The 288358-nt window shown below is 40.7% G+C and overlaps 3 protein-coding genes, 3 long non-coding RNA genes and 2 pseudogenes across 19 annotated transcripts in view; 6 read left to right on the top strand and 2 right to left on the bottom strand.

The window, feature by feature from the left end:
* LOC112908670 (uncharacterized) overlaps positions 1-443 on the bottom strand; it is a 3258-nt gene extending 2815 nt beyond the window's left edge. The window contains exon 1 of the long non-coding RNA XR_012002555.1: positions 356-443. This is a non-coding gene — a long non-coding RNA (uncharacterized lncRNA). The remainder of the gene's footprint in view (positions 1-355) is intronic.
* Positions 444-38692: 38249 nt separating this feature from the next.
* On the bottom strand, positions 38693-97574 carry LOC140599656 (uncharacterized). Its single transcript, XR_012002552.1, has 5 exons — positions 97413-97574; positions 90424-90529; positions 85903-85960; positions 43021-43095; positions 38693-39890 (listed from the first exon to the last, which is right to left on the bottom strand). It is a non-coding gene; the product is annotated as an uncharacterized lncRNA (long non-coding RNA).
* LOC140599657 (uncharacterized) lies at positions 74526-96138 on the top strand. Of its 2 annotated transcripts, none has more exons than XR_012002554.1 (3): positions 74526-74590; positions 91099-91233; positions 96008-96138. It is a non-coding gene; the product is annotated as an uncharacterized lncRNA (long non-coding RNA). The 2 variants fall into 2 exon arrangements; XR_012002553.1 differs by lacking the exon at positions 96008-96138 and adding an exon at positions 92710-94002.
* Positions 97575-105883: 8309 nt separating the features above from the next.
* LOC140597811 (ATP synthase subunit s, mitochondrial-like) lies at positions 105884-106548 on the top strand (annotated as a pseudogene).
* Positions 106549-146552: 40004 nt separating this feature from the next.
* On the top strand, positions 146553-210835 carry TUT7 (terminal uridylyl transferase 7). Of its 11 annotated transcripts, none has more exons than XM_072763451.1 (30): positions 146567-146740; positions 147918-148468; positions 150555-150771; positions 153188-153369; positions 153674-153790; positions 154284-154461; positions 156018-156106; positions 157696-157747; positions 158489-158558; positions 159358-159484; positions 160673-160792; positions 170298-170450; positions 173396-173576; positions 174959-176046; positions 176447-176597; positions 178410-178496; positions 179329-179429; positions 181088-181145; positions 186429-186532; positions 187164-187253; positions 187850-187963; positions 188142-188219; positions 188833-189010; positions 192207-192254; positions 192338-192429; positions 193995-194110; positions 195215-195540; positions 197629-197705; positions 198108-198171; positions 209787-210835. In XM_072763451.1, exons 3-30 carry the CDS (start codon positions 150744-150746, stop codon positions 209852-209854), a joined length of 4137 nt encoding a protein of 1378 aa, XP_072619552.1. In that variant the 5' UTR covers positions 146567-146740; positions 147918-148468; positions 150555-150743; the 3' UTR covers positions 209855-210835. The 11 variants fall into 11 exon arrangements, with proteins under 11 accessions (XP_025839970.1, XP_072619526.1, XP_072619515.1 ...); XM_072763457.1 differs by having other exon boundaries at positions 146716-147496; XM_025984185.2 differs by lacking the exon at positions 150555-150771 and having other exon boundaries at positions 146553-146740.
* A 3845-nt stretch (positions 210836-214680) lies between these two features.
* Positions 214681-229110, top strand: ISCA1 (iron-sulfur cluster assembly 1). The gene is made up of 4 exons (XM_025984193.2): positions 214681-214899; positions 221336-221389; positions 225912-226017; positions 227394-229110. Exons 1-4 carry the CDS (start codon positions 214819-214821, stop codon positions 227540-227542), a joined length of 390 nt encoding a protein of 129 aa, XP_025839978.2. The 5' UTR covers positions 214681-214818; the 3' UTR covers positions 227543-229110.
* LOC112908666 (succinate dehydrogenase assembly factor 4, mitochondrial pseudogene) lies at positions 223502-224666 on the top strand (annotated as a pseudogene).
* C1H9orf153 (chromosome 1 C9orf153 homolog) lies at positions 228078-272176 on the top strand. 3 transcript variants are annotated; one of them, XM_072763478.1, is made up of 4 exons: positions 228078-228161; positions 266754-266845; positions 267781-268285; positions 271495-272176. In XM_072763478.1, the coding sequence occupies exons 2-4, from the start codon at positions 266780-266782 to the stop codon at positions 271707-271709; spliced, it is 786 nt and encodes a 261-aa protein (XP_072619579.1). In that variant the 5' UTR covers positions 228078-228161; positions 266754-266779; the 3' UTR covers positions 271710-272176. The 3 variants fall into 3 exon arrangements, with proteins under 3 accessions (XP_072619579.1, XP_025839963.1, XP_072619575.1); XM_025984178.2 differs by lacking the exon at positions 228078-228161 and adding an exon at positions 234692-234784; XM_072763474.1 differs by lacking the exon at positions 228078-228161 and adding an exon at positions 258868-258950.
* Positions 272177-288358: the final 16182 nt, after the last annotated feature.

Raw genomic sequence — 288358 nt, 5'->3', positions numbered from 1 at the left:
TGACCTCCCCCCCGCCCCGTGCTGCCCACCCACACAGGTAACCCTGGGGATGGCCATGGTCACCAGGCCCCAGCACCCCACCTCCCATGCCCACAGCCACCGGTGCCTCTGTTCACACCCCGACAGACACACACATACCCCTACACATACACACAGCTACACACACCCCCTACATACGCGCACATTGACATACATCCCGTATATACACACACCCCTACACATACTCTAGACATACACATACTACGACACACCCCTACACACACACCCTACACACACATATGCCCTGCACGCACACACACACACCCCTATACTGACACACAAACCCCCACGTACACACACACTCTTTCATACACACCTGTTATCCACAGAGGCCTTGGCCCCCAGGAGAGGGCTATCTCTTTTATTCAGTGTTTGATTGACAGTGAAGTAGCCAAGGACATGTGCAAAGCTTGAGAGGCCCCGGGACTGTGTGTGTGTGTGTGTGTGTGTGTGTGTGTGTGTGTGTGTGTGTGTGTATGTGAGAGGGAGGGAGGGAGGGAGCGCGCACAGCAGCAGGGCCGCACTGCTTCATAATGTCAGGACTTTAATAGGCTTCTTTTCTGTCCGCTGCCAACTGGCATGTGGTGCATTGTGCCGCGGCCGGCGCAGGGCAGGTGTTCGCCCTCGGCTTGAATCCTGGCCAGAGCGGCGCAGGGGTCGGGCCGGGGCAGGATGGGGCGCCGTGGAAGGAGCCTGCCCCTGTCGCCCCGGGCGCCTGGCCCTTCCGCCCGCCGCCAGAGGACCGGGGGCTGCACAATGCGGGCGCCCCGACAAGGAAACCCTGAGCTGGACTCAGAGGCCCCAGGTGGCCCGGCAGCTGCGTGTTCCCGGGCTCCCTGGACTTGGCAGAGCTCCTTGGACTTGGTCATTTAACAGTCCTGTCAACACAGGCGGGAAGGGACAATGACATTTCTAGTAGGCTTCCTGTTTGTTCAGAGAGGAAGCTGCTAATGCCTCACTTTAAAACGGTGTCTGGAGGTGACTGTGCCAACTGGCCCTCCGAGCACCTGACCCGCCTCCCCTCCCCGCTCTCCCGGAAGGGTAAACGGTGGAGTCTGGCTCAGGGCACGGCAGCGCCTGGACGGATCCCACTGCCAGGGCCCCTCGAGGAACCTCGCGCCCTTCTGTTTTCCAGGGCACCATTCTTCGGCTCCAGTCTGGGCATAAAGGGGAGCAGCTGCGCTGCCAGTCGGGACTGGAGCCGGCCTGGCCAACATTCCCTGCAGAATCCCAGTCCTGGCCCCCACGGCGGGCATCACAGGCAGGCCGTGGGTCCTTGCTGCTTCTCTCAAACCTAAAGCATGGAACTGCTGAGACTTGTGATCTGCTGCCTCACGGGAAGCCCTCACACCACACTACACCTTAAAGGGTTCACACATCGCCAGGGCCCTTTCTGGGGTTTGTTTTCCGGTCGGTTCTCCAGAGACTCTGGACGGAGAAAGTCACAAAGAGGTAAAAAGCACCCTTATCCTTTCAGGTTGCTCTCAAGAAAGGAGGAGACTGGTGACAGAAGCATAAACCATTACTGTTTTGCTGACATACTCTGTGGGGACACTACGCCTGGAAATAACAGTGGATGGGGCCCAGGTTGATGTTTTTCCTGCTAACGCTTCCCATGTAGGGCCTTTTCAAACAAGTTTATCTAAGAGTTGTTTTCTTTTCTGAAAAGTTAAGAGAAGGTAAAATTTGTCACCAGAGTCACATGCTTTCTTCTGTGGGAGATGTGAAGTCAGTTCGCCATCTCCACTGTTGTCCACACAGCCTCATCCTCACCTCATTCCGTCCGGGTCATTGCAATGACTTCCTCAAAATCCACTTCCTTATATACAAGTAATGTTTCCCTCTTCTAAAATCTTCATTGGCAAACTCTCGGCCTAAGTCCCAATTTTGAGAGTGGCATTAAAAGCCCTTGACAAGATGGATCTCTCCAGGGTCTTTTTCTGTACCTTCCCTGCAGAAGGTACATGTGGTAGGTGTTAATGTGGGTCCACCAAGAAGTAGACATCATTATGGGATTAAAAATGCATAGATTTTATTAGGGCTAACATCTGGAAGAGAAAATGGTGGAGTAGCTGGAGAAAGCTGAAGGACTGGAAGTTTCACATACACACACACACACACACACACACACACACACAGTGAAGGAAATGTCAAGAATCAGATAGAATCTCAGAAAGTTACACCAAAGCCACCAGGAAGCGATGTCAGCTTACATTGAGGGAAATTTAACCAACCAAGGAGTTCCAAGGCTTCTAGGAATGGCCTGGTATTTGTATCCCTGCCTCACTCAGCCACTGGCTGAAAACAGCCTGTGGGAAATGCATTTGGCCTTGATGAAACCCAGTGTGGATTGGTTTGTGGACTGCTCAGAGAGCAGTAGCTGGGGTCCTTGGTCAGTCCCTGAAATTGGAGGTCTTCAAGGGGCATTCCTGTAGCTGCCCATAATATAAGTCAGCCAAAGAAGGTCACCTATAGTTCCAGAGCCAGCCATTCAATTCCATTCATCCAGGAATTTGTTCATGCTTTCCTCCTTGCCTGCCATGCTTTCTCTCCCATTCTACCACCAGATAAAATCCCACTCTTCCTCCAAGGCTCCATTCAAGTACCAACTTCTCCAAGAAGCCTTTTAGCTGCACTGATGATACTTTGTCTGCCCCTCCATGATAGCATCCCTTTGGATTAGAACTAGTTGTCTCACATCTCATCCCTGGCCTTGAAGGTGGGAACGGTTTCACTTCTCTTCATATGAAGTAGTCTGGCACCACAGCTCACATAGATTCACTCACTTATTCATTCAACAGGATTGATTGTTTATTATTATGTGCCAGACATTACACTAGGCCCTGTTGATCTGGCATTGTGCAAGACAGGGAAAGAGCTTACTTTCCAATCTGGGTGAGGGAACTAGCAGAATGACAGTGTTGAGAGCCAAGCAATGAGGAAGAGTTAACACTAGAAGACTCACAGGAGAAAGGGGACAAGAGGGCAGAGGGCCGGGCCAAGGTATCTTGGAGTAGGTACTATGTTTTTTAAAATGTACAGCAACAGCATATAAGATCTTGGGATGCTAAAGTTGGGGAGTTGAAGCTAAGAACCCTTCAAAAGTTAGAACCCTCAAAGGACTACAACCCCAAGTTGCGAATTAGTAAACTTCAATGACCCTCATTGGTCCAGCAAAATTCCCAGAAAGCTTCTATCTATAAGGTTCTGGATGGGGGAAAAAAAAAAAAATCTCTATGCCTGTGTCTTACACTCCTTTAAAATTTTTATTTTAACTCCGCACATTGTTTCTGAAATCCCAAGGCAAAGCCAAGAAATTAACAAAGAAATATAAAGCAAAAGCTCTTCTGAAACTAATTCTCCATTAATAATTACAAAGCACTTAAGAAAACAATCTGCTGTGAGTAAAAGTCAGTGGCTACAGCAGATGATTAATTCATCAAGGGCTTGAGATAATAGAAAAACAATGTAATAGAAACTATAAAGTATGTATATTTAAAGTACAAGAGTATTTTCTTAAGTATCAGAAATATAAGGAAAGAATTAGACTCCATGAAAAATGAGCCAGCAGACTTGAAAAAGAATGAATCAAAATTTCTACAAACAGAAAACATTTTCATTACAATTAAAAAGTTAATGGGCAGGTCGAACAGCACATCACCCAAGATAGATCTGAAAAAGTGATCATTAAATCACAGAAATATAATGAGGTAGAAAATATGAAACAGATTAAGAAAGCACGGATGATATAATGAGATGGTCCAATGTATGTCTAGTTGGAATAGAAGCAATATTCAAGGAAGCAATGTCTGAGAATTTGCTCAAATAGATGAAAAACATGAAGGTTCAGATTTGATAATTATGAAGCTCATGCAGAATAAATAAAAATAAATTTACATCTAGAATAGCAGATTGAAACTGCAAAACATGAATGTTAAAGAGAAATTCCTTAAAACAACCAGAGAGAAAAGAGAAATTACCTACGAAGGAACAAAATATACTTAACATAACCCAATAGTTACAGCGGAAACCATAAGACAGTGGAATATTGTGACAATCCTGACTGACAATATGTTCAACCTAAAATTCTCAGATGAAATTCTATACTTTATTCTGTAATCAACAGCACACAAACTGAAGATGTTTCAGGCAAACAATTGCTGACATAATTAGTAATTCACAGATCCCCGCTCAAAAAGATTCGAAGAGATGTACTTCAATGAGGAGGAAAGCTGAACCAAAGGAAGAATACAAATACAAGAGGTGAAGATCAACTAATTGGTTGTTTAAAATTTAGATATCTAGGGGTGCCTAGATGGTTCAGTCAGTTAAGTGCCCAACTCCTGATTTCAGCTCAGGTCATGATTTCAGGGATCATGTGGGCTCGAGCCCCGTGCATGGCTCCAACTTAAGCATGGGACTTGCTTGAGATTTTCTCTCTCCCTCTCCCTCTGTGCACCACCTGTCTCACTGTATTCATGTGCACACACCATGCTTTCTCTTTATATATATAAAAAATTTTAGGGAAATCCAAATAAACACTGGCTGTGAAATTAATAGTAATAATAATAATAATGAATAATTTAGGATAGCTTTAACCCAAATGGATTGGAAGTACTTGACAAAAATCACATGCGAATCATGGGAGGATGTCAGGGTAAAGATCTTCATAGAATTGTTCAAAAAGAGGATGAACACAATAGATCTTGTCGAGATCTTGTATGATCTTGTTAGGTCAAAGATGCATATTAAAAATCTAAGGGTGCTAAATGCAATGTGATATTCTGGATTGGATCTTGGAGCAGAAAAAGGACGTGAGTAGAAAAATTGATAAAAACCCAAATAAAATCAAGAGTTTAATTAACAGTAATGCATCCTTCTTGCTTTGTTCTTCTAATTTTAACTACATGGCTTATAACATGCTAAAAGGGAAACTGGGTGAGGTATAAAGGTATTAAAAAAAACTCCCTATTCTATATTTGTAACTTCTATGTAAATCTAAAATTATTCCAGAATGCAAATTCTATCTAAAAAATACAAAAATTTTAAGTGCAAAGGTAACCACTAAAAACTAAAAAAGTATAACCTCCCATCAGAAGAAGGTAGAGAGAAATATAAAGAAAACTTGGCAAATAAAAATAGGAGGCAGACAAGAAGAAACAAGTATTTAAAAAGCATTATAGATAGAAAGCAAAAAAAATGAATTGGTAGAAATAAAATATCAGATTGGAGACTAAATAAGATAAAAGCAGAAATTAATAAATTACAAAACAAAAGATAAGCTAATTAATAACGTGAAGATTTAGCTCTTTAATCAAGAAAGAAAGAAGGAGGGAAGGTAGGGAGGAAGGGAAGGAATAAGGGAAGGGAAAGGAGGAAGGGAGAGAGAGAGAGAAAGAGGGAGGGAAAGAAGGAAGTCATTAGATAAACAAATATTTTTTTTAAAGAGGAGAAAACAAATAGACAAAATTCGAAAATAACCACAGATAGAGAAGAAATTTGGGAAGCTCTGAGGGCATCTACACAGCTCTACACACATCAACTTCCTTTGAACACCTCGGTGATAGAATCCTTCCTTGGCCTTGCACCTTCTCTCTCTGCCCCCTCCTCCTTGTGTGCCCAGAAGGTTGACCTGAATGGACCATATCAAGTCCCCTGGCTTCTGGTCAGTTTTAGTTTCAACCAATGAAAAGGCACGAGAGGAGACTCTTTCCTCAGTTGCTTTCCTCCACCAAAGGACACAGCACGTTGGTTTTCCTTTTAGGTTTGGCAAAGGCAAATTGAAAAACCGAGAGGCGGGATCACCAAGAGTCTTTGCAGGATAACAGGGCATCCTCAGGTATTGGACAGACCTGTGGCCCAGTTAAATCCACTTCTGTGTATTCTGGCTGTGTGGTCTTGGTCTAGTGAGTCCCTTATATCTACCAAGTCGGGTTGCTATAAGAGGAAGAGGCACGCAAAGGAAGAGTGGTAATATGTGACCCATAGAGATAATATTTATAAAGGCTCAAGAGATACTTTGAGTAATCAGCACACAGGATAATTTGGAACTTCCATAGGAATTCTTTCTTACTACCTCAGGCATGTTGCTCTTATTCCCTATCCTTTCCCTTTCCTGAGGGATTCAACAATGGATAATGAAAAAGCCATCGAAAATTGATAAGACCATAAGTAAGAAAAAAATAGGAGCCAGATTCTCTGGAAATTTCACTGTCACCAAGGCCAACATGCACATATAGAAAGGCTATAAGCCATTGCTCCATTTGAACCCAGCAAGGAGAGCCTAGAGACTTGGTCCTCAATCTACGTACCCATGGTTACACTCAAAGACTGAATGAAAGAATGTTCAAGATTTGGAGGACCAGGATTGTTGCAAATTGATACTTTCATCACTTTGACACGGAGAATGAATGAACAGGTGAATGAATGAACACATGGGTGGATGAATGAATGAATGAATGAGTCAGTAAGCGGTTGATACAGGATACTGGTAAAAGGTGCTCCAGCGTGCTTTCTAAACTAGGAACGATGGCCATCTGCAGGTAACTGATTATTGGTTCAGGACAAGGAACCAAGGAGTTCTAATCATCATTCCTCTTCATTCTCATTATTTTTTAACTTTTCCACATCATTTTTGTCATTTCTGGCAAAGTCCAGTGTTTCCAACATTCCCAGATTTGGTTGGTGAGCTACTCCCAAATGGAAATACAGAACACACAAAGACTCCTCTCTGTAGAATGAGAGTTCGAGTCTCCCATTCTCTTACACATTTTTTTTTTTTTTTGTCTGTTTAGCCTTTTAGGTGATTTCAGGCCTCACTAGACGCTTCACCAAGAAGAGGAAAAGTCAGTCATGTGGGAAAGCTGAGAGCAGCCAGTGTTGCAGCTTGTGTGCAGCTTTGGGGACAGGACGGTAGTGACCTTGTTCATCCCTTCCAGGTCCCACACCAGGAGCCGGCCTCATTCACAGCACCCAACACTGCAGGCAACACCCTGCACATTCGATCCTACCTTGTGCCCCCCGCAGGGCACCATGGAATCTTTCCTTGTCTAGCTCACAGGCCTTAAAGATCCCAGGACCCCAGAACCATCCAGCTCCAAGGGATGGAGCTCAAATCTCACTTTCTCCTCTGAAGTGAGCTTTCCTCATAAAACCAAATGAAGCCTCATAAAATAATTTCTTTCCATGACTCAAAAGAAGCATCGCCGTAACACACCCATAAATCTGGCAAGCTCCCCCTTTTAATCACGTCCCATGATATAAGAGGCAATTATTTCTTTAAACCACCTCGTGTCTCTCCAATGTGTTTACAATGTGAGTCACTTCATCCACTGTTATACGCAGTAATAAATTATTTGAGCAGAAAAAAAAAAAAAAGGAGGCTCCTCCTATCTCCTGGATGTTTCCCTCTGAAAAACTTGTTTCCACGGAGGCGCCTCCTCTGTATGATGTGAGTGTGATGGGGGGCACAGAGTCTAGATGTGGAGGGCATTTAATAATTTAAACTGTATTTGAAATACCTTCCTCTCTGCCAGACCCTGATTTTGATCCCTTTTCTCTTAATTATGCCAGTCTACAAGTTAGAGAGAGAGCAAGAAATGACCTCAGGGATCCTGTCATCTTTTAGCTATAAAACAAAGGAGTTTTGCTTATTTGTGCATTTTCACTTTTTTTTCCTCTCCCATATTCTCCCCCCAGCATTTGGATCTGCTCAGGAGGGGCTTAATTTCTCACCAAGAAAAATTCTTTCCTACTTTACTATAGTCCTATATAGGTATATATACATATATATACATTTTAAATGATAAGTTTTGGGGGGGGGGATCCCTGGGTGGCACAGTGGTTTGGCGCCTGCCTTTGGCCCAGGGCGCGATCCTGAAGACCCGGGATCGAATCCCACGTCAGGCTCCCGGTGCATGGAGCCTGCTTCTCTCTCTGCCTGTGTCTCTGCCGCTCTCTCTCTCTCTGTGTGACTATCATAAATAAATAAAAATTTAAAAAATAAAAATAAAAAAATACGTTTTGAGGGGTATCTGGGTGGCTGAGTCAGTTAAGCATCTGACTCTTGATCTCAGCTCGGGTCTTGATCTCAGGATCAAGTTCAGAGCCTGTGTTGGGCTCCATGTTGGGTGTGGAGCCTACCTGAAAAATAAAAAGTGTGCTTTGCAAAAAGTGAGCTAAAAGAACTTACGCCTTTTGAATGCTCAGTGCTGCTTTAACAATGAAATGTAAACCATCGAATACAATCTGGAAAGAGAAAGACCTGGCATGGCTGGGTCCATCCTCCTCCAGTCACACCTCCCTTTGTGCTCAGCGGACACTATTCGCGTCTGTGTTGACTTTATGAACCGTAACACCCCCAGGGGAAGACTTATCCACATTCGGGAGCCTGAATTCTGTGTCACACACCTTCCCACCACTCATGCAGTGATCTTTTCTTCCCTCTGAGCATTGCTCTCAGGCAGGCCCCCCGTTCAGCTGTCCAGCTCTGTAACTCCCAAGTGTTTCAAAAAAGATACCCACTAATCCCATTATTAATATTAACATTAGTCCCATCAGCATTGTGGCATATTCTGAAGGGTGGAAGATTCTGAAGGGTACTCTGCTGCATGGGAGCTGTGCTCGGGAGTGCTGGGTGCAGGAGAAGCAATCAGAGGTGTCCCCAGTAGGATGATTATCCTCCTAAGTTTATTTATTTTTTTCCTCCTAAATGTAGAAATGTGAGGGGAATGTTTCACATTTGGGAGAGGCATAGGTTTTGGAGTTAGCCAAACCAGGATGAGAATCCTGGCCTGGGGCTCCTGGGTGACTCAGTTGGTTAAGCATCTGCCTTTGGCTTGGGTCATGAGGCCAAGGTCCTGGGATTGAGCCCCATGTCAGGCTTCCTGCTCAGCGGGGGGCCTGCTTCTCCCTATGCCTCTGCCTGCCGCTCTCCACCCTCATGTGCGCTCTCTCTCTCTATCTCTCTCTCTCAAATAAATAAATAAATCATCTTAAAAGAATCCTGGCTCTGACACTTATTAACTATCATCCTTTGCAAGTTACAAGCTTCTCTGAATATCAGTTTCCTCCTCTGTGAAAGGGAAATAATAAAACTAATCCCCTTAGGGGGTTAAAGGAACAACTCATATCTCACTTCCAAGGGTGAGTATATACTTCTGAGGGTCACACTGTCTGGTACATACCAGGTGTTCAATAACGAATATTCATTTCCCTCCCCTTTTCTGGACTTTGCACCCTTTTCCCATCAGCTACTTGATGAGCTAACTTCCAATTTGGACACTGTATTTTCTTTCACAGTATTATCTCTGAACAAAACATGTTTCCACCCTAACGTTAGAGTGTGTTTAAGGATTGGCATCATTAGGGGATCCCTGGATGGCTCAATGGTTTAGCGCCTGCGTTTGGCTCAGGGCGTGATCCTGGAGTCCTGGGATCGAGTCCCACATCAGGCTCCCTGCATGTCTCTCTCTCTCTCTCTCTCTCTCTCTCTCTCTGTGTGTGTGTGTCTCAGAAATAAATAAAATCTTAAAAAAAAAAAAAAAAAAGGATTGGCATCACTAACCCAAGGCCCCTTCCCAGGCGTTGGTTATAACAAAAGGCCCCGTCGTTTTTCCCTGTCAAAAAAAAAAATACCATCTGAATGTCAGTTCAGCCCACTGGGCACTTATTGACCGTGGGATGGTGCCGGGCACTATGCTGGGTCCTGGGGAGGCGGAAATGCCTTGAAGACATTGTAATGAATGAAGCTCATGTTCTGAGATAACGTCAAGCACCCCCATTCCTTTCCTCACTGAATGAATCACAGCTGGTGTCCTCAGTACAACCTTTGGAGAAATGTACAGTTTTCAGAAAATCTGCTGCCATAAAAGAAAAGAAAATCCTGTACTGGGCTTTTGGCTGGCAAGTGATGGGAGCAGGTGGGGAGAAACTGCAATGGATCCAATTCGCTTTTAATTCCCACCGACGAACTAAGTCTCTCGACGTGTTTAGGAAGATAAAATATATCGTGTGCAGCTGGACAAAAGTTATTAGCATAGAAGTTTCCACCTTTTTTCCTCTCTTCCTCTTGCAGAACCAAGGAGGGGGGAGGCAGTAACGTGCATCCTATTTAAGGGAGAAGAGCCAATGAGAGAAGAGGAGGAGGGAAGAAGGTAGTTACTTGGATTGCTTGTGAAAGGCTCCCATCCTGTGTGTTAACTTCTAAGGCAAGTGTGTCCAAATTTAATATATCTTTACATAGAATCATATAGTGAGAGGCTTTAAGAAATCTGACTGAACACGTGCTGAGGTTCGCCAGTTCCCAATAAGTTGGCAAAAGGATGAGAACTCGGGAGAATGCCAACATTAAAGGTTAAAAAGGAGCACGGGACTTCCTGTGCTGGTATCACCCATGGTGTGGGGCACAGGGCAATTGCTTGATTTCTCATTTGTTGAGGTGATGACACCACCCGACTTCTGAAGCAGGCGAGAAGGAAGAAGAGCGAAAAAGTGGGTGCTGCCCATCTGGCCACGGGTGCACCCCGCAGAGCCTGCCACCATCAGACGCTGCCCTTGAAGGTGACTTTCCAGTCCCCTGGCCCGGAGCTCCTGCTCGCCTTGTGTTAGGGGGAAACACAGTAACCGTGTCTTACAACCCCCAGCTTCCTCTGCCCTATACGCCCTGGGATTTAGAGTCGAGAAGAGTCTGAGGAGCACACGTCATTTGCTAAAATTCTTCCAGGGGTTCACTAGGCCCTTTTCTTTCTTCACTAGGCCCTTTTCTTTCACTAGGTCTTCTGAGATTTTCACTGAAGCCGGAGCCCTCAAAGAGAAGTTTTGACCAAAACGAACCAGCTGATTCCGATGCATGATGGCCAAGGGAGTTGGCATCCTGAGGGAGCGCCACGATTGGGCATGGAGACCATTCTAAATGCCAAGGTGCTCCATAATGTACCTTGGGTGTTTTCAGAATTTTTACCTGCAACTCTTTCTTGTAGTTTTCTTGACTTTTTCTCAAAGACTGCATCAAGCTTTGTTCTTCCTTGCTCCTTTTGTCGGGGGGCGGGGGGGAGTCTAAAGACTATAGACTATAATAGGACCATAGACTATAGACCAAAACAAGAGGGCTTGGTTTTTTGGACTCTACAGACAGGGCAGGCAGCCTCGTGTTGTCTACATAAGGTAGGGCTGGGCTAGGGAAGCTCACGGCTCTGCACTTATACTGATGGTCAGCAAAGCACACTTTTCTTCTCCCTGTTTTTGATATATGTTGCCGTTGATATACTCCATGGGCCTGGTGTAATTACAATTCTTGCTTTCCAGGTGCTTACCCTCCCTTACACAAACCTTGTCATCTATTCCCTTTGCTTTGGATTGAATGTGTCCTTGCAAAATCCATGTTCAAATCTAACCCCCAATGTGATGATATTAGGAGGTGTGGCCTTTGGGAGGTGATTAGGTCATGAGGGTGGAGCCCTCAAAAATGAGATTAGTGCCCTTAAAAAGAGGCATCAGTGAGCTCCCTAGCTTCTTCCACTATGCAAGGACACAGTGAGAACACACCGTCAATGAATCACGAAGTGATCCTCACCAAACACAGAAACTGCTGGCTCTTTGATCATGGACTCCCAGCCTGCAGAGTTGTAAGAAATAAATTTCTGTCATTTATAAATCACCCAGTCTGTGGTATTCTGTTAGAATATCCCAAATGGACTAAGACATACATATGCATTATAGTCACACGGGTGACACTGATGTGACACAGGCAAAGGACACAGCAGGGGACAGCCCCAGGACCACAGAGCAGGGGCCATCCAGCAGCTTTGCTATTGGCAGGGGAAACTCCCAGATTTCAAGCTCCTAAGACACTGTTCTGTTGACAAAAACATCACTGGAGAGGGGTATGGACCACATGGGGTCATTGAAGAGGCTTGCCTTCCCCATTCTCAAAAGAGGGATTATATTCTCCTGGCTGAGACTGTGTTTACGTTGTTTTATTGGATGTTTCCAACATCTGACAATCAATAAAATTGACTTTACTATCAAGACAGAGGGTATTTAAAAAAAAAAAAAAAAAAAAGACAGAGGGTATTTGAGGGATGACTAAGGGTTTACATGACCAATTCATCAGCCAGTGTTTTTTATCTTCCAGTGACTCTTTATATAACTTAATATCTATAGAGACTTGAATAGAAAGGACAATAGATTGAGGATGCCCTTAATCTAGAAAATGATTGATCAATAGGTGGGCATCAATAGGCCATAAGAGGTCCAAAGGCCCTTGATCCCTAGGAGCCACTGACAACATTAAAAAGTACTCTCCTCAGTGCGAAGTGTGTCTCGTGCCTTGACTGGAATGTCCTAACAGTGCTGTTTATCATTATGGTGGCTTATAATGAACGGAAACCCATTTCAAAGCAAGTCTTCCTCTTGCACAATTTTTAAAAATTAATTTTGGGAATTCAGTGCCAGGTAAACAACTCGTCTCAAACATGTTTTCATCCTTCAAAAACTATTTCACAATTCTACGTTTTTCTAATGCTCCCTGTGAGAGGCAGGGAAGAGGAGAAAGACCTCAAAAGGAGAAAAACAACCATTTTTCACACTTATTTTTCCTGGACTTTCTCACCTCTCATACAAGGTAGAAGTCCTACTGCTGTCTCCCTCTCCTCCTCCTCATCCTGTCTCCTGTTCTCTTTAGATCAGCTTCTGGCGTCAACACGCTGGCATATTCTCACAAACAGCAGAAGACCGTCAGAGCTTTCTGCTCAGACTGTCGTGTTTCCATAGACCACTGTCATGTGGCCAAAATGGCTTTGATGACGCCTGGGAAAACAACCCTGCCTCTGTCACACTTTCCACATCGGCTCACCTTTGCATAATCTAAGTGACTTACATGCAGCTCATCTATTCTGTAAGATTTTTTTTTTTAAGATCTTATTTATTTGTTCATGAGAGACACAGAGAGGTAGAGACACAGGCAGAGGAAGCAGCAGGCTCCATGCAAGGAGCCCGATGTGGGACTCGATCCTGGGTCATACCCTGGGCCGAAGGCAGATGCTCAACCGCTGAGCCACCCAGGCGTCCCTCTTCTGTTAGGTTTATAAAGCCCCTTTTCCCTTCTTAAATAGAAAACTATGTCTGGTCAAAAAAAAAAAAAAAAAAAAAAAAGCAAATACAAAGAAGTTCAAGATCCATTTCTGTTAGACACTGCATGACATTTCAGTGGAAGCTAAACTCAGCCGAGTGGGCGCTTCTACCCTAACCTCCGCCACCACCGGCGACTGAAACCGTGAGCACTGAGCCACAGGGCGGCCGTCAGATGAGCCGGGGACCCAGCTCTCCACCTGCGGGCAGTGACACCCACTCACCCGTACACAAGTGATGAGCATGTCTGTGCACATACAGGGGGAAGGCGGAAGGTTTCCAAATGTTTTCGTTTATCCTACTTGAGCCTAAAATATCTAAAATTCGCTTTGTAGGACTACTTCATAGATGCTGAGTGCTAATAAATCAATTCTTTCTTTTCATTCCAGGATAGGAACTCTAGGTCAGTTACAGTGGACACCAGTATGATGATACACATATACACACGTACACACACATCTAGCTAATATTTGGAGCAACACCAAATATTTACATAATAAATAATTACCTGTCGGTGGCAAACCACATATTTTCCATGATGGGAAGTAATAGAGCGAATCTGACTTTCTGACTTTTGCTGACCCCCTGCGCAAAGGATTTCTTTTTCCTGAGCAAAGGCTTCATCCGTGACCTTGCTCTTGAAGATAAAGCGGTTTGCAGACAGCTAACACCAGAGAAGCAGCCCCTCATTTCCTGTGTGCCTGGGCCGCCAGGCTCTTCCTTGTGTGCCTCTTCCTTGGTGGAGTCACCTGTCAGGGGACACACGGCCTGGCCTCACCCAGATGAAGCAGGGCTGATGAATTGCGTGGTTGTCCCTGTTGTGTCTCGGGCCAGACCAGCTAAGCACATCTACGTACTGCAGAATAAATATAATTAACAGCACTTTGAGTCTGCAGCAGTGGCCTGGGCCCAGGCAAGGCTGAAGGCGCCTCACGCAGTGCTGACCTGACGTCCCAGGGCTGCCAGCTGCCAGTGACGACCCTGCCGGGTTTGACCCGCTGAGGCTGAGGCAGGGCCTCTTCTTTCTCTCCCACCGTCGCCTGATGTTTCGCTGGACTCACATGAGTGTTCCCACGTCCCCAGGAATGTGAAGAGGCCAGTGGAGGACCTGAGCCCTTCTAGTCTCCCTGCTTGTACCCTCCTCTTCTTCACTCTCTCTTGCATTTCTTCCTTTCCACAGTATTTGTGCATTTGTCCCACGGGCATGACAGTGACTACCAGCAAAATGGAAACAATTAGAGTCATGGATATCCAGTTTATATGAAAATATGTGAGCAGGGATCAGAAAGCATCTGATGTGTTATCTCGATTGTCCACCAATTGTTAGCTACGTGCTGGCCCAAGGCAGGTTACAAGGCTACTTATTTCATGAATATGTACGTACCAGAGTGAGACCGAATGATTTCTCCAGAAATCTATTCATTCATTCATATAAAGTGGCAGAGCCAAGTCACAAGCCCAAGACTGATTCCAAATCCAGTGTCTTTTTTATTAGGCAATGCTATATTTTTTTGTTACTTTTTAATTAAGGTGAAATTCATGTTAACATAAAATTTGCCATTTTAAAGTGCAAAATTCAGTGGGATTTAGTATATGCACAGTGTTAGGCAACCACTACATTTGTCAAGTTCCAAAACATTTTCATCACCCCAAACCACTAGTGGCAACAACCACTAGCCTGTTTTCTGTCTTGCCTGATTACTAATGCTGGGTATTTCATACAAATAGCATTTTCAGATCATAAGTGAATTTTCTGGATGGCTTCTGTCACTTAGCATCATTTTTTGAGTTTCACCTGTGTCATAGAATGTATCTTCTTTTCTGATTCCTCTATATGTTTGAAATATTCCACTGTGTGTCTATACCACAACTTGTTTATCCATCCTTCCACTGATAGATGTAGATGCTTGGATCGTTTCCACCTCTTGGCTACTGTGAATAATGCTGCTGTGGGCATGCACGTACATGTGTGTGTTCAAGTCCCTGTTTTCAATTCTTTGGGTGTATACCTAGAAGTGGAATGATTGCGTTGTATAATTCTATGTTTAGCTTTCTGGGGAACCACCAAACAGTTTTCCACAGTAGCTGAACCATTTTACATTCCCATCAGCAATGAATGGGGAGTTCCAATTTCTCCACATCCTCTCCAACAACTGTTATTTTCTTTTCTTTAATTTTTTGTTGTTGTTGTTATACTTATCCTAGTGGGTGTGAAGTAGTATCTACTATGGTTTTGATGTGCATTTCCCTGGTGACTACTGATGTTGAGCATCTTCTTGTGTGCTTATTGGCTATATATTCATAGCCATACATGCCTTCTTCGAAGAAGTCTATTCAAATCCTTTGCCTCTTTTAATTGGTTATTTGTCTTTTTCTCATTGAGTTGTAGGAGTTCTTCATATTCTGAATACCAGGCCCTTATCAAGTATACAGTTTGGAAATATTTTCTCCCATTCTCTAGTCTGTCTTTTCACTTTCTTGATAATTTCTTTGATGTGCAGGTTTTTATTTTGAAAAGTCCGATTATCCATTTTTTTCTTTTGGTGTCAGCATACCTCTTTTTTACCAAAAGTACCTAGAGCATTACCAGACACTGAAGTCAATAAATGTTTGTCACATGGTTTCCTGTATCTAGTGGGCTAAAGAGAATGGTAACAGACTTCCTATCAAACTCAAATATTCTAGAACTCTAAGGCTGTTTGCAATCATATTTCAGATATATTATATCATGTCAATTTCCCAAAACCAACAGATTGTATCCCACTGCACTCTTAGAAAAGTTGTAAAATATACATTAGTCTTGGTATATGTCTTTTTTACATGTTTACACGGTATATGTGTTTACATGGTACACATAATGCTCTATGTATATACATGGTGCACATTTTACATATTTAAGTGACATGTATTTTTAACAGTATATATGTTTTTTTTACATGTTTTACATGGCATACATGTTTTCCTTCCTAAGAAAAAAGTGGCAAGTTGCTGGTCTCTTGCTTAGGAATCTTCGAAGTCTTTTTTGTTGTTCTTGGCTACTTAACAACTCTGACCTTTCAGTACACTTTTCTCAGGCATAAATCATGAGGGGGAGGGAGGAACCTGAACATTTAATTGTGTTATAATTGCTCTTGGACTGCTATGCCACCTCCAGCTTGTTATTCCCAAGGAAATGATACCATTTCAATCTTTCTGTGTTGATTTATGGCTACGCTTTACAGGAAAGTAATTTATGTGGCTAATAAATCCAAGATGAATTTCCCAGGTACATAACAAAGAGGACTGTCAACATTTACTTTGTCTTTGTTATTCTCCAACCTCAAGAGGATGGCATGGACAACTATTACTGCCAAGAACAAGCTCTCCTCTTTGTGGCACTACCTCTTCCCACCTTTTCCAGCCTCTAGTTAAAGCTTCACAAGAGTTTCTAGCACAATTCTTATGCTAATCACAGTAACAGATATAGTGGCTTCTAATCTAATGCCCAGTTCAAAATGCTCACATTTATATCAGCTAGCTCTTTAATAAATGATTTCTCAGCTATTTGTGCAAACTAATTCAAATAATATGCTGATCCATCTTCAGAGCAAGGAGACATACACATTGCAAAACTGCCAGGCCCTTTGCAAATAATAAGGAAAAAAACTAGTCAGTTGGATCTAGGGAAAATATACAAAATAGTTGTAATATAAAGCATTACACTTGAGATATGCAAAGCGGATATAGAGAAAGGTTTCACAAAATCCTTATTATTAGTTCTTCATGAAGTAGAGTCTCTCATATAAATACTGAATGTATTCTTAGACCTATACTAATCACATTTTAATGACAGCAGAGAGACTCTAATCTAAAACAACATATAAAACCTTAAAATATATAAGCAAAAAGAAAAAAAAAGAAAAGAAAAAAAAAACCTTTGTACCTAAGCTTCCTCATCTAGGAAATGGGGTTAATGCTAATATCTACTGCAGAGTTGTTGAGGGGATTAAATAAGTGAATACGTGTAACACATTTTTTAAAAAATGACTAGCACATAATAAGTACTTCACAGAGTTTGGCTACTATTTTTTTTTAAGATTTATTTATTTCTTTTGGAGAGAAAGAGCATGAGCAGGGAGAGGGGGATAGGCAGAGGGAGAGAGAGGCCGAGAAGCAGACTCCCCACTGAATATGGAGCCCAATGCAGGGTTGATGTAGGTTTTGGTCTCAGGACCCTGAAATTATAAAAACCAAGAGTTGGAGGCTTAATACACTGAACCACCCAGGCACTCCAGATTTTGGCAGCTATTTTTAACCTCTTACCCAGATGAGGGATAGAGTAGAAAAAATGGAGACAAAGGGGGGCCCTTTTGAACTACAGCTGGTTTTGCTTTCTTCTGCACCCATGTTTCTTTTTTTTAAGATTTTATTTATTTATTTGAGAGAGAGCATAAGCAGGGAGAAAGGACAGAGGGAGAGGGAAAAGCAGACTCTGCCCTGAACAGGGAGCCCCATGCAGAGCTTGATCCCAGGACCCCGGGATCATGATCTGAGCTGAAAGCAGATGCTCAACCAACTGAGCTACCCAGAGGCCCCAGCACCCATGTTTCTTTTGGGTGTTTTTTGTTCCTTCTCTTAGAAAGGCTTCATTCGTGTGCACACATGTGCATACCAGCTCACACGTATGTGCACACCACAATAATGGAGTGAGCAACATGATTCTGACAACTGCGTCTGATCAGCGTGGCCAAATACTGGAGATATTAGAATTTATAGCCAATTCAACCAGGGAAACCTAAGAAAACAATTTCCTTAAAATCGATGGCATGTGTTGTATCTCATAATACTTCACCTTGTCTCCAGCCCAGCACTTACCCACATGGTGCTGACTTGCTTGTCATGTCTTTCTCCATACTCATCCTTGCTCTATTCAGGTGGAGACAGAAAATCTGTCTTATGCTTTCTGGTGTCTCAAACCCACACAACCATGCAAAATGGTTGAGCAAACCAGTGAAATAAGTAAGAAAGAACTGCTCCTGAAATAGGCCACTGTTACTGATGTGGTACAACCGCTGGCCTTGTTCACTGGGGAAATCCCTTTATGCCTGGCAGGTACTTTTCCCTAGCTTCCTGCAGAATCGAACTCAAGTTACTAAATCAGTAATGAGATAGCAGTGGAGTATTGAAAAAATTACTTATTTTTAGTAGAATAAGAGAGTCAGAATGAGCTTTAAAAGTCATCTAAACTAGCCAGCTTATCCTATAAGAGGAAAAAATAAGGCCCAGAGAAGTTAAGTGCTTTGCTTAAGCCACACAGCTAGTTAGCCTCAGAGCTGGAAACAGAACCTATACTATCGCCACACATTTGACTGAACATCTTCAGTCCATTATGAGCTCTAATATACTTCCTTTATTTTTATAACTGGCTTTCCCATGACACTATTCCAATGTTTTTTCTCGTCTGTATAAATCCTCAAAGAACCAACTTGGCAAATTACATTTAACAATTTGGCATTTACACTGTGCATTCAATTAAGAAAAATTGAATGGTAACTCACAAGTGGGAAAGCATGCTGGCCAATTATGCTTTTGAAAAAAAAAGCAGAAATAATAAAATCTGTTTCCATTTCAATGAAAGAATAGGAGCTGTGAAAATCCAGGCATCCTTGTGAATCTAATGAAGTCAAAAAGAGAATGATAGCAGCAACAAAAATCTGAGACTTCAGGAAGTGTCTGGCCGACTTATCAATCAGAGGAAAGACTTGCCCCTTGGAGATAGGGGTGTCTGATATAACAATTAAAAATACAGGACACCCAAATAACCTTGAACTCCAGATAAAAGATATATAACTTTGAGTCCTAAATATTGTGCCTAGAACACACTTGTACCCAAAAATTATCCTTTACCTGGAATTTAGACTTAACTAAGCACCATGCATCTTATCTGACAATGTCATCTGAAGGGAAATTGGCACTTCACACAGCTGGTCTACCTATGGTCCTGTCTTGATTCTGTGCCTAGAGGGATGTTACTCTCCTGAGAGAGTTCCATGGAACAAACACATGGTCTCAGAAGGGAAAACCCCAGAGCCATTGGGGAAGAATCAGATACCTGCTTGTCAACCCCATCAGATCTCCCATCCCAGGCAGCCAGTGGAGTGAGAGATGACGACTCCTTCCGTCCCTCGACCTTCCCATTGTGGAAGCTAGCTCTGTAAAACATGTGTTTGCTCTATGCCACAGATGAGGACCCAAATGGACTACAAATGAAATCGCATTTTAACTGGAGTAGAACATCTTTATTTAAATCAATCCTTGAAATAAACACACACACAAATACACAAATACGAAGGCGCACAAACAGAATCCCACCCTCCCTTACTGCAAAAGGCCACTCTTACATTAAAACTGTGTTGCTTTTTCATCACAGTTTTTGAAACTGGGATTTATACATGTGATTAAGGTACATACATGTATATATCTTAATCACAGCCTGGCACAAAGGACCACAAGTATTTTTAACCGTTTTGAATGACAGAAATCTGCATTCCCTCCTCACAGCTCACTTCCACTGAGCATTCCAGCACCACCTGCTTCTGTTTAAGCAGAGCTGCCCAAATTCCCTCCCCACTCTCCCCCGGACTGAGTTCAATTTAATTATAGCCTTTGTTTTAACCCTCACTACTTGGTGATTAAGGCAACAACAAAAACCAAAAGAACCCCAAAAAGCTGGCATAAAGTTTTATTTCAAATATTTTGAGAAGTATCTCCATATAGTCTTTGTCCCTGTTACATTTCCAACTGGAACATTAAGACTCTCCAGGGAAAATAAGCCTGTTACGACCACTTAGAAATAAGTTAATATTGTGCCTTCCCTTTGGAAACTTGAAAGGACCCTCAAAGGTCTCTAGATACTTTGTCAGAGTCTGGCTCTTCTAGATTATGTATGAATTACATAAGAACCATCTAAGATCCCATGGCAAAGACAGTGGACATGGCCTTATGCATGCAGCTGGTTAATACTCATGGGTTATTCATGAAGCACCACCATTCCAAATTGGGCTAAAGGAAACAACAGGACAAAGGACTCAGCAACCAGCTTGACTTGCTGGAAATCTGATCAAATGAAGTTAGTGTAGTCATCAGAACTAAAGCCCTCACCAGATCTGATTTCTGATGCATTTCAGCTGAATCTGAGCAGCAAATTAAAAGCAGCTGTTCTTGCTGACACGTGATGGTAGCAACCAAGGGAGATTCATTTCTTCCAGAGCTACAGGTCTTGGGTAGTAAAGAGCACCCAGTGACATGCCCTCAAAAATTCATGGATATGAGCTTGACCACAGGGCCCTTAATGGGTAGCAAGCTCATTTTTTAGAAGAGACAATGACTGGGAACAATGCCGTCAGTATATGCACATCTGAGGATGGATCCCAACAGGACCTCGAGGGTCTTCATCAAGGGAAATGGCAAAGCTCATTATCAAAGACAATATACAGCTTCTGGGTCATTGCCTTATTTCAGACCCAAGCTGGGTTTTAGTGTTCTTTTTCCATAAAACGGAGCTGGGATACACAGAAAGGGTGATGGCCTTTGTCAGAAGAAGGCGTGGATGTGGCACATACCCCTAAAAGCCATAAAGAATGCAGAGGTTTGGATCTATAATCAAAAAACAACCCTCAAACAGGGGTCCAGCATGGGTGGAAGCCCTGAATAGCTAACATAGACACTAATGGTTCTGCCTTCCTCTTACTAGGAGCTGGGTACAGGGTTATCCTGAAAGGCAGGAGAGAGAATAAGACAAGAACAAGAGAGAAAGAGGGGGATCCTCACTGCAAAGTGGGAAGGGGTGCAAAAATCACAACATGTTTGTCAAAGGGGTGTTCCTGGCACATGGATGGAGCACCATCTATGAATGACATAAAGATGTTCTCAGGGCAGTGGGGGAGCAGTCCAAGATGATGGCAAAGCTGCCTTGTCCAACATCATACCCCTTCCTGGGGCCCAGATCCAATCTCTGATCCGTTCTAGCCCAAGTTGGGGCAATTCTGAAGGGTCACTCTAGCTCCAGAACTCCCATGGAGTCACCTGAGGCTGCCATGTGCCTGCGCTCTCCCCACTCCTGATTGCTCCCTTTGGCATTCCCCCTTCCCAAGGGCACTCTTTAATAAGCAGCCCCCTAAACCAAATTCCCTCACAGAATCTGCCTCCTGACCTGCGATGTCATCTGCATCTGAGACATCCTTGACAACTTTCTATGGAAAACTTGCTAAATCTCCAGCTAAACCATTGGATTATGCTTAGATAATTAATTTCTCGTGTCTGAAAACTAATCCATAGGAAACTTGGATCACCAATTTGTTGAGGCATTTGACTCAAGAATGTGTGTTTCTTGGATACAAGAATTATTAGCATTAGGACAAATTGTTATCAAATAAAAAGCAGCAGCACAGAAAGCCCAAGTGGGTACATTTGGTAGAGGGGGGGTGGAGGAGCTCTGCTTGTTGTTTTCCATTCTTTGTGTTTTCAGTTGTATGACTCACTGTGGCCATGGAGACCTGACTGATGGTGATCTTTCTCAGATTTTTAAAATTAAAAGCCAGGATGATGAATACTGTTCAAACACTGTCTGCCATAAATCACCCTTTATCTCCCCTAAGAAAGGGCAGAGAGAGAGAGAGAGGAACCTGTATTCTAAGAAAAGAGCAGAACATCTCCCTCCCATACTCTTGGAAGTATAAACCTGAGTACCAACCTCAGGGCCTCCCTGAGTGCTGAGAAGCTCAGCCCCTCATTTGCTTGGTTCCCTCATAGCAAGTTCCAGAGAGGCCTTCCTCCGCGGCTGACCACCAGCATAGTCACAGAAGGGGCAGAGCTCTATCTCTGAACTTGAACCTGCTCTCATCTGTTAGCTACTGGCCAACACATGGGCTGCTTTTGAAGCAACAAGGGGGACTCCTGGAGACCATGGGCAGACAAGCCCAGAGCCTCTGAAATTAGAACACATCTAGAAATGGAGGTTCTCCCTGTGTTCAGGCCCTGAAGTTGGTGTCATTTGAAAACTGAGAGGCTAGGAGGGACCAAGACTTGGCACTGGTTTTGGAATATTCGAGCATCTCCGGGCTGAGCCCAGTCACCACCTGTCACTTCTGCAAAGCGGCCCTCAGGACACACAGTACTTCAGCATTTTGTTTTAGGGATCATGTTTCTTAGATGGCTTTTCAACAAAGGGGGTCTTCTAAGCCAGCACTCCCACAAGGACCACTGTCAACCTGAGATGACACAATGGAACAGTTGTGCACAAGTCAGAGCCCTCACTGCCAGGAGAGAGGGGGTGGAGGAGGACCATGAAAGAAGGTCATGGAACCCAGGAGGCGTAGCAGGAAATGCTAGATCAAATTTCTTTTCCACTCCAGCTGGAATGATGGTGTCCCCTAAGCATCTGAGAACCAGGCACAGTGACGCAAAGGGCAGTGAGGACAGAGTGACAGTGAAGACCATCTACAAGGAAGGATGCTGAGGAATAAGAGGGGCTTTGGCCCAGACACTCGCAAGTCAGATGCCAATTCCGGGGTCTCCCTGGAAGGGGGTCTTTCTAATTGAGAAAAGCCCTCTCTCTCTGCTTCCCCGCTTTCTAATCTGTAAGGATTACTCAAACTTATTTGTTTAAAACAGATCCTGCTCCTAGAGTTTCTGATTTGATGAGTATGGAACCAGAGCCAATATCATCTAGTTTATTGATATAATGATTCTTAAAACAAGCCCTAGGTGACTCAGAAGCATGGACCACAATGTGAGAAATAAAGCTCAGATCTAGAGGGAGATGTTTCCCTTCGTAGTTTTGACATATGCTTCCCTGCCAGGAAGCCAGTTTGGATTATTTGCATAAAGGACTATCATAAACTCTGGAAAAGTCAGTAGGATTTGAACAAACACGGTTGCGCTAAAGGGAGTAGAATGGGAAGTAACTGTTATTAAGCTCTAACTGCCTGTTAGAAACTATGTCAGCAGTTTCTCTTACTGGTAGTTTATTTCATTTTATAAGACCCTGGGAGTAAAGAAGCCTCTCAGGTTTATAAATGGAGAAACTGAGGTAATTTGCCCGAATCACTACGCTAAGAGAGCAAGGATTTAAACCCAAGTACATCTGGCTCTGAAAGTCAACTTGCCTGAGCGCAAGAATTTCCCATGGTATTTGTTCCAAATCTGATTCTCAGTCCACTGCCCTGGAATCTGTACCTGCCGCAGTTACCCCTAGAAGTTTCTTTTTGTGAGAATCGGAGAAAGACTGTTGCTGTCCCCTCCCAAGGAGAGGGGTTTGTGGATCCATTCAGTGGACGTAGGTGGCTCAAAAGATCCACAGTCTCACCCTTTGCCATTGGGGCAAAAGTGTTGCTTTTGAAAACACCTAACAATTTCCTTCAAAACCGGTCATGAAAAATAAATGTGTATTGCTCTTCAGATGTTTTCCTTCACTACGTTGTTTCTTTTCTTAGAGAAAAACACTGGATTGGGATGAAGGGATTTCTATGTAATAACATTTGAGGGTGGGCAACATTTTTTGCATGACTCCCGGTAATAAAAAACAGCAAGTGGTTGAAGAAATAGCCACAGAATTAGAACAGCCGCTGCGCTCCATAGGGAGATTAATTAACTGACTTGGGGGATCAGATTTCCACACTCCAAAGTCCCAACATTCTCTGGTTGTTCACAAACTATCGAGTGCATCAGAATCACGTGCAAAGGAGTGCCCAGGCTCCCCCATGCAGGTGCTCCGGCTCCACCTGCTAGAGATTCCAGGGTGAGTGGCCTCGTGGTGGGGCTCAAGAATCTGCATTCTGAAAGAGCACCTGGAGTTACTCTAATGGAAATGCCTAGAAATCACAAAACTGACAATACATCAAGACTGTCTTCGGTTACATTTAGAAGTAGAGAATGGATAGATGGGTGGATGGATGACTAATAGATGAATATCAACCAACACAAACTGACCATAAGATTTAGTGGTAACACTGCTGTTTTATTCTTACTCAATAGTCATGCCACAGATTAATAGAAATAATTTAATTGTTTATTCAGGAATAGTGTTGAGTGTAGAAAAGCTAGGACTGCATCCATCCAAACCTTGTAGTAAGTGCACTGCACCGTTAAGGTAGCGATGTCTTTCCCATCTGTTCCTTATGCAATGGCATTCCAAGAAACTGTCCTGAGATAGTAAACTGAAGCAAATCCTATTTTACTATCAATGTCCATGGTAAACTTGGGCTGTGCTCTGAGAGGAATGATAGTATCCTTGGAAAATAATCAAATAAAAGAAGATAATTCAATAAAATTTTATAATTTGAAACTTCCAGCATTTGGATGAAACAATAATATTTATCAATTGAACAATAACCTTGCTTTGTGTTATTACACAATTCAAGTGAAAGTAGGGCCATTTCCTTGGTAAAATGTATGATGAAACAGATATCACAAATCAAATTGGGAATGAAGGGAGTATTTAATTAGTTTTGCAACAATTGCTTAGCAATTTTTTTGGGGGGGAGACCAATTTGGCTTGTTTTCTCACACCATATACCAAAATAAATTCTAAATGGATAAGTTTTTTTAAACTAGACAAAATGAAAATAAAAAGGATTTGTTTGAAGTAGGTATTCTAATTGTTCCCCTAAAAGACAAGCTTCTTGAAAGCGGGGAATTATTTGTGAACAGTGAATAATTTTGTCCACAGTGTATCCACAGTGCCTACAACGTATCTAGCATCATGTTGGTATCCAATAAATAATTATCTGAAGAGCACTTATGTGGCTCAGTCAGTTAGAGTGCCCATCTCTTGGTTTCAGCTCAGGTCATGACCTCAGGGTTGTAGGGTCAGCCTAGCATCGGGCTCTGTGCTCTGCACGGAGTCTGCTTGAGATTCTCTCTCTCTTTCTCCCTCTGCCCCTGTCCTCTTTCACTCTCTCTCAAATAAATAAATAAATAAATCTTTTTTAAAAATTTCCTAAGAAAATTATTATCTGAATGAATTAATTAAATTTCTGGAGGAGAGAAGGACTTTTATAATTTTCAAACAATAGAAAAATAAGCACAATAGAAAACAATACAAAAAATTTTTTTGTTCAACAGATTTGACAGAATGGAAACCTATAACAGCCAGAAGACAAATCAGTGGCATATTTGTAGTAGGTATATAGGAAAGATAATGTCTTAATAACATATGCTATTTAAAAATTCACCCACAAAAAAGTATAGATTTATCAATAAAATATTGTCCCACACTCCCTCACTCACTGCTGGTAGGAGGGTAACTGGTATGAAATTTCTGGAAGACAATCTGATAATATGTACAAAGTGCATTATAAATGTGAATACTGTTCATTCTAGTCATTCAGCCTCCAGAGATTCATCCAAAAATAAGTAGGTCTGCAAATATGTACAAGCAATGACCTAAGAATGTACAACACAATATGGTTTTTAATAGCTAAAAGCATCAGCGACAACCAAATGTTCAGTGAGGACACCAGGGCCAGAACTGAGAAGCTATCAGCGTAAGTCAAGTAATTCAGAGTAAACACAGCATGTTTGCACTACATGTAAATGCACTTAATGCCCCGGGATCGTGTAATTCAAAAGGGCTGAAATGATAAACTATATGTTATGTATGTTTTACCACAATAAAAAAGCATCATGCTTGATTAAATCTAATTTTCAGGGATCCCTGGGTGGCACAGCTGTTTGGCGCCTGCCTTTGGCCCAGGGCGCGATCCTGGAGACCCGGGATCGAATCCCACATCTGGCTCCCGGTGCATGGAGCCTGCTTCTCCCTCTGCCTGTGTCTCTGCCTCTCTCTCTCTCTCTCTGTGACTATCATAAATAAATTAAAAATTAATTAATTAAAAATTAAAAAATAAATCTAATTTTCATAAATGTTAAGAAGAATATTGCTATTAAACAATAATAATGTTATTACTGTCATTAAGGGAAATATTTATGCTCTGAGTGGTAGAATTATGAGTGATTTTCACTTCTCTATCCTTTGATGGAAGTCTGAATTTTTATAGGGTGCTGGTATAATTTTTAATTATGTCATTTATTATTGGCAAAGATGATAAAGCAACTTATATTTTGAAAATAGGTATGTCAGTCTGTTTGACATATGTCTACTGAAAACAGAGAAAAATTATAGGTAATTCATAAAATATAAATTCTAAGGAAGTTCACCAGTAATCTGATCTATGTGTACAAAATTAAATAAATAGTCATTTTTGAGGCACTTGGGTGACTCAGTTGGTTAAGCATCCAATCTTGATTTTGGCTCAGATGATGATCTCAGAGTCATGAGATGGATGCCATGTGGGGGTCCATGCTGGGCATGGAGCCTTCTTGGGAGTCTCCCTCTCCCTCTGCCCCTCCCCGCTCATGCTCTTTCTCTCTAAAAATTAAAAAAATAAAATAAATAAATGTCATTTTCAACAGCCCGTTAGGTACTTTTTAAAAGACATACCCAGTGCTGGTAACCTATGCCTTGAATTACTGGTGCCTCTACTGTCGTGCATTTGAAAAAGAATTGTCACTCATAACATCTATCTGGTGCTACCCATTTCCTTTACAGGATCAAGCCCTAGGCTATTGACTAGGACTGACTTCTATCTCAACCCAGCATCCCGTGGCATCTTTGTTCCTGAAACATCTAGAAGCACTTCTCCCTCTGCCTCTCCTACCTCTCATCTCAGCCCCAGTTTTCCTCACTTTTGCTTCATACTTCCTTTTTCTATTTCCTTCACCTCATTCCTCTACCTGGATGAACCATGTCCCGCATCACCCCTTTTGCTACCCATGAAGCAAGGCCGCATTGGCACATTCCAGGGGAGAGGTCACGGTTATTCTGTTTTTCTTTGAGCATATTGTTTTCTACTAAATCAGAGTTTGCAAACCATACATACTTCAAAATGAAGTTTGATATAAAAGCTAGAAATGTAAGAAGGTCTCAAGACCATTATTCCCTGTAACATTGGTCATTCTTCACTACAGGCTGACACTTATGGTATCTCTTATCTTCAAGCTACTACTTTGTTTTGATTTCCAAATGAACCTTACTCACATGAGTCCTTATGCATCTCAAGCCACGATTGCTCCTTCACTGGCACAGACACACACAGATGCCTCACAACTACCCCCAGACAGGTCACATGGGGATGGAATTAAGGAAGGAAATAATCTCCAAGTCCTTTCTGAGGTCTGGCAGAGCGCAGCAGGGCCCACGGCCGACTTAGACCCTTGAGCCACTCTATCCCAATACGTTCAATCGATTTTTGGTCATACATGCACCAGATGCACAGGGAAATACAAGGACAACTAGTCACTTAAGCAAGAGTTTGCATTATTAATGTGTTCGAATTTTTAGTGCACTTGATACAAACAATAGAAAATATATCTGGCTCATTCCTTTAATGCAAAAACCTCAGTAAATACTTTTTTCTCAGTCCATCTTCTATCCTCGAAGCAAAGACTTTAAGTGGAAAGAGACACCATCATGAAACTCAGAGATCTGGGAGGCTTGGTTTGTACCCACAGATGTCTGAAAAGGAAGGTGCCCCAGCTTCAGCTCTGCCTGTAACAACCCTCATCATCTTTAAAAAGTTTTTTACAGATCCGTATTTTTGAGGATGGAAAACATTTCAATATATGGTCTTATATTTTTGGTCGAGGTTGAGAGCAGCAGAGCTGGATAAAAGAGCAATATCCACAAGCAGCGCATCCTGTCAACAGGTGAAACTTAGCTCTCTAACAAACCCAAATTCTGTGGGGCAGCCAGGAGCTCAAAGGAAAACTGGTCAGACCAGTTTGGCTTTCTCAGGGGTATTAGAATCATTTGTTTTTAGTAAAACAATTTCATTCATTCATTCTTCCACAGATTCTTAGCTAGTCACCAAGGCACTGCCTTGGGCCAATCCCTGGCATAAAATAAGTGGGCTCTCCTTTCAGCCTTGTTGGCAACCAACAACTCCAACTTTCCTTCCCATATTGGAAAATTTGGAGGCTGATTTATAGTCAAAATCTTACGAATTATTAAAAAAAATAAAGTCTGATGCCTTTTAAGCCTGAAATCTTTCAATCTTTTTCTCACCAGCAGTCAGTGTGAACACTCCTGCTCTTGAAATCCTTTAGTTTCCTGCCCTTTATCCTATTGCACTGATGGCTCCATCCTCATATGCTTGGCTGGCTCATCCTCCTGATCAGATCTCTAAACATTGGAGTTCCTGGGGGCTGCTGAGTCCCTTACTCCTCTCTTTCCTCATAACTCTCTCCCAAAAGGACAACCTCTATCCCTATAGTTGTAAATTCCTTCTGTGTGGGGACAACTCCCCATGTTTGTCTTCTGCTCAGAACTCCTCTGCCCTCCAGGCTCAGGCCCAGCAGCATCTGGAGGTCTCATGGGCATCTGAAATGACATATCCCTCCTGAATTCCTGATTCCTCCTCTTCCCCACCAAACCTGCTCTTTCCCAGGATTCTCCAGCTCACAAAATGGCACCACCACTTGCCAAGTTGCTCAAGCCAAACCTGAAAGTCATTGTTGATTTCTTCTCTTGACTCACTTCCTCCATTCAAGCAATAACCTGTTGCTCCTACCTTAAAAATATGTCTTAACCTCAGGTGTGTCTTAACCTTAACAACCAGTACTAATGAGCATTTGCCGCTGGCACTGCCATAGGTACTGTGTTTCCACTGGGTCCCCTGAGGGTGACAGGTGGCACATTGCAGCCTCGGTGAGCTGGTGAAGCGGCCAGTGGATGCTAGGGTGGGCCTCATCAGAGCCCACCCAATCTTTGCTGAGTCCATCGGCAGGGCCATAAGAGAAGCACAGATGACAGTGCAAGGGACACTCAGTGTGGACCTGAAGGCCCCCTGCCGGGGCCAGTTTTGTCCCTCAGTTGCTGAATCATGGGCAGATGGGTGAATCTCGAATGCAGGGCAAGGCAGGCTAGAAGGATGGGAGTAGGGGGCACTCAAGGAGTTGGGAACAGTAGCTAATTACCAATTATATCAGTCAGGGTTCTCCAGAGAAACAAAACCAGTAGGATGTATGTATATAGAGAAAGTGATGCATTACAAGGAATTGGCTCCCACAGTAACGGAGATTGGCAAGTCTCAAAATCTGCAGGATGAATCAGTTGGCCAAAGACCCAGAAAATTGTTAGTGTATTTTCAGTCTGAAGGTCAGCTGACTCAAGATGAAAGAACAGCTGAGATTTCAGTTTGAGTCTGAAAGGAAGAGGAAAACAAAACAAAACAAAACAAAACAATGTCTCAGTCTGAAGGCCATGAGGCAGAAAGAATTCTTACTAAAGGGAAGGTCAGACTTTTTGATCTATTCAGGTCTGCAACTGATTAGACGGGACCCACTCAGATTAGAGAGAACAATCTGCTTTACCCAGTCTAACAATTTAAATATTCATCTCATTCAAAAACAGCCTCACAGACACACCTGGAATCATGTTTGACCAAATATCTAGGCATCACATGATTCGGTCAATGGTTTGACACATAAAATTAGCCATTAGACCAATCAAAATGAAAATTGCTGAATACTTTAATAACTGGTCTGCTGGAATCTACTCACTTCTCTTGACCCCATGGGCCTCGACAATCCCAAGCCAACTCATCTCTGGCCTGAATCACTGTGATGCCCTCCTAACTCATCCCCAATTCCATTCTGATACCCTCTGGTCCAGATCTGGGTTTCCAAACTAGCTAAGAATGTGGGGTCCGAGTCATTCTCTCTGAGCACAGCGTCTGACTCCACTACTCCCTACCAGCATGTGCACCTCCAGTGCTGGTCTCACATCCCACCCTCACTCTTCCTCTACCCTGCTCTGTAGTGCAGATCCTGACCCCAGGATTACATCTAAGGTGAAGAAAGGGAGGCATTTGCTTTGGAGGCAGAATTTATGAAACACCAAAAAGTTCAGTAATCAAAAAAAATAATATTTTAATGCAATGTTTTAAAAATTCAAAAAGTAATGAAAAAATCCACCATGAACAAAAGGTCACATTTTAAATAAAGACAGGATTGAACAGATTTAGGAGTAGGGTGAGGTGACTGAAAGAAGTATGCAAAATGCAGGGTCTGATTCTGTCCTAAAATGTGGGTATTTTGTTCATCATGGACTTTTGCCCTAATCTTGATTTTGTAAAATACTGCATTAAAATATTACTTCTCTTGGGACAGTGGCTCAGTGGTTGAGTATCTGCCTTTGTTCAGATTGTGATCCCAGGGCCCGGGGATCGAGTCCCATATCAGGCTCCTTACAGGGAGCCTGCTTCTCCCTCTGCCTATGTGTCTGCCTCTCTCATGAATAAATAAATCTTTAAAAAAATAAAATATTACTTCTCTTGATCACTGAGCTTTTGAGCTTTTAAATTTTGTACCCTAGGCAAGCAACTACGTTGCCTCACCTTGTCTGTGCCTTGCAGGCACCTTGGGAGAATCAAGTCCACAATAGCTGATGTTACCTTGCTTACCTTCCCTGCCATGGGCAACCAGCTCCTGTCCATAGAGCTCCATGATTAATTGCGGGTTCTTCCTTTTGGGTGGTGGGGTCTTCTTGCTATTCGAATCTCTGGATTATCTCACCATCCCCTAAGTGGCTTCTTAGTTTTATCCCTTGGATCGAATCCCTCTGGTCAGGCATGACCTGGCCATCTCATTCCTAGATCTTCACCCAAGAGAAGTGAAAATATATTCTGTACTAAGACTTGTACACCGATGTTCTTAGCAGCTTTATTCATAATTGCCCCAAACTAGAAACATGCCCCAAACTAGAAACAATCCAAACATTCATCATGAAGTGATTAGTGTATACTCATATAGTGGAATAGAACTCAGCAACACAAAACAAGATAGATGGAAGAGCATGGATGAATCTCAAATCCCTGCCTGAGGGACGCCTGGGTGGCTCAGTAGTTGAGCGTCTCCCTTTGGCTCATGTCATGATCCTGGGGTCCAGGTATCAAGTCCCACATTGGGCTCCCTGCAGGGATCCTGCTTCTTCCTCTGCCTGTGTCTGCCTCTCTGTGTGTCTCTTGTGAATAAATAAATAAAATCTTTTTTTTAAAAAAATTATGCCTGACTGAAAAAAAGTCAGATCCCTTCCCCCCCAGAAAGAGTATATATTGTACATATTGTACACTTACATTATATATATTACATTTTATATATGTATGTCTGTGAAATTTAAATGAACTTCTAGAAAAGATCAATCCCCTAATCTAGAATGACAGTAGACCAGTTGCTACCTGGGCTGGGGCTGGAGTTGGGGGATTGATTGCAAAGGAGTATGAGGGAGCTTCTTGAGGTGATGGGAATGTTCTAGATCTTGATTGTGGTGGCAGCTATCTTACTGTATACGTTTGTCAAAAATTCATCAAATGTTACATTTAAAATAGGTTCATTTGAAAATAGGTTGATTCTATTAGGTAGAGATTATACTTCAGTAAAGCTGATTTTCATAAACGTTGGTTCCCTCTTTCGTAAAATGAAGAAAAAAATGTACTTGTTGTTGATAATGAAGTGAGGCAAGAGCTAGAAGAACTTAGAACAATGCCTGGCATGTAATAAAAACACTATAAATGACAGACAGTATATTAACATCCACAGTAATCTTTTTACTCTATAAATTAGAAGTAGGTCATTTTTCTACCTAAAAATCTACCATAAACATCCCATTTGAGGCACTGAAATCATATTTAAATTCTGAAAGAAAGGCCCCCAAAATTTCAGTTGATTTATTACATAATTCAATGAGCAAAGCCTGCTTATTTCTTGTTTGTAGTTTTCATTGCTTTAACAACAATAATACGCAAATTGAAAGAAAAAGAAACCATTTTATTGAAGTAATTCCACTGTTGAAAAAAAACTTGTTGAATATGTTAAAAAAAAGAATCTATGGGAAACATACCCCTTCAAGTATCGAGATTATTCTTAAAATGAACAATGTTTGAACAGGAAAGGAAATTCTGGCTTGAAGTGAATGGTTATACCCCACTTTCCCTGAATGGCTTTTGAAATGGATTTCATCCCTTAAGAATTCAATTCTTTGACACGTGTATTCCTGAATACCCTTCCGGCACGTGGAACCACCCGGTGCAGTGCTGAAGAAGGGGCTAGAAGTTGACCACCGCCCACCCTTTTGTCAGTAGACATTTTAAAAAGCTGTTGATCGAGAAATGCAAATGTAATCGTTAAGAATGGATGAACCAAGTACGCCACACAAACTGCTACACCAGCAAGCATGTCGCCAGGAGGCCGTCAGGAGGCCACTGCCTCTGCAGGTGCTCCCACACGGACCGGCCCCCACCCCTGGAGGGCCTCACTCCACCTTCCCTTCCCTCCGCCCCTGGAGCCACTGTGGGCCGTGGGAATTGCCCCTCTCCTCACCCCAAGCCCCCACCCAGACTCAGTCTTCCAGTGTCTGGGAACACCTGGGTTGGGGGTGTCACAGGTGCCCAGCAACTTTCATTTTGAGTCAGGAAACCTAAAAACCATGAACCATCACAGACACAGAAACCCAGGACTTCCTGGACGGGAAGAGGACCAAATTAGCTTTCAACCCTCTGGAGTCTCCCAGGCAGGAAGAAGGAGACAACATGGTAAGTCATGTGGTGGGAAGGAAAGCTACCTAAAGCAGAGGAGGTGGAGAGAGCCGGAATCCCTGCCCGGGGACATCACCCCGCCTGTCATTTAGCCCTGATTCTCCCCCAAACTGAATGGCTTTCCTCTGAACTCGAACAAGCATCCGCCCCATCCTCCCCAGCAAGGAACAGACCCTGATTCTCAGGGAAAGTGAAGAGGGAACTACGGCCAGTGCCTGAACCTCCCCTTGGCGTGCCTGGAGAGCCGCACACCGCCTCTGTGACCCCAGGAAAATATCAGGCTAATTTCATCTCAGGCTTCCGGGGCGGTGGAGTTTCCAGATAAAAGTCCTGGATGGGGACGGGGGAGCAGGGATGGTGGGCGGGGGCGGAGGACAGAGGGGGGCTCAGTCGGCTAAGCCTGACTCTAGACCTCCGCTCAGGTCATGAGGTCAGGGTCGTGGGTCGTCCCCCCCCCACCCACCCACCCATCTCTGCTCCTGTACTCAGCATTCCTAAGCCACCGTCTCTCCCTCGGCGCTGCAGTCCAGAAAATTGCACTTGCCTGGGAGTCATATGTCCAGAGTTCTCAATCCTGCCTTCTGTACCTACTTGTTAATGAAGTTCTTTGGATTGTTATTTGCTAGAGTCAAATAAATTCTGGATTTATGACACTGTCAGATTGTTAAGAGTGACCTTAATCTTCCCGGGTGGTAGGCTTTGTTTCTCTATTAGCCTCCTGACTCTGTAGGAGCTACAGGTTGCTTAGGAGCTAGGAGAGGTAAGCCAGAATGGGGGGATCCAGAATGAGTTGTGCTACCCTCAACTCTCCACCATTCTACTAGTAAAGACCACTGGTAATGGGGCACCTGGTTGGCTCAGTAGGTTCAGCATGTGACTTGTGACTTCAGCTCAGGTCACGATCTCAGGGTCCTGGGATCCAGCCCCAAGCCCAGCTCCTTGCTCAGCCAGAAGTCTGCTTGAGATTCTTTCTCTCCCTCTGCCTCTACCCCTCTCCCCACTCATGCCCACACCCATGTGCATGTACTTTCCTCTAAAATAAATAAATAACTCTTAAAAAAAAAACCTCTTAATTACGTAGGTGGCTTCGATGGCTTTTTTTTCTCTACACCATTCATAGGGCTCCACATGTCACCTTTGTCTCTTCCTTTGCTGACTCAAATCATTTCAATATCTTCTTTGCAGCTATCCACCCAACTCAGCCCTACAATGACTTGATCCCAGACAACATAGTTGTGTATTAGAATGAAGAACCACTAGAGGCTTGGGTTATGTTTGAGTTCAGTGGTCTGACCAGGACTCTCAGGGGAGCCCCCTCAGTCACCACACCCCATCTATGGCCCATTCCCTGTGAGTGTTTCTGGAGAAAATCTAGTGCATGTAGATCACAAGAAAGGACAAACCCTTCACACCAAGAACAAAATCAGTCACGTTGTAAACACACATGCTGGATGAAGCCATCAAGATTACCTTTCCCAAATAGAGCGATGCTTTGTCTGACAAAATCCATGCAGATATCATCTTTGTGTTCAGAGATAAACCCATCGATCGCACTCCTGGCAAGGTGGCACCCGTGTGCTCCATATTGACTCCATCAGATGCAAAGCCATGGGAGACAGGCCAGGAGGAGCAGGAAGGGGAAAACAGGAGAGCCATGATTAAATATGATGGGCACGTCCTACTCCTTCCCACAAACTGGTTCTGTCTCGTCTTATTCTCCTTTCCTCCTTGCTCATTCAGTCCACCATTCAGCTTGTCCTCACTCTTGCTCTCCCTTTTTCCCCAGGCAGATGAACCTGACAGAGGCAGGTTCAGAGGAACCTGAACCCCGGGCAGAGGGTGAGACACCCTCCAGTTTCTGCTAAAATGTCAAATCCTTAAAGGGACAGGCTTCCCTTGACTCTCCCTCTCTAAAGTAGGGGACCCCCTAATGCCTCCTGTTCTTCTCTATCACGAAATGCTGTTTATTTCCCTTATACAATTTACCTCAATATCTAATCCCTTGTTTATTTACTTATTATTTGCCTAACCTCAAGTTTGCATCCTGCGTAAGAACTGAGACCACAGTCCTCGCCCAGTTTTTGGTATGTAGTAAGCATTTACAGACAATATATCTGTTGAAGGAATATGTGTGGAATTAATGGATTTATTCTCTGAATGCCAAAGTTCAAGGAGGATGGCTCTTCCTTGTAAAATTAAGATTCCGAGTTTGAGTATCATCATGATAGTTTAATAAAGAAGATGATGCATTTTTCAATATCTTTTAAAGGTACAGTTAAACACAGTACTAGCACAAAAAATATTATTCTTGAAGCTCATTCCTTCTTGTCAAATCCACATATCCCATCTGGCTCTGATTTAGTCAGATCTGTGCTGCCACTTTTTATTTTCCTTTTTTTCTTCTTTTTTTCTCTGAAATATTTGTGCATGTTTCCATTATGTCATATATTTTGCAACTATAGCTTAAATATCTTTTTTGTTAATCTCTGGGCCAGCAAATCTGTTTTGCTTTGAAAAGCTTCAGAGTTGTAACACAATGATATGATCAATGCACCTAGGGACCTCCTTTTTGCTTCATACAAAAAAACAATCTTTCTACAAGTTTCTAGGACACGCAGACTTTTTTTTTTTTTTCAAAATATTTTGCAAATACTAAAGACGTCTTTTTTCCCTCAGGGGACTATGAACATTTGCAGACATTGGAGATTTCCACATGCAAGCAAGAGCCAAAGATTTGAAAGAGGAATGAGGTATTGAGACCCTAAGATCCAGGAGATAATTGCATTTACAGAAAGACTCAGAAGATGAAGCTCTCAAGCACGGCAACTGTTCTCAACATGCAGAAAGATTTGTTAGTCTCTGAGCCAAGAGGGTGCCCAATGGGATCTTCTGTGTATGAATATCATTGTATAGATGTGTGCTTTCCATGGATGTGGACTTTGCTCAGGTATTCAAGGGTTTGCTCTAGAAAAAGAGTCAGCAAACTTCTCTTGAAAAGAGCTGGATAGTAAATACTTTAGGTTTTGTGAACTACATATGGTTCTCTGTCACATATTGTTTAGTTTTATGTTTGGTTGGTTGTTTGTTCAGTTGGTTGGTTAGTTGATTGGTTGGTTGATTTTTATAACCCTTTAAAAGTGTAAAAATGATTTCTAGCTCAAGGGCTGTATGAAATAGGCCACTGGCTGGATTTGACCCACTAGCCATAGTTTGCTGATCCATGATCTATAAGATGGGAGGGAAGAGAGGAGAACTTTGGGAATACATCAAAACCCACAGAACTATACACTTTTAATGGATGGGTTTTATGGTATGTAAATTATATTTCAACTTTTTAAAAAGGCCATGGAGATGAATTTGGGAAATAGTTTAGGAGAGTCAAGAGGGCAAGCGAGAGCTCAGCGGCATCAAGACCATTTCTCTTGTCCACACAAATTTTTTTCATAATCATCAAATCTGAGTGAGGGTATGCAAGAGGTCATTTGTTCATAGTGACAGTGGCTCAAACTAGATCATGAGGACATGCATATTTTGGTTTCATTTCTTCCATTGCTTAGTGATTTTAATCCGGTCATTGGACATTTCCTGATTTTCTCTTATTCACATAAGTGGTTTGGCAAAGAAAAAAGAACTTGAGATTCATAGCCAGAGTCATGGTTCTGCCCTTTGGTCACTGGAGGATCTTGGGCAGGTTATTTGGCCCCCATAAACCTAAATTTCCTCCTCTAACAATGTGTGGTTTGGTGGGAAGATTCACTGTCAAGTTCCAAGCACCTCCATTTTTAATGCCTTGCTTTCCCTTCTCCTCAACTTCGCAGGGTGGTGAGACCTCAGTGTCTATACATGAGAGAACAAGAGTGCTTGAAGGATGAGTGAAGAGGCAAATTGCACCCTTATGTGCCCTCACTCAGGCTCTGCCCACTAGCCATAGTCTGCTGACCCCTGATCTAAAAGATGGGAAGGAAAAGAAGATCTTATTAATGCTGCTCATGGTTTCCTTTAGGAAAAAATTCCTTTAGAGCTTCTTGTCTAAGCCTTATTATATGCCTTCTCCCTACTAATACTACATACTTATTCACTAGTATGGGCCAGACTCTGTCAGACACTTTAAATTCACTGCAGAATTTCAGTGAACAACCCTTTGAGGTAAGTAGTATGCTATTCCCATTTTATAGATGGGAAAAATGAGGTTTAGGGACTTTAAGTAACCTTCCCAAATTCACACTGCTGATAAGCCACACAGTCTTCATTTATTGTACTGTTGTCGAGAGACGGCAAAGAAAATACAAGTATGGCAAGTGATTTTATTTTCCTGGCAATTGAGTCAGAAATTCTGTTCTTTCTCTGTAGTATGGATTGCAAAGTACTATTGCTTGTTTTCACTGACAAAAAAATTGTTTCCCAGATGTGACAAGAAAACAAAAATTTTAAAAAAAAACAATAATTAGAAAATAGGATTTAGATCATTAAATAATTAAAATAACACATAATTAAAAATAATAGCAGTAGGTAAATACGATAAATGTTACCCAAAGCTAACACAAGTTTTATCTTAAATGAGAAGTAGAGGAACTTCCAAAATATGCACGTCATGGTCATCTAGTCTGGGCCACTGTGACTATGAACAAATGAATTCACTAATATTTTGTGATTATGAAAAATGCTAGTGTAGACAAGAGAAATTAATCTTAACGCCGCTAAGCTCTTGCTTGCCCCCTTGAATCTCCTAATCCATTTCCCAAATTCATCCCCATGGCCTTTTTTAAAAATTGAAATATAATTCACATACCAAAAAACTCACCCAGGGGCACCTATCCCCCACTAGGACCTTCTGCTCATCTTGAGTGCTTAGTGTCTCTAGGAACTGGCTTTTGTTTAACGGTCTATTTTTTGTCTCAAGGGCATAATTCCATTTTAGCTAGAGTTTCAATTAAATACTTTCCAACTGTTCATCACACAAGCCCAGTCTTATAAAATGGAGACTTGAGTTTGGCCAACTCTGAAACCCCCTACTCAGACCCTATCTTCATTCGGATCTTCAACTCTCTTGCTAACTCTGAGACTCAAATGCATCATTCTACCTACATCTTTAAGATATCTCATATTTGATACACTATTTCCAAACATAATATCACATTTAATCTCTATAAAACCGCTCAGAGGCAAATGGTGTACCCTCATTTTCTAGGTGAACAAACTGAGGCTGCAGAGAGCTGAAATACTTGTCCCAGGTTCACACCGTGGCCCCTGAGGAGCTCTAGCATTGCCCCAGTACCCCTCAGCCATAATAAGCAGAGGCTCTATATTCCCAGGCTTTCATGTCCAGAGGAATTGTATTCTGGCACATTTATGCAAATGCTAGAGCCAGAATCTCAGGGAGGGGTGGAGAAAGGCAGGGAGGAATGAGGTCAAGAAATATCTAAGGACGTGTCTCCCAGGAGCCCCTGGCCAGTGTCTACGAGCCTCAGCCCTTCTGTGGTATGAAGGAAATTTTCCCTTAACCTAATATTTTTAATATTTTTAACATCACTATATCCCACTCTCTTGTGGCGACCTGTAACACAAAACCTTCATTTCTAAATCTGCTACACCAAATACCCTTAGGGTAAAAAAAAAGTATATGTGTGTGCATACGTGTGCACGTACGTGCACATCCATGCAGCAAAAGCACACACATATTTCATAGTTGTGGGAAAACCACATACAGTTACCCTCCAAAGTGCATGTAATTGTCACATGGTATCGATTACACGTATCAAGTAGAAATCTGAAAAAGATGTGGCTTAAAAAAAAAAAAAAAGTTTAAACAAATAACCAAAAAAAAAAAAAAAAAAAAAAAAGGCAAACAAGAATGGTAGAAACTGAAAATGCTTAAATGCTCATTCAGGCAGGAAATGAGGTCAAACTCCAGGATCACCGAGGAGAAGTGGGACAGGATGGGGCGAGGAGGATTGAGGAGGATTGATGAGAATTGCCCAGTTGCCATAGTTACTAGCTATGAATTTTCCTTCAGGCAAATCATAAAGCGGCTTAGAATCTCTGACAGACTTGTTTTTAATCAAATTATCAAGTGGGTAAATTTTGTCCTGGAGAAATTTTCCCAAATCACTTCTGATGTTCATTCATTCATTCATTCATTCATTCAAATTTATTGGTTTCCGCTAGGAGCCAGGCAGTGTGTTAGAAACAGTGAGAGGGCAGCCCGGGTGACTCAGTGGTTTAGCGCCGCCTTTGGCCCAGGGCACAATCCTGGAGACCTGGGATCGAGTCCCACACCGGCCTCCCGGCATGGAGCCTGCTTCTCCCTCTGCCTGTGTCTCTGCCTCTCTCTCTCTCTCTCTCTCTCTCTCTCTCTGTCTCTCTCTGTGTCTCTCATGAATAAATAAATAAAAATCTTAAGACACAGTGAGAGAGCTAATCCAGTAGAGAGATGGGACCTTGCCACACATCACAGAAGCAACCATTTGTTCAGCACACCCCACGTGCCATTAATTATTCCATTAATAGTACAAATATCCTACGAGTCCAGTTCTTATTATCTCTGCTGTGAAATCGGGAGTTCACCCAGCACCACGCTCACTTCCTTCTGGGAAGGAAGCCAGGGCCCAGGCTTCAGGTGCTAATGCTCTATTCCAGTGCTGTTTTGTACATATAAAATGTGAGCCACGAGTGTAATTTTAAATTTTCTAGTAGCCACATTTGGAAAGAGATGAGAAGACGCAGATGAAACTAATTTTAATTATGTATTTTATTTAACCTAATACATTCAGAAATACTATCCTATCGACATGGACTAAGTCTAAAAACCACCATTCATGAGATATTTTACAATTTTTTTCATCTTCAAAGCCCAGGGCATGTTTAATATTTACAGAACATCTCAGTTTGGACGCATCGCCTTTGAAGTGCTCAGTGCCCCCCCCCCCCAAGGCCGATAGTGGCCACAGTGGGTGGTGCAACTCTACCCCTTTCTCGGGCCGGGTAAGGCAAGTGCCAGCCTCTCCAAAGCCACAAAGAAGAGCTGGGTATCCGGGCATGGGTGGGGATACCAGGAAGCAAAGTCTTCATGGAGAAGTGACATTCAAGCCAAACCTTGAAGACAAGGAGAGAGTGGATGAGAACAGAAGAGAAATCATGCCAAGCTGGTGAGACGAGAGGCCGGAAGAGGCAGGTGTGAATAAGAGTAGCACTACCAGTGCACATTGCCTGGCATACGATCCCAGGAAGCAGCATTTTTATACCTTCATGCATGCCCTATGGTGAGAGGTGTTTTATACATATTTACCCACATATTTGTATATACACATAGATAACCACTTGTATCTGTATATATGCACATATGGATGTACACAGTCAGCTATCTTCTATTAAATTCCCTTCTGTGATAATTTTGTGATCCTGGTCACGGCCCAACAACTTAATTTCATAGCTACTCCACACCGGAACTCGCAAAGACTGCTGAGGAGGACATGCACCATCTACATTCTCAGCACACCACTCCCTTCTAGTCACTTCTGCATTACCTCAGTGCAAGTGAATGGATGGCACTAACCACCTCTGGCTCCAGGAGGAGGCACACAACTCCAGCATGGCCCAGCAGACCACTGCATCTGGTTCAGATATCAGTGTATGGCCAAACAGAGCTAATTAAGGCTAATTCCACAATTTTTTTTCTGCAGTCATCAAGGCCAGGAAGAGCCCATTATGCTTTGGAGATGACAGGAGCCCCAGGTTGCATAGGGCCTGCTGAGAGAGAATCCCAAAGAGAGAAATAGCAGGTGTAACAGCAGAGAAGCCAAGCTTTGAAAGTATTGTTTGAGCATCTTGATCACACCGTGCCTGAAACCTTCCCCCAAATCTCCCATGGGACTTTTAAATTATATGAGCCAATAAATTTCTATTGTTTCCTTAATCTCAGTTAGGTTGAATTTTCTGTCACTTAAAACCTAAAGAACCTAATTGATAAAATCCCCATACATGTCACTGGAGACATTCGGTGCCTTTTTATTGCCTGCTTTGGCAAAGCTCCAGGCATTTTGCTTCTGAGCCATTCCCCGTCCTTTATGATATTCCTCCCCTTTCTCTCTAGTTTGGAATCCCTTTCTTTATCTGTTTTTTTCACCACAGATGACTGTCTTCACCTGGCTACTTTTCCCAGGCACATTTGCATTTTTAATCTCACTAGCCTCCCGTGTGATCTAAAAGACCTGGAATTTCAGCAGTGTGGCCGACAGGTGGGGGAGAAATCTGGGAACAAAGATGCATCTGGTATCTCCTCTGAAAGACTGTAAGCTCAATACACAGGGACTGGATTGTTTTGTTTTTTAATTAATTTGGAAGTCCCACTTTTGGGATGCCTGGCTGGCTCAGTCAGAAGAGCGTACGACTCTTGATCTTAGGGTCATGGAGTCAAGCCCCATGTTAGGTGTAGAGATTAATTTTTTTTAATTTTTTAAGACTTTATTTATTTATTCATGAGACACAGAGGGAGAGAGAGAGGCAGAGACACAGGCAGAGGGAGAAGCAGTTTCCATGCAGGGAACCCGACATGGGACTCGATCCCCGGACCCCAGGATCATGCCCTGGGCTGAAGGCAGTGCTAAATCGCTGAACCACCGGGGCTGCCCGAGATTAATTTTTTTTAATAAATAAATAAAACTCCCACTTTTGTTGTAGTTGTTGTTGCTAAGTGATGAGTTATTCCCTGAAACTCTAAGCTGCCCTCTGGGTCTGTGACTTTCCAGAACGCTCTACCTTAATTGGCAACTAAGGACCCAAAGACATAGCCCATGAATACTTGATTACTTATAGGAAAATGTGAACCCTTCAAAAATAAGTGCCCTGCCAACATTTCTGAGCTGCAAAAGGTGGTGCCCAGAACTGTCAAATGTCAAAAATAATTACCAGGCAGAATGTTACTCACACATCCAGCAGTCATGATCAAAACTGATCCTTCCTGCCTCCGTCTGTCTGGACAAAGTTAGGTAGGAGAGCTGCCCAGCCCAGTGCCTCGAGGCCTCAGAGATTTGGAAAGGGAGAGTCCCTGGCCTAATTCTAGAATATTCTCCATAGCTGTCAGGGATAATTTTACACACCTACTGCTCTGCTGTTTTCAGTTGCTTGTTTTTCTGCACACACACAATTTTCATTAGTGCACAGATTGATTGTATCAAACTACCGGGGTTTTCAAACTTTCCATTATAAAGTAAAATATAATACGGGTGCAGATAAAATATGCAAAACAAATGTAAACATTTAATGAATTATTATAACCACCTTCCGCGTCAAGCAATAGAACTTTTCAGTCCCCTTAGAAATCCCTGTCACATGCTCCATCCCAGCCCACACCCATCTCTGAAAGGTAATCACAATCAGGACTTCTGTGCTAATCCTTTTCTTGGGTTTCCTTATGGTCTTATCAGCCAAGTGTGAAATCCTAGACACTGTGTAGCTTGCTCTTGCCCATACTTTTAAAAATCTGAAAAGTTTTCATTTCTTCTCCTCAGACATTCCCCTTCCTTACTTTCATTTTCCTTGCAGATTATCTATCAAGGAACCCAGCTCACGGTGTTTACTCTGCCCATCAGCCTGATGCCTTCCTCCCTGTGTCTCCCGAATACCCCACGGCTTCCCTTGCCGGCTCTACCAACCTGCTCAGGCTAACAACCAGCACTCCCCACCACCAACCTGTAGATCATATCCAGGGGGGTTCTTTGAAAGGAGAGCCCAGGAAGCAGGAGTGAGGGAGCAGAGGGTGAAACAGGGCAGGAGGAAAGATGGATGTTAGGGAGCTGGTGACCACCATGGCACCGCAGAGGCACAGAATCACAGGAAGGCCACAGGGCCGTGACTCAAGGCACAGGGAGGCTTCTGAAACCTCTCCCTCTCTTCCCCAAAGGTGTCTCCAACTTCGCTGCCTTCACCATGCAACTCTTGGCTCCCCCCGCTCCTGCCACTTTAATCTGAGCCTAAAATAATCCTACTATCTTTCAAAGCCCCACTTTGAATACCACCTTTGGGAGGCAGCATATGGAGGAAGAGCACAGACTTCGGGGGTGACATGCTGACAAGACCTGGCCCAGCTCTTCCTGCCGCATCAGACACTTGGACGGCTTCCCTGGGAGAAACCCCCTCCCGGAGCACCGACACTGGCAGTCTGGCTTGGCCAGAGCCTCTGCTAAAGACAAGCATCCTTCCCACCCCGACCCCTACCCCCACACACCAAAGGGCTTGATGAAACAAATGCCCAGAATGTTCCAGCCAGATGAGCTCTGCTTCTATGGAGACAAGAAGATACCTGCATAAAAGAAATCAACAGAGGGTCAGAAGTTATGAAACAGGCTTGGCCAACTAGATAAAACTAGTCTTCTGCACAATCCTTAGGCAGGTCTTCTGCCCCCCAAACTGCTGCACCCCATCAGACTTCCCCAAGCCCCCTCTGCGGTCGCTATCACCCAGGTCAGGGAGAGATTGAATCACTCAGTAAGAGCAACCATCCAGTCTGCACCAAAGTCAAGTTGCTTCCAGAATCTACTGGGAGATGGAACTTTTTCCCTCCAGACAAAAACAAAGCAGGAAGAAAGAGGGAAGTATTCCCCCACACTCATGAACGGGAAACGTCTGGATTTGACAACCTGAAGACAATTCAGGTATGTACCACTGTGGTCAGTGTAATGTATAAATGTCATTTCCCACCTGCCTCTGAGGCTAAAATATCAAAACTGACACCACCTCATGGCTTGAGAGCCATTCCCTGCAAAATGACAACAAATAATTTTATCATAAACAAGTTAGTGCAAATGTCCTCCCTCCTTAATTTAATTTCAGGCGAAAGGATGCTTAATCCTTTAATTATGCAGCACATTTATCTGTCAAACTGACTCTCTGCTAAAAAGTATTTTGCTATCACAGAGCCTACTGATAACTATCTGCTCGAAGAATTTATAGTGTTACAGAAAAATTCCCTTGTTTAAAAAAATTTTTTTTAAAGCAGAGAGTGGAAAACTTAATCCTTTTAAGAAAGAAAGTACTCTACCGGCCCGGCCATCAGCTGCCTCCCGCCTCGTGCTTGCTGAAGGAACTGCAGACAAAGGCTGAGGGAACCTATCTCAGCGCTGGCCAGCCTGCAGTGGTATTTCCATGAGGTGTATTTCTGAAAGGGAACTTGATGACTTCAATGGATGGGAACCACAAATAAAATCTCAGATCCAACTGAGAAGTCATCTGCTCAAAGGCCTGAAGAAGGAGCGCCTCGTGGTGGGGCTAATGTCGAGTGGAAGATCCAGTATTAGCCCCGGAGACGAGGCCGCTGTGGTTCAGGGCAAGTGCACGAGCGAGGTAGGCCAGGAGTCCTGGCTGGGCCAGTGGGAGCTGGAAGACATTGAGCAAAGCTCAGACAAAACCTTCATGAAAGTTATTTTCCCAAAATAGGAATAGTAATCTTTACCTTGGAAGACTATTGTTAGGATTAATGAGATAGTACATATGAAAACACTTTGGCAAGTCTAAAGTAAATACGTGATCATGGTGGCATATGAGCTGGGCTGGTTGTGCCAATGGATTGCACTTAGAGGCACAGAAAGACCAGCTAACTAGTTTCAGCTCATTTATCCCAGCCTGCTTCCCACACTGCGAGGATGTTCCACGTCCTGCGGGAAATCCAACTACAGGCAAATTTGACTCAAACAATCTGCATATAGTCTAATACATTCTACAACTAAAAAATAAATAAATAAATAAATAAATAAATAAATAAATACATAATAAACTTTCTGGGCACTTAATTTACAACAAAAGAGCCAAGACTATATATACAACAGGGAAAGGACAGTCTCTTCCCCGAGTGGTATTGGGAAAACTGGACAGTCATATGCAAAAGAATGAAACTAAACCACTATCTTCCACTATACACAAAAATTAACTTAAAATGGATTAAATCTTCCATGTAAAACCTAAAACCACAGACATCTTAGAAGAAATAATAGGCTACTTGACATTGGTCTTGGCATTGGCTCTTTGTGTCTGATACCAAAAGCAAAGAAGACAAAAGCAAAAATAAACAAGTAGGAGTACACCAAACTCAAAAGCTTCCACATGGCAAAGGAAATCATCAATAGAGTGTAAAGGCCACTTCCTGAATGAGAGAAAATATTTGCAAGTCCTGTATCTGATAAGTGGTCAATATCCAAAATATACAAGGAACTAATACAATTGAATAGAAAAATAAACCAAAAAATCTGACTTAAACATGGGCAGAGGATCTGAACTGACGTTTTTCCAAGGAAGATACCCAGATGGTGTGTGAAGTACATGAGATGTTCAACATCACTCATCATTAGGGAAATGCAGATCAAAACCACAATGAGATAGCACCTCACACCTGTTAGGATGACTGTTACCCAAAAAAAACAAGACATGGGGTGCCTGGGTGGCTCAGTCAGTTAAACATCCGACTCTTGGTTTCAGCTCAGATCATGATCTCAGGCTCGTGAGATAGAGCCCCATCAGGCTCTGTGCTCAGCATGGAGTCTGCTTATCCCTCTCCCTCTGCTCTTCCCCATGCTCATGCATGCTCTCTCTCTTTCTCAAACGAATATATGAGTATATAAAATCTTTAAAAATAAACAAGTAAGGGGATCCGTGGGTGGCTTAGCGGTTTAGCGCCTGCCTTTGGCCCAGGGCGTGATCCTGGAGTCCCGGGATCAAGTCCCACGTCAGGCTCCCAGCATGAAGCCTGCTTCTCCCTCCTCCTGTGTCTCTGTCTCTCTCTCTCTCTATGTCTATCATAAATAAATAAATAAATCTTTAAAAAAATAAAAATAAACAAGTAAATAATAATAATTTTTAAAAGAAGACAAGCCATACAAGTGTTGGTGAGAGTGTGGAGAAAAGGGAACTTTCGTGCACTGTTGGTGGGAATGCAAACTGGTGCAGCCACTGTGGAAAGCAGTATGGAGGGTCCTCAAAAAATTAAAAATGGAACTATCATAAGGCCCAGCATATCTACTCCTGGATACTTATTATCTCCCCACACACACACACACACACAATGAAAACACTAATTTTTTTTTTTGAAAACACTAATTTGAAAAAATATAGGCAGTCCCATGTTCACTGCAACGTTATTTACAATAGCCAAGATATGGAAACCACCTAAAGGTTCATCAATGGATGAATGAATAAAAAATATAGTGTCTATACATATATATGAATATTATTCAGCCATAGAAAAGAAGGAAATCCTGCCATTTGTGACAACATAGATGGACCGTGAGGGCATCATGACATAAGTCAGAAAAAGAAAGAGAAATACTGTATGATCTCACATGCGGATTCTAAAACAACAACAACAACAATGACACACATACAAAAACAAATCAAACTTATAGATAACAGAGAACAGATTGGTGGTTGCCAGAAGCAGGGGGTGGGGGATGGGTGAAATGGGTGAAGGGAGCCAAAAGGTACAAACTTCCAGTTATAAAATGAATAAGTCATGGGGATATAATACACAGCATGGCAACTATATTTAACAATACTCTATTGCATATTTGAAAGTTGCTGAGAGAGAGTAGATCTTAAAAGTTCTCATCTTAAGAAAAAAGTCTTTAACTATATATAAGGATAGATGTTAGCTAGACTTATCGTATCAATCATTTTGCAGTATGTACAAATATCAGGTCATTGAGTTGTGCACCTGAAACTATTAAACATATGTGAATTTTCAAAATTTTGACAAATAAATAAATAGAGCCAACCCCTCTGCCTAAAAGCTAACCCTTTCTAATCCTAGAGCCAAGAATATAGAAACAGGCCAATGGGCTAGAATAAGGATCCAGAAGAAAAGATAAAGGTAGTATTTCAAATCAGTTAGTAAAAGATAATATTGGGGAACCTGGTTAGGCAGACAAAAACAAAAATCACTCAATTCATACATCACTTCTTGAATCAAATTAATTCTAAATGAGTCAAAGATCTAAGCTTAAAAAGCTAAACCCAACCCACAGAACGTACCAGAAAAGCATAACTAAATATGCCTTGAGAGTATCTAAGCGTGGAAAAAAGACTCCCTAGAAGAAATAATGCTAAATTTGACTGCAAATCAGAAATTCAGTGTGGGGATATAGATCTATTTTACATATAGATACACATAGACATATCTCCTAAAATGATAGACATAAACGATTAACCAAGATTTTTTTTAATTGTGACATACCATGACAGAAAATTTAAATAAAGAACACTCTGTACAGTAAGAAAAAGCTGGATAATCCAACAGGGGGAAAATGTACAAAGGAGCTAAAGATATTATCCAAAGAAAAAGAAACCCAAAGAAGCAATTAATACACAAAGGTACTGAAATTCACTCATAATAATGAAATTCACATGAAAACAGACACAAACTGCCATTATTGCCTTCCTTATAACAAACGGAACTTGTATTATATCTGGTCTTTGTAAGGGAGCTGGGATGAGAGAATAGGAGAACACCATTTTGGAGGACCATTTGGGGATATCTATCAAAACTTTCAATGTGCATACCCAGCAATTATGTTTCTCAAAAAATATCTTTTCCGCAATTGTGTAAAAATTACAAGATCAAAGACACTGGTTGCAGCAATCTCTGCTTGCAAGAAAGGGGAGCCTTTCTCTAAGCGTCCATCATTAGGAGACCAGTCAAATAAGGTATGATGCATTCGTAGGATGGAATAATAAGCTACTATAAAAAGAATAAAAGACAGCTAATTATACTGCTCTGAAAAAAGTCCATATTTTGTCAACTTACAAAAGCCTATTTCACAGAAGAATATGGTTCATTCAAGTAACACCAAAGTATCCTCACACATACATATTCCTGCAGGTACAGTGAAAGGTCTATAGTGTTACACACAGGACATGAGATTTAGATATTGGGAAGGGAAAAGACTTTTAATTTACTACTTAATTCCCATGTATATGCTGTGGGAAATTTTTAACATGAGCTTATATTATCTTTATAATATGAAATGAGAAAAATACATTGTCTCATTCTATATACTATATACAAATATTCTATATAACTATATACACAAACCCCAACAAGAGTAAATGAAGAACATTCTGAAAAATGAACTAGATATCTCTGTGTCCCATCTTGACTCTAAAACTCTCTCAAAGTTATAGTCGACCCTTGAACAACCTGGATTTGAGCTGCACAACTTCAGTTGTATGTGGATTTTTCTCAATAAATACAATACAGTGCTGTACTGATGATTTTGTTAATAACATTGTCTTTTTACTAGCTTACTTTATTGTAAGAACACAGTCTCTAATACATATCACACACCAGATGATATGTGTTAGTCGACTGTGTTACTGGTAAGGCTTCCAGTCTATAGTGGGCTATTAATAGTGAAGTTTTGGTGGAGTCCAGAGCTATCCGTGGGTTTTCAACTGCACGAGGGGCCGGCTATATATGAATTTTTTACTTGAGACCTGAAGAACATAAATACCATCCAGATACATTCCTAAAACCTCCAGACATGTCTAAGCATAAATATACCCAGCCTGCAGTTTATCTTAAGGTGTAACTGCTTCCTATTTTATTAATGTGTTTATGAATACCTCCACCTCATTGCAGGCAATATTTGAGATTTTTTTAAATGTGTGTAAATAACTCTGCTGTAAGATTAAAATAAGTGAGAAAAGCAAAACAGAAGGAAAATCGGGGCAGGAAAACTAAATGAAGTTAGAAATAGCATTAGTAGGGGGAAACCGTGTGCTACCGCCAGCATCCTAGGACCAAACTAGCATGAGTGTCCTAACATCTCCACAAAGAGAGAAATGTAAGTTTGACTTCACAGCGTCAACAAGATGAAGGCAAACCACTTTCTTGTGAAGCTTCCAGATATTCATTTAGGTGAGGCCTGAGAGAAACTTCTTTCATAAGTCTTCCTAAAAAAAAAGAAAAAAAATTAAAAATACACTGCTGCATTAATAGGGTTCTCAAGAAAATCCTACAGAAATGAGTTTTCATAAAGTGGCATCTATTTTGATGGTGGAAAATAAGCATGAGGGTATATGCCATTTTTACTTTACTTGCTGGTGTGGGACCTTCTTCAAGAGAAAGAGACATTAATGCGCCTCCTTCATAATGATGATATGCAATTCAGGTGGGAAAGTCACAAGGGATGCTAATATAGCCCCGTGTGCTAGCCTGCGGTCCCCAGCACCCAGCGGAGGGGCTGGTACACAGGAGGCCCTCGACGGAAGCGTTAAAATATGACGGACCTGGGCTTCACGCAGACATTCTCGAACAGCCTGCCCGTCTGCTATTTTCCCTGATGGTTTCCAGCAATGGTAAACTGGGCGCCAAAATGGGAAAATGCACAATAGAAGCTTGGAATTTCTTTCAAAGCGTACCCCTTCCTTTCGCTGCCTGCCCTAGCAGGTGGGAGGTGGGTGCAGGGCCACTAGAGCATCCTGCACCCACCTCCCACCTGCTAGGTGGCCGGAGGCCCAGAGCAGTTCAAAGGTGCTGCAGTCCGGCTGTCAGCTCGCGACCTGAGCTGCGCGACCCCCCGGCCGCCCCGGGAACCCTGAGCTTCAGCGGGCGGGACTGGCCTCGGCACTCAGGGCGTGGGGTGCACAGCTGGGGCCAGCGCGGTGCAGGACTGCGCAGACGCCGGAGGCAGGACCGCGCTTCACCCCTGCCCTTCTCGCCCGGCGGGGACGTCGTGCTGGTGGCGCCACGTGGCCTGCGGCTTTTGAAAATAAAAGAGCAGATCCACGCGCCTTCGGGCGGACCCCCGCAGAGGACTCGCACAAACTGGCCGGCTGCCCCCTCTTGGCTCCCGCCCACAGAGCCCGCCCTACCCGGCCAGAGGCCCGCCGAGGAGAACCAGCTCCGCGCTCACCTGTTCACCCGGCGGCCCTCCCCAGACGGAGCGCATGCATCCGGGGAGACGGGTGGCTGGGGGCGGGGGGGGGGGGGGGGGGACCGAGAAGCCACTGCAAACCCGCAGGCACCCACGACCCACCAAACCCTCCACCACCCCTGGGAACACGGAAGTCTTGTAAAGCAGTCACCCAAGGAGCTCGGAGTGCAGCTCCCTACCCGAGGGCCCAGTGGCTGCCCCGCTGGGTATTCGCCCCAAAGACACTGATGCAGTGAAACCCAGGGACGCCTGCGCCCCAATGCTCACAGCAGCAATGCCCACACTAGCCCAACTGTGGAAGGAGCCTCGGTGTCCATCGACAGAGGAATGGATAAAGAAGATGGGGTCTATGTATACAGCCATATACATGGGGACATTCCTCAGCCATCAGAGAGGACGAAGACCCACCATTTGCTTCGACGTGGATGGAACTGGAGGGTATTATGCTGAGTGAAGTAAGTCAGTTGAAGAAGGACAATCATCATACGGGTTCAGTCATAGGGGGAATATAAGAAATAGTGAAAGGGATTATAGGGGAAAGGAGGGGAACTGAGTGGGAAAAATTAGAGAGGGTGACAAACCATGAGAGACCCCTCACTCTGGGAAAAGAACAAGGGGTAGTGGAAGGGGAGGTGGGCAGGGGGTTGGGGTGACTGGGTGACGGGCACTGGATGGGATGAGCCCTGGGTGTTTTACTATATGTTGGCAATTTGAATTTAAATTTTTAAAAAAAATTATACCAAAAATAAATAAATAAATAAACAATATAAAAAGAAATACAGCTCCTGGCACCCAGTTGGTGAAGCCAGGTGGCAGGTCCTCACAACCCCCTCCACCTGGAAGGCACACACCCCCTGCCAGGGGCCAGCCAGCCCCTCAGGGCCACCCCAGTTCAAAAGGGGGGTAGAAACGTACATCCATTAGCCACAGGCTTTCTCTTCCTCATTCTCCTTCTTTTTCCCTTCCCAGCCCAACAGCAAGGCCTTGCTTTCTCTTTCTGTGGATCTCAGTCATCACCCAAGAGTCCTGCATGAGTGGAAGAGGACTCATCAACGCTTACAGATCAATACAGGCCTGTCTGCGCAGCCAGTTGAACACATCACACGGCGCCAGACAGCCCAACTGAAATAAGAACTTAGCCTGTTCCTAAAGACATCTGAAGAACAAATTCCCACACATGTTTATTCATCCAACCCAAAACCTTGGACTGGAAGATCCACGTTCCAAAATTCTATCACCAAAGGAAGAGAGTACACACATGGGGAAAACCAAAGAGGGCTAAAGAATATAATAATATACATAACAAAATAAATATCATATAATGATATAATAAAAATTAACACCCTTTCCCCAGTAAATTAAAACCTACATGGCTATTTCTTTATAGATATGAGAGAGGCCACTAGCAAAGATGCACTCTGAAAATAATTACACAAGAGTGAGGTGTCAGGAGAGGGGCAGAGATGGGGAGAGGGCACCAGGCAGTCTCGGGGCTCTTGCTACCAAACGGGGCACTCTTCCCTTTACCTGAGACCTGAGAGGAATTCTCCTGCCAGGCCACCGAGGTATCCCTGCCACCAAACACATTACAGACGCCCCAAGAAAGTTCCTTCTGCAAACAGTATCTCTTGCTAGACATAAACACCTCCTTTCAAAGCTTGAAATTTATTAGCACCCAAATGATGTTTATGACCTTGTGGCTTGTGATCCTGTCATGGGTTCTATCAACCAGGGAGACTGGATTAGCTCACGGACCCAGGCATTTATGGCTCTGAAGTGAGCCACTGTTCAAAGAACGCTGAGGACAGATGGAACTGATCTACCCACAGGTGGATGAATGCAGAGAAAGCAGGAAGGGCCCTGTGCTGGCTGAAAGAGCACCCAGGACCATGGGCAGAAAGTAAAATAATAAAGCAGGGATTCCCACTGCAGCCAGCAAACCCTCCCCTGCCCCAGAAGCCACAACTAACCACGAGAAGTGAGCTAACCGGCGAGGAAAAGCAACCAAAAGCTGAGGCAGTATCACAGCCTGTGAGAAAAAGCAGCGAGATCTTTGCATCGAAATAAAAATGCAAAGATGAATAAATATCAGTGGAACTCATTCCTCAAGGAACATTCAAGTTATGTACATACAAACACAAGGGGGACGAATTTTTTATATTGTGGTTTGGTTTGGGTTCGATTTTTTTAATTTTTAAAAACCTTGAGACGCATGCATTTTTAAATGCAGTTTCAACATCTGTGGACTTTACCAGAACACTTCAAGAAAAAATGAAAAGTTGGATAAACACTGAAGGTTACTCACTCGGTTAGGAGTTCAGGGAAAGAGAAAAAAGCAGAGAACCCACTGAAATTTATTGAAATTCTAAATCCCAGCAATACAGGCGGGGTAAAGAAATATTAGTCACCCTGCTGCTTTCTCATCTTTAGCAGCAGTTCCTAATTTTTGTTAACCATGGTTCGTTGCTAGAACAATACAAAGTGAGATGGAAAAGAAGACATTTAAATTATAAACTTTGGCCCGTATCTTTGGGCCCTATCTATAGGTCAGGAGTGATTACACTGGAGTTTTTAGAGAACCCCTTCTTTTTTTTTTTTTTTAATTAATTTTTATTGGTGTTCAATTTACCAACATACAGAAAAACACCCAGTGCTCATCCCATCAAGTGTCCACCTCAGTGCCTGTCACCCATTCCCCTCCAACACCCGCCCTCCTCCCCTTCCACCACCCCTAGTTCGTTTCCCCGAGTTAGGAGTCTTTATGTTCTGTCTCCCTTCCTGATATTTCCCAACATTTCTTCTCCCTTCCTTTATATTCCCTTTCACTATTATTCATATTCCCCAAATGAATGAGAACATACACTGTTTGTCCTTCTCCGATTGACTTATTTCACTCAGCATAATACCCTCCAGTTCCATCCACGTTGAAGCAAATGGTGGGTATGAGAGACTCCTAGATTTATGTCCCAGGTAGCAAAGCTCTGAAAGATCAAACCAATCCTGGCCAGTGTTAAGTCTCCTGAGAGAGTAGATTATACTCTTATGTACACATGATTGGATATTATTCAACAAGTGATAAGCAAAAAACTGTGCTAAGTCTCGTGTAGCATAAAAAAGACCAAGAGTCTGGTCCCTCCAATCATCAGGGAGCTCACCCCCTTAGGAGGAGGCAAGACACTTGCACAAATAACTGAAACACACACATACACAAAAGTGTAATAGAGTGAATGTCACTATGTATTTATTCCCTTAGACACAGTTATTGATGAGAAATTTATACCTGGGGTGTGTGCATGCATATGTGAGTGTATGTGTGTGTGTGTGTGTGTGTGTGTGTGTGCACATGCACATTGTCCAAGACGTGTTGTCTCAGATTCTGTGGAGGCCTTCTCCGTATGTGGCATGTGTGTCCTTCCCTTAGTTGGCACACTGGCTGTGTCCACTGTTGTAGGTCACAGGAAGCCGGTCAGAGGCTGTTCATCAATTCTCGAGCCATAACAAAGCACCGTTTCTAAAACATTTATTCACTCTTGGATTCTTTTCTTTTTTTAAGATTTTATTTATTTATTTGAGAGACGGGTGGAGGGGGCAGAGGGGGAACAGAGAGGGACAAACGGACGCCAGGCTGAGTGTGAAGCCCCACACGGGGCTTGATCTCATGACCCAAGATCATGTCCTCAGCCGAAATCAAGAGTTGGATACTCAGCCAACTGAGCCACCTGGGCGCACCTCATGCTCTGATTCTTATCTTTCCCCAAACTTCTCCTGTGCCCAAGCAATAGGAAATGAATGCATGAGTGATACTTCCTACCAGGCTTCTCTTTACACTTTCCCTTACAGGTTTGCACCTTCAGAATCCCAGCATATTAAGAAGCACGGCGTCTGAATGTTGCAGGATGCGGACAAGGTCAAGACAGGCCTGACTCCTCATGGCCAGGGTGCCAAGCTAGGTATCATTCTATACCGGCCACACAATTCTCTTAATTCGGCTTTACAGTTTAAAGGAGCATCCTGGGAGAAATTAACCCTCATTATGATGGGAGATACCTTTTTGAAATCTGGATTCTGTCAAGTCTTTGGAAGGGTCAAACTGGACAGTAATCTAAATAGTTAAGGAGAGGGAGCCCTGGGGGCTCAGGTGATTAAGTGTCCCACTCTGGATTTCCACTCAGGTCATGATCTCAGGTCATGGGATCGAGCCCCTCACTGGGCTCCACTCCGAGCGCGGGGAGTCTGCTTGAGATTCTCTCTTTCCCTCTCCCTCTCCCCTCCCCACCCTCAAAAAAAAAAAAAGATTAAATAGTTAAAGAGAAAGAATGTCCCCTTTATAAATTAGGTAACTTGCCAAGATTACCAGCAAGCCCTAGCTGAATGACCACTGGGTGCATATCCATGAGGGAAGACATTCCCAGTCCTTGCCCTTAGGTGGTCACCATACACATCTATGGGAGTCACTGAAGTACCTCACTGTAGCCCTGATTCCCTCCCTACCCCTCTGTCCTGATGGAGACCTGGTCTCTGCAAGGCAGGGGCCTTCCCCTAGAGGAATGGGAAGGTCGCCCAGGGTAGGGCTGTGAGCAGAGCCGGTGAAGCCAAGGTCCCCTGGGGAGCTGGTGTGACTCCGGAAGGAACTGCAGGGTTCCCCCAGCAAGGCACTGAACCCATTTGTGTCTGCCTTTCCCATTTGCAAAACAGGGTCATTATAACCTCCCTACCTCATATGGCTTTTGGGAAGCTCCATTGGTGTTTGTAAATCACTTCAAAGACAGGAGTGAGTGCTCATTGCTACAGCAGGTGGAAGGTCTCTGGTCCAAGCCCTCCATCTGCCCGAGGAGTGTCCCGGCGGCTTGTTTCATCTTAGATGAGGGAGAGAATGTAATGCCCTTCTCTCTCCCTCCGCCTGCAAACATGGGATATCCCAAGGGAATCCTAGTAGCCCTTTTGCCCTAAATTTCTGTGTTCTCATGAGTTTCACACATTTTCACCACAACTCAGAAAGCATCAACATTTTTAGATGCAAGAACTTAAAATATCTTTGTAAAATTCTACAACAGTCATAGAATTATAATCAATAATTATCTCTGTGCAACAATTTCTGCCCATGTTATGTGCAAGGGAGTATTTCTAAGAATTCGAAACTGTATGCATGCTCTCTCCTAATGTGTTTGACACTTAAACCAGTTAACTTCTTTTTAAAAAAATAAAATGCATTTAAAAGGGAAAAAAACACACTTTTAAGGTGCAGATAAAACAATACATGTTGAATGAACTTTCCGATATATTCTTATATGTTTAAAAAATGCAAAAGTCAGGGGAAGCTTGGTTGGCTCAGTTGGTAGAGCATACAATTCTTGATCGCAGAGTTGTGACTTTGAGCCTCATATTAGGCCTAGAGCCTATTTAAAAAAAAAAAAAAAAAGAGCTTACATTACAAAAAAAAGAAGAAGAAAGAAAGAAAAAAATGAGTACACTTTTTTTAAAAAACTCATTTTGGTATTAAAAATGTCTCACAAGAACATTTCAAGAATGGGCATTAATTTTACTTTTATTGTTTTTTTTTTAAACTCAAAACATGAAATTTTAAAAAATCAACTTTAAAAGTCATTTTGACTTAAATGATCACCAGTAGAGCGCTGACAATATAACCTATGGTATATCCAGTGTCTGGGCGCGGGGGTGGGGTATGAAATTTTAGATATGTATTTTTTAAGATTTTATTTATTTATTCATGAGAGACACAGGGAGAGGCAGAGACACAGGCAGAGAGAGAAGCAGACTCCATGCAAGAAATCCAATGCAGGACTCAATCCCAGGACCCCAGGATCATGAACTGAGCCAGAGGCAGATGTCCAACCACTGAGCCACCCAGGTGTCCCTAAGTATATTTCTAATTTTAAAAAAAAAAACAAAACACAGAATAGCTCTAATAACAAGTTCTCATTTGTATTTAAAAACAGATGATAGATAGATAGATAGAGGCTATATGCATGTATATGTGCATGTGCATTTGTATATATAATAAATTCTCTCTAGATGAATACAGGAAAAATGGTAACAGCAGTTACTTCTGGAAAGAAGATAAAATGCCTTAGATTAAAGGCTGTAGCATAAGCCTTCACATGTATGTATATATTCTAAGATTTTTAAATATTTTTTACTGTAAGAATGTACCACTTTTTAATTTTAAAAACTTGCCACATTAGTATATTTTGTTATTATTTTGGCATCCCATGATATTTTATCTTTAAAACAATTGTTTTATTGTGTATACTTTAGGAAAAATTGCCAACTACACACAAAAAATAAACTAGTGTCATTATACTTGAAAATTTTTTTTTTTACCTGCCTTAAGAAGTATGTGGGAAATCTCTGTGCCTTCTGCTAAATTTTACTGTGAACTTAAAATTGCTCTAAAAAAATAAAGTCAAGTTAAAAAAATTGTCTGCTTACTATAGAAAGAATATGCTGTAAAATAGCCCCCCAAATAAGCTCTAGTGAATCACAGACTGTTTCTTTGGTGTTAAAAGACATTGATAAATAAGATAAATAGGTAAATATTTATCCCCTATTATAATGTGAGTACTCTTTTGGAATTACTTTATACCCCTCCCCTGGAGTTACTCTCCTTGTGGGTGAGAAAAGGGCCTTATGCATCTAATTTTCCCCCAAAGACTAGCTCAACCCTTGGCAAATAGTAGATGTTCAAAAAATATTCATCAAATAAATAAACAAATTGATTTCACTGTCTGATATCTTGCCTATTCTAATTAAATAGGTTTCTTTAATGTGACCCTTTCAAAAACCTTTACTAATTGCACATTATAAATTCAATGAGGTAAAAAGAGTACACAGCATTTCCCAGACTTGTTTTACCATGAAAAAAATTTTCCCCACCAAGTCCTTTGTAGAACTAGGGATAATAAAGTGTAGACAACTAAAAATGGAAAATAGTGGATTGGCTTTTAATTTATACCTATTTCCTAAAACTCAAGGTTGGGGAGCACCTGGGTGGCTCAGTCAGTTGAGCATCTGACTCTTGGTTTTGGTTCAAGTCAGAATCTCAGGGTTGTGAGATCAAGCCCTGAGCTGGGCTCCCCACTCAGCTGGGAGTCTGCTTCAGATTCTCTCACTTTCGCCCTCTTGCCCTTCCCACTCATTCTCTCTCTGGTCAAGGTTGGCAGAGAACATCAGCACTCACTGAATATTCATGGGCTCCCTACATCTCTCAGATGGCCCTGTTGCTGGGTCAGGGTCACGTGATTGCATCTGGCACCCGGGAATGTAAGGAAGTCATGTGCCATCTCTATTCCAAGGTACTCGAGAGTCAGTGGATAATCTGCATCTTTTTCTTCCTTTGCTGGGATAACTCTGGAAGTCAAGGGTTAAGAGGATGACTTCACAAACTGAAGGGAATCCTCAATTCCCCAGATGTGGAAGACCCCATGTCAATTCACATCAGAGTTTGTGATGAGCAAGAAATATATTTTTGTTGTGCTAAGCCACTGAGATTTCAGAATGATTTGTTACAACAGCATAACCTAGCCCATCCTGACTAAATGTATTTATCATCACCACATTCCTTCAGATAAAAATATGGAGTGAATACCTACTAGGTGTCAGGCATAGTTGAGGCATCTTATAATAAGTGTATTGCAAAACTGCCAAGAGAGAAATTAAAGAAACAAAACATATACATGGAGGGATGAACAGGCTCTGTTGGTTAAAGGAGAAGTGGTGAGGCTGGGTGGTTTTTGTCTTTGCAAACCGGTAGTTACTTCAGAAGTTGATTCAGAAGTTGCTCAAAAGTAAGCTTAAGTGCAAAGAATATAAATTTACCCAAAATAACTAGTATTTTCCTGTGTCTGGATTACTCCATTCTTTCCCAAAGACCAGGTATTCTCTGAGTAAGATTGGGAAGCACTATGTCCAGAAATATTTCTGCTCTCCTGTTATATCTATACAGAATTCCTGGCATAAAAAAAAAAACTATAAATCTAAGGGAGACACCACAAGTGCTCTAATATATCAGAAATTGTCACTAGACCGCTCCAGTCAGTGTTCTTGTGCCTTTGTCATAATTAGGCAGGTGTCTATGAATTTTCTGGATTAGGATTACTTAATAGATCAGTGCTCTTATGAGATTCATAACGTCCATTTGTAACATCCATCCTGAGAAATAGCCATATGAGATAAAAGGCCTCTGCAATTTATGTACTTTGATTCAACATCTATAACTGCCTGTGATATTATGGCAATTGGGGAAGAAGACAAATGTTGAGGGACAAGGAGGCAAAAGATAAAGGAGGCTTGTTGGTTCACTGTTGATCCTCCTCTGTGGTGAAAAGTCAAGATAATGAGAGCTACTCAGTGCCCCACCTCTCTGAATCCCAAGGATGGCTTTAAAGCTCGGCAGAATTTAAATGACCACAGTGATCCAAAAGAGTCTGGAATTCTAACACCAGCTGTCAGACAAATCCCAAGTCGTGGGAAAACAAAATCTTTCATTAATTTTCTATCCAACACTCTAAGCAGCTCCACGACTCTGCTTGGCGGAATATCCACCAGCACATAATGCGGTGCCCCTCCCTCCCTCCCTCCTGCTCCTGCTCCCATTGGGGCCCAATAGTGTTTTTAAAGGATTGTTTTGAAAAGGCTGTTTCCAGGTTCACTGTGTACTAGCCAGGGTTTAACCTCAAGTTTCTAGAACTCTGGGACTCTTCACGGAAGCCACAGTGACAGTCCAATTTGAAATCTGGAGTGCTGGGCAAGAAATCCAAGCTCTGTCTAGGCACTTGATCAGCCAGGGCCTGCCCTTGAAAGATGACCCTCCCAAGACCCAAGTCAGGCTTGGAATGCCCCATTGCAGCCTGGCTCTTCGGCTGAAACTCTCGGGAACTGAGACAGTCCGGCCCAAGGCGAGCTCTGCATACACACATTTGCTCTTATGATTTTCATTTTCAGCTCACCAATAACTTATTTCACACTGAGTTAATGCCCACCAAGGCAGCCAACCAGATTCTCTCCAAACTGGTTCATAAACTGCCTCTTGGCCCTTGATTACCATTAGCTTGCCTCTGGAAGGTCTTTTATTTCTTTGAAAAAATAATTTATTATCTTAAAATAACCGTTTCCTTTATTAAATATTTTTTCAAGTCACAAAAATAATTTAAAAAATGTTTAAGTAGATATTTCTTTCAAATGTCCACAAGATGCATGAAGAAAAAGCTATCCAACACATCCACATGCCTCTCGCATGACCTTCTCTGGGCACACAGACGTGTGTAAGGCACAGTCAAATATTAAAGTGCACTCACGTATGCACAGCTGGGTAGGAGGAGAGGGACGGGTTCATTGACAATGGCTGGGATAGCTTTTGTTTTACAGACTCAGATAATACTGTTCCCAACACTGCAGATACTTTCTTTTTTTCTCTGTAGAGCAATTGTCTCTACTAGTTGGTAGAGCAAGTTCTAACGCCTCATTCTCATTTCTTTCGACATATATGCACACACACATTAATTTTGCATAAATGGAATCATGTCATATTTGACAGAGATCAGCTTAGTGCAGTCTTTTTTTATTCTTTTTCCATTTGCCCCAAGTTCCCTAACTTTAATTACTCAGTATCCCTAAAGCTATTTCCTTATTTTCATCTATACTCGTATCATAAACACACACACATACACACACACAGAGGATTTTGTTGGCTGCCATTTTTTGTACAAGTTGGATCACTTTTTTTTTTTAAGATTTTAGTTATTTATTCCTGAGAAACACAGAGAGGAGAGAGAGAGAGAGAGGGAGAGGCAGAGACACAGGCAGAGGGAGAAGCAGGCTCCATGCAGGGAGCCCAACGTGGGACTCCATCCCGGGTCTCCAGGATCACGCCCTGGGCCGAAGGTGGTGCTAAACCGCTGAGCCGCCTGGGCTGCCCACAAGTTGGATCACTTTATACAGATTTCTCCGCATCCCTTATTCTCTTATTCTGTAACACCTTATCAACTGTGGTAACTCTAATATATTATTTTTAATACCTAAAATTACACCTTAGTGAAGTGATACCAATTACTTTATCAGCTTTACCCCTACAGCTCTATTTCTAGCTTGTATTTGTTTGTTTGTGATTCTTCTTTTTCCTTTACTAACCATACTTCAATAAATATCCTTGTAAATATAACTTTCCAAATTGGTGCTTTAATTTCTTTTTATTTTCTTTCCCCCCCGCCCCCCTTTTTTTTTGAGAGAGTGAGCACACACAGGAGTAGGGGGGAGGGGCAGAGGAAGAGCATCTTAATCTTAGGTATGCTCCACGTTCAGCCAGGGGCCTCACTCAGGGCTTGACCTCATGACCCTGAGATCATGACCGAGCCTGAAATCAAGAGTCGGACGCTTAACCTATTGAGCCACCCAGGCACCCTAATGCTTTAATTTCTAAGAGTTGTAGTTACAAGACTATAGTCTTGGCTACTAGCTTGAAAATCATGTATTTTTAAATTTTCATAGATTGTTTTAAGGGCTGAATTCATCAGATGTTACATGGTTTTTTCCCTAAACATAGTGTTAGTTCACCTTGCTACTAGCCATGCATAGGTATTAGCCTTTTAAATTTTGCCGGTGTTATTTCATTGTTATGTGTGTCTGTATTTTCCTAATTACCAGTGGATTTGAGCATCTTTTCATAATTCTTTAATCACGTTGATTCACTCATCAATGTAAACTACCATTATTTTTACTGAGGTTGTTTTTTCCTACACCTACGAGATGAGCAAAAGGCAGTAACTGCCAGGTGACTCGTTAATAACATGGTATTTATTGTGTATCTCAGAGTTGCTAAGAGGGTAGATCTTAAAAGTTCTTATCACAAGACAAAAATCGTAACTATGCATGGTGATGGATGTTAACTAGTCTTATTGTGCTGATCATTTCACAATATACACATATGTCAAATAATTATGTTGTACATCTGAAACTAAGATAATTGTTACATGTCAATTATATCTCAATTAAAAAAAGAAAGAGTAACCAGGAAGAATCTGTACAAGGAACGACCCAGGAATTGAGAATAGCACTGTTTTGCCAAAAGGTCAGTGATAACTAGAAAGGCGTTCTACTTTCCACGTAGATCTGAAGGAGAGCATTAGGACATTGTCTCTTTTCTCAGTGGAAGACCAAGCCTACTCTCCCAAGAGCTCAAATGCCCAGTTAGCTTAAATTCTGGAGGCAGCGTGGTGGGAGGAAAGAGGACAGAAAACAGAGAGGGGAAGGGAAGTAGTATGTGATGAATGCCTGCCTTGGGCCAGTTACTAGAAGAGGCATTTTCTAAACATGTTCTCCTTGGTTCCTTGCAATGAACCTATGAGATTAATTAAACTGTCATCTCTACAGAGTCTCAGAGATATAAAGTAACTTGTCCTACATCATTCATTTGGTGAAGGGTGGACCTAGGAGTCTGGCACAGATCTGTCTCACTCCCACATCTATGCTTTTCTCCAGCCAAAGGGAGAATGCCAGTGGGAACCTGGGCCATGTGCTGTGTCCCACACAGAAGAGTCAGGTAGATGCAAGGTTCCATCACTACCATCCTGGGAAGCCTTGTTTGTAACTTTGAGTTCTATAGACCATGAAAACACCTTTGTTCTTACAGTCAACACCACCCTCATGTGGCCAGCGAACTCTAATTTGGCAATTTGGTTACATATAGAGTTTGTGGTCTTCAGTAATTATTAAGACTCTCTTGTGAACATTATGCTAAGTGAGATAAATCAGACAGAGAAAGACAAATCCTGGATGATACCACTTACATATAGAATCTACACTTGTGAAAACAGAGGATGGTGGTTACTAGGAGCTGGGAGTGGAATAACCGGGGAGATATCGTCTAAGGGTACAAACTTACAACTAGTACATCAATAAGTTCTGGAGATCTAATGTACTGCAGAGTGATTACAGCAACAATGCTGTGTGATTACCCTCAAGGTTCCTAAGAGACTAGATCTTAACTGTTCTCACCACACACACAAAAATAAATAAATAAATAAAAATCACAAAATAATCTGATAATTATGTAATGGGATAGAGGTTCTAGATTTTAGTTTAACGCTAAGGTGGTAATCATATTGTAATATATAATTTATCAAAACAACATGTTGTACACCTTAAACTTGCCTTAAACAGCATTATATGTCAATTATATCTCAATTTAAAGAAAGATGCTCTTGTGAACCGATCTTCTTTAGGGTGGGTGGCTTAAAAATCACCAAGATCAATAAACTAAAAACAAATATTCATAGTGCCACAAACTGAATACCTCAGGTCCTGGATAGCTCAAGATTGCAACCAAACTTATCATTTATCAATTGCATTACACAATATGTTCTTGTAACAAGAGACAGCTATGTAAAAAACCAGATGTCAGGCATCTATCCAAAGGATTGTCCTTGGAAGAACAGCTTCAGATAGCCATTTAAGTATAACATGTCTGTTAAGAGGAATTCCAGGGAATTCTGGGAAGGTTTTCTGGGTAGAGTTTGTTATTTTCTTCATTTATAACTTAGCAATTACCCCCACCAATCAGGTCCCGTTGGTCTTGTCTCCTTGCTAGTTAAGGAGTTAAGTCAATTTAATTACTTAAATTCAGACTTTCTCCATCACAGAAATCCACAAAAATCTCATTCTGGAATGAAATCAAATTGTGCAAAATTAATTCTCCATTTAGAGCTCCAGAAAATAACCTAATATATAAATTATCTTGGATTTTTCCATGAAGTAACTGTGCAAAATAGAAAGTATTCCTCCTGACATGGAAGTGATCGGCAGTGGGCTAGAGAAGCCACCGACAGCTCGTCCAGCTGTCTCAAAGGTTCTAAGAAGTGGACATCCATTTGAAACATTCACATTGACTTCTCATTTTATTGTCAAACCTTATTATGTAAGGGTGATTTGTGCTCCATACTAATTAGCTAAGAGGTTTGAACATTAATCCACTGCCCAATAAGTAGCCCTCTGCAATGAGGTAGTTTTTGAAAAAGACCAGCTCTGGCTTTATTGCCATGGGATCTACCAGAGTAAGGAGCTCTGCATAACATGCTCTTGAATGCCAGCTGGAGACATTCATACTTCACACTTTTACACAGGGCTCTCTCCTCCTGGTTCCTGTGTGCCTTGTGAGCACATCATTTAAGAGCAAGCAGTGTTCATTTAAGGAAGTGGGAAATACTACATGGAGAATTTCAGTGGAAACGAAGCTGTATATATCTGATAAGAGTCCAGTATCCAGAATATATAAAGAATATTTAAACTCAATAAGATGGGCCACCTAGGTGGCTCAGCAGTTGAGTACCTGCCTTTAGTTCAGGGTGTGATCCTAGAGTTCCAGGATCGAGTCCTATATTGCACTTCCTGCGTGGAGCCTGCTTCTCCTTCTGCCTGTGTCTCTGCCTCTCTCTCTCTCTCTCTCTCTCTCATGAATAAATAAATAAAATCTTTTAAAAATAAAAAAATAAACTCAATAAGACAACTAACCTAATTACAAAGCCTATGAGATTTCTTTTTGAAGTGATGAGAATGTTCTAAAATTGACTGTGATGATGTTTGCACATATCAGTGAATATGCTAAAATCCCACTTAATCATTCACTTCAAATGGGGGAAGTGTATAGTATGTGAGTTATGTTTCAACAAAGCTATTTTTTAAAGGAAACAAAAAGGAATCTGTTTGATAAACACTCCCTGGCTGCCACAGACAGAGGTAAATGTCAGGGAGTTGTATGAAGAATGAGACCAAATGTGGAGAAGCCATGGTTCCATCCAATAACAAGTTAATATATCAGATGAGTGGCCTAAGATTCACATAACTGGCATGATAGCATCTGCGCCTCCTCCCCCATTTAGTTACTCAACAAATGTTTGTTGAGTACCTTCTATATGCCAAGTTATGTTCTCTAAGAAATTGAGATATAGCCATGAACAATTGTTTAAAAGAAAGAGAGAAAAAGGTTAAGGATGTTTACTGCAGCATCGTTGTGCTCTCAAAAACTGGAAACAATCTGATGATCCATAGGAAAATGGGCAAATAACCATGAGACAATTTTGTGCATCCATGCATTTATTTGAAATTATTATAAAAATCAGTATCAGTGGATCTGCTATTATGTTGAAGCATCTGAAATTGCCAATTTTGTAGGTCAAAATGGTCAAATATTGGTAACTCTGTTTAACTCAATATTGCTCTGTTAAAAAATACATTGCAGTTAGGTTCAGTCATAAGAGCCTGCCACTCTGATGGGGATCTTAATAAGGGGGTGGTTATGCATGTTTGGAAACAGGGATTATATAGGTAATCTCTACTTTCTACCCAATTTTATTTAAACTTAAAACTGCCCCTAAAAATAAAGTCTAGTAAATTGAAAAAAAATGTGCATGAATGCTTATGATAGTATGTGCATCTGTATTTGCATAATTTTTTACTTGGATAGGGAAAAATATAGAAGGATAAATACCTGGCTGTTACTCTTGCTTACTCTAGGAGAGGAATGTGTGTGTATGTGGGCGTGCACACACCTGTGTGTGTGTGAGTGTGTGTGTGTGTGTGTGTGTTGGGGAGAAGTGATTCATTTTATATATCTTTATGTTGTTTCATTTGTGACAACAATTACATGTTATTTTTATACTTAAAAAGCATAATTGAAAATTATAAATAAGAAAGAGAACACTAGGGAGGTGCCTGTGGAACTGAATCCATGATCTAGATTCATGAGACTTTCTCTTCAAATTTAATTTCATGTACTACGTGCTGAGCAGACTGTCTAGACGTGAACACCCACCAGATGCTACGGAAGTCTCATGGAAATGGGAATTAGCTGTGGATCTGGACCTGTCTCCATAGCTGCTCAGAAGGAAGCACAATAAAAATACTTTCATAGCACTCGTGATAAGACTACTGTACAGAGATTGATCACTTGACGTCATTAAATCAAGTGCCCTTTGTGTGGGTTTCTGAGGACAAAGAAGTCCAGAGGTATTTTATGTGCAACATGAAATATGAGATAAGAAATCAGCCGAGATAAGATTCCAGTACTTTGGTGTGTGAGCTGGATTCTACTTATCCTTCCTAACTCCTAAACTAAATCCCAAATATTTGTGTCAAATCTGGAATAGACTTGAAGGAAAGAGACTATCTGGTTTGGGTTTTTTTGTGCATTTTTTAAATGAATTTATTTTATGTATGCTCCTTCTCCTAGGGCCCAAGAATGTGAGCAGCATCTAAAGAGGAAAGGCAGTGCGAGACGGTGATAAAAGGCACAGTCTCTGGCCACAGAACATTCGCCTGAGTTCATACCTCAGTCGTGCTACTTACTGATTTAGCCAACTTGCATGTGACTAGTTTCCCCGTCTATAAGCTTGGGTGACAGTGAAAAGCACCTCTGGGGGCTGTTAGGAGGATTGAATCTGCCGAGATAGGCAAAGCATTTAAAATTGTGCCTGGCGTTAAACCATAGACATTTGTATGCGTTACAAACTGCTCAAGGCTTTGGCATGTTGTCCAAAAACTCAGTATAATGTCCCGTCCTTTCTCTGTCACTCGTTCACATGGACTGATTGCTTCCTGCCTGCCAGGCGCTGTGCTTGGCATTCAGAATAACAAATAAATGAATGAATGAATCTCACAACCTCTGTGCTGAATGGTTCACCACACATTTCAAAATGCGCAGACAATAACCTTCTAATCACTATCTCTTTTCAAAGCAGAGGTCAAACAAGCTGCTACAGTTACTGAATTAGTGGTGACAAGGAAACACAAACCAGGGACGGGACAGTCGTCAAGAAGGAATGCCACTAGTGTGAGTGTGAACACAGGGCTCGACACTTAGCATTTGTGGTGTGACTGTCATTTTTGGAGGCTAGACCCCTAACTGGAGCAAACGTTTGATCCTGTGACATTATGAGTTTGGTGATTTACATCCATGCTTGGTAGACTTAGAGCCCTACATCTGTAGGCGCCTGTATGGATACGCACTGGCCCACATGCCTGGGCCAGAGAGAAAGCAGAGCTGACCCAGCAAGAACCAGAAAATGGGTCTAACACAAAATACCACACTGTGTGGCCCTTACCCTTCTACATTATTCCTCCCTGGATTTCATGAGACAAGAAGAGAATTCTCCAGTACACATGGTTTGTGATCTCTATGCCTTTTGATAGGTAAACAAAGGAAGAGATGACTGTGGAAATGCCCTGGCCACTGGAAACTTATGTCATCAGGAGCATTTTTGTGGCTCAATAATTGCCCCAAATCAGTGAAGCCAAACATGTTAGCTTTAAAAAAAAATCGTATTTATTTATTCATGAGACACACACACACGGAGAGAGAGTAGAGAGAGAGAGGCAGAGACCTAGGGAGAGGGAGAAACAGGCTCCCTGCAGGAATCCCGATGTGGGACTTGATCCCAGGATCCCGGGATCACAACCTGAACTCAAGACAGGTGCTCAACGCTGAACCACCCAGGTGCCCCAACATGTTCACATTTTGAAGCTACCTGTGGTTTTGATGAGACTGGACAACAAGGCACAAGCCCCATACAGTAAGATACTCAAATGTACTCAAAAGCACTCATGATCATTCCATTCATTCTTTTATTAACTCTGCTGTTTGAGGTCTTTCTGTGTGCCTGACACCAATGCTAAAAGCTGGGTTCATGCAGATTCTTTTTTTTAATTCAGAACAACAACAACAAACAAATGGGTAGGAACCTCAAAAGTTGATCCATTTTCTGTCAGAAAAGAAAGTTTCTAGCAAAACATATATACCATGTGGTGTTGCTTTTATGTGGAGAACCTTCAGCCTAATGGGTCATTATGTCAACTGACCACAGCTCAAGTGCTAATTTCTCAGGAGCTGATGCAAAGCAGAAGGCTTGAAAGCTGGTAATTAGTGTAATCTTTCCCATCATTGCTCCTGAAGGAACACCAGCCAGAATTATACTTAAAGAGGTTACTTCAAAATGAAACAGAAAACAGAAATGTTACTCCAATGGAAGATAAAGAAATAATTCCTACTCGGGAACGTTGCCCTGGCCATGTGAGTCTGTAGTTCACAAGGCAAAGGACAGATTTAAGAAACACATTTCCCAACAGAGAGCCCCTCCCAGATGGTCTTTATCTGCTCCCCTGGCAGCTGCCCCATGAGTGAATCTCATCATCTAAAGACACTCTTGTATGGCCCGGCCTCTCTCAGGGCCTCAGCATCATATTGTCACAGGACAACTGTAACATCAGCAGCAGGAACCTATTGACCAGTGGATAAATCAAACATGTAGTAAAAGCTCTGTGTGTCTGACCTCAGAAGCCACAGCCAAGGGGGTCATGCTCACCACTCGGCTGCTGGTATAAGGTTTCTTCAAACAATCCTCTCATTACTTGTTCAATTGCCTCCCCCCTCCCACAAAAAAAATTATTAATACATAAACAACTAAGAAATTAAGTAATGGCAGCCCATTTTTAAAAATTCATTTAAATGTTAAGTCTGTTGGAATTAATTTTTTTTCATTTCATTCAAAACATAGAAATCAAAATGACCGACAAATTCTGGTTGTCTAAGAACGTAAAGGATCCATCCAGATTTAATCCTTGAGCTGCCCCCAGAAAGATAACTTGGGGGAATTGAGACTCGAAAGGGAAAGGAACTCAGCCTGGTGCCTGGACTCTGCTGGAGGAGGCAGAAGGGAGTCTCTTTTCCAAGGCAGGATAATTTCACTTTTACAGTTGCGTTGGGAAAACAGCTGAGGATAGATAAAATGGCCCAAGCCTGGCACCTACGAAGAGGAGTTCTCTGGGCCTATGTCTCCGGCACCCTGGACCAGGGTCATTCCTGGACCAAGCTGGGCTCTATCAGCAGCTCTAGGTGGGGCTAGACAGCCTCATCCACCCGCCCAGCCGAGCAAGCTCCCGGCGGCAGGAGACACAGGAGCCAGAGAGGACAGTGCTCCTCCTCAGAGTTTCTCACTGGTTTTTACTAAAACTGGGGAAACTCTCAGTCTTGATTCTCTCTCCACTCCATCCGAAAGTGCAGACAGGTGCTTTTCAAGCCCTTGAACACAAAAGTCCATTTTCTCTAACTCATCCCTGATCAGGCCGGGGAGGGGCGCCCCCCCCCCCAGGCTTCCCACCCGATGGTCCAGGGCATTTGTAAATCTCAGCCTCTGAGAGAAGCCACAGATGGCCCCGGTCCACCCCTCTCACCCGAGACTCCGAGGGGCTGGCAGAGGGAGAGCTGTTGGTTTCCTCGTCCGGGACCTGCATGCAGGGTGCCCACCTGTTTATAGGTGTGTGGCCAACCCCGAAGAAGTAACAGGTGGGGTTAGTGGTTTTATTCCCCTCATTCATGGAGGTTGGGAGCAAGTACTTCCAAAGGAAGTAACATGCTTAGGAAGAAGGTGCACATAACTGAGAACTGTACCTGCCCCCCGGCCTCTATCTCTGCCCCACATGTGCCTTCTTAGGGAGCTCCATGGCCACAGGGGAGCAATAGTGCAGGGTGATCACATGATGGAATGGCCTACCTAACCCAATCATCAAACAAACACTATACACCTGCCATATGGCAGATCTGCTATTCCGGCTTTTCCAAAGCTCAGTTCTCTCACCAGATCGTGTATGAGTCTGATTTCCAAGTATGAGGTGATAATGGAGACAGGGATGATGCACAGTTGTGCAGGTTGTGTACTGCTCAAGGGCACCCAACCAAAGAGGTGAGAAGGAACTGAAATGCAGCCTGTGACCCTTTTGCCATGCCAGGCACCCACGGGGGTGCATTTGCCCAAAGGGCCTCCCTTTCCCTAAGGCACAAAAAAAGCATTTTCTAGTCAAACAGAGGCTCTGGGCAGAAGATATGACATATGGTCAGATGTCAACAGGCCGTCAGACCCTACAACTAGCTCTATTGATGACAGATGACATGAGAATGGGTGAATTTCCTAATTTGTCATTGCCTCAGTCTACCCATCTGTCAAATGGAGACAATATGCTTCTCTGTGTCTGTGCCTTGTTTTAAGAGCAGACTGAGCTCACTAGAAAGAAAGTCCTCAAAGAACATGATGTTTATAGTAAATATTAGATTTCATTTCCTCCCTTTGTCCCAAGAGAATGCTGCTTAGTAGCTATGGATCATCCTCTGGCCAGAGAGGAAAATTAACCCATTTTGTAGCCCTTGCCAAGGAAAATTAATGGAAGCTCTTCTTTCACTAGTCATGCCATGGTCATGAGAAAGACCTAGTGGAGCACCAGCTACAGCTAGACGCCTATTCGAGGCCCAACAGAAACTTCAGATCAATTCTTCCTCAAATGTCCTCCCAAGTTTTATATGGAAACAAAGCTCATAAACAAGGCTACTAACCAATTTTTGGAAAAAGATGGAAAAGAAAATATCTGCCTCCCATCCTTGAGGGCAGACTATGTGCCTTTCTCATTCTTGAGTTTCAGGGCCTGAATTCAACAGTGATTGCTCAACCAGTATTTGTTGCCCTTGTGCCAAGTGGCCCAACATGTGCTTCCAAGTGCCTGATCCTTCCCTTCAGGGGAGAGATGCGGATTCAGATTAGGATTAGCAAGGCCTTGAATAATTCTTATTAAATCATCCAATTTGGCTAGAGCTGCAGAAAAGGCTCTTCAATTCCCGTGTTTAGAAACTTACTTTATCTAACCTAAATCTCACATGTCTTTCTCCAGTGCAAATGGAATCAGAAAACAAGAGTGATGAAGTTCTTTTTTTCCTGTGTGTGTGAGACTTTATTTATTTAGAGAGAGGACACGCAAGCAGGAGGAGGGGCAGAGGGAGAGAGGGAGGGGGCATCTCAAGCCGACTCCATGCTCCATGCAGAGCCCAAGGCTCGATCTCATGACCCTGAGATCATGACCTGAGCCAAAATCAAGAGTCGATACTTAAGCCACGCAGGCACCCCAAGAGGTTCTAATTTAACTATTTTAATATTGCTACTTCTGAGTTGCAGATGATTTTATCTTTCTAGGTAAGAAAAAAAAATCTAAGCAAACTAATGTCAGTGTCACTGGGTCATTCTATGACCTCTTGCTCAAAGCACAGTACTTTTGGTCTAAACTTTTTGTCCAGTTCCCAGTTCAGCTGTAGACTGTATTTTCAGCCTTGAAAGCCAATAGATGGCTTGCTTATTATCTCAGTTCCAGGAAAGCTCGAGACTGTAGCAGGGGGAAAGTATGATTTGGTCTCCAGCTTGAGGTCCCATTTCTAGGGGACAGAAACTCCTGGTATGGAGTCAAGACACACTTCTATTTTTTTTTTTCCTTCATTTCCCTCCTGAGAGCTAAGGAAGGGCGTTGCAGAGGGAGCTTCTCACAGACAACACTCACCCGGGCTTTAAATGTTTCTGCTCTGGTTTCAATAGCATCAATTCCTACAGCACACTCTGAAATACTACTGCGCCCTTAGGGGCGTCATGCTTCTCACTGGCTGAGGGCTACTTAGGCATGTCTTTACCGCCACCTTGTGGGATGGAGGCAAACGGTATCCTCCCCTTCTCCCGGGGGGTGGGGGTGCCTGAAACCATAAACAATACAGAACCTTATATATACTATTTGTTTCCTATACATACATTCTTATGATAATTTAATTTAAAAATGAGACACAGTAAGAGATAAACAATAACCAGTAAAAAAAAAAAAATGGACCGATTATAAAATATATGTGATTGTGGTCTTTCTCTCTCTCTCTCTCTCTTCCTAAATATCTTATACTGTACTCACCCTTCTTGTGATGATGTGAGAGGATAAAATGCCTGCACAATAGGATGAAGTGAGGTGAATCACATAGGCGTTGTGACAAGGCATCGGGCTACTACTGACGTTTTGATTATACCTTAGAAGGGGGACCATCTGCTTCTAGACCCTGGCCGACTGCAAGTAACTGAAATAGAAATGGAAATAGGAACTGCAAATAAGGGGCACCTGGGTGGCTCAGTGGGGTAAGCAGCTGCCTTTGACTCAGGTCGTGATCTCAAGGTTCTTAGGATCAAGGCTCGGGCCATGATCTCAGGGTCCTGGAATCAAGCCCCACATCAGGTTCCCTGCTCAGCAAGGAGTCTGCTTCTTCCTCTCCCTCTGCCCCTCCTCTCTGCTTGTGTTATCTCTACCTCTATCACTCTCTCTCTCTCAAATAAATAAACTATTTTTTAAAAAAAGAGAAAGAAACTGCAGATAAGGGGTGGACAACTATGTTTGTAAAAGCTTGTTCTATTCCATTTTTTGTCTCACTTGAATCTTTTTTTTTTTTTTTTTTTTCATTTTTGATCACTTTTTCCTTCCTGGGAAGGAGTCTGCTGCTCATGTTACAGGAGCACCTCGCACCTGGCAGGGAAAAAAAACAACCCTGCTTGCTTCGTGTCCTGTTATTCTCGGTCAAATGGAGCTATGACATACAGAGAGCAAAAACTTCCATTCCCTGGAAAGCTTTTAAGCTTCACAGACACTGCCAGGAATTGAACCGTAATCCTAAATAATTATATTTACAAGAAAGGGCCTGCCCATAATCTTCCCAAAAATAATATTATTCACATATGTTTTGTATAGAAATCCACATACATTAGCTTAGCCATGTTTGCATTCTGATCTTAGACTAGAAAATTAGCCTGACCTAACAGAAGTGTTTAAAATTGCCTGCCCTACAATATATCACATCATTTGCTTTCAATGCAGAGCATGGTCTGGTTTATTTTCCATTACATTTTCCTGTTGCAAAGACACTTCTATAGCTGTGTATATCTCTATAGATGGCTCTAAGGGAAGGGCTCAGAAGTAAGGCTATCCCCATGTTTGGATAAACACATCTATCTGTTTTACCTCAGAGTGAACTACTTCATCATGGGAAAGTCGAAATCTGCTAAATATACACCAACATTTTTAAAGAGTCTGATTATAAGCAATGTCTCTGTTTTTTAAAAATTATGCAACTTTTTCGCTTGGAAGAAGCTGGTTTTGTATAATTGCTTTTAGCAGCTACTATTTCCAGGACTTGAGTAGATAATTCACATTATTACAGCTTTGGCTTATACCACCACCATGGTTACTAAACTCTACAGCATGGACATTGCATCTGAACAAACAAAATATGGGAAGCAGCTAGAACCATCTTGCAGCAAAGTTTTTTTGTTTGTTTGTTTTGTTTTGTTTTGTTTGGTGAAATCTACTTTCTTTTTCCTGGAAGAGAGACTTGACTGCAGTCAGCATTGTGATTTTCACAGCACAATTCCCTTTATGTGGTCGAAGAGATTCTGGAGTTGGAAGTTCAGGAGGAAAGGGAAGGAAAGATGTGAGGCTCTCTCAGGAATGCTCAGAAATCTGGTAACACTGATATATGAATATTGGGGAAGGAAAAAAAAAGTGTGACACAAGGCAGGACCCAGAAACGGAGCCAAGCTGAATGCTTTTTCCCAGTATTGGTCAGTTCCAATTTCACATTTTTAGAGTCATGTCAAAGTTAGAAGAGGACAGAACACACCAAAAGTCCCAGGAATGGATGAAGTAACACAAGGAAAAATAAGATGAAAGAGAATAGCAGGTTGAAAAATAAAATGCATTCTTGATACTGTGTGATAGGCCTTATTTTTTATCTCTAAGTCTTCAAGAAGAGAAATGAAAGAGAATCCAAATGGAAATAAGAAGATCCATGAGCTCTTTCTGAGGAAAGAATTGAAATCAGTCACCAAATATTTATTCAGAATGTCATGAGAAGCACTGGTGCTGTTCATCAAAGCAGCCAGCTCTTCCCCAGTGTCTTGAGGGACAATTGCACTTCTGGGCTCCCAACTAGTAGGGTTGGGCCATGTGGCTTGTTCTGGTCAGTAGGTAAACAGCAGAAATGACATGTGCCACTTCCAGGAGGAAACACTGAACTGTGGATGTAAGACTCAGAGTTCCCCATCCCTTTGACACAGTGGCTACAATTCAAAATGGTGGCTGCTTAGCCATCCTGGGTCTCTGAGACAACGTCAGGAGCACAGCCACTTCCCCCGAACATGTAATGCCAGTGAGAAAGAAACCTTTGTGATTTTGGCCACTAACATTTTGGAGATGTTCGTTACTGCAGCATGCCCAAAGCAATCCTGACTGCTACACACCTATCGTAGGGAGGCAGGATGCTTGTTTCTTTGAAGGGGACAAGAGTGTGTGACATGGTCCTTCTGTTCAGGCAATGATGGCCTGAAGCTCATAGAGGAAGGACAAGGAGAGCATTGGCCAGTGTTTAAAAGCAGTTTTCTGTCTCCTCAAAGAAAGATTGGACTCACCTTCCAGACAATTGTTACCTTATTTTAGGGGGAAAAAAAAAAAAAATATATATATATATATATATATATGCCCTTTGGTTACATCAGTACAAATCAAGAAAACTCCCAATGGTTGTTAGAGGAGGGGGAAAAAACCCTCTAATTTAACTCAGCGCTTTTAGGAGAGGAAGTTAAGCCTTGATTTGGAAATGTCAATTGTTACACAGAATTGAGTCAGAGTTGTGACTCAGAGGCTTTCTGGCTTTCCTGAGTGAGAGAAACTGAATTCTCTCTTTTTGTCTCCCTCAAACATGTCCTGAGGGTGGAGGTGAAATGGGGCAGCTGAGAAAGACCCAAGAAGAATCCGGGTCCCTGGGCTTCCAGGAGAGGCACTCCTGGGAGCTACACAAGTCACTTAGGCTGCTGGGCCTCACGTCAGTTATTCCTGGGTCACAGAAGGACCTAGTAAAACTTGTGATCTGGCCTCTGCTCTGAGGAAAGTGTAAGGAAAACCCTCCACTTGAGGTGGAGTCCTCAGGATGGCAGCATCATCCCCCTAAGGGTAGAGGAGTGGTAATAACATCAGCCAGGGGGATGCCTGGGTGGCTCAGTGGTTGAGCGTCTGCCTTTGGCTCAGGGTGTGATACTGGGGTCCTGGGATTGAGTCCCACATCGGGCTCCCTGCATGGAGCCTGCTTCTCCCTCTGCCTGTATCTCTGCATCTCTCTATGTCATGAATAAATAAATAAAATCTTTTTAAAAATAAATAAATAACATCAGCCAAAGGAAGGAGGAAGCCCCACTGCCCTTTCGCCAAAGATGGCCATGCCATTGAGGAAGACATAGGGAGGCATGCCAAGAAGACTAGAGAGAAGGAGTGAGGAATTTAATCCCAACACATGTTAATATTGGCGATGGTGATGATGATCGCTAACATCACGTAGTGCCTGCCATGTGCCAGTTAGTGCTCTAAGCACACACACACACACACACACACACACGACACATGACAACAGCAACATGAGAGACTCTCAGAAAGAACTTGGGCATACTGTGGGAGTGGGGTGTAGTTATATTTCTATATTTCTATAGTGGAGAGGAACCAGAGTAATAGGGTTTAATATCCACATTTTTCAGTGAAAACTGACAGTATCTGGACATGGTTACCACACCCAGTTGTTGGGTAGGATACTCCTTCCGTAAAACAATTAGCTACCACTTACTAAGCACCTACTGTGTGCCAGGCACCATCAGTCACTGAACACATACACTTCAATCCTCTACTCGGTGCCAAGCCCTGAGAAGCATGGTAAGCAGACGTGAGCAGGGCGGGCCAGTCCCTGTCCTGATGGAGACAGAAAAGACACAGGAAAGCTGGTGAGTGAGTGAGTGACTTAGGTAATTTTTAGAAATGGTGAAATATGCTATAACGGAAACCAGCGCGGGCAGAGGACAGGGCGGGGTGCTCAGGAGAGCGGGCCTCAGACACAGCCTCTCTGAGGACACCACAAGGGAAAACAAAGCCCGAAGCTCCAGGGGCTGCTCCTGGACACAGAAGCTTCTCCTGCAGGAAAGCACTCAGGCCACAGAGGTACGAAGGCCCCAGAGGGCAGGGTTTGGTGAGGAAGGCCAGAGCCGGTGGCTTTGACTTTGACTTTAAAAAAAAAAAAAAAAAAGATTTTATTTATTCATGAGAGACACAGAGAGAGAGGCAGAGACATAGGCAGAGGGAGAAGCAGACTCTCTGTGGGGACCCTGATGTGGACTCTGTACTGGATCCTGAAACGCCAGGATCACGACCTGAGCCGAAGGCAGACCTTAACCACTGAACCACCCAGGCGTCCCTAACTTTGACTTAATTTTGTCTTTTCAAAATGTAAACGCGATCCGTTTTGCTTTCCTACTTATGTCTCTTCAAAGTCAAAGCCACACCCTTTGAAGAGACTTAAGTAGAAAAGCAAAATGATCTCATTTACATTTTGAAAAGACAATTAAAGCCACTAGAGGGAGCGAACATTTCCTGAGCTTGCATTTTGTGCCTGACTATTCTAGGCCCCCTGGCCTGTCACTCCTCACAGCAACCACAGCGAGTGAGCTTCAAGTCCCACTTTGCAAATGATGACTTGCTTAGCCTGACATGATGCGCCAGAGGGTTCCCTCGGTGAAGTACTTCGTGGGTGATGTCTGGCCACCAGAGGTGCTTCCCACAGTGAGCTTAGGGCTGTGCCTCCAACAACGAAGACCCTTGAGGGGACCCTGGAGGCAGTGCGAGGCACCCCACGTTCACAGGTGCACCCCATATCATCTGTAGACAAAGCAGACAATATGCCATGCTCCTTTTTTCAATGCTTATTACTGCTAAAATACACATTCATAAACGTGTCGCTGAATTGACTGTATCTCTGTGCCACTTTGCGTCTTCTCAAGCAACTGAGATCCAAAGTACGGGCACAATCACAATCATGTGGGGTCCATTGAGATGCCTGGTGTTTAAAAGGCGTCCTCGTTCTAAAACCACTGAGGAACCACTGGTTTGTTTGGGGTTTTTAAAGATTTATTTATTTTAGAGAGAGAGCACACAGGGCAGGGGGGCGGGGGGAGCAGAGGGAGGGAGAGAGAGAGAATCTCAAAGCAGATTCCCTGCTGAATGGGGAGCCCGACGTGGGGCTCAATCTCAAGATTGAGATCATGACCTGAGCTGAAACCAAGAGTCAGATGCTTAACAAACTGAGCCACCCAGGGGTCCCAGAACTGCTGGTTTTAAACAACAGTTTTGTGCTTTATTTCTGAGACAGCTGAAACTCATGGTGTGGCCAATGTCCTGGCCACCAGGGTGAGGATAAAAACTCCTTTACAAAGCCACCCACCACTCTTGTCTTGCACAGCACTGCAGCTCTGCTACCAGGGTGCACCCCACCTTTGACTATCCTGTCCTCACACCACGTAACATCGATGCACATACAGGCACCGTCCTGCATGCAGGCTCATCCAAAAGGCAGATCTTGAGATGATCAGAAACAAGAAACTTGAAAGAGCAAAGGCAAGGTCACCCAGGGACAGTCCTGTCCATGACAGGCCCATCCGATAGTCAAGGTACCACTTCGGTCTGGTTCTTTTTATTTCACGGAATTCAATACCAAAAGCAAGGCTCTCCGTCCGAGCTCCAGCCCACTACGAACAAGGTGTTGGTTTACCGCACTGCGTGAATACATTCCTAGCTTGGCACCAGCAAATTAATGTTCTATTCTCCTGCCCTGTTTGTAAAACATAGCCTCTACTCGATCCACCATAGAATGATATCTCTAGCTAAAATTGCCAGTAAGGCTTTCAGGCCTAAACAAGCTATTGACTTGTTGGTTTTCTTCATCCCCTGCTTGTTGTATTGAGTACTTTCCTCACAACAGAAATTACACTCCATGTTTTATTGATTACACTCCATGTTTCAGTGTTGTTGTCTTTATTATACACAGCAACATCTTTAAAGCATTAAGGTGTTACTGTGCCTATTTTATGGGTGAAAAAATGAGGCTCAAAGAGGTGGACTGCCAAGGTAGCTAGTGACCATCTTAGTGAGATTCACAGCCGAATCTATTTTTGAGGCCTACGTATGATTTCATTTTTGAAAAAAATATTTTTTTTATTAATTTGAGAGAGAGAAAGAACATGAGAAGGGGAAAAGAGGAAAGGAGAAGCAGACTCCCTTCAAGCAGGGAGCCCGATGTGGGGCTTGATCCCAGGACCCTGGGATCATGGCCTGAGCCGAAGGCAGATGCTTAACTGACTGAGTCACCCAGGCGCTCCCGAAGCCTACATATGACTTTAATTGTTCCATTCTACCTGACTTATTCCCAGAAACAGCAGCCATCTGATTTAGAACATTGTAGAACAACACTTTCTTACCTTTTATAAAAATTGCTTTTCTAGAAATGGTGACTATTAGTGTCACCTTCCAATAAAGGAACATATTAAACGTTACCTTAACCTGAAATAGCTATCTTAATTTCATGGAATAAATAGGCATCTATAGTAATACATGAACAATTACATGAATATTTGTCAAGTTATTTACTTTCTCAAATTTCTTTCTTGAAACTTTCTAAAGGTAAGAAATCTGTCGGGGTGCCTGGGTGGCTCAGTCAGTTAAGCATCTGCCTTCTGCTCAGGTCATGATCTCAGACTCCTGGGGTCAAGTCCCACATCGGGCTCTTTGCTAAGCAGGGAGCCTGCTTCTCCCTCTCCCTCTGTGCTCTCTTGCACTCTATCTAATAAATAAATAAAATCTTTTTTTAAAAAGGGAATATGCTAAAGTATGTTAAAGTATACTACTTTCCTCCTTTCTTATAAATTATCTTCAGATACAACATGCATAAGAAAATTGCATAGATCATAACACCTCAATGAATTTCTTTTAAAGCTATGCATTGTTAAGTAGGCCCACACCCAGTGTGGAGTCCAAAGCAGGGCTTAAACTCATGACCTTGAGCCCAAGACCTGAGCTGAGAGCAAGAATTGGACCCTCAACCAACTGACCCACCCAAGTGCCCCCCTCAATGAATTTTCATAAAATGAAGCACTCAAATCAAGAAATAGAACACAACCAGCACTTCCAGGGCCCCCTCCTACCTGACCCAGTCACAGCTTTCCAAGAGTAACTACAAGACTGATCTAATCCCATAATTTAGTTTTATCTCTCTTTAAATTCCATATAAATGGGATGATACAGTACACACTCTGTGACTATTGCATTCCTTCAGTATTACGTCTGAAACTCATCCCAGTTGCTGCAAACAGTTGCAGTTTGTTTATTCTCACTGCTGTCCCTTTCTTATTGCTCTATTGTAAGAAAACACAATTCACTTCTCCACTCCATTGCTGCACGGGACGTGCCTACACTAAAACGTTATGCCTTACTTATCCGAAATTCAAATTTTATTGTGTTTTTCTGACAGCCCTAATCCTTGCCAATGCTTAACACTGTCAGTAGAAGTGGCTATTTTGTTTAAAAACACAAAAACAGGGGTGCCTAGCTGGTTCAGTGGGTAAAGCACGTGACTCTTGATCTCAGGGTCATGAGTTCAAGTCCCCATGTTGGATGGGGAGCCTACTTAATTTTTAAAAAAATTAAAAATAAACCAACTAAATCCCTAGTAGAAGTTGCATCTACAAAATAAAAGATTTAACAGTCTTTCAGTTCATCTGAAAGAAAAGAAACTGGTTTATTCAAGAGTACCTCCTCCTCCAGAAAAAAAAAAATTACATTACTTATGTAATGAAGTACGTGTTTCAGCTATCTACATGTATTAAATTGACTGAAACAAAGCCAAGTGTTCACTTAACTTGTGACGTGTACACGGCTTCACTTGTTGTAATAGTTTGCTTACAAACACAGAGGTTGTAGTCCTAGCAATGTTTATTATTTCTATGAAGTTTTTTTATTCTCCAAAGCATACTACAAATTACAAATTCATGAGGCTTCATGACAGTCCCCCACCCTACCCCAGGGCAGAAAGGAATTACTATTCTCATTTTATTTTTTTTTAAGATTTTATTTATTTATTCATGAGAGACACACAGAGAGAGGCAGAGACATAGGCAGAGGGAGAAGCAGGCTCCCTCCAGGGAGCCCGATGTGGGACTTGATCCCAGGACCCCAGGATCATGACCTCAGCTGAAGGTAGATGCTGAACCACTGAGCCATCTAGGCATCCCTCTATCCTCATTTTAAAACTCAGAATCCCAAAGTCTAGATATGAACCACTGATCACAGAGTAAATTTCAAACCAAAAGCAAAGATCTTGGCTCTATGTTCCAAACACCAAGCTTATGTCAAAAGGAAACATTAATAATCCATCTAACAAAAACTATTGCCACTCTGCTTTCCAACTAAAAATGGGAAAGAAAGCAGTGTGGGGGATTTGGGGGGGCGCGGTCACGGAAGGCTGAACTTCCAACCAAGTGCTTATTTTCATTCTTAAATATAAGCCTCACCAGGACAGTTTCAACCTCAATAAAATTCTGATTTGTTCTTTAATTTTTTTAAAACTTAATTTATTTATTTGAGAGAGAGAGCATGGGCAGGGGGAGGGATGGAGGGCAAGGGAGAGGCAGAAGGAGAGTATCTCAAGGAGACTCGAAGCCAGATGCCGAGCCTAGTCCTGGGCTCCATGCAGGGCTCCATGTGAGGCTCAATCTCATGACCTTAAGATCACGATATGAGCAGAAACCAGGAGTTGGATGCTTAAGTGACTGAATCACTCAGGTGCCCCTTGTTTATTGATGCTAAAAATGGGAAGTTATCAAAAATACAAAGCTTGGACAAGCAAGCCATACCCACAGAAAACCAGAAAAATATAAATTCATGAAAATTGACTGGGGTCCAGAGGAAATTCTAAGATTAAATTACAAATGATTATTTGTGAGGATACTCTAAAGCCCAATTCTGCTGTTATCTTCCACTGTGATTACCTAACAAGTACTGAAAATTACTGACCAAGCACAATAAAGCTGGTCTACATTTCTCTCTTGACTTTTCCAGCCACAAAAATCTTGGCACTGGGGAACATCTGTCCTAAAATGACTATTGTTCAACCCAGATTCTGATTGGAAGTGAGACTCTGAGGTTCTGTTGGGACCAGCTGGGATATTTTTGAGGAAAACATTTTTATCTAATTCTATATTTGTCTTAAAATATTAACCAATGATTTATGAAACTTTCTTTGACAACTAATATTTAAAGAAATAGAAATTGGGTATTTTCCAGAGCAATTTTCCCCCTGAATTATTCCTTTAGTCCCTCCAGAAAGACATCCCTCAACTTGCTTACACTAAAGATCTTTGTCTCTGGTTCTGCACTTTTTCTCTGTTGAACAAAGGAAAATAACCATTTAAAATGGAAAAAATGTAATTATAACCATGATCAGTGGCTATGTACTGAAAAATAAGACTGTGGGATCTGGAAGACATACAACTGGTAGTGATAAAAGATCAAGTTTAGTTCACAAGTACAAAAAGTTAAACAAAATGTGTTGTTTAAATTGAATGAGCCAAAGACATACCATGAGAGCAGAACTCCTTAATGAGTAAGGAAGTAACATTGGCAGAAAGCCACAGAATTAAAGAGGGAGATATATTTTTTTAATGACTTTCTTTACACAATGGTCAACCATGATCCAGTATGGACATACTAAAATAAATTTATCTTGTTAAGTAGAATTGTTCAGCTGAAAAAAGAATTCCTCAGAAGTGAATTTATAACATGCCCTCAAGTCCATGAGAAGTTCAAAAGGTTCTTATTTACCTCACAGAACTGGTAATCCTCCCATGACCCTACCACCCCTGCCATCTTCCTCATCTTAGTACGTAACTGCCCATTCGCACATGTCACAAACCTAGGAGTCATTGTTAATTCCTTCTTCATTCATCTCCTTTATTTAATCCACTGCCAAACTGTATCCTTTCTATCTCTAAACTGTAGTATAAATCCACCCACCCTTCCCCACCCTGACCCATACCACCCCTGCTCCAGCCCCCACGGATGGCCTCAAGGCAGCCCCTAGATGGTCTTTCTGCTTCCATGCCTGCCCAGCAGCTGCCTCTGTTCCATACAGCGGATAGACTATTTTTTAAATCCTTGCTACTAGATCATATCACTTCCTGACTATTTTTTAAATTAAAAAAACAAAACAAAAACTCTTTCATCAAACTTCTTAGTACAGCCCACAGGAACTGCAACTAGCATCATCTTGGCACATAGGAAGTGTTCAAGATACATTTAATTTGCTGGGGGCACCTGGGTGGCTCAGGAAGTTAAGCATCTGACTCTTGGTTTCAGCTCAGGTCATGGTCTGAGCATTGTAAGGTCAAGTCCTACGTCAGCTTTGAGTTGGGCACGAGGTCTGCTTGAGATTCCCTCTCTCCCTCTCTCCCTCTCTGTGCCCCCCACACTCACATGTACACTCTCTCTCAAATAAAATCTTTAAAATATATATATATATATGTATATATATATATACACATTTGCTGAATAAACACAATAATGAAAGATGTCTAAGGGAGCCTCTCAAGGAAAGAAGGAGCCCCAACAAAGTCATCGCAAAGGAGGGGGGGTTACCCAACCTCCATCTTCTGGTTCCCTAACATCTAGGCAGCTCCAGAGGAACTGAGAGACTCCTGTGGGTGTCATCAATCAGGTCTCCAGGAATAGGGTCTCCTCCTGCTGATTGGCATCATGCATGGGGGCTCCTTGGTGGCAGTAGGGATGGTGATTTCTGGGCAGGTAAGGCTCTCGACACTGTGAAGGCATGAACCTTCACTGGGCTGTAAGTGGCTGAAGTAGAACCGAGTAGGTCTCAAGAATAAGAGAAACTGGACCTGGAACAATGTTAAAGAAGAGTCACAGGAGAATGCGCCAATCAAGAAGAGAATCCAGAAACTATCAAGAAGACATTTCCCTTTACCACACCTTTACTAATTCACACTGAGGCAGGATCAGACAATAGCCCAGAACCACATCATCTACTATTTGCTATCCATTCTTCAGTGACTCATTTCCATTTCTAACTGTGTGTTCAGTTATTTAAAAAGAACCGCTTGTACCAATTTCTTCAAAACATCTACTACCAAGGCAGCTTTGACTCTCCGGGTGAATCTGCTGCTGCACACCCAGGAGGAAACCTGGTACAGTGACATACCAAAACAAGATTCTATAGGCCATCCAAATGGCAGCCTATGTCTACTTGAGGCAAAAGGAGAAACCAGATTAACCTCTTAGACCACTCCCAATTCTGAAATGCTATCATCATGACCTAACGACTCAGTAGAACATTGTTGGGAGAGCCTGTGGGTCTGTCAGTAAAACTCAGTCCTGGGTACCTCCCAAGACCGCCACCAGCTCCATTCTTTGCTGCTCTTCTTCCCAAGCACGGGCAGTCTGTCCTGTATCTTTCCCACCCACCTCTCTGCTGACCCTGAAGACAGGTTCACCAGCCCTAAGATCAGGCTGCAAAATACTTTGGACAAACAGAAAGAGATCACCAACAACCACAAAAACCTGGAGATGGTAAACGTTCCTACAGCCCCGGTACCATCCTGAGGACGCAGATGCAGTTCTGGTATATTTGAGCTCCTCCTGCAGAGGCCATATAATTTATCATCCATACTAATGCAGTTCTGAACACAAGTTCTGAAAGAGGTGCTGATGATCATTATGCTGAGACAGAGACCTTCTTCTCCTTCCTTCCTTGTCCCTGACAAAGTCCATATACACATGTCACCCCTCCATGGGGGCCATACACAGGCCCGAACACATGTTCACACTTGTGTTGGTGGGCCACTTTGGGTCTTGGTTTCCACTGGGGTTTGCCCCCACAGTAAGACTGATCACTTAGCACACTTCTGCACAAGTCAGGTCTTTCCCTAACCAAAAACAAAAATCTTTCCTGGGTTTTGAAATATCTCTCATGGTTGAGAATTAAAATAGTATAGAGCAGATAGAGACCTCTTCAGTGTTTTTCAGTTACCTTACAGACCCCTCAAAGCATCCAGATAGTCAACATACATGTACATTCTGCACATATGGAAACCCTCTACCCAAGGAAAAAGAGGAAAAAAAAAACACCCAAATACTTAATGAAGCATCTTTATCCATGAAAATATAAAGGCAAATGGTTTAACCCACTGCAAAATTCATTGCCAAACCCAAAACAAAAACTCATGTCTGAGAATTTCAATGCAAATATCCTCATTTGATTTTTTACACAAAGCCACATGATTATAGGATCATGGAAAATACTAATTCTTCCTAATTGATCTTTTTCCCTTGAGGTAGGGAATTAGCACTGTTTCAAATCTTCCACTTTATCACAATCTTTATTCAAGGATTTAAACCTAAACTATCAACTCTAGCTTCAGAACATCAGTCTGCTTTATATAAATATATACATATGCTTTATACATATGTTTTCTATATTAACATATCTCAACTAGATAAGAAGAAAATATATCAAGTGTGATACCCTCATTACCCTGTTTATTTACTAAGCCTTACTGTACCTTGAATTATAGTCACCTCAAAAAAAATGCTAGTGTTATTGTATCTCTTTGTTTTTTTCTTAAAATAAATATTAGGGCAGCCCGGGTGGCTCAGCGGTTTAGCACCGCCTCCGGTCCAGAGTGTGATCCTGGAGACCGGAGATGGAGTCCCACGTCGGGCTCCCTGCATGGAGCCTGCTTCTCCCTCTGCCTGTGTCTCTGCCTCTCAATCTCTCTCTCTCTCTCTATCTCTCTCTCCCCCTCCCCCTCTCCATATCTCTCATTAATAAATAAATTAAATAAATCTTTTAATAAATAAATAAATAAATATTAAATGGATCACCTATTCCAGATGACCTGTAACATCAAGTTGCTTTTCCTTTATGCAATGTGTGAATATCATCCAAATTTCAAGTGACCTTATTAATTATATTATTAAATTGGAGGATTTTGATGGAGGGGCTTGACTAGGAAATGTTTCACCCTTTGAAAAATACAATAGTTTATTTAATATCAAGCCAGTCTTGATATTAAATAAACGGACTTTCGAAACTATTAACAAGAAATGGTGTGAATATTTCGCATACCCACAGCTCATTAAACCAGTTGATTAAACAGAGCCACCTAATTCCCGTTCCACATTAAAGTGGTGAAAGGTTGTCCAACAGATAAAAATTCATCTCACTTATTTTTATCTTCTTCATCTTTTCCCTTTAAATTCTGCACACACCCTCCTGTCACATTATTCTTTAGTTGCTCCCTAAGAAAGTTCCACTTCTCCCACACAGGAGAGGAAAAAGTAACTTTTCACTTTATTATAACTAAAATTGGTGTGTACTTTAGAGTTTGCCCCTGGAACACCTGGGTGGCTAGGATGGTTTAGGAGTAAGAGAGATGTCGGCGAAGGTCAAAAACAATTGAATACTGGCAGCTTCCTATGGTTCAATGTCATATATTTCACGGGGTCCTTGCAACCACCTGTGAGGAAGATCCAATTATTCCCATTTTACTAATTAGCCTGAAATTTAGAAAAGTTAAGAACTTGGCACAAAACATTCAGGAAGTACCTGCCCAGTATTCAAGGGCCAAATCCACTGGTTCCAAATTATGTTTCCCACAAACATGTGTTTAACGCAATACGTAGCTCAGGGTTTTTGAGGTGTCTTGTGCAGACTGTCTAGTTTCTTAATCTTTTTTCCCTACACCGCCTGAGGTGTTTCTAAGATTCAAGCCCAAGAACCACGAATATCCCCCCCCCCCCACTTTTTTTTTTAAGTTTCAGGAAGCAATAATGAGGAGGGAAATAGAAGCAGAAGGAATATAAAGAGTCCAATTGTGCTCTGGATGGGCCGGCCTAGCAATCCCCCTTTTAGGGGCAGGATCAACACAGGGAGGGACTTTGGGCTTTCCCTGACCTCTCCTTTCCCTTCAGAGTCTTTCCCTTTGCAAAAATGGATTATTTTCTAACTGACGTAAAGATGCAGTCAGTTCTTCAAAGGAAAAAAGCCAGCATCATCTAATTCATAGCCTGGATCGAGCCACTGTGAGTTTCATTCAAAAGAAAATTTTTAAAAAGATTTTATTTATTTATTCATGAGAGACACAAAGAGAGAGGCAGAGATACAGGCAGAGGGAGAAGCAGGCTCCCTGCAGTGAGCCCCATGCGGGACTCAATCCCAGGACCCTGGGATCACGACCTGAGCCCAAGGCAGGCGCTCAACTACTTAGCCACCCAGGTGCCCCCATCAAAAGAAATTCTCATTGATCTTGACCCACACATGCTGCTGGTCCCAGCAACACACCAATGGCTTGGGAGCCAGATTTGGGGGCTGCCTTCCCAAGATTAAGACTCATCGGAAGCAAAAAGCTCATAAAAACTGAGTGCTCAGGAATTGGAAAGTAACAAATCTGAATCAGTCCTCTACTCTTCTCAAATCTCCTCCAAATTCTCAGCCTTTTCTCTATCACAGTGGCTGGGATGGAAAGCTCCAGAAAAAAGGCAAAGCTCCGAAGTGTTCTTGTTTATCCTAACAAAAGGCACCCTGACTAACCTGGCATTGCATGAATAGCTTAATATATTCCATTATGGGATTCCCTGTTCTGAAGAAAATTTAAAAAGTAACTTAACCTTTCACATCTGGACAGCAATCCTGGAAATGCAACGTGAGAGAATGTTCCCCCTGGAGATGGAAACATATTCATGATCCCCCTTGTTATAGGTGAATAAAGCACAACAGGGAAGACCTAAATCTCTTTGTAAAGTAAATTGGAAAAATATGTTCTATAGGGGGTGGGGGGAGATAGTAGAGACACATGTACTTAGGAAACCTTGAACCTCCCAGGGTTGTTAAAGTGATAGACTCAACTACAGAGAGGGCTCATAGGTCTGAAGAGGAGCTGTGTGAGCACAATGAGTTTTATTTCCAATTTTCATTTTTAAAGACATGCTTGGCCTGATTTTTTTTTTCCAGACCTGTCTAAACTTCTCTCTGCGCCTGGGGGATGAGTACCAAATGTTTGTGGCTGGCTAATATGATGCTCCACAGAGAATATTGTTCTGTTTCTTATTCAGGGCCCTTGTAATTAATCTGAACTGTCTCTTCTCAGACATGGAAGAACCGGATTCTAAAATTCTCTCCTTTCCTTCCTGTCCCCTCCCCACCCTATCAGGAGAAATGGGAAACATTTTTCCTGTCATCATAACCTGCTGGATTTTTTAATCATATTTTCTGTTGAATCTGCTGTTAAGCTTCAGGCAGTTGGAGCTCTAAGGTATCTGAATGGCAGGAAGTGATTTCCTAAGATTCATCCCCAGAGAACAAAGAGTAGAACACAATAGTGATTTTGTTAATAATATGAAAAGAGGTTTTCTACCTATAAATCACATCAGCATATGTTTCTAGGTTCGATGTCCATAAGGTTCCAATTTAGCCTAGAAAGAAAAAGAAAAAATCACACTCAACAATCTCATATTGTAGATTTGATATGGAACTAGCGAATTTTGGTCAACAAAACCATTCACCACTAGAGAAAAAACCCAGGGCAATAAGTGGACTAAACCCAAACTATGCTCAGGGTAAATTGTTAAAATATTTTCAAAGAAAACTCTTTAAAAAAAATAACATAAGAATTCTCCCGTAAAACATCAATCTTAGACTCATGCTAATGGGTAGCAAGTTTGACATTTAATAGTACAATTCTAGTTAGTTGCTTTACCAAAATCTCCCTCAGGCCATATGTCCACAGATAATGCATACCTTACTTTTCAGTCAATGAAGGGAGGGGAAAAAAAGTCTGGTATCTAGACTTCTTCAAATTGTTTCTGAAAACATGTAAGCAGCTCTGAAGTTAAGAGACCTGAACATGCATCAAGTGCCTAGTAGGTGTCAAGGACCAACAGGGCCCAGCCTACGGAATTCACAGTAGTGGGAGAGAATGGCATGTCAATACTCAGAGAGCAACCTGTAAGTGCTAGCTCCAGGGCCAAACACTCCAACAACTCCATTCATACTGTTCTCATATTCAGGGATATGCAGAATTGATAATAGCTTCTCTATACACAGGAAGCATAGAAATCTGTTAGTATTTCACGAGCATTATGTTAAGTGTAGCCTCAACAATCCAGATAGATATTATTTGTTCTGTTTCACAGATAAGAAATACTAAGCTTCACCTTATACACCATTGGTAAGAATGTAAACTGCTACAGCCGCTAAAGAAAAAGTATGGAGTCTCCTCAAAAAATTAAAAATTTGGAGGTGGTTCTGTCGATTAAGCACCCAATGCTTGGTTTTGGCTCAGATCATGATCTTGTGGTCCTGGGATTGAGCCCCACATCAGGCTCTGTGCTCAGTGGAGAGTCTGCTTGTCTCCCTCTCCCTCTACCCTTCCCCCTGCTTGTATATGCTAGCACTCTCTCTCTCTTACATAAATAAATCTTTTTAAAATAATAATAATAATTGAACTACCATATGATCTGGAAATCCCACTTCTGGGTATTTATCCAAAAGAAATGAAGTCTCTATCTTGAAGTAAAATCTGTACCCCATATTCATTGCAGTATAATGCACACTAGCCCAGACTAGTGTCCATCCAGAGAAGAATGGATAAAAAAGCTGTGGCATATACACAATGGAATATTATTCAGTCATTAAAAAGAAGGAAATCTGTCATTTGCGACAATATGGGTGAGCCTCAAGGGCATTGTACAAAGAGCAATAAGTTAGAGAAAATCAAATACTATTAGACCCTACTTGTATGTGGAATCTAAAACAGTCAAACTCACAGAATCAAAGAGTAGAAAGAAGGTTGCCAGGGGCTTGGAGGAGGGGAGACGTTAATCAAAACTTAAAGCTATAAGATGAATAAGCCCCAGGGATCTGACATATAGCATAGTGACTACACTTAACAATACTGTTATATACTTGAAAGTTACTAAGAAAATAGATCTTAAATTTAAATTTTAAAAAATGTAAAAAAATAAATAAATAAAAGAAAATAGATCTTAAATGTTCTCATCATTTAAAAAAAAAGTAATTATGGGAGTTGATAGAGGTGTTAGCTAACTTTATTGTAGCAATCATTTCACAATATATACATGTATCAAATCATCACTGTACTCCTAAACTTACACAATGTTATATGTCTACTATATCTCAATAAAGCTGGGGGGGGAGGGGAATCTGCACTGCAGTACAAAAACAGCCACAGATAATATGTGAATTAATAGGTGATGCTGTGTTCCAATAAACTTCATGGATACTGGAAAAAGAACTGAAGTTTAGAATGTCCAGATCTTTGCTGTTCAACTATACTATATAAAGTTTCAGTTGCAAGATGAATAAGATCTGCTGTAACATTGCTCTATGATTAACAACACTGGACTGTGCACTTAAAAATTTATTAAAAGAATACATATGTTTAGTATTTTTACCACAATAAAAAAATTAAGAAAAAAGATAAAAAGAAAAAAGAGAGATCTGCAGGACCATGGGGGGAAAATATGATGGAAACAGAACGCAGTTCCCCATATCTTGAAGATGGTGGATGGAGACAACAAAAAGCAAAGTACAATGTCAGTACTCAAAAGTCGACACATTTCTCACGTATCAGGAATGAGCCAGTAGAATTGAATTTTTTGAAATAACCATTTACTATCAAACTCAAAAATTGAATAGTTATAAATCTAGCAAAATACATACAAATCTATGTACAGAACACTATGAGACAGTGTAGAAAGAAATAAAATCTAAATAAATGGAGAGATATTCTTTTTTTAAAAGTAGGGGAGCGTCTCCTGGGTGGCTCAGTCCATTAAGTCCGACTCTTCATTTCAGCTCAGGTCATGATCTCGGGGTCATGAGATGAAGCTCCACCCTGGGCTCTGTGCTGAGTAGAGAGTGTGCTTGAGACTCTCCCTTTCCCTCCGCTCCTCTCCCCACTCACACTGTCTCTCTCTCACTCTCTCTGTCTGAAATAAGTGAATAAATTTTTAAAAGTGGTGGAGGCATCTTAAATCAATTGTCTAAAATCATGTAGCCATTAGGTGGGAAAACTAATACCTGAAGTTCCTTGGCCTCTCTTTGCTGCTGACTTGACTAAGTTTTGTGCTAATGTCTTGTTGTAGATTAACCCTCACTAGCCCTTCAGCAAATTAATATTGCTGCAGCAAGGGAAACTCCTTACTGCATTCTCAGGATGATTTGCTTTGGGGAAATTATAGCTGTAATTCAATCATGGCATGAGTCATAATACAATATCTGGTTTAGGACCCAAGGCTCCATTTTCATGTGAGTAAAGAACTTCCAAACATTTTCAAGTGCCTTTTTACTTATTCTAGAGTAGCTCCTTCATGAATCCCAAGATATCTGAATCTTCATAAAGCCATCTGTGCTCACACAAAACTATCCTTGTAGAGAACCATCAGTGTTTGCAGCAGAAGTTTGGAAGTAGTTTTGGTTACATGTCTAACTGGTTGAATTCAGTGTTCAACTAGTTAAACTATTAATTCACAGGTTCTGGTGAGGCAAGGTTTTCCTCAATGGATTCACCTCACCACTCGATTCCACACTAAGCCAAATGTTCAGAGAAGATAGAGCCCATCACATCAGCCTTGGCCTCCAGTCACAGAAAACATGGAGACCATTTGATTGTGAGGCCTCAACTCTACTGTCCAGGACTCCAGGGAACCTGTGATGTCTTGGACACTTCCCTCCAACCGATCAAGACAGCAACCAGCACACAGATTCAACTTCTATCTTGAATGGTTTCTTAAAGGGCATTCACAGATGGGTCATCTGTTGCTTTTAAATCCCATAAAATGGTAGCACCTGGGGGGCTCAGTCAGTTAAGCATCTGGCTTTGATCCCAGGATCCTGGGATAGAGCTCCATGTTGAGCTATCCGCTTGGCAGGGAGTCTGCTTCTCCCTCTCCTTCTGCCTGCTGCTCCCTTTGCTTGTTCTCTCTCTCTCTCTATCTCTCTCTCTCTCTCTCAAATAAATAAATAAGATCTTTAATTTTTAAAAAAGTAAATCTCATAAAATGTTCTGAGTTTAAATGCAGAGGAAAGCCACCATCTTAAAAACAATTATACAAGATGATTTTCTCACCCTGCACTTAAGGGGACAATATACACACCTGCAGCAGATTCCCCAAATATGTGCTCTCCAACTATGCTCACTTTTAGGACAGTATGTTCCTTTTTCCATGTCTTGAATATGTCCAAGTTAAAGCCTTCCATTATTTTGACTACTAGAGATATTAGTAAATGACAGAAAAAGAATTTTGATAGGTCCAAAACTGTAACATTTGTTAATGGAAACCTTTTCTTCCTATTAGGACAAGGAGTATTAATTCAATGTTTCAATTATTAGGTATTATCTCCAATATACTTTTTTCTAGAGAAAAATACAGGACTCACAATCCCCACTCTCCTGTCCTTCTCTGCTCATATTAGAACTGTCAGAGGTTTAGTGTTTAATTTTACAATTGAGTTTTTGGTTGTGTGGGAGTGAGAGGATGTAAGGATGATCCTGGTTTGGAAGCTGGTTGATCCATTGATGGAAACAGGGATCCCAGGAGGAGATTCTGGGAAGATGAGAATCAGAAGCACAGAGGAAAGATCCAGACTGGAGTCATAGATTTGGGAGTTATTGCCCAAAAAAAAGTACTAAAGTAGGCTCTAGAATTTTCACCTGCTACACACCCACACACACAAACAAAGGCTTATCCTTGCCCATAGAGGCAAAGCAAAGTCCACATTCTGATCAGTGTGTTGGACAGATTTGCAAAACGCTCAACTCTTGGTTCGCATATTTTCACCCTGCATGGAACAAAGTCAAACACATGTAGCTGTGCTTTTTTTCAGTTGTATTCACCCAAAGACCAAGGCATACCTGGGCACATCTGAGAACAGAGGCAATGCACGTGAGGGATGAAGGAGCCACAGGTTATTCAATGTGAGGTCCATTCCAGGAGAACAAGCCAGGAAAGAGAGGGAGGCTGTTTGGGAAAAAAATATATGCCTGTCACTCAGATTACCCTGCCGGTCATCCAGGACTCATGCCACAGGTCCTCAATTCAAACAGGTTTGTTAAAAGGAAAGAAACACTGACAGATATCTCCACAGGACTTTGAGAGCACAGACAGAGCCACATTGAGCAATGGCTTTCCCAGCACAACCTCTGTGCGGAGCTGAGCACATTGAGCAAGAGCCATCAGGGTCATGGCATGAGCTTTGCCAAGCCTCACCCCATCAGCAGGCAACCTAATTGGCAGTGGTATCATAACAGGTGAGGACATCAGGACTGATGCCCTCAACACAGACCCTAGAGCGTCAGCACCAGGTATCAAGGTCATCAGAGAAAACACAATGTGGTAGTCCTTGTGGACCACACCTGGAGAGGCAGGAAATGGCAGATGCCACATGGCACCCAAGAAGCACATGTAAGGTGCCTCCAGAAGGACTCCCAGCACCATGTGGAAGGAAGAGTGTGAGAATCTGGAGTTTCCAGAGTTTATAGAGACAGAGCTTCCTTTGTGACTTATTTTCACCTTAATTTTACCCCCAGTCCAGTGTGACTTCAGAAACACAAGTTATGCTGAAAAACAAGGTTGAATGAAGAAAGAAAGAAAAAGGAAGAAAGGAAAGAAAGAAAGAAAGAAGAAAAAGAAAACACGTTTTATAACTCCCACCATCTGTGCAGGTATGGAAAATATCTATATTCCATCACCCCTCATAATGAAGAAGTTTCTGATTTTTTTTCCTAGGAAAATATAAAATGTTACATCACTGGTCCCTCTTTACCCCCTGGAATTGAAATGCTACAGCAATTGTTCTTCTCTTAATGTCTCTGTCATCATATGACCCTTCTGCTTCAAGACTCCGAGAAGCTGGTTGGACTGTGCTGTCATTTACAGTGATCAGAAAAGCAAATTTCCTTGAAATTCTCCAAGACACAATAGAAGGCACTGTTCTTACAGCTAATTGGGGGGACCTGGATGGTGCCCAGGTCTGAATCACACAGACGTAATTATTCCTTTCCCTTCGCAGATAACTTTAGAAAAGCAATCCCTTACATTCGTGAACTTTTCCCTCTGCAGCATAAGAAATGCAGGAATGCAGCCCAGCCTGCCTTGCCTAGAGAGAGATCTGTTCCCCCCAAAATGAGTGCATTTGTTTAAGCCCCTTCCCAAAAAAACAAGCTGAAAGTTTAGCTCAAGATTTGCTTTTAGGGGATGGAGGAATGGATTTTATCAGATTACTGGGAAAATAATGTGAGTATCTGCCAAAGAATCACATTGCTTTCTTTTTCTTCTAACAACAACAAAAAAAAGTTTAAGCTCATGCTGATTTTGCAGCGGGAAGCCTGCCCATGTGACAAATGAGTCAAGATGAAATGCAGTGGTTTGGCATTCCTGGAAAGTTAATTCTCAGGTTTTTAAAAAATCTGGGGAAAACAAGAAATCTTATTGATAAAGGAGAGTCAGTTAGCAGAGTAGCAGCAACCGCTCATAAGAAAAGCTCATCTGCAAACAGGAAAGAACGTTTTGAAACGGAAAGGTTGCCTGTAAAACAGCCATTTAAAATAGCTACATGGAGAGAATCTAAAACACAGAGAAAAAGAGGAAGCACAGAAATAAAGTCCTGATAGTCAAGAAGGTGGAAACCGGGTCCAAGGAGCTCAAAGTCCTATATGGTCTTTAGCCTTTGCTTCATTTTACCCAAATGTTGGGATGAGGGGGTTCCGGGTAGCTCTGGCTGAGATTTCAAACAGATTTCAAACAGAACCCTGACACCAAACCAGAGTTCAAAACCTAAAGATAAAAACCTGAAGGAGGAGAGAATCAGAAAAGAGAAAGTAAAGTCAAGAACACAAAAGGTAAGATCTGGGTCAGCAAGCCAGGACCAGGTACGCTCCAAGTCAGAAGGTGGGGAAGTTGCCAAGTTCAAGCTCACTCACTAAAGGAGGGCAAGGCCAGAGAGGCCATGGAGTGCCTTAACACTGGACTTTTCAGACTTTTCCAAGGAAACTAATGACAGAGTAAATTCTTACCCTTAGAGATGCTGGAGGCATGGCTGGAAACACTTGGTCCCAGGGACCACATTTGTAAATACCAGTGTCCTAAACATCAATGAAAAGTTTGCATTTTGCTTCATACAGTAGTTTTGTTCTTTTCAGAATGAAGCTAATATAAGATCACTGCTCAGAAGGAGTAAAAGCCCAGGAGAAACCCTACCCTGTGCACCCAGGAAAACAAGAGCCGTATTTGAGAAGCACAGGGTTCAACCGTTATCCTTGGCTGCACTTCCACATAATATCGGATCTTTACCGTCCCCAGGACTCAGGATTAAGCCCCACTTCACCCTACAGCCACCAAGGTAGCCAGGGACCACGAACTCAAATGGCAAAGGGCATCCAGTAGCAAACACAACTGTCTGAGCTATTTGTCTCCTGGCCAAGCATGATGTCTGTCAATTACAGAATTTTTTCAAAATGCCATGGAAGCCAAATAAGGAGGTCAAACAAAGGAAGATGTGGAACCATATGTGGTCGGAGAGGCACAGAGTAGAAACCTCTGGCAGTCCACTGCCCCACAGTGCAAATTTCACTAGTATTTGAGTGAAGAAGGACATAGAATCTAAGAACTAGGTGGTATTTTTTTAAAGGGAGGAAACCAAGTTCAAGAAAGAGGAAAAATAAACGAATAAAAATTATAACTCACATCTTAGCCTATCAACATTAGGTTTGTAGAGTCTTCATTTTAACAAAAGACAAAGGTAGACTGGGTGTGGAATGGACTTTTTTGTGTGAGTTACCCAGAAAGCAATAACCCAGACAAAGGTCAAAGAGCAGAAACTTTACTGGGGGGGTGGGGGGAGTGAACAGTTATTGTTTAATGGTCATAGGGTTCCAGTTGTACAATATGAAGCATTCTAGAGATGGATAATGGTGATGGTTGCATAATATGCACATGCTAAATACCACTGAACTGTACATTTTAAAATGGTTTAAAATGTGATATACACATGCACAATGGAATGTATTTGGCCATAAAAAAAAAGGATATCCTGCCATTTGTGACATGGATGGACATTGAACACGTTATGCTAAGTGAAATAAGTCAGACAGAAAAAGACAAATACTATGATTTTGCCTATGTGTGGAATCTAAAAAAACAAAAACAAAAACTCATAGAAACGGAGAAAAAATACAAACCTCCAGTTATAAAATGAGTAAGTCCTAGAGATACAATGTACGGCATGGTGACCACAGCTAATAATACTGTATTACATATTTGAAAATTGCTAAAACAGTGAATCTTACGAAAAAATCATAACTAAATGTGCTGATGGATATTAACTAGACTTATTGTACTGATCATTTCATAATACATACAAATGTCGAAACATTAGGTTGCACACCTGAAACTAATATACTGTTATATGTCAATTATATCTCAATAAAAAAATTATCAAGATGTTAAATTTTATGTTACATGCATTTTTTCACAATTTAAAAACAACAACAACAACCTTATTTGGGAGTATAATTCCAAGCAACGGGAGTGAGGGAAAGTGGAGAGAAAAATCAGAAGGGAGGGAGAGCCAGAACAAAGAGGCCTTGAGGAGTTGGCTACCAATTACAGGGAACTGGCTGCTGGATCCGCAGGATGGTCCTGGGAATTTTATGCAGTGTGACTGGAGATCATCCATTAGGGAGCAAGGGAAAAGCAATTTTCTCCAGGCTCTACCCTGCATTAGACACAGGTTTGCCCAGAGAGATATCTCTCTAACATGTCTGGGGTCTGCATCAGTGGAGGTCACATGGTTTCATGGCCAGAGGTGAAGCACTATTGAGTTGCACATGTGTGCAAGTGGTCAGAGCCCTGCAAAATCCATTATACCGGTGCCTGGAGTAAGATACTGATGAGGCCTTGGGAACCCAAAATGGTGTTCCATACACAGATAAACTAGAACAAAGGGAGGTGAAAATATGCTAAGTAATGCTATAACGCAACTAAGTAATGCTTCAATTTTGAGATTATCCTTAAATTCAGTATGTCCCTTGGAGCACCTGGGAGCTCAGTCAGCTAAGCATCCAACTCTTGATTTTTGGCTCAGGTCATGATCTCAGGGTCATGAGATCGAGCCTTGTGCTGGGCTCCACGCTCAGCACCAAGTCTGCTTGAGGTCCTCTCCCTCTGCCCGTCCTCCCACTAGCTTATTCTCTCTCTTTCTCAAATAAATAAATTAAATTAAATCTCTAAATTCAATATGTCACACTTCTGATCATTTGCTTACCATCTTTTACCATAGCTACATACCACCTCTATAATTATTTGATAATTGCTTTAAATTGATTCCTTCTTTTGACTTATTTATTTGGCAGCTTATTAAGATATAATCTACATATAGTGAAATTCACTCTTTTAAGGTACACAATTCAGTAAGTTTTGATAAACATACTTATGTAAACACCACCACAATCAAGATAAACATTTCTATCATCCAAAAAACTTTCTTACTGCCCCTTTGTAGTCTACCCCTGGCAATCAGAGATGTGATTTCTGCCCCTATATAAATGTGCCTCTTCCAGATTGTCTTAAAAAGAAAGAAAGAAGAAAGAAAGAAAGAAAGAAAGAAAGAAAGAAAGAAAGAAAGAAAGAAAGAAAGAAACAGGGGCCCCGGGGTAGCTCAGTCTGTTAAATGTCTGCCTTCAGCTCAGGTCATGATCTCAGGGTCCTGGAATCAAGTCCCACATCAGGCTCCCTGCTCACTGGGGAGTCTACTTCTCCCTCTCCCTCTGCCCCCAACTCATGATCGCTCGCTCTCTCAAAAAAATAAAATCTTAAACAAAAAAATCACTCAGACTAAGTGACTGTAAATATATAGGTGCTAGTGCCTTGATTGCACGTTATTTATAGTGGTTCAAATATTGTGTAAAGAAAAGCTCACCAAAGAAGAGATGCATTTTTTGCATCTATAGATAGAAATTGCTTTTTCTTTTTAATCTACTACAATGAGAAAATACCTACATTCATTGTTCATCTAACACCCCCAGGGAACAATGAGCATCACTATATTTTTCAGTACAATAGATCTTTATTAAAGGTTCAGTAAGTTTCCTGATGAGTCATTAAATGAGCTATTACATTTTTAAACCATTATTATTTTTTCACAGCAACCACTGTTTTGTGACTTAGGTAATTATCCAAACAGCATTCCCAAAACATTTGGAATAACTAAGCTCTATAAAGACTCTATATGTGTGTAGAAAAGTAAAGTTTATTAACACTAGAAAACTTTTGCCTTTTCTCTCTTATGTGTCAGAAGCTTGAAAACAAAGCTGAAATGTACCTGTTTTTCAGATTCCTCTCAGCTTTGGAAATCCAGCTGACAAGGACCTTACTGTTTAGTGATTAGCTTTCATTCTTAAAGGCAAATCCACATTTCTTTTTTTTTCTTTCCACACCCAGCAGAGAGCCCAACATGGGACTTGAACTCACAACCCTGAGATCAAGACCTGAGCTGATGTTAAGAATTGGATGTTCAACCAACTGAGCCAGCCATGACCCCCAGCAAATCCATATTTCTGATCTCATTTTTCCCCTAAGACAAGAAGCAGGTATGCATTTCTTGTATGATGCCTATCTATCAATTGGTTGAATAAATTGTGATATCTAAATAATATATTACACAACTTTATTCTCTGAAATGAAATAGGATCTACATCTATCATCCCTGAGGGAAATATACATTATATAAAATGTGAAAAGAAATGCACTGAATTTCTTCAGCAAAGAAAAATGAGAGCATACACATCTGTAATTATAATCCTAGTTTTTAAAATACAGCCAAAAATAACCACCATATAGGTGTAAGAATGTGTGTAGGGGGGACACCTGGGTGACTCAGTTGGTTGGGCATCTGCCTTCGGCTCAGTTCATGATCCTGGGGTTTCCTTTTATATGGCTAAATAATATTCCAGTGTGTGTGTGTATGTGTGTATGTGTCCCATCTTCTTTATCCATTCATCTGTTAATGGACATTTAGGTTGATTCCATGTCTTGGCTGTTGTAAATAGTGCTGCAAAGAACATCCTTTTTAAAAAAGATTTATTTATTTATTCCAGAGACAGAGAGAGAACACAGGGCAGGTGGGGAGGGGCAGAGGGAGAAGGAGAGAGAAACTCAAGTAGACTCTACTCTGAGCACAGAGCCCAACACAGGGCTAAATCCCACTACGTGGGATCATGACCTGAGTAGAAACCAAGTCTGACACTTAACCAACTGAGCTACCCAAGCGCCCTGGCAATGAACATCTTTGTTTCATTCACTCCACCTTGAACTCTTCTTCAGGAATGTTTTTGATTAGTCAAATTTGCCTAATGTAAGTAGCAGCTCCAGTTTTACAAAAAAGCATCTATATGTATACAAGAATAATCTAGCATCAAACAATGCTATAAAAAATGGGACATCCAGATAGTATGCAATCAAAGTTCAAATATTTCTAATGTGAAAGAGAGGACTTGAAAAATCAACATAGGACCACAGGATTTTGGCTTTAGAAAGTTCATCCATAATTTGCCATTGCCTTCAGACAAATCTTTTTGGTCATGTACTAAGCTGCTGAGATTCATCAAGTAAAATCACTCACCGAAGTTCAAGTAAATATATGTAAATATGTATAAATGTGCCCACTAGCAAAAGCATCAAATAACATTTTAATATGACTAGAGGAAGGAGATTACCACTGAAGTAACATAGCTTAGAATGTGCTTTGGAAGACTGAACTGGAAACTGGAATAAGATGAAATAAGATTAAGAGAGAATAAAGATGTCCCACAACCTTCAGCACCCTACAATTTATATACCCCCATACCTTTAGGCTGGTCAAGCGTGATCCCAACATCAGGTCTATTTTGGAAGCCTGAGGCTGTAGGGTGCTGGTAAGAGCAGGGAAAGCAATCTCACCACAGGCTCTCTGATGACCCTGACCTTGGATCAACATGCTTCAGACCTGAGAGGGAGTTTCTGCATTGGAACTGGGCCCTGATTCCTTCCCGCTGAGTAGAACACGCAAGACAAGGTGAATATATAACCACATCACTGGACCAAAGGACCAAATTACTCAGGGTCACCAGGAGCTCCCTGGAGCCTGCAGCCTCAAACTCTTTTTCCTAAGTCAAATTCCTCTCGTTCATGACCTCCTTCTGCAAAGAACAAATCCTCCCCAACTTCTCCCAAGAAATTTCTTCAAGGCTAGACTAACTAGACCACATGGGACTCTTCCTTTAATTACCATGATGATATTTGCATGTGGTTTCAATCATTAGAATTCAATTACCAGAAGGAACCAAGGCAATTGGAGACAGAAAAGGCATAGACATATCTTTTTTTTTAATATTTATTTATTTACTTATGATAGACACAGAGAGAGAGAGAGAGAGAGAGAGAGAGAGAGGCAGAGACACAGGCAGAGGGAGAAGCAGACTCCATGTCGGGAGCCCAACGCGGGACTCGATCCCAGGACTCCAGGATCGCGCCCTGGGCCAAAGGCAGGCACCAAACCGCCGAGCCACCCAGGGATCCCCGGCATAGACAGATCTTTAACTGGACTAGGTCAAGTGTCTACTAGGTAAAGGACAGTCCAGAATTTTGCCTTTCTTTCCTATCTTGCTTATGATTAAATTTTAATAGAATAATGACATAAACTTTGTTAGAATTCCCTACACTAATTTATATATCAACTGCCCTGACTCTGTCTCTCTGAGGTGACATCCTCTTTTTTTAAATCAGTTTTTCAAAGATTTTATTTATTTATTCATAAGAGAGAGAGAGAGGCAGAGACACAGGCAGAGGGAGGAGCAGGCTCCCCACAGGGAGCCTGATGTGGGACTCAATCCCAGGACCCCAGGATCAGGTCCTGGGCCGAAGGCGACGCTAAACTTCTGAGCCACCTGGGCTGCCCATGACAGACTTCCTCTTAATCCGACCCAATTGCTGTATCCAGAAGCACAGTTCTGACTGCAGGTGACAATTCTGAGTTAGCTCAAATTGTCCCACTGGTCCTGGTGCTGCCCACTTTGTGATCCTTCCATTATGCCCTTCCAGAATTGTCTGGATTTGTCATTCAGGAGCACCACACCAACACCCACTTGCAGTAGAAGACTATTTCTCACACACCCCCAAAAGAGCTCGAATTATAATCACACATCCCTGATCACTGCATTTCATCTTGCCCTAATTCTACCTCAAGACCAGGCCTCATAAAGTGTTCAGTCCCAAACAACTCAGGATATGCCTCAGGAGGTCCAGGGAATATCCCACAGCCCTGTCAACCTCTGTCCTATGTAGACTGACATTCGTTACCTACAGCGTGCATTTTAAGGGGGATCTTCAGCCCCTAGAAGTGAGTTATAGAAACCACAGGAATAGCTAACACAACACCCAACACATAACTGTTATGAGAGGTGGCTTGGGATAAATGCAACGTGGCCTTAGGCTCCATTTACTCATTAAAATGAGCACTTCCATCAGATAAGCAAGTCCCGTGTTTTTTTTTTTTATATATTTTTTAATACTTTATTTATTTATTGGGGCAGGGGAGGCAGAGGGAGAAGGAGAAGCAGACTCCCCACTGAGCAGAGAGCCCAATGCAAGGCTGGATCCCAGGACCCTGAGATCATGACCTAAGCCAAAGTCAGACACTTAACTGAGCCCCCCAGGTACCCACCTTGACTTTTTAGGGTCTACATTCTTAACTCACTCTACCACCCTAACACCACAAGCTGGAAAGTGGTTGCTAATCTAGTAACAGGACACTGACTTGGGTTTTCACTTCAACTTTCCGTGGACAGCAAACACGTCGAGTTGTTTCTATACTGGGAGGGGGGTAATGTTGGCTTTGGTTTCCTGCCCCATACTTTGCACCATTCCCCTTAGAAAATGTGTGATTATTCACAACTGACAAACAAATTTGGGCATATATAAAATCCTTGCCCATGTGTGGTTCATACTTTCCCCTCCTCTACAAATGGGAGCTGTCAAAAACAAATTAAGTAATTACACACTGTTGCTGCAGCTGTGTGTACCCTTCATTACATTATACGACTGTGGTCAAGGGATGGCTCTCTCCTGCCTAGTTTTTAAAATATTTATAATGGAAGGTGGGTTGTCAGGGCATGTTCCACTGTTGCCAAAAAAAACAATAAGTAAGTGAAAATGACGTTGATGGCATGGCACAGCTGTGTGTGTGTGTGTGTGTGTGTACAGTACACACTGCTGTGCTGTAAGTTATTCTCTTTACCTGTTTTTTAATTAATAAAAAGATTATTAATAAAAATAGAAATTGTCAATTTATGATGACTCAATAAATAAAATCTCCTTAGTACAAACAGTAGGATTTACTGACCACAATTTATCATTTCTTTTAAAAATTAGCAATCTCCATCCACTGAAAAACGTAAATAAATAACATGTATTCATCCATGAAAATAACACCTTTAAAACCTAAAAGTCCTGGGGTGCCTAAGTGCCTCAGTCAGTTAAGCACTGCCTTTGGCTCAGGTCACAATCCTGGGGTATGGAGATCAAGCCCCTCATCTGGCTCTCTGCTCAGCAGGGAGGCTGCTTCTCCGTCTGCCTCTGCTCTGTGCACTTTCTTTCTCAAATAAATAAAATCTTTAAAAAAAGGCCTAATGATCTTGCAAAGTGAATGTTTGTTTACTTACTAGTATTTGATATATGTATGGAAGAAAATAAAAAGGAAAAAGGAATAAAAATGGTTGATCATTTCAGAATACTTGCTTAAAAATTCTGCATTAGCTTTTGGACACTGATATCCTCAGAAACCTTAATTTCAGCATTCCTAGTAAAGATGAAGGAAGAAAAATTATTTCAAAGTTTGTCCCTATTTTCTTAGGAAGTGTCCTGCAACTTGAGGAGACTAATTTTCAACAAATTGGATTTTCATAACTGTAAGAATATACATGTTTAATGGAAATATATATGATATATATATTAATATAATATTAAATTTTAAGATAATACAAGCTTACTTAGAAACATACTCAGAATGTCAGAGTTTCCTTTGGCAACACGTATTAAAAAAATTAATCTCCAAGGCAAATAGGACTTTCAAGAATATGAATTTCTATGTTGTCCTGGAGGAATCGCCTTCTCATTATAAGCATTTAGAAGTATGGGAAAATGTAGCAAAAACAACAACAAAATTAACACATAGCCATGCTAGAAAAAAAGAGAAAATCCCACATGCCAGATAAACAGAGAAGTCAAAGCCAGAGCAGAGAGGTCACCCAACAGCAGTTCAAACATCAATCACAGACCCTAGAGGTTCAGGGCTAAGTTCAAATGACTCTTTTTTTGTTTGTTTTACATTTTTTTTTATTTTTAAGTAATCTCTACACCCAACATGGGGCTCAAACTTACAATCTCAAGATCAAGAGCCACATACTCGACTGACTGAGCCAGCCAGGCACCCCATCTAATGCCTCTTTGAGGACAGGAGATAAAATGTCTGTAGGGTGGGGGTGGGGTGTGAGAAAGATGTGAAGCATGGAGCCTTGAAATACTACCTCCTCCTTGAAAACACTAAAATAACTCCTCCCACCTGACTATGAAAGCAGTTAGAAGGCTTGCCACCCCTCCAGGGCCTTGGGTTAAAAATAAATCACCTGTGAGAAATGAAAACTCCAGGCACCCATTATACATAAGTGTAGGTTTTAATGTGTAACACCCACACCATTAAGGCACCACAAACCATACCGTTGATAGAAAAATGGTTCTAAAAGACTTAGCGTCCCAGAAAATGTGAAACCACTCTCTGGGGGAAACTTTAAAAACAGGGACCTAAGAAACTTTCATGGGGGGAGATGTGAGGGTGGGGGATCCACCGTAGTTGAAAAGCATTTTAAACTCAATGAGAAATCAAGACACTATGAGCCAGATTCAGAAAATGCAATCAACAGGAAAATTAGCACTTCCAAAATAGGGATTATATACAATGCAAAAGAGACTACAAACAAGTTTATTTGCAATCTGTAAGGAGATAACAAAGGAACAAAAACCATAAGGTAAAGACAGGAGACAATAAAAAAGAACAGGCCAGTTTGAAAAGAAGCCAACTAGGACCTCTAGAAAAGGACAAAGTCATTGAAGTTAAAAACTAACAAAAATATGCATATTCAGATGTTATAGAAAACCTCCAAAACTCAACAGCTAAGGAAAATAAAGAAAAATTATCTATAAATAAATGGCCATTAGATGACAGTAGACTTCTCATCATCTCATCAAATGACTACAGAAGGCAGTGAAATATTTTTAGGAATGAGGGAAAGTGACCATTTCTGTGGAGTGTATTTACAGCTAAATTATACAGCTGTGATGGCGAAATGAAAACATTTTTAGATAAACTGATTGAAAAACATTTACTACCCACAATTCCTCCCTGAAATGGCTATTAAGGTGAACCATATGAACTATTTCCTATCTGCCTATTTTTGACCCACAAAAAAATTCTATATGATTCAAAGTAAAACTAAAATATATATGTGCTTTAGGAAGAAGCATATAGGCATCCCTATATGCTGTCTGTAAAATGAATCTATAATGGTTCAAAAAGGTCAAAAGTAAACTAATGACAAGGATGAAAGGATGTACCAGGCAAATACTAAGAAGGGGTACCGGGGAGAGGGAGGGGAAGGAAAGTCGGAGCAGGGGGAGGAGGGAAGGAAAAGGAAAGAGGAAGAAGACAAAGAGAAGGATGGAGGTGCGAGGAGGGCAGTAAGAAGCCAGAATAGCAATATTGGACAAAGAGACTTTAAGATCAAAAAAATAAATAAATAAATAAAAATCACTGTTACAGATTAAGAGGGTCATTATTTAATGAGAAAAGGAATAACACACCAGGAAACTGTACTTGCTTTAAATCTGTATGCACCGGGATGCCTGGGTGGCTTAGCAGTTGGGCGCCTGCCTTTGGTCTAGGTCTGATCCCAGGATGCAGGATCAAGTCTCACATCAGACTCCCTGCGAGGAGCCTGCTTCTCCCTCTGCCTATGTCTCTGCCTTTCTCTCTCAGTCTGTGTCTATCATGAATAAATAAATAAATCTTTAAAAAAAAAATCTGGGGGATCCCTGGGTGGCTCAACATTTTGGTGGCTGCCTACGGCCCAGAGCACAGTCCTGGAGTCCCAGGATCGAGTCCCACGTCGGGCTCCCTGTATGGAGCCTGCTTCTCCCTCTGCCTGTGTCTCTGCCTCTCTCTGTCTCTCTCTATGTCTATCATGAATAAAGAAATAAAATCTTTAAAAAAGAAAATCTGTATGCCCCTAACACTGGAGCCACAAAATATATTAAATAAATAGTTTTGAGGAAATACTCACTGAAAGTCAGACTATATTTGATTTCTTCTGTGTCTACTAGAATATCTTCTACTATTATTTCCTAAGTACTAACTTGTTCATTGAAAAAAAAAAAATGGTAACTATTGTGTCCCAAACTAGGAATTAATGTTGCAGAAAAAAAGTCCCTGTCCTCTTGGAGCTCACATTCCAGTGGATAGAATACATTTATTTCTAAATAAATTCTGAAAACACATGGCTTAATGTAAGAAATTACGCTGAAATCTAAAATAACCTGAAGGACTCAAATTAGTTGTTCAATCATACTGCCCAATGCCTAAATAGCTCTCTGACAATAAATTAGATAGTTAAGAGATTTGTTGGTATTTGAAGGGCTCCACTTTGTTCAGTGCTTTTCACATGTTTGTTTCTCACTTTTTTTTAATAAATTGCAGTTTTTATCTTTTTTATTTTTTATTTTTTTAAAGTCAGAAAAGAGAGGGAGAGGGAGAATCCTAAGGAGGCTCCACACCCGGTGCAGAGCCAATGCAGAGCTTGATCTTAAAACCCTGTAATCATGACCAGAGCCAAGACCAAGAATCAGGCACTCAACCAACTAAGCCATCCAGGTGTGCCTTGTTTCTCACTTTTATTGAACATAATTTTAGAGCTGACTCCCCACAGGATGAAATAACAAATGACAGTAAGGATTATTTAATTTGCAAAATGTAATATCTTAGTTAAGATATTATTGCCAAAGTGCATACATGGCCAATTAATAATGGTTATAAAAATAGTGATTTCATAATTACTGGCTTGTTCCATGAGAAATGTCCTGAAAATCCACCACAGTTCAATGATTTAGGAAGTATAAACAGCAGCACAGCAATTTACTTACTTCTTCATCATTTGCTTTATTCTCCTAATGGAAAAAGCATAGATTCACTGACAGTTCTTCTTTGGGCCTATGTGTCTCCGTTGAGTCACATGTTAAAAATGACATAAGGGTGCAAACCCTTAAATCTTTATGAGGCATATTTCTTTTCATTAACTGCCAAAGTATATGTAAATATCCGAAAAGAATAAATTATGACAAAATTTTTTTAGATACAGTCAGAATGTAGTTGACACAAGCTAGCATAAGAAATGTAGTCAAGTGGCAGGTGATATTTAATTCACATTCTGAAATATTTATATAAACTCTTCAGTATTGATGATGATAAGATTGTACTTAAAATTTCTGATATAAATGACATGTCTATAAATGACATGCACAGTTTTAGCCAATATAAACACAATTCTAACAATTAGAAAGAAAAAATGTCCTGAGATGACATTTGGTCTCCCCCAAAAGTCAATTTAATCCAAAAAGTTTTCCATATGTTTAAACAGCTTACCTCGAATAGAAATAAAAGTTTCCAAAAAAAAAAAAAGAAATAAAAGTTTCCAATTCACCTGATATCTTGGAGTCCATTTTGCAGTACAGATGACAGTACACCATGTCTGGACTAGTACATCTGAACTAATGGACATGACTTAAAGTTAATGGTTTCCCCAACGGAGAAAGTCAAGCAACTGCGAGGTATACCCTCAAACCCTATGTTCCCAGAAAGTTCAGCATTTGATTGGAAAAGGCTCTCCCCTGGTTTAATTTTCCGACGATCATGGCCTGGAAATGACACCCCTTGCTTCCATCTAACCAAATTCACCCGGAATCACCATGCATGTGTCATTTAACTTGCCAAAAACTCTGAGGGGAAAGGAAGTGGCGAACCTGACTTCACTTGGTTCCTGCTCTGCATTTCTAGAGCCGTGTACTTGCGACTGTCGGCAAGGAGTGTCTTGCGGGAGAGGCAGGCAGTGGAGCCCAGGGCCTGCCAGTGGGAAGAATGTGCCAGAAGTTCCCTAAGGCTAAGTCCCCACAGGCCTGCCCCGGGATGTGTAACAGAACCAAACTGCCCCACAGGAAGAGGAACTCCTGTAAACCTGCCTATCCCACCATCCATGCTACAGGAAAGGGAACGAAGGAGAAAACTCCCTTGAGGATTCATACCCTTAGGAGGGTTTTGGGACCAATTCCTAGTGCTTAGATAGTCCAAAGTCTTATAAGCAGAGAAGTTAGAGTAGTTGCAGGAGTAGGTGCCTGGGTGGCTCAGGCAGTTAAGCACCTGCCTGCAGGTCATGATCTCAGAGTCCTAGGATCCAACCCCACCTAGGGCTCCCCACTCAGCCGAAAGTTACTTCTGCTCCTCCTCTCACTCATATTCTCTCTCTCTCTCTCTATCTCTCTAATAAATAAAATCTTTTAAAAAGGGGGTGGGGGACGCCTGGGTGGTTCAGCAGTTGAGCATCTGCCTTTGGCTCAAGGTATGATCCCTGAGTCCGGGGATCAAGTTCGTCATCTGGCTCCCAGCATGGAGCCTCCTTCTCCCTCTGCCTGTGTCTCTGCCTCCCTCTCTGTGTCTCTCATGAATAAATAAATAAAAATCTTTTTTAAAAAAAGAAGAAGAAAGTAGTCGCAGAAGGAATCATCAGAATAAAGATGAGACCATATTTAGTGAGATTTTTCAGAATTTCTGAAAGTTACCAGTCCTTAGATCATCAGCTTAATGAAACCCAAACAACAAATATATACGAGATACATCATAGTGAAACTAAAGAACATCAGAGATTAAAAAAAAAAAAAATTCAAAGCAGCCAGAGAGAGAAGATAGAGGATCGAAAGAGAAATGGCAATAAGTCTGAGAGCCCCGGTCTTGACGTCCAGATGCACTGGGGGCCAGAGGACAACGCACTGGATGACGGACAATAACACCCAACATATTGTTGGAGCTCGAGCTCCAGCAAATATTCTTTTCCAGCAATGGTAGAATCCAGGTGATGAGTACGTGGGTGTTAACTCTTAAATTCTTTGAGCTCTGCCAGCACTGCTCTTGACCTCTACTCAACACTGTCTTGCTTACCCTTTTCCTCCGCTGCACGAGGATGGATGGTGCGGGGTGGGGAGGTGGGAGGGACCCTGGGACTCTGGGACCCGAGGTACAAGCCGGGCTGCGCAGGACGCCCACCTTCTCTCCCAAGAACCCCAGGCCGCCCCCTGCAGGCACTACCCAGATCAGGTGAGGCTGTTTGGCAGGATTTTCCGTGGTGGTGTGGCTGGAAGAAGTCCCAGGGTCAGGGCCGGCACGTTAGGGATGTAGGCCGGGACAGGGCATGTGTGTGGGGCTGCCGTGCTGTGGGGCCCTGGGGCAGCACCACTGTCCAGAGAGGTGGCAGGAGGACCACAACCTCCTCCTCGAAGGCCCTCTGGGTAAATACAATTGATGCCACCAACCCTTGTATCACAGGCGTTGCATTTGATCACGTAAGCGCTTAGAGCATGTTGGAAAAATAAGGCTAGGAGCGTGTCATTAAATCAAGGTCCATGGCTTGGAGAGACTTAGTAAACTTGAAATTTTACAAAAAAGCATGTTGGAAATGGAAACAATTTCATTTGGAAATATCACAGACAAGGACATCATTGCTTTACATCGCTTAAGAAACCTCAACTATTTGTTGTTAAGTGATCTTCCTGGAATGAGAGAAAAAGGAAACCTTATCCAAGCCTTTAAGACAACACTGCCTTCTCTGGAATCAAAATTGGACTTGAAATAAAATAATAATATTCAATAAGTGTCTTATTTCAATATAAAGTATCATTTGAAAAAAAATCTTTCAACTTTGCTATATGTTTGGAAATCTTCAAAATAAAATACTGGAAGACCGCTTTTCAAGAAAGAAGTGCAATAAGGAGATTTTTAGATTAACTAAAACATTACAGGGATCATACTTAAGGCAAAAAGATTATCTAAGAAAGTTTCTGATGTAAAAAAAATTGGCGAGCAAATTTACTGGAGCAGTAAATAAGAAAGCAAATCTTAACAAATTCCCTGTATTAAACAATAGTAATCTAGTTTGTGGCAGAGAACATTCTGGAAATAAAATACAACTGCAATAGCATCCGGGATGAAGGGGGGAGAACAGAGATTAAGCATCCCAAGGTCTTTCTATTTTATGAGAGAAAAATAAGGATTTTGATAGACTTAAACTTTGGCAAATATGTTAAATTAGCTTCAGTAAGACACTTAAAGATAGAATACCACCTCCAAACAAAAATAGAATCAAAAAAATTTAAAGACAAGCAAACCAAAACTAAATCCAAATGATGTCAACAAAGAAGGGGTTTTTTTTCATTTTTTTAAAGTTTATTTATTTTTTCATAATTTCTATACCCAACAAAGGGCTTGAACTCACAACCCCCAGATCAAAAGTCACATGCTTTTCCAGCTGAGCCAACCAGGTGTCCCAAAAAAGAAGATTTTTTTAAAAGGAAAAGGAGGAGGACAAAAAAATGAGACAAAAAGAAAGTCTATGATAAAGCTACATGGACTAAGCAAAATTAATGAAAGCAAAACTCAATTAAAAGAAAAAGAAGCCAGGTTATGCAGTTTATAAGTGACACATCTAAATTTTTTTTTAAAAAGCACTTATAATAAAGGAAAAAATATACTAGGTATATACCAACAAAACAAAAGCTAAAGTAGCTATAGAAATACCAGACAAAACGGTCACTAAGTCAGAGTTCTCTTGCTGAGAGGATATGATGAATTGAGCTTCTTTCCCCAAACTTTGAAACTTCCAGGTCAACAATAACAGCTCTTCACATATAGTAAACCTTGTTTTTGACCCTCATTCTCCATAATCCCTTAGATTTCTGTCTCCATTTCTGGTCCACAGAAGCCATACCTGGAATCCTCACAAACTCTGATCCTGCCTTCTGAATTCTCTCTGTTTTTCAATTTCTAATCACCAATAGCCTTACCCTCTGGCTTCCTCCCTTTCTCCAAAAACACTTTGAAACACAAACCTACTCTACTGCTCCAAACCGTCAAAACTCAACCTTTCTCACCTCATCTTGGCATTGGGGATGTCAGAGGTACCCATTCCCTTCTTGACCTCTGAACAAACTGCAAAATAAAAGTAAAGTTGATGGAAGTGGTCATCCTTTTTAAAGGACAAAGCCGCCTTTCCCAAATGCTTGTATTTAAGATCTTTTCTGAATACAGTAGTCAAAGACATATGACATGATTTTGTCTCTAACTATATTTTAAGAATAGCCAACAGTTTGTCTACCTCACAATGCAGGTCACATGATTAGTGATTACCAGAACATTGGACTGGATTTCTCCCTCCAAGCATACCGACCTAAAACATAGGGCAGATCCTGACCTGTTAGAAAAAAGAAGCCTAAAGGACACAGTAAGAAAGAGCCAAAGAGAAGAACAAAACAGAACTCACTTTTTAACCCAGATTGACTCTGGAAATGTTAACATATTATTGGAGTTGGACATTTCCTAAAACCTGTCAGAGCAAAGGATCCACTGAATCCCATATAGCACAAATCTCTTTCTGTTTTATTCAAAAGGTGGAGAATAGAATTTCTGATTTGTACTGAATTTCTATTTTTTTTTCCTTTAAATCACCTTTGCCAAATGAAAAAGGCCCTTGACTCTTATGTAGAATACCAAGATTGTAGGTCAGAAGAGCTTTTTTTTTTCAGCCGCTGGTGTTAAATAGCATTCTAGCTGGAAAGAAAAGGCATAGCAAGAAAAATACTAAATGAAAAGGAGAGATTTAAACACCAGCTCAAGAAATACAAGAGATATCACAAGACAGAAAGTGAATGTCAAAGGAATTGTATCCAAGAGCAAGGCTTAACAAGATGGACTGATAATATTACTGACATATTCATTTCAATGTGAAAAGATAAGCAAAGGCAAAGAAACCAGCCCCCACTTAAGCCTGTCGGAACTGTTAACTGAAACACAAGGAGAATCTGATGAAGAAAGGATGAGCCAAATGTCAGACAAAACCAACAGGGGCAAAAGGGGGTAGAGGTGGCCACGAGCAGTGCTGCCCATGGCCTTGTTGCTAAGGAAGAATCAGGCTGTGGGAGTGAGTCAGGTGAGGTAGGAAAGAACAGGAGGGGTCCCATCTCTGCTAAGTCAGCCATGGAGATAGAGCTGACTGACCACTGGAGACTCCTGGAGTGCAAGTTGTGAGTCAGGGAGGAAGAATGTGTCCCAGCCTCCCACTCTGCAGCCGCATCAAAGGCTCCAAGGATTAGAAAACCTGCCCAACCCATTGCGCAAGCCATCCTGGATACCCAGAATCTAATCCACTTGATGAGCTTATTCAAGCTGTTTTTTTTTTCTTTTTTTGTGGAGTTGGTACCAAAAAAAATCTTAAATGACTTTTTGCCTGGGAAGCAGAACAGAAGAACAGTCTTTATGCAGCACCCTCATCAACATTCACCAATGGTAATAAAGCAATTCTATAACTCTAATTCCTTAACATAAAGTTATGGTTGCCAAAAACCCAAATTATAGTCCCAGACTCCCTTCTCTCTAGATAAAATGAAGGCTTGGTTATCTAGACTATTTGAGGAGTAGCCTATCTGTGCACTTATTTTCCAGCCCAGAAACGGAAAGGTAGACACACTGCTCCCTCTACTGGCTTTGCCACTGCAGTTAAAGAGGAGTTTAACTTCATAACTGCCTGTTACCTAGATTCCTCTCTCCAAAGACCAAGAAATAGAAGAGCAGTGCAAGTTTCTTAGATCTTAACCAATAGTTTACCTCAGATGAAAGAATTAACACAAACAGGTTTAAACTCTTAATAAAACCTGTTCTTTTTTTTTTTTTTTTTTTGCTGAAACTATTGAAATTTTCTGATGATTTTTCTGAACTCTGCTCAGGAAAGTTAAGGACTAGGAAGGGAGTTTAAGAAAGGAAAGTAATGATAAAGCTATTTTTGATGGTTTTTTAAAAGATTTTATTTGTTTGTTTGACAGAAAGAGCACACAAGCAGGGGGAGTAGCAGAGGGAGAGAGAGAAGCAGACTCCCCACTGAGCAGGGAGCTCAATGCGGGACTTGATTCCAGGACTCTGGGACCATGACCTGAGCTAAAGGCAGACACTTAACCGACTGGGCCACCCAGGCACCTCTATTTTAGATGTTTTGAAGCAATGTTTCTGTGTATTTCCTATTCTCTTCTATCAATACATGCAGAGAGATGTATTGCCACCCAATTCTTCCATCACTGAAATGTACCAACACACTTAGTGTCACTATATCAGTTTTCTCTGAACTTCCAAAAAATATATAGATATATAGAGATTTTTTAAGCATAAGTGAAAACCCTAGGGTATTCCCTGGTTCTTGAGAAATGGAAATAATGGCATTGGTCTCTCTATACCCAGCAATTGAACACCCCTTACAAGAGCCAACTGTTACTCAGATGGCTTAATGTGTCTGTTTCCTAGTCTCTGATCACCAAGCAAATGTTCCGAAGTTGACATTCCAGAATGTATCTTCTCTCTTCCAAGGTCCCAGTTGTACCCTTAATCTATTTATTCAACCAAATTCGCTCATTAGCTCATCTGATAAATATTTACTGAGCACCTATAACACGTAAAGCAATGTCCTAGGTGCCGTGGATATAGTGGTGCACAGATGGTCTCAGCCCGTTTCGCTGAAAAGGCAAAAGACAGATTAGTGAGTTCCCATCCATTCTCCTTGCATCTCGATGGGTTTGTTCAGGTCCACACATACTAGGTCAAATTCCAACTCCACAAAATCTCTGACCAATTTGGGCAATGGGTCTCACACCAACTCTGATTTTCTGAAATATTCTGTCATTAAACCACTACATATTTCCTATCTAGACCTGTGTTCCTCACATCTGTTTTGCCTTGAATTCATATTTAAAGATTTCACTACCATCTCTTCACAGATGTCTGTATTCTCTCTTCAACTAAATTAAAAGTTATTTGAAGCAAGAAACACATGACCTGATAAAGAATTATAGAAGAAATCTAAAAAGGTATAAAAATAAATCATATTTAACAACTCACCTTTCTGGGATGTCTGGGTGGCTCAGTAGTTGAGCATCTGCCTTTGGCTCAGGGCATGATCCTAGGGTCCTGGGATCGAGTCCCACATCGGGCTCCTGCAGGGAGGCTGCTTCTCCCTCTGCCTGTATCCCTGCCTCTCTTTCTCTGTCTCTCATGAATAAATAAATAAAATCTTTAAAAAAAAAAAAAAAGCCCTCACCATTCTTGAAAAGAATATTACCCTAATTACAGTCTATCCATGAAGTTTTATGTACTGCAGAAATAGAGCTGGGTATTAATCCTAATTAGATTGTTTTATATTAAGATGTTAATTGTAATCCCCAAGGCAACTTCTACAAAAATAACAAAATATATAGTAAAACAAGGGGGCACCTGGGTGGCTCAGTTGCTCAAGCAGCTGCCTTGGGCTCAGGGCTCTGAGATAGAGCCTTGAGTCAAGTCAGACTTCCTGCTCAGTGGGGAGTCTGCTTTTCCCTCTCCCCTTGCTCATGCCCCCATTTTCTCTCTCTCTCAAATAGATAAATAAAATCTTTTTTTTTTAAAAAAAGAAAGAGAATGTAAATTGTATCTATTTAACACAAAAGAAAGCAGTGATGGAGAAATAGAGGAACAAAAAAGCACACAAGACATACAGGAAACAAGTAATAAAATGACTGGCATAAATTCTATCTTATCAGTAATTGTATTAAATGTAAATAGATTAAATGTTCCAAACAAAAGGCAGATATTGGGCAGAATAGATTTTTTAAATGATCCAACTCTATGATGTCTACATGACATACACTTTAAATGCAAAAACCCAGAAAGGTGAAAAGTTTTTAAAGTGTAAAATACATCATGCAAACAGTAACCAAAAGAGCTGGAGCCCTATATTAATATCAGATAAATTGACTTTAAGACAAAAATTTTATGATGATAAAAGGGTCAATCCATTAGGAAGACATAACAATTATTAGCATATATAATAACAGAGTCCCAAAATATGTGAAGCAAAAGTTTACAGACTTAAGGAAATAGGTAATTCAGCAATAAGAGTTGTAGATTTCAATAACCCACTTTCAATGATGGATAGAACAATTAATTAGACAGAAGATTAAAAAGGAAATAAAAGACGAAAAACACTGTAAACCAACTACATCTAACAAACATTGATAAAGCACTCCATCCAAAAGCAGCACAGAAAACTAGGAATAAAAGGGAAAGTCTTCATCATCCTGATGAAGGCTATCTACTAAAATCCCACAGCTAACATCATACTTAATGAAGAAAGACTGTATACTTTTCCCTTATGATTGAGAACAAGACAAGAATGTCTGCTCTTGACAAGTCTCGTCATTTTACTGGAGGTTCTAAACAGAGAAATTAGTCAAGAAAAAGAAATAAAATCATCCATTAACAAAAATATTGAACTAGTAATTGAGTCAGCAAGTTTGCAAAATAGATCAACATGAAAAAAAATCAATTGTATTTCTACACACTATCTACAAACAGCAAAAAATTAAATTTTTAAAAACTCAATTTATAATACTATCAAAAAGAGAAAAAATACTTAGGAATTAATTTAATAAAAGAAATGTAAGAATTGTACAATGAAAACTACAAAGCATCATTCAAAAAAACTAAAAAAGACCTAAGTTAATTGAAACACACCCTATTTTTATAGATTGGAAGACTTAATATTGTCAAAATGGCAATCCTCCCCAAACAGATCTATAGACTCAACATAATCTCTTTCATAATCCCAGCTACCTTGTTTTGCAGACATTGACAACTTGATGATACTAAGACTCATATGGAAATGCAAGGGAATCAGAACAGGCAAATAACTTTGTGTAAGAACGAAAATGAAGAACTCACAATTTCAATTTCAAAACTTCCTACAAAGCTATAGCAATCAAAACAATGTGGTATTGGCATAAAGCTAAACTTATTGATCAATGGAATAAATAAACCCATACATTTACATATTAAAAATAAACCTACATATCTATGGCCAATTGATTTTTGACAAGAGTGCCAAGATCATCCATTGGGGAAAGAATAGTCTCTTTAGTATCCTGGACACCCGGATAGCCATGTGCAAAAAAATAAAATTGGACCTCCTACCACACACTATACAAAAATCAACGAAAAATGCATGAGTGACCTAAAGAGCTAAAACTATAAAAGTCTTAGGAGAATGCCTAAGGGTAACTCTTCATGACCTTGGATTTCACACCAGATTTTTAGATATGACACCAAGAACATGAATGACAAAAGAAAAGATGAATAAATTGGACTTCATCAAGATTAACATCTTTTGGGCATCAAGGACATTATCAAGAAAGTGGAAGAACCTACAAAATAGGATGAAATATTTGTAAATCACATATCAAATAAAAGTCTAGAATGTAGAATAAATGAACTCCTACAACTCAACGATGAAAGGACAAGCAACCCACGTTTAAAATGGGCAAAGGGCTTAAAAAGACATTGCCAAAAGAGACATACAAATGGCCAAATCACACATGAAAAGATGCTGGCATCATTAGGCAATGAGGAAATGCAAATTGAAACCACAAAGAGATACCACTTCATCCCCACTATGATGGCTACAATTGGGAAGATAGATAATAACCAATGTTGGCAAGGATGTGGAGAAATTGGGACCATCACGCATTGCTAGTGGGCAAGTAACACAGTGTAGCACTTTGAAAAACTGCCAAAGCAGTTCCTTGAAAAGTTAAATATGGAGTTGCCATGTGACCCAGTAATTCCACTCCTAGGTATGTACTTAAGAGGATTTAAACTGTATGTCCACGCAGAAACTATACACAAATGTGTATAGCAGCATTATTTATAATAGCCAAAAAGTAGAAACAATCCAAAAGCCCATCAACAGATAAATAAATGAACAAGAGGTGGTATACACATACGATGTAATGTGTTTGGGCCCTAAGAAGGAATGAACTATTGATACATGCTACCACATGGATGAACCTTGAAAACATATGTTAAGTGAAAGAAGCCAGACATGATAGGTCACATGTTGTATGATGACATTTCTATGAAATCTTTTCCATTTCCGGAAACTGACAAAGTTCCAAATTTGTTCTTTTTCAAGATTATTTTGACTGTTTTGGGGTCCTTTGCATTTCCATCTGAGTTTTAGGATCATTAGCTTGTCCATTCTGCAAATTAAATAGGTTTTGTAGAAATGAAATCAATCTTACTAATAGGCAAATCTGTAGAGATGGAAAGTAGATTAGTGGTTATCAGGGGCTCAGAGAATTGTCAGAGGGGAATAGAAAATGACTGCTAATGGGCACAGGATTTCCTGCTGGGTGATGAAAATATTCTCAAATTAGATAATGGTAATGGCTGCACAACTCTGTGAATGTGCTTAAAACCACTAAATTGTAGACTTTAAATGGGTGAATTTTATGGTATATGACTTATATTTCAATAAAACTGTCACTTTTAACATCCCATTCTGGAAAATTGGGATGCATTTTTCTTTTAGCTCACACAATCTACAGCAATATGCCTTAAACATAAGAGTAGCAAAAAATATATATTTAGATGAGTGCATATGACATTGCATTGTTCACAAATTGCTCCAAAGATTACTTGAAGTTTCTCAAGTGGGTCAGACTCCTTGAGGCAAAGCCTATGTCTTACACATTGTGAACACCCAGCATAGACATGATTGCCTCGAGCCTTGGAGATAATCACATCCACGGTGGGTAGAAATGCTCAGGACCTTGATGAACTATGACAGGAAGTGCTCGCTGAGCAGTGGTTAAAAGGAAAAACTCTGAAGGCAAACTATCTAGGTTTAAATCCATCTTCTATGACTTAATAATATGATCCTGGAGGAATGACTTAACCTCTGTGAGCCTGGGTTTCCTCATCTGTTAAGGACAAGATTAATAATCCTAAGTACCCTTGAGGGCTGTGAGGCTTAGATGAGGCATGATGTGTAAAACACCTACATGGCCTGTAAAAAGTGCTTATTGTTGTTTCCCTGAGCTGCTTGACAGTCAATGCACACTGGTTTTAATTCTCTGCCTGCAAAGGACAGAAGTAGAAGAAAGCCCTTTAAACAGATCAATACAGCAAAGTACTCTGGCGCTCTGAAAGACATCCAAAAACACAAAAGAGGGATGCCCAAGGGCTGAGAGACTCTGTGTAGATGAGGATGGGGCAGGGGTACAGGGTGTCAGGAAGAATTTTATGGAAGAAGTGTTTTTAATAGATATAATATATTCTATAAATTATAATTCTACAAATTATAATATTCTAAAAATAAATAATTCTATAAATTTTATAGAATGGAGTGTTTATGTAACTTCTTTTAAAGAATGAAATCCATTGCCCAGATTGCAGGAAATAAAACATTCCCAATGGAGGGAGTGACAAGGGGAAAGCATCATTTGTTCGGGGAGCTGTGGTCAGCTCAGCACATTAGGAACGCACCGAGGGGGGGCACAGAAAAGTCTGGAGAAGCAAGAGCCAGAGAGCCTGTTTTCCCCTTTCCCGGGGGCAGGCCGAGTCCCCGGCACACGGGAATCTTCCTCTGCACTCCGACAAAGGCATTTCCTTCGGTTTCCAAAGGCTGCAGAGCAAAACAGAGAAAGGCCTGAACCCTTGAGACCGCTTGAATATTTCCGAAGCATCCTCCCAACTTTAATGCTGCCACGGCCGGTCTTTCCTTGGTCAGCCAGCACTGAGCCCCCAGAGGCTGCAGGACAGTAGTCAGGAGGGACCGGCGACCTGCCTAAATGCGGCTGCCCGGTGGCTGGGCCCTGCAGCCCCGGCTGCGCCCTGCACGCCCTGTTCTCAGCCTGGGCACCAGCGGGGCCCGGACAAGACGGCAGCTCCCAGAGGAGGCCCTCGTCACCCACCAGCATCTGGGCACAAGCTCTCATCATGGGTGATTATGGCCACGGGTTAATCCAGCGGTTCCTCCTAATTAATAGCCTGGAGTATTGAAGAAGCCAGAAGTGACCACAACACTCTGAGTTTTTGGAAAAGCCCAGCTGGCAGAGTGTCAGCCTTCCGTTAGACCAAACCTCGGTGTGTTGTTTAACCACATCACCCTTTCCTGGAATCCAGCCCTTTGGCTGACACTCCTCTGTGGAGACAGAGTGTCCCTCCTGCGGCTCAGAAATACCACTTAGGCTTTTCTTCTGCCTCCGCGTTCCCCGTTCTCATTCTTTCAGCTTCTTCCAACCCATTCTTCTCTTCTCTTGGGCATATGCTCCGTCTTTCCTCACTCATTTCTTCAGATTCTTTCCTCCTGGGTTGTTTTATTTTTTCCTTGTCCTTCAAACGACCTGACACCCGTTTCTTTTCCCTGCTCCTAGATTTCTCAATTTTTCTCTCCCCCCTCTGCCCTCCTCCCTGTTCTCCCACTTCCTTTCTTTTACTTTTTAATGGGCCTCAGATGAAAACAAAAAGATTAATCATATATTGTGTGTTTCATGACTTGCTCAGCAGGTTCTTTTGTTTGGCTCATGTTTTTTCTAATTACTTGTTTTTATGTAATAAGTACCATGAATCCACTAGTGACTGAAACAAAAAGAAGGGGATCACAACAATATCCTACAGGAAACCACCCTGTAGCCCACTACCCCACCCCCTGGCTTCCCCACCGGAGTAGCTACCCTGCATTGTTTCTTCCTTTCTTTTTATACTATTAATTGTATCTATGTGTAGTGTTAAAAACTTTTTACTCTAGTTTCTTAAGTTTATGAAAAGATTAATGCTTTTTCTTTGTTTTAGCCTTATTTTTTGTTGTAGCTTTATTTTATAGACTTATCTTGAAATAACTTACAGAAATGTTTCAAGGATAATACACAAACTTCATACAGATTTACTGATATATAGTCTCTCTCTAAATATATATATATATAGAGAGAGAGAGAGAGAGAGTTATAATTTTCCAAATCATTTGAAAATTGGTTTCATGTATCTTGCCTCTTTACCCCCTTAATATATCAGCGTGTATTTCCTAAGAACAAGGAAATTCTCTAACATAACCACAAATGAGGAAAGTCAACATAAATACCATACTTATACACTTGTATCTTATCAACAGTCCATTTTTAAATTGTGCCTATTGTCCCAATATTAGCATTTACAACATTTTTTTCAAATACAGAGTATGGGGAACCCTGGGTGGCGCAGCGGTTTAGCGCCTGTCTTTGGCCCAGGGCGCGATCCTGGAGACCCGGGATCGAATCCCACGTCGGGCTCTCGGTGCATGGAGCCTGCTTCTCCCTCTGCCTGTGTCTCTGCCTCTCTCTCTCTCTCTGTGTGTGACTATCATAAATAAATAAAAATTAAAAAAAAAAAGATTTCAAATACAGAGTATGGTCCAGAATCACATCTTGTATTCAGTTATTGTTTCTCTTTAGTCCCCCTGAATCTGAAAATTTCTTCAACTTTTCTTTGCTCTTCATGCAATTAACATTCGTCTGGGATTTTATTAATGTCCCTCAGTTTGGGTTCTTCTAATGTTCCCTTTTGATTGCATTCAGGTTATTCATTTTTGGCAGAGATGCCACTGAAGTGATGCTATGTGCCATGTCCTTCTCAGTAAATCACAGCCAGAGGCCCCTCCTTGGTGATATTTGCTTTGATCCCTTGGTTACATTGCTGCCTGGCATCTCCAGACTGTATGTTTACATATGTTTGGGGGAAATTATTATTTCATTTAATGTTACTTTGCTAAGATTTATCCATATTGTTGTATGTGACCCCTCTCTCTTTCCCACACCTACCCACAGACACATACATACTAGACACACACACACACACACACACACACACACACTAATACACATGTTCTTCTTTTTTCTTCCTGCCTTTCATTTTCCAACCACATTCTTACTCAGAATCAGTTTAGAATTATACAATTCCTAGCTGAAGTACATACCTTCTTTTGTTCAGTTACTTATAGACTAAATGGCCAGATACTGTCATAAAGGTGCCAAAAATATGTGTCATTATGAAAATAGGTGGCTTGGCAAAGAAGCAGACACCAAAGAGATCAAAAAAGGGATCCTTAAAAAAGTGGGGGGGAATCCTTCACCTTTCACTCATTCAACCAACCGACCAACCAACCTATTCATATCTATTAACTGAGTAACTGTTATGTCCCAGCCCCACACTCCACTAGATGGGGGCATATAAAGTATAAAACCACAAGGGACTTAGAAGCCCATTGCTCTCTTCTTCAGCAGTACGCCTGTGGACACCTCTCTCATGCTTCAGGGCACAGCTCAAACATCCCCTTCTTTAGCTACCCTTCCTGTACCTATCCTAAGTACCTAATTGAGTACCTACTATTTTTCAAGTACAGTGTTTCGTGCTTTCCTCACAGTAGTTCTGGAAAGTAGGTGTTACCATCCTCATTTCTCCAGTGAGTAGACTGAGACTCAAAATTTTCAAGCACTTGGAAACAGTCACCCAGCTATTTCAGGGCAGAGCCAGAACTGGTGCCCAAAAACCTGACTTCAAAGTTGATTTGCCTTCTTACTGTTCTCATCTCCATAATGAGAGTCAGTGCTTTCTCCTTAAAACTCTGATAACATCTTGCTATAGCTCAAATACCATGGTTATTACTATGTATCATGGTTACCTCCACATCCCTCCCAGGTGATGTATTTTGAACTACTTAAGCATAAGAATAAAGTCATGACCATTTTTGAGTCCCCAGAATTCAGCAGAGTAACTGCAAATACAGTCTTCATTATTCACAGATTCCATATCCAAGAATTTTCTAAAGTTCATTTGTCATCCCAAAATCAATATTAGGGGTACTTCTGTGGATATGCACACGTGCAGAGGATGAAAACTTGGAGTGGCTCCACTCGCACATTCCAAGCCGAGGTCCAAAAGGCACTGCCCTGTCTTCTTGTTTCAGCTCCCAGATTGTAAACAAGTGTCCTTCTCATGGTCTATATGATGCCACTTTTAAAAAAAATAATTTTGCACTTTTTGTTGATGATTTCTCTGTTGAAAATGGCCCATGAGTGCTAAAGTGCTGTCCAGTATTCCTAAGTATGAGAAGGCTGGGATGTTACTTCCAGAGAAAACATGTGCGTTAGATAAGCTTCCTTCAGGCATGAGTTTTCGTGCTGTCGGCTGTGAGTTCAATGTTAATATGTCAGCAATCTGTATTAAACAAGGTGTCCTTATACATAAACACACACAAAACAAGTTATGTGTTGATTGGTTTACAGAAACATTGTGACCAGAAACTGGTAAGAGCCTACTCCTGTATTTTCCCCTAGAAGTAATGGTTGGGTACTGCTAATTCAGTGTCCATGGTAACTTAGTAGAACATAATGACTGTGACTAATAAGAATCAACTGTAGTAGGTGGTAAATAAGTGTATGAAAAAAAAAGAAAGAAAGAAAACATCTATTGGAGAAATGACATGAACTGTTGAAAAGATGCTTCATGAACCCACATGAAACGAAAATGATAGGGATCCCTGGGTGGCGCAGCGGTTTAGCGCTTGCCTTTGGCCCAGGGCGCGATCCTGGAGACCCGGAATCGAATCCCACGTCGGGCTCCTGGTGCACGGAGCCTGCTTCTCCCTCTGCCTGTGTCTCTGCCTCTCTCTCTCTCTCTCTCTGTGTGACCATCATAAATAATAAATTAAAAAAAAAATAAAAGTGTTTAAAAAAAAAAAGAAACGAAAATGATATATAGAGAGAAGTTTATATTGATAAAGAAGTGTCAGATCATGTGGTATAGGCAGAAAACTGATTATGACATAATAAGGAGAACACACAAAAGGGAAGTAGTAATAAATGTAAATGTAATGTAATAAATTATCTCCTACTCGATGGGAAGAAAATGTTCTGCCACAATTTCTTTCCAAAAGAATGAATATTTATTATACAAATTCAAGCATTTCTGGCTGCCCTGAATTTAACACTCCATAGTTAATAGCTTTTCTCTTTGTATCTCATTGAGCACATTAAAAATCTGGGTGTTTTATGTCTGCAAAAATATAATAATACTACATTTTTTAACCACTAAACTCTTCAAGAGCTTACTGTAACTCTTCCAAATTTTTTATTATAAAATGTTTTCTTACTAAATAACAGCATGATTAGGTCCACTTTTAAAGAAAAATGCATTAGAATATTTATCCCCAAGCTCTTCCTAAAGCAAGGAAGAGAAATTTGTTTGATCTTTATACTGATTTTATAGAGCAGATTCTCCGTTGTGGCATGATGAGAAAGGGCCTGACCTGCCAGTTTCTTATCCATATGATTGTGGTAAAAGCAGACATAACATTATGGCTCAAACAGAACAAAGATGAGCTTACAAAGTACATGGTATAAATAATTCCAAAGCTTTGGGACACAGACCCGAATCTCATGTAACCATAATCATGATTGGTGGTGGGGAATTTTAAAAACAGAGTCTTCCTTAAGCCCTCCAGACTTAGTTATACCACAGCTAAATCAGGTGATTCCAACACATGATTCACATCCCACAAAAAATGAAATGTTTACAAAAATAAGACTCCCGAAGGACAAAGTAGCCTTTTCTCAAATCCATTCAAATGTTTAAGCCAATCTTCCTATGTTTTGTTTGACATAACTACCATGTTTCCTATTCTAAAATAAGAGGTTCATACACACACAGGGGTCTGACACAGTTTAAATGCAACTTTGCCTTAGTACATGTAGGTCAGGAGCCAAGTCTATTGGTCTAGTGATCTATACATACATGTCTTTTTTATTATGGAAATCTCCAACCATACAAAAATGGTAGAAGGTATAGTTTAACAAGCTCCCATGTACATGGTTGTCTCATGTACCATGCAGCTCTATTCCTAGATACAAAGAAAATATTATAGAGCATCCTACCTTGTTCTGTCTACACCAACAGCTAACAATAACAGCACCACCAACATTGAATGCTTTGCAGAATATGAACTGTTCGACTTGCAAACACATTGAATTTCAACCTGAAATGCCCAGTGGAATGGCTACATAGAGTAGTTTTCCTAAATCCCTTGTATAATAAAAATTGATGACTATAAAAATCTGATTTCCAAAACAGAAATTTTTCTTTTATTGTTACACAGTTAAGCGCTTTCATTTTGTAAAATTGGCAAGTACAATCACATAAATTAGCATGTGGATGGGTATTTTCTGATATTATGAAATAATAGTTCATTTTCCTTAGTGTATTAATAATATTATGGTTAAGTAGGAATATTTCTTTATTTTTAGGAGACTCATAATAAAGTATTCGAGAAAGAAATGTTATAACATCTGTAACTTACTTTCAAATGGTTCAGCTATTGTATCTGTGTGAGTGTGTGTGTAGATCCAGAGTTGACCAACTTTCTCTGTAAAGGGCAAGATAATAAATGTTTTAGGCTTTGCAGACCAAGAGACAAAATCAAGGATATTTTGTAGATAACTATGTAGCTAGTTACAATGTTGCTACTTTTTAAAGAAGATTTTATTTATTTATTTGAGAGAGATAGAGAGAGACAGAGAGAGCAAGAGCGGGGGTGGGGAGGATCAAGCAGGGGGAGGAGCATAGGGAGAGGGAGAAGCAAACTCCTCTCTGAGCAAGGAGTCTGAGGATGGTATTGGGCCAGTCCCAGGATCCTGGGATCATGACCTAAGCAGAAGGAAGATGCTTAACTGACTGAGCTACCTAGGCTCCCCCAAAATTTTACTACTTGAAAGCATAAAACCTCTTAACTCAGGACTGTACAAAACCAGATGATGAGTCAGATTTGACCATGGCCATAGTTTACTAACTCAATGTAACAGATAGATACATAGATGATAGATAGAGGATAAGTAGATAGATAGATAGATAGATAGATAGATAGATAGATAGATGGCAGCCCTGGTGGCGCAGCGGTTTGGTGCTGCCTGCAGCCCAGGGTGTGATCCTGGAGACCCTGGATTGAGTCCCATGTCGGGCTCTCTGCATAGAGCCTGCTTCTCCCTCTGCCTGTGTCTCTGCCTCTCTCTCTCTCTCTCTCTCTCTGCATCTCTATGAATAAATAAATAAAATCTTTAAAAATAAATAAATAAATAAAAGTCTTTGATAACACTGGTGGTTTTTTTTTTTTAAAAAAGATAGATAGGCAAATATAGGAAAAGATTAACAGTTGTTGAATCTTAGTAGAGAGTACATGGATGTTCATTGTATTAGTCTTTCAATTTTCCATTATGTTTGAATATTTTCATAATAAAAAGTTGGGGAAAATACAAATACATAAAAGTATAATGAAAATAAATATCACTCATCACACAAGCACCTAGAGATTAATACTATCAATATCTTGGCCAAATTGCTTTTATTTTTAATTCCTAGAGTGTATGAAATGTTTTTCTTAAAGATCCTACCCATATGAAGTTTTATAGCCTGCCATTTCATTTCTTTTTCATACACATTTTCACATGTCGTCATCATATTAATGGATGCATAATATCCTATTGAACAGGTTTTTTAAATGTCTTAATTATTTCCCATTTTTGAACATTTCATTCATTTCCAACTCTTTACCCACAAAATTAAGAATTTCTTAATCTATTAATGCTTTTCCTCTTTTAGAAAAGACTTTCAGTAATCATGAGTGTAAATAAAGCAATTTTGTTGTGGGTGTGTGTTTCTTTCATGGGAGAGAGGAAAAGGAGATGATAAAAATTTATGGTTAATATTGCTGGAAAAAATCCATCTCTTCAAAGGCCTTGTAAATTAGTCACCTTAAAAGGATAAATTGAGGGGTGCCTGGCTGGCCCAGTTGGCAGAACACATGACTCTGAGGGTCAGGAGTTTGAGTCCCACATTGCGAATGGAGTCTAATTATTTAAAAAAAGAGAGAGAGGGAGAGAGGATAAATTGAGAAAGATGAATAAGAAAATTTTTTTTATTTTGGTAAAATATACATAACATAAACTTTACCATTTTAACAATTTTTAAGTGTATAATTCAAGGGCATAAGTCCACTCAGAGTGTTGTGCAACCATCACCACCATCCATCTCCAGAACCCTGGCATCATGACCCCAGCCGAAGGCAGAGTTTAACTGACTGAACCACCTAGGCACCTCCCAGGAGCTATTTTCAAAGACAAGTTCTTTGCCTTGCCAACCAAAAGTTGTATCATGTATTAGGAGCTAGATTTAATCAGTGTCTAATGCTTTATTTACCCCCACGAAGACACGACATGGAGAGAGACATTCTGACCCAAATACATTTTACCGAAAGAGGCATTGACACGCGAGAGTGTCACATCACACCTGGATCATGTGGCACTCTGATGGAGGATGTACCCACTCCATCCTCATCACAGCTTTGCAGGGAAATTCAACAAAGGGGCTTTGGACTTTTTTTTTTTTTTCCCCTTTAACTCTACTGCCATCTAGCGTGAAGAAAAAAGAATTCTGGGCTCAGCAAAAAAGAGAAAGTGAATATGTACTATTTGTTTACTTACCTGGATTCAAGGCCTGTCTTAATGCAGAATAAACTGTTTTATTGCAAAATAAACTACCATGGTCTTTCTGCTTTGCTTTAGATTAAGAAAAGCTTCTAAGAAACAAAATATCCTTCAAAGATGAGACTGTACTTCACACTACCCTGAAAATAAGCTAAACAACCAGGCCTGCTTTTCCTGGTGAAAACCTTTGGCCCATTCTGCCTCTCAAATGATCCCCACATCTTCCCTTTTCACTCCAACCACATACTCAGGTCTTCGGTATGGCATTTTCCTTCTTTCTAGTGGAGGCTAAAAAAATAGGAGGACAAAAGAGATGTGCACATGCTTGCTCCCCCATCCTTTCCCTAGACTCACTACCCCCTTCCCCAGGGACCATTGGCATTCATCCCACTGGGATGGAAGCTTCAGGAAGGCAGTTTTTACAACCCCCTACCCCCATTTTGTTCATTGATGAAACCCAAGTGTCTAGAGCAGTGCCTGGCACACACACAACACACATTCCATAAATGTTCATTGAATGAATGAAAGAATTGCTGAGGTCACTCTAGAAATGGACATTAAGATGTATTTGCAAGCATCTGTTTTGCTTTGTGACTTTTTTCCTGGGAAGACCACATTTCCATTTGCGGGCCACCACCTGGTTTTTAATATATACTTATTGTATAGACCAAATGTTTGTGTCTCCCCAAAAGTCATATACTGAAACCCAATATTCAATGTAATGAATTGCATTAGGGATAGAGCCTTTGGTCATGAGAGTAGAGCCCTCTTGAAAGGGATTGGCCCCTGGAAAAGAGGCCTGACAGAGCTCCTTCACCCCTTCCTCCATGTGAGGACACAGTAAGAAATCTGTGACCTGAAATAGGGCCCTCACACTCAGGTTCCCCTGGTCTCAGACTTCTAGCCTCAAGGACTGTGAGAAATAAATTTCTGTTGTATTAAAGCCACCCAGTTGGTGGTATGTTGTTATAGTGGCCCAAAAGGACTAAAACTCTTCCCTTCTGAGGAGACAATGCTTCTTACAAGTCACTCACTGTATTTCCACTCAAATCAACATTTCCTCTGAGGGTTAAATTCTGACATCAAAAACAGGTTATCAGTAGGAACTGTGTCACACTAGAATCAAATCCACTTTTTTAAAACCAAAAGTATATATTAACTGTACTGAAACTTAAAATTTAATTTAACTTCAAAGAAAATAAAAGGAAAAAAGGCAAATCAGAGAAGATAGAGATTCTTACTTCAGGCTAAATCTTAGAAAGAATGTTCTGGAACAAGTAAAGCAAGTTATAAAAGTTTTTTTGCTTTCTTTCTATTTAAAATCTCTCCCTTCCCTATGTTTTCTTCCTTGTAAGTTATACTATATGTCATCATATGTTTCCAGTCCCTGGCTGAGATAAGGTAATAATTCAATTTCTGAACCCTGCCACATTGGTACTCAGATGACCATCAGAACTCTGAAGAGCTCATTTTAAAAGTTATTTGGGAATGAGAAGATGGCATGAAAAGATATCAACCTTTAAGAAGGGATGCACAAAGGAAATGCTTAAGGATCATGGTTTTCCATCCGAGACTTGGAAAATGTCTCTGTGTTGCTGGCCCACCTGGTTACATTAATTGGAAGCATTAGAGAAAGCTCAATTCACTACTCAAAAATCAACAAGAAAGAATTTTTTCAAGAATCTCATAAATTGGTCAGTTCACTCTGAACAACGATTCGAAGACTGTTTTGGAAATCTGACCCTTAGACATGCTTGTAAAAGGATGGGGATCTCCAAGTGTTCATGCACATCTGTCTCAGCAGCCTGACACGAGCATCATATATCATAATTTTCCAAGCACTCACAAAGTGCTTATGTACCTTCTCAAGTACATAATCCTGTTATCAAAATTTGTCCTCCCAGGATGTCAATGGTATAGGTGGGACCAGGTGTTATCTTTGTTCTGTGGCTTTTAAGTAAGGAAACTAAATTCATCCTATTTTCTCCTCTCTATCTCAGCCTCCCAAGGTTATAGACATGACAGCCATGTCAGTACAGCACCAGGGGGCTCTCCCACCTTCTTCCATCAGACCATTCTGTGTCCTGGAGTGAATTTCTTGCCTCTGCAAATCATAGCAGATGAATGCAGCAGGATTCCTAGATGTCAATTGGGGGCTTCCAGAAGGTTTGGTAGAAACAGCTTGTGGCAATGAGCACAACTGGGTCATCATCTGTGTGACCATGGGCAAGTTAAGCAAACTCTCTGGGCTTTAAATTCTTCATTGGTAGAGTGATCATGTAGATCTGTGTGGTCTTTAAGGTAGTGGATTCCAGATGATGAGTGTAAGGGTCAGTTTGAAAAACAAATCTTTCCAATTTTAAGGACTAACATGGGATTGAATTTTAAGCATTAACAAGGATTGAGGATTAACTCTTTGTTATATGAAATAAATTCAAGATATCAACAACTACAACCACCTACTCATCCCTCTTCTCATCCTGGCTCCAACCAGTGGAGAATTAGCACAGAGATTCCCATGAAGACCCAAAAGACAACTTTATTAGGGGATTGGTCAAGAGCCAAATGCCCCACAGAGTAATAGGGAATCTCATAAAACTGAATAAGGGATCGCCAGCTGGCATCTCTCAATGAGTTGGATTTGACAACCATGCCTGATGCCAGTTCCACGCAGAGCAGCCTATCAGGGTAGAGCCTCTTCTACCTGAATGAGGTAGAATGGCTCCTTGCACCAACCCCTGATGGTTGCTTCTGGGGGCTGTGAAGTGGGGACCTCAGCTATTGCCCCAGAAAACTCTGGAACAGGTTCGAAAAGAATATTCAGATACTGTCAAGGCCATACACACTATAGGTCAAAATGCATTGCCTTTTCTATTTTCTATCTCAAATGATGTTTCACTCGATGCTCAATATCACTCACCAGAGATCTTACAATGAATGCCAGTCAAGAATCCAAATACTCCAAATAATGCAAAGTCAAAAACATAACAAAAAAGCCCAAATTTTAACACAAACTCATATCAATGATTACATTTCCTGAGAGAGGCTGATTTCCAAACGTGAAATCCTTTGACTGGCTGATTGAAGTCTGAAGGCATTAAGTTTCAACATTTCGCTCACTCAGATTTGCAAGTGGTAGGAATTTTCTTCTCAAGTACATAATCCTGAGATCAAAACTGTCTCCTTCACAAGTGTTATAGACCGAAGATCATGGATCTCAGTGGAACAAAAGGTACTTTCAGGAGCAAGCGAGAAGCAAGCAATCATCCATGTGCATCTTCCAGTATGGATGGATGGATCCTGAGAGAGGAGCCATTGAGATGGTTCTAGTGATTGATAGGCACTCCTGTATCTCCCTCTTGATTGCTATAACTCTGCTTCTCAGGTGAGGTAAAATATTTATCCTGCATCTTCCACTCCCCAACTGTATGCTCAGGAAGATACTATGACTGTCCACACATGCATTTTTAGGCCATTCCCAGAACTATTGGTATAACAAGTACCAGCTGCCACATTGAGGGTCTGGTTCAAGCTCCTGTAAACAATGATTCATTTAATATATAACCAATAATATGACTAACCAATGTTAGTCAGTCTTAAGAAGGAAGGAAATTCTGACACACGATACGACATAGATCAGCCTTGAGACATTATGCCAAGTGAGAGAAGCTGCTCACACACACACAAAAAAATAAGTAAATAAATAAATCCTATATGATTCCATTTCTATGTGGTACCTTGAAGAGTAAAACTCATGGAGACAGAATGTAGCATGACAGTTGCCAGGAGGTGAAAGAATGATTGGGAGTTGTTGTTCTATGGGTACAGAATTTTAGTTTGAGAAGATGAAAAAGTTGCAGAGATGGATGGTGGTGAGGAGAACCCAACAATGTAAATGTACTTAATATCACTGACCTGTACACTCAGACATATGGTTAAGATTGTTCAGGGCACCTGGGTGGCTCAGTCAGTTAAGCGACTGCCTTTGGCCCAAGTCATGATCTCAGGATCCTGGGATCAGGCCCTGTGTCGGGCTCCCTGCTCAGCAAGAGAATCTGTTTCTTTCTGTCCCTCTGCCCCTGCTCGTGTTTTCTCTCTCAAATAAATAAAATATTTAAAGAAAAAAAAAACATGGTTAAGATTTTGTGTTTTAGCACAATTAAAATTTTTTTCATAAAAATAATCTCCTTTAGCCTGATTGTAGAACTAAGAACCTTTCTATGATTGTCCCCAACCCTTAGCTATCCAGTGATGGCAGATGCAATCAAACCACCAGGATATCTTGGGGTTCTTTTAGTGAATTCCATAGCCTACCAAGCCCTCCTGCACTGCCCGCTTTGGTCCAGAGAAAAAAAGCTCTTCCTCCAACATTTCCATCTCTAGGCCAAACTGGGAAGAGAGCTTTCACTTCATGCTCTTGCCATCCAAAAAGAAGAGAAGCAATGAATCTAACTGGTGAGAGCTGACAAGCATGGTCCATTGACGGGCAAGGTCCCAGTTAAGAGTTCACAGCACTTGTTCTTCCCTTTGTGTGATTAAGCCAGCTACATCTGGCCCACTCTAGCAATCCAGAGCAATCCTTGATCTCTCTGCTCCACCTCCTCTGCCTGTGATCAGCTATGAGGCAATTGGCCTTGTATAATGGGCCTGGCTGAATTCAGTTGTGGGGGAGGGAGGAGGAGGCTGCCCTCTGGACTGGAGTTCAGTGTCACTGTCTCTTTGCCTGGCCTGGGATGAAAGTGACACTTTGATCCCCATCTGGGTGTCAGTGCCCTGAACCTCTTCTCTTTTGACAGGTGCAAGGAAAGCAGAACTTTACCTCCATCACCTCCATCCATCTTAGGTTTTCATCCTGAACCCCTTACCAAAAAAAAAAAAAAAAAAAAGAAGGAAAGGAAAGGAAAGAGAAGAAACAACTAACAAGAAAAAACAAAACATGCAGTGCACATGATGTGGGAGAAACCTAAATGAAGAGCATCTCAAAGTAGTAGCTTAGAACTCCAGCTTATGCAGGATCTTCAACCATGAACAATAAACTCCTAGAGAGATGACAAGACAAAGGAAAGCAGTTTCAGGCTCCCAACGATGGAAACTGTGGGGAGGTAAATACACAGGAGGAAACTAATGAGATAAGGTTTGTCTGCAGATGCCTCTGGTGTCTTTGGGCTGATAAGATTCTATCTCCAGTAAAAGGAGAATTTATACCCTGCCTTTAGGCAGAAAAGGCTCCCCTTTTTGGTCTCTCTTAATTGTTTTCAGCTTAATTTTTCTGTCAAAAAGGCATATTTTTGAGTGACATATTCTGGTTTCCTTCACAGAAAAGAGACAAAGAAATGATAGAGGAGAAAATATTTCATTCCCCCCCAAATCACCATCAAATGGCTTTTTAGGACAGGCATTCTTTTTTCTTTTTTAAAGATTTATTTATCTGGGTTTTGTTTTTTTGTTTTTTGTTTATTTATTCATGAGAGACACACAGAGAGAGATAGAGACATGGGCAGAGGGAGAAGCAGGCTCCCTGTGCAGAGCCTGATGCAGGACTTGATCCCAGAAACCCAGGATCATGACCTGAGCCAAAGGTAGACACTCAACCACTGAACCACGCAGGTGCCCCTTATTTATCTATTTGAAAGAGAGAGAGCGAGAGCATGTGCACAACTATTGGGGTGAGAGCAGAGGGAGAGAGAATCTCAAGCAGACTCCCCCTTGAGCTCAGGGTCCATATGGGTCTCTATCCCAGGACTCCAAGATCATGACCTGATCCGAGGTCAGATGCTTAACCAACTGAGTCACTCAGGTGCCCTAGGACAAGCATTCTTTATAAAAATTTCCTTTCAAATTAAAAATATTTCACTTTATACAAACTCACTTCCTTGTTTCTTTTTCATTTTGTCCAAACTGATGAAAATTTCCTAACTGTCGGGTGCCTGGGTGGCTCAGCGGGTTGAGTGTGAGACTCCTAATTTCTGCTTAGGTCATGGTCTGACACTTCTGAGATGGACTCCGAGCCTTATGTGGAGCCTGTAATGAGCCCCAGATGGCTCTGTGCTCCAGGGGGCGGAGCCTGCTTGAGATTCTCTCCCTCTCCCTCTCCCTTTGCCCCTCCTCCCACCCCACACATGTGCATGCACTGCGCTCCCTCTCTAAAATAAATAAATAAAATCTTTAAAAGAAAGAAATGAAGGAAGAAAGAAAACTTCCTAGCTATAACCTTCCTAGCTAAACCTCTACTTGAGGAGTAGTCAGTCCTCTGAAGTACTTTGATGCTCTGAAATTCTATGATATTAATACTGCTGCCTCTGCTTCTCCAAATCCTAGCAACTGGAGGGGTGATGAGGCTCCATGGAAAGCAGGATTTAGGGCAGCCCAGGTGGCTCAGCGGTTTAGTGCTGCCTTGAGTCCAGGGCCTGATCCTGGAGACCCGGGATCAAGTCCCACGTTGGGCTCCCTGCATGGAGCCTGCTTCTCCCTCTGCCTGTGTCTCTGCCTCTCTCTCTCTCTGATTCTCTCATGAATAAATAAATGAAATCTTAAAAAAAAAAGAAAGAAAGAAACTAGGATTTAATGCCCTATAGAATGCCTGATACAGTTAAATACTTGACAAATAGAAATAAGAATAATAAATAATAAAATCTCTTCTCCTGTGTCAGCGAAACCCATGAATTTGTCTGACCTGAAGTTCCATCTGCTTATCTCAATCCAGCGTCTGCCTGAGCTGGGACGCTCACTGCAGATAGACAAAAATACCAGGAGTGACACAGCCCTAAGGCACACTGCACCAAAAACGATTTTGCAACAGGGACCCAGTTTATTTTTACTTCAGGAAGCTGCCCACAAATTCAGGTTTCTCTGGTTCATCTCCTTTGTGTATTTATTTGTTAAAGTGAAATGATCATGTCTTCATCATTTATACATGCCAGAACTAAAGTTAAAAGTCGCATTAATCTGTCTTCACTTCATGATGTTCTCCAGGTATCTGGGTTTATGAGAACTCATATATTTCCCCAAGAATGATTAGCTCATTCTCCCCACCATGTCACCAAGCAGAGAGAGAGAAAAAGAACTGTGTCCTCATGTCCACATAAAAAGCCATTCTCTCTTTGCAAGCAACTGGTGCACTTTTCAGCTGACATGTCCTAGATTGTTCTAAAAAGAGCAGCAGCATCAGAAAATATAAGAACAGATGATTCAAAGACTCCCCATGAACTGCCCCAACTGGCTCATAATTATAAATGCAGGCCTAGGTAGGTGGAACATCTGTATTCTGAGTCACTCTATTTTTCTAGAAGGAGCAATGTCACTAGCCCTCCTGCTGTACCCTGTGATCTGTAAGCAGCCTCCAGAACTGATTCACAATGGGCTAGATCTTGAGACTGCAACTGACCTTCTCCCCACTCTTACACAAACAACATATTCTTAACTCACCTTCATTAATTATTGTCTGCCAGCAGTTGAGAGATTAAAGTCCATATATTAAAGTCCAATATATATATATATATATATATATATATTTTGGGATCCCTGGGTGGCACAGCGGTTTGGCGCCTGCCTTTGGCCCAGGGCACAATCCTGGAGACCCGGGATCGAATCCCACATCGGGCTCCCGGTGCATGGAGCCTGCTTCTCCCTCTGCCTGTCTCTGCCTCCCTCTCTCTCTCTCTCTCTCTGTGACTACCATAAGTAAATAAAAAATAAATAAATAAAAATTAAAAAAAAATATATATATATATATATAATTTTTTTTTTTTTCCCCAGTAATCTCTATGTCCAGCGTGGGACTGGAAGTCATGACCCTGAGATCAAGAGTCACATGCTCTATCAACTGAACTGGTCAGGTGCCCTAAATATATATATATTTATTTATATTATTTTTATATTTATATTAGTTAATATAATTTACTTATATTAAATAATATACGTATATTATTATTTTTTAAAATATATATATATTTTTAAGTAAGTTCCATACCTAGTGTAGAGCCCAACATGGGGCTTGAATTCATGACCTTAAGATCAAGACCTGAGCTAAGATCAAGTGTTGGATGCTTAACCAACTAAACTACCCAAGCACCTCCCTAAGTCTATATTTTGAATAATGACTATGCAAAATCAATGTGTGTGTGTGTGTGTGTGTGTGTGTGTGTACTGGGGCAAACGGAATTAAAATAACCTTAAAATCCTATAAAGCTTTGACAATGGTTCCTTAATGCCTGGAATGATGCAAATTTGGGGATGCTGTCTTTTGTGGGAAGAAACTCTAGGAAAAAGCAAAACGGGAAGTGGCTTTTCTTTCCAGAAAACCAGTTATTTCAAAAGAGAGTTCACTGAAGCTTTTTGGTTCATGAGTAACAAAAAATGATGCTGGCGAAAACCAAAAACAAACAAAAAAAGTAAGACATTGATGAGAGAAAACGAGAACTAAAGGCAGCTAAGGCAGAGCCAAGTTCACCAATGTGTTTTTAGGAGCTACTGCCCCTTCTTGTGTGACTCTTCCGGGCAAATTGCAGAGACATGTAAACATATCTGTTCACTTAACAAAATGCTGATTTTCATTCCTCACCCTCTGTCCCCTCCAGCCGCGGCAAGTAGCCTGACATTCAGGCTCACTGGCTTTGGTATCAGTTATCAGTCAGAGATTCAAATCCTGGCTCTGCTCCACCTACCTGTGTGTCTTAGGACAAACTTCCTATCCTCCCCAAGTTCCAGTTTGCACACTTATATGACTGGGGATAATCTGTTGCAAAGGGCAGTTGTAAGGACACAATGAGATAGTGCAGGCAATCACCATAGGACAGCTCCTGGCAAGCAAGTGTTGGATGACTACAGGGGTGGCAGTATATAGCTGCAGATTTATCTAAATAAAGGTTCACACTTACAAACACCTAGTCCAGAATAAAATTAAACTCTCTAGGGTAGGCATTAAAACTTCAACCTCTAAAGTGATAGCAGTGTCACATGAAATGCTTGTATAAGATATCTTGGGGTAAAGGGATGCAATGAAATCTGACAGAAGAACCCAGGGTGGCAGAAATACCCACTTTGATAACTTAGACACACTCGGGTGTTTGCCAAAGGAGGATGCCACATCATGATTAGGGCTCTTTGAAAGGGTTTCAGGTCCTAACTAGCCATTCCAGAAATTAAAAGGACCTGTCATGAATCTGGTTTTGCCCAAAGCCTCAGAGAAACTCAAGAATAATAATCTTTTCTACTATTCTGTCTGAGGGTAGAAATGGGAAGAGAGGGGGTAGCTGGAAGGTAATGTATGGAGGACCTATGATGGGACTGTGGCAGGAAGGATGTGTCTCAGGAAGTGAGAAGAAGTTGACTCATTATTCTCACTTCCTCTCAACCTTCCCTCCACCAATCTCTCCCTGCATGGCAAGGGCCTGGACATCCTTAAACTTGACCAGAACTGATACCACTCTAACATAACATAATAAAATGGTACTATTTTATTATTACTTATTTTCAGTAGTTGGTAGTCATCTTGCATGAGATCCATGTTTGTTGGAGGAAAAGTCCAGGTCAGTCCACCTGGGGAAGAGGAAGACCTGTAGGGTCATGGATGTTGGCCAGCACCATTGCTTCTACATAACCACCCTGCACAGGGTGGGGTGCCCGTGACACTCCAGAAGTGGAAGAGGAAGAAGAGTCAGGAAGGAATATAAAATAGGGAGAAAGAAGAAAGAAGAGCGAGTGAAATGATGGGTAGTGATAGAGCACACAATTCCACAAAGTCTCACCCAAACCACTAAACTCATGAAGGCTTATAAGTGGGTTATGAGGTCATGTAGAGTTTGTGTCTGAGTTGACAGGTTACAAAACAGAAGTAGGATCTAGAAAAAAAAAAATGTGGTTACACATACATACATCTACTAAAGACTCAAAGTGTCCTGAGCAGATATGCAAAGGTAAAGAAAGAGTAGAGAACATGAAAAGGTATGGAAGTGGTCTGCCAAGCTCCCTGTTCTCATGCTTGCATGCAACCATGCACTGCATCACTCATCTATCATGTTGGTGGGACTCTGCCCATGTTCCAGGCACTGTCCTGGACTGTAAGCAAAGCCAGAGTTCTTGTTCTCCCAGTGCTTGCTCACTAGTGGGTAAGACAGATATTTATCAAGTCGTTGCAGAAACATTTGTAAAATCACAATTGTGAGGAGGGGTGCTATGAAGAAGGGTTCCATGGTACTATAGTGAATAACAGAGAGATTAGCCCAGTCTAAGAAGAGATCTGAGAAGCTTCCCTGAATAAGCAATACTTAACCTGAACATTGAGTGTTGAGATGTTAGTGAATGAAGAAAGGAGAGAAAAGCAGCTTGGGAAGAAGAATGAGTGCAAAGACCCTGGGGTGGCAGGTATGAGGACTGAGAGGAGGCAAAGCATGGGTAGGGCAAAGAGCCCAGAAAGAATGGGCAGGGTGACATTGAAAGGCAGGCAAGAAGCAGGCCCCTTGGGACTGAGGACCATGTGATGGAGTCAGTCTTAATCTCAAGAGCGTTGGAAAGTCATTGAAAGAAAATTGACAGAAGCCCCCAAGAAATTCTGAAAACGACAAAAGAGACCCCTGTTCATATGTCATCCCCCCCTTTCCTTGGCATCTCCATGGACTATCAGCCTGGCTTAGCCTGAGCAACTAAACATGCCCAAAGTCAAAAAACAAAACATTTAACGTTGTTAACATAGTAATTTCACTTAAATAATCAAGATTTTTTAAAAGATTTTATTTATTTATTCATGAGAGACACAGAGAAAGAGGCAGAGACATAGGCAGAGGGAGAAGCAAGTTCTGACCAGGGAGCCTGATTCAGGACTCAATCCCAGGACCCCAGGATCATGCCCTGAGCCAAAGGCAGATGCTCAACCACTGAGCTACCCAGGTGCCCCAGTAATCAATGTTTTTAAATGCATTTTCCATCAATGTACAAGAAAAACTCCCAATTCTGAACTACCATCGAAACACAAATGCCCAATATGTAATTTCATAATTCAGTGTCTGGTTATTCAAAGAACACTGGATTAGAAGTCCAACATCCTGAGTTCTAATTCTGACTCAGCCATTAGTCACATGGCCTTGGATAAGTCCCCAGAATTCTCTTCATCTCAATTCCGTCACCTGTATAAAAGGATAATTACTGTTGCCCAACATATCCCACAGGATCAAAGTGAGAGCCTTCTGTAATAGAGCTATATGCCAAATAAAGAGACTATTATTAACCTTTCTCCAAACTGCAAAGGAAAATGCACAACCTATCCCACCCAGATAATTTTTTAATTTGATATATCAAGGTGTTTTGCAATATAGTTACAAAATAATGCTTTATCTTGAAAGTCATTATAAAACTACTTCTGGAGTGCCTAAGTGGCCCAATGGATTAGGAGTCCAACTCTTGGTCTCAGCTCAGGTCTTTATCTCAGGGTCATCAGTTCAAGCTCCACAATGGGCTCCAAAAATCTACTTCTTATGTACTTAAAACCACCAAGAGGGATATTCTTTGAGAAGAATCTTGTTTCATCTTATCATAACACAGATGAAAGAGTCAAGTCAAGCATTCAAAGTTTAATACCTACTTTAAAATAGAAAGGACATATAAAAAGATGCTCAAGTGAAAACTATATGAGAAGCTGTTTCTTACTCATATTCACAAAAGTGTAAACTATTGACAACAGTGTGTTGGACATGTTGTGGAGAAATGGACACTCTCATTCACTACCGATGTGTACAGAAAGATTTCCAATGAAGGGGAATTGGGTAATTTGTAATGAATCTACATATGCATTTACCCTTTGGCAAATCTAGGAATCCCCCTGAAAATATGCCTCTAACTATAAAAGAAAACCCATGGACAAGGCTATTCATTACAACATTATCTGTAATTGCAAAATATGCCATATAGAAGTTTGATTGAATAAACTATGTGCACTTGTGGAGTACTACACAGATGGAAAATTTAAAAAACAAAGATTTCTATGCAATGGCATAAACTAAGTTCCAGAATATATTATTGAGTGGAAAAAAAAAAATCAAGTGCTAAGATTATTTGTAGCATGCTACATTTTGTATGATAGAGGTAAAATATATTTATTCATTTATTTTTAGAAAAAAAACAGAAAATATAAATAAGAAACAAATGAATTTGGTTACCTATGGTTTTTTTTTAAAAAGATTTTATTTATTTATTCATGACAGACACAGAGAGAGAGAGAGAGGCAGAGACACAGGCAGAGGTTGAAGCCGGCTCCATGCAGGGAGCCCGACGTGGAACTTGATCCTGGGTCTCCAGGATCACACCCTGGGCTGAAGACGGCGCTAAACCGCTGGGCCACCAAGGCTGCCGGGTTACCTGCGGTTTTGAGTGGAATGGGTGGAGAGGGAAAGAGCTCGGATGTGGCTGAATATAATTTTTTACACAATTTTGGATTTTGAACCAGGTTAACATTTTACATATTTAAAAAAAATTAAATCAACAAGAATGAGGGTGGAGATGGGTAGGAGAAAGTGAAAGTGAAAGAAATGAATATACATGATTATAAACAAGTTGATAACACAATTATAAAGAAAAACAATGGATCCAAAAAGCTTATGAACACAATGACAAGGTATTCTGACTCTGCGCTTTCAGTGGGATATCTAATCTAAGGGCAAAAGAGATCTTGAACTTTACTTGGTAGGCTTTTTTGTGTAGCAATGTCAGTGAGGCAATTCAGAAAATGCTTTGTGTATATTGCAGGATTGAGCAACTGAGTTTTGAAAAAGCAGAAGTTTGTTGTGGGAGAACAAGGATACAAGTATGGAATTGAGGAGAGAAAGAAAAAAATCCTGTACTGTAGGCTTGGGTATTAATTAGAAGTATCATTATGAACTCTTGATTTTTGAAAAGTGTTTCCTAGTTCTGTCCATTGAGAAGACCGAAAAGTGATTTCGTCCAAGTGATAAGCAACTACAGGTCTTGCTTTCTGAACACCATTTCCCAAACCCTTTGGGAAGATGCCTAATTTCAAGGTAAGCCCGGAATATCTGGTTGTGCCAGAAATTTAGGAAGTGCTCAGAACTAAGGAAAATACGTTGAAGAGATACAAGAACCAGTAAAATGTGCTATTGTTTGGCAGATTTAGGAAAATTTGAACATTAAAATGGATAATGACAGGAATTGATTATATTATGCTGAATAAAATAGAATCCATGAGTTCATACTGATACATTTTTTTAATTTTTTAAGGAATTAAGGACAGAAGGAAAAGCCCTCCTTTATAGAAGAATGCCAACTAATGAACACAGAAGAGATAATAGAAATAGAAAATCACTATTTCAAAACTACTGTAGTAATATTTGATTTCAGGAGAGAATCATCAATGGATACTAAAATCATAGGGGAAAAGATGGGGGAACCGGATACTCACACAGCCTGAAGTGTCATATCCCAAGCCACCTATCAATTCAAAGGGAGAAAGGGCATCTTTATAATGGGGGGAATATAGTAAATAACACCTTAGACAAATGATGAAGTGTAACATCATCATTAAAAGGACATATTCACCTCATCTGTCCTCTGTTGTGATAGACTGTGGTGTGTGATACAATACTACCTGGTAGTATTCCTGCCAAAATGGTTAACCTAAGTCTAACCATGGGAAACAACCAGTCTTCTGTTAAAGAATAGGCCTAGACTCTTGGAAAATGTCAATATCATGAATAACCAAACAACAACAAAACATTGGCAAGCTGTGCTGCATTAAAGAACACTACAGAGATGTGAAAATAAATGCCAAAATAAATTGCTCAAATTGGGAATAGAAAAAGTAAAACAGTGTTCAATGACAAAGTGTCCCATTATTGGGACAATTACAGAAATTAAAATATGAACTTCATGTTAGAAAATAGTATTGTGTCGATATTAATATTAATGTCCTGAATGTGAGAATTGCATCATGGTTATAGAGGAAAATATCCTCATTTTTGAAAAATCCATGCTGAGGCTTTGGGAACATAAGTGTCTGAACGTCTGCAACTAACTCAAGTGGTTCAGCACATGCACAAGGGAGGTAAAAAGGGAGGAAGAGTATGTGACAAAATGTTAAAATTGATAAGTTACATAGGTAGCAAATGGATGTTCATCCTACATTTCTGACAAATTCTCTATAGGTTTGACATTTTTCAAAACACAGCAAAGGTGGGGGGCTTTTTATATAGTCACTGTGAGAAGGCAGCATAACTGGACAATTTGAGAACCAGTAAACATTCACCAGCTGGATGGATCATTACTAAGAGTGCAAGCCCCAGCAAAAAGTCTCAGGGACATTTTGGATATAGATGAACTTAGCAACAACAAAATTATTTAATCAATTAATTAAATACAGGACACCCAGTTAAATTTTAATTTCAGATAAACAACCAAGTATAAGTATGTATAAGTATGCCCCAAATATTGCCTGGATCACACTGTATTTTATCTGGCAGTCCCACCCTGAAAGGCACTTTGACCTATTCCATGCCCAGGGGATACAGCGTGCCGAGTCAGGAACACCAGGACGGTTCAAGGTTAGGACCATATTCTACTTGTTATTTACTACTTTTATTTAATCAAACCCCGCTCTTCTTCAATGAAGACTATTCCTCAAGTCATATTTTTTTCTTACATATCGTTGGTACAACCCTAACTAAGACTCAATTTTCTCTCATTGCATTTCAAAGTTTTCACCCTGTACCCTGCAGCTTTGATTTCTAAATACTTTGCTTTTCTCTTCTCTTACATTACCTTTTTCCTTTTTCAACTTCCCCCTTTGGCACAGGCATGAATAGCTCCAAAGCAACAGATGATGATTAGCAGGGATTGTTTCTGGGGCTTTGAGTCACCGTGTTACCCCACCCAATGCCAGTTAAATGCCTTGACCTAAACCAGTTAGGAACCCTCCCCTCCCAAGGGATCCCATGGATGTCTTGTCTTGCACTCTTTTTTTTTTTTTTAATTTTTATTTATTTATGATAGTCACACACAGAGAGAGAGAGGCAGAGACACAGGCAGAGGGAGAAGCAGGCTCCATGCACCTGGAGCCCGACGTGGGATTCGATCCCGGGTCTCCAGGATCGCGCCCCGGGCCAAAGGCAGGCGCCAAACCGCTGCGCCACCCAGGGATCCCAATATTTTTTTTTTTTTTTTTTTTTATGATAGTCATCAGAGAGAGAGAGAGAGAGGCAGAGACATAGGCAGAGGGAGAAGCAGGCTCCATGCACCGGGAGCCCGATGTGGGATTCGATCCCGGGTCTCCAGGATCGCGCCCTGGGCCAAAGGCAGGCGCCAAACCGCTGCGCCACCCAGGGATCCCTTGTCTTGCACTCTTGGTATTTTTAGCCACCATGAGGCCAGAACAGATCAGAGAGAAGATTTACATATTATGCTCTCTTAAATTCCTTATCAGTGGGACTCCTGGTTGGCTGATTGGTTTAGCATCTGTCTTTGGCTCAGGGCGTGATCCCCGGTTCCTAGGACTGAGTCTCACATTGGGATCCCTGCATGGAGCCTGCTTCTCCCTCTGCCTGTGTCTCTGCCTCTCTCTCTCTCTCTCTCTCTCTCTCTCTCTCTCTGTCTCTCATGAATAAATTAAAAAAAATTTTTTTTAATTCCTTATCGGTGAAGCCCCTCCTTTTTTGGTTTTCTTTATCAGCTTCTCTCATTTTTCTCTCATTTTTCTTAGTGTCTAAAGATTAGTCAGCCTCAGTTTTTAATCCTGAGTGTTTTCTTTTCTCTCCTTTAGATCTAGTGCTTACCAAAGTTCAATTGTACATATATAATCTTTATGATATTAGACATCTCTGGATAATTGCTAGTAATTTTCTTCAATTGCATTTGATCTTTATATTTTTAAAAGAAAATTTTACTTCACAACTCTAAATGGAAATGTAGTGTCTCAAAGAGAAGATAAATCGAAAAATAAAACCCAAAATATAAAAAATTTAATTTTTTAGTTGGATTTAAAATAATCAATAAAAGCAAGTCATTAAAAATTTATAAATTTATGAAATTAACACACCAAAATAAGTTACAAAGAAGAATTGATCTGCTTGTGGTCAGACAGGAATAGTGGACGTTTGGCTTCACGCTCCTTGTCTCTGGCTCATAGGGAACTGAGGCCCAGGGAGGAAGATAAGTTGCCCAAGATCAAAGCAAAGTAGAAGTGGAGCTGGATCCATAGCCAGAGGTTGGTGAGTCCCAGTTTCAGGGTGTGCTCTCAGAGTGAGGTGTGAGGGCTTCAACAGAGGGCAAGAGCTTGGTGCGTGGTAGGGTAAAAAGAACATAAAAACCTGGAAGTCAGAAAGACTCTGGTCAGGTCTCAACTAGACTAGGCCACTAAAGCCATTTTGCTATTCCCCACCCTGCCCCGCCCCCATGATTTCACTCTGGGATTTGTTTTGTTTTGTTTTGTTTTGTTCTGAGAGAGAATGAGAGAGAGAGCACACATGACTGAGTGGGAAGAGGCAGAGAGAGAGAGAATCTTAAACACGCTCCACGTCCAGCATGAAGCCCAGCTGAGGGCTTGATCTCATGACTCTGAGATCATGACCTGAGCCAAAATTAAGAGTTGGGTACTTAACCGACTGAGCCACCCAGCTACCCCTGAGCTTCTGTTTTATAACATAACACAAATTGTAGAATTCCTAGGGGACAATCAGGCCCCTATACTAAGCGCTCAGCCCAATGTTTATTCAATTGATAGAGGTTTCCTTCCTCCTGCCACAGACCCACCCACCACCAGCTATGTCTCCTTTTGAAAGAGATACAGTTTTTGTTTAGGTTTGATTTTTTCTGAATAATCCAGCCCTGATTTCTATCCATCACTGCCCTGTGTCCAGTGCCTGGAGAAGGGATTTCATCTGTGCAGAGCTGACTGGCAAGGAGAGAGGCAGCAACTTCCTGGTTGGGGCGGAGGGGGGTGGGGGGCTTGGGGGTTGGGGAAGGCTGAGTCTTGAAAGCCAAAGATGGTCTAGTGATGAGTTCTGATAGGCTTAGACAGTCTCAGTTTGGGGTAGCCAAAGGGAGGGGCTGCAGGCTCTAGGATATTCTCAGGTTCCAGATACAGTGAATGCTCAGAGGCCTCATGGGAAGTTTGACCCTGGGAAAGCTCTGGGGATGGAAGGCCTACAGGAAGCCTAAAGAAGTCTAGAGTGAAGCACTTGATGTGTATGGAGATGAGAGATTTTTTCCTCCACTGTGACAGTTTGAGAGGCATGCAGTGGAATCTAAGAAACAGCCCCAAGTTGGGTATTTTGTTTCCATGGGGAAAAGAGATGACTGTGACTTGGAAGGGGACAGAGGAGAGGAGGGAAAGATAGGATGGCTGGTCTCCATGGCAACAGGAAGGGAAGCAGAACTTTCCATCACTCAGAGGGTGAGATTACTTGAGGGGAAAGTTTAAAGCATGTGACCCATCCCAGCTTGGAACCAGGGGGAAGTAGATGACCCAAGAGAAACAAAGGATGATTTCAGGAGTATAAAAGTAACCGCAAGGCACCACCAAGCTGAGGAAGCTGAAATTGGCACTTCGGGCATACTTGAGATTCTGTGTCTTTGAAAAGTATCCAGGTGTTTCTGGATTCTTCTTGGTGCCAAGGAAGACAGATGGCAAAGTAGCCTAGAGATTGCCAGAACTTGAGGGGAAATGGGGAGTGCAATGGAGCATCTGTGCTGAAAATCACCTGAGAGTTGCAGCTGGAACTCAGGAGGGATGACCGACACCATCAAGGACAGGGGTGGTCCAAGTCAACACCAGCAAACCACTGGAATGGACTGGGCCGAGAGGACTAACCATGAGTCCCTGAGTCCGAGGCTCAGCATTAGATATCCAGCAATAAGACAACGAAGAGAGACTTGAAAGACCCAGAGAAGCAACAGATTTGCTCACAGAGACTGTGGATGTGTATCCAGGGGCATTTCTTGGATCTAGTCCTGTGATTACAGAGCATCACATCCCCAGATGGCATCCAAGGAAAGTGGAGAAGGAAACTGAACAATGTGGCACACATATCCAAGAGACCAATCCATCAAAGGCCTCCTGAGCGTCGTCTCCCTCCAATACAACACTAGCTACTTTCTGTCCTCTACTTTCCATGGAGCAGAGGAAGGAGTATCTGTCTCCTCTGATATTCTAAAAAGGTTGATATCTGACTAGCAGCTCTTCTCTGATCAAACATCAAAAGTCTAAACACATTTTTCAATTTTCCCATTCATACCCTAATTTTCAGGAAAGCCAAAGTTTGTTGCAAAGTCTGGAGGTGAATTTGTTTAATAGGGGTGACATAAACATTGTTGGCTGGCATCCATTCTCATCTTTCTCATTCTGAAAAGGACCCACATTTTATTCTTTCTCCCATCCTCCCTCAACTGATGTGAGTGCACCCAAAGCAAGTAGACCCCAGCCCTTCACTCCAAGGGTAAAAGCCTAAGGCTCTATAGTGAGTTTTTCAACGGGAGGTGATATTGCACCCCAGGGATGTTTGGCAATGCCTGGGGATATTTTGCATTGTCACAACAAGTAGGAAGTCATCTACCAGGTACAGGCCAAGGACATTGCAAAACATCTTGCCATGCACAGGACAGCCTCTTACAACAGTGAACTATCCAACCCAAAATACCAATAACCCCATAGTAGAGGAACCCTGGTCTAAGAGTAATGGCATTCTCCTCACCAGGGATTGATTTCAGTTTGCAAGTTTCTTGGAAACTTGGTCCTGGCTTCCAGAGGCCACCTTCCCTCCCGCCGGATATGGTGGTGAACAGATACGAAGTCAGGAACTGCCAATGCCCTTGTGCTACTCTGGGTTTTGCCCATCCTGTGTATGTGAAGATAAGGTCCACATACACAGGAAGGCAAAATCACTGGATAAATCTGACATTGAAACTTATACCACCCCTCTGAATCCCCAGTTTTGTGATCCAATAACTATCCTCATTGTGTAAGCTATTTTTGAGAGAGGACTTCAACTACCTTTGTTTTGACCTCAGTCTGTACTTCCTCATTAAATTCTTTCCAGTTTTCCTCTCAACTTGAGCAAAAGACCCAGCAGAGCAAAGCATCCCATCATGGGAACCAAAACTACCCTCTCAAGCAATAACTAGTGCCCTGAGCCAGGAGGGCCTGTGTAGACTGACCCCAAGACAATGATCTATGTGGCCTTTACTGCCTACCTGCACATACCCACCCACCTTTGTCCCACATTCTCCTTATATAAACCTATAAGTATTTTCAGCACTTTGGAGACAGACTTTGAGATGCTAGCCTGCTTTCTTCCCAGTGCTGGACTCACTGAAATAAATTCCTTTCCTGTTTCACCACCACTCATGTCCCTGCCTTTAGATTTTATCAGTGGTCAGTGGCCAAACCCGGTCTGCTTGGGATCCCAGTGCCAGGTGCTCTTGTGCCCTTGTGCCCTCATTACACTTTAAATTAGGTTTTATGTCAAACATAGCTGCATGCATCCTGATTAAAGAAATATTCTAACATAATTTTCTGAGAAATTTGAAAAAAAAGAAAAAGAAAGAAAGAAAGCCACTATGCAGATATTAAAGGCTTTAGGCAGATGGGGAGGGAGAGTAGAATATTTTAGTTTCCAAGTTCATTGTCTATCCCACTGTAATATTAGACCTTTGTAAGAGAACTAACAAAGCTCAAGAACAGAGGGGAACCAAATGTTTATGAAGAAGCATTGCTGTAGAGCCTGGCTGGTCCTGTATTTTTCATTAATTCCACAAATATTTCTTGAGAGTGTACTATGAGTCAGGCAATGGTCTAGGCCCTAGAGGACATACTGCTAAACAAAACAGTCAAGCCTATGCCCTTGCTGAACTTATATTCTAGCAGAGGGAGACAGAAAAGAAAACAAATAACCATGATCAATAATTAAATGGCAACACAGGTGACAAGGTGTATGTAGTGCTATAAGAAAAAGCAATAGAGGGGCGCCTGGGTGGCTCAATTGCTTAAGTGTCCAACTCTTGATCTCAGCTCAGGTCTTGAACTGAGGGTGGTGAGTTCAAGCCTCATGCTAGGTGTGGAGCCTACTTTAAAAAAAAATTTTTTTTTTTAATTTAAAAACAGTGGATCCCTGGGTGGCTCAGAGGTTTAGTGCCTGCCTTAGGCCCAGGGGGTGATGCTGGAATCCCAGGATAGAGTCCCGCATCAGGCTCCCTGTATGGAGCCTGCTTCTCCCTCTGCCTGTGTCTTTACCTCTCTCTCTCTCTCTCTCTCTCTCTGTGTGTGTCTCATGAATAAATAAATAAATAATCTTTAAAAAATGTAAAAACAGCGTAGATCAGGGGAATGGAGTTGGGAAGGCAGAGGAGAAGGTGTTGGGTAGTAACTTAAATAGGCAGTCAGAGTAGGCCTCATTGAGAAATGACCCTTGAGAGAAGATACTAAGGAGATGTGGGTGTGAGCAGTACAAACACCAAAGAGAGGAAAAGCATTAGACAGGGAATGGCCAATGTAAATTCCTGAGGCAAGAGCCTTCCTGGTGTGAGGAAAGAACTGCAAAAAGGTAGTGTGGCTGGGGTGGAGTGAATGAAGGGCTAAGAGGAATTAGGGGTGAGATCAGAAGTAAAGGGAGGGGCTCTGTAGTAACTATATGGACTTTGGCTTCTACTTCCTGAAAAATGGGGAGGCACTGAGGGTTCTGGAGGGGGAAATCATAATCTAGCTTAGATGATTTTAACATGACTTTCATGGCTATCTTGTATAGATAAAGGAGGGCACAAGTGACAGCTGATGATTGCAGTAATACAGTGAAGGAAAGATGGTAACTAGCAGATTGGAAGTACTGGAGATGGTGAGACAACACTAGATTCCAGAAGTATTTGAACAAGGAGCCAACATAGCTCCCTCAACAAAGTAGGTAAAACACATGAGGAAAAAAAGTGGCTAACAAAGTTGTGAATACAACTCCTGATCTTCAGATTACTTGGCCCTACAAAGAAAAAGAACACTGGCATTGGGTATGTTAAAGGTAGACTTGTCAAGATGTATCACAATGTCAAACATGTGGTTGAAGATAGTAGATACAATCTAACGTATGGAGCAATGTTAACCTCCAGCTGAAGCAGACAGTCCCCAATTTCTGCTTGATGTTAGAAATATGTCTAGACCTTGAAACGCTCATGACAAAGGTTCTGAGAAACTCAGCATTCCCTCCAGTGACATCTAAACAAAAATCAAACCAAACTTTTACAATTGGGTTTTAAGGGTCCCCATGATCAATGCAAATCCCCATTGCAGTACAATTTGGACAAAAAGAGCTATATTACCTGTCAATATCTTTTGATTGGTATTGCATTTTAGAGAGACTCATTTACCCCCAACATGAATCTTAAGAGCAAATTTAGAATTGCCAGTTGGGCATTGGGGAACACATTGAAGAAAACATAAATAAAAAATATTTTAAACTCAAAAAGATGTGGGGCACCTGGGTGAATCAGTGGTTGAGCATCTACTTTTGGATTACGGTGTGATTCCAGTGTCCTGGGATAGAGTCCTGCATGGGTCTCTCCACGAGGACCCTGCTTCTCCCTCTGCCTGTATCTCTGCCTCTCTCTCTGTGTCTCTCATGAATGAATAAATAAAATCTTAAAACACACACACACACACACACACACCTCAAAAAAGATGTATCCTCCACCGATCCTGTAGAACTCTGGGCACTCGAGGCCAACTTTCCTCAACCAGCTCTTGCGTCTAAGAATTACTCAACTGGGTGTGGTGACGCCACTGTCCCATAATATAAATGTATTCATGTATCACCACACTGCCTTTGGAGCCTATTTAAGACCACAGTCTAGCCTGTCAGACAGATTATTGGCTTGATTCTCAAGTCTGTGCAGCACTGAAGCATCTAGATAAGGCCTTGTACAAGAGGGGTACTGACGTGCTTTAGAGCATCTTTAGTATAGATGCTAGTGAATAATGGACTCTGCTTCGCTAAAATTTGGTTTCCAGCAGTGCCATTTAGTTTACGGTAAATGCTACTTCCCCTTCTTTAAAACGGGTATAATGATATTTTCCTAGAGGATTTGTCGTGAAGATTAGAGTTGCACCTGTAAAGCCCTCAGGACACAGCCTGGCTAGGCCCAGCACGCATGTGTCCATTATTAAAGACCAGTGCTCCAGGGATCCCTGGGTGGCACAGCGGTTTGGCGCCTGCCTTTGGCCCAGGGCGCGATCCTGGAGACCCGGGATCGAATCCCACGTCGGGCTCCCGGTGCATGGAGCCTGCTTCTCCCTCTGCCTATGTCTCTGCCTCTTTCTCTCTCTCTGTGACTATCATAAATAAATAAAAATTTAAAAAAATAAAATAAAGACCAGTGCTCCACGTACTCTCACGGATTTAAATTTAATGCTCTTAAAACGCAAGAAACAAGACTGTCACACTTTCTCAACGGTCCTTGATTTTATTAATTTTTCGAGGCTTTCAGAGCATTTAGAACAAGACAGCTAGGAAGGTAACACGGTCCAAAGAAGAAAAGAAAGGGAGCCCCAAGCCGTTTGTTGGCAAGCTCCAGGTGCGCCTCCCTCGTTCAAAACTTCGAGCGCGACTCTCCAGGATCATCCTTCGCGATGACACATATCCTTGAAAACACGGTTTTGTTTTGTTGAGCGAACGAATCCGTGCAGAAACTAAGAGAAAAGTAGCGCCTGTGCCTGGACCACCCTGGGATGTGGGTGGACGGCGGATGCTCGGGCTCCGAGGTCTCCAGAGGGCAGGCAAGCAGGGCCTCGCTGGGTCTCTAGGGCACTCGGACTTGTCGGAAGACCGCAAGGGCGCCATGAGGCCTCAGCTCCAGGCCGCACTCGCCCTGCTCGCCCCCGAGGGCGTCCAGGGGCATCCAGGGCATCCAGGGGCATCCAGGGCATCCAGGGGCATCCAGGGCATCCTGGGGCAAGGCCGCGCCGCCCGGCGTCCGAGCCCACCGCGCCTCCCCGAGGAGAGCCAGAGGCGTGCTCCTCGCGCCTCCCCGGGGCCTTCAAGGCCTCGGAGTCACCGGGGGCCTGGGCGAGGCCGGCCCCGGCGAGGAGACGAGAGACCGAGCAGGGTTCCCGGGGCAGACAGGGCCCCAGCGCCCTGCCGGCGCGCGGCTGCGGAAGCCAGCGGGGCGGGGGGGCGGGGCGTCGGGCGGGGAGGGGGCGGGGCGTCGAGCTGGGAGGGGGCGGGGCGTCGGGCGGGGAGGGGGCGGGGCCGGGCGTCGGGCGGCCCTGCGGGCGCGGCGCGCGTTTCCGGCGTGCGCGGCGGAGCGCTCGGGCGGGGGACCGCCGGCCCCTAATCGCGCACAATGAGACAGCGCTGAGCGCCGGAAGTCGGGCCGAAGGAAAACACGGAGAGGGAGCCCGGCCGGGACAGGAAGAGGCGGGGGACCGCGGCGGAGGTGGTGAGTGCTCCGGGGCGCCTTCTCCCCGCGTCCCTCCCAGACTCGCCTCCGCGGTGGGCCTCCGGGGGGTTCCCTGGTCTCCGGAGTAGAGGGCGGGCCCGGCCCGGGAGAAACGTTGGCTCCGTGCCTCGCCGGCCTCCTCGCCCCGGTTGCGCGGACCCGGGAGCCCCCAGGCCGGCGGGCGCTGAGCTCTCGGTTCGAGTCCGCACCTTCACTTTGTGTCGGACCCTGCGGACGCCGGAGAAGGAGGGACTTGGGTGGAGGCGCTCGGGCCCGGCCCCTGGCCGGCCGGGGGGACCCCGGAACCCCATCGAGGACGCAGGTCACTTCCTGCTTCCTGATCCCCGAGGTGGTTTCGTGGCCGGGGGTGCGGGGACGCCTCCCCCTCCTCTGCCTCGGGTCCCGGAGGCTGGAAACTGAGGCAGATCGGGGGTGGGGGGGGCGATCAGACCGGGGTCGGAGAGGGAGAAATGCTGCCCGCGACCAAACCAAACTTGTGTGGGGCTAGAGGATGAGGACGGAGGAGGGTGGCTGGAGTGGTCTCTCGGTGGGAAGCCCAGCCCTTAGGCGAGGGGGGAGCCCTGGTGGGGCGCGGGCCCCTGCCCGGCCTCAGCGACCGCAGCCGGGGGCTCTGGACGCTGGGGACGGGGCGCCGAGACGCTTCCCTGAAGGACGCAGAAGGGACAGAGAAGTGGGGCCGCGAGGAGATGAGCGACGTTCGCAGAAAGTTTCGGTTACTTTGTACAACACGTAAAAGTAATTGCCAACTTTTTTTTTTTTTTTTAAGACCGTTTCCGGAGTTTTCTAACAACATAGGCTTGGGATGAGGGCTTGGTTTTGTGTTGTGGAGAGGCCCTTTTGATTTAGAGGTAAAGCCAACCAGCTTCACGGGAGTGACATTTTTTGATGCTGCAGTTCTCGAGACTGTGAGGAGCTTCCCTTAGTCACAGATGTAATCGTCATGCTAAGTAGTACGTACTGATTTTCGTGGAGAATATTATAGGACTCGAGCCTCCCAACTTCTAGTGTAACGCGCTGATGATTAGAATGGGATGGACATTAGGAAAGGAACAGTTTCCGGAGGCTTTTGAACATCTGCAATAAACGTGTGGTGTTTCATGTGCTTGGTACGATATCTTGTTATAGTTTGATGATTTCCCAAAATGCCTTCTTTCAGGTGCAGAGTAAGAAAATTGAAGTCAAAGACCATGGGAGATGCTGCAAAACCTTATTTTGTGAAACGCACTAAAGACCGAGGGAGTATAGATGATGAGGATTTCAGAAGGGGTCACCCCCAACAAGATTACTTAATAATGGATGATTATGCTAAAGGCCATAGCAGTAAAATGGAAAAGGGCCTTCCAAAAAAAAAAATAACACCAGGGAACTATGGGAATACCCCCAGAAAAGGACCATATGCTGTTTCCAGCAATCCCTATGCGTTTAAAAACCCAATTTACAGTCAACCTGCTTGGATAAATGAGAACCACAAAGATCAGAGTAAGAGATGGCTCTCTGATGAACTTGCTGGTAATTCAGACACTTGGAGGGAATTCAAACCTGGACCTAGAATTCCTGTTATAAACCGACCAAGAAAAGACTCCTTTCAAGAAAGTGAGGATGGATATAGGTGGCAAGATGGAAGAGGCTGCAGAACTGTAAGACGGCTATTTCATAAAGACTTGACAAGCCTAGAAACCATGTCAGAAATGGAAGCGGGAAGCCCTGGTAATGTGTTCCAACTTGTCAAGTTACAACCCCAAAGTCGCAATGTCTTTTTCATCCAAATGAGGTTTATTATTTTCAGCATTCCAGTTCTGATCTTTCATAGTTCCTGCTTATTATTTAATGTGAATACTTTAAAAATTGTAATCATGGTATTTGGGCAACTTCAACACATTGTATGTATTGGTCCCTTTAAAAGTTGCTATGAGGCTCATTTTATGTCAGTAAACGTTTCCCACTGATGCTTTTTACAGAAGAGGGTGATTATATTCCCCATGGGGACTATATCATATTTTCTGAGTGGTATGTTTGTATATTCTAAATTATGTATTGTAATTTTGTATTTGAATGGTGAATGTGTTCATAATATAAATGACAGAATATAAAGCTAAAAAAAAATTTATTCAATGTAAATACACAATATAGATTGTATATATTTCCTGTCACAGAGGGTTATATGTCTTTTGGCTGGAGCATGAATCTCCCAGATTTTTTTTTTTTTTTTTCCTGAAAAGTGAGCATGGTAAAAGGGCTGGGACATATTAAGTTTTGAAAGTCAGAAATACAGATAAAAGTTCTGCCTTTTAGTTTCTGTAGCACCAAAACCCATTTCTAAGTGCCCTCTGTGTTTGATAATAATTGCTCCAAGGTGGTTATACCTTTTTCTAAAAGGTGAATAGATTTTTCCATGTAGCAATGATTTCTATAAACAGGAAAATTATCTAATGGACAGTAATTGCTGAAATGAAATAAACATAAATATGAAGGAAAAAAGTAAAACTAGTCTGAAAATGCAAATTATGCTTGGAAAAATGGGCTTTTAAATATATTGACTGCAAACCTTTTTTAGTGACCATATAGAATGGGTGGCAAATTGGCCAGCACTTTAAGGCTTATAGAAGCCCTTTTCTTTTGCATTATCTCACAGTGCACAGTTTACATTTAAGCATGTTGTTGGTAAGGCATTTGAACTCGTACCTGAACATTTAGAATACTTAGCAGAGAAAACGGCATTTGTTATCTTTAAGGGGTTTTATGATAGTATTAAATGAAAGAAAAAGTGCTGTTTTATATTTTTTAAGATGGGAAAAGCAAGAGAAAATGCCTTGTATCAAATAGCAGAAACAGAATGAGGTGTTAAAAAGGAATTCCAGGAGAGAGAAAATCTTGGCTTCATCAATCTTAAAGCTAGAAAATGAAGGAATTGTCTGATGTAGTGCTGTTGTGATCAGGGCAGAATCACAGTTTTGCAAAGCAGGCAGCTGTGTGGCTTGGTGAGGTTAAATTTATTGAGACTTGTTTTTGTGGGGTGGTGGATGAGGAAGTGGAACTGAAATTGAGTGCTATGCTTCTTTGGTCATTAACTCAGCCCCACTGGACCTTGAGTCTGACAGAGGGAACCCAACACATTTTGATAACTTCTCAGCTTTTGATTGATGTTTTTCTTTTTTAAAGCTTGTGAATATTTAAATATTTCTATATTACTGTGTCCAGGTAGGACATGAATATCTTAATTCGGTTAACAATTGTCTTTTAAAAGAAAAAGTTGGTCTTGAGTAGCATTATAAAAAACAAAGGCTTATAGAATAAAAGTTTGCAACCAAGCAGACATTAATAGGAACTGTTAACAGACCAAAGACTTCTTATGTATGTATTCTTGTTTAGTCTGAAAAGCAGCTTAAAAAGTTGCTTTTAAGTGGTTTTGAAAAGGAAGTACATACATTTTTACTGTCCTTTTAATTGAAGGCAATCCAAAAACCCCTCTGTTCTTACTATATGAAAAATAAGTGTGTGCTTTCACAGTTGCTAGATGAAGGACTGTTCAGCTTCTAGCACTTGAAAAAAATCTTCATAAGGGAAATCTTAAACTTTGATATAAAATTACTTACTGTAGATAGAAATTCAATTTGAAATATAAACTTTGCACTGCACTCAGGATCCTGAAAGGATCTCATTAAAGGGACTGAAATTTTCCTTGAATTGGAATTCTGTCTTAATAAGGAAGAGTCTCATTAAATGATGTGAGAAAACATAGTAAAAATTATCTTAGAGTTGCTTTGTTCTTTAATACTTATTTTCTATTTTTCAGTTCTACGTTACCGCCCTGTACTTCATCCCTCAAATATCCTAGATTGCCAGTTTAATGTATTTGGGACAATGCCATTAGTGATCTTAGCTGGAAAATATCCACTCAAATACACATGTCCTTTGTGAATGGAATAATGGGCCATGTGCAAATAAAATATGGGAGACTTGGAATACTGTATATAGAGAATTCATGTTACAAGACACCTGCGATGAGCCAGGTAGTCTTCCTCTATGTAATTGTGGGAACTTTTTAGCAATACCCTGTGTTGTCTTTCAAGATTCCCTTCAATGAGATTATATTTGACTCTCTTTACCATGCAGTCAGTCCTATGAAACTCATGGTCCATTCTAGATGTGAATGGATATGCAACAAAGGGGAATTTCAGTAAGTTCTTTCCAGTTCCTATATTGTTAGATAAAAGGCTGAATTTCAGAATTCCATCCATGTTTTTTTATCTTTATTTCAAAACCCATTACTTTGACTTAGTCATGTGTTCCTGAGCAAGTTCTTTCCCTGGGCCAGCATTTTCCCCATCTGTACAGTGGGAATAATCTGAGCATCTATGAGAGGATCACTATAGGTATTAACCAAGGCAATGCATGTAAGGTACTTGCATTGCACCTGCTGCATAAAAAATAGTAATGACCGCTGCTGTCATTGTCATCACACAGAATTTCTGCAGTCATCCACTTCTCTTTATAAAAACAATAAGGAATGGGGCACCTGGTTGGCTCACTGGAGCGTGTGACTATTGATCTCTGGGGTTGTGTGAGCCCCGTGTTGTGTGTAGAGATTACTTAAGAATGAAATCTTTAAAAAGAAAAAACAAGGAGTTAATCATGCTCTTTGGAGGGAAACTGAAGTCACTCAGGAAGATGACAGCAGACAGTTATATGAAAAGCTTTTGTGATTAGAGAGCAGTTAAAAAAGGGATTTGGTTCCACATCAGTTATTGTTTTGTGAATTAATATGGACTTTTCAATGGATATTGCACATGTTAGTGTAAATCCTAATGATTATTTGCCAAAGTAAGAAACTTGCTATGAACACTGAAATCAGATATAACTATTTAAGGTAGAACTTGTAGAGAGATGCAAATTAAATGAACACAGACACACCTCTTAAGTTAAAAGAAGTGCTTATCTCAGAAGTTGATGCCAGTGGAGAGTGCTGTCCTTAAAAGATGGTGATAATTTCATTGGGAATAGGAGAGTGTTAAAAAGCAAATATTAAAGTAGACTGATTTTTCTCTGCAAGGGACTACTTTACCTTTTAGTATTTTATTTGTTTGGTCCATTTTGATTGCTTAAAAAAAAACTATTTGACGTAATACTTATTTTAATTACCACTTATAGAAGCTGTTTACAGAATTTCATTATATATTCATCTTATGGTACTTTGAGCACAATGCTTACTCCTTTCCCGTTGGAGGTGTTGGCAACAGCTTTTTGCAAATTAGAGATCTTATACCTACCTCCTTTTTCTGGCTTGGAATTTTTTTCAGTCAATTGATTCATTCTAACTGCTGTCCAAGAAATGAGTGAGTCCCACTGAAAACTTGACATGGGAATTGCCTCATGCAGGACTTTTCAGTAGGTTTATGTTTTGAAAGATTAACTTTTGATAAGCCATTTAAATATTATTCAAACCATTTATCACAATTTAATTGGGGAAATGAGATTTATTTTGACCATATGTATTACCGAAGGGGTAATTTTCAGAGCTTGATTGAAGTTATCAAAGCTATTTAAAACAATTTATTTTAATAGTTAGGTCCCACAGACATCTTCAGTTACACAGGTAGAAAAGTTGTAAGTTTAAAAGGGAAGAGATCCGTTTATTAGTTATAAAGATTGGAGAACTAACAGCAGAGTTTAATGAATTAGTCTGTACTTGTAGAAAACTTATTTCAACTAATGACCTTTTTTCTTTGAAATGTGCTTATTGAGCAGACTGTTCAAAGAAACTAAAATGAAAGTAAAGATAAGATGGGAACTAATTGTCCTCAGGAAATAAAATTTTGGCTTAGACTTCTTGTATCAGTGTTGGGGGAGGGCCCCGTTACCTGAAAGCTAAATTTACAACTAAATGATGAATATTCATTCCACATGAGAATGTAGTTGATTTCTTAGTCCTTTGAAGATCATATTGTCCATCTTGCTCTGTTCACTTAAAAAAAATGAAAGCAAATGTGGATAGTTTTCATTAGAATAACAGATACACTTATAGGTATACAAGAATATATTAGATACATTAACATAGTATATCATGACATATTAGGCATATTAGAATTACAGGTACACTTGCCTTCAGAGGATAATTTTTACTATTGCTTGAGTATATTCAGGAGTATACTGGGAAGAAATGATAAAATCACATTGTATGGTTGAAGCAAATTCTTCTCCAGTGTTCCCAAAAGAGGATTTCTATGGATTGATGTTTCCAGATTAGGTGGTTAATGAGGATTCACACATTTTATCCATGGGAGAGCTTTCCTTTTGCTGTGTTCAGATGTCATTCAGGTTATCACATTATTTAGTGAATAAATACATATGAATAAAATTGTATGGTCTGATTTTTTGTCAGAGTGGTATTGCTCAATATTGCCCATAATATTTTCCCCCTGACTTAAGAAAACAAGAAGCAGAGGTCCAGACCTCGGAAGCCACGTAGGACTAGAAATGAGGAAAATGAGCAGGACGGAGACTTGGAAGGCCCCGTGATAGACGAGTCTGTGCTTTCGACGAAGGAGCTCCTGGGCTTACAGCAGGCAGAGGAGCGATTAAAAAGAGACTTCATCGACAGGCTAAAAAGGGTAATGTCTTTTATTTGTTACTTAAAACCCTTGTGTTGGTTTAAACTATGCTAGTAATTGGGAACGTGTGCTTTGGTGAATTAGGTGCTCTACCACAGATATCTTTTAAGCACCGAGTTAAAAGTGATACTCAGTTTGATTTAATAGAATCACTTCCAAAAAATGACTGTTAGGATAGTGGTAAAAAGTGGCAATAATACGTTAACAGTTTTTGAAGCGATGGGGAAATAATATCTGGCTAATATCTGTTTGCCTGTATTTTGGAAGATACACGTATCTCTCTCTAAATCTCTTTAAATTATAGCGACCAAGAAACTACCCTACAGCTAAGTACACCTGCAAACTTTGTGATGTTTTAATTGAATCCATTGCATTTGCCCATAAGCATATCAAAGAGAAGAGACACAAGAAAAACATTAAGGTAAGTTTAATGTAACTCAAACAAATCTGTCAGTTGTTTTTACTTGCCATCTTTACGACTTTCCTCTCTTTAAGGCTATGATATTAATAACTTTAGTACTTATATTACTGAATTTATTTTAGCTAAAATACTTTACATTGGCCAGACATGTTTTGCCAGACAGTCTTGTGAATTTCTTTAAGAACAGTACCAGGGTGAATGAAGTCATTGATAGGACCTCGGTATATGCCCTTATGCCAATAATAATAAAGCACGTGATTTGTCATTGCTGCTTTTAATGTTCTTTCCCTGCATTTTTTCCTTATCCCTGTCTTCTATTATCACTTCATGTGCATAAAGAAGTATATATGTTTGATGATCTGAAACTAACATAGCTAAAGTGAGAGGGAGAGCTAAGAAAAATATTCCAGAATATTCTACAGGGTGTTGTCTCAGTGAATGGTAGAAGGTAAAAACTGTGAGTCATTTTTAATCTTAATATTGATCTTAAAAGGAGAAGCAAGAGGAAGAGTTGCTCACTACGTTACCCCCGCCTACACCCTCCCAGATAAATGCAATTGGTATTGCCATTGACAAAGTGGTACAGGAGTTTGGCTTACACAATGAGAACTTGGAACAGAGACTAGAAATTAAACGTATCATGGAAAATGTGTTCCAACACAAGTTACCAGGTATTTTCTAGATTTGTTTTTCTCTTTAGCTACCTAAAAGTGCCTCATGCATTCTTCTGACCAGTAGTAATTTTCATCGAATAGAAATTGATTTGCCATGTCCTGAAGTTCTTAATTTTTTGTGTGTTTTTGTTTCTTCTGGCTTTCCCCCAAGGTAACAAAGACTTTTACATGCACTGTCATTAAACCTGTCTTCATTATCAATTTCCCTGGACATGTACTTACTATGGGGGCACTGTGGGACCCTTGTCTATCTTCTTGTTTACCTTGCTACCAACTAAATTGATGCAATATTTTAAGTTAAAATAAAAAGTATATTCAAATCATTTCTAGGTTATCTGTCCAAAAAAGGTTCTGTTTAACCACTTTTAAAAGGAATTGTAACACCTAAAATGAGCTCTGAAAACTATAATAGAGTTTGTGTCCTATTGATTAATTTTCCAAGTTATGTCTGTGGAGCCACAGAAAACTATTTTTTAGAAAGCTCCACAAGTGATTGTAAGCTACAGTTAGGGTTAGAATCACTATTTATTGCCATATCTCCCATAGAACTCTTTGTTCTATTGGAAAAGCATTAATATACCATGTATTCATATTTGTATGCCTTTCATAAAAATAAAAGGCAAGAATCTTTTCATTTCATTTTATCTGTATCTCATCCTTTGTGTTGTAGACAAGTTCCCAGAAAGACATTTTTCATGTCAATGATTTTTGCTGTGGATTTCCATTGTAAAATTGAATGTACTTTGTCGTGGGAAGCTGCTAAAACTCAAAGAAATCACTTGACTTAACAAACCTATAAAATCCCACAAAATCCCCTGACGGGAAGGAGATAATTTTTTGGCATAGTAGTAGGAAAACATTGAGGGGTAAATGCCATAATTAATGTAGACAGTATACACACACACACACATACACACACACGTATGTCTTCCTCTGAAGAATGAATCGCTTATTGCCTAGCATTTTAAGTTATATCAGTGAAATTATGATTACTTTTCAAAAGTTTCCCTAAGAGTATATATTATGTTAAGGGTTATTTTGTTCATAATCATGCTGAAAAGTAACTTTATGCTGAAGGTCATTTTTATGATTATTTTATTGAAACATGATCTTTATAGTATATTATACCTGTGTATGTTTTCTAAAAGGTGAAATGTTTGTATTAACTCTTTAATATACGATCAGGTTTATAAATATAAGATAAAGTTAGGCATCTGTTTTTGACTTTCACGTTGTAAAAATCCTTGCAAATAGAATTTTCTGCACAAAATATAAAATAATAAATTAGAATTATTTAAAAATGTGTTTTATAATTGACATGAAACAGTAGTTGTCAAGCTAAACTGCAGATAATACAGCCTTCCCTGTTACAGAGGATAAAATGAAGACAAGAGCAAAGAGTCAACCATTCCTTGTTCATTTGTTTATGCCAGACTTGAATTCTGTCTTACTTTCATGTGTAAATTTAATTGATGGTTCCATTTCTGAAATAGCAGTGTTTTGTTATGACTTTGGAGAAATTTCACTTTATTTGTGACTTAATTTTTTTTCAGATTGTTCTCTCAGATTATATGGGTCATCCTGTAGCAGATTGGGTTTCAAAAATTCTGATGTAAACATCGACATTCAATTTCCAGCCATTGTAAGTACAAAATGTTGGAATTTTCAGAGTGCTGTCTTATCTTTGATTTTAGAGCATTTCTTTTAATATTGTACAGATTTCTGTACTTCTTTTACTCTGCAGATCTTTCATACTTACTTCAAATACTGGTATTCTAACTATGTGACTCTAATGAGGCTTTTTAGGTTCTGTTAACATGAGAGGATTAAATTATCTTGGTAAAGTCAACTTTCCAGTGTCAGAAAAGGATTTCAGGTTTTAAGCATGGAAACATTTGTGACCTGAAAGCTCAACTTGTTCCTAAATTTCCACTTTTATACACCTACTTTGTCAAAATAATTATGCTTTTGAAGAACCACACCTAGCCTGGATTTCTGGTTTAAATGTGATTGAAAAAGATGTGGATGAGTCAGAATTTTGAGTTTGGAAGGTACTCTAGGAGATTGTCTGTTCAACCGCTGGTGGTTTAGACCCATTTACCTGGATTGCTAGTTAAAAATAATAAAGAACATTCCTGGGCATCACCTCCAGGTGTTCTGTTGTATAGCCTCTCATTCCTTGCCATCCCTGACTGCTGCAGCTCTGTGGCCAGCTGATCAGTAGAGGTTACACATCTTTTAACCTTAAATTCTGATTAGTAATTTATCAGCACAGCAGTCATTTTGGTGTTGTTATTCACTTGGCAAATACTCACTGAGTCTATGCCAGGCACTATCCTAGATCCCAGAGGACAAAACAGCTAGGATTCCTCCCTCATCTAAATCATACTTAGTGGAAAAGATAAGTAATTACATGTATGTGTTTAATTATAATGAGAGCTATGCAGGGAAACAAGGTTCTGTGACAGAAGAGAACAGGGGATGTATAGATCCAGCGGTCATGAAGCGATGACATTGACACTAGGCTCTAAACGATGAAAAGGAGTAGGGAAGTGAAAGGGTGAGTGTTTCAGGCAGAGGGAGCAGTGTTTGCAAACATACAAATAAATCCCCTGTGGAGCTTGGCCTGTTCAAGGAGCTGAATGGATGATTATATAGCCATGATGGAGGGACCAAGAGAAAGAAGCAACATTAAGATTAGGACAGAGGGCCCAACATGCAGGATCTGTGGGCCTTGGGAAAGAGTTTTACTGTGACCTAAGGGCAGTAGAAAGCCATTAAGGGTTTTAAGGAAGGTCATGACTAGGTCTGATTGATGAGGTTATATGGTTGTAGTTCCTACAGGGAGCAAGGATTGGAGAGAGGCAAGGATGAAGTGGAGACCAGCAAGCAGTTTGTTGAAGTAGTCTTATAGAATGAGAGGAGACATTAACAGTTTCGCGTCTTGGAGATTTGCGGAGAGGCTGATGATTACCTCAGGAATTCATTAATCAGGAGCTAACTGTGTGACAGGTCTCTTGCCCTCATTTGGCACTCATCTCTGTCTCTGACTGATGTGTGCACATAGCATAATGATTAATTTATTTACTGGGGCGGCAGTGTGCCTTCTAATTTGGAAAGGACTTTGGATAATTTCAGATTACTTTATTATTACTGAATATACTGTATTATTCTCTCAGTGAAACAACAGTCCTTATGGATTAGTGATACATTTATTGATTTGTTTCCTAGATGTCTCAGCCAGATGTTCTCTTACTTGTTCAAGAATGTTTAAAGAATAGCGGTAAGGCCACATTCTTCCCACGTTTTTCTCTTAATTTTTTCTTTTGTCTATAATTTAGATATCTTAATTTGTCAAATGTTGAAAATAGAATGACATGTGTCTTTTAATTATTTCTGTGGGTAATATCCAAACAGAAACCATTCTGTGGTTTAAATTAATACCTTATAGTCAGTAAAGGCGTGTGACCCAACCCTGATTAATAAATCACCAATTGCTTGCTACTGGTTAGGGTCATCAGTTGTCCAAAGTAATGTCCAGCTTAGGACTCAAAAGACTTTTTATGTTCTCCATATACCTCATTAAACAGTCTCATCCCAGGTATTAGTCTTTCACATCCTTCTTGTTTGGGTTGATTCAAATATTTCAAATTCAAATATTTCTTCTTACTTTGGTCAATATGTATTTTAAGCCCAGATATTTTAGTGGCTTTTGTAGCAGTTTTGTTTTTGAATATATCCTATTCACATTTCTAATTACCTTATCTACATAGCACTTAAATATTCTGATTCAATAATGTAGTCATTTTTAATCAAACATGAGTTATCCAAAATAAGGGTTTTAAATTCATGTGGTTACTTGATTATTGTACATAATACTGTTTCCCTTCTCAAGTCGTCTCAGAGTTTTATTTTGTAATCCTCTTTCAAAAGGCCAGATTAAGTCACAACTTGTGCTTTATCTAGTTCTACTTTTAAACAGAAGTTTAATTAACCTACTTAATATTTTTTCTTCTCTTCTCAGAGTCTTTTATTGATGTTGATGCAGACTTCCATGCTAGGGTGCCAGTGGTGGTGTGCAAAGAAAAGCAAAGGTCTCCGATTCTTTAAGCTGTTTATATATTAAATAGAAACTTGCCAAGGGCACATGTACTTTATATTACATTCCAATGTCCACAATTTCTAGAATAACAAGCTCTTTATGTGGTTAATTTCACAGGTTCACTAGTAGCATTCTCTCTATGCTTTGGGCATTTGATGCAAGAGGAGAAAGTGTTTTATTTTAAAAAGAATCAAATTATTTGAAAGGAAAGAGCAGAGGAAGGAAGCATTTTGACCCATTTCATTCTAGCAAAAAACAACTTTATTGAATGGTTACTTGCTGTAGCCACCTTACTTTGCCATCCTTTTTAGCAGCTTTTTTAGCAGTGCTGAATAACAATTAGTATGACTTTCCCCGTGTGTCTCTTCCTCCATCTGGAAGCATTATCATCACCACAGTAAATGGGTGGTTTGTAGGCTGTAATGATTCTTCGTTAGGCAGATTCCTCCAACTCTTGGGAAAACACTCTTTTACAAAGATAAATTCTTACTCCCGTTTGAAACTTTTTACAGTATTTTCCTAATTTTCATTCCCCCTCCAGAAATAGTTTTAATGTATGAAAATACAGAATTTTAGTTCTGAAAAACAAAGTTTGCTCAGAGAATAGCTACTGTCTTTTTCTTAGTGCAGTGACCTAAATAACCCATAAAGACTTAGTGAGTGTTTAATTTTCATTTTGAAGATACTTACTGTCAGTGCATATTAGTTATTGTCAGTGTAAAAGGTATCTTATAACCTGTGTAATGCTTCTTTATCTTTTTCTTTTTCATCCTCACCCCTTACCATACCAGTGGTCTTCTTTGTAAAGTGAGTGCAGGAAATGAAAATGCTTGTTTGACAACAAACCATTTAACTGCCCTTGGCAAACTTGAATCAAAGCTGGTTCCTTTGGTGATTGCCTTTAGGTACTGGGCAAAGGTAAGTTTGAGTTCTTTAAGTGCATGAGCACATTCTACATATGCATATCGAAACAATGTGCTTCGATCTTTGCATGGTTAATCTTAAACGTTTGGATGCGTATTTATAGGCAGGAAGAAAGTAGGCATCTGAGTATTAGAACAGAAATTTTAATGTCTACAGAAAAGAAAATTTAGCGCTCTATTTCACTGGGACAGTATTGCTAAAAAGATCAAAATCATTTATAGTACTTATTAAAAATCAGATTTATGGGTCAAATGTAGGACATGCCCCAAGAATTTACATTCTAACTAGTTTCCCAAGGTGCTTGTTAGGCACAGGAAAGTTTGAGATAAAGTTTCCCATACCATTTCCAACCATGTATGCAGAGACTCCAAAAATGGAAGCCAGTCTCTGGACATGCTTACATTTCTATGTGCTTTAAATACATTTTAGTATTTGTTAGGGTGTTTAGTATTTCCTTAAAACTTAAGGTCCCATCATGATTATAAACTTGAGATTCTGCCTGAGTGCTTTATAGAGAAAAGCTAAAGCTTTACTGATTAAGAAATGGCAGTAACAATATGTGGTTCCTATTGCTCAGGCCCAGGATGAACAAAGGACTGCGCCTCTCTTTACTGGGTGAATTGATAATTACAATATACGGTCCTTTAAAAGTTGCTTCCTGCTTCATCATGAAGTAGGCTATGCTTTTTAAATTGTTATTCCGGTTAGTGCCAATGAGTTTGCCTACATTTTCTCCCCAGTCACATTTCTGAGCAAAGCATGAATTTTCAAGGCAGTAGGTTCAGATGAGGGGACCATTAAACTGAGCAGAGCCAGTTAGTTTGCACTTGGGATTGAATCATTATTTCTATTTCACTAACAAGCGTTTTAACCAAGTGAGCAGATTTGCCATGGATATCAAAAAAAAAAAAAGAAAGAAAGGAAGGAAGGAAGGAAGGAAATAAAGAAAAGAAAAGAAAAGAAAGAAAGAAAGAAAGAAAAGAAAAGAAAGAACAAATACTAGTTTAGTTAGCAAGATGAAAACTTTGAAATTGAGGTTGCCACTCAGCATCACAAATATGTGGTTGCTCCAGAAGTTTAAGAAAGTCTTATTTTTGGTCACTGGTGTTTCATGTTTTACACCAAATTGTGTAAATGATAGGTTGGTACAAAATAATACTTACTTTTTTCTCTTATTTGTAGCTTTGCAGTATAGATCACCCTGAAGAAGGAGGTTTGCCACCTTATGTGTTTGCCCTGATGGCCATTTTCTTTCTTCAACAGAGGAAAGAACCCCTTCTGCCTGTTTACCTAGGATCATGGGTATAAAACCTTTTTTGCTTATATATCTGATACTGATTTTATTTCAGGGCCACAATTGTTTATGTGTAATTTCAAAATCTAGAAACCTAATCAGAATGGACATGAATTTATTTATCCTACTAATGTGAATATTCATGCCTCTCACTGCTGAAATATTAGTGTATTTGACTACAAAATGCTGGCATATACTTTTGGGATACTCTAGGGATAGGATTATTTTTCTAAACTGAAAAAGCTCTTAATTTGCAAAATTCATATGATCCTGAGGGTTTAAAACAAGAAGATGTGAACCTAAATTAAATGTATCCTTTGGTACATGCTTCCTTTTGGTATAACTAATACTTAAATTTACAGATCACCTCCAGATAGACTACATTGGTTCTGTAACTTCCTGTTTCTGTCTTTTAGCTCTCTGCATTCCCTATTCCCTGCAAAACCAAAGAAAATAGAAGTATTGAGATTGTTAGTTACACTGTACAGTGCAGAATATTGTCATCGCCTCTTGAATATTTTGGTGTTTAAGATGATTTAGAATTCAGTAATGTGACCACTATTTTTTTTCTGCATAAATTAAAGTTGGTTTAGTCAAATAGTAGGATTGAGGAAGTCTCCATCTCAAAGTCAAAATGATACTCTTCTCATCCTCTTGGAAACTTCACTTTTAAATCCTAGGTATTTATTTTGATAAAAATCTTATATGAATACTTATAAGTGTTGGTGAAAAGCTTATTTGGATATATTTGGTAACCTTACCTTTCTTATTACTGTATGTAGAATTCTCATTATTTAAGGAGGAGATGTTCTATAGCAGTAGCTCTTAACTAGAGGTACATAACAAAAATATATGACTATAGGAAAAATTTTTTTCTTTGTACTTAATATATTGAGAATTGATCAAGGACCTTTATCTACTGGGTCCTAGGAACAAAAACTAAAGGAGAATAAGCCCTTTGTGAACTCTGCCCTGGCAGAGGAATCATAGTCCACTGTACATCCCACTGGCCTGAAGGCCACTCTCTTTGTGCTTTTGGTACTGAAATGAAATAATGCAGGGTCCCAGCAGGTGTCTGCTAAACCTCTCCCCTCGCTCTGCTCTCCTCGTGGAGAGAAGAGAGAACAGAGTCAGCCCTTAGCTGATAACCCTTTCCATCAGACCCAAAGGGGAGCCTGTGAAGATCTTTAAGGTTTTCCTTTCACTTTAATAAAGACAGGAGTTTAGGATAGAATCAAACCAGGTAGACTCCTGTGTCCAAGAGGGCCCTTAGACACATTGTATGTGTTCCCATACTCACTGTTGTGTTAGTGAGATCTGCCCTTTCTGAAGTCCTGGTCACCTCTGAGTAGTCACCCGTCACTATGTGAGGATACAGGAAAAGATGTTTCTAATCTGGTGAAGTGATTCTCCTCAGGATTCGCCTAAGAACAGTGATATGAATACCCTATTCTATGGCTGGTGTATTCTAGGCAGTGACACTGGATATTCTCCAAAGTGATATTGAATTTGCTTTTGATTATACCATTTGTTCATTTAAGATTTAATGACAGAAACAGGTATGTGGTGGCCAAAAATGTATTCAATTCTGTAATCAGGAAGGCACATTCTACTGCCTTAACCAAAATGATCTAGTTTTCGCTGTTTTAAACTAATCAGGGATCAATGCTAAAATCTTACCAATGCTAGAGGATTCTGCTAGAGTCAGAAATGTAAAGCAAGTGCAGGAAAAGAAATTAAATTCAGTACCTTATTGGTGCCAGAAATTTTATATCATTATTTCTATAGAAGACCCATTGAAGAGTTCAAAATTATGTTTATAAAAGTATCCAAACTGTTAATTCCTTCAAAAATCTTTAAAGCACTGGTGTATGTTTTCTCATTGTACTTTGGCAGGAGGGGAATACACAGATGAATAAAACAAAATTGCCAGGCAAGAAGTTTAGGGTTTAGTGCCTCTGTATCCTACCTAGTCTGTCTCTCCAGAAATTCCTGAGCCATTCTCTCCTAACCTACGCAGACCTCTTCCATGTCAGAGGCTTGCCCTCACTGACCTTTTACTCCCATGAATTGTTACCAGACTTTGATTTGACTGAAAGTCAATCATATGAGTTGTGACTGATAAAGAGGTTTAACCCTGTCTTCTCAGCATCTTTTATCCCCTACAACAGTAGTTTACTAGTCTCCTAGTAGTTACTATTTGGAATCTGTATTATTTTGGATTATATAGATTTCTCTTTAGCAGTCATTTACCCATGAGGGATGCCAGGTAATACAGTAGAGAGAAGAGTAATTTAAGGTTTTCTAGCCCTACAATTCCTCCAGATTTTTTCACTTAAACATATCCTTGTGACCTTCAGCAAGTTATTTATTTTATCTGCGCCTCGGAGTCCTCATCTGGGGAAAATTATGAAATGAGATCATGAATGTAGAGCTCCTGAACCAAGGTAGGAGAACAAATGTAGTTCTTTTCCCCCTTAATAGAGAGTCAAGTTCTACTTTTGATATTGAGGCACGACCTCCTAACCAAGTGATCCATAAACAACATGAAAAACCTCTGGAGACTGAACGAGCACAAGCAGACTTTGGAGAGAAGTCCAACTTTGGAGCAAGTGGCCAACAGAGAGCAAGTTTCTGCTCTTCTGTGGTTTTTCCCCTGAAGGCACACCCCTCTGATAGCAAAGCCAGCTCTCTCTCTGGCCAGAGGAACTAGGACTACCAGATAAAAGGGTCAAACCCAGGGAGGAAAGATATTGAGAAGTGGAACCCTTAACTCTGTGTGTATACTTAGGACATCTCTAACTCCTGAACCAGTCCAATTGTCATGGAAAGGGCTAGGAGATCATCACTCTGTCTTCACACAAAGAAGAAAAAAAACTGAACAAACTGAAAATCAACGACTCTTCTTAGATCCATCAAAGAATTAAGGTCACAGGGAAAGCCACTGCCCCCAAAATTGGAGAGATAAGTGAATACAGCAGATTATAACTTGTTAGAGCAGAAGCCCAGGAACAGAGCCAATACCAGGGTTAGGAGGGCTTAGACTGTGGTTCTGGAGACTCAGTCTGGACAAGCCTGAAAGTGAAAAATAGCAGGGGCCCCAGTCTTAGGGAACCTCCCAACAACTTCAAAGGTGCTAGCCCCAGGAAACCCACCCTCCATACCCCTGTGCTTTCAAGCAGGGTGAGAGAAAAAGACACCATTTTGAAGTATGCCCAGGGCATGCTGTTCTCCTAAACAAAAGCGTGCCTTCAAGGGAAACTTTTTTTTTTTACCAGGGTCTAACTGGCCTGAGGAAAAGAAAAATACCCACTCCACCCCCTTTCCTGAGCCTTCCTATCTTACCTCAAGTGGGGAGGATGGAAAAGCACTTTGCAAGCTCACAGCTTCATGCTGCAGGCTCACTAAAAGGCTGAGACCTGGTCATAATACTGTAGAGTATTTCCCCTCCCCCCAGAATTTACCACATCTTTAGGGCTCGTGCATAAAATGGGATTACAATGGAAAGACCTGATTTCAGAAGAAATCTCTTGGGAAACCCAAGGACAACAAGTAAAACAAAAACAAGGACATCACAGGAAGTGTTAGCCTCTTAGCATCTACCACTACAACAATCCATAAACATGGCCTAACTCCTAGCACAATAAAACCTCACATTAGATGCTTGTCTGTCAGTTCCTTTTACTGAGTACAATACCCAGCTTTCAACAAGAAAATTACAAGTTATACTAAGAGGCAAAAAGAATGTAGCTTGGAGAGATCGAGCAAGCATTGGAATGATCAGACCAGGAAATTAAAACAACTAAGATTAATATTGCTAAGGGCTTGAACAGAAAAAAATGGACAACATGCAAGAACAGATGGGTAATACAAGTTGAGAGATGGAAGCTCCAAGAAAGAATCAAAGGGAAATAAAGAAAGAAATAAAATCTATAATATATATGAAGCATGCCTTTGTCAGATTCATCAGTAAGACTAGACACAGATGGGGGAAAGGATCGTGCTTTCTTCAATAGAAACTTCCCAAACTGAAAAGTATAAAGGGGGAAAAAATGAAAAAAAATACCTAAGAACTGCAGGACAATTACTAAGGTTTATAATTTATGAATTATGGGAGTATCAGAAGAAGAAAGAGAAAGAAACAGAAGAAATAATCTGGAATAATGACAGAATTTTCCAAAATTAATGACACATCCATAAGACATGTGAAGCAGACTAACAACAGGCTTAAGGCTAAGGCTTAAAAAAAAAATGAACTGAGGTCAGAATTGCTATCTATGGGAGATGAGATAGTGTGCAGCTTGTGTAGCCAAGTTAATTACCTACAAAAGTATCAACATGTTTTGGAATAACATAAAGAATCTAGAATTTTCGCAGTATGGTATCACAGTATGCAGAATGCAGTCTAAAATTACTCAATGTAGGAGGATAGGAGGATTGGACCCACTCCCAAGGGAAAAGGGAAAAGAAATCCGGTTGCCAAACCCAAGATGACCTAGATGTGGGAACTCTGAAAGACTTTAAAGCAGTTATTATAAGTATACCCCATGAGATAAAAGAAATATACTTGCAATGAATGAAGAGATAGGAAGTATCAGCTAGAGAAACAGAAAATGTAGAGAAACAAGTGGAAATTTTAGAAGTGAAAAATATGTTATTTTTAAATAAAAAATTTACTGGGTGACATAACAATGGAGGTGACATTGGAGCCAGTGAAGGTGAAAACAGATGTGTAGAAATCTGAAGAAGAAAAAGAAAAATGTTTGAAAAAAATAACAACCTCAGGGACTTAGGTACAATTTCAAAAAAAAAAAAAAAAAGAAGAAGAAGAAAATGTAACCTATAGGTAATTTGAGTCCCCGAAGGAGAGGAATAAGAATGGGACACGAAAAAAAATAAAAGGCCAGAAACTTCCCATATTTGATAAAAGACAAATTTATAGAGTAAGGTGAAGAAACCTCAAACAAGATAAATTCAAAGAGAGGCATGGGGAGCACATGATAGTAAAAACCAAAAATAAAAAGAGCAAAACTTAAAAGCAGCCAGAAAAACACCTTCCATAAATGAACAATGATTTGAATGATGGCAAACTACTCAGCAGAAGCCAGTAATTAATCATTTCACACAATGTATATGAATATCAAATCATCAGATTATATACCTTAAATATATATATATTTATATACCTTATATACCTTAAATATATATATAAATATATATATTTATATATAAATATATTATATATAATATAGCAGTTTTTGTCAATTATGTCAACTGAGCCACCCAGGTGTCCCAAACCCAAAGAAAGTTCTTAAAGGAAATGATAAAGATAAGGGCAAAATCAATAAAGAGAAGATAGACTAACAACAGAGAAAATTAACAAGGCCAACTGTTTGATCAGTAATATTGATAAATCCCTGATAGATTCATGAGAAGAGAAGAGAGAACACAATATTAGGAATGAAGGAGGGTTATCCAGATCTTACAGACTAGAAGAATAAGAGAATATTATAAACAACTTTATGTCAATAAATTAGAAAACCTTGATCAAAGAGACCTATACATATAAGAATAAATACAAAAAAAAAAAAGAATAAATACCAAAAGAACATTCAAGAAAAAAAATAATAACCTGAGTAGCCCTTTATTCCCTGAAGAAGTTGAGTTTGTAATTAAAGACCTTCCAGTGAAGGAAATACCAGGCCCAAATGGCTTTACTGGTGAATTCTATCAACATTTAAGGAAGAAATAATGCCAACTACATAAGCTCTTTCAGAAAATAGAAGGGAAATAAAAGGCCAGCATTATCCTGATATCAACACTAGATACAGGTAAAAGAAAGCTATTATATATCAATATCCCTCATGAGCGTGGACACTGAAGCCCTTAGCAAAATATTAACTAATCAACTTGGAAGTATACAAAAATAATAAAGGAAAAAAGCCATGTGATCATCAGTAGATGCAGGAAAAAACTCACTTGATAAAATTCAACATTCATTTAATGATTTAAAAGAAAACAAAACAAAACAAAAAATCTGTATAAACTAGGAATAGAAAGGAATTTCTCAACCTGAAAATGCGTGTCTGTGAAAAACGCCTATAGTTAACATCCTCCTTAATGTTGGAATCCGGACATTTTACCCATACCATTGTGGACAAAAAAGGATGCCCCCCCCCACACACACACACACACTCTATTGCTTTCCAACGTTTATAGGAAGTCCTGGTCGTTACAATAAGGAAAGAAAAGAAAATGTCATAAAAACCTGAAAGGAAGAAGTAGAAGTTTCTCTATTGTGGGTGACATGATGGTTCATAGAAAATCCTCAGAAAACTATAAAACCACTCCTGGAGCTAACTAGTAAATTCAGTATGAGTGTAGAATATAAAGATAATATACCCCCAAAATTATATTTTTATATATTAGCAACATTTAAAAATGGTTTTGAAAATTTCCATTAACAGTGCTGCTTGAAAACGTGTACTAATTAAGAACAAATTTAACAAAAGACGTGCAAGACCTCTAACCTGAAAACTAGAACAGTGCTGGGAAAATTAAATAATATAAGTAAATGTAGAGACATGCCAAGTCTGTGGGATGAAAGCATTGATATTGTTTTCAACAAAAGTGCCTAAGCATTTCATTGGGGGAAAGTCTCTTCAGCAGTTGATTCTGGGAAAACTAGATACAAAGGAAAAAATGAACCTCAATCCTTTACCTCACAACATACCCCAAAATTAACTCAAAACAGATCAAAGACTTAAATGTAGAAATTAAAATTATCAAATTTCCGGAAGAAAACAGGAGAAAAATCTTTAAAGCCTGCAGGTAGGGCAGCCCCGGTGGCACAGCGGTTTAGCGCCGCCTGCAGCCCAGGGTGTGATCCTGGAGACCCTGGATCAAGTCCCATGTCCGGCTCTCTGTATGATGCCTGCTTCCTGCTTCTTCCTCTGCCTGCATCTCTGCCTCTCTCTCTCTCTCTGTCCCTGTGAATAAATAAATAAAATCTTAAAAAAAAAAAAAAAAGCCTGCAGGTAGCCGAAGATTTCTCAGAGCAGTAAAAGCACAAGCCAGCCAGGGAGTGTGGCTCCATGATTATTAGAAAGGAGCCTTCAAAACAGAGGGAGTAGCTCTCTGGCCTGTAGGATGTATTGAGAAAATGGAACAGAGAAGTGGCAAAGGGCCAGATTACCTAGCTTCTTTCTAAGGCCCGGAAAGGACTTACTCAGAATTTTATCCTGAGTAAGGAGACCATTGAGAGCAGGGGAATGAATTGAATGCTTATGTTTTAGAAGGATTATTCTGTGTACTAAACCAAAGAAGTATCCCATTTGATGTGGAGAAATAGGATACCATATCCACACCCCACACCATGATTGATTATGTACGTTAACCAGTTTAAAGGCGGTGATGAAATTATTTTAAGATTTGTGTGGAATCAGAAAAGACCCCGAATAGCCAGGGGAATTTTAAAAAAGAAAACCATAGCTGGGGGCATTACAATGCCAGATTTCAGGTTGTACTACAAAGCTGTGGTCATCAAGACAGTGTGGTACTGGCACAAAAACAGACACATAGATCAATGGAACAGAATAGAGAACCCAGAAGTGGACCCTGATACTTTATGGTCAACTAATATTCGATAAAGGAGGAAAGACTATCCATTGGAAGAAAGACAGTCTCTTCAATAAATGGTGCTGGGAAAATTGGACATCCACAAGCAGAAGAATGAAACTAGACCACTCTCTTTCACCATACACAAAGATAAACTCAAAATGGATGAAAGATCTAAATGTGAGACAAGATTCCATCAAAATCCTAGAGGAGAACACAGGCAATACGCTTTTTGAACTTGGCCACAGTAACTTCTTGCAAGATACATCCATGAAGGCAAAAGAAACAAAAGCAAAAATGAACTATTGGGACTTCATCAAGATAAGAAGCTTTTGCACAGCAAAGGATACAGTCAACAAAACTAAAAGACAACCTACAGAATGGGAGACGATATTTGCAAATGACGTATCAGATAAAGGGCTAGTTTCCAAGATCTATAAAGAACTTATTAAACTCAACAGCAAAGAAACAAACTTGCCCATGAAATGGGCAAAAGACATGAAGAGAAATCTCACAGAGGAAGACATAGACATGGCCAACATGCACATGAGAAAATGCTTTGCATCACTTGCCATCAGGGAAATAGAAATCAAAACCACAATGAGATACCACCTCACACCAGTGAGAATGGGGAAAATTAACAAGGCAGGAAGCCACAAATGTTGGAGAGGATGCGGAGAAAAGGGAACCCTCTTACACTGTTGGTGGGAATGTGAACTGGTGCAGCCACTCTGGAAAACTGTGTGGAGGTTCCTCAAAGAGTTAAAAGTAGACCTGCCCTACGACCCAGCGATTGCACTGCTGGGGATTTACCCCAAAGATTCAGATGCAATGAAATGCCGGGACACCTGCACCCCGATGTTTCTAGCAGCAATGTCCACAATAGCCAAACTGTGGAAGGAGCCTCGGTGTCCATCGAAAGATAATGGATAAAGAAGAGGTGGTTAAGTATACAATGGAATATTCCTCAGCCATTAGAAACGACAAATACCCACCATTTGCTTCAACGTGGATGGAACTGGAGGGTATTATGCTGAGTGAAGTAAGTTTCGGAGAAGGACAAACATTGTATGTTCTCATTCATTTGGGGAATATAAATAATAGTGAAAGGGAATTTAAGGGAAGGGAGAAGAAATGTGGGAAATATCAGAAAGGAAGACAGAACATAAAGACTCCTAACTCTGAGAAACGAACTAGGAGTGGTGGAAGGGGAGGAGGGCGGGGGGTGGGGGTGAATGGGTGACGGGCACTGAGTGGGGCACTTTACGGGATGAGCACTGGGTGTTATTCTGTATGTTGGTAAATTGAACACCAATAAAAAATAAATTTATTATATTAAAAAAAAAAGGCGGTGATCAATCCCACTGCACAATAAAGAAACCTGTTCAACTTTGTTTCACATTTCTTAGACCTTTTGAGCCCAGACTGTGTTCTAAGTAATTGGCATTTCAGCAGTATCAATAGAAAGTTTCTTACATTGAGCATTCACCGTATGCCATATGCCTTGTCAGTGGTTTATGTCCATTGTTTCATGTCACAACTGTCTCCTGAAGGAAGTTCTAGTGTAACCTGTTCTTAGAGAAACCTGAGACCAGGAGAAAGTCTCACTGGAGGTTTACTCCAGAACTGGTGGCTTTGGGCTTAGGCTGTGTTACCTTCTCTTAGACTGTTTACTGAAGAATTATTTCACAGAATTACCATTTCTTATGCAAACTAAAACCTTGTTTTTTACTTTAAAAAGTATTTTTAAATGAACAGATATATCAGTCCATAAACAATATACCTTTTTTTGTTTCCAATGATCTATGTTTTCATTTTTTCCAGGATTAATATCCTCTGGTTGATATAAAATCCTTTCTACCTCGTAATAATAGTATTTGTCTTAATTTTTCCTAGATTGAAGGATTCTCATTAAACAAACTAGGGAACTTCAATCTTAAAGACGTTCAGAAAGACACTGTGGTCTGGGAATACACTGATAATGCCACCGGGGATGCAGACACAGCAAAAGAAGAGGCACCAAAAGAAGTGCCTGTTAAAAGGGGACAGGTCTGTTCTTGCTCATTTCTAATTTTGGTATTTATATCTGATTTCATTGTTAGTTGTGGTATCTGGTGAGTTAATCAGTCCTCTCATCCATCAACTATCTTTACTCTTTTGTGATGTTTCATTTCCTAGTCTGTTCAGTCCTTCAAATAGACAAGCAATGAGAAAAGGTAAAATTCAGGTTATTGAATCCAAGTTATTCATGTAGTTTCTTCTGTATATAGGGTCCTGTGAAAGATGCTGAGAATTCAAAGATAAATCCCTGTGTATCCTCATTATGTCTTAGATGGTATTATGAGTTTTAAATACAAGAAAATTAAACTCACCTCAAAGTACTAAAATAACAGTGGATAAGTATTCCATATAATGTATTTCAGAGTCCTCATCCATACCATTAGGGGTAGGCAGGAAAATTTATGCACAAGGAAAGAATTGCCACTGAAATATCAAAAATCTGAGCTGTGTAATTATACTAGAAATGAGAATAGGAACCAGTCCCAGTTTGGTGGATGGTCCCTGACCCCATGACCTTCCCCATAATTCTCTGGGATGAAGTGGCAGCAATACCCACAAAATACTTCTGAGACCAGGATCTAGTCCTAGCTGTATTCACACAAGTCCTGTCACTCCTCTGGTCTGTGCCTACAATGAGGGGATGGTGGTGAATCATAGATTCTCCAGTTGTGTTTTCTAGAATCCTTGAACGCTGGAGAGAGGAGGGAAGCAGTGCCAGTGCCTGCTGCCACCAGAACACCACCACTTTTTTCTGTTTCCTATTTGGGGTTCTAGTAGTGGAGAAAACTACAGACTTTGGAGCCAGAATATATGAATTCATATCCCAGTTCTCCCACCTCCTGGCTGTGTGTCCTTGGGCAAGTGACTTGATCTTCCAGGGCCCCAGTTTCCTCGCTTAAAAATGGAGATGATATTGGTACTCTCTCAGGGTCATTGACTTATAGAATGCTTATCTCAGTGCCAACCGTGTTGTAAACACATTAAACATTAGCTGCCCTTCTTTTTTTTTTTTTTTTTTAAAGAAAATGTTCTCTACTTTAAAAGAAAAACAGCTTAAGTGTACTATAAGTGTAGATATGTTGATCTCTTAAGTCCCATGTTATTGTATTATCAAGTTACTTCAGTGAGGTGTTTAAAAAGCCCTTAGTGATGCTGAGTAAGTCTTACGGATAAGAGGTGAAATTTAATGAGGCTTTCAATTTCTAGGGGTTTTCTTATGTCCTCAACTACAGTGTTTGGGACTTAGACCACTTCCATTTTCAGGCAGTTCTGCTTTGTAAAGCTACCTGATGACTTTATCGTATTTGACAGGATGTTTGTGGTCAGGATTTAGTGGTTAATAAAATACCGTATCACCTGTTTTGAAGCTCAATATAATAAAGTGTGATCGGAAACAGATTTGTATACTTGAGAAGGAAAAGCTGTTGCTGTAAGCCCAAGTAAATATTTGATGTTTACATTTTTGTGCTATTTGGAGAGATTAGTCATGCCACTACTTTAGAAATGAAGACCTAGACAGGGTCGAGATTGATTGCATGGCGTGGTGACAAGAGCACTGTACTGGGATTGAGAGACATTGTTCTCATTCTGCCACTGACAAGCAGTGGCACCTTTGACAAGTCATATCAACTTTCTGGGCTTCAGTTTTCTCCTGTAACATATGGGAGTTGAAGGATTACCTCTCAAGAGCATCTTACAGTTGTGACATGTTTCAATGATAAATGGATTTCTTGTACTTAAAAGATTGTATCTAAGTGAAAGAATACACAGAGCAACCAGACCTGCTGGGTGCTTTCCCTTGTTTCTCATTTAATCCTCATAACTATCCTGTGTTATAGGTGGTATCATCCCTACTCTGCAGATAATGATAGCGACCATTTTTTGAACATGTGTGCCAGGCACTGTGCTAAGCTCTTTACAGACATTCTCTCACTCAGTCCTCCCAACAACCCTCTGAGGTGGGTACTGTAATCCCCATTGTTCAGATGAGGAAACTGAGGCTTAGACAATGTAGAGCTTGGCCAGGATTATACGCGTCTAATCCATGGCAGAGATGGATTTCAAACCTAATGTCCCATTGCAAAACCAGTTCTCTCAGCCACTGTGCCATCCTGCCAACTGAGAGTGAAGAGGCTAAGTCAGAGAGCAGTTAAAAGCTATGAAGTGGCAGTCAGTATTTGGACTCTTTTGTTTCTATTCTAGGTCCTATGCACCTTCCAGTATATTCCATCACAGCATGTTCCAGTTTGTCGAGAGTCTGTGAACATAAACCTGGCATTAATTTCCAATATCAAGAGTTATTTGACTTTGGGGCGCCTGGCTGGCTCAATTTTAACAGCATGAGACTCTTGATCTCAGGTTCATGCATTCAAGCCCCACGTTGGGCATAGAGATTCCTTAAATAAACCTTAAAAAAAAAAGAGAGAGAGAGTTGACTTTAAAATCAGTTGCCCATGGCAGATTCAGTGAGCTCATGTAGCTTCTCAGAGCAAATGAAAGGAGTGTTTTGCCCTTTGCTCTCCACCTCTGGCTGCTGCACATTTTCGTGTGTATAAAGTATAAAGGTACCCTCTCCAGTGGCAGTGCCAGGGAGAGCTCTGTGCTGAGAGTAGCAAATCCATGCACGGTTCTCTCCACCTGTCCTTAGGGCCTCAAAATGAAGAGTGCCACCTAGTTACCTCAAATTGCCTATCTGCTCCTATGATGATGGTTAGATTTTAACATGCTCTCATCCCAGGAGTGCAGGGTAGAAATGTCATTTTTCCCACAAACAATGTACAACCTAGATGTGATTTACCTAGATGGATTGTCAAATTCCTGTCTTTTGCTAAGGTTTTTCAGGGTTTTTTTGTAACTGGCTTGAATAATCTCTAGTTTTTCAGATCGTGCTGACATCTGAACTAACCTGTATGTTTTCTCTTTTCTCTTAATAGGTGTCATTAATATTTGATCTCAGGCATGTGCCATCAGTACCAGTTGGGCAGCTCTGGGTGGAAATGCTTCGATTCTATGCTTTAGAATTTAATTTAGCTGATTTAGTGATAAGCATTCGTGTCAAAGAATCTGTATCTCGCGAATTGAAGGATTGGCCCAAAAAGCGCATTGCCATTGAAGGTATCTCAAAATGTTTATCTTTAATTCCCTTTCTTTTTAAGGTACCAGTCTAACTGCATGCTTTTTTACATCTCCTTTCAGCCTCCACGTGTAATGTAGGCCTGACCCCAAAAGTTGAAATAGTTAGAATCTTGCATGTGTTACTGTGGTCATCCCAAGGGACCAAATTTGTTTATCCTGGGCTTTTTAAGCACTACAGTAAAACGTCTTAGTTAAACAGTTAAACAGTGGCTGTCAGAGTCCTTGCTTTCTCTGTAAATTGCTTAACAACTTAAAACGCTTATGTAGTCATGCCTGCTTGCCCCCCGCCCCATGATGTGTGAATCCCCCTTTCCTCTTTACTGTTCTGGTTGCTGGATTTTTAGATTCCGTCCTTTCCTCGCTTATTGCTGTTTAGTTTTACGAAGGTGAGAAAATACTTTTTCTCATGAAAAATAATTCTTTGTTGGATTCCTCTTCATAGAGAGAGGGGCTGGTTATTTTTGGAATATCTATGGTAGCATTTGAAACTGATTCATAAAAACACTTTTTCTAGCGAAGGCTCATTTAACTAAAACCATCGTATGAAAGACTTGCTGATGTGCCCTGTAGACTACTTTAAGTGGACTAGCTCTTCTCAGCTTTGCAAAGTCAGGAGGTTGAAACCCCTCTAAAAATCTTAATTCTCCTCCTTCAAATAACCTCCTAAATGGAATTCTTGTATTTTTTGCTTGATTTTTTTTCAAGCTTTATATTGCATAAGAGGGTTTTTTTGTTTTTTGTTTTTTGTTTTTTTGCATTTTGCATAAATTCTGTGTGCAGTCATGGGGATCTCACATTTTTAAACCCTCCCCTGCAGTTTCTGTGGCTCAGCTCTTCTGGCCAATTGCCTAACCTGCTGGAGTTCTAGGGGAGGAGAAAAGATTGAGAGAAGTGGTGTCTCCTCCTCGTGCCTCCCTCTCGCCCCTGAATTCAGTCCAGCCAGTTCAGTGATGGGGCTTCCCAGGGCAGAAGAGTGGAGGTAAGCTCTACACACCACAGGGCCTGGCTGAGTGGGGAGGCAGAGCACTCAGCAGAGCCTGGTGGGAAGATCTCACTTCCCCATGGCACAAGAGCCACACTGATGACACCTTTTTTACCTCCACAGTCACAGAACAAAATAGGGAAGGGGTATTGGTTCTGAACTGAATGGGTTCTCTTCATAGAGCAGACGTTTAAGAAAGCATTTCTTTTTGTTCTTAAACTACATCTTTACTTCCCCATCCCCAGTTTTTAAAAAAGCATAAAAGATTCATGCTAAATTTTAGTATTGCTTGTTTGTTGTCTGTTTTTATCTATAGCAGGCTAATTTTTTAAAACGTGAAATAGAAATGTATGAAGTGGTGGATTTTTTGTTGTTACAGATCCCTACTCTGTTAAGCGAAATGTGGCAAGGACTCTAAATAATCAACCCGTGTTTGAATATATACTTCATTGTTTAAGGACAACGTATAAGTATTTTGCTCTTCCACACAAAATTACAAAATCCAGCCTTCCAAAGTCTCTGAGTACTGTCACTTGTCTTTCCAAACATTCTAAAGAAGTAGCCAAGCATGACTCGGGTACACAGGCCAAAGATGATAAACTCAAAAGCACAGTTTTGGCTCAAGGGCCAGGTGCTGCCAGTTCAGCTGCAGACAATTGCATGGTGCAGCCATGTACTCTTCAAGAGACTGCAGAAAGCTTTGGAAGCCCCCCAACAGAGGAAATAGGAAATGCACATGTCAGTGTCCACCTGGAAAACTCAGACTGTGTCAAGGCAGGGGCCAGTTGTGATGAGTATGAGGATGTTAAAGTATACCATCAAGAAACTGGAAGTAAAATTGGGAGAGAGGGTAAGCATCCTTTGACTGCCAGTGATCTGGGTTTAAAGAGTAGCAAACATGGAGAGCTTGCCATCTGTGGCAGCACACAAAAAAATGAGACAGATAGCACTTTGGGTTTAGAAGGCTTCCAAAATCCTACAGCCAAAGAGTGTGATGGATTCACTACTTCAGAGGACAAGGCTGATGTTGATGAAGAAGGCATAGAAGGAGGTACTGATGACCTCGAAGATGCTCTAAGCCACTTCACCCCTTCCAGAGAGGGCCGTACATCAGGAATCCTTCATTCCGATGAAGAGGAGGAGGAAGAGGAAGAGGATGATGATGAAGAGCCCAGGCTGTCCATTACCCAAAGGGAAGATGAGGACGACTTGGCTAATGAAGATGAGTTAGAAAATACATATACAGGATCAGGGGATGAGGATGCCCTGTCTGAGGAAGAGGATGACCTAGGAGAGTCTGCTAAGTATAAAGACTTAAAAGAAGGTGGGAAACCTGCAGATGGGGCTCTACTAATGGAATTTAGCAAAATCAATCTTAAAGAAGAAAGTGCATTTGAGGGTAGTTCAACTTCGGATCAGTCTGATTTCTTCTATGAATTCAGCAAACTCACCTTCACGAAAGGCAAGGTAATCAGTGCCCCTCTCAGAACTAAGAGAAGAGACATTAAACAGTTTTAATGCCTGTAATTTTTGTGTACTATAATAGAGTTCTCCCCGTCTGGGTGGTGGTAGGGGTTGATCTTCCACTCCAATACAATTGCTCCATCTCCTTCCCTCCTTAGACCTATGCGAATTTGCCTTGGAGAAAGGGAATGCTCTTGGTAGTGGAAATTACTACCTTTTACTCCTGAGTATCCCATAAGATGTCCTCATCTCAAATAATTTGGAGTGACTGCACATTATTTTTATTCCTTTGGAAAGTGAGAGTAGACTATGGACTTAAAAAAAAAAAAAAAGATTCAGGACCCCTTCATTTGGCACACAGGGTTGTATATTATGTCTTGTTTTGCTTTGACCCTTACTGCAGTCTCCTACGGTCGTGTGCAGTTTATGCAAACGAGAAGGTCATCTCAAGAAAGACTGTCCCGAAGACTTCAAAAGAATTCAGCTGGAACCTCTGCCACCACTGACACCCAAATTTTTAAATATCTTAGATCAAGTTTGCGTCCAATGTTACAGTAAGTTATTAACATTTCATTTGTCAGAATATTGCATTGACATTTGCTCAAGGTCCTCTGCATCACTGACCTGTTAGCCCCATCACTGGGACCATGTCTGTTCCATTCTTCCCTGTGTCCACAGAGCTCTGTGTGTGTGTTTCAGCTGAGACAGAGTAAACCATTGTGGAAGGAAAGATAGGGAAGGAAGGAGAACCTTCTAAGTCTAACTGTTGGAGTACTCCCATTCCCAACTGGTGTTCCTTGAATTGTTTTCCTGAGTGCAGTTAATAGTATGTCATGGCAAGAAGTACTCCATAGGTCAAGTAGGGAAGGAGTGTAGCCACTGCTCCCTGCCCAAGAGATTTACAGGGCACGTTAGGGTAATAATGGCCTCTGAGAAATGTTAAGCATTTCTAAAATTTAATCATAAAATACTTTAACACTAATGAGTAGCCCCCTAACAGCCCTTTAAGGAATACCAGTGTGGGGAAGCAGTGGTATACAGAGAATTCAAGTTAAAGGAAACGTGTTTAAAGGAGAAGCAGGTAACTCTTTAGATGAGCTTGATGCACCATGGTGCTACCTCCTGAGGCAACTGTGTCAGAAGGCACTTCTTTGTTAACCAGTGATTTAGTCGTTTTTACACCTTTTTGGAAGTTATAAACTATGAAAGGAATCCAGAGTCCCCGAAGAAAACAATATGTTTGTGCATGCTTGCAAACTTTAGTGTTCACACTCTGGGGGAGCTCCCTGAAGGCCACCTTTATAGACTGCTGCGTTTCTGAAATCTAGTAGCAGAATGGCTGTGCAGATTTGTTTCTATTCCAGGAGCAGCTCCTAGGGACAGACTGTCTTCTTTGTTTTATTATTTTTTATTTTTAGGGTGGTATAATACATCATTAACTTTTGTTTTTTTTCCTTTTTAAATTTAAATTCAGTTAATTAACATTTAGTATATTATTAGTTTCAGAGGTAGAGTCAGTGATTCATCAATCTTATATAACACCCAGTGCTCATCACATCATGTGCCCTCCTTAATGCCCATCACCCTGTTACCCCCGTCCCCCCACAGCCCCTCCTCTCCAGCAATGCTGTTTACTTCCTATGGTTAAGGGTGTCTTATGGTTTGCATCCTCTCTGATTTTGTCTTATTTTTCTGTCCCTTCCCCTGTGATCCTGTTTTGTTTCTTAAATTCCACATATGAGTGAAGTCATATGATAATTGTCTTTCTCTGATTGACTTATTTCACTTAGCGTAATACCCTCTAGTTCCATCCACACCAGTACAAATGATTTCATTTTTTGATGGCTGAGTAATATTCCATTGTTATATATATATACACCACATCTTCTTTATCCATTCATCTGTTGATGGACATCTGGGCTCTTTCCATAGTCTGGCTATTGTGGTCATTGCTGCTGTAAACACTGGGGTGCAGGTGTCCCTTCGGATCAATATATTTATATCTTTGGTGTAAATACCTAGTAGTGCAATTGCTGGATCATAGGGTAGCTTTATTTTCAACTTTTTGAAGAACTTCCAAAAACCTGTTTTGCAGGGTAGCTACACCAGCTTGCATTCCCACCAACTGTAAAAGAGTGGGGATAGACTCTTTTCAAAGAGAGACATTTTCTATTTTATATTACTAATGCTGTCTACTCTACCAGGAAGACACAAAATTTAGAGTTTTCTTTTTAACTTTAATGTTAGATTTTGTTTTATAAAAAAGGGTTTTAAAAAAAAAATAAAAAATAAAAAATAAAAAAGGGTTTTTTTCCAGAGAGTGTGAACAATCTTTGTTTCTAAATTTTTTTTTTTATTTTAAACAGAGGATTTTTCTCCAACTATTTTAGAAGATCAAGCTCGTGAACATATTCGGCAAAACCTAGAAAGTTTCATAAGACAGGAGTTTCCAGGTAAATAACTTTTTACCTTTAAGAAAAGAAAGGTAGTATGACCTTCCTTTAGAATGAGTACATGTGTTACAAGCACATTAACTTTGAGAATGAGAAGGTAATTTTGTGGTGATGGTGGGGACAGGGCTTCACTTACTTTGTGATATCCCGAGAATGGTCTTTGGTCTGCCAGATCCTAGTTAACCAACAGAAAAGACAGTAGCAGTGTGGGATTTCTGTTAGCAGACACCACAAGTGAAATTTCATTTCGTGTTTTTATTTTTATTTTTTTTAAGATTTTTTTTTTTGTAGATTTATTTATTCATGGGAGACACAGAGAGAGGCAGAGACACAGGCAGAGGAAGAAGCAGGCTCTCTGCTGGGAGCCTGATGCAGGACTCAATCCCAGGACCCCAGGATCACGCCCTGGGCCAAAGGCCAGACGCTCAACCATTGAGCCACCCAGGCTTCCCTCATTTCGTGTTATTTTTAAAGTCAAAGTTCATCTCTAAAAAGTGGATATTTAAAAAGCAATAAAATTACATTATTAAATATATTGATATGATCCACATTTTCCTTGAAATATCCTTGCACATTTAAGAATAAAGTGGCACTTGGTAGTATTTCACATCTTATGCAGATTGAATTTATTTAAAGTAAATTTTGAAAAAAAAAAATAAATTTTGAGAGAAAACAGCTTGTAATAAATGGTTAATAAAAGAAGATAATTATAATGAGATTCATATAGGATAGTTAATAGCTGGGTATATTTGATTCATTGAGAGGGCTATTTTGATCAGAAAATTAAATGTACTCAAGTAATTGGTTATTACTTTTCATATATCCTTAACAGGAACTAAATTGAGCTTGTTTGGCTCCTCCAAAAATGGATTTGGGTTCAAACAGAGTGACCTTGACGTCTGTATGACAATTAATGGACTTGAAACTGCAGAGGTACCGTAACCACCTAAAACTTGAATTTGCTGTGGCAGTATGATTTGACAATCTTGACTGACCGTACAGCTTGGTATTTTCCAAGTTTATCAGAACGTACCATATGGAGTATGCCATTTGGCATAGTCTCTCTGGTCAAATACTTAAGCTTAGAGGTAAATGCAAGGAGTACTTTCAACCTGTAGTACAGAGTGGATTTGAAAGCAGCCTGTGGGAACACTATAAAGGCAAACCAGCCCTTCTGGTGTCCTACTGGCATGGCCAGTAAGCTGACTTTGATGCACACACCCACATAAGGCTTTTTGAAAAGTGTTTTAAGAGGCGGGCATTGTGGTTCTCTGAGACATTTTTTAGAAGGCCGACAAATGTAGTACAATGATAAGAGGGCTAAACTCACAGTTCAGAGACCTAGATTCAAGACAAACTTGGTTTCATATGTCCCTAAACATGTGGTATTTGGTTGATAATCTATAAAAGGAAAGAGTACCTTCTGTTCCTCTTGCATCCGGAGATTGTGCACATCAGCTTGGATCATCTATGTCAAGAGTCAGCAGACTATGGCCCATAGGCTAAATCCAGCCTATGTACTGCCTGTTTTGTCAATTCAGGACACAAGTCACATCCTTCATTTGTGAAGTGTTTACAGCTCTGCTTTCACTCAATAACCACAGAATTAAGTAGTTACAACAGGGTCATGTGGTTTGCAGAGCAGAAAGGTTTGCTAGCCTCTGACAAATAGGAAACATTTACAAAATACACTGCAGGGAAGTATAAAGTCTGAGAAGTGCCAAGAATCTTTTTTTCTTTTTGACAACAGTCCAAATACTGTAGAGCCAAATGAGTGATGTTGCTGTCACTCAAGATCTTTTTATGTCTGTCCTTATTTTCAAGTCTTTTTCTTTTGAGGATGTATCTGATTTGGGAAAATAGCCCAAAGTTGTCTACCCTGAGTTTGGTGAGTAAAGAGGACAAGCAGGAGTGGGTCCAGTGTATGGAATTACCTTATTGTATGTCATCAATATCAAATTTTTACATGGCTTATAAACTAGCTTTATGGACATTTCTGAACAAAAGTTTCAAATACATTCTGAGATGTATATAGCCATCAAAGGGTTTATGTTGTAAAAGGTGAGCCCAGTGTTTTGAAGTGTGATTTTTTTTTTTAAACACTCGTATTTGCTGTATGACTTCAATTTGTGCATTTACACAATCCTCTGGAGAGATCACCTGAGCTTAATCACTGTCCATAGCAGGTCATCAGCTCTTAACAGAAATATAATGAAAGTCCACCCAGAATGAATAATGTGGGGCACAAAAGCTCCCTCTTATTTATTCTAGCACAGAGTGCACTTATGAATAACACAACTACATAAAGAGGAAAAATAGAGGTCCTCATCTGGACAGTGATTGACACTTTTCTGGGGCATCTGATTTCAGCCTCTCTTGTACTTCCAAAAACCATTAGGAAGTAGGGTCTACGGGAGTTTTTATATCCATAGGATATTGCTTATGAATACTGACCAAGGCTTGCCTAAAAGGGAAAAATGTATGAATGAGCTGAAATTAATCGTTATTTCTAAAGGTAATGGAAACTATCTAGATGCAGGTTAGGAACTTGCCTTCCTTTTTTGATTCAGTATATGCAATTTTTGTTGCAGGGGTTGGACTGTGTAAGAACTATTGAAGAATTGGCAAGAGTCCTCAAAAAACATTCAGGTACCTCTGCAAACTTTTTCTAAAAATATTTTTGTCTTTTTTACTAGTGTTTTGCATACTTAGAATTTATTAATGCCAATGAAACAGTATAGTGGCTCATCTATAGCACATTTGCAATATTGATGTCTGTAAAAAATTTTGTATGAGGGGGATCCCCGGGTGGCTCAGCGGTTTAGCGCCTGCCTTTGGCCCAGGGCACAATCCTGGAGTCCCGGGATCGAGTCCCACATCGGGCTCCTGGCATGGAGCCTGCTTCTCCCTCTGCCTGTGTCTCTTTGCCTCTCTCTCTCTCTCTCTCTGTGTCTATCATAAATAAATAAATCTTAAAAAAAAAAATTTGTATGAATAAGCATGAAGGACTAAAGAATTGGTAATCATTCGTGTGTATATTGTTGCCTAGCTTAGTTTTATTTCAAAACAAAGCATATACAAAACAGGCAAGAAATTTTGGAAACTTTTGTCATAATGAGACTGTATCAATCAAAGTGTTGTTGACAGGTGTGAAGCATAATGGAAAGCACGGTGGGGTTATGGATTGTATTTGTAGCTATGCTGCTCAACAGTCGTATGTGACACTGAACAAGTCATTTAACTTAATCTCTTTTCCTCTCATCAATAAGTTGAGAAAACTGAACCAGGTCACTTTTTTACAACTATAAAATATATAGATGCTATAAATTGTGCACAGTGCTGACATACCATTGACATATTCTTTTGCTGTCAGGGACAGCTATGAATGCTGTTAACAGTGAGACTCTTCTTTTAAAATGTGGTTCAAAATTTCTTGAAATTTCTTGCAAATTTCTGTGCTAGGAGCAGGGAATGAAGGTGAGCATGATATGGTTCATGACCCTACAAAACTTAAATGGTTTATGAGACTCTCTCTCTTATTATTCTCTCTCAGAAAGAATAGACTTAAGTTAGTGTCACACACACATATATACACATGGAGTGTGTCACACACACAAACATACACATGGAGTGCTCCCTCTCTCCTTTTTTTGTATTTTTTTTATTTCCAAGCATTTAAATAAAAAGGATAGCACATTACTTAAATAACAAGAAAAACTATTAATTTCAGTTTATTCCCTCTGAAAATTAACATAGAACATCAGTATTTTTTTTTATTTGCATTGATAATTTTTCTTTTTTTTTTTGGTCACTGAAATACACATTCCTTTCACTTGGGAATTTTAGCTTTAAAGATCATGAGCTTTTTGGGCACCTGGGTGGCCCAGGCAGTTAAGCATTTGCCTTCAGCTCAGGTCATGATCCCTGAGTTTTGGGATTGAGTCCTACATTGGACTTCCTGCTTGGCTGGGAGTCTGTTTCTCCCTTTGCCCCTCCCCCCTGCTCATGCTCTGTCTCTCTCTCATGCTTTCTCTCTCAAATAAATAAATAGAATCTTTAAATAAAGATCATGAGCTTTTTAAATTTTTTTGAAATTATGCAAATAAACTAAATTGCTAAGTTGCCACAATTATTATTTAGTACTGAGCTAGACTTTTTACTTTTTGTTTTGAAATAATTTGAAACTTACAGGAAAGCCCCAAAAATTGTATGACAAACTCTGTATATCTTTCATTTGGATCCACTAGCTATTAACATTTTATCACATTCAATTTATTATTCTCTCTCTTATTTGCTCAATTTTTTTCCTGCACCATTTGAGATTAAAAACTAGAGACCTCATGTTCCTTTCCCCTCAATACAAAAGTGTATCTATCCTAAGAATGAGCCATGCTTGTTAACAACAGGTCATTTTTAGACTGAAATGACTTCTACATACAGATAATAGTAATGGAACACAGATTGCATGGAACAAGAATTTAATAATAGCTAGAGGGCTATGACTGAAACCTGACATCTTTAAAAGCAGTCCCCAACTATCTTATTGGGTGCCTACTATGTGTTCAGTACAGTGTTGGGCACTTAGGGATGGTGGAAAAATAAAAAGTCTCTACAAGTCTTTTCCTCGGACAACTTTCAGATTTTATTTTATTTTATTTTTTAATATTTTATTTATTTATTCATGAGAGACACACAGAGAGAGGCAGAGACATAGGCAGAGGGAGAGGCAGGCTCCGTGCAGGGAGCCCGATGTGGGACTCGATCCCCGGTCTCCAGGATCACACCCTGGGCCAAAGGCAGATGTTCAACTGCTGAGCCACCCAGATGTCCCAACTTTCAGATTTTAAAAAAGGAAAGATACCATGTTACATGTTACAGGCCATGTAACAGTGTAAGGTAGTATTCATTTTTCAGAACAAGTCAGAAGCTATTATAAGTATTCAGTAAGTTCTGAGGATAGAGAGATTCTGGTAAAGAGTTGCATAGGGGGCGGCCCGGGTGGCTCAGCAGTTTAGCGCCGCCTTCAGCCCAAGGCCTGATCCTGGAGACCTGAGATCCGGTCCCACGTTGGGCTCCCTGCATGGAGCCTGCTTCTCCCTCTGCCTGGGTCTCTGTGCCTCTCTCTCTCTCTCTCTTTCTGTGTCTCTCATTAATGGATAAATAAAATCTTTTTTTTTTTTTTTTAAGAGTTGCATAGGGAAGATTCATGCAGGAGATGAGTTTATACTGATCTCAGGTGTTGATGGATATGACTCGAAAGATAGAAAGAGAAGTCTTCCTAAGAGTGCATGCACATGAACATGAGAGTTACTGTAGTATATCTCAGAGGACAGTGGGAAGATCAGTACATTTAGGGAGGAGTTTCAGGTAGTTCCTATCACTAGATAAGATAAAGCCTGCAGATATTTGAAAACCAGTGAAGTTTCTTCCAAGAGAGGAGCAACCCAATAAAAATAAAATTTAAGCTTTTTCAGCAGCTAGTAGAGTCTCTCAGGGAAGGTATAACCCAAGTGAATTCAGGGCAAAAGGACCTTAACCAGATACTAATGATCCTAAAAGGAAAAGGAGAGGAGAGATTCCCAAGGGGAAATCTTCTAGATTTGGTATCTACAAGTAAGAAATAAAAGTTCAGACTAATGTTTGGGTACTTGAGAAATGGGAATGTTTGCAGAAGACACCATGTAGAGATGTGTAGTTTGCCATGAAGGTATAATCCCCAAGTGTTAAAAGTCAAGCAACCAATTAGAAATATGGAGTTGTCTGTCAGGATTGAAGAACAAAAGGAAAACAGTTTTGCATTGAAATCCTTGGAGAGAGAGAGCAAGAATAAAAGAATTCTAAGGGATCCTTTGAGAGTAGTTAAGGACTAAGCCTTTAATTTCTGTGGGTAGAAATTAAGAAAGGACATGGAAAAAGGAGCCATTGGAATGACAAGAACTAGGACAATGTGCTGTGAATAAACTGTAGAGGACAGGCTGATAATGGGCAACAGTGTCAAATTCTAGAATGAGAAGGAAATAAAGTGAAAGGCTATCTAATTTAAATATAGTATAGCAAAGTAGTTAGTGGAAATTCTGGAATCAGATTCCTGGTTTTAACTTTTTTTTTTTTTTTTTTTTAAGATTTTTATCTGTTTATTTGAGAGAGAGAGCATGAGTAGGAAGGAGAGGGAGAATCAGGCTGCCTGGGGAGCAGAGGGCCTGACATGGGGCCCTGGCATAATGGCCTGAGCCGAAGGCAGATGCTCAACCAACTGCACCCAGGCACCCCAGTTCTCTAGTTTTAAATCTTGGCTTCCCCCTTGTTGGCTGTGTATTCCCAGAAAGACACTCATTTCATCGTAAGTCTTCAGTTCCTCATCTACAAAGTAGAATAAGGATCTAGCATATGCCAAATATTCAGCAAATATGAATTACCCCCCCCCCCCCCCCCATCCAGTATAAGTTAGACCTCCTCTGTCTCTGCACAGACATTTTTTTCGGAAATTTCTTCTGTTGTCTACATAGTTTTCTCCTGAGTTCTGGATTACTATGTATCTGCCTTCTAGATACTGCTGCTTACCTCTTTGAGAAACTCCAACTCCATCTCAGAATGAACTCCTCTCTCTCTTTACTGCCTTCCTTCTGCCACAACCTCTACTACCTGCCCTTCCTTCTGAATCTACTTTCTCAGTGGTTGACATTGACATCCTTTGAATCACCAAAATGGGTGAAGCAGTAACTAATCTGTCCTGGAATGGGTTCAGTAGAGATTTGGAGTCGGTCACACCTACATGCAGATTTCAGCTCTGTGATTTACTAGCTCCATATTCCTAAGCACATTAGTATCTCTGGGGCTCTGTCTTCTATCTTTTGGGTGAGGGTGAACATTTTAGGAGGTAATGTTTGTGAAGGATTCTGGTGCGCGGGAACTGGTAGTTCTTACTGTTAACAATCCTCCTTCCCCTATTCCCCCCTACCTCTGCTTCTCATCTCCCTGCCTCCACTTCCCTAGCCCATATAGGTATACATACTCTTAAGCATGTCTTCCTGCTTCTCTGCATCCCTGTGCCACCAAGATAGTTCAGGCCCAGATAGATCATTTTTGGTAATAGTCACACTGCCTCCCAGTGGGTGCCTCCAGTCTGTCCACTGCCAAGGGCATTATCCAGATAGATGTGGTCAGTGATTCCCCCCAACTTATACAGTTCATTGGTGTCTCTTTGCCTCTAAGGATATATAGAGAGATGCTCTTCCTGGTTTCTGCCACACCTCCTATCACTCATTATTCCTTTCCCTCAAGTCTACTCTATAGCCTTCACAATTCCATGGAAGTTCTCAAACATGCCATTCTGCTTTAGGCATCTGCCCTGTCCATATGTACTTTCCTTGCCTTTCCTTTCCCTCCCCTCAGCCTCTTCTAACTTTACTTGTCACTCTCCTTCTTCAAAGTCCATCCAGTTCAGGCAATTTCCTCCTCTCCTATTGAAGTTGATTCCTTTCTTTTACTGTCTTAACTTCTGGCTCTGTGATGAGTAGCTTTTTTTTTTTTTTTTGAGGATTCAGATGATTACCCCAAAGGCTTTTCTCTGTATTAGATATAGTTGGGTAGAGAGAATAGAAAGGGCCCACATAGCCTAGGCTCTGTAATTGCTTCTTCCGTTCTGGTATTTAGCAGACTGACAGCCCTGTGCACACCCATAATCCAGTGAGTTCCTGGAGGTCAGCGTCTGCCTTGTTCATCCTTGAATTTCAGATATTGATGTGTTTAACTAATATAAACTTTGCCAGAAGAGTCTTTCCAGATATTTAGTAACAGAATTGAGTAGTTGTAGTGATTGCAGTGAAACATGTCAGAGTTAGGTTTACATCATTTTGTGTTAGAACCTTAACATAAGAGTAGCTGATGGCTCCGGCTGCTGTATTTAATGATACTATCTTATTTCCAATCTAGGTCTGCGAAATATCTTGCCTATTACAACAGCAAAGGTGCCAATTGTAAAGTTCTTCCATTTGAGAAGTGGTCTGGAAGTGGACATCAGTTTGTATAACACACTGGTGAGATTTTTCTCTAGGCTTTTTCTTTAGGGCAGTCGAGGGGAACAAATGTCTCTTAATTTACAAAATCTCAAGCAAAATTAAGCCATTTATTTTATCTTACTCATTCTTTTAATCATTATTTAGTAGTGCTTGCTGGGTGCCTGGCAGTGTTCTGAGACTGGGTATATAAAAAAGAGTTGTTAGTATTTATTTAAAATGAGGTCAGAGTGGCAGGTGCTTTTTGTTTGGCTTGAATTTTAATTTTGGAGTGTATGTCTTTGATCTCACACTTGGATTATTACTTCAGGGCTTTATGGGCTTTCTCTGGACCATAGGTGCATTCAGTTTAAATAATGCCAGGGTGAGGTGGGGGACTCTTAACATCTACTTAGATGGAATTATCTTAATAGCCTTATTTCTAGGAATGTTTAGACTAAGGACATATTAACATGCAAGTCACAAGCTCAGATGTCATTCATAATTCTTTTTATCTAAGAAGTTAATGAAGCTCAGTTTGGGGGAAAAATATTAATTTTAGTCTAATTGTCTTCAACCTAAAATGAATTACAGTGTAAACCTTTTCAGAATATTCCAGCCTAAAACTTTTTCTTCTTATTGATAATTTGTAGTGTAATTGTCCTCTTAACAGGCTCTCCATAACACAAGGCTCTTATCTGCTTATTCAGCCATTGATCCCAGAGTGAAATACTTATGCTATACTATGAAAGTATTTACAAAGGTAAGTATGCTTCCTGTTGGGATTCATCAGGAAATTTCAGTCTGTCTTCAAATCTAGTTGAAAACATAAGTCTTTATTTTGTAAAGAACCACAGCCATGTTAAATGCTTCCTTTAGCTATTTTGGGAAGCTGGCCATGGAAGGCTAAAATTTTGTCATCTTAAATTTACCTATGATAATCTGATCTTGCTTGTGGCTGATGGTTGGGATTTTTCTTTTGTTTGATTTCAACGTCCTTTTGTTTGGTCTTATTTGCTTTTGTTGGCATATTTTAGCATTTGAAGATGTAATTTTTATATTAAAGCTCTATAAAAGCACCTTTTTTTTTTTAAGATTTTTATTTATTTATTTATGAGACGGGGGCGGGGGTGGGCAGAGACATAGGCAGAGGGAGAAGCAGGCTCCATGCAGGGAGCCGGATGCAGGACTTGATCCCGGGACTCCAGGATCACGCCCTGGGCTGAAGGCAGGCGCTAAACCACTGAGCCACCCAGGGATCCCCCAAAGCACCTTATGTTTAGTAATAATAGAATAGCTGCAAATTTACCAGAAAACATTGGTGATCTTCTCTTTGTTCCTTGTTTTCTTTCCCTCTAGATGTGTGATATTGGTGATGCATCTAGAGGCAGCTTATCGTCATATGCATACACGCTTATGGTGCTATATTTTCTCCAGCAGAGGAATCCACCAGTCATTCCTGTCCTTCAAGAGGTATTAGTAAAAGAAATTGTATTTCTCATCTGTAAAGCTGGGTTGCCTTTGAGTGAGCCCTCTTCTTTCTCTAATATTCTGTGCTTCTATAGTTAAATATTTAACTATTTTCCTACAAGTTTTTGTATCAATGCATTAAATTTATAATCCATACTAATAGTTTAAAAATTAATTTCAGATATACAAAGGTGAAAAGAAACCTGAAATATTTGTTGATGGCTGGAATATTTATTTTTTTGATCAAATAGATGAACTGGTACGTATTTTAAGAGTAAAGATTTTTTTACATCCTTGACTAAAAGTTAGCTGTACTATGCTGTGGTGTAGTGGTCAACAACTATATTATCATTTGTTATATTTATTTATATTATGATAGTAAAAAACTAGCATATACAGATGTTTCTTTTGAAATTGAAAACATTTTTATTAAGCCAGGTGAGTTTCTAGGGACTGTATCTAGGATTCTTTAATGCCTGTCAATTTCAAATGTTATATAACTTTATTCCAAGTGAATGAATATTTGCAAAGTGGTTTTTAGAGTTTGAAAAAACTTTGAGTTCAAAGATCTATAACCCAGGCATCATCAAGGCTCTTCAAATTTATTTCCAGATTCTTCCACAAACATACATTCTGGAGTATGATATTTAAAACCCTGAGCTCTCACTATCTCCAACTCACAGGGTAGAGATTAATAAACTCATATAAATGGTATTATTAAATGTGAAAGAAAAATTACATAATTATATTTTTATGTATTTAAATTCCAGTTAATTAAAGTAATTCCAAATTTACTCCCTAAGATACAAATGAAGATAGATATTAACACTTTACTATAGAGCATGATATCTCTTGTTCCCTTCTATTTCTAGCCCACCTATTGGCCAGAATATGGGAAAAATACAGAATCTGTTGGGCAGCTATGGTTGGGACTTCTTCGATTCTACACAGAGGAATTTGATTTTAAAGAACATGTTATTAGCATCAGGAGAAAAAGTCTGCTTACAACTTTTAAGAAACAGTGGACCTCAAAGTACATTGTTATTGAAGGTACAAATAAAATGAAACTTAAAATCAAATAGAATTATAGAGTTTGAACTATGAGGGCATTGTTCTTCATCCCTGCAGAGCTCTTGCAGAACAGCAGGGAGCCACTCGTTGGGATGTGCCGCATAGCCATCTTGTTACTGTCCACATCAGGACACTTGTCTGTTTCCAGCATAACAGCATAAAGATTTATTTTTAAATGACCAGTGTCCTCCTGTGGGGCCTCTCCAATTCAGAAGTCTTTTGACCACGGCACATCTTTGACTTTTGTTGAACACGTACTGGAGAATAAGTTTGCGATAGAGATAGGCAGCTTCAAAAGACTGGAAGTTGTTTTGTTTTGTTAAGATTTTGTTTATTTAGTCAGGAGAGATGCAGAAGAGAGAAGCAGAGACATAGGCAGAGGGAGAAGCAGGGTCCCTGTGGGAAGCCTGATGTGGAACTCGATCCCAGGACCCCGGGATCACACCCAGAGCTGAAGGCAAATGCTCAACAACTGAGCCACCCAGGCGTTCCAAAGACTGGAACTTTTATCACTTTCTGAATGGAGAGTTTGAAGAGGGGCCACTAAGAATGAATTTTCAGGATCCTTACTTGCTATTTATTCATGAAGAAGTTTACCTATAAGTAATTATTTACAATTTTTTTTTTTAATTTTTATTTATTTATGATAGTCACAGAGAGAGAGAGAGGCAGAGACATAGGCAGAGGGAGAAGCAGGCTCCATGCACCGGGAGCCCGATGTGGGATTCGATCCCGGGTCTCCAGGATCGCGCCCTGGGCCAAAGGCAGGCGCCAAACCGCTGCGCCACCCAGGGATCCCTATTTACAATTTTTTACATTTCTTTTGCCCATGCTGAAGCCTTTTCCTCCATTGAATGCAAGGATCCATGGGCCATATATGTTTGTAGTTGATTGTTTATTTTCAATTTGTGGGATTTTAATTTTAGGGACAAAATGGAGTTTAAGTTCTTAAAACTGAACTGAGAAATGGCTTAAAAAGTATTTTATTGACTTTAATCTTTTTATTTTTTAAAAAATATACTAGTTAGTTAAATAATGTGTGTTACTTTAGGTTATATTTGCATCATTACTTCTGCCTGTTGGCAATATTAAAATACTCTTGAATATTTATACAATTAAATTCAGATCACTAAGGCTTTAGATAGGGTTTTAATTTTTTAGGATCTCATATGTCAAAAACCTAGAACTTTGTCTCCAACCTTTCTATTATCATAGTGGGTTCTTAAGGTCTCCAGTTGTCCATATTTTGTTTTTAATTTTTGAAGTCTCTTTATCTTTTACTTCTCATTTTTACATTACTTTAAGATGAACCATTAGTAACAGGCTAAATTAGAAAGACTTTAAACCAGCAATTCTAGAATGGAGGAGTTTCAGGGGTGGTGGCCCCAACAGTGTTTGTCCAGTAGCTAAATATTATGATATCTTTGCTGCATTAAGCAAACAACCAGAATTATTTCCACATATACACACATGAAAGACACCAGAAGAAAGCATGGTCAAATCTACCAGGAAGGTAACCTGATAGCAGTTATTAGTGTAGGGTCAAAACTGAGTGAAGGTTTCTGTAACCTGTTAGTGAGTCTGAATCTCGAATGATATGCCCCAGTTATTGTCCATGAAAAGCATAACAGGCAACCAGAAGGATGCCTCTTTTTACTTATGTACTTCTTTTGTATATACTGTATATAAGCAGTCTTCCACTTTCTTAATGATCCCCAAGAAAGGTTTTAGGTTTTTTTTTTCCTTTGCTTTTCTTCAGTGTTTTTAGGCATTATGGGAAATAATTAAATATCTACACATAATATTCAAAGTATGAATTATTATGTATGTATATTAAATCATGTATAAAATAGTACTTTAATTTAGAAGTAGTACTTTACCTCCATTTATTTCATGAACAAGTTTTATTCATGAAATAAATTTATCTCGAATAATTCTGTGACATCAGCATTTTTTTCATTATTCCTACCACTTTCTGGGTCATCTAATACATAATAATCCAGAACACAACACACACACACACATACATATAGGTATATACATACTACATACACACACACTTATCTAAGACTTTGAGATGCGGACATTTAACATCATAATGAAGTCCTTTATGAAGCTTTCACTAAAAACTGAGGTCCCAAGTAGGCATTGGCATGCCATTGGGACAGGTGTGTGTGTCTTAATTTGTCTTATAAGTGTGTTTTATGATCTCCAGGATGACTAAAGGGACCCTTTTTTTTTTTTTTTTAACATTTTATTTATTCATGAGAGACACACACAGAGAGAGAGAGAGGGGGGGGCAGAGACACAGGCAGAGAGAGAAGCAGGCTCCATTCAGGGAGCCTGACATGGGACTGGATCCCCGGTCTCTAGGATCACACCCTGGGCCAAAGGTGGTGCTAAACTGCTGAGCCACCCAGGCTGCCCTAAAGGGACCCTTAAAACACTTTAGTTAACAGGAACATCCAGTGCTAAAATGTTCTAAATCTATTTATGACCTCTTTATGCTTCCCAAACCAGCACCATTAGATAACACTCCACTAATATGTCTTCTCCAAACAATATTTTGTTGTTCAAAATGAAGCAGCTGCTCATAATAGGAAGGAGTCAATATGGATTCAAACATAACACACTTTTTTTGATGGACACTTTGAAGAAAACATTTGACTTATATTTAAGAATATATATTACTTAGCTATATTACATATTTGAAACTCATTTTAAAAAAGCAGTCATTTAATATAGTTAACCCTTGAACAACAAAGGTTTGAACTGCACAGGTCCACTTACATGTGAATTTTTTTTTTTATAAATACAACACTGTAAATTTATTTTCTCTTAATGATTTTCTTAACATTTTCTTTTCTTTAAGCCTACTTTATTGTAAAAAATGCAGTATATAATACATATACAAAATACATATCAACTATGTTATAGGTGAGGCTTCTGGTCAGTAGTATGCTGTTACTAGTTAAGTTTTAGGGAACTCAAAAAGCTATGCATGGATTTTTGACTGTGGGGATTTGGTGTTTCTACCCCCCACGTTGTTCAAGGGTCCTGTACTTTTATTAATGATAAAGTATATAACACTTTCTTATATACTCACTTAAATGGTTGAATAGTGGCATTTCCTATTTCATTATCTTTTTTGTTCTCATTAATTTTCTTTACTTAGATCCCTTTGATTTGAATCATAATCTTGGAGCTGGATTATCAAGGAAAAGTAAGTTGCTTTGTTTATAAATGTTAATGTGATCCCTTTTCCTTTTAATCCATCTAATTGGGCACTTACTCTTTTCTTTCTAGTGACAAATTTTATAATGAAAGCATTTATTAATGGTAGAAGAGTATTTGGTATTCCAGTCAAAGGATTTCCAAAGGACTGCCCCTCAAAAATGGTAAGTGTCCATTAGAAATATCAAATATACCCCCCCAAAAAAAGGAACTTTATTAAACACCTTAATTTGTACATGTTATGTCAATAATAAATACTCTGAAAGTCTGGTGAGTCTAGCCAAATAAATAATCACAATACAGAGTAATTCCTGAAAACCTTTTTTTATATACATCCCAATTCTGAGGCCATTTTTATCAGGAGAAAAGGGAGAAACAGCCAAAAGTGGAGTTTGGGAAAATCAGTCATTTTGGTGCTGCTGCTTTGCCTTCATCACATCACGCGTATAGATGGCATTGCTGCTCTACCAACGTTCAGCTCTGTGCAGCCTCTACCAAATCCAGTTTGCATATAGCCATGGTTCCTCCACCCTCTTCATGTGAAGTCTAGGTTGTTCCCTCTGCTTACAGAGTAATACATCTCTAAATGGGACTAGGAGAGAGACTGCTCTGTGAAAGCAAGCTAACTGGTGTCATATAACCTAATACTCAAAATTTTTATGGAACTGGACTCATTAAAAACAAAACAAAATTGCACTATAAAAATTTCCTTCGGGGCACCTGGGTGGCTCAGTCCGTTAAGCCTCTGCCTTAGGCTCAGGTCATGATCCCAGGGTCCTAGGATCGAGCCCCACGTCTAGCTCCTTGCTCAGCAAGTAGCCTGCTTCTTCCCCCTCTGCCTGCTGCTCCCTCTGCTTGTGTGTTCTTTCTTTCTCTGTTAAATAAATAAATAAAATCTTTAAAAATAGAATGAATAAATAAATAAATGAAAATTCCCTCAGTGAGAGAAAAGGGGAGATTAGGAACTAGAGAGTTTTCTGTTAAAAAATAAAGTTATTTTTTTTCTACATTAAATTTCTTAATAAAGACTTTAAATGAACCTTAAGTGTATGGGGTGTATATTCAGCATTAGATCACATCTGTGCATCTAGTTTTTGCTGAATATGCAGTAGCTATCTTCTACACCAAGACTTCTGAAACTTGTTCCAGCAAAATCCACCTTGGGGATTTTGTTAAAACGCAAATTTTGATCCAGGAGATCTGGGGTGAGGATAATTTCACTGACAAGGAGGCTTCAGTCCAGACATTATCTTTTCTTTCTCCTGGTATAATTTCTCCAGGAGCCACAACAAACAAAGAACAACACATAGCTTCTTTCATTTTCTCTGTGTAATCTGTGTAATGCAAATCACATTCCTCAGTTTACTGAGTTTTAGCCTTTTCATGTTATGAGAAAGCAAAGCCTTTATACCTGGCCTCCGCTTCCCCCAAATCCTGGAGAAGCTGACTCAGGGGTATGTGTGATGCTCTTGTGTAGAAGTGTCCTGGAAAAACAGGCTCTCTTTGTGGGTAGGGTTAAACTGTGGTCTGCATGATGACTAGGAATAAACCATCATGAATTTAGGTAAAACTATCCTGAAGTAAACCTCTTAATGGTTTTAGATTTTGGAATTAAACAGTATAATAATCATAATTAAGAAGAAGGTCTCTGATTGATATCTGGTTAGTTTTTGTGTTTTGATCTCACATTAATTGTTCATATTTTTCTATGTTTAAATTGTTCTGCTAGGAGTACTTTTTTGATCCAGAAGTGCTAACTGAAGGAGAGCTGGCCCCAAATGATAGATGTTGCCGAATTTGTGGTAAAATTGGACACTTCATGAAGGACTGCCCTATGAGGAGAAAGTAAGTCAGTGTTCAAAAGGGGTGGTTTTGTTTTTACTTTCTTACTGTACCAGTTTTTAAATGAGGTTCTATTGTAACAAAATAAACTTGTGTTAAATCCAGCAGTTCTCAGGTAAATGATTTTTCACAACAAAAATGAAGTGATATGAAACATGCCTTTAAGTGCAGATGACCAGACATCCCTCGGGTGTACAGCTAAAAGTCTTCCAGCCCTGGTCCCCTTTCCTCATTTTGGTCACTGCCCCACTTGCTACTCTGCCACTTGGTCACCATCCTCCAAGAGGGATGGAAGAAGAGAAAAGGAAAGTAAAATGGGCTCCTTGAGGACATCACTTCCACTCCCGTATGGAACTGGGCTATGCCAGACTCATGTACAGCTTACTGCCAGATAGGAAGGAGCCTTCACTTGTATGTAGTTTAACCCTTAATATAGTTGCTGTGGTGACCCACTCACTTTGGTCACCATGCTTTCTTCTGGTGATGTTTTTGGCAGGCAGAGCTGGAGGGGCAGTTTGGGTTGCTTACTTGGGACATAATGTTGTTTTGGATGGTGTGGTGGTCTTAATTGGACAATAATACTCATCTTAAAACATGCTCTTAAAATAAGGCACCGTCTGGGATTTGAGCCTCTTATTTTTAATACTTTGGTTTTTTATTCAAGTAATAGTCACCGATCATATAGAGCAAAAAAGAAATGTTTTTAACATTTTAAGAATATAAATCTCCTTATAACCCCTGTTTCCTTGTGAACTGAAAGTTCCATGTTTCAAATTTCTAGTGCCTAGTAAAGAATGGGCCACAAAGTTGCAAGAAATCACCCCAAAGATCATTGGAGTTTCATAACATCCATATCATAGTAGGTACTGGACCAAGAAGTTCCACACTGGTTTTGTGGCACTAGAATAGTTGTGAAAATCAAAAATAAAAACTGTACCATCTCCCTGAGGTTGCTTCTTGAAAGAGGAGGCAGACTTAAGTTTGTTAAATTCTTGTTTTGCCCTCTGATATCTTCTAGCTCTGGTTATCTCCCAAACCTGGAATGCTCTTAATATCTTACCAGGTTTCTGTTTAGATCTTTCCTACCGGTGTTATATCATCTTCTAGAGTGAGGCGACGGCGTGATCAGGAAGATATCCCGAACCAAAGATACCCTGAGAACAAAGAGAAGAGAAGCAAAGAGGACAAAGAAATTCAGAACAAGTACACAGAGAGGGAGGTGTCGACAAAAGAAGATAAGCCCATGCACTGCACACCTCAGAAAGCCAAGCCAGTGAGGGCAGCTGTTGACCTGGGCAGAGAGAAAATTCTCAGGCCACCAATGGAAAAATGGAAGAGACAGGATGACAAAGACTTAAGAGAAAAACGTTGTTTTATTTGTGGAAGAGAAGGGCACATTAAAAAGGAATGCCCACAGTTTAAAGGCTCTCCAGGTATGGATACCGGTCATACCTCGATGTTTGCACTCACATCTCAAGGGAAATCTCTTTTTTAGAGTTTTAGAGTTCTTTACTACTTCAGTTATATTTATTGCTTTAACAAATCCACTTAAAAAGATTTTGAGAAAGTAAACCCACCCCCTTTAATTCAGACCCTCTTATATGTCTTAAACTTACTCCCAGTTTCATTGAGAGGCTTATGGAAGTCATTCGGTTGACTTTTCTAGGATTATCAATGAATGGAAAACCCAGTCATCCCCAGTGCCTATAAAATGTAGCCTAAGTGACCAGAAAACAAGCTGCCACTTGAGCTTCACTACTCAGTTTGTGCACTTTTGAAATTGAAGCACTGACTGGCCATGGGGGAGGCATAACTAAATTATCTCAGGACACAAAGCTTTGTATAGTGAGCCATTTGTACTTTTGTTTAAATATATATATATGCACATGCCTAGAAGAAGGACTAGAAGGAATGGTGTTACACAGTTATGGTGGTTCTAACTGCAGAAGAGAATTACGGAGTACGTCATCCTTTTAATAGTTTCCTGCAGCAAGCATGATTATTCTTACAGTGAGGAAAAATACATTATCAGTCTATAGTTGAATATCATCCATACATCTCGTCCCTTTGAGTTGTTGGATCTGAATTGACCCCTTCTATTAAATGGATAAAGTGTTCAGTGCAGGCACCTTTTTAACAGACTGTTAAGAGTGAAGGTACCTTGTGTGTATATAAGAAGTTAGGATTTATAAAGCAGTTTATACACTCTGACTTTATTTCCCAGAACAAACCTGTGAGAGTGGATGGCATTTGATTGGCATAGAAAAGAAACCCAGGGAAGTCATTTTTTTTTTCAGATTAAAGTAGTAACCTCTGCTGTTCCTGTCCTCAACTGTATATGTGTGTGTGGACGGTGTAAAAGAGTCAGCACTGATGACAATTCCCTTAAAATACTCTACTGTTCATCATTCCTAGAATACTAGTACCTCGCTTCCATTTTATTATATCATAGCAGCAATAGTGTCTCTTTTTTTTAAGGACAAAATTTTTAGAGCACTTCTTTTTTTTTTAAAGGAGCTTTATATGGAATGAACTATATTTTTAAATTATTTAATTATTGGTTTTAAAATAGGACTTCAGTGTTTATGGAAGATACAGCTTGCCCTACTTCTAAGGAACTCAGACAAATTTAAATTCAAACTTTTTTTACCCTGACATGGGACATCTACTAGATCTTCTATGATTATAAGAGGAATATAAATTTAAGAGAAATTAAAATAATAGCTAGAGCCAACATTCATGGGAGTGCTTCCTATGATTCAGGCACTATTTTAAGTACTTTACGTGGGCAATCTCCTCGGATTTTCTCCCCAGTCCCAAGTGATGGTGGTATTGAACACCCCATTTACAGATGAGGAAACTGGAAACAGTATAGATAAGATGTAATGCAGTTTTACCAAAGTTATTTTTGTAGACCCTTCTGAAGAACTGGTGGTCCATGCTTACTGTAGCATGAAGCACATCATCATTGTGCTCCTCTTTGGTACAGTGCAGCAGTGAGGGGAGGCCTCTGTGTGCCCCCAGCTTGGATGGATTTCTTCCTCCTAGCTGGTAGCAAGTTTTAAGTTGTCTGCTAGTGAAGCTCTCAAAATAGAACAGTGCTGGCAGGCTGCAGGGGCAGCAACAAATCAAGAAAAGCCAGGGGTATCCTGGGGTTGGAGGAGGTGGTGGGTATTTTCAAGCCTAAGGAAAAGCACTAGAATCTTGGATTCCTCAAAATGCAATATTTACACATTAAACAAGTAGTCACTGTATTCTAAAGGTAAAATAGGAAAGGGGGCAGTTAGAATGTGGTGTGTTTCCTCCAATAACAACTCAAGGAAATCAGTTGCTTCTTCCTATCTAAAAATTATGCTGCCCCATTCCGTTTCTTCAAATATGTGATTATTTTGTCCACCCAACATACTGAGTGGAGCTTCTGTTCTATCCACAGAAAATTGTTCTGTGAAAGTTTGAAAACAGGGCTACCTACTGCTTTCATTTTAAAGTGAGAAAACAAAAAGTGCTAATTTTTTTCTCAGGTATGTCTAAATCAGATTGTGTATTTGGATCCCCTTCTTCACCTTGCCCCTTGAGACCAACTGGCACATTTGCTCAGGTAAACCTGGCTCACACCTGAGTAGGAAGCCCTTGGGTCATCTGTCTGCTCAGCGAAGCCTTCTGAGTGCTAGCAGCTGTGTGCCAGCACCCCTGTGCCCTGGTCGAGGTGCTGGGCCCCCTGGGCAAGATGCTGGGTGCCCGGTCCTGCCCTCCTTCCCGACTAACCTGCCTGGCTCCTTCCTCTGCCCTCACTGCAGTGTGGGGTGAGGCTTGCTATGCTCTGGATGCCAGGGCATGCTTTGAGGATTCCTCAGTCTTTGTCTTGCTTTTCAATTGACTTGCAAAATTCTGCCTTCCACATGTCTAGTTTTGGCCCTCCTTGGATATGGTAACAGTTTAAGGCTGTTTTTTCAAATGCTATTCCTTTCAATTTTGTAAACTAGTCTATTTCATTTTTTAGGCAGTGCTTTTACATGAAGACAAAAAGAAACAAAAAACAACTATATTTTTGAGTCCCCAGTCAGGTATGTGGGTTTTTAAAAAAACGATGTGTGTTATTTTATTTACTGTATAGTTTACCACATGCCTTTTGAGATGTTTCTTTTGAGTAAGTGGTTTGAACAGGGACCAGAAGTCAGAATCACTCGGGGAACTTTTAAAAATATAGTTACCCTGTCCCCACCTCTACATCCCAAATCAGATTCTTCAGTGGTTAGGCTTGGGCCTGCATATCTTATAAATGTTCGAAGGTAATTCCTCTACCATCCCTGAGTAGGAACCATAGTCTGACTTTTGTTCCTCTTCCACACTTTTTCTTCCTGCTTTGAAATTGCCACTGTCAGTAGTGTATTCTCATGACACTATTTGCCACATATCAAAATAAGGAAAGAAATTGTTGGCCCGAACTCCACTCTCTCCCTCAGCTACATCATTTATTCATTCCTTCAACAAAATAATTATTATGCCCCCACCACCCCTGCCCAGCCCCCAAGTACAGGTTATGAGCCTAAACACTGACCATACAACAGTGAACCAGCAAAGCCCCTTCTCTCATTTACTCTACATTCTTGTCACAGAGATATATAAGTATATCCTATGGCAACAAGTGCTGAGAAAAACAAACCAGGAAAACACTGATAGGGTAACATTTATGCAAAGAAATCAAGGAAGGGATGAGTCAGGGGAAGGTGGAGTTAGATCATTACAATAGAATGAAAAACCACTCTTGTCCCCTGGCCTCACTGAGTGGCTTGAGCAGGAAAGAGGGTGGTAGGAGGCAAGGTCAGCGTAGAGGGTCTGGATCCTGAGGTGCCTTGAGCACTGGCGGGGTTGGATTTCTTTCTGTCTGTGAGATGGATAGCTGTTGGAGGGTTTGGAGCAAAGGCAGTATAACCTGAACTCTGTTGCTAAAGCTTCCTTATGGCTGCTATGAGGTGGTGACAGTAGCAACAGACCTGTGAGGAGGCTCCTGCTAGAGTTCAGGGGAAAGCAGTGAGGAACCTGAGGACTGGTTATGTTCTAGATATTTTGAAGGTGGCGCCAATGTGGTTTGTCGCTGGGTTAGATGATGACATAGGACAAAATATGAACTCAAGATGACACAATTTTGGTCTGAGCAACTGGAAGAATAGAAGTGGAATTTCCTGTGTTGATAAAGACTCAGGAAGAGCAGATTTCGGGGAGAAAAGGAGTCCAGTTTTAGCCATTTAGTTTAAGAGACTGCTGGATGTCCAGGTAGACATGCTGGGTAGCCAGTGGGATGTGTAGGCTGAGTGTTTAGAGCAGAGATCCAGGCTGAAGACAGAGATTTGAGTACTTTCAGTGTAAAGATAGTATGTGAAGGCCTGGGGTAGGAGTCAGATCACCTAGCAAGTAATGCAGAAAAGAAAAGAACAGTTAAAGACTCAAAATAAACAGAGGGGACAGACCGAATATGGTCAGTGAGGGAGCAGAGCAGCAAGAGAGCTGGCTCCCAGAGTCAAGTGGACAAGGGGCCTCAGAGAAGGGATTTGTGGGAATCACTGCTGCAAAGTCTGGTGCAGTGTAAACTGCACTTGAAGCATTGCATTTGGCAGTGCACAAGTCACTGGTGACTCTGGAAAGAGCCATCCCTCTGGAATGGAGAGGACAAAAACCTGACTGCAGGGGTTTCTGGTGAGAAGTGCTGGAAGAATGGTTGCAGACAGCCGAACCTCAAGCTATCCCGCCACTGGCCTGCTGGCCTATGAACAGATGCTCAGAGGGAGGCAAAACCGGGAGGCTCTTCCTTTCTCTGGTGCTTCAAGAGTGCTTTCAATTTGGGAAAGGGAAAGGAAACTTGAGAGGGAAAAGGAAAAACAAAAGTAACTTTGACATACAGGTAACTTTAACATAGAGAGGAACTTTTTCAGCTTTATTTTTTTTAGTAAGAAGGGATGAAACTCTAAACTCGATAACAAATATTCTGAGTTCTGGCCTGCAAACACCTTTTGTAACTTTGCTTAGTTTCTCTCTCTTCCTTTCTCTCTCATTCTATTCGATAAAGTAGGTTAAAGAAGGGAAATTATATAACCAAATAGAGCATGTGTAGTCTTTTTGATTGTACAGTTTATGTGAGAAAAGTTTCTGAAATTTTAAGACTTCATTGATACAACCAGACATTTTTTGTATGTAAAACAACCCACAGATTTTATGTTCAGCTTTTACATATTGTATATGTCATTGCTGATGTGAAAACACTGTTTCTAGCTTGGAGAGATGCTATTAGTTAGAATGTCAAGAGACAAAGCTGTCTGTGCCCTCCGTTATTGAGAAATAGCACTCCCAGCCCTGTTTGAGATGAACCAGGGCGCTGTGATTGCACCCTGGGTAAGCTCTGAAAGCTCCTGGCAAGGGATGTCTGGTTCCCTCTACTCTGAATGTTGTTAACAAGAGAAAAATAAATGGAATTGTTAAATTATGTAGCTACTTCCGTTTCTGTCAGTATGGAAGTAAAGTATCTCAACTATAATACAATAATCTAAATAGAAATAGGCATTTATTTTTATGCTACATGAATTTTAGGGTTTTTGTGTTTTTTTAAATGATTAGAGAAAACATTTAAAGTGGCATCAGATCTTCAGAGTTACAATTTAAGATCCATAGGCATTAGTTTGGTATAGAGTGAGGTGATATGACTCAAAAGAGAAAGAACAAGAAATCTTCAGAGAAGTACCACCCTTCCCTAAAAAGGGAATGGTGGGCATAAAGGTAAAGATGCAGGAGGCTTGATGAGAAAATGCAGGAGCAGCTGTTTCCTGGCAAGATTTTGTAATTGTTCCTGGTAGGATGCATGGACGGATGTAAAAATGAGAAAATTTCTAGTGGGAAACACCCCCACCCCCACCCCCCAAATCAAACAGAAGTGAAATGGAACTGGGGCCTTGTGAGACAATTTGATGGACAGCAAGATCAACCAAGACAGAGGAGGCCGGCCAAGGCGCTGCCTCTTAAAGCGAAGTATGGGAAATCCACTGCAGAGCTCGAGGTTGCTTCCCATAGATCCTCTAAGAGTTTGAGGATCACAGAGTTACCATATATAAACAAGCCAAAAGAGTGTTGTTTTTACAAGCTTCAGCCTTGAACAGATATTTCCAGAATTTTACACAGAGGAAAAATACTGATCCTTGCTTAATTGAGATGTTCCTTTTGCCAAGGGTAGGTGGTGAAGAAGAGCATGGCCTCTGCTGTCAGATTGCAGGATAGGATTTCTAGCTTTGTGGTCTTAAAAAACCTGCTTAGTCTCCACTTACTCAGTTTCCACTTACTCAGTTTCCTCATCTGTTACAAGGGGATGATAATACCTGACTTGTAGGCATGTTGAGAAATCATGTAAAAGCACTTAGAACAGCACCTGCGCATAGCGGCCAGCAGAGATTTGTAGGGGTGGTGATTGCATTCATACCCCTGCATGGCGTCCATCGGCATGGCTCCTGCTGCAGGTTTTACACATCATGAAAGTAGAAGTTTATTTTGATTTTATGCTTTTTTTTGTAAGGGGGGGAAGAATACAGATGTTGGGCATCTGAACAAATACCGGGAAATGGCATTATCAATTGACAATAAGGATTTCTGTAATTGTCTTCTGCATAAGAGACTTACATATTTAAAATATCTTAAGCAACTGTAAAACTTAAAACTTGAATTTACTACAGAAGAAGAATTATTACGATAAACATACCTACTTTATACGAGAAAAAAAAAATTTTGGGTGGTTAAAATCTATCTTAAACTCTTCAAGTAAGTATACAACAGCTGTTAAGACTTGTCACATTTATCCACAATAAATTTACCAAAATTGTCTATATTATAAATGTGAACTATGTCTCAACTGTAGGTAGTATTAAATTTCCCCAGACCTCTTCTTTTCCACAGTAGTAGGTGACAGACAGGTGGTTTCCTTTTGGTAGGATAGCCCCTCTTCTTTCCCATCATCCATATTGACCTCAGGCAAGAGACTAGGTTCTCTGAGCTTCAGGTGGCTCATCTAGAGAAGGGCTGTAGCCCCATTTATGTAATCAAATCTGAGGTTAAAGCACCCAGCCTAAAACAAGCCATGTTCTCTTTCCTTATGCCTCCTGCTACATCCCTTTCCACTGTGCCACATCTAGTCCTTAGCTACCAAATGAGAGAGTAGTGAATAGAAGGGTCCATGAATTTCCTCGTTCCTCATTGACTCCCCTCCTCCTCATACACACAGCTGGCACAGTGCCCTAGATGTTCAGTGAGTTTTACTGATGAGAGGTGTATTCATTTTGAAAGAATAAAGAAGAATAAGTGGAAGAATGGTGAGGAATAAGAGCTTTCAAGTCAGACATACTTGAGTTTGAAATACAGCCCAACCATCTGCTGGCTTTTCACACTTCTCTGTGCCTCAGTTTCTTTAATAAATTGGGGCTGACACTTCACAGGGCAGTTGTGAGGATTAATTTCCTATCCCTAAAGCTCTTCTCACATCACCTGGCACATATTATCCCTCAGTAAGTTATCACTGCCTTGTTACTGTGTAAACAGTCCCCTGCCTCACTGTTCCTTCCCTCTTCTAACTAACAGAACAAATAGATTATCCAAAACAGGAATATGTGGAGGTTGTAGGACCACAGTGATCAACTAATTTTCATGCATAAGGGAATTACTCTGGTTTACATATAATGATTTATTCAGTATGAGAATCTCAAAAAAAACCTAACATTTCTCTATTCCTTAATCCTCCCTCTTTTTGCAAAGAAAAATTACATTTCAAAAAAAACTACATTTGTCTCTTCATTTATTCCATTTTAATCTCATGGTTTGAAATCTTTATGACAGTAAATTTAAAATAACAGAAATAGGGGTGTCTGGCTGGCTCATTTGGTACAACATGCAACTCTTGATCTCAGGGTTGTGAGTGTGAGCCCCATGTGGCTCAGCGGTTTAGCGCCGCCTTCGGTCCAGGGCCTGATCCTGGAGACCCAGGATCAAGTCCCATGTCAGACTCCCTGCATGGAGCCTGCCTCTCCCTCTGCCTGTGTCTCTGCCTCTCTCTCTCTGTGTGTCTCTCATGAATAAATAAAATCTTAAAAAAATAAAAAATAAAATCTTTAATGAAATAAAATAACAGAAGTACCTTTGCAAACAATATGGGGAGATCTTATTATCAGTGAGTACAGATCATTCTTATTGATACCCTTCTTGATATTCTATGAATAGTGTATGAATAGTGTATATATACCAGTATATGAATATACCATTATTTATTAATCATTCCTTATTAATGGACTAGCTTTTTTCAAATAGTTGGTATGTCAGTGTCCTCCAAAACTATTTTTGCTTTCATATTCTTTCCCCAAAATGTAGAAACCCCATATATATCATATATTTTTAAGTTGATCTCTAAATTTTTCATTGGAATTGCAAAACATATAATTCCTAGGTTTTATTTTTTAAAATAAATGTTGACTTTTTTTTAAGATTTTATTTATTTATTCATGAGATACACACAGAGAAAGAGGTAGAGACACAGGCAGAGGGAGAAGCAGGCTCCATGCAAGGAGCCCGATGTAGGACTCGATCCCTGATCTCCAGGATCACGCCCCAGGCTGAAGGCGGTGCGAAACCACTGAGCCACCCGCGCTGCCCAAATGTTGACATTTTAAAATAAAACTTATCAATTAGCCTTAAACATATCAGATGAAATTAATATATATCACTGCTTTTTTATATGTGCCACCCATTCATTTACAGCTCTTTAACAGACAGAAATTTTATGTCATCTTACGTTCTTCCTTGAACTCCTTTGTTTTACTTCCACCTTAAGATGGTATATTTTTATCATATATATTTAAAGCATTTTAGGGGGACCTGGCTGGCTCAGGGGATAGAGCATGAAACTCTTGATCTTGGGGTTGTAAGTTCAAGCCCCACTTTGGGCATAAAGATTACTTAAAAATGAAATTTTAAAAAAGAGTCAGATTCAAGCATTTTATTGATCAGGATATCCTCCTTATCTGCAACAAAAATATTTATATAAATTGGATTTTTTAAAAAGATTTTATTTATTTATTAGAGAGAAAGAGCATAAGCCAGGGGAAGAGGGAGAGGGAGAAGCATAGTCAGTGCTGAACAGGGAGCCCCATGTAGGGCTTGATCCCAGGACCCCAAGATCATGACCTGAGCCAAAGGCAGACGCTTAACTGACTGAGGCACCCAGGTGCCCCTATAAATTGAATTTCTTAAGCTTTGTATCAGTCTGTAAAAATTTCTTCTGAATTGAGTTTTTGTGTTAGAATATATAATTGATCAAAACAAATGTTATAGTTTTTAAAAATTGCCTTTTTTATGGGTGAAAAAATTTTTATGTTTACATACTAAAAATGACTGCCATTTAATGAGATAGATGGGATTTTCCCCAGGCATTCATGTATTTTTGGATCAATACTACTTACTACAGGAATTAAACAGTATTCCTTACATTTTTACTCCAAATCTTTTTTGTCTTTATAGTTGGCAAACATCAAGAAAGCCCTTTAGTGTTTATGATAGCATATTAATAATAATAAATATACTTTCTTTGGGAACGGAAGATGTATTACAACAGTGTCACTCAGTTATTGCCGTTCCTTTTTAACTAAGTGACCAAAAATTACATAGTAATGTATCATCAGGAAGTTTTTGTCATGATCATCAGCTATCAATGTAATTTTACAAAAGTTAAAAATTTGGAACTTTTATTAGAGGCATTCACATTTACCACAGACACCAGCATTTCATTTGCCTTCCTGTCTGCTCAGGTTTTTTCCCAGAGCCATGTACCACATTAAGATTGAGATGAATAGGAGACATGCCAAGGAACACTGGCGTGCCTCCTGAGAACCAGCTAACAGCCTTAGCCACAGAGGCATTCTCGGAAAGAATCCAGGTAGACATGAGGCACTGCAGTTAAGTCCCCTTAAAGCTCCCTGCCCGCTCATCTTATTCAGTTGGCTCAGGAATACATGTACCCAAGTGTAAAGAGCACTGTTTATATCAAACACTCCCAGGCATATTTGCCTAGTTACTTCCTCAGGATAAATTCCTAAGCAGTAGAATGATAGCTGAAAAAAGTACACACCTCCTGGCAATGACACCAGTGATGCCAAAATGGATCATTGACCATCCTAGAGAGCCCCTGACTGCCTGTCCCCCAGACCCTCACTTCACAAGAATAGCCTTTTTGTCCATCAGCTTGTATCCTCCATTGAAGTCTCCAGTTTTTCACATGTTTTCATCTGTATTCATGTTCCTGTCATTGTATGTTTTAATTAGGTAATTTGTCTTTGTTTATAGCCCTTTCCACATGGAAATCCATTCGTGCTTTGTCATATGTGTTCTATCCTTCACCCTGATCACTCCTATTATTCCTTCAGCCTCGTTTTTTATTTGATTTGCTCTATAGGCAGTTGGTTGCTTGTTGGTTTTAGTAGTTTCATCTAGCCAACTTTTAGGTGATTTCAAGTCAGGCTTATAGAGCTATAAATTTCATGTTCTTCCCCCCCAGATTACATACAAGTTCATCCATGTTTTATTTCTAGTGGTTTTAGTATTTTTACATGCACATTGTTTTTTAAGATTTTATTTATTCAGGAGAGACACACAGAGAGGCAGAGACACAGGCAGAGGGAAAAGCAGGCTCCCTGCAGGGAGCCCGATGTGGGACTTGATCCCAGGACTCCAGGATCACACCCAGAGCCAAAGGCAGATGCTCAACCCCTGAGCCATCCAGGTGCCCCTACATGCACATTTTTTATATGAAATTTCTTCAGGTATGATGAGATTTGGTTTTTTTGTTTTTTTGTTTTTTTGTTTTTTACATATGGGATGTAGTAATAAGACTATTAGTATTATTCTTAGAAAAAAGTGGTCTCCTAACATTTTGGGGAAAATATAAAGATACAAATATAACTCATCTACCAGAGAATTGACCTTATTTTATTTCACATTTTCAATCTTTTTTCAATAAAAGATCATTAAGATGGTCGAAGTACCCTTTGACTACCATCCCAGACCCACTCCATTCTTCATGTCCCCTTCTACCCGAGAGGCATCAGTTATTAAGAGTTCAGATGTTCTCCAAGTTTAAACTTATGTATGTATCCTTTAACATCTATGGCCTTGGTGAATTTTTTAATTTAAATGGTGTATACTGTATAATAATGTTTTGTACTCTCCTTTTACATATCAATTTAATGAAGTGATTTTGAAATTTACATATATTGCTGTATATAGTGTGAGTTTTATTTTCTTTCCAGGATTCCATGTATGAATATAGGATGTATTATCCATTACCTAGCACATGAGCATTTGGATTGCATTTGGGTTCTTGCCATTATAAACAGTGCTGTAGTGAACATTCTTGTCTGAGTCTCCTTCAGCAAGTATGAGATATTCTATATAGCTTGTGTATCTAGAGAGCAGACTGTTAAGTCATAGCCTATGTGCATTTTCACCTTAGTTAAATATTATCAGGTTATTAGTTGAAATAATTGCCACTCCCACCAGCAGTGTTTATTTTCACAAATCTAATGGGTGAAAAATATTTTGGTGTTGTTCTAATGTATATTTTCTTGACTGGTGATGCTATTTATGTTTATTAGCCAATTAGAGTTATTCTTCTTAAATTCTCTGTTCCTATCATTGCCCCTTTTTATATGTTTGTTGACCAATTGGAGTTCTGTGAAATCCCTGTTCCTATCGTTTGCCTGTTACTTTATTATTTCCTTATTATTATCCTGTTACTTTATTATTTCCTTATTAATTTGTTAAATGTTCTTCATTTATTCTGAATACTGCTCCTTTACATACATTCCAGATATCTTCCTCCAGTTTATTTTGTTTTTCAACTTGTGTCTGTTGCCACTCCAAAGTTTTAAATTTTGAGATAATCATTGATGGATTTTTCCATGGTTAGTTTTCATGTTCATGCTCAATGATTTTAAGGTCATCTTTAAGAAAATATTCCCTGAAAGATGCCTGGGTAGCTCAATGGTTGAGCATCTGCCTTCAGCTCAGGGTGTGATCCCGGGGTCCCATATCAGGCTCCCTGTGGGGAGTCTGCTTCTCCCTCTGCCTATGTCTCTGCCTCTCTGTGTCTCTCATGAATAAATACATACAATCTTTAAAAAAAATTCTTCCCTGAGTTTCATAAACATATCCATCTATAATATCTTCTAATAGTTCTAAAATTTTATTTTTTCTGTTTGGATCTTTAACCCATCTGGATTGTGTGTAAAGTATGAGGTATAGTAAGCTAAATTTGTTGTCCCTTGAATGAAAAGTCTATCCTTGACACTTTGGGCAATTCAGAATATCAAGGATTTGTTGTCTATAGACCAGTCAATGCTCTAGAGTTAAATACCACAGGAGAGTGCTTTGCTTCTTAGTGATATCACTCATTTTTCACCGTGAGTTGACTGTCTGGATGCTCTGCTTTGAAAAGTTTGCTTCTGGAGGGCATAAGTTTCAATTTGCATACTTAATATGTTTGCTTTAGTCAATGTAGATAAGCAAAATGAATAAAATAAAAGTTATTTATGCTTCATTCTAGAGCATAATTACTATTTAGGTTTGGGAAATAAAGTCTTCCCCTGTTTTCACATCAATGTACTAATAACAGCTAACATTTATTGAGTACTTTCCTATGTGCCAGGTACTGTTCAGTTGTTTTACCTGTATCAATTTATTTAATCTTCAGAATAGCTCCAAGCAGGTAGGTATAATGGCCCACATTTTTTTTTTTAAGATTTTATTTATTTATTCATGAGAGAGACGGTGGGGGGGGGGGGTGCACAGGCAAAGGGAGAAGCAGGCTTCATGCAGGGAGCACGACCTGGGACTGGATCCCGGGTCTCCAGGATCACGCCCTGGGCCGAAGGCAGCGCTAAACCGCTGAGCCACCTGGGCTTCCCTAATGGCCCACATTTTGCAGAGAAGGAAAATGAGGCACCAAACATTTGATTGATGGGTTTTTTGTTTGGTTTTAATTTGTAGTGGGTTTTGTGTGTGGTTTTTTTTTTTTTTTTTTTTAAGTAGGCTCCATGCCTAGTGTGAAGCCCAATGCAGGACTTAACTCACAACCCTGAGATCAAGACCTAAACCGAAATCAAGAGTGAGACACTTAACCAACTGAGCCACCCAGGCATCCCTTTAATTTTTAGGTTTTTTTTTTTTTTAATTTTTATTTATTTATGATAGTCACACAGAGAGAGAGAGAGAGGCAGAGACACAGGCAGAGGGAGAAGCAGGCTCCATGCACCGGGAGCCCAACGTGGGATTCTATCCTGGGTCTCCAGGATCATGCCCTGGGCCAAAGGTAGGCGCCAAACTGCTGCGCCACCCGGGGATCCCCTAATTTTTAGTTTTTATGAAAATACTATTCATGTGGTTTTATAACCTTTTGACATTATCATCTGTCTTTACAAACCTAGTATTCCATTATGTCCATCATATATTCAGTCTTATCACAAGTTTTGGACACATAAGTTATTGGCATACTTTTATAAGATTTTTATGATTATTCAGTTAGCAAAATCCCAACCCACCTCTCTTGTCCTTCTGATCTTTCAATTTGGTAATCAAAAGTTGTTTTAATTTGCATTTCTTTGATTACTCACTGATGCTTAATGTTTTTTATGTGTACTCATATGCTTTTTCCCTTTTCCATATATTGCTTTTTATCTCCCCAGCTATATATTAGTGTTCCTCTTTCCCCTGTTGACTTGCTTGAGTACTGAGCATAGCAAGCCTTTCTCACAGGTGAAGGTGGTATGCTTAGGAAACCTCCTGACCCCAAAAGTATATAAATATTCGCTACTCCTTATATTCTGATGCTCTTATATTTAATTCGGTAATTCACTTGGAATTGGGATGGAGAGGAAGGATATGTTGTGGGAAAGAAAACTCTCCCCTCCCTCCCAAAATGACTTCTTTGACATGGTACCAGCTATTGAACAATCCATACTTCACCTCGTTGGTTAGAAATGCAACGTTTGTTATATACTCCTTTCTTAAATGTAATCACTTAAGAATTTCTGTTTCTCTTGTTTCATTGATCTATTTGCTTACACTCCAGAACAAAACTTATTAACTCTTCTGTAGTATGGTTTTAATTAGTAATCCACATTTCTGTCCTTTACCTGTAAATACAATAAATTTCCTTTTTTTTCTAAGCTATTGCTAGAATGTCACCACTCACGGGTTCATATCTGCAAAGTAATGATGCAAGATATTTCTTTCTAACCAAAGAATTTGTTGCAATCTGTTCTGTGTGGTTGTAAATGAAGGCACTGATCTATGCAAAGTGGAGGTTTGAAAAGTCCACCTGGCCCTCTGCACCAACATGGAAGTAGTGAACATGTTAGTGTATTAGAATGATGTCACTCTAGCAACTTGCTTGCATATAGAAAGAATTTTGACTAGGTTTGTGTTTAATAGATCATGTTCCATACATACCTTTTTTATATCTAGCCTGCTTACTCAATTCACAATAAGTGACCAATCCCAGTGGGAAAAGTTTCTGTAAATAATTAAGAAGTAGTAATTTTATGGCTTTTTGATAAAGTAAGGCTTGTTTTATTTATGTTGGGTTTTGTTTTTTCCCCCCCTCTAGGTAGCCTTTCCAGTAAATATATGACTCAGGGAAAAGCCTCAGCGAAGAGGACCCAGCAGGAATCATGAGGGAAGGAAAAAATGCAGCACTCTAAATGGCCACTCAGGCGTTCCCATTCACTTTGAAATTAGGTTCATTTCACAGGACACAGCAGCTTAGATCAGGCTTCAATTTAACATTTAAAGGAAATGTCAGATTTTTTTAAACTTAATGAAATTGTTAATGAGGAAAAAAAGTAATATAGTCTCACCTACCACAAATCCCCATAGATGTAAGATTTTAAGAGAAAGCCATGATGTATTTATTTAAGCCAGGTTTTTTTTTTTTTTAGCCAGATTAAAAAAAAAAAAAAAAAATGGGTAACTGTGGGCCAGTATTCAGTGAATACAATTTCATGGTTTTTAATTCTTTCAAAGCACACTAAAAGTGATGTGCTGATAAACCCTGAGTAAATTAACCCCTTTTTTCACCTATAAATCCCTTTTTTGTTTCGAAGAGGGGAAATTATATTTATTGTTTACTGAATCTTTGTGTGAAAGCATATCAAATATGTGTGAACTGCTACTACTGTATTTACGATTTACAAACCTTATTTTATTGGTATTTGTAGAAGTGACAATGAGAACTTGAGTACCTATTTATGCGAGCCTTCTGTGGGTCAGCAGCGCCACTGAGGGGCTCTGGGGTTTTTTCCCTCTCCGATTTTAAGAAAGTTGACATAGAATTACTATGCTCATAAAAATGAAGTAAGGAAAACAAGTAGTCCTGCTTGCTGCTAAAAACATTTTCAAAGGAAAAATGACAAAAAAGAAGTGCTTTTTACTTTTTATGATACTCAGAAATTAGAGTGGAGAACTTTTAAAAATCCCTGAGGATTAAAGAGGCCATCTCCACCAATCACAAGTTTGGTTGGTGTCCTTTTCCGTCTGACTGGAACCCTCCTGGAACTGTTTCTCTAACTCCACAAGCCCTCCAGAAGTAGTATGTGGTCAGAACTATGCCTCGGTTTATTTATCATTTTGAAATAAAATCAAAATTTCAACCTGTAATTTTATCCACATTACTTTCTAGCGAGAGTCCTAAATTTCATAAGGAAACCAGATGGGAGTGAGTACAGATCTGCTCCTCTTTATCTCTTGCTCCCTATACTTGTGCTCAAGCAATCTACTGGTTGTTGACCCTACTGTGTGCCAAGCAGTGGGAATGCCCACAGGAGAGGCACAGACTTGGCAGGATGAAGACAGCGAAGGATGGGGAGGGTGTTTGCTGGGCAAGCGTTCCCAGTTAGGAGAGTCCTTCCTTTCACCCACTTACAGACATGCTCCAGTTAAAGAAGAATCCTATCAAAATTACCTACAGAATTTGGGAAGTTGTGGTAGAAAAGATTAGTTCCTTACTCATTTTGAATGAACCCAAAGTCCAGAATTAATCTCGTGAATTATGTACCCTGGGCAGAAGCTTGCTTTTCTGATTTCTCCTGCCTTCAACATGAAAATGAGCTTGACTTGGCACACAATTCTTGTCACACTTTCTTTGGAAAGCCTATTTATTAATGCTGTCTTCTGGCATACTAGTAGAAATCGGAGGCCAGCCTAATTTTTGTTCCTTTGTAGGTTTTATTTCTCTGGTTGGGTGCTTCAGTGTTTATTTATCCCTATAAGTTTTATGTTAGTCACTTTTGTCTAAAACAAAAAGCGAATCCCATGTATCTCCCTAGTCCAGTTTGGTTTTTTTGGTGGTTGGTTTTTTTCAACTTGGGAAAGCATGTTTTTAATTTTTTTTCTCAGAAAACTTTTTTCCTTTTTCAGTATTTATTATTCTTTTCCTTCATCCCAGGAAAACTTACTCTACATGACTGGCCGGATTTGGTGTTCATTCTGCTGTTTGCTCTCACATGAATTTTGTCATTTCACTTCTAATCATCCTCACTTAACTCAGCCACCTTCCCTTTTCCTCTCATTCAAGTTTATTATCTTCCTTTTCATGGAAACCATGAAGAATGTTTAAAAGCTTCCTACATTTTATTCTCATTCCTGTGGTAGATTTCAGTCCCTCACACTGGCCCAATGGGACAGTGATCAGTATTTGCCAGGCCTAGAGAATGGATGGCGCCAGTCACAGTCCCTTCCCCAGCTAGGGGACAGATGCATCTGCTCCATGCTGAGGCCTGCTCCCAGGGCATAGTTATCATTCGAATGCAGCTGGCCTGTCCCTCCACAAATTTCACAAATGCTCCACTAGCATGATTTCCTTTCTTCTTTCTCTCGAGTAAACAAGAAAATGAAATCTATTTTTACAGCCCCAGTCCATACTTTCTAATCCCTTGCTCAGTGGGTACTGTTATCAACAATCTGCACACAGAGATGTTACTAAAATGTTCTGACATCACCTCAGTTTACTTTTCATTTTCAAATGTGTTTCACAAATGATTCTATTAAAAAAAAAAAAAAGTTTCCTAAGTGGAAAAAAAAAATCCTGGGTAGATAGGTCGATAGAGTTCATAGCAAAAAGAAAAATTGTGGAAACCAATCAATTCAACAAAGTCCCATAAAACTGTAAAGATGTGCTCAGTATTTTTTTCTTCAAAAGCAGGTATGTTTAGACAACAGTCAAGAATTTAGCATGCTTTCCTGGGTGGAATTCTAGACTTAATTAGGGTCTGGGTCTGCTGGTTTTCCAGCTGAGAGTGTGACAATCCCCCCTAACATCATGGCAGTTCAATTTCCTTGCCTATAAAATAGAAGTCACACCTGCCCTTTCACAGAGAAGTGAGGCCTTAATAGGAAAAACACTTTTTGAAATGTCTAAAACTCTTGAAACTAAGGCCCAAAGTGCAGCGTTGAACATTTTCCCATATAAAGTTTTTAACCTATTGGTGGAAATCTAAAAGTGGTTGCCAACTCCATCTATAGTTACCATACCCTCCTCATGACACCCCAGGACAGCTGCTGCCCTGAGATAAGGGAGCCCACATATTTCTTAATATAGTCTTGAAAACCTTCTTTTAATGCCAGTTTATCTGAGGAAGCTGCAGCAGTTCAAATAACATTATGTATGCCTGACCCACTAACAAGTAGATTATGTGACTTACCACTCACATGCAAAACAGCCAACCAAGTTGAAAACTGAGTAGTGTGTATTAAATAGATGAAAGATTTAAACATACATGGGGATCCTGAATCCAAATTTAGTACTAGATTTTTAAAATCTTTTTCTAATGCACTATCCTAAAAGGCCAGAGTTTATGCATCATTTTTAAACTAGCCATTCTACTTAAACTAGCTCCTGCCTACTCAGCCTAAAATTGTGAGGCTACTATGAGACAGTGTGCCCAAGGGTGCTTTTGAAACCTATAAAATGCTACACAACTACCTTACGGTATTTCAACAAGAATGATACATGGCATCTTTTTTTTTTTTTAACATTTTATTAACACATTTTATTTTTTAGAGCAGTTTTTGGTTCACAACAAAATTGAATGGAGAGTGCAGAGTTTGAATATACCCATCTGCCCACCGCCCCCCCCCCCCCCCCCCGCCCATTTGAGCCCAAATCCTCCACCATAGACAGCCTGCACCAGTGCGGGGTTGTCTGTTACAACTGAGGAACCTATGTGGACACAACATTATCACCCAAAGTCCATTGTTTACATTAGGATGCATTCTTGGTCTGATATGTTCTATGGGTTTGGCCAAACGTATAACGGCATGTATATCCACCATTGTATCAGTTTCACAATATTGTGAAAATATTGAGTTTTCACTAAATATCCACGAAAAACTAGCAACGTTTATTGAGTTGCTGGTACACCCTTCTAAGGGCCTTCCATTTCATCTTCACCGCGTCTGTAGGAAGGGCATGAGAAGAACACCTGTGCCAAACCACCCAGCTCGTCAGGTGCAGCCAAGACACTCCCAACATACTACCATCTCCTAACCTCACCGTTTGCTAACAAACGGCGAGGCAAAGAGGACCATTCTCTCACCGTCAAGCAGTCGTATTTCAGTAACGGAGATAGAACTACTTAAGGGAATTTTGAATCCTCCAATCCTGTAGGCTTTGGGGGGGGGGGGTGACAGCTAAACTGGGCTCTAAAAACACACTTCACCGATTAGTTCTTTCCACACTGAAACACCAAGCAAGAAGCTATCCTCCCCGGCACCACCCCCGCCGCACCTCCTTTCCCCCTACATGCGCGGCCTCCTGTCCTCCTGTGCTCCTCCCGAGTCCTGTCTAGATCTCTCCTTCGTTCCTGGGCTCTCCACTTACCAGGCTTCCTCCGTGTACCTGGTGTAACGCAGAATTAAGAGGCAGAAGCCCTCGCGCGGCCACAAGGTCGGACAAACAACAGGTGTCCACCCAGCTAATTCAGTGGTTCCCGCCTGAGTGCTGCAGAGCGGCCCGATCACACCCTCGGACTGGGCTGGGTTCCGAAGTCAGCGGGCACCTAGACGCGAAAGTTACAGGAGCACCATCCCCCAAAGCCCCTGCAGTACGGCACTGCAGGAGGGGGTGGCTGGGCCGCTGGCTTCCCGACTCCGCCGAGGTTCTGTGCTCGGAAGCGCTGCCCAGCTGGACCACAAGGGAAGACAAACGTGTGTCCCCGGGCCTCGGAGAGCGCAGCTCCCGTGCTCGGCGTCCTCAAGCAGTGACGCCGCACCTTGCCCAGGGGCAGGCCTCCAGAACCCACCAGTCAGCAGTCACTCCACTAGCCCAAAGCCCACTCCCCCCGCCGCGCGGAGGCCGACCCGGCGGAGACCACCTTGCCCGTCGCCCCCCCACTCCCCGCCCCCCGGCCCGTGCGGCCCCCGCGGCCGCCCAGTCACGTGCCCACGGCCCAGGGCCGCGCCCCGCCCTCCGCCTGTCACTCACGCGGCCCGCCCAATGGCGGCGGCGGGGCGGGCCCGCGCGGGGCGGGCCTTGCGGCGCCGTGCGCCGGAGCCTGTGGCGTCAATGCGGCCGCCGTGTCCATGGAGAGAGGCTGAGGTGGCCGAGCTCCCGTCCGAGGTACCCGGGCGCCGGGACAGCGAGGATGTCGGCTTCGTTAGTCCGGGCCACTGTCCGGGCTGTGAGCAAGAGGAAGCTGCAGCCCACCCGGGCCGCCCTCACCCTGGTGAGTGGCCGGGGCGCGCGGTCGGACGGGTGACATTGGTTCACCTCGGCCCCCGCGAGGAGGTCACGGCGGCAGGGCGCCGGGCCCGCTCCGCGGCCGCCGCCTCGCCGCCCTGCTCTCCTCCCCCGGCTTGCAGAGATAAACAAGCCCGGGCGGGGCCGCTCCGCGGGAGCCGGGCGCCCGGAGAACTACGTTTCCCAACAGGCCGCGCGCCGGCGCGTGCGTGGGGTGGGTGGGGCGCCGCGAGTGCGTGAGTCCCGGGCCGGCGAGGCGGCCGCCGCGAACCCTGGGACGCCGGGGTTGGGGCCCGGGCCCCTCCCTCGGGGGCCGCCGGGAGGGCGGAAGCTCGCCGGGGGACGACGGGAGAGCGCAGCTTCCTCAGAGCCCACCCCTCACGGAGATCAAGGCTGTGGCGCACAAAGGCTTCCTTCCTGGGGTCGGAGAGGGGAGGCTTTTTGGAACCCCCTCTGCCCCTCCGGCGGGCCTCGGCCGTGGTCGGCTCTCACAAAGGACAGAGAAGGATAAAAATCTCTGCCCTGAGTGAGCCGTGGACGTTCTGTAGGTGAAAGGTCGAGCACCCTGGGAGGGCCCGAGTCCGCACCGCAGACGGGATCCCTGGTGCGCCGTGCAGTTGGTTTTCTCTTTTTTTAACACAAGGAAAGCTCACGTAACACCACCTCAAAATGTCCCATTCCGTGGCATTTAAGTACATTCACAGTGCTGTGCAGCCATCACCTTTATCTGATTTCAAAACATTTCACCCCAAGAAAACTCAGCATCTCTTAGGCAGCTGCTTGCTTTTGCCATCTTGAAAGAGTTGGGATTTCATAGGGAAGCTAATGATTAGTTCAATATTCTTGGTTAAGAATGTGCAAGTTTTTTGTTTTTTTGTTTTTTGTTTTTTTTTGTGCAAGTATTGAGCACCTAGAGAGTGGGAGAGTACAGTGAATCACGGATTCAGTGCTGTAAGAAAGCCGTTGTCAGAAAATTAGCGGCAGCAAAATAGAAGGAAGTGGTAATCAGGTGGGAGAATTCGTTTTTATAATGGATCAGTGTTTTCAGCCTGTGCAGAGGTTATCCTCGTTATTCTGAATTACTATTTTATGTACCACCAAGCCTGCTTTCAAGTCTGGAATATAACATCAGATCTTAGAATTCTCCAAGGTCTTGAAATCACAAGAATTAAAGGGCACGAATCATACTTTGTGTCTTGCGGTCTCAGTTAAAAAAAAAAAAAAAATATTCGGAACTGAAAAGAATTCTACCACTGGTGATGGTAGAGCCAGGAAGAGGAGGTACAGAGATACTCTTGCCTTTGTCCAACATTGAGCATGTTACCTTCTTGTTCAAAATCTCTGAGTCATTCCCTTCCTCTCCATTCCTCGTCGTTCAGCTGACATTTAAGACCTGCTGTGTTTCAGGGCAAGGAATAAATGAGTTACAGAGTTCCCACTCTCCAGGGACAGGGATGTGGGCCAGGCCTTTGCCACCCCTAGAATTACTAGGGATAATAACACAGCTCATATATTCTCAGACCTGCACTCTCTACGCTTGCTCCTGCTTCATGACTGTTACCCTGCTAGTTCTGCTAGCAGGATTGTGTCAGTTCTTTATCCTGTCAATTCTTATTTCACAAGTGCTCCCTGTTGCCTTTCTGATTAACTTGCCAAAGTCCATTGTCTGAATGTAGCCTGTTTAACTGGCTAACTTTAGAAGTTCCTTTCCCTGTAGTCTTAGCTGGTGCCAAGAAAAACGCAAGTCCTTGCTGCTTTTCACCAATGGCCTGCAAGCAGGCTTGCAGTCATTTTAATCCTAGCATATGTTCCCTAGTCTTAGGACACTTTGGCATGCATGAATTGCTGTCTCTTCTTGGTTTTTTGAGTGTTTTTGCAAACATCTTAAATCCCAGCATGTTCTGTTGAGTGCAAAAGCAGGGAGGTGATCAAAGGGCTAATGAGTGAATACAGATGAAGGCAAATGAAACCAGAGAGGATTCAATAAAATGGGTAGGAAGAGATCAGTGTTACACAGATATATAAACTTCGCATCAGGAATTTGACATGGTGAAAATTCGTCAGTGCTGTACCTGTGGAGCCTACCACAGGTCGTCAACCGGCTAGGAAAAGGAATTGGATGAAATGAAAACATGGTTCCCATGCTGTGTCAACCCCCACGTATCCACATTAACTGATGTTAATCCAGGAGAGGAGAGGACTGATGGTTTGCTAGAACAGAAGGCTTAGTCTGGTGACAGGCTGCCCTTAACACTTTTATGCAACCAGAGATGGTTCCTTGATTGTTTTAAGACTACCTCAACACATCAAAGTGAGTTCCTTTGGACACCTGCAGAGAACCTCCAAAGATGCTGTTCCTACTCTACCCAGGAATTGACAAGTGACATTGAATTTGTAGGAGCCAGAGTAAAATATGTTGAAAGAGTCTGAAGATTTAACACTGCCCTGCTGGCAGAGGCTTTTATTTCCATCACTCTACAAATTAGAATTAGTGCAACTGTAATTTAGGATTAGGGACATTCCTACAGCTGTGCATAAAACACAAAGAGAATGATGGTACATAGCATCATTCTTCATGCACAGAGAGAAGCTAATTCATTATGTGTAGTGGATGACTTAGGACTTAACTTTCTAGTGGCACCTGGTTGAGGAGGACTAGGAAATAATACTTTATTTGAACCCCAATAAGGAGCTATTAATTCATTGAAGGATAAGTACCAGAAGTTCCTAGGAACAATGACCTAGCAGGAATTTGTATATTTAGGCAATTTAGGGGTATTCTCTAGGAAACAATTGGAAATACCCTAAATGTGTAACAGTGAGAGAGGTTAAATAGAGTAGATCCAGTTGGTGAGTACATCCACTTGGTGAGCTATTATGTAATCACTGTAAATAATGCTCTTTTTTTTAAGTTAAGGAGTCATAACTCTTCATTCTTCATAACTATCCTGTGCCAGTTATGTAATCTTTAATACCTAAATCACAGAACTGTAAGAATAAGATGATGCGTATAAACCATTAAGCAACCTGGGAGGTACTCAGTAAATGGTAAATATATGTTTATTACTATGTATTATGTGAAAAACATGTTAAACTGTTTAAAACATAGGCTACAAAGCATACACAAATTAATAGGAAAGGACAAAAGGGAAAACACCATAATGCTGTCCATTGCTGTTAAAGAATGAGTTAATATATACTGTACTTTGTTCATTGGCTATCTATTATCTTTTAATCATTAAAATGCCACATTTATGAAGATTGATTGTAGTTGTTGACACTTGCTTAGTATACATAATTATGGAGTTACTCTGATTTTAATTTTGTTTTCTTGAACAGCAAACTATTACAATTGTCTTGGGAGTTACTTAAGGATTTAGAGTTGAGGATGAAAAGTTTCTACTGTAAAAACACTAAATCCTTTGTTGTTTTTAAGGGCCTTTGGTCTGTTCTGTGTACACATACTTATGTGTAGATTAAAAACCATCATTACATTTTCATTGAGTTTCAGGAATCTTAAGTTTTAACTTAACTGGCCAAATCTCAGGTGAATAAATCATTAGTTACACATAAATTTCTTAGAAAAGTATAGGTGTCCTAGTTGTTTGGGGGGAGTACGTGGAAATTGGAAGGCTACCAGGCCTGCAGCATGTTTAGTTGTAATGTTCTCAGGACTCTGCCAGATTGAGTGTACTTCAAAGTTGCCAGAGTATGCAAACAGATATAGAGCCCGGTAGGGTCCTCAGCTTCCGCCTGGTCCTGAGATACAGAAAGTACTTTTTGTAGCTAACTTTTTTTTAAGTGCCACGTGTTCCCTTTTAGTCATTTCTGACTTGTTCTGAAAATCAAATTCCTCACTTGGAAAGTTGTAAGATCCGTATCTTTCCCCTTAAGTAACTGCTCAACCAGGTTTCCATTATTAATAATACTCCTCTCAATGGAGTATGTTTGGTTTTGGCCTGACACAGGAATATTAAGAAAGACTCATTCTTGTTCCTATCATGACCATTCCCAAGCACACAGGTTGAAGTCAGCCACTTTGGAATTGAATTGTTTTTGTTTACACTGTGTGTTTCCTACTAAGAGTTGAGAAAAGAGGAAAATACATTATCTTGTAAAATCAAATTAGGTAAGGTAACTGAATAATCAGTTACCTAAGGTAAAAACATATTGGGCTATTGACAGAGAGTAGTGTACACCCTCTCTGCCTTGTTTTGGTCATGCAGCAATGAACCCTTCTCACCTTTGACTCCCCAGCATTACATGACAAGTTGTACTTGGAATAAATATTTTCCCATGGCTGTGCCTTTTTTTTTTTTTTTTTTTTTTTTTTTAACTTCTGGGAAATCCTTTGCTCTTTGACGGTAATTAGATTAATTTCTTTGGTACTCATTGTGGGGAAATAAGACCATGAAAATAACAGAAGCTAGTTTTTACTACAGTTGTTTAGAGGGTAAATGAATATTTTTAACCCCCTTTTTTTTGTCAGAAATGTTTCTGTATTTGAGGTTGACATGCTTTGATCTCAAAAGAAAAAAAAAAACCACCATAATTCTGTTCTTCTCTGTTTCCTTCTTCCTCCCGCAGCATACTGTTCCCTCTTGTCCACTATTGTCACGTTGGTTGGCTCCTGTTCTGGTAGAATGGTGGGAAAAGGGCTTTAACCACCTACTGGTGGTGATAATTTTAACCTTTTTTTTTTTTTTTAAGATTTTATTTATTTATTCATGAGACACACACACACACACACACACAGAGAGAGAGAGAAAGAGAGAGAAGCAGAGACACACAGAGAGGGAGAAGCAGGCTCCATGCAGGGAGCCCGATGTGGGACTCGATCCTGGGTCTCCAGGATTGTGCCCTGGGCCAAAGGCAGTGCTAAACCGCTGAGCCACCTGGGCTTCCCCTTTTTTTTTTTTTTAAACATGGATACAAAATATATATGTGCACACCTACTGTATATAAATAATTGAAGTCAGAATTTCACTGAACATACATCTTTATTAAATGTAATGCATTTGTTTTCCCTTCTGGTTTATGTTTTTAAAAAATTATAGTTTCAACCTTCTAAATTGGTTTCATGGCCTTTCAAATTGGCTCCAGATTTTTCTTCAACATCCTCATCTGGCCAAGCGCCCACTGGACAGGCCAGAGGAGCACACTTTGGGGCCATTCTCTGCTCCCTCAGCATAGGCTTGGGTTTGGGCTATAGTTACTTCCAAGCCATAGGTCATGATATCCAGTCTCTGGGATTTCACAAACTAATACAATACCAATACAAAAACTGGAGAACTGCACAGCAGTACCAGCTAAGAAGCTGAAAACAAAGTAGGAAGGACCTGATCTCTTCACTAATATACTGTCATCATTGTGAAGTAGCTGGTTTATATTGAGCTCTTTGTCCCTGGCACTGTTCTAGATGTACTTCATGAACTCATTGATTTAATCCTCACAAGAATCCTGAGGAGGAGAGTCTGTTCTCTGATTTAAGCCAAGCAACAGGCTTGGACATGGCTAGGAAGTAGGACAGGAATGCCCTGAAACAGACTTTGTCCACAACAGCACCATGAAAAAGCAGATAGGATCCAAGGGAAGAAATTCGATAGATGTTGGAAAATTGCCCTTTTCAAGAAAGTGGGGTCAGTGATGCTGACCCGTACACATATAATCTGTTGTGGCATTTTCCCCATTTTGAGGACAAATGGACCTTTTAATAATCCGGATTATTAAACAGCATTGCTCCTAAAAAATGCTTCCTTTCTTGTTTCTGTAGTTGACTAGCTCAGTTCTGTTCATCCCTGAGATGTTGTTTTAAGCCACATTTAGTATCTGTGTGAACATGTGATGGGACTGATACAAGAGGCACCCTCTGGGTTGATACTGGTATGTTGTTTCCTCTATGCATTTTGATGGATTTGAAATAGACTTAGGGTAAACAAAACACACACACGAAAGAGTTAATAATCCAAAGAAAAAATACCTGAAGATTGGCTTCCCCAGTGATTACTTGATTGATTCATTGGCTGTTGAGCGCCTTCTGTATGTCAGGGATTGTGCTTGTTGCTGAGCACGCAGGAGGGGCATAAAATAGATGCTGCCTAGAAAAATTACATTTGTGATGCAAGTAGAGAGCACCAGAGAACTTAAGGCAGGGAGCTGACCTTGACTAGGGGGAACAAGATTCAAATGTTGCTAGAAAGTATTTTAAAAATGAAAATAGAATACTTTGATTTGAGGAGAGTTCATATGTTTGTGTATAAAAGCTCCAAGATGCTCAGGCAAGAATGGAATATATTTGTCTTGCTAAAGACATGAACTTGCTAAAGATACACTTTAATAGTCTTAAAAAGATGAGGGAACTATAAGGCTTTAAAGAAAGCAAGTTTCGTAGCTAAAAACTTAATAACTTGTTCTTTTTTCAGACCCCTTCAGCAGTAAACAAGATAAAACAGCTACTTAAAGATAAGCCTGAACACGTAAGTAATACTAATCAGATGAATATTCAATAAAAAATTGAAGTTGTATTTTCACAGTGAATTTATCTGATAAACAGTGTGTTTTCATTGGTTAGAGATATTTATTTATTTACTATTTTTAAAGATTGTATGTATTTATTTATTCATGAGAGACACAGAGGGAGAGAGGCAGAGACACAGGCAGAGGGAGAAGCAGGCTCCATGCAGGGAGCCTGATGCAGGACTCGATCCCGGGACTCCAGGATCATGCCCTGAGCCAACGTCAGGCACTAAACCACTGAGCCACCCAGGGATCCCCAGATTTTTACTTAAAAAGTAAAATACACTCATGATTTTTGAAATCCAGATAAAATATAACAGGATATTCAGTGAAAAAGATGTCATTTTGTGACCACAAGCTCTTGATTATCTTTCATTCTTCTAAGGGGCCACCTCTTAAGTGTCCTTCCTGAGACAATCTGTACATTTTTATCTGCCTACACCAGGGTTTCTCAGCCTCTGCACTATTGATGTTTTGGGCTGCTAATTCTTTGTTGGAGGTGGATTGCAGAATGTTTAGTTGTATCTCTGACCTCTGCGCACTAGATTCTGGTGCAGCAACCCACTTCTTAGTTTTTACAACCAATCATAATTCCCTGAGGGGAACTACTGGCCTACTAGACCATGAGTGTTATGTTTGTATGTGTATCTCTTTTCCTACTTAGAGAAAAGCATTCCATACATGCTGTGGTTATGCTTTGTTTTTTGCCCCTGATGGTATAGCTTCAAGTTCTTTCCATATTATTACAGAAAGACCCACCTTCTTTTTTATGGCTGCATATATTCGTGTATTTTACTGAACAGGTTTTATTTATGTAGCCAGTCCCCCATATTAAAGGTCTTTGGGGTTGTTTACATCCAGTGCTGCCACAAATCTCATTCAGCAAATATTTAGTGTCTGTAGTGTGCCAGGCCCTTAGTTTTAGAGGACTAAGCCTTAGGCCTGGTCTAGTGCTGGCCTCCTAGACACAGAATTGTTAAATAAGGGTGTGTGTATCGCCTTCACCTTCGTGCATTATTAGTTGCCTGTGGAATATTGTAAATTATATCCAGTACTAAACTCCTGATATTTAGTAATTAGACTAAGGAGTGGCTTCTAGGTTCTGTTGTACAACCTACACTACAATGTAATGTAGTTCTGGCACATTTCTCCTAAGAATTACTAAATGCTAAAATGTATCAATATGCCAACTCTGTTTGGATAAGCTAATGAAAAGAGTATATATGTATCGACCAAGTGAAACACTGGTTTAGCTGTGTAGATTTGAGGGATGACAAAGACATGAAAAGGATGAAGCAAACACTTCATTAGGGTGTCATTGATGGCATAAGCAGTCCCTTTTCCAAACCCCAGCTACTAAAGCTGTGTTTTCCAAATTCGGTAAGTATCTGTTTTCATTCCTAGTAGTTGGACTTCCTGCTTTCTTGGGTCTTCTTGTTTACAAAGATAAAAGCTAAGTCAAGTCAATACTTAAGACATGTGCTCTAGAATTTCAGCTAAACAGTTTATTCTTGATCGTGCCGAATATGTGACACATATTCTCAGCTTTCTCTGAGAATGAATAAAACCGCAGCTCTGTCTTCTTGTTCAGGACAGAAGAGACTACTGTGAGAATACTTCAGCTCATCAAAATTCCCAGGCTACTTAGCATTCTAACTCCTGCTCTCACCAAATGCCTTTCCACTCCAGGATTGCTTTCCTGAAGCAAGTACACATTCCTGCTTTAAAGAGAATCAGAATCTGCTTGGTGAAATCGTACTTTTTATGATTGGGGGCTAATACTTTTACTGTAGTATACTTCAAAAAAGCAGATAGAATCCAAGAGTAGAAGTTCAGTAGATATTGTTAGAAAATCACATTAAGATAGACATTGGTATTTTAAAAGTGAAGTTTGGTCATTTTTTAAACTTCTTACATCTGTGTTGGTTGCAGTCTTTTGATTTCTGGTACTCGAGAATGTTTGCACAGTTCTGCGTTAAGGCCCTGTGTAGAGGCAGTATGATTACCAGGTGACAGCCTATGGACCTCAGTGAACCTAACCATAGGGAAACTTCCTGAGAACATCTCATGCAATGAAGTGGAGCACAGATGTTTTTGAGGAAGTGAGAATTTGTTAAGTGGTCATTTCTGCCATTGGATACTTTTCTTTTCCCTTGAAAAAAAAAATAATGATTATTCACATTTAGAATTAAAACTCTTCCTTTAAGGGGAGCCTGGCTGGGTCAGTAGGCAGAGCATATAACTCTTGATCTCTGGGTTGTGAGTTCAAGCACCCACATTGGGCAGAACTAACTTTAAACAAAAAAACCCTTCTTCCTTTAAAAATGTTATTCCCAGCCTAAATGGCTATTAGCAAGGGTTAAGTAGTAGATACACATTGGTATAGTGGACTGCTAAGGCATTATATGCAGATGATAATTGTGATAGCTCATCACATGGAAAGATCATGTCTTTTTTTTTTTTTTAATTTTTATTTATTTATGATAGTCACACACACACAGAGAGAGAGAGAGAGAGGCAGAGACACAGGCAGAGGAAGAAGCAGGCTCCATGCACTGGGAGCCCGACGTGGGATTCGATCCCGGGTCTCCAGGATCGCGCCTTGGGCCAAAGGCAGGCGCCAAATGCTGCGCCACCCAGGGATCCTGGAAAGATCATGTCTTAAGTGGCAAAAATAAAGCAGAGAATAAGGCTTATTCCTGCTATAATAAAGCCTGTGTTTAGATTATGTGTACGTATGACAAAGACTGGAATTAAAAAGGAAAGAAACATATAAGACGTTTTCTGTGAGAGGACCCTGCGGGAGTTAGCACCGTGACTGTATCAAGACTGGCTCGGTTACTTGGCGGCGTCCCAGCCACCAAATTCAGAGCAGCAAGATCACCCCTTCTGTGTCATTCTCTGAGGAAAATGAGTTCTCAAGGAGAAAAACCCAAACCTGTCAAACAGTTTCTTATGAGGCTAAAGTTACCAGAGGTTGTTTTGATGCACCAGAAGATTCTAATTTAGAGAAAGACCCACTGACAAAATTTCCAGGTGATATTAATCCTGTTACCAAAGAAAAAAGTAGACCCAGAGGCCCAGAACCTGCCCAATATGGGGATTGGGAATGAAAGGACACCGTATTGATTTTTAAGCCACATATTATTAACTTCATAACATGTTTCATGAAAGCTGTCAAATCAAATATCTATATAGGTAAAATTTGGTGGCCTGAAAACAGCTTTGGTCTTTATATCCATCGAACATTAACAAAAAAAAAAAAAACTAAAGACTTCCAAAAGATGATGTAGCAGCGATGGATATGCATCACTCAAATCTCCTCCTAGAGGAGGAGAGTTGACTGAAAACCCCAGCTGCTGCTCCATGGAATCCACCCCTGTGTTCCTGCTGAGGCTACACGTACTTCTCCCAGGCTGTTCCCAGTCAGTGAGTGAGTGTGATGGAGGACATTAGCCCACCCAGTACTTTCTTCAGACTATACTGCTGTCTGAGACTCTTCCTACCCAATCCTCCTTTCCTTCTCTCCTTCACAGGTGTCAAACTCTGCCTACTTTTCCCTTTCATAAGTCAAAATGTTTCCCCAGTAAATCTCTTTCACGTTTAATACCATTTTATCATTTGTTCTCAGAGAACCCAAACCAACATGGATGGTTTTATGAGAACAGCTTATAGAAGAACAACTTATAGATAGGTTTTTAGAAAATGCCACAAAGCTTGTGGCTTTTTCTAGTGTAATCATAGTCTAACCATTTAAATTTTACATTGGGGATTTCTGGGAAATTACAGGTTGTACATTATATAGAGGGCTCATACCATGGAACCTTGTACAGATTAGGTGTTTTGGTGGAATTATGTCCAACATTTTTTCTTATTTTGATGTCCATTGCTGTGACCTAGTATTAGTCAAAATGTACTGTACCTATTATTAAACTTGAAGAGCCAGCCTAAAGTCATATTCTGCAAATAAGTAACAAATGTTCATTGGATGAATGGTAGATATAGTTTAGTGACCAAACTTAGTTACAGTAATTGTTAATGATGTATCGGCAATTTTAATGATAATTTCAGGGCAGGACGGTAATTTTAGAAGTGCAGGATAAGAATGGCAGTGGAGTGTTAACCAATACTGAATGATCACTTAGGAAGGAAAGTTAAAAAAAAAAAAAAAAAGGTGGTTGGTAGTGACTGTGGTTTTTTGGCATTTTTCCCCCTCTTTTGTTTTGGGTTTTTCTTTGCATGTAGTTGTTTTTATTCTTTTAGTATCCCTACTAGTGTCGCAGGGATGTTTTTAAATAGTTAAAATTTTAAAATACTTGTTGAACCCCTTTCACTTATACTTCCTAAGGGAACATTTTATAGCTAGAAATCTAATATCTATCTTTAAGCTTATGAAGAAACAATGTCAAATAGCCAGGGTTTTTGTGAATGTTTAATACATACTACGTTAAAACTAAGTTTATATTTACACTGCTTTTTCAGGTAGGTCTCAAAGTTGGTGTCCGAACCAGGGGTTGTAATGGCCTTTCTTATACTCTAGAATATACAAAGACAAAAGGAGATTCTGATGAAGAAGTTGTTCAAGATGGTGAGTTTTAAGCATATATAGTGCTTGCTGTGAGGTAGGATGGTTTGATGGACTTTCATATATTAAGTGATTTATACACAGCAGCTAAGTGGGAACTGTACCATATTGTCCCCCTGATTTGCAGTTGAAAAGACCAAGGCATGGAGAGGCAAAATAGCTTGCCTAAGGTCACTCAGCTAGTTCGGTTGCCCAAGTGAAAAGTTGAACATAATCAGGTTCACTGCAGAGGCTGTGCTCTTATTATTTGCTGATTTTAATTACAAAAGATTCTCATTGTGTGCAGAAAGGTTTTAAAACACTAGAACTTCGGACTGACCATCCATTTTTGTGTGAAGCAGCATTTGACATCTATACCAAATAAGTAATGTCATCTCATGCTTTTTTGAGCAATCTGTATTTTTAATTTTTATTAAAAATGTCAAAAAATAAATAAAAATAAAAATGTCAGTGCTTTAATAATATCTTGCCCCCAACCCCTGCTCTACAATCTGATAAAACCTATTTAAAACAAAATAATACCGCAGCCTTGGGGGGAACTTCAGGTGTGCACAGGTTTTATGGTGGTGGCTCTGTATCAGAGCTGTGCTGTTAGCTAGCTTTTATGTTCTTACCATTCATTTCATTAAATTGAAGTTAGTAACCAATAATGACATTTTTGTTAATATGTTGTTTTTTAAATCACTTACATGAAATACCTTAAATAGTAAAATTTTCACTTTTCAGAATACAAGCTAATAATCATGTATAGTTTATATTTGAGTAATTACCTAGTTTCTTTATAAGGAAGAAAGCTTTCTTAAGCTGATTATATTTGTGAATTTACTAACCTCTGCCTGTATAATTCTAGGGACTTACATTATTGCCAGTTTTCTGGCCCTTAAGCAGAAGAACAAAACAGCCATGTTGCACTGATTGGCCTTCTGACACCAGCCCAGTATATCACAGTTCTTGTGTATCTCTAGGCTTGCCAGTGTGTCATGCATATGGCTGTCATTACAGGCTTTTCATGCATTTATTGACTCTTGTCTTTACAGAAATCTTACTGAGAACATACACATTTCTGTTATGTTGCAAATTTGAAAATGAGTGAAGTATAGTGAAAAGTAAATTCTAGTTTTGCATAGAATTGTCATGGAATTTGCTTCTGTACAACTGTCTAGCCTAATACTGTGTTTGATATAGATTATTTGGTGGAAAAGAAGGGACAGACAGGAAAACTGAGCACTGATCTCTTAAAGGAAATAATGAGATAGATTCATAAGCTTCCTGTTTGACTTTTGCCAGTGGTTACTATTTAAAAAGTTCACTTGTACTTTGAATCAGCAGGTTCCATAGACCTGCAGGCTTTATGTGACACATGTTTTCTTCTCCCCAAGGAGTCAGAGTGTTCATCGAAAAGAAAGCACAGCTAACACTTTTAGGAACAGAAATGGACTATGTTGAAGATAAATTATCCAGTGAGTTTGTTTTCAATAACCCAAACATCAAAGGAACGTGTGGCTGTGGAGAAAGCTTTAATATTTGACTACTCTGGCTGTAAGCTCCAGGAAAACTCATGGAAGTCCTTGGGCTTACTGAAGAAATCATGTGACTGTCACGTGCTTAAAGTTTATAATGTATGACTGCCTTATGAGGAAAATAAAATGATGCATTTTGAAAGTGAAGCCAGTGTGTTAGATTCCAGAAGAAGCGGTATTTGTATTCATTTTAGTGGGCAGAAAATGAGAATCCATTGCTCTCTTTGGGTCATTTTCCTGATCTGTAAAGAAAAAAAAAATCCTACCCTGCACTTAATTGTCTTGCATCCTTTCTATTAGAACCAGTTTCATGAAAGCTGCCTTCCTGGAAGGATTTCAGGAAACGTATTTTTAATACATGTGCACTCCATAGCTTGCTGTTGAATGGCGTGAATGTGTTTTCCTGTAAAATTCAAAGGCAGAGGATCCTGGCTGCTGGCGTGACATGGAAGTGCACGGGTTTTCTACCCAGCCTTGGCATGGCATTTCTACATCTTTGTTCAAAATTTCATTGTCAGATGCCTCATTTGCTTTACCCTTTAGCAGCACCAGCCTGTAGATGAAAGTATCGAACAAAGATTTCCTTGAACTGCAGTGCAGAACAGTTCTGAGCGATGGCATCAAAAGGTAAGAAATATTTCACCCGCTGTTTTTAATCCATTTCTTTTGCCGCCCAAAATGTCCCCTCAAAGGTGGAATCTCAAGCTGGCTTAGATCCTTTTGGTTGAAAGGTGTCTTAAAAGCCATCCAGCCGACCCCCTCAATTCTATACCTGGGGAAGCAACACCCAAGGAAGCTGAAGGACTTTTGTCCACCTTCATATTGTGGTCTAGGTGTAGCAGCAAAGTTGGGACTACTCTCATCTCCCCTTCCATTAGGGGACACAAGCTCTGCAGTCAGAGGTGGTCGGTGGAGGTTAGTGTGTGGTCTGGCTTCTTTATCTGGTTGGCATTTTGATAAGATTTCTTTGTAATTTGATGAAGATCATATTTAGTTTATTTTGAGTGAGAGGAATCTTCTTTTAAAACTCACTTATTATGTGAATTACCATCTTGTTTCTTTACAACTTTAAAACAGTGGTTTATACTAACAGAGAAGACATTTGTAGCAGCCCAGAAATACTCGTTTTGAATATAGTAGTAATTTTGAAGCAGAACATGAGGATCTTTTCTTAAAATTCCCAATACATGTATACCTTCTGGATTTCAAGTTCAATGACTGAAATTCTTAACATTTTTATCAACAACCTCTCTTTGACAGCATTTTTTTCTGTCATTTAGTTATTGATTTTTTCCTGGGTTTGACATAATAAGCATTCTATGAAGTGACACATAAGCTTTTTTGAAAGCTAATTGATTCTCCTGAAGTGAAGTAGCTGTCATATTTATGTTCATCATATTTACTGAAGTACCTAGCACAAAATGCACCAAAACCTAGAGCAGTTGCTGTATGTAAATGCTCCTAAGTTCGTATTGTTAATATAATTGTCAATACACTTCTAAATTGTGCAATACTGTATGTATGTAGAGATTAAGTTGTGAATAAAAAATAATGTGGCCTCTTTGTGATCATAAAATTGCCTTTTCTTTATAAGGAAGAACGGTTTGGGAATAGTAGCTATTCAAGTTACTAGTGAATGGTGGCTATCTTTCTCTAAACAGTCTTGTCACTAACAGAATTTTCTCTGCCAGATTCTGCTGAGTCTAGTCTTTTTGCTGCTTCGTTCACCATGCAGCTCTTTGACAGAACCATTTTGGATCACTCTTGGCCCCAGAGACCTCAGCATTCCCTTCCTTCTTCAGTCTTCAGCTTTGCTTCTTCCATGTTTCACCCAGATCCGTTCTTTACATTCTCGTGGCATTCTTCCTGCCTGAAATGCTGTTTCCAAATCTGTCCTCCAACCTTTATGTTCATCTTCAAAAAGGTTCTTAACAGTTCATCTCAGTCATATTTGCAAGTACCTGCTATCCACTAGCCCTGAGGTTTCACAGGTGACCGGAAACACTACCCAACCTGAGAGATCTTAGAATTGACAAATGAGATGCCAATGAAGAGAACACTGTAAGTGTTGTAATAGGTAAACTTTATTGCATACTTGCTATATGCCAGGAAGTGTTCTAATACAGTCTTCACAATAATCCGGTGAAGTATGTCTGACTGCTTTCATTTCATAGATGAGAAGTTAAAGGACGACATGAATAAAATAGTTGACCTAAGTAACACAGAAAGTGGCCAGGTCAGAGTGACAGGCCACACCATCTGGCACCAGCCTGTGCTCCTAGCAGTTGGGCCTTGCCACATGTTATAAGAACCAATATGGAGGCACTTTCTAAGAAGTTACTTACAGGTTATGGCACCTAGACCAAGTTTTACAAGCCATAAGAGACTTAGGGAAGAGGGAAGAGAATGGATAAAACTAAAGAAGATTGAGAACATGCAGGAAGCTAAGCACTCAAGTTAAGCAGGAAGAATGTGAAGGATAGAAGGGGCAAAGGACAGAACTTGAGGCTTTCACTGGCTGCTGCAGGTGCAGGTAGCCCCTCAGTCTGTACCAGGGTACCAGCAAAACATCTACATTCTGACGTATCAGGCTGGCTGCCTGTGGGAAAGCTGGTGGGAGTGGGGGGCAGGAGGAAGAACTGCAGAACCCCAAGTTGGGCCTGAGGGGGGCCATGTGAGGCTTTGGAGGTGCCGTTGGCAACACTCCATTGAACAGACCAACCTCAGCGGGGCCATGGTATTGTGGCCCCTGGCTAACTAACAACATTTGACTGGATTTTGTTTTGTTTTGTTTTGTTTTTTGTCTCTTGCACAATATTGAATGATTTTTGAAGACGGGAGTTTTATCATTTCTTTGGTATTCATTCAACACCAGGCATGTTGTAATTATTTTTGACAAAAAGACTCTCCACCAGCCATGTCCTATTCTCTCTCATTTCAGCCAAGCTCCACTTCAAACCCCAGGTATCCTATGAGAGGTCACTTGATAAGTGCCCCACATCAGCTGCTGTGGTGGGAGCTTCACACAGAGACAGAGGTGATGGTATTTTAGTTAGAAGAGTGTGCTTAGAAGCTAAAATATACCAGGAAGGATTTCAAGAGACAGAGGCTGCAGTGCTGTTCTAGTGTCTCCCTGCTCCTCTGCCTCTGCCCCACAAGAATGATTTTCTCTTTGGGAAAGAGGAAAGTAGGGAGGGGGTTGGAAAAATCTCTGCAAGATCAGACGTCCCTAAGATTTCCAGTCCTTCCTAGCTTTCATTCATCAGGAAATACCTTTAAGAAACAGCCTTTGTTGTCTCGTTTTGATGCCTGAGAGACCAGGAAATGCGAGTCTGTGATGTTAGGCTGTATGGTCATTCCCATGTCATTGAACAGCTGTGAGACCCTTGGAGCCTGCAGAGCTCTTTATAGGTGTCCAGTTTGTGCCTTGGTACAGATGTGACATGGGGCCCTGAGACCGCATCAACTCGAGGGTGAATACAAACGTAACTGGCCTGATGCAGGGGTTCAGTTCAGCAGTTGGTGAGATGCTAGTGTGCAAAGCTATAAGGTCTGGAGGCAGATGGACCTGGATGTGAGTCATGGGCTCTTTCGTTTTGAAGCCTTGACCTGGCACCAGTTAGGGACTTTCTCTGAGTCTGTTGCCCCTTCTATAGAACAGTCTCAGAATTTGGGGAAATTTGATGAACTTACTGCATATAAATTAGCATCCACCTTGGAGGTGACTCTCAGTATGTTGTAGTATTAGTCTCTTTCACCCGTGATTATCAGTCAAAGCAAGAGTTTAGGGAAAGGAGCGTTTCCACACAATTAAGGAATTAAAATCTGGGTAAGATTTACTTATTTCTTATGTGACCACAACAACTTGTTAGAAAAGAACTACATATATAATCATACAGAGAAATTGTATTCTCTTTGTAGCTAATTGGCTGTTAAGAGAATACCCTCGTCAGGGCGCCTGAGTGGCTTGCTCAGTTAAGGGTCTGCCTTCAACTCAGGTCATGATCTCAGGGTCCTAGGATCAAAACCTGCATCTGGCTCCCTGCTTAGTGGGGAGCCTGCTGCTCCCCCTGTCTGGGTGTGCTCTTCCCACCCTTTAAAAAAAAAATTCCCCCCCCCCCCAAAAAAAAATCCCATGTAGACAGATGTGTCTTAGAGGAGAAGTAGCTGAACCCCCACCTTGGGCTGGGGGGAGGAGCCACACCAGGCCTCAGGCAGAGAGCCAGGCTGAGGGCCAACCTCCCATCTCCTTCTGCGATGCAGAGCCCAAGTCAAAGGCTAAGTCACAGTGAGATGTGTGATGTCATGTGCCTCCCTCGCTGCCCACCAAGAGATGTGTGATGTCATGTGCCTCCCTCGCTGCCCACCAAAACATTTAATAAAGGCTAGTGCTCATTAATGGCATAGAACAGAACCTTCCCCAAGGCAGGGGCTCTGTACCAGCAGTAGCCCCCAACGTAAAACTCCCCTATATCTTTGATAGGCCATGGATTGCATCATGGATTTACTTCCGTGAATGAGTAATACCTACTGTTCACTATAAAGTACATGTTTAAGGGCTTGGAAGACCATGCAACTCTTGATCAGAGGGTCGTGAGTTCAAGCCCCACATTGGGTGTAGAAATAACTTAAAAAATAAACTTGGTATGTTTGTTCTCCATGGAGTCCAGGTCTTGAAGCAGTCCTCACACTTCAGGTCTTAAATAAATCTGGGTATCTTGTTAATAATGCAGACCTGATGCCAAAGGTCTGGGAGGCCTGGGGTTCTGCACGCTGAGCAGAACCCTTCTGAGCAGAACTCTTCTCTTCTTGAAGAGACCAAGTTTGACATCTCAAGGAGGAGAAGTCTTTTTTTTTTTTTTTAATTTTTATTTATTTATGATAGTCACACAGAGAGCGAGAGAGAGGCAGAGACACAGGCAGAGGGAGAAGCAGGCTCCATGCACCGGGAGCCTGACGTGGGATTCGATCCTGGGTCTCCAGGATCGCGCCCTGGGCCAAAGGCAGGCGCCAAACCGCTGCGCCACCCAGGGATCCCTCAAGGAGGAGAAGTCTTACATGGCCCTTCTTTTCTCTGAGCAGCCACATAAGGTGGCGCAGGGTCTTGCCTTTCTCAGGAAATATGTCCTGTAAATCGCACATAACCGAATTTACCATTTAACCCACTTCTAAGGGTGCAGTTCAGTGGCCTAAAGTATCTTCACGTTGCTGCACAACCGTCACCATCCATATCTAAAGCTTTTTCATCTTCCCAAGCCGAAACTCTGTACCCACTAAATTCCTTCCTCCCCACTGCCAGGCCCTGGTAACCACTGTCCTACTCTGTCTCTGGACTTGTCATTCCAGGCACCTCATAGCCCTGCAGTCCATATAGCATTTGTCCTGCTGTGTCTCATTAGGGGACACATTTTTAATCTTCATCAGCAGGAGACGAGGCCTAAACAGTGACTACTGTTGCTCTTTAACCCACACTGATGGAGTCCTCAGTTTTTCAGCTATGAAATTGTCCTTTGATGATGTGACTGCTGATGGTTATTTATGAACAACGAAGGGTAGTTTTAAGAATCAAAAGGGGAAAAAGGCATCAAAAGATTGTACTCGACTGACCCAGATGAAATTCTTCATGAGGACCCTGGGGAGAAACATCAGGTAAAATGAAGTTAAAGATATAGCATGACCCTCTTGTCAGTTAACAAAGTCTAATGACATCACTTGGTGCTACAGCAGATCTCTTCCTCCTCATTTTCTTTCCCATCAGCCCCATGCCACTGCGGGCCAGCCCATGTGGGCAGGTGTAGGATGCAGTCTGGCTCCTAGTAACTGCCTCAATTTCTCTTCTGCATCCTGTCCATATCTATAAAAGGAAAAAGTTGACAATTCAGCTATTTAATGTTTACCTTTTAAGATGTCTGTCCATCCACCTTCTACCCATTACCCTCATGTAGGAAGATAATCCCCTGACCCTTTGTGTCACACAGCTGTGTATGTGACCTTGGGGAGGTCCATATGTCACAATGCATAGTTATTAAGCATTAGCATTGTCAGATGCCAGGCTGGCCCAGGGGTTGCCAGATTAAGGATACCCAGCTGTGCCCCCAGACCCACAGGTTCATGAACGAGATGGCTCCATAAGCATAAAGCAAGTGGTAGGTGCTGCCACTGACCCACTGCTAGGGCATAATGAGAGAAGAGAAGAGGGGAAATGAAGCCAGCCTGGGTGCCGCCAGGAGAGGAGGGGTGAGGTGGGCTGTGGAGAGAGAGGAGGGGCTGGAGAGTTGAAGTGGTGCCTGGGTTCCTGTCTACAAATCAGGGTTGGGAAACTGACCAAGAAGGTCACAGAAAACCACCCCATCTTCCCTCAGGGTCTCTCATCAGCAGTCTGCCTTCCCCACCTTTCCCACCTGCCCTCAGCCCAGAGAGTGTACAGCCTCGGTAGAGGGGACAGTCTGAAAGCGGGAGACCAAAAAGTAGTGGAGAGCTTCCTCTCCAGGTTTCCAGACCCAGCCTGTGTAGACAAGCTGTCTCGGGCCCAAACTGAAGGGTGGGAATAAATATGAACTCTTCAAACCGGCTTCCATCCAAAGCTGCCAAGTGTTACTTCGTCCCCCTTACCCAAGCAGTCCTGTCGGTCCTCAAGGCCAGTGTCCATCCAACCAATGCCCTGAGCAGGTGTCCTTCCCTGGGACCATCTACAGAGAACAGTTGTCGGTGCACGGCTGTTCCTTTGGATGGAATCACACTGTTCAGTCCATCTCAAGTCCTACTGCAGCTGCTCCCCACCTCGGGTCTCTTCCTCCTCCTTCCCTTCCATACATGCTACCTTACATTTCAGGTGATGGGGCACCCACAAGCACACCATGGTGTGGACAGCAGGCAGAGCGAAGCCTGGTGACTCAGCTGGTGCTTCTCGACTGGCCTAGGATCCTGTTCAGTATATTAGCCAGTTCCTGGAGAAGAGGTGGGGAAGTAAGCCCACTGTATGCAGCCACACAGCTTGACTTTCGTATCAAAGGAAGTGGGGCAGAAAAGATTTAAGGTACGGAGATGGGTGGGCACAGTTGGAATTGGCCACGGGAAACCCCAAGGACATCTGTTCTTTTAGGTTGCTAAGCAGAACAGTACCCCTCTTTGGTTTCTATCTCTGGGAGTCTGGCTCCTTCCTCTTGGGATTCCATCCTATAGGTCAAGCGCTGCTGCCACCACCAAGCAAACCAGAATCAAGCAAAGATCTTCTCTGGAGTCTACACCAGGTACTTATTCCCATTTCTAAAAATACTGGCATCTTCCACTGTCCTCTCCTGAGGCCCCTGAGCTGACCCCACGTCCCCCACCCTGAGAGCCTGTGACACGGCAAACCGAACTGCTGACATCACCACAAGATGTTCGTTACCACTTTCTACCGGGCTCAGGGAGGATGGGGACTGGTGCGTTTGGAGAGGCCTCCAAGGAAAGCCCCTCTTTCCACTCAGATCTGTCTTGCTGGTTTGTTTCAGGCTTGCTTTTTATGGGACCACAGGGCTCCAGCTGCTTCGTTAGCAAGTGTTTATGGAGCCCTTCCTTGCTGTCGTGATGCCTTGTGCTGTGGAGAACACAAAGATGTCTCCCCCCACCCCCCCAGAGGTGACCTGCAGGAGGAGAGGAGCAGGGAGGAGGAGGATCAGCATAGTAGTAGCAGCAGCTAGTGGTGGTAGCAGGATTAAGCCCGTAGCACTTGTGAGAACACATACATCACGGCCAGGACCAGGCCGCCTTGCAAACACTGCAGGAGTTAGCGTGCTGAATCCTCATGCAGTTCTAGGTAGTTGACATCATACTTATCAGGCTTATTTTACATACATGTATACTGAGTACTGAGGTCACGGCTAGCAAGAAAGGCCTTGATTCTCTTAGCCACTGTTCAGCCAGGGGAGGTAAGACCAGTACAACTCAACAAGGTGGAAAACAATGCCATTGAAGAGATGTGTGCTCTTGGCTACAGACCTTTTCTCTCTCAGAGGTGCTCAATCTGATGGATCCACAGTTCCAATTTTGATTGTGTTGTAATTAATAATAGCACATTGTGTTCTTTAATCAATTGTGTTATATGCAATTTATCCGACAACCCTAGCAGAAGGTCTAATAATTGAGCACCTACGCTGTGCCAGCCACTATGCTGTGCAAGTGGATCGCACGGGCAGACGGAGTCCAAGGCTGAGGAATCCAGGGCAAGGAACCAGGAAAGCCCAGTAGGCATTTTGGTGAGCAGTCATGCAGGAGCTAACAAAGTCCGGATGAATCCTCAGGTCCTTGTGGGCTCTCACCTACTTCCCAAGGAGCCCTCTTTTCACTTAGATTAGCATTCCCAAAGCGTGGAAACCCATAACCTCTCCAGGGGGCCACAGGCATCTGGGTGTCAGAGGAAAAAGCAATGACACGGTGGTAGTCACACATCTTCAATTGGAAATGTAAGATTATAGTGACTTCATCAAAACCCTATTTTGTTCTCCACAACCATTCCATATTTTTTTTTTACCATTCCATATTTAAATGTTGAGCATTTTCCATAAGGACAGCACCAATCAGATTGTCTTAAGTAACATTCAGTTGACAAGGTACATCCTGGTTAATGAATTTTTCACACCATAGGCTGGCGTATGGGTATCAAATTTGCAATCTTTATTATTGCTATTGGGTTATATTTTACTCCATTTCATTTTTTAAAAAAGGGATTACTGGCCCCAAAGTGTTCACTGAAGCATAAAATAGTGATGGAAACAGTATATATATATTTATATATATATATCCTCCAAATCAGAAAAATCTTTTGAATACCCAAGGTAACTATGAGTCCAGAATGATGTAGAATGTCAGGATTTATTAAACAAATCTGTGGTGTGATTTTACACAAAGCAGCTGAAAATTACAGCTTCATAGGAGATACTTCTGGGTCTCAGCGTCATGAGTTCAAGCCCCACAGTGGGTCTAGAACTTACCTGGAAACTTAAAAGGGGGTGCCACAATGAATATCTGAAAACTGAATTTAATTAGATTGGGCCTTCCACTTGCTCAGGTCTTTGCCAGAAGAAAACCCGGTCAGGTGGTACAACCAAAGCTTTCGAGTTCTTCAATAATAAAAGGTGGTGATGGTATGGTACTTTTCCGGAAGAAGTACAAAAAATTGCTTTCTGGGACAAGATGATTCATGGCTTGAACACAGAGTAAAGACAAAAATGGCCAACCTATTATTCAAAACCTTAACTTATTGAAGCAAAGATAGCCACATGTTACATTTCCGTTACAATCCTGTCTACAGAGTTACATATGTTCTGTTTTGTGAGAAATAAAATGAGCTAGTGGTCAAATAGTGTCATCAAAGATCTTATTTTTTAGAGATTTTAAAAATTTATTTTACAGTGTGTATATGAACCGGGGACAGGGGGCAGAAGTAGAGGGAGAGAGAATCTCAAGCAGACTCTGAGCATGGAGACCAACAGAACTCGAGATCGTGACCTGGGCCACAACCAAAAGTCGGACAGTTAATCAACCCCCTTTAGAGATTTTTTTAATTTCATTTTTTTTAGTTTATTTACAGAAGTAATCTCCACACCTTATGTGGGGCTGAAACTCACAACCCTGAGATGAAGAGTCTCATGCTCTTCCACCTGAGCCCACCAGGCACCCTATCAAAGATCTTACTGTACAACTATTAATTACATACAATATGACAAAAGCATTTCCAGTTGCAGACATGAGCTGGTCATCAGCTATTGATGTATGTGCTGTGAGGCAGAAAACCACAGTGATGCTTTGTTCTGTGTCACTGAGCATGGAGTTCACAGAGGGGTGAGTTGTAGATGGAAAAAGATGTCCAGGTGTTCTACCGCAGGAGCAGTGAGGGCAGTGGAGGAGGGCTATTGCTCCAGGAAGAAGGACCTCTCTGCCCACTCACACACCATCTCACTCCCAGGGAGCTACATTTTGAGTATGATGCCATTTGGACAGATACCATGAACATGGCACACAGTCAAGTTGTGGTCACTGCATGTCTACCCTGCCCTATAAAGAACTGAGGTCAGAGGGAGACCACTGATGTACGTTAAGATGATGGATTGAAACCTCTGAGTAATTTCATGCCTCGACTTTGGAGCAAAACTATAACACAAGGGTGTTAAAAAGATATCACACAAAGATGAAATCTGGAGAGATGCTAACATCAGTAACATTTAGGAAGGTAGATGGAGGAGGGGTTACTAATGGTTCAGGAAACTGGAGGAAATGGAAAACTAGATGGCCCTATTATGCCCCCGAATAATTCTCAAAAGCCTCCACTGCAAGCGACATTGGCTCTTCCTGGAGCTAAGAGCCATGGGAAAGGTGGACCAAGAAGATGGTTACTGATGGGGATCTCTGGGTGGCTCAGCAGTTTAGCGCCTGCCTTTGGCCCAGGGCGTGATCCTGGAGTTCCAGGATCGAATCCCACATTGGGCTCCCTGCATGGGGCCTGCTTCTCCCTCTGCCTGTCTCTCTGCCTCTGTGTGTGTGTGTGTGTGTCTCATGAATAAATAAATAAAATATTTTTAAAAAAAAAAGATGGTTACTAAGCACTGTATGAGAAGGTGGACCCCCGAATGCCCTCCCCCTCTTCATTGCCTCTGCCTGTAGCCTAAAGAATTTCTCCAAGGAAAGGCTAACACAGGGCCTGCAGACTGGGAGAGCCAGGCCCAGTAGAGTGCTAGTATTGTACTGGAAAACAACCAGCAGTCATCCGAACAAAACATGGGATTTTGCGAACGTATGGTAAGCGCCGGACACAAGGATTCTCAGCCCCACTCCTGCTCTGCATTTATCCTGTCACCGGGAGATACTTAACACCCTCTAGACCAGGGCATGGGGAATCTTACCAGCCCAGGAAAGGCCTAAAGATGCTCACATCAGGGGGATCCCTGGGTGGCTCAGCGGTTTAGCATCTGCCTTTGGCCCAGGGTGTGATCCTGGAGTTCCAGGATCAAGCCCCACATCGGGCTCCCTGCATGGAGCCTGCTTCTCCCTCTGCCTGTGTCTCTGCCTCCCTCTCTCTCTCTCTCTCTCTCTCTCTCTTATGAATAAAATCTTTAAAAAAAAAAAAAAAGATGCTCACATCACAAGATCTCCCCTAATTGGTCCACCCAAAACCTACAAGCCCCATTAGTGTGCATAGAGTTTCCTGCCAGCTTTTTTGCACCCCATTCGTATTCATGAGCAGACAACCGCAGCTCACCAGACATCTGAGGACTACCCCTATCATGGAAGTTAGGGGCCAAAGCAGGAGAGACAGACTATCTTGAGAGAAGACAGCTTCAAAAGACCAACTATAGGGGGCGCCTGCTCAGTCAGTTGGGAGTCTGATTCTTGATTTTGGCTCAGGTCAAGATCTCAGGGTCCTGGGATCGGTCTTTCATCATTAGTGCAGAGTCTGCTTCTCCCTCTGCCCCTCCCCCTGCTCATACTTTCTCTCTCTCAAACAAAAATTTTTTTAAAGATTTTATTTACTCATTCATGAGAGAGAGAGAGAGGCAGAGGAAGAAGCAGGCACCATGCAGGGCGCCTGACATGGGACTCCATCCCAGGACTCCAGGATCACACCCTGGGCTGAAGGCGGCGCTAAACCGCTGAGCCACTGGGGCTGCCCTCAAATAAATTTAAAAAAAAAAAAAAAAAAAAACCACTATGGTGTCTTCAGAGGCATGAAATGTTGCATCATGTAGCAAGAAAGAAGGACATGGAAAGAACACTCCCACAAGCAGCTCTTACAAACCCAAGTGCTTGCATGGTCACAAAACAGAAGGGTTGGAAGATAGAGGGAGAGGCTCAAAAGCAGAAGGAAAAGACAACCAGATAAGCCAGAGAGAAAAGATGAACAGTGGGTATTTATTGTACCCCAAATGGAAGTTCTGTGTTGACCCACTCCTGGAATTTGGAGGTTGGCCATTGTAAACAAACTGCAAAAAAACACAAAAATTGAAGTGATGCCCTACCCTTGCTGGCTTCCCACTCCAGCCCACTCTGTAGTCCTACCTGATGCCCCAACAGGGGTGAACAACACGTTAGCCAAGATACAGTCACAGTGCCACCTCTGACTCCCCCAAAGAGACCTGTGAAACTCGCAGGGACACAGAGGTCAGACAAGGGCCTGGATGTCCTTGCAGGTTGTTTTCCACTTGCGCCTGCATGGGACTGGGCAACAGCATTTTCTCACTCATAGTTGCCATTCTTTTTAAAAAGGAAATCATTTTCCACCACACAAGATAAAGAAGTTCTGGACAATAGTGGAAATATTCTTACGTGATTGAACTCTATGCTTAGAAATGGTTGTGATGGTAAATTTTATTTGTATTTTGCTGTATTTAAAATTTTATTTTTTTTTAAGAGGGAAGCAAGCTGCAGGAGAAATCTGAGACATACATACATAAGAAAACTAGCAGGGAGAAGAACAAAAGGAAGAGAATGCTAAACACAAAATTCAGGAGGGTGGTTATCTCTGGGTGTGGGGAGGGAAGGAGGTGGCACTGGGTGGTACAGACGGCTTCAGGCTGTCCCTGGCATTCAATCTCCTAGACTGGGTTTTGGGCACATGAAATTCCATGATCACTCCTTTCCATTTAAAATGCGAACATGCTTTCAAGACCCCTGGGTGGTTCAGTCAGCTAAGCTTCCAGTTCTTAATGTTGGCTCAGGTCGTGAGCTCAGCATCCTGGGATAGAGCCCCAAGTGGGGAGTCAGCTTGAGATTCTCTTTCTCCCTCTGCCCCTTGCCCTCTCTCTAAAATGAATAAATAAATCTTTTAAATAAATAAATACTAATTGGCTTTGCCATTATATTTTTTATTGTTTATCTACTCTCTATTAAAAAGAGCTCCTTTAGACTATTTAGGCACTGGCTTTTATTCTATATACTTTCATTTAACCCAGTGTATCTGAAATAGCATACTTTTGCATATAACCAATATACAAATCCTTATTGAGGTATTTTTATTTTTTTCATACCACAGCACATCTCAATTGACTAGTTACATATCAAGTGCTCAATGGCCACATGTAGCTAGTGGCTACCATACCGGACAGAGCAGACTCAGAAAAACACTACAAACAGTAACTTTAAAAATTTATTTATTTGAGAGCATGTGCATGAGTGAGGAGAGGGGCAGAGGGAGAAACAGGCCCCTGCTGAGCAGAGAGCCCGATGTGGGGCCTGATCCCACGACCCCAAGATCATGACCTGAGCTGAAGGCAGACGATTAACCAACCACTGAGCCACCCAGGTCCCAGGTGCTCTCAAACAGTAACTGAACGCAACCTGTGCTACCATAATGCATATTATTTAGGGGAATGAACAACAGCTGTTCAACAGCATCATCAAGCTAAACAACATCAACAGCCCCATCCAATTTTTCACAAGCACGGGCCATGAGAAAAGTCTTTAGAGTCACTTGGCCAACACCAACTGTGAAGCCCCCACTAACTGTACCATATGTCCTGCTTTTCAGAGATGTTAAAGTGTGAGGGGGATACGGTGCAGTAGTTATAATGCAAGGTGTGTGGTGTAAGGACTGGTTATTAGGATGATATGGGAAGTTGGGGCTGGGTGTGTGGAAGAAACTGATTCCAGAACTTGAATGTTAGATTCAGGGGAAGAACCTTCCTGGAGGTGGTTTGTGACTTTGCCAGGCTGTTGGAGTAAAGTTCAGGGTCAAAGAGGAAGCACGTCCCCATGAGGAAGCCTGAGCGGGCACTCTCAGGAAACTCAGAACACCTAACTGCTCCTGTCACCCTCATCTAACCTGCAAACATTTCACCCTGTGAGGTATGTGTGATGGAGAGCTGATGCTTGCAAATCCAGATCCTCCTTCTACAAGACCACTTCGTGGCTCCCCTCATAAGTATTTTCTTTGCTGTTTTGTTCTAGTACTAAATTTATACTCTAACAACTAATTCCTTTATTGTCATTATATATGATTTGAGAGGGAGAGAGAAAACTATGCCCAGTTTTTTTATATCAAAAAATATTCTTGGGACACCTGGGTGGCTCAGTTGGTTGGGTGTCCGACTGTTGGTTTCCGCTCAGGTCATGATCTCAGGGTCATGCAACAGGCTCCGTGCTGGGGGTGGAACCTGCTTAAGATTCTCCCTCTCCCTCTGCCCGCTCCTTGCTCCTGCACACACACACATACACACACACTCTCTCTCTCTCTCTCTCTCTCTCTCTCTCTCTCCTTAAAAAAAAAAAGTATTCTTGAGAGTAAGAACCATTTCAAATATTGTTTCCAGTATCCTTAAAAGGACCTATCGTGTGACTAAGTGCATAAGTACCTCCGTAGACACAAGACAAGTGGGAGTTATCTTTCTTTCCCATATGTGCTGCTTTCTCCTCAAAACAGGAAGTCAGCCATGTCCTAACAGAGCTGTTTTGACATTACAAAAGGAAGACATGCTTATCGTATAAAAACTTTAAGCAAAATGCACATTATTAATGAAGAGAGCAAATCTTCCCTTCCATCCCCTTCCTATTACCTCTCTTCTTTTGAAACTGGTGTAAGTCCTTCCAGATGATTTGCTATGAATTGAAAACTGTGTTCATATATCCACTTTATATACAAAAAGATTTGTCTGCTACATGAAATACATATATGGCAAAAAAAAGAGAAATACATATATGGCTTTATTTTTATATATGTGGAATTGTTTTACAATTACCATTAACATTTACAGAACATATTTAACAATATGTTTCTGGACCCAGCAGCCAGGGCACTCCTTTAAAATATATGCCAGGGGAAAAAATAAAATAAAATAAAATAATAATAAAATTTTTCTTTTTTATGATAGTCACACACACACAGAGAGAGAGAGAGAGGGGCAGAGACACAGGCAGAGGAAGAAGCAGGCTCCATGCACCGGGAGCCCGATGTGGGATTCGATCCCGGGTCTCCAGGATCGGGCCCTGGGCCAAAGGCAGGCGCCAAACCGCTGCGCCACCCAGGAATCCCAATAAAATAATAATAAATATAAGCCAGGGGACAGCTGGGTGGCTCAGTAGTTGAGCATCTGCTTTCGGCTCAGAGCATGATCCCAGGTTCTGGGATCAAGTCCCTCATCGAGCTCCCCACACGGAGCCTGCTTCTCCCTCTGCCTGTGTCTCTGCCTCTCTCTATGTCATGAATAAATAAATAAAGTCTTTAAATAAATAAATATGTACATATATCCCAGAGCCTGTCGCAGAGCCTGCAGTGGCTTCCCAAGTCCCTAGGAGGAGTGCCAAAGTCCATGTCTGCCTGCAAGACCCCAGAGTGTCAGGACCCTCTTCCCCTCTGCCCTCTTCCCCTCACATCCTGTGTTCCATTCCCCTTGAAACCTGCTCTCTCTCTCCAGTCACCCAAGCACATGGCCCTGGCTGGTCTCTGCCTGGAAGGTACCACCCCCCCCCCCCCCATTATTCTCAGGGCTCATACCTCCTACGAATCTTTGCTCAGATATCACCTGCCCATGAAGTCTACCCTGGCACCCTATTTAAAGGTACATATGGCCCCCAGCACTCCCAAACTCCCTCGACCCTGATATAGCTTACTTCCTTTAGAGCACTCTGGTTTTCAAACATCCATTTACTAGATATTTGATTTTCTGTGGGCCTCCTCTGCTGGCATGTAGATGTCACAAGAGCAGAAATGTTTGTTCTGCATGTTGGTGTACCCCAGGGTCTAAGCTGGGCCTGGGTGAGAACAGGTGTTCAATGAATTCTTTATAAATGTTTTAGAAACTTTTTCTTATCGTTTGCACTTTATTTGCCTTTGCATCCCTAAGACCAAGTCCAGTACCCAACAAGTTATGAATGCTATGTGTTGTTGGATCAATGCTGTCTTACAGCCAAAAATTCAGTCCAGAAGGAAGGAAGGATGAAGAAAGGTTGAGAAAGAAAAAGTAGGAAATAGGAAATAGTGGACGCAAGCTTCCAGTGAGTGCCGCCTGGTGGCACAACAGCACAATCAGGCTCCCCGGGGCAAAAAAGAACATTTCATTGTGTGAAAAAGATAAACTAATGCCTTTAATTTTTTTTAAGATTTTATTTATCTTTTAATTAGAGACAATGTGTGTATGTGAGTGGTGGGGGAAGAGGGGCAGAGGGAGAGGGAGAATCTTAAACCGACTCCATGCCCAGCACAGAGCTGGTCACAGGGCTCCATCTCACAACCCTGAGAGATCATGACCTGGGCTGAGATCAAGAGTCCCTCATCTAACCAACTGAGCCACTCAGGAACCCCAGATTTTATTTTTTTTTAAAGATTTTATTTATTCATGAATGATACAGAGAGAGAGAGAGAAGCAGAGACACAGGCAGAGGGAGAAGCAGGCTCCATGCAGGGAGCCCGCCATGGGACTCGATCCCGGGTATTCAGGATCACATCCTGGGCTGAAGATGGCATTAAACCTCTGGGCCATGGGGGCTGCCCCAGATTTTATTTTTAAATAATCTCTACACAGGGCTCGAACTTACAACCCTGCAATCAAGAGTGGCATGCTCCACCAACTGAGCCCACCAGGCGCCCCTTAAGTAAATATCATTAAAGGCACACCTTTGCACAGCCCTTATAAAGGGGTTGCATATGAATTATTTCTGGGTAGTACATACATGAGGACAGGGATGGAAAGTACATCCCTGGAAATTTGCTCCAAGTGTTTGTTAGTGACAAGTATGTAAATGCTTCTTTAGACAAAAAACAATAAGAACAACAAAAAATCCGCTGTTTTTCAAGGAAATCCAAGTCCTCAGTGCTCACTACTGAAGCAGATAATAGAAACAAATAATAGAAACAACAGTAATAATCCTTACAAAGGAGTTATTAGGTGGGTATTATTGCTCTTCCTAATTTGGTCCCTCTCTTCATACTAAGTAGGGAAACGAATCATATCTCCATGGAAAGATAGCTCTGGCATAGGCTGCGTAGGACAAAAGATGCTACTGTATCAACCATGTCCTGTAGTTTCTGATGCTTTCCCATCTGAGGAGCTGGCCCTGGAGGGACTGGGTTAGCTAATTCCTTGGGATAGTAAACCACCTGTCTGATTGTGTTTTTCAGATGCAAATCAACTGATCCCAACCTCAACCATCTCCTTAGGAAGCTCGGACTCTGAGCCCCCTACCCACCTGCCCTGTCACCCAGGGCTAGGTGTCAGACCACAGGGGACAGCCCCTAAGGCCCAGAGCCTGCTGAAATTATCCAAACTCTCTAAACCTCTATCTCTATCTCTATCTCTAAACCTGCTGGGCCTGTGCCACCCAGTTCCCCCTGCAGAAACCAGCAGAGGCTCTGGCTCACGTTTCCCACCCCCACCTGCCTCCTGATGGATCTGGTCCTTCAGGGTGTGGTCCCCCCTGGCATGGGATGCACCCTCTTGGGAATGTAACTGTCTCTTCAATGGCAGCTGTCTCCTGGTCTGTTGGCCTTACTGAGCCTCAGATTTTCTAGTAATACACAATGCAGTTGACTCTCAAACACCAAGGGTTTGAATTGTATGGGTCCCCCTTATACATGGATTTTTTAATTTTTTAATTTAAATTGAATTTAGGTAACATATAGTGTATTATTAGTTTCAGGGTTAGAATTTAGTGATTCATCAGTTGCATATAACACCCGGTGCTCATTACATCACATGGCCTCCTTAGTGCCCATCACCCTGTTACCCCATCTCTCCACCCACCTCCCCTCCAGCGACTCTCAGATTGTTCTCTGTAGCTAAGAGTCTCCCATGGTTTGTCTCCCTCTCTATTTGCATCTTATTTTACTTTTCCTTCCCTTCCCCTATGTTCATCTGTTTTGTTTCTTAGGTTCCACATATGAGAAAATATGGTATTTGTCTTTCTTTGACTTATTTCACTCAGCATAATACCCTCTAGTTCCAACTGCATCGTTGCAAATGCAGATTTTTAAAATAAATACAGCACTGTAAATGTATTTTTCTCTTATGATTTTCTTCTTTCCAACTTGTATTGCAAGAATATAATCTGTAATACATATGACACACAAAATCTGTGTTAATCAACTGTTGTTGATAAGGATTTTGGTCAACAGTAGGCTCTTAGTAGTTAAGTTTTTCAAGAGTCACATGTTACACATGAATTTTCCACCATGGTCGGCAGCTCTAATCCCTGCGTTGTTCAAGGGTCAACTGTATCTTGAAATAAGCCCTCATGGATGGCCCAAGGACCCCTGACCCCATAGCAGCACAGCCACTGTTGTCTCCCTCCCACAACCAAAGCAGAGCCATATCTGCCACCCTGAAATAAATGGGGCTCCCCCACCTGGAGAAGAATGGAGAGATGCCCCCAGGCAGGCCAGCTCCAAGCAAAACCTAGAGCAAAGAGTTTCAGTTTTCTCATGGCCTCTTCCCCTTCCCCAGACAGGAGGGTCTGTAGTATGGCTGCCGGGGCTGAGGGATCATACATTGAATTATAGGGTTGAAGTGGAAAATTGTAAGAGAACAACCATAATGGCCAGAGGCATACTAGATGAGTTGGTGGACTTTTCATGAGAAATTGTTAGTGAAAGAACAAGATGTAGAATGTGATCTCAGTTCTATAAACAATTAGGACAAATCATTTATATGCATGAGTATGCATATATGTCACTATATGATATATAAACACAGATAAATTTAATTATATAGGTTACCCGATGAAAGAAGGTTAATGAAAGAAGGTAGGGGAAGGTGGAGGAAGCAAAAAGGAAAAGCAAATAAAATGCATATATGACAAGATCATATTTATGTACAATAGCATAATATTTATATAAATATGGGTTCTTGGGGGCACCTGGCTGGCTCAGTGGGCAGAGCATGCAACTCTTGATCTCAGTCCTGAGTTTGAACACCATGGTGGTAGTAGAGTTTACTTAATAATAAATTTTTAAAATATTTTGAAGTTCTTTTTTTTAAGATTTTATTTATTTATTCATGAGAGACACAGAGAGATTGGCATAGACATAGGCAGAGGGTGTAGGACTTTATCTCAGGACTCCGGGATTACAACCTGAGCCGAAGGCAGACGCTCAACCACTGAGCCACCCAGGTGCCCCTATCCTGAAGTCCTGAAGTAGGACTACTTGGTTTAGTCTCCAATTTACTACTTCTTAGCTCTGTTATGTTGGGCAAAGTGTTCCTCCTCTCTATACCTCAATTTCCTGATCTGCAAAATGGAGATTATAATTGTATTTATGTCCAAGAGCCGTTGAGGGGATTATATGGAATAATGCATTTAAGTTCTTAGAACAATGTGTGGCACACATAGTAAGTGTTCACAAAACACTTAGCTGGATCACAGCCATTACTAAAGATCAGTATCCCCAGTTTGTATGTGCTGGTGCCTCTGTTACCTCTAGGACACAGCTCAGGGCTCTGAAATATTCCATCATCCTGTGTGCTGAGCCTGAAAACTGCCCTAAAATTGTAACTAGCCAGGTTCCCTTTTATAGGCACCATACAGACCTCCACCCATCTATTAATATAGTTCCTCTTCAAGCAGATCACAATATAATTGACCAACTTTTGGGGGTCTATCTTTTCATTTGTTTCCTTTCTAAAAACAGCTTTATTAGGGTATAATTTCCTTAGAGTAAAATGTATTCCTTTTAGTACACAAGTCAATGACTTTTAATACATTTACAATGTTGTTCAACCATTACTGGAATCTGATTTTAGAACTTTTCTTTGCGCTTATTTACACATACATACATACAAGCCAGGTGCTTCATATTTTCAGGTCCATTTTAAAAACAGTGAGATCCTTTGGAATCATCACTTTAGTTTTTCTTTTTATCAGAGATTTCCGTTGGTCCTTTTTTTTGGTAATCCATTTATGCCTGCATCCTTCTACTTCGCCTTTGGTGGGGTTTGGTTTTGTTTTGAGAGAGAGGGAGAAGGGAGTGCGAACTGGGGGGAGAGGCAGAGGGAAAGCAGGGAGCCAGAGGTGGGGATGTAGGGCTGGATCCCAGGCTCCTTAGATCATGCCCTGAGCAGAAGGCAGATGCTTAGCTTGGCTGAGGCACCCAGGCGCCCCTTCACCTTTGTTTTTACCATAGGATTCTCCTAGAGCTTTTCTGGGCCACATGCGACTAACAAAGAAGGAAATCAGAGGGTTTATGTAGCTCCAGGAATTTTTTCAATCCAGAGCAGAATCGTAATGAGGATACAAGGAATGCACCCGACCCCGCAGGCTGGAGCTCCCCAAGGGCGAGTGCAGAGCCTGCTCAGGGCGCCCGAGCGAGCCAGCTGCACACACACACCCCCCGCCCCCCGCCATGGGGCTTGCTGAGCAGGGCGCCACAGCCCTTAGACCCCCAGGCCACAGCGCACCCCCCGCTGTGAACCCGGGGCCACCAGGAGAATTTTTCTGTAGTCCCCATAAGAAACCTGGTGCCGGTCTGCATTCCCTCCCAGCTCCCACCTGCAGCCCTAGGTAACCACTGGTCCTTTGTTTGCTTGTGAGTAGAGCCCATCCCTTCCAGCTGTTAGCTGAGCTGTCAGGGGGCTACAAGGAGCTGCCTCCCCGAAGTCCCTGGCCTCACTGCTCTTCCAGACATATGAGCAGTCCCCCATGACGTGCATCTCCCACAGGTAACTCCCTCCAGCCATTTCTTTAGCTTTCCTAATACTGACATTCAAATGTTCTTTTAATTGCAAAAAGAAATGCTTATTGTAAAACGCATAGAAGCACAAAGAATCCTAAGAAAGAACACAAATTACCCCAAATCAATCCTATATATGGATAGAGTTACTGTTAAGATTTTTAGGTGAATGGGGACCTAGGTGGCTCAGTGGATGAGCATCTGCCTTTGGCTCAGGACGTGATCCCAGGGGTCCTGGGATCCAGTCCCACATTGGGCTCCCTACGGGAGCCATGGGGAGCCTGGGTGGCTCAGTCTGTGAAGCCTCTGACTCTTGATTTCCACCTGGGGAGTCTGCTCAAGACTCTTTCTCTCTCTTCCTCTGCCCCTCCCACCCTCTACTCTCTCTCTCTCTCTCCCTCTCTCTCTCACACACACACTCGCTCTCACTCTTTCTCTCTAAAATAAATCTTTAAAAAAAATTTTTAAAGATTTTTAGGTGAACCTAAATGAATGACTTTTTGATGAAATGGGGCCATTTCCTTTATAGAATACTTATGTATAACTTTCCTGTTATTAAATATTTCTGTTCAACTTAATGATTTTCCCAAATCTGTTAGGTTATGAGCTCAGCATTGGACACTTAGATTGTTTCCCATTTGTCTTCTAGTCTGTATAACACTCTATTGAATGTCTTTGGAGATTCATTTCTACACACCTCTCTGTCATCTGTTGCATCACTGCCTGTCATCCAACTGTGAATGCTTTCATTTTGTAATATTCATGAAAGAAAAATTTTCAAATGAAAACAATAAAAGGTACACTCTAACCCAAATTCCTAGGGACTACCACTGTTGGGATATATCCTTTGAGATTTTACAATGAGTATATAAGCTCCTATGAGATATATTTATTAGATAAAAACAAGATCATATTGTACAAATGGTTCTACTATTTCACGCTTTCATTTATTTTTATTATTTTTTAAAAGATTTTATTCATTTATTCATAAGAGAGAGAGGGAGAGAGAGAGGCAGAGACACTGCAGAGGGAGAAGCAGGTTCCATACAAGGAGCCTGACGTGGGACTCAATCCCAGGGCTCCAGGATCATGCCCTGGGCCGAAGGCAGGTGCCAAACCACTGAGCCACCCAGGGATCCCCTCACGTTTTCATTTAATGAGGAAAAACATCTTTAGTAGTTTCAGGTGTATGATATAGGGATGCAGCAATTCTATGTATTACTCAGTGCTCACCATGATAGGTGTACTCTTGATCCCTCCCCATCACCTATTTCATCCATTCCCCACCCACCTCCCCTCTGGTAACTATCAGTTTGTTCTCTTTAAGAGTCTGTTTCTTGGTTTGTCTCTCTCTCTTTTATTCCCCTTTGGTCTTTTATTTTGTTTCTTAAATTCCACATGTGAGTGAAATCATATGGTCTTTGTCTTTCTCTGACTCATTTCACTTTGCGTCATACTCTCTAGTTCCATCCACGTCATTGCAAAAGACGGGATTTCATTCTTTTTTGTGGCTGAATAATATTCCATTGTATATGTACCACATCTTCTTTATCCATCCATCAATTGATGGACACTTGGTCTGCTTCCACCTCTTGGCTATTGTAAATAATTCCACTATCAACCTAGAGGTGCATGTATCCCTTTGAAATAGCATTTTTGTATTTTGGGGTCAATACCTAGTAGTGTAATTGATGGATCATAGGGCAGTTCTATTTTTTACTTCATGAAGAACCTCCATTCTGTTTTCCACCATGGCCAGACCAGTTTACATTCCCACCAGCGGTGCAAGAGGGTTCCTTTTTCTCCACATCCTTGTCACACATTGTTTCCTGTGTTGTTGATTTTGGCCATTCAGACAGGTATGAGGTGATAACTCATTGTAGTTTTGATTTGTATTTCCCTGATGATCAAATCAATGGTGATGAACATCTGGGATCCCTGGGTGGCTCAGCGGTTTAGCGCCTGCCTTCGGCCCAGGGCGTGGTCCTGGAGTCCCAGGATTGAGTCCTGTATCGGGCTTCCTGTGTGGAGCCTGCTTCTCCCTCTGCCTGTGTCTCTGCCTGTGTGTGTGTGTGTGTGTGTGTGTGTGTGTGTGTGTGTGTGATGAGTAAATTAATGAAATCTTTTTTAAAAATGGTGATGAGCATCTTTTTAGGTGTCTTGGCCATCTGGACGTCTTCTTTAGAAGACTGTCCTTGCATGTCTTCTGCCCATTCTTAAATTATTTGTTCACTGGGTGTTGAGTTGCATAAGTTTGTTATATATTCTGGATTCTAATGCCTTATTGGGTATGTCATTTGCAAATATCTTCTCCCATTCCATAGGTTGCCTTTTAGTTTTGTTGATGGTTTCCTTTGCTGTGAATAAGCTTTTGATTTGATGTAGTCCTGTGCTTGCTTCATCAGCACATATACGAAAATTGGAATGATTTGATGTAGTCCCACTAGTTTATTCTTGCTTTTGTTTCTCTTGCCTCAGGAGACATATCTAGAAAAAAAAAAGTTGCTATGGCCAATGTCAGAGAATTTACTGCCTGTGCTTTTTCTCTAGGATATTTATGGTTTCAGTCCATATTTAGGTCTTTAATCTATTTTGAGTTTATTTTTGTGTCTGGTGTAAGAAAGTGGTCCAGTTTCCTTCTTCTTCACATGATTGTCCAGTTTTCCTTACACCATATATTGAAGAGACTGTCTCCATTGGATATTCTTTCCTGCTTTGTTGAAGATTAATTGACCATATAATTGTACATTTTTCTTGGGTTTTTTTATTCTGTTCTATTTATCTATGTGTCTATTTTTGTGCCAGTACCTTACTGTTTTGATGATCACAGCTTTGTAATACGACTTGAAGTCTGGAACTGTGATGCCTCCAGTTTTGCTTTTTTTTTTTTTTCAAGATTGCTTTGGGTATTTGGGGTCTTTTGTGGTTCCATGCAAATTTTATGATTGTTTGTTTGAGTCCTGTGAAGAATCCGGATGGTATTATGATAGGGATTGCACTAAATGTGTAGATTGCTTTGGGTAGTTAAACTTTTTTTTTTAACGTTTATTTATGTGCATGTGAGAGAGAGCACAAGTAGGGAGAGGGGCAGAAGAAGAAGGAGAGGAGAGAGAATCTCAAGCACTGGAGAGAATCTCAAGCACTGGAGAGAATCAAGAGAGAATCTCATTGAGCACTGGAGCCCAGTGTTGGGTGGGCTCAATCCCACCATTGTGAGATCATGACCTGAGCCAAAATCAACAGTCCAATGCTTAACCAACTGAACCACCCCGGTGCTCCTGAGTAGTGTAGACATTTTAACAATATTTGTTCTTCCAATCCATGAGCATGGAATGTCTTTCTGTTTTTTGTGTGTGTCATTTTCAGTTTCTTTCATCAGTGTTTTATAGTCTTCAGAGTACAGGTCTTTCACTTCTTTGGTTAGGTTTACTCCTAAGCATTTTTAAATTTTTGGTGTAATTGTAAAAAGGATAGTTTTCTTAATTTCTCTTTCTGCTAGTTCATTGTTGGTGTATAGAAATGGAACAGATTTCTGTAGATTGATTTTGTATCTTACAACTTTACTGAATTTGTTAATTAGTTCTAGCAGTTTTTTGGTGGAGTCTTTGAGTTTTCTATATGTAGTATCATATATTGCAAATAATGAGTTTTACTTCTTCCTTACCAATTTGGATGCCTTTTATTTCTTTTTGTTATCTGATTACTGTAGCTAGGCCTTCCAGTACTATGTTGAATAAAAGTGGTGAGAGTGGACATCCTTGTCTTGTTTCTGAACTTAGGGGAAAGGTTCTCCATTTTTCCTCACTGAGGATGACATTAGCTGTGGGTTTTTCATATATGGCCTTTATTAATGTTGAGGTACGTTCCCTCTAAACTATTTTGTTAAGGATTTTTATCATGAATGGATGTTGTACTTTGTCAAATGCTTTTTCTGCATCTATTGAAATGATCATTTGGTTCTTATCCTCTTATTGATGTGATGTATCATGTTGATTGATTTATGAATATTGAAACATCTTTGCAACCAAAAATAAATCTCATTTGATCATGGTGAATGATTTTTTTTAATATGCTGTTGGATTCAGTTTGCTAGTATTTTGTTGAAGATTTTTGCATCTATATTCATCTAAGATATTGGCCTGTAGTTCTCTTTTTGCTGTTTTTTATCTGGTCTTGGTGTCAGGATAATGCTGGTTTCTTTTTTTTCTTTTCTTTCTTTTTTTTTTTTTCTGATAATGCTGGTTTCATAGAATGAATTAAGATTTTCTTCTTGGGGCGCCGGGGTGGCTCAGTGGTTGAGTGTCTGCCTTTGGCTCAGGTTGTGATCCTGGGGTCCTGGGATAGAGTCCTGCATCGGGCTCCCCAGAGGGAGCTTGCTTCTCCCTCTGTGTATATCTCTGCTTCTCTCTGTGTCTCTCATAAATGAAAAAGTGAAATCTTAAAAAACAACCAGAAAATTTTAAAAAAGATTTCCTTCCTTTTCTATTTCTTTTGGAATAGTTTCAGAAGAGTAGGTATGAACTCTTCTTTAAATTTAGAATTCACCTGTGAAATCATCTGGTCCTTGACTTTTGTTTGTTGGAAGCTTTTTGATTACTCATTCAATTCCATTGCTGGTTATCAATCTGTTCAAGTTTCCTATTTCTTCCTATTTTGGTTTTTGTAGGTTGTATGTTTCTAGGAATTTATCTATTTCTTCTGGGTTGTCAATTTGTTCACATATAGTTTTTCATAATATTCTGTTATAATTGTTTTTCTGTGGTGTCTGTTGTTATTTCTCTGTCAATTGTGATTTTATTTATTTGGATCCTTTCCCTTTTTTGGTGGGGGTCGCCCTTTCTCTTTTTTTTCCTTGATAAGTCTGGCTAGAGTTTTATCAGTTTTATTAATTTTTTTCAATGATCCATCTCCTGGTTTCATTGGTCTGTTCTATTGATTTTTTTGTTTCTATTTCTGCTCTAACCTTTATTTCCTTCCTTCTGCTGGTTTTAGGTTTTTTTTGTTTTGTGCTAGCTTCTTTAAGTGTAAGGTAAGGTTGTTTACTTGAGATTTTTCTTGCTTCTTAAGATAGGCCTCTATTTCTATGTACTTCCCTCTTAAAACCACTTTTGCTGTATCACAACAGTTTTAAGCCATCGTGTTTTCATTATCATTTGTTTCATTATCATTTGTACTTTTTATTTCTTGTTTTATTCCCTGGTTGACCTATTCATTGTTCAGTAGCATGTATTTGTCTATAGCATGTATTTGTGGTCTTCTCAAATTTTTTTCTTGTGGATGACTTTTAATTTTCATAGTGTTGTGGTCAGAAAAGATGCATGGTATGACTTCAATCTTTTTGAATTTGTTGAGGCTTGTTTGTGGCCTAACATTCTGGAGAATGTTCCATGTTCACTTGAAAAGAATGTGTATTCTGCTGTTTTAGGATGGAATATCCTGAATATATCTATTAAGTCCATCTGGTCCAGTGTATCATTCAAAGCCATTTTTCTTTGTTGATTTTCTGTTTGGATGATCTATCCATTGATGTAAGGGGGAATGTTAAAGTCCCCTACTATCATTATATTATTATGAATTAGTTCCTTTATGTTTGTTTTTAATTGTTTTATGTATTTGGGTGCTCCCAAGTTGGATGCATAAATATTTACAGTTGTTATATCTTTGTTTTGGAGTGTTCCCTCTATTATTATATAGTGTCTTTCTTTGTCTCTAGTTACAGTCTTTGTTCTAACCTCTAGTTTGTCTGGTATAAGAACTGCTACTCCAGCTTTTTTAAATAGATTTTATCTATTTATTCATGAGAGACACAGAGAGGCAGAGACACAGGCAGAGGGAGAAGGCTTCCCTGTGGGAAGCCTGATGTGGGACTTGATCCCAGAACCCAGGATCACAACCTGAGTCAAAGGCAGATGCTCAACCATTGAGCCACCCAGGCATCCCTCCAGCTTTCTTTTGACATCCATCCCCTTACTTTCAAGTCTCTTGTAGGCCGCATATAGATGGGTCTTGTTTTTTTTATCCATTCTGTCACCCTCTTTTGATGAGCATTTATTCCATTTACATTCAAAGTAACTATTAATAGATATATATTTATTGTCATTTTATTACTTGTTTTGTGGTTTCTGATGATTTTCTCTGATTTTCTTTCTCTCTTTCATGGTGGGCCGGTTTTCTTCAGTGATATATTTGGATTTCTTTCTCTTCATTCTTTGCTTATTTATTTATTTATTTATTTATTTATTTATTTATTTATTTTTAAAGATTTTATTTATTTATTCATGAGAGACACAGAGAGGGAGAGAGAGAGAGAGAGAGAGAGGCAGAAACACAGGCAGAGAGAGAAGCAGCCTCCATGCAGGAAACCTGACACGGGACTCAATCCCGGGTTTCCAGGATCAGGCCCCAGGCTGAAGGCTGCGCTAAACCACTGAGCAACCCAAGCTGCCCCATTCTTTGCATATTTATTAGTGGTTTTTGAACTGTGGCTACCATTCTGTTAATATATAACATCTTTTGCATATACTAGGCTATATTAAGTTTATGGTTGCTTAAGTTTTTTTTTTTTTTTTTATGAATTAGTTCCTTTATGTTTGTTTTTAATTGTTTTATGTATTTGGGTGCTCCCAAGTTGGATGCATAAATAAAGATTTTTTTTTTTATGATTTTAGTTTTTAAAGATTTTAGTTATTTATTCATGAGAGAGACAAAGAATCGGGCTCCCCACAAGGATCCCTATGTGGTACTCAATCCCAGGACCCCAGGATCCAGCCCTGAGCCATGCTTAACCACTGAACCACCCAGGCATCCCATGGTCTCTTAAGTTTGAACCCATTCTTTACTTTTCTCCTCCTGATGTTTTAGTTATATAGTATCATATTTTACATCCTTTTACTTTGTGACTTACTTGACTGATATTTTTAAAGAATTATTTATTTTTACTGCTTTTATGTTTCCTCCCTTCATACTGTCATTTTTGGTCTTTCCATTCAAAAAGTCCCCTTTGGTATTTCTTTTTTTTTTTTTTTTTTTTTTTTTTTAGATTTTATTTATTTATTCATGAGAGACAGACAGAGAGAGGCAGAGACATAGGCAGAGGAGAGGAAGAAGCAGACTCCCTGCATGAATCCTGATGCGGGACTCAATCCCAGGACCTTGGGATCATGACCTGAGCCAAAGGCAGATGCTCAACCACTGAGCCACCCAGATGCCCCCCTTTAGTATTTCTTGAGGGCTGGTTTAGTGGTCATGAACTACTTTAGGTTTTGTTTGTATGAGAAACTCTCTCTCCTTCTATCCTGAATTATAGCCTTGCTGGATAGAGTATTCTCAGCTGCAGGTTTTTCCCTTTCAGCACTTTGAATATATCACACCACTGCTTTGTGGCTTGGAAAGTTTTCCCTGAAAAATCCAGTGATGGCTTTATGAGGGTTCCTTTGTATGTAACTGTCTTCTTTTGTATTGCTGCTTTTAATATTTTTTGTATATCATTTTTTTCTTTATTATTTTGCCATCTTAATTATGTCTTGATGTGGGTCTGCTTTTGTTGATTTTCTTGGGGGTTCTCTGTGCCTCCTGGGTTTGGATGTCTGTTTCCTTTTCCAGATTAGGGAAGTTTTCAGATGTTATTTCTTCAAATAAATTCTCTGCCCCCTTTTCTCCTTTCTTCTTCTACTGGGACTCCAGGAATATAAATGTTATTACATTTGATGGGGTCACTGAGTTTTCTTAGTCTATTTTTGTTTTGCATAATTCTATTTTCTCTCTTTTGTTCATGTTGTTCAGTTTTCATTACTCTGTCTTCTAGATCATTAATTCATTCCTCCGCTTCTTCCAGCCTGTTTCTCATTTTGTTTATTAAGCCCTTTATCTCTGCTATGTTATTCTCTATCTCTGTTAATGGTCTCACTGATGTTCTCCATTCTTTCCTCAAGTCCAGTGAGTGTCTTTATGGATAATTGTTTTAAATTCTCCATCAGGCATGTTACTTACATCTGTTTTGCTTAGATCTCTGGCCATGGCTTTCTCCTATTCTTTTATTTAAGACAAATTTCTCTGTCTTCCCATTTTGTCTAAGTCTCTGTGCCTGTTAGGAATGTCAGCCACTTCTCATGTTCCTGAGGGTAATGGCCTTATGAAGACAAGGTCTTGTAGTGCCTGCTGTGTAGTATCTGTGGTTCCCCGGGGACCAGGTGCTCAGGGAGTGTCTCCAGTGTGTCCTGCATGCACTGTGCTTTTGTATCCTGGCCACTTTATCCTTTATGCCAGTCATTGGCAGAAGCTCTCTTTGCCTGTTGTGGGCAGTGTTTGGTCCCTGGCCCAAATGTGGCATGTTTTAACTAAATGTGCTCTGGCCTGCTTGTGGAATGAGACTTGTTTCCACCACCACTGGAGCCAAGGCCTTGCAAATCACCTGGGTGGTGGTACTGTCAAGGTTCAGTCTTCTGCCAGAAGGGGCCCACTGGGTTGGGACTACAGCAAATATTAATGGAGTGGGGAGCATTCCCAATGTGGGATGGGCAGGGCTTGGTGTAAGCAAGTTAGGTAGTGAGTGTTGGTGCATTGTTGGTTCCTGAGGTGGCTCTGTGTTTATGCTGAGGGCTGGAGGAGGGAAATGGTGCTGGCCAGTTCCTTTGTTCCCAGAGGGGTCTGTCTCTCTGTGAATGCTGTCTCTCTGGGATAGCTCTGAGATGAGCATGGAACCTCCCCACTGTGTGCCCCATGTGCTTTTCAAATTGCCGTTTCCATGTCGTGTGTTCATGGACTGTTTGCCCTACCTTCTCTCCCAAGAGCAGCCCCAATGTCCTTTGAGCTCTCCCAGATCCAAGCACACTGACCTTTGAAACTCCAGTCTTTAAGCCCCGTTGGATATAACAACTCCTGAAATTTAGGCCCTCTTGCTTTCCAAGACAATTGCTATGGAATTTTTTTAGCTCCCCTCTGAGGTCTCCTGTGTGCTCATCTATCTCTTGAACTTCATGAGCTCGGCTCCCCACCACGCAGCCACTGTCACTTGTCTCCCAAGCCTTGTCTCTGCACTTCCTACTTCCTTCTATGTGGCCCCTTCTCTACCTTCAGTGGTGGAGTTCTGCCAGTCTTCTGGTCCATTTCTGGGGTATTTAGGATGATTTGATAGTTATCTAGTTGTATTTGTGGGATGAGGTGGACCTAGGGTCCTCCCACTCTGCTGTCATATTCCCCTCCAAGGAAAATAATTTTTAAATTACCTTTTTCTTTTTAATGGTTACATGGCATGGTAGTTTAAATGACTTTTAAAAAGTTAATGTCTTACTGATTTAATCCCCTACTTCAGCTTTTTAATATAATGGGCAATTGAAAATGATCATCCGTTGTACAATTTTCTGATTATTCTTTAGCACATATCCCTAGAAATAGCACTATTAGTTCTAAGAGTCCCCATATTCTAGTGCACATTGCCAGGTTTTTCTCTAAAGTTTGGACTAACTTTCACTTCCTCTAACATTGAATGAGAATGCCAGTTTTTCTCCATCCTCCCAATAAATGGACATTTTCAGTATATTGATATTTACCAACCTGATAATTTTTAAATCTCATTTTACATGTATTTGCATGTAATTTCCTGTGACTTGAGCATATCCTTATGTTGACTGGCTTTGTTCATCCTCAATTGTGAGAATTTCCTCTTCAAACCCTTTGAGTATTTTTCTGTTATTTCTTTTTCTGATGAACTGTTCATCTTTTTCTTAATGATTTAAAAAAAACTCTTTATACATCAAATATATTTATCAGAATTGGGTTGGGGAGGACAGAACCCCAAATATAAATGATCATAAGCAAAGGGGAAATTTTTGGCAAACATAACTACAATGCAAGAGGTACATAATGGTGCCAGTTTCAGGAGTGATATGTACCAGGAAATCGAAATGCACCAGGACTTTCTCTGCATCTGTCTTCTCCCTGATTTTTTTCTGGATGTTATCTTGATTCTCTTTATTTCTCATTACTATAAGCTGTTATATGAAGAACTTGGTTCATAATTTATACTTGGCCATCAGTTTTCTGCAGGAAAAATTTCAAGAAATGCAACTGTAGAATCATAAAAGATAACATTTTGAATGTTAACAGACATCACCAGATTGCCAAGAAGGCTCTATTTCCAAATGTCCTATAAACTTGCCTCTTTTCCCAGCAGCTCATCAACATGAAATAATTTTAATGTTTTTATCTTTGCCATCCTGGATTCTTAACTGTATTCTTAACTTACCTATCCCTCAGTTCCCCAGTTTTTTAAGATGGGCCTGATAATAGCATCTACTCATTTTTATGAAAATCAAGTTAGTTGACATATAAAGGAACTCAGAGCAGTGTCTGGCACATTATAAACACTATACATGTTTGCTGTTATTGTTTTCCTCAACAAAATCTGGCTCCATATCCATCGTTCTTATTACTTTTTCAGTCATGATGAACTATTATGGCCTTTCATTTAGCAAAGTTAAAAAATTATACCTTTTAATATTTTTTCTGTTGCGTTCTTTAGTAAGACCAAATATATGTATGTTGGTTCTTTACTGTTTTTTGTAATTATCGTCTTATAGTTTTAATGCCTTTGTTCTTTTCTTCCCATTTTTAAAAAGATTTTATTTATTCATGAGAGACACAGAGAGAGAGAGAGAGAGAGAGAGAAGCAAAGACAAGGCAGAAGAAGGAGCAGGCTACCTACGGGGAGCCTAATGTGGGACTTGATCCCACAACCCCGGGACTGCAACCTGAGCCAAAGGCAGAAGCTCAACCACTGAGCCACACAGGTGCCCTCTTTCAGTATTCTATTGTCTTATCTCTTCTTTGACTTCTTTTTCACAGAACCCATGTTTTACTTTCTTTCAAAGCATGGAGAATTTTTTAAGGCTTTTTTTTATTATTATTATTAAACTTATTTTCATTCCAGTATAGTTAACGTAGAGTTTTCTATTAGTTTCAGATATATGATATAGTGATTCAACAATTCTGTACATTACTCAGAGCATGGAAGATTTTGATTATAAAATTACCTTGTTTCCTTGAGTAATTCTTCTATAAGCCAAGCATTTAAAAAAATATTTCTTATGAAATAAAAATTGCAAATGAAAGTAGAGAAATGCAAAAAAGTGGAGATAGAATATAATTTTAAAATTGCAAAAAATGTAGAAAAATATAATGAATTTCAATGAAACAGTTACACAGTGATTATCAACCATAGTTCCTCATATTTTGTCATAGCACATCCTTAACCTAGATTTTGCTTGTTTTATACTTTTTCTCCAATGTGTTTTTCTCCTACTTTCTGACATCTATTTATCATACTGGATCCTTTCCACTATCATTCATCCTTCAATGTTGACAGTTATATCTAAGCCCATTGGTTGCCCAAAAACAGTATGAATGGATTTTTCTTGTCTTTCTTCCACTTTCCCTAGAAACTGTTTCTTCTCCACCTTATGTAAAGTTTCTGTTGATATCTTTTTTTTTTTTTTAAGATTTTATTAAAGAGAGCACAAGCAGGTGGAGCAGCAAGCAGAGGGCAAGGGAGAGGCAGAAAGCTGGATGTGGGGCTCCATCCCAGGCCCCTGGGATTATGACCTGAGCTGAAGGCAGATGCTTAACTGACTGAGCCACCCAGGCACCTGTGTTGATATCTTTAAAAAAAAAAAGAAAAAAGTTTATTTATTTAAGTAATCTCCCTGCCCAAAGTGGGCTTGAACACATGACCCAAGATCAAGAGTCACATACTGTTCTGCCTGAGACAGCCAGGGGCCCTGATCTTTACTAATGAAAGTGTGCAGAGACTATAAAGATAAACCTCAGTGGAGTTCTATTAAGTTAAACACAGGTAGCATTCAAATCAAGTGAATAAAACGTTACCAGCTGTGGAATTCTCATGCTCCAGTGCTGACCCCTCCCAAGGTAAGAACTATCCTGGCTCCTAACCTTAAAGATTAAGTTTGCTCATGTTTGAGTGTTACATACATTGTAACATAAAGTATAGAATCTTTTGCTGAAGATTGTTCTATTGTATGAAAAAGCACAACATACCCTTTATATTGTGGATGGGCATTGAGTTTGCTTGGAGCTCTCATCCTCTTAGAACCCTCAACTTGTTTTCAGTCTGTTGCTGTTATACAGTGTTGCAGTGAATAATCTCAGTTATGTTTCACTGTTACCTATGCAAACATATTTTCAAATGTAAGAAAATATAATATTTAGAAGTGGGAGTTCTAGGTTCAGAGAGTATATGCATTTGCAGTTTTGCATAGCGGCCACCTTGCCCTACTGCTGAAAGATTCTTGACCTCTGAAGTCCATTTCATCTCTTGGCTGCCTGAAGTCCATCGACTGGTAGTTCTCACAAGAAGCACTCGGGAACAATATTTCCTGAGTTCTGGCAAGATCAAAATTTTTTCTTGAGCTTTTATTCTTTCAAATATAGCTTGGATAAATAGAAAAATCCTGGGCTCAAACTTTGTTTTTCTGTCTTTTTGTCTGACTGTTGCTATAGATAAAACTGAGGATTCTTTTTTTCCTGAAATTCAATTACTTTATGAGAATATGTTTTAGTGCTAGCCATTCTAATATTTTAATATGTACATTCAAATATTTAATTCCAGGAAAATCTTCTTGAATTTTAATTTTAGATATTTTTCTATTCCATGATTTGGGGGTTTTTCCTTTGCAGTCACCAGTTAAATATGTTGTATCTCCTTAGTCTATCTTTCATATTTATCATTTTCCTTCCAAACCATCTTTAATAGTTTTATTGATAAACAATTCATATACCATTACATTCTTTCAAAGTGCACAGTTCAATAATTTTAAGTATATTCAGAGTATGTGGAACCATCACACAATCAACTTTTGGAACATTTTTATCACTCCCAAAAGAAAGCTCATATTGATTGACAGTCACTCCCCATTCCTGCATGCCCCCCAGCCTTAGGCTACTTTCTGCTAATCTACGACCTGTCTCTACGGATTTGCTTATTTTATACATTTCATGTAAATGCAATCATACAATATGTGGCCTTTTGTGAATTACTTCTTTCACTTAATTTTTCAAAGTTTGTCATCTGGTTGAATGTATCAGAACTTTGTTCCTTTTTATCAATGAATAGTGTTCTATTGTATGGAAGTACCCCATTTTGTTTATCCTTTCATTAGGTGATGGGCATTTGTGTTTATACTTTTTGGCCATTATGAATAATAATGCTGTGAATATTCACAGTAAGCTTTTGTGTGGATTGTGTTTTTATTTCTCTTGGATATATACCTAGGAGTGAAACTACTGGGTCATATGGCTGCTTTGTTTAACATTTGGAGGAATTGTCAAACTGTTTTTCAAAATGATGACACCATATTTTATTCCCACCAACAATGTATGATGGTTCCAATTTCTCTAAATCCTTGCCAACACTTATTATTATCTGTGTTTATTATATCCATCCTAGTGAGAGTGAAAGATGTCTTGTTATGGTTTAAATTTGCATTTTCCTGATGGTTCGTGGTGTATCTTTTCATGTGCTTATCAGTAATGTGTATGTCTTCTTTGCAGATATCTCTATTCAAATCCCTGGCCCATTTTTAAATCAAGTTGTCTTTGTATTGTTGAGTTGTAAATGTTCTTTGCACACTCTGAACACAAGTCACTTGTCAGATATATGATTTGCAAACATTTTCTCCCATTCTGTGAGTTGTCTTTTCACTTTCTTCAGGGTGTCTTTAGAAGCACAGAAATTTTAATTGATGAAGTTCTGATTTATCTATTTTATTATTCCTTTGCTTGTGCTTTTTGGTGTTATGTCCAAGAAACCATTGCCTAACCCAAGGTCATGAAAACTTACTCCCATGTTTTTATAGGAGTTTTATAGTTTTACCACTTAGATTCAGATCTATGATCCATTTTATGTTAATTTTATTGTATGGATTGGGGTAGGAGTCCCACTTCATTCTTCTGCCTGTAGATATCCAGTTGTCCCGGCACTGTTGAAAAGACTATTTCATCCACTGACTGGTCTTTGCCACTTTGTAAAAACATTAATTGATCATACTGCAGCCTTCTGAAAGAATTTTTAATTTTTTCTATCTTGATTTCTTATTCTACATTTTGCTTTTGTTTGCCACAATAGGTACTAAACCTTATACTTCTTTGAATTTCATCTTTAATTCTATTATCTATAAATTTTTATTTAAATTTATATAGAAGAGAAGGAATGTTAGACCAACATCCTGGCTGATTAAATGGGAAACCAAAGTAAGCACAGGTTGCTTGGAAGCATAGAAGATGGTTTTAGGAAAAAGAAAAAAAAATGAATTGGCCAGCTGGCTGAAATGGAGAGAACATTGTGGCATTGCAGTGGCACAGAAATATGATTTTTAAATGATGGGAAAATATTCAAAGCAAATTGTGGTTAATTTGGTAAATCTAATCAGGAAATTTACATTTAATCCTAGCAGTAGCAAGGAATCAAGTTTGGAAAAAAGGGCTAATGAATGGCAGGATAAAGAGGCAATTTAGGATAGATTACAAAAGTAACAACAACAACAACAACATAAGGACAAGGAAATCAGAAGAACTACAGTACTTCAAATTTGAAGTCAATCAAGTTTCTTTCATTGCAATGAATTTGGATAGAATAGGTAAGATATTTTTTAAGAATCAGTTTTAAAATGAAGGGGTAGTTAAGAATTGAGATGGAGGAGTGACTGGAAGGATCAGTAGGTTAAGTGTCTGACTCTTGAGTTACAGGGTCTTGAGATCATGCCCCACATGGGGCTTAGCACTACTCATGGAGCCTACTTAAACAAACAAATAAATAAATGAGTTGAGATGGATAAAAATGAGGCCTGTAAAAACTACATTAGAATTAATGATTAGGAAGTCAGTATTGCCTCCAAGGCTTCAATTTGGGGGGAGGGGGTGCCTGGCCAACTCAGTAGGAAGAGCATGGGACTCTTGATCTCAGGGTTATGAGTTTGAGCCCCATGTTGGGTGTAGAGATTACAAAAAAAAAAAGTTTTTTTTTAATTCAATTTTGGTTCACCAAGCAGAGAGGAAGCTAAATGTCATTACACTGGAGATTCGGTCATGAGAATGTAAAAATAGCAAGTGCAGAAGGAAAAGAGATAAAGTTTAAGAGTTAGTGGTATGATAGGAGAAAAGAGAAGTTGTGTTTTTCTCCCAAATGAAAAGATTTTACATGTTTGATAAGAAAGGAAGAAACTGGGCAGCCCGGGTGGCTCAGCAGTTTAGCATTGCCTTCAGCCCAGGGCCTGATCCTGGAGACCTGGGATCAAGTCCCACATCAGGCTCCCTGTAGGGAGCCTGTTTATCCCTCTGCTTTTCCCTCTGCCTGTGTCTCTGCTTCTCTCTCTCTTTCTCTCTCTCTCTCTCTCTCTCTCATGAATAAATAAATAAAATCTTTTTAAAAATTTAAAAAAAAAAAAAGAGAAAGGAAGAAGCCGTTGGGGAACATGAGGTTGAAGGTAAGGGAATGGTGGAGAAGCAAAGAGGAGAAAATTGTTTCCCCAGTGTCAGGGGAAATTTTCAACAAGAGTAAAGAGGAGGCTAGAATATACCATCCTGGGTAGGAGAGAGAGTGCTACCATTAGATGAGCAGGGCTCCTCTTCCTTCTGGGTCAGAGGGTAGGGTGAAGAATTGCATATGACTACAACTGGAGAAGAGGACGCCACCCAAGGGAGTCCCTGTTAGATGCCCTGGCTCTTCTCAGGAATACTAGAATTTATTGTGGGAATTTCTAGGAATAACAAAAGATGAATAGAAGTGCTAAAGAGCAGGAGCCTGGGCGGCTCAGTCAGCTAAGTGTCTGCCTTCACCTCAGGTCATGATTCCAGGGTCCTGGGATCAAGTCCCACATCGGGCTCTCTGCTCAGTGTAGAATCTGCCTTTCCCTCTACTCTTCCCCACTGCTCATGATCTCCCTGCTCAAATAAATAAATTAAAATCTTTTTAAAAAAGTACTGAAGAGCGTCTACAGGGGCTCCTTCAAGTTGCTATGAATCTATAACAGGCCCATTGGCTATATTTTCATGACTTCTCCAGGAACTTTCTCCATGAAAAGTTGGATTAAGGGGCTAATCTAAGTTTAGTAACTGGCTTGGCTGCAGCCAAGGGTCTTAAGAGAGAAATATGTTAGTGAAGTCAGCATTAGAGGGGATAAAATCATCTTTGGCTAGTGATCTATCATAGAGTTCTGAATCCTGATGCTTCAACAAGACAAAGGTGTCCTCCATAGTAATTCTGCAAAGAGAATCACCAGGAATCTGACCTTCCTTATGTCTGACTCCCCATTGTCAATCTCGTTGTAATGAAATGAGTACAAATTTCTCAGCTATTGCTTTGAATATATGTTTATAGGGTTGTAGGATTGGCCACTGAAATTGGAAATCATTTATCTGCATCAGTAATTCTGATTGAAGTTCAGCATGTGTTTGTAGTGGAGGTTAAGTCAAACCCTCTTTAAGGGGGAAGAGAGGGATCCCTGGGTGGCGCAGCAGTTTGGCACCTGCCTTTGGCCCAGGGCGCGATCCTGGAGACCCGGGATCGAATCCCACATCAGGCTCCCAGTGCGTGGAGCCTGCTTCTCCCTCTGCCTGTGTCTCTGCCTCTCTCTCTCTCTCTCTCTCTCTCTCTCTCTCTGTGACTATCATAAATAAATAAAAATTTAAAAAAAAAAGGGGAAGAGAAGGGAGAAAAGTATGTTGTCCACTGGTCATGGGAAAAGGCAGCCCTCTCATGGTGAACGGCACCACTGAAAGGCAGAGGTAATGGCTGTCCAGAAGACAGTGAGAGGTTTGAGATGAAGCAAGTTAGAGAAATATTTTCCTTTGAAGGAACGAAAAGGAAAGTACAGTTAAAAAAAAAAAAAAAGAAAAGAAAAAAAGCAAAGCACAATCAAATCTTAACTGGTCGACAATAGACATGTCTGTGAAGCTGCTGTGCAAATGTAGGAAAGGGAGTCATCATGCTGCATTATATTGCTTTTTTTGGGTCATATATATGACATAGTGTACTCACAAGTGACTGTAATATATTTGATTATATATATATATATATATATATATATATATATATATATATAACCGAGTAATAGGTAGATATCCCAGAATGAATATATATTCAAATATAGTTTTTTCCTTCTTCCCAAGCAAATTAGAAAAATCCAGAATGAATATAAATATATTCATATATAAAGAGGAAGAACCTAATTGTTTTACTTCATCCCCAACACCAAAAGAGTACTTTTGGTTCATCTCTGATACTCATCTCAGTTACTGCAGCTACCAATCTGGACACAGTGGTACCCAGGAAGATATTTTCCCTCATACATTCCCTTATCTCCAACAGAAGTTTCACTGAAATAAATTAAACCGAGAAGGTGAAGTATTGTGGGGTTTATCTGCTATTTATTGCTGTGTAACAGTACACTCAAACCTTAATGTCTTGAAACAACTATAATTCATTGTTTGGCCTAATTTTGGAGTTGGCTGGCACAGATGGGTGGCAGTTGTTCTCCATTTGGGATCATCTGGAGACACTCATGCAGCTGTTGCCATCTGGAGGCTCCAATGGCGCTGGGCGATTCAAGATGGCCTCACGTGTCTAGCAGTTGGTGCTGGCTGGCTCTCAGCTCCACATGGGGTTCCCAGGAGGGTAGCTGGACCTCTTTGCATGGTGGCTTGGGATCCCAAGAGTGTGAAGTGAAGCTTACGATCTAGTCTGTGGCATTCACACAATGTCACTTACACCTCATGCTGTCAGTCAAAGACATAAAGCCAGCCCAGGGTCAGATGTTGGAGCAGATGGGGGCACCTGGGTGGCTCAGTTGGTTGAGCAACTGACTCCTGATTTTTGCTCAGGTCGTAATCTCGGGGTGGTGGGATCAAGCCCACCTCAGGCTCTGCGCTCAGTGGGGGGTCTGCTTGAAATTCTCTGTCTCCCTCTCCCTCTGCTCCTTCCTCCACTCAATCTCTCTGTAAATAAATAAATAAAATCTTAAAAAAAAGTTTGGAGCATACTGAACTGCCACTTACTGATGAGACCAATTATAAAGATTCTATGGCCATTTCTAATTCTTCACAAAGGGATTAAACACTGTTCCATCTGTAAAATGCATACTAGCATAGCTGCCCCAAAGCAAATTATTTCAAAAATATTAATTGTTGTTATTATTTTATTAGCCTTTTCCTCCTGAATAAAAAGCACTTTTCCTGGGTAGGGAATAAGTGAGTTTTTCTTTAGATGGAACTGAAAGTTGATCAAAATATGTAAAACAAAAATATTAAACAACCCTTATGGGATTCTTTGAATCTGTATTAAATCCTTGAGCATATATGTCATGTAAGAATTTGAGGTGTTTCAGAGAAAATATTTGATTAGCATGTGAGTAATTTGATAGAACCTAGGATAAAAAGAAAACTTAAAATGACATAAATTTTAAGTGTCCCACTCACAAAGTTCTGGGGACATAAAAAGTATTACCCCCACCCCCACCACCCTGGCTTGTACTTTGCTAGATTGTTGATCTTTCACTTCATCTTCTCTTATATTGCCTTTTCAGGAATTAGAGAATAAAATCTCAGCATAATGTTCCTCAACAGGGACACCAATCCAAATGAAGAGGACGAGGTCGCGGAGTCTCCCAGATGGTCGGTACGTGCTTACAATTCTGTAATACTCTACTTGGGAAACTTTACATTCAAAAATTGTGAAGATTTCAATTACTGAATACCTGGTGACATACCTGGGGATATGTTACACTCTTTTGTCACAGTGAAATGTAGCACTTCCACGAGCAAGTAGGGGCGAGAGCTGTTTTCACGACAATGGCTGTCGATTGAAGAGGCCCTTCACTTACCTTAGCCCAATTCGTATTTCTTGCTCTTGCACCAAATTGCTAGGATTGAAGGGAAACTCTGCATCGAATCGAATGGCCTAAGAAGCTTCTTGGGAATAACTGAGTTAGTAGGCCAGATGCTCTAGAAAATGAGATTTTATTCTTTCAATACAGGAGTATAGATAACGAGTGTACTCTGAGGAAGTATTTCTTGTCTTCTCTGCCAACAGCTATTCCCAAACACTCCACAAACATAATAATTATTTGTTTTGGTAAAATATCTTAGTGAATAAGGGCTATTATACTTTCCTTTGCACTTCATTCCCGAACATTCTGAACCCTTTGGACACCGGGATGAAACTTTGATATCTACATCATCTGGCTCTCTTTCTTCCTTAACAGAAAAGTAGCCTTACTCAAAACAAGGGTTGCAATCCTCCACAGCTCTTTCTCTCTCCATGGCAGCTCATCATACTTTATATTGGAAAGGTCTTACAGACTTTAGAATCCAAGTCTAATTGGTCCATTTCATGGCTTAAGTGATGCGTCTAAATAATATCCCTTTCTGGGAATGGCTGTGAGATTTGACATTGCCACTACTAACTCTGGTTAGTTAGAGATATCTTCCAAAAATAGGTGCTTCCTTGTTTTCATGATTATTTGTTATCCTTTTTGTTCTAGTGTTGTGGGTCTACCAGATAATTACATTTGCATCCAATCTCATGTCTTCTCTTCCTTTATTCCCCCACAGCTGCCAGAATTTTATGCTTTGGTTGAACATTTTCGTAAGAAGAGCAATAAATTGAAACTCCTTAAAACTCACGGGATGTCACTTAGTGAAGCACAGGAAATGCTTAGTCAAAACCTCAGTGCCATGTCATTCTCCAGTGGAACTAATGTGAGGGAAGAAGTGTTCCAGCCGATTTTCATGTGCAAGGTGGTTAGAAAAGAAAAGGAGAAACCAGACTCAATGACTGAAGTCCTGTATCGCAGCTTGTTGACCAGCTCACTGTCTCCAGTGGAGAGGCTCTCCAGATCCCAGCAGAGGCTCTTCCAGTGTGGGATTCCTCCTCCTACCCACACTTTTCCTTACGAGATTCTCACTGATCACTCCAAATCTTTGTCACCGGTCCCCATCCCCATAGAGGAGAAGACTCAGAGTGCCAACATATTACACGTGCTGGGCATTTCCAGGATCAGGCCACAACATTTTATCTTTCAAGACAAAATTGCTAAGTACTTCTTAGTTAATCCAGGTAATCTGAACAGATGAGGCTCTGTAGGAGGAAATTAGTGGAAATCTTCCTGCAAAGTTTACTTGGGTTACAAGAGCCAAAACAGGCAAATAATGTCCCATGGGAATCCTGCCAACCCAGGGCTCATGGCTGATGTGCTTGCTGCCTATAGTGTCCATATGAGGTAGAGAGCAGAGACCTGAACATTCTAGGGGCAAATCTCAGGTCCAGTCTCAAAAAGAAGTTTTATAGATGTGGTACTTAAAGTCACCTTTATAAAATTAGCTAGTTAAACTTGGACTCTAAATCACTCCTAACTATTATGAACTTAGCCAAATATTTACCAAATAATGGCTTATTTTTCTTAAGTATCCTGGCTTTGATACAATGGAGAGGGTTTTATAAAGATATTTTTTCATGATCCTTTACTCTTTCTTTATTGCTACATCTCTATAAACAAGAAGAAACTCCTCCCTTCATTTCTGATTCTTTAATAGGAAGATGTTCCTTAAAACCAAAGACCTAAATCAGAGAAAGTTAAAAATATATAAAATATATGGTAGTGAGTTTCAGTGAGAAGGGAGTGTCTCATAAGATCTTCATTTTCCCTAACTTGAGGGAAGTGATAATTTCTCATTGTACATCGCTGTAAAAAAAATAGATGAAGTCAATCATATAAAATATTTGAACCTTCCTGAAGTAGATTCTCAACTCAAGATAAAGCCATTTGCATAGAAAATATTTTGACAGCACCATTTTTGTACTAAAAGTAGTGGGAGAGACAAGAGGAACAAATTCAAAGGAATAGATTGATTACTGTGCTCATATTTGATCCAAGATGCTGGAACAGTCTTTGCTGTAGTTACAGAACTGATCTCTTGACAGAGTCTAATGCAGGCTTCAAATTCCTTTGATAGAGTCATACTTGCTGTGTTCTGGAGCCCAGGCAGAAGTAGAAATCAGAGCAATTGTAGGAATGGCCTAGATAATCCAAAGAAGTGCATAAATTAAAATCTGGGACCAGAGAGGAAAAAGCATAGAAAGTATCAGGAATCAGTAAGTACTGCCAAAGAGCTATTGAAAGAATACTGAAGGCTTTGGTGTTTGGTAGGATGTTCATGGTTTTGCCACCCACAGGAGCCAACGGGTCCTTTCTTCCCAATACGTAGCTTGTCTCCTGGCTACCTAACTTCTAGAGGTCTCCCATGTAGGCCTTCCAGACTCCATGCTGGAGTTTCTTCTCTGTCATCATGACCTCATTTTCTCAGGTCCTATAGGCAGAATCTCAGATACACACCTTGTCTATCAAGGAATATGCATCAAGCTGGGTAGGCATCCATATGAAGAATATTCAGTAACTTCTTAGGTTTAATTGGTATTGTAACAATTCATTTTTTACTTTCCTATTTTGTTCAGTATTACTATCATTTTATCAGCCAGCCAACCCCCAAAGTATTCTCAGCCCAGAAGAATTTTAGGACTCTTGGTATACCAAAAAATATTATTGAACATATCCTTACTAGCACTGGGGAAGGAAAAAAGTAGGCACTACCATTTTGTTCTTCTGTCATATAGCTCCTCTTGCTCAGGCTAAATCCTTTGGGACCATGTAGGTTACGAATGTGTTTGACCAAAACTGACAGAGAAACCAAATAAAGATCATTTTTCTTATATAGTTAGAAGTCTGGAGGCAGGCAGACAAGTGTTGGAGCAATGCTTTTTGATATTGTTAAGGACCCAGGCTCCACCATCCTTTTGTGTATGGCTTTTGTCTTCATGGCCAAAGATGTCTCCTTCACCTTCAGGTATTATGGCCAGGCAGGAAAGGGGGCTAAGATGAAGGGCCACACTGGCTACTTCTGTCCTCTTTTATTAGGGAAACAAAAATTCCTCAGAACACTCCTCCTCCAGCATCTCATTTGTCTCCTCCCTACACCTCACTGGTCGGAATTGTGTCCAGCAGCCATCCCTGACTGTTGGGTGGTGAATAGAGATGTTAGCTCTTCACCCTTTATAGTAGAGGAAAGCAGAAGAGGATTGCAGTGGGTATGCGATGAGCCAGCTTATAGTGTCTACCACAGATCACAACATAAATAATCAAAATCATCAACTCTGTGGTCATATCAAGTACTCCTTTCCTTCCTTCTGTAACCAGTTCTTCCAGTGCCAAGCCTGCCAAGGTCTTGTTGAACTCTTTGACATTTGGTAACTTCCCTTAGGGAGACACCATTGAACACCAATGTTCAACACCAGTAGCGTGATCCAGTATCTGTTCCACTAGGGAAGGTATGAACTCAAGGAACAGTCCCTGGCCCCAGTCTCCTACTTTAGGCATGTAGAAAATATATACAGAAACTCAGGCCCTTCTAGTACAAGGACAGAGGCCTGATTGGCAGAGGGGCCATATCTAGACCATCAGTGACCTGCTCAAACATCACCGTACAAGGAGAATGGTAAGAGAGAATTAGATCAGCCTTCCTGTTTGTTTGCAATATCCACTATTCTCCTTATACTCCTCACATTCATCTCTTTGGCCTTTGGTTTTACACTTTTTTTGTTCTATTTTGTTGTTGTTGTTCTTGTTCTTTTGGGGGGGGGGTGGTTTACAATTTATTTAGTCATTAAAGGAACTGAAAGGAAGGGAAAGGGAAATGACTGCTGAGTAAGAGAATATGCAGTGTATCTTGGCCTGACTTTCCATGGTTCATTAGCTTCCTGAAGGGATTATAATTACTAGCGATGCCACAAATTGGTAGCTACTGAAAGAGAAGCTAGCCCCTGCCCTTTTATACCCAGGGCTTACACCAGCAATCTTGGAAAAAATGGCAATAGCCACCAATGTACTTCTGACTAATCTTTGTCCTTGTTTTAAGCCTTCATTAGGATCCTTTTCTCCTCCCTCTTGATCTCAGTACTCTGTAGATCTCTCCATTTGTCCATTATTATTACCCAAACACCAAATGGGAGCCTCTCCACCTGCTTTGGCCTCGCAGTGTCCACTCCAGCCCAGTTAGCCAGGCCTACCCAGTTTCCCATTTGGAGGAGGGCTTTAGGCCAGATGAACACCACAGGTGCCCTCTAAAAATGTAAAGCTCCAGAAACAGCTTTCTACCAGAGGGAGAAGGGGATGCAAGTTCATCAAAGGTTCATTCTGTCCATGAAGCATCTCTGAATAACTGAAGGCTAAATAACACCATCATGTAATTCTTTGAAAATATGATTCTTTGCAGAAAAACAATTCATGGATCTAAGGGACCTTGAATGGAGATATTACAAGGGGATAGTGAAATGGAAGCACAGTGCTTTGGATTCATTCATAGACATAAAGCACAATGATGAGAAGAGATTTGTGCAGAGCCGGGAGATGCCTGGTGTCATTTGCCCCCCTATCCTTCATGGGTCTTTAGTCATTTACCCTCAAGTTGATTATCAAAAAAGAATGTAGCTTCTTCTTAAATAAAATATGTAGTTTATTACAATATTTTGGATGTAGATTTTGTTTTTGAGAGCATTGAACTTACACCTGAAAAGTAAAGAAGCAGATGGAATGTAGAAACTGAGTCTATACAATATTCATGTAGGGTCCAAAATTAAGCCATTAATATGGAGAACAAGATACAGATTGATCTTCTTACATAAGACCAGGTTTGGATCAGTAATATCCATCTGGACAAGGGCTGAGACAAATCTAGATCATGTGAAAAGTAAGTGTACCTATGAAGGAGAACTACTGAGAAAGAATAGCTCTTTAAAACATTTTAAGCACATGAAGAAGTGTATTATCATTTAAAAAGTTGGTAAATTCAACAAATCAAAGAATTAACCCCTGAGGATGTAGAGAGCAATCTGAGAACTTAAAAAATAATATGCTAACTGCTTAAAGACACGAGGAAGGAAGTAGCATTTACAAAAGAAGAACAGGAAGATTTGAAAAAAAAAATTGGAAATCTTGAAATTGAAAAATGTGATTATTTAAAGTAAAAGAATAATCCTAATAGCCCTCAATAAATTATCTCGGTGGTATACTGGATGTATCTTAAGAGAGAGGATTAATGACTTGAAAAATAGCACAGAGAGAGAAATTTCTCAATCATGGCACAGTAAGAGGAAAGGATGAAATTCTGAAAGAAGGATCTCGGAGGGTAGAATGAGGAGTTCAGAAGTATATCCAGTGGAAGTTGCAGAAGAAAATAGAATGAACAGAAAAGAGGTGATGTTTGAAAATGAAAAGACTGATCATTTTCCAGAAATGAAATGAATGAAAACTTGAATGGAGAAACCTCACTGAATGATTAGCAAGAAAATAAAATTAAAAACAACAACAACAACAACAAAAAACAGTCTACCCAGAAACACCCAGCGTAACCACACAACAGTAAGCAAGAGAGGAAAATACAGCCTACGAAAGAGAGCAGAATGGTTTGGACACACAAACGTGACAGATCGACAGCAGAGCTTGCATTAACAATACACGTCAGACGGCGATTGTGTTTCAAAATGCTGAAGGAAAACACCTAGAGACCTGAAATTCACCCACCCAACCAGACATCTTGAAAGAGCAGGGTTAAAATAAATACGTTTGAAAAAAATGCAAACGCTGAAATTCTTTACTGCCCATAATCCCTTGCTGAAAAAAGCACTAGCAAAGTATGTACTCTTTTTTTTTTTTTGTAACTTTTCTTTTTTTTTAGGATTTTATTTATTTATTCATGAGAGACAGAGAGAGAGAGAGAGAGAGAGAGAGAGAGAGAGAGGAGCAGGCTCCATGCAGGGAGCCTGACCTGGGACTCTATCCCAGGACTCCAGGATCAGGCCCTGGATGGAAGGCGGCAGCTAAACTGGGCTGCCTGCAAAGTATGTACTCTCACAAGAATCCAGAGGGAGTGCAAGAAATCATGATCAAATATCAATGTAGATAAATGATCAATAAGAGATGTTTGTGATTGTGTAGCTACTAAAATATATTTCTGGATTCTAGTTCCTGATATTTTATTTAGAAAGTTTGCTTCCAAATGGGGTGCCTGGCTGGCTCAATCAGAGGAGCATGGGACCCTGGATCTCGAGTTTGCAAGCTTAAGCCCCATGTTGGGTGGAGGGATTACTTAAAAATAAAGCCTTCTTAAAAATTTTTAATAAGAAAATTTGCCTCCATTTAAGTTGTTATTCTGTAGTTTCCTTTTCTGGCACTATTTTTTTTTAAATCAGATTTTGCCTCCAGCATAGTGGATATCTTCAGCAGGAGATACTGTCTAGAGATGGGCCTGAGGGGCAGCTTCTGGGGTGCTCATAATCTATTTTTTCATCTGTACAAATGGTTGAGCATGCAGACATTCCCCCAGCTAGTCACTCACAATTATAAACTTTTCTTCATTCATGTCATAGATTTTTTTTTAAGTTTTAAAAGTTGTGTGACCTTCATAAAATGAATTGGGGGGATTTTCATCTTATGTGTGAAGCCATAGCTATTTGTATATTGGAAATACTTATTTCTTTAAATCTAGCTAGAACTCGGGCAGCCCTGGTGGTGCAGCGGTTTGGTGCCACCTGCAGCTCGGGGTGTGATCCTGGAGACACGGGATCGGGTCCCACGTCGGGCTCCCTGTGTGGAGCCTGCTTCTCCCTCTGCCCCTCTCTCTCTCTCTGTCTATGAATAAATAAATAAGATCTTAAAAATAAAAAAGAAATCTTTAAAAAATAAATAAATAAATCTAGCTAGAACTCAACTATAAAATCATCTAGTCCTGACATCTTTCTTCCCATTTTTACTATGAAAATATTTAAACAGTCTTAAAAATAAAATTGTGCAATGAACCTACATATACTTATACTTAGATTCAACATTTATTATGATTTTCCCATACTTAGTTCATCTATTCCTTTTGTTATTGGGTCTGCTGTGTCAGCTGCAGTATTTTAAAGATTTTATTTTTTTAAGTAGTCTCTGCACTTAACATGGGGCTCCAACTCACAACCTCGAGATCAAGAGTCTCATGCTCTATCAGCTGAACCAGCCAGGCGCCCTGCTGAAGTATTTTATTTTATTAAAAGATTTATTTAGGGGCACCTGGGTGGTTCAGTCAGTTAAGCATCTGCCTTTGACTAGGGTCATGATCCCAGGGTCCCTGCTCAGTGGGGAGTGTGCTTCTCCCTGTCTCTCTGCCTCTCCTTCCTGCCTGTGCTTGAGCTCACTCTCTCTCTCAGAGAGGCGGGGAGGGGCAGAGGGAGAGAGAGAATCCTGAAGTAGACTCCCTTCTGAGCACAGAGCCCAACACAGGCCTCCATCTCAGGACTCTGAAATCACAACCTGAGCCAAAATTAAGAGTTGACCACTTAACCAATTGAGCCATCCAGGTAGCTCTCTGCTGAAGTATTTTAAAGCAATTTCTTGGGCTTCATGTCTAAGATACCATCCTTGTATGCTTTGGTATGAATCTCAGAAAAATATGGACATTTTCTTTCATAACCATGATGACATTATTATACCAAGAAAAAAAATTTTAAGATTTTATTTATTCATGACAGACATACAGAGAGAGAGAGAGAGAGAGAGAGGCAGAGACACAGGCAGAGGGAGAAGCAGGCTCTCTGCAGGGAGCCTGACGTGGGACTCGATCCCAGGTCTCCAGGATCACACCCTGGGCTGAAGGTGGCGCTAAACCGCTGGGCCACCGGGGCTGCACTATACCAAGAAAAATTAATAGTAATTCCTTAGTACCATTTATTTATCTATATTAAAAATCCCCTTATTGTCTTAAAACTGCCTTTAAAAAAAAAAAGATTTATTTACTCATGAGAGACACACAGAGAGAGAGGCAGAGACATAGGCAGAGGGAGAAGCAGGCTCCATGCAGGGAGTCTGATGTGGGACTCGATCCCAGGACTCCAGGACCATGCCCTGGGCTGAAGGCAGACGCTAAACCGCTGAGCCACCCAGGGATCCCCTAAAACTGCCTTTTTTAGCAGGATCCAGGCCAGGTCTAAAGATTGCATTTGATTGTTTGGTTTCATAAAGTCTCTTTAAACTAAAGCAATTCCTCATTTTTTTCCATGTAATTGACTTACTGAGGACCTAGGTTATGCTGTACATAGCACCTATATTATGCTGTAGAAGTTCCCACAAACTAGATTTGTATTGTATCCTCATGTCATTTAACTCTTCAATTATTCATATTTCTTGCAAATTGGATGTTTTCTAAAAGTTTTATTAGATTCAGGCTCAACTATTTTTCTTTTTTTTTTTTTTTAAGATTTTATTTATTTATTCATAGACATCCAGGGAGCCCGATGTGGGACTCCATCCCAGGTCTCCAGGATCACACCCCAGGCTGCAGGTGGCGCCAAACCGCTGCGCCACCAGGGCTGCCCCTCAACTATTTTTCAAAGAATACTTTATTAGGTGATGCTGTGTACATTCAGATGACTTCAGAACAAAAGGTAAATAATATCTCTGTTCCTTTTTTAGTGATTATGGGATTGAGTAGTGCATTTAGCTGGTGACCCATCAGCCTTTCACCTAATGGCCTCCCTCCACTGATGATTACCATCAGCATCCTCTATGAAGCTCCCAGTGCTCTCCGCCTCCTGGTAGTTACACCCCATGTAATTCCCTCCCTTGAGTCTAGGCAAGACTTACAACTTGCTTCTATGAATGGAATGCAGCAGAGATGCTAGGATGTTGCTTCTAGGTTAAGTTACAAAAAAAACTAGATTCTATCTAGTAAGTTACAAAAAAAAAAAATGTTCTATTTTGGAATCTCTCTCTTGCTCTCACTTGCTAGCTCTTAGGGAAGCCAGCTGCCATCTTCTGACTTGTCATGTAACTGTCCAGTTACATCCATGTGGAAGTAACTGATATATCTCTGACCAACAGCCAGCGAGCATCTAAGATCTGCTGCCCATAGCCACATGAGTGAGCCTGGAGATGTCCCTGTCAAGCCTTGAAATGCCTGTGGCCCTACTGACCACCTGCAACCTAGTGGGAGACCCAGAGCCAGGGGCACTCAGTTAAGCCAGGCCCAGATTTCTAAACCCCCAGAAATTGTGAAATAATATTTGTTGTAAGCTGCTACATTTTGGGGTAATCTGTTAGGCAGCCATAGGTAACAAATACAGTGTTTTTTTTTTCCTGGATTCATTATTTTCATTATGATCATTGATGATTTTCTTTTTTTTCTTTCCTTTTTTTTAAAGATTTATTTATTTATTTGAGTGAGAGAGACAGAGATAACAACAGAAATAGTGAGAGACAGAGAGCACAAGTGGGTCAGAGAGGGAGAAGCAGGCTCCCCACTGAGCAGGGAGCCCCACTTGGGGCTTGATTCCAGGACCCTGAGATAATAACCTGAGCCGAAGGCAAATGCTTAACTGATTGAGCCAACCAGACGCCCCCACTGATGATTTTTCTAATTCAGCTGTTAATTTCACATTGATTAACTGGGAATAATTTGTAAAGAAAACCTTTCCCACATGAGGTAGGTCATATTTAACGACACTGAAATACAGTCTGTACAACGAAGGAAGTTTCCCTCTTGAGTTTCCAATTTGTAGATTAAGGCACTGATGTTTTAGTTACTTCCAAGGGTTGCCAAAAAAGGTGTTTCTTTCTCTTTTTTTGAATAGCCTGGACTCACTGGTGTTTGTCTTTAATAAGCTTTTTTTAAAAAATTATAATATCACACAGAAAATCACAAGTTTGATGAATTATAGCCAACTGAACATAGCCATGGAACCATCCCCAGGTGATGACATAGAACAGTGCCTGCAAGGCCTCTCCTAATCATGACTCCATCCCTCCCCTGCCAAGGAGACCAGTATGTACCTTAGATTCATTTTGTCTATTTTTGCACTGTTTTGTACATGTAGGCACACATTTGAACATGTACACAGTAAATTCTCTTGTATCTGCCTTCTTTCAGCACTGTCTGTAAGATGCATTTTGGTTCTGTATGTAGTTAGTAGTAATTTTCATTGCTGCTCAGTATTTAATCGTATGAATATAGCCTGATTTATTTATGCAATCTGTTGTTGATGAACATTTGGATCATTTGCAGTCTAGGGTTATTACAAATAATGCTTTGCAATACCCGTGGCCATCAAGCAAGATTTGGTTGCTCAAGAAGACTTGCAGGACCCAAACAAAATCTGAATACAAGTCTCCAGTTTATTGCACGTAAAGGATTTATTATGGCAAAGCATTCATGTAAGAATATGCCCCATAGATGACAGCAAGGGGTCCAGAGGGACCAGACTGAGGCTAGAATTGTCCTGCCTCTCTAAGGGGAAGACACACTCTTTTTTTCCAGTCAGGAACCAGTGTGTGTATGGAACACTTTAGAATCAGGGAGCATGAGCTGGAGTCTCAATTACTTTGTACATTTTGGGGATCAAGGAGGCATATTCCTGCTCCATCACCAGCATCTGCTAGTCTCATCAAGCCAGGTGAGAATCTTCAATGCAGTTTTATCAATAAACCACATTGATAAGGTGGTACAAACCAACCCCCAAACTTCTTACACCTATGGTAACAAAATGACCCTATAAATGAGTAGGTTTCATGCCTTGGCCAGAGGTCATTGTGATGCAGGACCTTTAGCACAACAACAGCTCAGGCTAATTCTAGGCCTGCTGGAATTAACCCTCCCAGCCCTGTTGTTATGCAGTCATTTTCCTGGCTTTGGATGCAGGTGCACACACTTCTCTTGGGTGGAATTGCTAGATTACTGAGTCTGAAGATACTCAACTTTAGTAGGTAATGCAAAACATTTTCCCAAAATCGGTAGTACCAATATACAGCTGTACCAGCAGAGTATAAGGATTCTCACTGCTCCCTAAAATTATACTGTTGTTCCTTAAAGTTTTAGTCATTCTGGTAGGTGTAGTGATATTTCCTTGTATTTTTATTAGAATATCCCTGTTTATGTGTGAGGTGAGCCCCTTTCTGTGTGCTTACTGACCAGTTTTTGCTCTCATGTTGCCTTTTTCTTTCTAATTGGTTTGTCAGAAATCTTCATTCTGATATGAAATCTTTGGTATATGTATTCCAAATACCTTCTCCAATTCCCTATATTGACCTTTAATGTTCTTAACAGTGTCTTTTGAGAAACAAATTCCTAATTCTAATGCACTCTAGTTTATCAGTCTCTTCCTTTGTGGCTAAAGCTTTGAGCATTCTGTTTAAGAATTCTTTACTTATCCCAAGATGGTGAAGCTCTTTACTTAAGTTGTCAAAGTTTTATTGTTTTATATTTCATATTTAGGTCTACAATCCACCTGGATTGATTTTCTTTCTTTTTTCTTTTTTAAAGATTTTATTTATTTATTCATGAGAGACACAGAAAGAGAGGCAGAGACATAGGCAGAGGGAGAAGCAGGCTCCTCGCAGGAAGCCCAATGTGGGACTCGATCCTGGCACTGTGGGATCATGCTCTGAGCCAAAGGCAGATGCTTAATTGCTGAGCCACACAGGCGTCCCTGGACTGATTTTCATATACGGTGAGGATAGAGGGCAAGATTGATTATTTCCCCATTCGGGTATCCAAAAAATTTGTGGGATACAGCTCAAAGATGTGCTTACAGGGAAAATTATAGACCTAAATGCATACATTGGAAAAGAAGAAAAGCTAAAAATCAATTATTTAATGTTCATCTTAAGAATTTAGGAAAAGAAAATAGTTTCCAATTTCCAGTGTGACATCATCTTTGAATTCTTTAAGATGACTTAAAATGTATTGTGTTTAAATAGCTAGCATATTTCTTAGTTGCTAAGTATATGGCTATTTTCCCTTATCCTTTTGTTTTTGATTTCCACTTAATTCCACTGTGGTCAGAGAATATATTTTGTGTGAGTTCTGTGTTATGAAGTGTGTTTTAGGAGCCAGCATATATTTAATTTTGGTGAATGTTTCATGTGTACTTGAAAGGAACTTATATCCTTCAATCATTGGGCTTATATTTTTATTTATATCAATTATGTCAAGCTTGTTAGTCATGTCATTCAAATGTTCAGTAGATCTACTGATTTTTGTCAGTTACTGAAAAAAAGCATGTATTAACATCTGCCATGGTGATTCAAGGGGGCTTTGCTTTTATTTTCAGTTCTATAAATTTTTTGCTTCATCTATAAGACTTACTCAAGGCATGCAATTTAGAAATATTGTGTCTTCTGGATGAACAAAACTTTTATCATTAAGAAGTAATCCTCTATCCCTTTAATGATGCTTATCTTAATATTGGCTTTGTCTGATATTAGTATATCTATACCAGGTTTCTGGGGTTTTTCTTTTTAGAGATTTTATTTAGTTGAGAGAGAGAGAGAGAGTGAGAGAGAGGGAAAGCACAAGTTGGGAAAGAAGCAGAAGGAGAGGGAGAAGCAGACTCCCCACTGAACAGGGAACCCTATTCAGGGCTCAATCCTGGGACTCTGGGATCATCACCTGAACCTAAGGCAGACACTTAACTGACTGAGCCACCCAGGTGCCCCTGATATACCAACTTTCTATTAATGTTTAAATGATATATCTTTTCCAATCCTTTTCTTTTTAATCTTTTTGTATTTTCATACCTACGTCTCTTCCAGCATACTGCTGGAATTTTTTTCATCCAGACTGACAAGCTTTGCCTTTTCATTGAAGTATTTATTCCATTCACATTTAATTTAATCATTTGGTATATCAATATCTAACATCTCATATTTGCTCTCTGTTTTTCCTACCTGGACTGTATTACTCTTTCTTGACTTTCTTGTCTACTTTTGGGTTGATTGAATACTTTTTATTATTCCTCTCCCCCTCCTCCATTTGCTTCTTAGTTATACATTATCTTCCTATTCTTGTAGTCGATACCCTAGATATTACAACAAACATCCTCAACTTCTTAAAAAACCAATATGTATTAGTTGTTTTACCACATTTCAATAATGCTGTTACCTTAGGACCCTCTAATTCCACTTATGCCCATTCCAGTGTATGTACTATTGTTTTCATGTATTTTAATTCTGTATAGAGAGACCCACCCCCTAACATTTGTATTACTCAGAGGAGGAGTACAAATGGAGACTCATACACAGTATAATATCTAAGTAATTTAAGTCAAGTTAACAAATTATTGAATAAAAGATAAACTATTTCCCTAAATTTCGCAATAATCCTTCATGACAGATTGGAAGGCCAAATTCAAATTTATAATTTCTAAATGCAAATTTAGAGCTCTTCTATGCTGTAATATTATGACCAGGCAGAGCTAGCCACTGGTTCATGCTCCAGTCATCCTTCTGCTCTTCTGCCCAACTTTCTAAGATATGCAAAAGATCTGAGCAAACTACTTGCTAAAGATTTTTGAAAAAGGAAATCTATCAGACGCTATGAGGTTTTGCTAAGATTTAGTTACTACTGCAGGCCTTGTGGTCAAACAACATGGATTGAAATCCTGGCTCTTTGACGCAAGGCAAGCCACTTAAGCTCTCTATAACTCAATATCTTCATCTGTGAAATAATTAAATGATGTTCTGAGGCTTAAATGATTTAATGTATGTCAAGTGCTTAGAAGAGTACCTGACCCATTGTAAGCACATAAGAAATGTGAGCTATGCCTTAGTGTGTACCTTCAGCCTGATACTAATATTAACAGTAGTACAAGTAGTAGTTGTATTGAGAAATCTCCTCTTGGTTTTGGCTTCTCTAATATTTGAGACCAAATTTCAGGGTGATATATAGCAATTGTGCAAGATTAGTTTTCCTTTATTTGGGGTTACCGTTATTGCTGGATTTATTTTCACCAATGTTTTTCCTAGTTCCCTAGAGCATTGTTTTTTTTTTTCCTATTCTGTGTTTATGATTTAAGATTGTGTTTGGTTACAAGTAAGAGAATGCCCAGATGCCAGCACCTAAAAGACATAAAATTTTGTTCACTGCATCCAACAAGATGTGCAGAGGTCTGTGGAACTGGGTGGTCCAATAGGTCCATGATATCACCATTAGTCTCGCAGACTCCTGCCTTTCTCTTATTTCAATTCTTATTTGTGGTTTTCATTCAAATCATTTCAAGATGACTGCTATACGCATGGGCATTGCATTAATATTTCAAGCAGGAAGAATGGAGAAGGATGAAAAGCCACTTTTGACAAGATTCTGTTTTTATTCTGGAAGGGAAGCTCTTTTCATCAAAATTCTAGATATACACTATTAGCAGAACCATGTAATGTGATGACCACTAGATTCAAGGAACTCTGGGGAATTAAGGGTTTTTAAATGGATACAATACAACCCCAAACACACTTGTAGTTAGGGAAGAAATGAGGATGGATGGTAACAGAGTAGGTAGGTACCTGGCAGTGTCAATGATGAGGGTTATAAGTGAAAGTCCACAAAACCCTCATCTTCTGATCCCTTCATACTCAGTGACCTCATCTTATACTTAGTGCCTCTCAGATCCTATCATTGAGCCACACAGCCTTCTTTTGGTTCTTTCAACTACTTAATTTGTTCTTGCCTTGGGACATTAACATTGAGCTCTCTCCTGCCTAGAATGTGTGCCTTTGGATCTCACATGGCTGCTTCCTCTTTATCTGTCATATCCCAAATTATAACACTTCCCCTCAGAGAGAACTCCCCGCCCATCTGGTCTAAAAAGGCCACCCCGGGCAGCCTGGGCGGGTGGCTCAGTGGTTTGGCGCCGCCTTCAGCCCAGGGCATGTGATCCTGGAGATCCGGTATCGAGTCCCACGTGGGGCTCCCTGCATGGAGTCTGCTTCTCCCTCTGCCTGTGTCTCTGCCTCTCTCTTTCTCTCTGTGTCTCTCATGAGTGAATAAATAAAATATTTTAAAAAAATAAAAATAAAAAGGCCACCCCATCCGTCTCTCACACACAACCTTATTTTAATCCTGTGCTTAGTATTTAGATGATTGTATAATCATACAACTATATCATTATTAAGATTATATTTTTTTACTATATAATCATTAAAATTGTATCTGATTTATTTTCTTGTCTACTAATATTGGTCCATCTTTCCCATTAGGAATCCTGTCCCTCTGTTTCTTGTCATATTTCCAGTACCTAGAACATTTCTTGACATATGATCAATACTCATGATTATTTGTGGAGTGAGTAAATAAATGAATAAAATAACGCCAGATATCTACTGAATGAATGAGAACATCCCTATGGAACTATACCTCTTCCCTTCACTACACAACACATTTTCTTTCCAAATAATCATTTCCTTAGAAATTTGTCTGAGAAAGTAAAATTTCTGCAGCTTTGGGGGTGCCCCCACACAGTTCCCAATATGGCTACTAACCCTATAGTAGCAGGTTCCGTGACACATATGCCAAAGTATTTTCCAAAGTAAAAATTTTAGAATCAATCCCTGAATAATCTGTAGGTTTCACTACTGAAAATTAAGCCTTTAAACTTAATCCTATTTGGGTAGGGAATAGATGAGTTATCTTGGCTCTAGATCTTAAAGATAAAATAATCCTTATCCCTGGGCTCTCCTTATACTGTCATTGATGCCACTTGAACTTTTCTCACTTGTAATAAATTGCCTCCAAATTTAATGCATCATGAAATTGAGAGCCTGTTGTGTTGGTTTCTAATTTCCCTGTAATTTGTGTCTGTTTCTAGAATGGTAATAAAATCAACCTAAATCATATTAAAAAAAATAAGATTATGGTCTGCAGAAACACACAGTGTTTCTTTAAAAGAGTAGGTAACATAATCAGGATTTTGAAATCATCAAAATTTAATCATCTGCAAAATTACTGTGGGAAAATTAATGCTTGAATGATACAATCATATGATGAAATAAGCACAATAACTCTCTACTAAAAAAATGATTATTAAGGGGGAAATGGGCCCAGTTTAAAGGGAACTGCTGAGGTCTCTTACCAGGTCCAGAAACAAAATCGATAATTGAATTACTGTCAAGTCTGAAAATAGATGTTGTGACCCTGAGAAAGGGAATTATTTTTTATGTCATTAGAGGCATAGTGTGATAATAAATCAGATATTTTGGTGACACTAATCAAAGCACATTTGGGATACACATGAATAGAAGGCAGAAAGGGAGACAACCAAAATCTATCATGCTAAACTAAACCTTAGGCTTTTGAAACACAGAATCACCTGTACTTTGGGGTTTAGATTGAGGATATAATGTTTATCTAGATGCCCCCATCTCACCTCAAATAATACTTAAGCACTTACTTACTGATTGATTTATAGATTTTATTTTTAAGTAATCTCTAAAACCAACATGGGGCTCAAACTCACAACCCCAAAATCAATAGTCCAATGCTCTACCAACTGACCCAGCCAGGTGCCCTCTACTTGGGATTTATTTAGTCCCAGCTGACAACATACCCCCCCCCCACTTTTTTTTTAAAGTAGGCTCAATGCCCAGCATGGAGCCCAACATAGGGCTTGAACCCATGGCCCTGAGATCAAGACCTGAGCCCAAATTGAGTCAGATGTTTAACCAACTGAGCCACCCAGGTGCCCCAGCATGCCCTTTTTTGATGTCCCTTCATGGTGTCTGAGCTGTAGAGAGGATGATGATTATTTGTTCAGAGTTTTACCCTCTATAAAGCAAAATGTCAATTTCTTATCTCACTTAAGATATGATATTAAGACAATTTTGTTATTTATTCAAACAAATACATCAAGAGATGAACATAGTCTTTTATTCACTTATATTTTCCACTCAGTGTAACTAAGAGAGCACCATCACCACCAAATGACTCTCCCCAGAGCCAAAAAAAAAAAGAAAAAAATCTAATCCAAGTTGAATTTTTTATTTCAATGAGCAGAGAAGCATCTGATAGATGGTTTCACCTTACAAAAAAAAAAAAAAAAAGAAGAAGAAATTTAAGTCTACAGTACCAAATATTCCATTAAAATAAAAAAGTCTATTTTCATTTAAAAATATATAAATATGGTCTAAAGCCCTAGAAGTGGAAGTGTAATTTAACATAGTCTGATGGAGGACAACTTGGTATTTAGTGTAGAAGCCTCTCAGAATGCATGTACCCCAAAGATCTCTCTCCAACAGTAGGAAAATGCACATGTAAGTGCAGGAGTTGGGTGAAATATACATTACCTGGAGAAGTCACAGTTATAAAAAAGAATGTGGGAGATCTCTATGCAGTGATGTGTTGTAATTTCACCCAGATACTATGAACTGTGAATTGAAAAGAGCAAAGTGCAAGAATGTATGTGGTAAGCTACGTTCTGTTTAAGGAGGAAAATAAGAAAACACAACAGGGATATGCTTATCTTGAGAAAGGAAAACAGCAGATCAACCTAGAAACGATGAAGCTGATTGCCTTCAAGGGGTGAGGAGGTGCAGGATTTGAGGGAGAAGGAAGAGAATGAGTGACCTTACGGTATAAAAGGGCATATAGTTCTGGCTTTTGGAAGCATCTGGTAAGTAATCATGTGAGAACAAAGGACAAAATGTTTAGTCATCATCTTAACCCCTGGCTTAGCCTCTATCATGTTTGACAGCTGAATAGAATTTGAACTTATACCTCCTGACATCCAACTTGCTGTTCTGACTCTTCAGAACTGGCCCAGATGTGGCCCAACCCTCCCCTCTTAACAGATGAGAAGCCAAAACTCAGCAGGGTGAGCAAAGTCATGTGTCAAAAACCAGTACTTAGTATCCAAGTTCTAGCACATTTTTTCCCTGAAACCACAGCTGCCTCTAACTTGAGTTGAACAAAGTGTATTTCATGTACCTCAACACATTTTTACTTATTAAAAATTTCAATCTCTTATTTAACAATAACTGATTGGACATTTTTGTTCTCTACTTCTTTTTCACTTTCCTTCCTTTCTTTTTTCTCTTTCATCCTTATGATCACTTTGACCCCAAAAGGATTTTAGACTGAAATGCTACTATAAGAGAGGCATTCTACTGGATGCAGGGGTGAAAAGTGCATCAGGGTGCCTGGGTGGCTCAGGTGGTTAAGTGTCCAACTCTTGATCTCAGTTCAGGTCTTGATCTCAGGGTCATGAGTTTAAGTCCTGCACTGGGCTCCATGCTGGGTGTGGAAGCCTACTTTAAAAAAAAAAAAGTGCACACAGGAGTCAGGTTCCCTGCCCTCAGTGGGAGACAGCTGGACACAAACAGATACAGCCCTGTACCAATGCAGTCATTGATGTGGGGCCGGTATAAATGTCATCACTGAAGTCCTCTTGGTTTGAATGGCTCATGAGCAGCCATTCCCAGTGGCAGAGATGGTTAAGCCTCATCTCCAAAAAAGTAAATGGGAGCTTTTCAAGTTACTTGGGGCCCCAGGAAGGAGGGTGTCCCCAGTGGAGGCACAGCTGGTGTGACAGAACAGAGGACTCTTTGGACTTAAAAAAATCTTTTCCTAACTTAATCAGTTCACCAGTTTTAATACCACATGTCACATTCTGGTGACTGCTTATGCTTTTTATTGATGCCCTTTCAAAAAGAGCAATTGATTTGGCTCCTTCTACATTGAATCCCCTCGTTTCACAAACTGGCTACAAGGTTTTAAAGACTTAGTGTTCCCAGTGATAACCCACACTCCCACACTGCTGCATCGCTTACTATGCACTGGGCCCCAAGCCAGGTGTTGCTGCAGAATCACAGTTGAGAACAAAGGGGACCCAGGGACTGGTCTGGGAAAGAGGCAGATTTCATCACTCACCCAACAGGAAAAGCCCCTGAGCAGACTAATTTCAGCCGTTGTTGCATTGGTTTGACTACTGCCAATTCCTTGAGGGCAGGAACTATGACAGTGCCTGGAAGTCACTCTTGACACATCCCCATATCTGTCACCAGGTCCTGTCCATTTTACCCCATATGTGTTTTTCCAATCCATCCATTTCCCCCCATCTTTATCACCACCTCCATATTGTGAACCACCATTATCTTCCCTGTGGATTACCCAACTAGTTTCCTTGCATCATTGCTAATCCCTCTGTAATCCTTTCTAATCTGTCCACATGTCAGCCAGAATAATCTTCACAAAACGTAAGCCCAATCATGTTCAGCTCTCACATTTGCCTGAGATCACTCAGTGCCTTCCAACTGTTCTTGGTACAAAGACGTGGTCTATCTCATTGCATCCCAGTGGGAGCAGAGACTCCAAGTCAAGCCTTGAGGATTCTGTGTCTCTGTTCTCAGCAGCAAGGTGGGGAAGGACAACCATGTCATCTGATGCCTCAAATGCTTAGCCTGCCACGAATTAATTATTCACATACCATTAATTCTCTTAGCATCTAGAGATCTTTCCATGTTGGCAAACAAGGAGCTATTTCTTTTTTCTTAATGACCACATGATATTTCATTGGGTTGATGTTTCATAACTTATATACCCAGGCCCAATCCCACTTAAGATGTGTCCAAGGCTATAGGTACACACTCTTGTACATATATCTCTGGTTACTATTCTCTTTCAAAATTCTTTTTAGCTCTTCCTACACATTCTTCCTCTTCCTATATTTCCATATAAACTGTCGAATAAGTTTTTGAAGCTCCCTAAAAATATTCTCTTAGAATTTTGCTTATAATTGCAATATGTATGTGTATATAAATATATATATATATTGTGTGTATATATATATACATATATGTATGTATATATTCTTGTATATATATATACACATATATATGTATATACACACATATATATGTTGTATGTAAGAATGAACAGTAAGTATATACAATATGATTCTCCACAGTCTGGCACAAGTGATTCTGGGTAATAATTTTGTGCAAGAACCCAAAAAAGAAATAGCAAATTAAAAGCATAGTTTAAACAATAAAATAAAATAAAATGTAGTTTTATTGAATTGGGAGCCCATTCAATTATTTAATTATTAGAAAAACATCTACTGAGCAACTCCTAGGGGGTGGGCTCTGTCTCTATATTCTGGTGTGTAGACACAGCAACAAATATATAAGGATGCACATAGACACATATGCAAAGAGACTAGATAATGAGAGTTTCTAGTTAAGGGAATAAAGAGCAAGAGATGGGAACTCTGTGCTGCTTTTAATTGGGTGATCAGGGAAGCTGGCCCTAGGAAGACACATTCAAAGTGAGCTCTGAGTCATAAGAAGGTTCCAGTTCTGCAAAAACTCAAGGGGAGAGCATTTCAGGCAGAGGGAACAGTCAATGCAAAAGGCCCAGGGCAGGCAGGAGATGGGTAGGCTGGAGGAGCCAAGAGAGAACGTGTAGGTGCTGAGGGGAAGGAGGGTGAAGGGGGAGCATGGAGACAGGCAAGCTAAGTGAGGTAAGTCTGAAAACAGAGAAAGACAAATACCATACGATGTCACTTATATGTGGAATTGAGAAACGAACAAAAAACAACAAAGATCAAGCTCAGATACAAAGAGGGAGGCAGTTGCCAGGGGGTAGGGGAAACAGGTGCAGGGAGTCAGAAGACACAAACTTCCAGGTTAAAATAAGTAGGTTCAGGGATGTAATATTAGTACAGCAAGGGGACTATGGTTAATAATACTCTATTCCAGGTGTGCCTAATTGGCTCAGTCATAGAGTACATAACTCTCCATCTCAGGGTCATGAGTTCAAGTCCCATGTTGGCCATGGAGCCTACTTAAAAAAAAATACTGTTTTGCATATTTGGAAGGTGCTAAGAGTGTGGATCTTAAAATTTCTCATCACAGGGGAAAAAACTGTAATTACAAGGTGATGGATGTTAACTAATTGTGATCCTATCACAGCATGTATACGTGTATATATATCAAATCATCATGCTGTACACCCAAAACTTCTGCAATGTCATATGTCAATTATATCTCAATAAAACTGAGGGGGAGAATGAGGACACTGCAGACACTGAGCTTCTTTAGCAGGGCGGCCAGAAGCTGGCGAGCTGGGCCTCTAGGTCTCACTCCCTAGGAGGGACCACATGCACCCTGTGAGCACAGAGGTGCTTTCCAATGTCACCAATCACCTTGTTAGCAGTGAGTTGGACAGTTAGGTAGTCAGGGCCAGAGTCCCCAGCAAGAAGACATGGGGTCAGGACACCTCAAATAAAACAGCACTGACATTCTGTTTTGCAGGTTAGACCGACCATACTAGCATTCTGCTTTGC

The sequence above is a fragment of the Vulpes vulpes genome, chromosome 1 (genome assembly GCF_048418805.1).
Source record: "Vulpes vulpes isolate BD-2025 chromosome 1, VulVul3, whole genome shotgun sequence".
Classification (NCBI taxonomy): Eukaryota; Metazoa; Chordata; class Mammalia; order Carnivora; family Canidae; genus Vulpes; species Vulpes vulpes.
This window is presented reverse-complemented; position numbering and strand designations above follow the sequence as displayed.

Coding starts and splice junctions, on each gene's coding strand:
- C1H9orf153 (XM_072763478.1), top strand. CDS start 266,780: ATGTTCCTCAACAGGGACACCAATCCAAATGAAGAGGACGAGGTCGCG. Junction 266,846..267,780: donor CGGAGTCTCCCAGATGGTCG/GTACGTGCTTAC, acceptor ATTCCCCCACAG/CTGCCAGAATTTTATGCTTT. Junction 268,286..271,494: donor GTACTTCTTAGTTAATCCAG/GTAATCTGAACA, acceptor GATTCTTTGCAG/AAAAACAATTCATGGATCTA.
- TUT7 (XM_025984185.2), top strand. CDS start 147,949: ATGGGAGATGCTGCAAAACCTTATTTTGTGAAACGCACTAAAGACCGA. Junction 156,107..157,695: donor ACATTCAATTTCCAGCCATT/GTAAGTACAAAA, acceptor TTTGTTTCCTAG/ATGTCTCAGCCAGATGTTCT. Junction 195,541..197,628: donor ACAGTTTAAAGGCTCTCCAG/GTATGGATACCG, acceptor TTTTTTTCTCAG/GTATGTCTAAATCAGATTGT.
- ISCA1 (XM_025984193.2), top strand. CDS start 214,819: ATGTCGGCTTCGTTAGTCCGGGCCACTGTCCGGGCTGTGAGCAAGAGG. Junction 214,900..221,335: donor CCCGGGCCGCCCTCACCCTG/GTGAGTGGCCGG, acceptor TTCTTTTTTCAG/ACCCCTTCAGCAGTAAACAA. Junction 226,018..227,393: donor TGAAGAAGTTGTTCAAGATG/GTGAGTTTTAAG, acceptor CTTCTCCCCAAG/GAGTCAGAGTGTTCATCGAA.